Genomic DNA, 252227 nt, shown 5'->3' on the forward strand with positions numbered 1-252227 from the left:
AATAAGGAGCAAAAGAATATGGCTCAAAAAGGTGCCAGCTCATCACCGGAGCAATCCTGCATGGCCGCCAATGGCCCTCAATTAAAGTCTCCTTCAAAACAAAATATCAGCGATCTCCCCTCTCAGATCACAAAGGCTGACCTGGATTCCAGTTTAACCAAGATCTACGAAAAACTTGTAGACAAAATACAGTGTGAACTCCAAAAAACAACAAACACACTCACTCAAGAAATTGCTACTCTGGGGGGCGCATGCGCGCAGCTCGACGGGATGGACGCCTTTCGTTAGAGCTCCGCATTCCCCGCAGCAGTTCCGGGCTTTCACTATCCCATCGACGGCAACAGTAACACCTAACCTGCCGGTACGGTCCGGAGAGATCACCGCGCGCCCCCCGGGATGGTCTTAACGGGACACAGAGGCAAAGCTAAGCCGAAGCCGATCAAAGAGGCGCTCGCGCGGGCCTCTTCCAAGATGGCGGCGAAAGCACAAGCACAGGCCGCATCGCAACGCTCCAGCTCTCCAGCGGAAACGGCTGACCTACACAGCGATGACATGAATGAGGAATGCGGACCCAGCCCAGAGGACTTCCCTGCACTACCAACCCCAGGTATGCCACAAGCAGATCTCCTCTCCCATATAGAAAAAATGCTCCACAAAGCCCTCAAAGCGACTTCGGAACAAATTACTACCAAACTGACACGCGAAATACGCGAGTTAGGACAGCGCACTGCTGATCTTGAAACTAGGGCTGATGATGTGGAAATGACCCTTAAAGAACATGCCCAAGAGCAGCTAATGCTTCGTGAGGAAAATCTCGAAGACGCCGAAAATCGCTCCAGAAGGGCCAACTTACACCTGCGTGGCATCCCAGAATCAGTATTGGATCTACAGTCTTTTACCACGGCCCTATTCCAAGAGCTCTCTCCAGAGATCCCAATCGAACGTTTGGAGTTCGACAGGATACATAGAGCCCTAGCACGCCGCCAGCCCGAGGGCCCTCCGAGAGACATTATTGTTAAACTCCACTTCTTTAGATCGAAAGAACAGCTTCTTGCTGCTGCCCGTAATAAAGAGGACGCTCTCACCTTTCAAGGCCACACGTACCAACTGTTCAGTGACCTGGCTCCTCTTACAATTGCGAAGCGACGAGCCATGAAACCGCAGTTACAGGTACTTATTCAACACCAAATTAAATATGTGTGGCGATTTCCTTTTGCTCTTCACTTTACCTACAATGGTCAGCAGTACACTTGTACCTCCCCAGAAGCTCTACAACGCCTTTTGGAATCTCTGCAGCTGACTATTCCAGAACAACAATCTGAGACTGCACTTCCACGCACCCCTGCACGCCTGACCCCTTATCCTCATGCAGCTACCCCCAAGCGTGACCCCAGAGATCTGCGATCACCACGATCCATCCGTAAGGGTACGCCGGCGAAGGCTCTCACCGCAAACCTCTATAGTCCCAAAGTCTTTGTGCCCCGCTGAATGGTACTTATCGCCACACCAATGGCTCATCTATCTTACCCTAGTTTATGAGGGTTTTAATCCCGGACCTACCGGCTTGATTAGCCTGCTATGTTTAATGATCCTCTGTGTAGAGAATCTTTGTTTTTGTTCTTGTTCCTAATTTTGTTTCTGTTCTTATTTTGTTCCTATTTTTTGACCTTTGATCCCCCCCCCTTTTTTTTTTTTTTTTCTCGTTGTTGCTTGTGTGCCCCCCCTTTACTACTGTGGCACATTATAATTTTTATGGGCACCTTCTATACAGTGGTGTGAAAAAGTGTTTGCCCCCTTCCTCATTTCCTGTTCCTTTGCATGTTTGTCACACTTAAGTGTTTCAGAACATCAAACCAATTTAAACAATAGTCAAGGACAACACAAGTAAACATAAAATGCAATTTGTAAATGAAGGTGTTTATTATTAAAGGTGAAAAAAAATCCAAACCATCATGGCCCTGTGTGAAAAAGTGATTGCCCCCTAAACCTAATAACTGGTTGGACCACCCTTTGCAGCAACAACTGCAACCAAGCGTTTGCGATAACGTGCAATGAGGCTTTTACAGCGTCCTGGAGGAATTTTGGCCCACTCATCTTTGCAGAATTGTCCTAATTCAGTTACATTAGAGGGTTTTCGAGCATGAACGGCCTTTTTAAGGTCATACCACAACATCTCAATAGGATTCAGGTCAGGACTTTGGCTAGGCCACTCCAAAGTCTTCATTTTGTTTTTCTTCAGCCATTCGGTGGTGGACTTGCTGGTGTGTTTAGGATCATTGTCCTGCTGCAGAACCCAAGTTCGTTTCAGCTTGAGTACACGAACAGATGGTCGGACATTCTCCTTCAGGATCTCTTGGTAGACAGCAGAATTCATAGTTCCTTTTATCACGGCAAGTCTTCCAGGTCCTGAAGCAGCAAAACAGCCCCAGACCATCACACTACCACCACCATATTTTACTGTTGGTATAATGTTCTTTTTATGAAATGCAGTGTTCCTTCTACGCCAGATATACTTGGACACACACCTTCCAAAGAGTTCCACTTTTGTCTCATTGGTCCACAGAATGTTGTCCCAAAAGTCTTGGGGATCATCAAGATGTGTTGTGGAGAAATTGAGACGAGCTTTGATGTTCTTTTTGCTCAGCAGTGGTTTTCTCCTTGGAACTCTGCCATGCAGGCCATTTTTGCCCAGTCTTTTCCTGATGGTGGAGGCATGAACGCTGACCTTAACTGAGGCAAGTGAGGCCTGCAGTTCCTTGGACGTTGTTGTGGGGTCTTTTGTGACCTCTTGGATGAGTCGTCGCTGCGCTCTTGGGGTAATTTTGGGCGGCCGGCCACTCCTGGGAAGGTTCACCACTGTTCCATGTATTTGCCATTTGTGGATAATGGCTCTCACTGTGGTTCGCTGGATTACCAAAGCTTTGGAAATGGCTTTATAACCCTTTCCAGACTGATAGATCTCAATTACTTTCTTTCTCAATTGTTCCTGAACTTCTTTGGGTCTCGGCATGATGTGTAGCTTTTAAGGATCTTCTGGTGGACCTTACTGTGTCAAGCAGCTCCTATTTAAGTGATGCCTTGATTGTGAACAGGTGTGGCAATAATCAGGCCTGGGTGTGGCTAGAGAAATTGAACTCAGGTGTGGACAACCACAGTTATAGTATGTTTTAACAAGGGGGGCAATCACTTTTTCACACAGGGCCATGATGGTTTGGATTTTTTTTCACCTTTAATAATAAACACCTTCATTTACAAATTGCATTTTGTGTTTACTTGTGTTGTCCTTGACTATTGTTTAAATTGGTTTGATGTTCCGAAACACTTAAGTGTGACAAACATGCAAAGGAACAGGAAATGAGGAAGGGGGCAAACACTTTTTCACACCACTGTATATCTCTCATTGGAGACCCCGGTTTACAAGTAATAACTAACTGCAAAATACTGAATACTCATATCCAACAACTCTTCTCTAGATCACCCTTGATGATGACCCACCTTCCCCCCCCCCCTTTTTTTTTTCTTTTCTCCTCCTTTTCCCTCCCCTCCCCCCCCTCCCTCCTCCACATAAGGTCAAATGGCTTAGTTATTAAGCTAACTATGTTTTACCATTTTTTATGTTCATTAGAGTTTATTGTATGTTTATTCTCTATACATTTATCAGAATTGTCTTAGGCTACTATACTTTATGCGTATGCTGAACACGATATACTCTTCCCGGTATGCTGCGGGGAATAGTCACTGCTCCCCCTAACCCAGTGCGTTCTCTTTATGGCGAGACTTCTGGCCGTGGAGACCATGCACATTACAGTCGGGCGACTCAGATTTCTTCGTCCCATACCTACTCACTTATGGTTCGCCTTACGTAGTTGCTTAGCTATTTCTTTGTCTTTCTCTTACTACTTTTCTTTTTCTCTCTGTTTACCCTCTCTTCCTGCTTTTCCTGTTCATTGTGGTCGGTTGGCCCGGGGGGATCCCGGACCCCTATCTATCTTCTACCCATACCTTGATTTATGGCCCCCCTGAACATACTATCATTGAATGTAAAGGGTCTAAATTCCCCCAACAAACGGGTCAAAGCTTTTCGCACCTTTACATCTCTGCAGGCAGGTATAGTAGCACTACAAGAGACGCATTTTTCTGCGCATAATACTCCTAAATTCTTTCATAATAATTATCCCCTTGTATATACAGCCTCCGCAGCTACGAAACACCGGGGGGTCCTCCTGGCTCTCCATCGTTCCCTCCCATTCACTTTTACTTCTGCTATCAAAGATCCTGAGGGACGTTATATTATCTTGACAGGTTCCCTCCAAGAATCTGATGTAACCTTAGTCTCATGTTATGCCCCCAACTCTAACCCTATCCCTTTCTTTTCCCATCTCTTTCAAGTGATCAAAACCCACCTTAAAGGTACCCTGATTATGTGTGGGGACTCTAATTTAGTTATTCATCCATCTATTGATAGATCCCCGTACACGCCAGACCACCAATCATTATCGACCCAATTTTGGTCCTTACTGCAGCAGTACTCCATTCTAGATACCTGGCGAGAATGTAATCCTACTAAGAAAAATTACTCATTTTATTCTAACCCCCATAATTCATTCTCTAGAATAGATCATATATTTATCCCTATAGCGTCCTCCCCAATCTTACTTCAATCCATTATTCACCCAATTACTTGGTCTGATCATTGTGCAGTGATCACCTCCATCTCCTCACTTATACCAAGACCTAGAGAAAGATTTTGGCGTATGAATGATAAGCACTTAACGAATCAATCCTTTCTACTTGATATAGAGGTAGCACTACGTGACTATCTCATCCACAACGCCACCCCAGATATCTCTCCTATTCTTTTATGGGAGGCTCATAAACCAGTAATTAGGGGCAAGTGTATTTCTACCGCTTCTTTTCTTAAAAAAGACAGGCTCAAACGCTTACAACACCTAGAATCTGAATACCAACGCCAATTTTTACCATTCCAGACCACCCCTTCAGAGGCAAATAAGTCTGACCTAGCTAAAACTCGGTTAGAGTTGGATTTACTTTTCTCAGAAGCAGCTGATAAAACTCTGCGTAGGGCCTACCACACCGTTTACACTAAATCCAACAAGCCCGACACTTTTTTAGCTCTCCGTCTTAGGCAACCTGACCGAGCTCATAAACCAATTCGGCTTAAAGTAAATAAAGGAACCCATACCAGTAATCCGATTAGAATAGTTGATGAATTCTCCAAACGCCTTGCGAAACTATATGAATCTCCCTCCTCCTTCCCTCTAGATAAAGCTGAAACATTGTTCCGGGACCTATCGATCCCTTCCCTCCCCGTTCTGATTCGAACTGCCATCGATACAGAAATCTCGCCCTCTGAAATACTCCAGGCTATCAAATTGATTAAATCTAATAAACAACCTGGCCCAGATGGGTTCACAGGATTATATTATAAGAAATTTGCAGATACCCTGGCACCCCTCCTAGCGAATACTTTTAACACCCTCTTAAAAGGAGGCACTTTTGGTGGGGATACACTTACAGCTTCTGTCTCAATGATACCTAAGCCCGATACTGATCATTCTGTATGGTCCAACTATAGACCTATATCACTCTTAAATCTTGATATCAAGCTTCTAGCGAAAGTTTTATCCTTAAGATTGTCTCCACACATTGGAGGGCTAATCCATAAAGACCAGGTAGGGTTCATACCTAAACGCCAAGCAAGCGATAACATTCGCCGGGTTATTTTATTACAACATTTGGCTAGATCCCGAGATATCCCTATGCATTTGTTGTCCCTTGACATTCGTAAGGCATTCGATACTGTTTCTTGGCCCTACCTCAAACATATTTTGCTTAAATGGGGCTTTTGGCCTCATTTTCTCTGTTGGATTGATGCCCTATATGCCCACCCTCAGGCGTTTGTCCGCTACTCCAGCTTCAGTTCCCGTAGATTTCTGATCCAGCGAGGCACTAGGCAGGGGTGCCCTTTGTCGCCCCTGCTTTTTGCTCTCGCCATAGAGCCGCTAGCGGCTCTGATCAGATCCAACCCCGACATCCGGGGTTTGGAGGTAGCTTCCACAACCCATAAGTTATGTCTCTTTGCGGACGATGCTCTCCTGTTTATCACTTCCCCTCATACCACCCTGCCCAACCTTTTTAAACTCCTCGATATGTTCGCACAAGTATCAGGTCTTGAAGTAAACCAAACTAAGTCTAGAGCCCTTGCAGTATCCCTTTCTACAGAAGCCCTTCAAAGTTTACGAGCTAATTACTCATTTCAATGGTCCACGTCCCATATTCCTTATTTAGGTATTAAATTAACCAGTAACCCGGCCCACCTCTATCACACTAACTATCTCCCCATGCTGCGTAGTTTATCGTTACTCCTTACCTCTTGGCAACCTCTATGTGTCTCTTGGCTCGGACGCATTGCAGCAGTGAAAATGTCCCTACTGCCCAAATTACTATATTTATATAGAGTGCTCCCGGTCACGGTTCCTCCATATTTTCATAATGCTATTCAAAGCCGGACTCTCAAATACATTTGGGGTAACACAAGACCTAGAATTTCTAAGTCTGTTCTCTTTCAGCATAAGCTTCAGGGGGGACTAGGGATACCATATTTTAAAAACGATTATTATGCTGCTCAATTATCGCAAATGGCCCTCTATCACGCTATGTCTGAAATCCCATTATGGGTCAGCCTAGAAGCAGTGGAAGCCCACCCTGTTTCTGTCTCCAACTTGCTTTGGCTTCCCCCCCAAACGAGTAGATCACTTACTAACCCCATTACAAGCCACTCTCTCAAAATTTGGCATAAAATATTCACCCCTTTTAAATTAATATCTCCTCACCTCCCCTTACTCTCATTCCTAGGTCACCCAGACTTTTTGCCGGCCTACACGGAACCGGGCGCCTTTTCGGCTTGGTCCCGTGCACGCCTCACTCGAGTATGTGATTTGTCCTCGGGAACCTCTCTCACTCCATTTCCTGACCTCCAGACGCAAGCCCAGTTGCCCCATAGGGAATGCTTTCGCTACTTACAGATAGTCCACTTCTTTCAAACTCATATTAAAACTGGCCCCAATCTCAGATCCATGTCCCAATTTGAAACTATATGCTCCTCTGATCCACATGCCCCAGGCATTATCTCGTACCTCTACTCTTGCCTTTCCACCGCATCTGAAGACCTTCCGAGTTATGCTACCGCATGGGCCACGGACTTATCACTGAGTCTTGATACAGAATCATGGAATATTATATGGACCAACACCAAAAATTCCTCACAAAATGTAGTGGCTTCTGAGGCAAACTACAAGGTCTTGATGCGGTGGTATTTGGCCCTCCAGAATCTCCAAATATGTGCCTAGCTATTCACCCGATTGTTTTAGAGGTTGCAAAGACCGGGGTACCCACCTCCACATTTGGTGGACTTGTCCCATCGTGGTAAATTTCTGGTCCTCAATCTTCCACATATTAACTACATTGTTACGACGCCCCTTGACTCCTAACTCAGCAATGGCCTTGTTGAATTGGTTGCCACAAGATTTTACTAAAGCCCAAAATCGACTTTCCCTCCAAGTACTAACTGCAGCTAAACAAACGATCGCGAGAGCCTGGAGGACACCTACCTTGCATATAGCTGAAACCAAACACAGAATCACACAGGCAATGATCCATGCTAAGATAGAAGCAATAACCTTAGACAGGATCCCATTGTTTACTAAACTCTGGCAACCTTGGGTGGACCATTTCCTACCGAAAGACTTCGATACTCGCCTTATGGCCCCTTAATTCAGAACGGACAGCGGTTCGTGGCCCGTGGTTCCTGTGGGCCTTCCGACCATGCTTTTTCCCTCTTTCTTCCTCTTCTTTACCCTCTCACATCCCCTCCCTTTCTCTTTGTGCCCCTATTTCCTTCTTTCTTTTTCTTTCCTTTTTTCTTCTCTACATCCTTTCTTTCTTACTCTCTTTTCTATATATGGTAAAATGCCTCAAGCGGAACTACTTTTCTTCGCTATTACCCTAAGCAATGGTTGCTGGTGTAAAAATGTTTGTTTACTGATTCTTTTTTGGCAATCGTTGGCCTACTCTCGTCGAGCCCTTTCTTTAATTGTTCTAACCTTATCCTACCTCATACATGTAGGAACCATGGGCCTATCTCGAGACTGTTCAGATATATTTACTCTTACGAAGCTTAGGGAACAGCGTTCCTGATTATTATTTTTTGTCACTATACTCATTGTAAATTGTTCTGCTTATTTTACTGTACCCTGCTTGACATTTCAATAAAATATTTGAAACGAAGAAATTGCTACTCTAGGAAATCACACAGATGTTCTTGAAACCAAACACGATGAACTTTCACTTGTGCACAACGATCTTAGAAGGGACTTTGAGCTCTTGGCGGAAAACCACTCTTACAATCACAAGTGGAGGATTTGGACATGGGAGATAAACCCTCATGGGACATTATACTATGCATGAAAGACTTCATCACAAAAGAAAGTATACTTAGAGCATCTAGGAACATGCAAAATATTGAATTGGATGGCTCAAGAATGCAAATATTCCCAGATATCTCACAAGCCACCCTGGAGAGGAGACGCAAAATGAAAGAGATAACTTCAGTATTACAATCAGCTCATATCAGATACCGGTGGGGTTTCCCATTTAAATTAGCAGTCCCTCACAATGGTACTACTTACACAGTCTTCAACATCTCAGAAGGTAAAGATCTTCTAGAAAAGTTGGGACTCCTGGACCCGGGCACAGTTGCAAGACCGCCTTCTACTCCTCATACCTCACCTATCTGGGCCACCCCGGCCACACGATGAGGACAAGGAAGATGGTGCCCTTCAATCAGAAATTTAGATGCCTGAAGCTATATTTGTGTTCTGCCGACTGCTTTGACTCCATTCTTTTACAGGAGCAGAGGAAAAGATCCCCCCCCCCCTCCTCCTTTTTTTTTGTTTTTTTTCCTTACGCTTGATCCTAAGACCAATTTTTATAATTTTTTATTCAGCAAGTACTAAAGTTTGACTTATTACTATTGGTACTTAGCAGTTCTATTCCTTCAGAAATTATCAGTTCGGTATTTACATAATATTTTATATGGGATTTCAGGTTCTGTGGATATTTATGCCGGAAGTAGGTGCAAATACCTGTACTAATTGCGCCAATTGTGGCGCCGGAGGGGGGGAGGGTTCCGATGAGCGGAAGTTCCACTTTAGGGTGGAGCCCCGCTTTAAGAAATACATCTGGAAACACAATGTCTCATCCTAAAGAAGTCATGAAACTGTTTTTAGACTACTATAAAAATCTCCTCTCTGCACCACAACCCTCTCTTAAACAAACCTCTTTAGATTGGCTTAACGACATTACACTACCAACTCTCTCCACGGAACAAATTGAATCTCTCAATGCCCCTTGCACTGACATTGAAATCAATAAAATCATTGGTACATTAAAGATATACACAGCCCCTGGCCCTGACGGCTTTTCCACGTCCTATTACAAAAAATGTTCCTCTATTATTACTCCACACCTTACTAAACTATATAACAATATTTTACAAGGTGCCCAATTCCCATCTGAAATGCTTTTAGCCAACATGTCCCTTCTTCCCAAACCAAATAAAGACCATAGTGCCCCCCAAAACTACCGTCCAATATCAGCGATAGATAATGACTTGAAAATATTTGGTCGTATCTTGGCAGACAGACTATCCAGAGTTATCTCTCCATTAGTCGATCCTGATCAAACAGGCTTCATTCCAAACAGAAAAATAACAGATAACATAAGACTGACCTCAAATATTATTCAAGATTCCAACTTACATTCCAAACCTACGCTACTACTTAGCCTGGATATGCACAAAGCTTTTGATAGCGTATCCCGGTCATATCTTGACATTCTACTCCCCAAATATGGCATTAACAATAACTTCGTACATGGCTTCAAGGCTCTGTATCATAACCCACAAACACGTATTAAACTCCCAGGCAACAATTCTCAATTTTTCCCCCGTCCCAAAGGCACTAGACAGGGATGTCCCCTCTCCCCTCTACTTTTCGCACTTACGATAGAACCCCTAGCCTGCGCTATCAGAAACAACATAGACATTAAAGGATACTCCAAGGGATCCAGAGAATATAAATTAAGTCTTCATGCAGATGATGTGCTTCTATTTATAACCGACCCTCTCATCTCTCTTCCCAATCTTACTAAAACCCTGGACATCTTTTATGACTTGACAGGTTTTTGTGTAAATTTGTCCAAGTGCTCGGCTTTACTGATTAATATTCCCCCAACCTTAATTTCTTTGCTTAAAGACAATTTCTCATTTAACTGGAGCGCGGACTCATTCAGATATCTAGGTATCCAGATTACGCCATTATATAAATCACTATACCAAGCAAACTACCCTCATTAATCAACAAGATTAAAAATCTACTCAAACTTTGGTCGTCATACCATATCTCATTCTCGGGCAGAATAGTTGCCATGAAAATGATGATTTTACCAAAACTTTTGTTTTTTTTTTAGAGCCCTTCCCATTGCATTAGCTAAAAAAAAATAAACTCCCTACAAAGAGACATCAATAAATTTATTTGGCTAAACAAAAAACCCAGATTTAGCAATTCTCTTATGTTTAGACCCCAAATAAAGGGAGGTCTAGGCATCCACAACCTCTGGCAGTATTATCTTTCGGCCAGATTCACCCAATAAGCACAATGGTATGCACATTCACCTCATATCCCTTGGCTCCGCTTTGAGGAAGAATCTTTCCTACCCTATAATCTACAAGGACTCCTCTGGTCCAAATCTATACCTCCACAAAAACTAAGGCATTTAAACTCTATCGTTACTCACACTCTTCAACTATGGAATAAACAGGTCACTAAATTCAAATTATCCTCTGATACTCCCCCCCTTGCTTCCTTTCTGGCGACCCTCGCTTTTCCTCCCCAGAAAGAGCTTATGATCATAATTTTCTATCGCATTGGAAGCTACATAATCTAACGCACCTAAAATCACTCTCTCACAATAACTCATTTCTCACCTTCACTAGTCTACAAATAAGATATGATCTCCCACCCTCGGAATTAGAAAACTATACTAATATAAAACATTTCTATCACAAATTTCATTCACTCACACTCCACCCCCCTTACACACAATTCGAACAAAATTGCATCTCCTTCCCTCGAGATAGGGGTTTAATCTCCAAAATTTATAAGTGCTTAAACGAGTCCAACATGCCTGAGAAAACATTCCCCATGCTACAGTGGGAATCTGATCTAAATACCACATATACTTCTGAGCAGTGGGACTCTATTCTTACAAACCTACATAAATGCACAAAAACAACCTCAATTAGAGAATCATCCATCAAATTGATACATAGATGGTATCTTACCCCTGCCAATCCCTCAATTTCCCCTCTCTGCTTTAGGGGTTGCCTCTCCCAGGGAACCCTATTACATATCTATTGGGATTGTCCTCACATAAAAAACATTTGGCATAAGGCCAGCAAAATTATAGAAAAAATAGCCGGTAAAAGGTTCTCTCTTAAGCCCCAAATATGTCTCCTATTCTTCCCTATACAAGATATCCCAAAGAACAACATTACCCTAATCCATATATTCCTAAGCACTATACATTGGGCCATAGCTTTTAATTGGCGCTCCACTACGGTACCTTGGCCGCAAATTCTTAACCGCATGATGAACATCAAACTTTCAGAAAGAATTCACCACATGCTATACGACTCAATGCCCCTTTACCAAAAGAAGTGGATGCTATGGGATACTGCTCCTTTAAATTAAGAGAGAATAGGAGATGTTGGGCGAGGGAGGGGGAACCTAGGTTCCGTTTTTTGCTATCTTCCACCTCCCTGTTGCAACATTTACGTATTAATCACTATATAACTCTTCCCACTTCTACCACTTTTATATAGTCAATATTACAATAATGTGCAAATTTACAGATATTCTTTTCTATTATTCATCTAACCATAATCCTTGGTATATTCCTGCACTACATTTATTGTTATTGTTATATATTTTTATACCTGTACCATCACTTTAATTGTTTTATGCTCTGACCTTGCAAATAATAAAAATTGTTTGTAAACAAAAAAAATAAATAAAGGGACAACAAAAATGGACGTTATAGGCACCAATTATAAAAAAATAGATATACAAAGTTTTTATTTAACAAATATTACAAAACACACATTTTTAAAAACAATCTTGTAAATAAAATGTAAATAGCTAACTGAATCTCTCTAATAGGGTAGATGCATAACATTACTACAGATCAAATCCTGTAATCATGTTGTAATGCACAAGAATAGCTCTACATGTTTCACAATTTGGATGCTTCTTCGGAAGCTTATGAAATATTCTATAGAGAGGAGAGAGATACAAGTAATCCATAATAATAAACAGTAACAAATTAAGATAGAAAGACTCAGATTTTTTGCAGGGGTTACCAGAAGGTGATCAAAGAGAGGACTCCCAATAGTGGAGTGCAAGTGGGGACGTGCCTGGTAAGAAATGTCTCAGAAGGTAGTAAAATAAAACAATAGTGACATTAATAGGTTAGATAACCATTATTTAATGTACATGGGTAGTAATCCTATAAAGAGTTAATCAGAAAAAAAAAAATCAGAAAACTCATTGCATGCAAAGAAAAAGGGGCAGAAGGTCCCAGAGAATCAAGCTAAAAATCAATAGGCCTCCCTTCGGTGGAACAACACAAAAAGGCAGGTCTCAATATATGCTAGGTAAAAGTGGGCTGTAGGTATAAGTGATAAAGCTGTAAAAAGCAGTCAGCAGCATATCCTATAATATGCGTAAATATATATAATCTCAGTAATTCAAACTACATTGAGCCAAAAATAACTGTGAATAAAGCGAATAGATTGTGTATTCTCACCTTGCAATATTGATAATTGGCGCAAGGTAAAATACTAAAAGGAAACAAATGACGGTATCACCACATATCTGACAGCCAAATAACAGGACTTGAAAATAGAGTGATCACTGTATTTTCAGCACTACAAGTTTTTTCTCTTGTTTCTAGGGAGCAGCTATTAGTGTTTTCACTTGGTATATTTGATTCACTGATTATTAGTTTATTCCTTTTTTTCACATTTTTATAAGTGGCGCGGAGTTTACTAGCTGTTGTTTTTCAGCCATATTTTCACAAATAACAGGACTTACATGGATGTTAGTGAACAGGCAGCACAATCAGTAAGCTGGTAAGACTTACCAGGCTGCCTAGGAAGAGTCCCACCAGCCGACTGTCCCACCTCCATCGCTGCTGGACATCTTTGCGGCACTTCGTCATCCAACAGCGACAGCTCACCCTCAGCTCAATCGTCCACCATTTCTTCGGCTCCTGCTGACAGCCCTCTGGGAGATTCAGCCCCGGATGCCGAGGATCCGGGCTGATTTCTGCCATGCCTCCACATGCCGGATCTGCCCACCAACTTCTTGGATGCTTTTCCTGGGCCTCTGCCTCCTGCACCGCTCCATCAGCCTGTTTCTCTCCTCTGGCTCTGTCCTCTGCCCCACCACTGCCTAGGAGCCGCCGGCTGCAGATGAAAAAAGGCCCGATGAACACTGCAGATCACATCCCACGCTGGATCCCTGCCCCCGCTGCACTAATGCCAGCCCACATGTTCCATCTCCCTTTGTGTGTCTGGCCTAGTGGGGGCTGCAGATCTGCCAACAGCCCCACTAGCTGCACTCTGGCCATGCTGGGGATTCCTCCCAGGACCCCCACTGTGTGCACTACTGATCATTTTGCCAGGGGCCTTCAGCCCTGGGGGGAGGTGATGTGGATTCTCTCCCCACTGTATTCAATTCTGGGGACCCCTCTCCTAATGCCTCTGTAAGCCGTCCCTGCAGCCATCCATTCCCCCTTGTCACCGTTTCCGCCCTAAGCCTGTTCAGCAAAGCCTTTACCTCAGCCATGGTCCTGCAGCTCCTCACAGCTTATTTCCAATGCTACCACTGAGCTGGGGAGGGGCACACATGCTGCTTCATGCTGATTGCTCCTCCCCTCTTCCTAACCCACCAGTCTCTTAATCTTTTACATAAACTCCATTCTCCCTGTGCCCTACTTAACCCTGTAATGCTCGCCCTTCACTTATGTCATTTAATTTCCTTTTGCTCAGGACTTCTCTTAGAGGGTGGAGCAGAAGAGACACTGAAGAGGGCAAAAATCAGGGTATGCCAAGGGCTGGAAGAAAGATTACTTGCCTGGGACCAAGCGGGTTACATGTTGGATGAAGTTTATGCAGTTCAGGGCATAAACAATGGCAGTGCATAGTCACCATCATACCAGACAAAATTATGGCCAGAATATGGTGGTTAGAGGGGCATATAATACATTACTTGGCTGAAATCAACTGATGTAATTCATTTTGTTATTGCTTACATTATGCAAACTGTAAGCAAGAAATGCATATTTTATGTCAAAAAATCTGATTTAAAATATATTTGTATCTTGCTTCAATCTTAATATATACGCTCATCAGCCACTTTATTAGGTACACCTCGCTAGTCCTGGGAACTGCCTTAACTATTTGTGGCATAGATTCAGCAAGGTGTTGGAAACATTCCTCAGAGATTTTGGTCCATATTGACATGATAGTATCACGCAGTTGCTGCAGATTTGTCGGCTCCCACTCCACCACATCCCAAAGGCGCTCTATTGGATTGAGATCTGGTGACTGTGGAGGCGATTGGAGTACAGTGACCTCATTGTCATGTTCAAGAAACCAGTGGTGAGATGATTTGAGCTTTGTGACATGGTAAATTATCCTGCTGGGAGTAGCCATCAGAAGATGGTACACTGTAGTCATAGTGGAATGGAAATGGTCAGCAACAATACTCAGGTAGGCCGTGACATTTAAACCATGCTCATTTGGTACTAAGGGGCCCAAATTGTGCCAAGAAAATATCCCCCACACCATTACACCACCACCAGTCTGAACCATTGATACAAGGCAGGATGGATCCATGCTTTCATATTGTTTACACCAAATGCTGACCCTACCAGCTAAATGTCGCAGCTGGAATTGAGACTCATTAGACCAGGCACGTTTTTCCAATCTTCTATTGTCCAATTTTGGTGAGCCTGTGCAAATTGTAGCCTCAGTTTTCTGTTCTTAACTGACAGGAGTGGTTTCTGTTGCTGTAGCCCATCTTCTTCAAGGTTTGATGTGCTGTACATTCAGAGATTGTATTTTGCATACCTTGGTTGTAACAAGTGGTTACAAGTGGTTATTTGAGTTACTGTTGCCTTTCATTTTTTCTTAATAACAACAATGCATTTTGGTCAACACAACTGGCGCTCACTTTATATTTTCTCTTTTTCGGACCATTCTCTGTAAACCCTAGAGACAGTTGTGTGTGAAAATCCCAGTAGATCAGCAGTTTTTGAAATTCGCAGACCGACCTGCCTGGCACCAACAACCATGTCACGTTCAAATTCGCTTAGATCCCCTTTCTTCCCCATTCTAATTCTCTGTCTGAAGTTCAGCAAGTTGTCTTCACCATGTCTAGATTTCTAAATGCATTGAGTTGCTGCCATGTGATTGGCTGATTTGTGTTACAAAGCAATTGGACATGTACCTAATAAAGTGGCCGGTGAGTGTATACTGCATATATATATATATGTAGCACTAACCCCCGAAGGAGCTGCTGGTTATTTTTGGGCTTACCGTTACCTTCCGTTCTCCATGTGATATATCTAGGGGATGTACCATGGTAGGTGACCCAGTAACTTGAGACAATAGATCCACTTGAATGGATTTTATTAGCAAAACTCAAACCATTGAACAGTCTTTCAACTTGTTATCAGAGGGTTGGAAAGGAAAGTTCAGGTACTCTCAATGTCAAAATCCAAAAACGTTAAAAGGACTTGCTTACTTTGACTGCATCCAGAGAATAGCCATTCACAGCTGGATGAACACTCAGGTTGGACATTCCCTCTCTCACAAGGCCTTGCAGCCAACAAGGTGCTTACTCAGGAACAAAGTCTTTGTCACAGACAAGTTTAAAAGGTTAAAAATAAAGCCGATGTGGCTCACGGCCAAAGTTAAAAAAGCTATAAACTATAAAAAAAGAGCTTTCAAAAAATATAAAAATGAAGGAACACTAGTGTCATTTAAATGTTACAAGGAATTTAACAGAATATGTAAAAAGGAAATCAAGGATGCAAAAATTCAAAATGAAAGACAAATTGCAAAAGACAGTAGGACAAACCCCAAAAAATTCTTCAAATATATTAATAGTAAAAAGGTTAAGTCTGAGCATGTAGGCCCTTTGCAAAATAATCTGGAGTGGGTGACTGGGGACAAAGAGAAGGCTAACTTATTAAATACTTTCTTCAGCTCTGTGTATACAAAGGAGCATGGGGGAGCTCATGTCCACAATGGGGGTGGTACTGACGCAGCCCCTAATCCACAATGGCTCATAAGTGATATGGTCCAGAAATATTTGGACAGAATAAAGGTGGAGAAAGCACCTGGACCTGATGGCATCCACCCACGGATCCTAAAAGAATTGAGCTCTGTAATTTCAAAGCCAGTGTATCTAATTTTTAGGGACTCATTAATGACAGGAATAGTACCACTGGATTGGCGCAGGGCCAATGTGGTGCCTATATTTAAAAAGGGAACAAAGTCTTTACCAAGTAATTATAGACCCGTTAGTTTAACTTCTATAGTTGGGAAGATACTGGAGGGATTAATAAAAGACCACATAGATGAGTTCTTGCAGGAAAAAAATATTTTGAGCAACAGACAGCATGGATTCATGAAAGACAGAAGTTGTCAGACAAACCTGATTTCTTTTTATGAGGTGGTAAGTAAAACCTTGGACAGAGGGGTGGCGGTGGACGTGATATATTTGGATTTTGCAAAAGCATTCGATACTGTTCCGCACACACGGCTCATGTGTAAGGTAAAGTCTACAGGTTTGGAAACATCAGTTTGTAGATGGATAGAAAACTGGCTAAAAGACAGAATTCAGAGAGTAGTGGTTAATGATTCTTACTCTGAATGGTCTAAGGTTATGAGTGGTGTACCCCAAGGTTCAGTGCTGGGACCCTTACTTTTTAATATCTTTATAAATGATATTGGGTCTGGGATCAAGAGTAACATTTCCGTCTTTGCAGATGACACCAAGCTATGTGTTGCAATAGCGTCCTTACAGGATGTCACCAATTTACAAGCAGACCTCAATGCTCTGTCTAATTGGGCGACTATGTGGCAGATGAGGTTTAATGTTGAGAAATGTAAGGTTATGCACTTGGGGGCTAAGAATATGCATGCATCATACACGCTAGGGGGAGTACAACTGGGGGAATCCATAGTGGAGAAGGATCTGGGGGTTTTGGTAGATCATAAGCTCAATAATAGCATGCAATGCCAAGCTGCGGTTTCCAAAGCGAGCAAAGTCCTTTCCTGTATTAAGAGAGGTATGTACTCCAGAGAGAGAGATATCATTTTGCCCCTGTTCAAATCATTAGTAAGACCTCATCTGGAATATGCTGTTCAGTTTTGGGCACCAGTTCTCAAAAAGGATATCGGGGAACTGGAGAAAGTGCAGAGAAGGGCAACCAAACTGATAAGAGGCATGGAGCAACTCAGCTATGAGGAAAGATTAGAGGAACTGAATTTATTCACTCTTGATAAGAGGAGATTAAGGGGGGATTTGATCAACATGTACAAATATATAAGGGGTCCATATAGGGAACTTGGTGTCGAGTTATTCACTTTAAAGTCAACAAAGAGGACAAGGGGGCACTCTTTACGTCTAGAGGAGAAGAGATTTCATCTCCAAATACGGAAAGGTTTCTTCACAGTAAGAGCTGTGAAAATGTGGAATAGACTCCCTGCAGAGGTGGTTATGGCCAGCTCAGTGGATTGCTTTAAGAAAGGCCTGGATTATTTCCTAAGTGTACGTAATATAACTGGGTACTAAAATTTATAGGTAAAGTTGATCCAGGGAAAATCCGATTGCCTCTCGGGGGATCAGGAAGGAATTTTTTCCCCTGCTTTAGCAAATTGGATCATGCTCTGCTGGGGTTTTTTGCCTTCCTCTGGATCAACTGTGGGTATAGAATTGGGTATATGGGCTGGTATATGTATGTATGTGTGTATGTATGTGTGTATATATATGTATGTATATATATGTATATGTGTATATGTATGTATAGTATATTTTATTTATTTATTTATTTATTTATTTATTTTTGGTTGAACTGGATGGACTTGTGTCTTTTTTCAACCTGACTAACTATGTAACTATGTAACATGTAGGGAAACTAAGCTTTAGAACACTTGTAGGATACCTGGAGCTTTTAGCCTGCTTGGCGATATCCACAAGACCGGATTCTTTCGGTAACTTCAGCCCTTCCAAGCTCTTGTTAAGAAAGCCAACCCATACGTGCTGTTCTTCTAAAGAGTCCTCCCCTGGAATGCTCGAAGTACAATGGGACTCTCCCGAACCAGAGACGGCACCCAACAACCTCAGAATCCTCCTTTAGTTTCCTTGCCCTAGCGGCTAGCCAGCCCCAAGGCATTACAGCCGGGTGGATCCGCACCTCAGGCCATAGCCTTCCTGGGGTCTGGTCAGGAGGACCAGGACCATGTAGTCAGCACATCATACTGGACTGGAACCCCGAACCGCGTGATGTCAGCATCTTAAATACCCTCTAACAGAGGGCACAGTGAGAGGGCCACTCCCACTCACCTGGCTCCAAGGGAGAGAGTGATTTAAACACCTGACCAGACCCTAATTCCACACCTGCCAGAAGAGACAGTGCCCCCTGTGGCCAGGCTGAACATTTCACAGTCCAGTCAGACTGATACAGAAGTCAAAGTTAGACAAATAATACCCAAACCTAACTGCAGCTTAGGTAGAGTTTAATTTTGAAAAACGCACAGCGCGTGCTCTTCAGGAGCCCACCGCTACACACTCCCCCTGCTTATTTAGACGATGTCCCCATCGTCTGGGAAAGACAGGAAAAAAGAAACCCAAAGCTAGCAGCTAGTCCTAAAAAAAGTATCTGAATGTTGAGGATGGGAAAGGGAAAAGAGGGAGGGAAAACAATTGTAAAATTTCCATATAGTATCAAACACAGACTCATCTTACATTACAGTTACCACCCAAGCCTGCCTATCTAACCCACCCATTCTCTGGAGGTTTGATAGATGCTCTCCAGTGAATCATGGAAAAGAAAAAAAAACATATATACAGTATTTTACACCTAAACTATTAGAAGGCAGGCTTCCACCTATCTCCGTGGATTCCCCTCCTCTAAATTCTAAAACTCCTAAAATAGTTTTTGTTTCTATAAAACAAGACAATACTAATTGTGCCGACTCATGCCACCTAGCGGTATGCATCGCTGAAGTGCAGTCTTTGACCTAAAACAGTTTAAATGTTCTTGACACGGTGGATGTTCCATTCTCTGCGTGACTGACTCTGTCTAACTACCCCATAGTTCAGTAGTTTCAAAGGAAAATGCAAAGAGATGAAGACCCGGAGAAGCTCTCCTTGCAAATTCAAAGTCTGGACTCAGGAACAGTTCACCAGTAGAAACAGGGATCAGGCAAAGTTAGATCTTTCCCCTGTGCATCCACAGCAGTAATAAAGTACACGGCACTGTCTTTGTCCGGTCTGCAGATCACCACTTTGTCCTCCTAGATGAGCCGACCGTAGCTCCAATGCCGTAGGCATCCGACAAACCGTTCATAAAGTTCCAGAGCGGCTTTGGTACTTTTAAATAGCTTCAAACATCGTCCTTGTACCAGGCCTCACGGTTCTTTTCAATGACAGTCATAATGTCTCTTGAAACATAGGGGAATTCCAATCCGTACTCATTAGCTACTCTCTTATGAAGGAGTCTCTGTGACCTTGCAAGTCTCTGTAGTGCACTGGCACTTCCTTCCCCAGGTGGTATGCAGGAGTTTGGGGACCGCTGTACCAACGTGGCAGAGTCCCCTTTAAGTGTGGGCAGATTCATGGGTTTAGGGAGAGTCACATTTACTGTGATGGGTTTCTCCGCACTCGGCGTTCCATCCCCTGAGGTTAAAGATAGCCAGTCCGAAACATCTGTTTCAGGATGGAGAGTGGGGGAAGGGGCTAGTAAATATATAATTTACTGGCACCTTCCTTTGCTAAATAAACACAGTGAATACACTCACTCAAAGTGTTCATTCATAACTGAAGCATAGTAAACTGTATTTACTATGCTTCAGTTTGTGAATGAACAGGAAGTCACTCAGCACACAGCACTTCCCATTCATTCACTGCCTCGTGCAGCTGAGGCTGCAGAGAAAGTCATGTGTGTTTAAGATTTGTGCATATATATATATATATATATATATATGAACAGGACTATGATATTCTAATTATTTAAATAATGAAATTGGGGGTGGTTAATGTTTGCTATAATTTCCAACCTACCTTGTCTAGTTTAAAATATTTTTAATGCAAAAGTTTCATAAGTACAAGTCATTTTAACTCAAAAACTGAATTTTTCTAAAAATCTACTTTATATGATGAAAACTTAGGCATGCTCAATTATTCAGCCTTACATTTATAATGGTAATTACTTGAATTCATTTTGGAGAGCCACTGTGACAGCTTCCACTTTTCTCCACAGGATGGCACTAAACAGACAGTTTTAACCATTTGGATGTAATGTGCAAATGATAAGATTAAGAATGCTCTTTTATTTAAATAAAATGTTGTCTGAAAGTCTGACACATGCATCAGCCAAGGTTTGCCAAAGTAGAATAGTGCAGGACTTATGGAATTTATGAATTTTGTATAATATACACATACAGTATACACATCAGACAGTCCTGTATATTCCAGTGAGCATTCTGTAATGTGTGTATTGGATCTTTAAGATAGTCAAACATCTGTCCCAATATCAGCATGAGGAAGGGGGTGTATTATTTTATTAGGCAGGATGCTCCAGTGTTCAGCTTCCAGGTCAATTAACAAGGAATGGAACTAAAAGTAAAGTGGAACTTCACCCTCCAGAGAATGTTGCCTCCCATCCACCCCACCTCTCTTGGGCATTTATTTTTCTTGTCCTTTATTTATATAAAGGAAAGAAGGAGGGGGCATGGTCAGGTGGCGCATCATCAATGAAGCCATCGGCTTAACCTGGAAGAGCCAGCAGGTTACAGATGATGTCACAAAAGAAGAAGCCGATAAAGGGATCAAGGGGGATGCACAGAAGAAAAAGGATCTCTCTCTGGATCCTCTGGGAGGGTGAATACTCTAAATGCGTAGGACCTACAACTAGGTAAGTGGGTGTTAAAAAAATGGGGGGTAGGGAGCATAACATTCTGCTTTCAATAAAAATGTCTTCATTTTATTTTGAAATAAAGGGAGGTTTAAAGGGCCACCAAACCTTTAGTGAATCTCCTCCCCACCATATAAGGGATCCAAAAGTAAATTCAATGTAGTGAAAAAACTGAGCATAAGTGGCGTAATCTGACCTGGAACTAGAGCTGTTACTGCTTGGTGAATTTACTCTTCTGTCCAAGTATTTTCAAAGGGATTTCCACCTCCATGTTTGACTCCAGTTAGTCGTTTTGTTCTTGGCATCACTTGGTTGCAGCAGCAGAATTCATGTTCGCTGTCTCTGGCGCGTTGTCTTGGTAACTTGGTAACTTGCTAGGCTTGAATTAGTTCATGATTTAGCAAAGTCAGCAGTAATCAGTGCATGTAAGCGTAGAATGTATTAAGGTAAAAAACGTTATCCTTTAGGACCACATTGTTACTGTTGTTCAGCTGTTTAGTCGTGTCTGACCAGGCTTTTCAGTCATCCACTGCCTCCTTGAGCTTGCTTAACTTCATGTTTGTTGTTTTTATGATGCTATCTCTCCATCTTGTTGTCCTCTTCTACTTTTTCCTTCCATGTTTCCCAGCATCAGAGTCTTTTCCAATGAGTCCTCTCTTCATATTAGGTGGCCAAGGTATTTGAGTTTCAGCTTCAGGATCTGTCACCACTTCAGGATCAGGACCACATTAAGCACTATTAAATTCACAGCCCCCTGCAAAACGGTATTCTTTTGCATTGGTACATGTCCCCAGGGCAACAGCTATGATTGATTTTCAAGATTCACCCTTATGCCGTGTACATACGGCCAGACTTTTCAACAGCAAAGGTCAGACGGACAATTTGACCGTGTGTGGGGTTCATCGGACCTTTGCTGTTGAAAAATCAGACGGACTTTAAATTTAGAACATGTTTCAAATCTTTCTAGCGGACTCGAGTCTGGTCTAAAAATCTGTTCATCTGTATGCTAGTCGACGGACGAAAATCGACGCTAGGGCAGCTATTGGCTACTGGCTATGAACTTCCTTATTCAAGTCCGGTCGTACATCATCAAGGTCGAATCCTTCGGACTTTGGTGTGATTGTGCGTAGACAAGTCTGATTTAACGGAAGTCCGTCGAAAGTCTGTTGAAAAGTCAGACGGAATTCAGTCTGTTGAAAAGTCTGGTCGTGTGTACATGACATTATTGACTCAATGTGGTTAACAATTTGGGGAATTTACAAAGACTGCAACACATGACCTGAAAACTGATTCCAAGCACATTTGTTCATCACTAATGGAGAGTTTGTGTGTGGGCTTCATCGGACCTTTGCTGTTGAAAAATCAGATGGACTTTAAATTTAGAACATGTTTCAAATCTTTCTGGCGGACTCAAGTTCGGTCGAAAAATCAGTTCGTCTGTATGCTAGTCCGACAGACGGAAATCGTCACTAGGGCAGCTATTGGCTACTGGCTATGAACTTCCTTATTCTAGTCCGGTCGTACATCATCACGGTCGAATCCTTCGGACTTTGGTGTGATTGTGCGTAGACAAGTCCGATTTAACGGAAGTCCGTCAAAAAGTCAGATGGAATTCAGTCCGTCGAAAAGTCCAGTCGTGTGTACACGACATTATTGACTCAATGTGGTTAACAATTTGGGGAATTTACAAAGACTGCGACACATGACCTGAAAACTGATTCCAAGCACATTAGTTCATCACTAATGGAGAGTTATTTACACTAGTGTAGTGTGAATGTATTTGAGTGTTCTCACAAATTCATAAATTTTTTTGATCCAGCTGATCTCTGTCTTGTCCTCAGTTACACTCTAATGAACCCTATATTTGTCCAACAACTTGTTATTCTGAAATATGGGGACTATTTATGTTTCTTAATTATTTTCTTATACATGATTATGAAGGTTTACTGTTAAACCATTTTCATTTGTAGCAGAATTGTGTTGATAATAAATCAAATAAAGAGAGCTGTGCTGCTGACCATGTATCTCTTTGATATGCAGCAAATGATTAACAGGACTAAAAGATCTTACATACGGAAATATTATTTGCTAACTAACTGAAATATCTGGTAACGATTTCCTGAACCAAAATTCTAGCTTTGCACTATATTATTTACGAGTCATACAGAGTAGGAGTGAACAGCAAGTGAAGGTGACATGATGACTCACTATTACATAAGAGTTTTGCATGTATTCTTACAAAGTAGGACAGATACTTTGAATGATATAGTCTCAGTGGTTCTTTTGATAATTTTCTTTTTTTCACAAAACCTAACAATATTTATTCTTTTATCTGTAATGTTACATATAAGAGGAAACGTTCTGTTTTAACCTTTGTAGTATCAGGCAAATACAAAAATTGGGGTCTAATTTTTACACTTATTAGCACCATATGCAAGGAAATATGGGGTATCATTGTTGCTTTAAATATTGTAGCCGTTCAAATGTTTTGCTTGTTTTAACTAGTTAAGAGTATAGTTTTACACTAAGTTGTCAAAAGTATTGGGACACCTGCCTTTACACACACATGAACTTTAACCACTTCAGCCCCGGAAGGATTTACCCCCTTCCTGACCGGGCCATTTTTTGCGATATGGCACTGCGTCGATTTAACTGACAATTGCGAGGTCGGGTGACACTGTACCCAAATAAAATTGATGTCCTTATTTCCCCACAAATAGAGCTTTCTTTTGGTGGTATTTGATCACCTCTGCGGTTTTTATTTTTTGCGCTATAAACAAAAAAAGCCACAATTTTGAAAAAAACACAATAATTTTTACTTTTTGCTATAATAAATATCTGTTTTTCCTGATGCATCATGACAGCACACACACTGGGTTGTGACTCCGCCTCCACAACCTGATAGGACTGGTTAGCTATAAGATTTGAAGAGGAGTCCACCGTTGCATTCTCCTTTTTTTCCTCACCTGAATGGGACATCACGTTTGCGAACGGTTAGCAATGGAGCCCCTTACCGCACTACCCCAGCTAGGTTCGGCCTCTCCTACCTGGAAGCCCCTGTCCGTATGGTCTCTAAATGAGCTATAACGCAGGGGGCCCCACTCTGGTGGTCTCAGGGGCAAGACAACAAAATCAACAAACAAGATCTACAAAAGACAAAACCTTAAAGAGGTTTTAATGTTTTGCAGTGGTCTCCCCCCTATCTGTTTTTGTTCCTACTTACTTCCCAGGCATGCCTCTCTTTCTGCTTTGCTTTCGTTTTTATCTTTTCTTCACTTTTCTTTCTTTCCTTTCGCTCTGGGCACGCTGAGCCCTGTAGTTCCACAGCGCTGTGCCCTTTCCATCATGGCGGCCGCGTTCGGACGCTCGGCGCTCAGGAAGTGACGTTTTCCCCTTGCCCTCTGCATTTGCCAGCATCCAAGATGGCACGGGGCGGCGCGGCCGGCCAGGGCGCATGCGCGGCGGTGACGTCACTCCTCCGGCGACGGCGGGCTATTTAAAAACTGCCTTTTTCGTTTTAAAGTGCTGCTTGTGCTTTCTACACCATCTATCATCCTGGTCTCTGCACACAGCCTGCTGCCTTGCAAGACAAGTCATCCTTGATCTCTGGTAAGCCTTTTTTCTATCATTTTTATGTTACTTTACCGTTTATTTCGGTGTCAGCACCTTTTGCCCATACTCTGCATTGGCTCTTACACTGAAAACCTCTGGTCACAGGTGTACTCTATTCTTCCCTATGGAGACCGCTGCCTTAGTAGACCATCCCAGAACTACAAGGTAAGGGGACGTATGGATTGGTAAGTAGTGAAGAGGAGAAAAAGAGAGCACTGCCATTAATACCTTTCATTTTGGTAACTCTGGCAGGTCATCGGGGTCATCCCATTCTAAAAGAAAGGAACGTTCCCCCTCAAGACACTCTCACTCTCGGCGTAGTCGGTCAAGGTCTTCCCGTCATCGCAGAGAAGCGTCATCCTCACACCGAGAGGAGCATCATACCTGTCCTGCGGTTAATACCTGCTGGGTCTGTGGAGCGCAAGCATTACCTAGTAAGCTTGTTTGCCAAATCTGTCTGGAAGAAGCAACTCGAGACAAAGAAGCTGACGCTAGAGAAGCTTCCAATATAATAAGAGACTCGGTTAAAGAAACAATTTTGCAGGTGACAGCATATGATCCAATCAGGTCATCTAACTCAGCCTCAGCTTCTCACACCCCTCAGGATCCAGACGACTCCCCAGAGGATGAGGAACCCCTGGCTCCTACAGTTTTCGACTTTGCATTAATAAACCCATTTGCGAAATCAGTTAAGGAGGCGATCGGTTGGGAAGAAGAGAGAGACGGAAGTTACGGAAATATTTCCCTAACCTAAAAAAAGACCCTGAGGTCTTCCCCTTTATTGAAGAGCTAGAGGAGCTCATAAAAGATGAATGGCAAAAAACAGAAAAGAAGTCCGGCTTGAATAACAGATTAGCAAAGCTCTATCTCCTAAAAGAGCCAGCAGTGAACCCTCTTATCTCCGCTCCCGTGGTAGACTCCTCACTGATGCGTTTAGCGCGCCATGTAACCCTACCAATAGAAGATGCCGTAACTTTTAAGGATGTGATGGATCGCAAGATCGACCTCGACCTTAAAAAAGCCTATTCAGCAGCGGGGGGGGGGGGGGGGCTGTAGGCCAGCAATTGCTCTAGCAGCGGTCAGTAGAGCCATCACCTCCTGGACGTCTGGCGTAGAAAAATTAATTGTAGAAGCAGCAGACCAAGACAAGATTATTTCAGCACTGCAGGAACTCAGCCTTGCGGGTGATTTCATAGCAGAGGCGGCGGTGGACGTTATACGGTCCTCAGCAAGAGCGATGCTAGCCTCAGTAACTTCCAGAAGAGCTCTCTGGCTGAAACCTTGGGTTTCTGACGCAACTTCCAAATCTAGCTGGTGTAAGATCCCTTATGATGGCACTAACCTTTTTGGTTCAAAATTAGATTCCGCAATATCACAGGTCACGGGGGGAAAATCGGGTCTAATACCGTCGGACAGAAGATCCAAACAACAGAAAAATCCGCCCTTCAGACGACACTTGCCAGAAAGGTCCCGGGACGTAAGATCTTATAGACCCGGGAAAGAATTCAAACGGAATTGGCGAAGCACACAACCCTCTTTTGTGAGAGTCCAAAAATCAAAGACAACCATTCCGGGAGACCAACAAAAATCTTTTTGATGCCACGCATGCCCAGCCCGCAATAGTAGGTGCGAGGCTGAGGCTATTTGCCCAAGTATGGATAGACAAAATAAAGGACCCCTGGACGATATCCACCGTTCAGCAAGGTCACAGGTGGAAGTTCAAGCAAAAACCGCCCAAAAAACACTACAGGCCTACCAAACTACCTTTTTCGCGCCTGAAACGAAAGCTTTTGGTCAAATACATTATGGAGTTGCTCCAAAAGCAAGCAATCATAGAAGTTCCACAGGAGCAGAGAGGAGGTTTTTACTCTCCCCTTTTCTTGGTGTTAAAGAAAACAGGAGACCTGAGGCCTGTGTTGGACTTAAAAAAGTTGAACCAAATGATTCTAGTCGAATCGTTCAGGGTGGAGAGTCTCCAATCAATATTACTAACAATAGGAGAGAAAGATTGTATGCTCTCGGTCGATTTGTCCGACGCTTATCTACACATTCCAGTACATCAAACCTTTCAAAAGTACCTGCGCTTTGCGATAGGCAAGCAACACTTTCAATTCAAAAGCCTCCCATTTGGGATATCGACGGCACCCAGGACCTTCACAAGGTCCACCCAAGGGTGGTGTAAAGTTATTGCTTACAGTTTGATGCATGTCTTCCTCTTCTTCAAAGCCTATGAAAGTGCCAGAATCCTCCTCATCCTCCTCCCCTCTCTCCTCCTATGTTCTGTGACATAGGAATGATGGTGTCTGGATAAAGTGGGCCTTGAGAGGAAAGGAAGTCCTACTCTTCCTCCTGCTGCTCTGCCTCCGGTGCCTTATCCATAATGCTATGCAGGGTCTGCTCCAGCAGGAACACAACAGGGATTGTGTCAATGATACATGCACTGTCACATCTCACCATCGTTGTGGCCTCTTCAAATGGTGACAATACAGTGCATGCATCCTTATTTATCAGCCATTGGCATTGGGGGAAAAAAGCTGAGGCGGCCTGAGCCCGTCCTTGTGTCATACTCGCACAGGTACTTGTTGACAGCCCTCTGCTGCATGTATAGCAGTGCTGCATGTATGGCAGTGCAGCATTGCCATAGTCGAGTTCCACCTGGTGGGAATGTCATAAATCAGGCGGTTTATGGGCAGGTAGAATTCCCACTGAATTTCAGCCAACCGAGCACTGGCTATGTATGACTGCCTGAAATGGCTACAGGCTCTTCTGGCCAGCTTTAGCACATCTTGCAACCCTGGGTACGTATTTAGGAAACAATGCACCACCAAACTGAGTACATGTGCTAGGCATGGCTCATGTGTCATCTTGCCCTGTCTAAGGGTGGATAGGAAGTTTTAGCCATTATCACACACTACCATTCCTGGCTCCAGCTGGCATGGTGTGAACCACCTCTGGGCCTGTGCCTGCAGAGCTGCAAGGATATCTGCTCCTGGTCTGGTACCTGTCCCCTAAACACACCAGCTGAAGCACTGCATGGCCCCATTTAGCCTGACTCATGGAATAGCCCTTTAAACGCTTATGGGGTACCTGATATTCATAGGACAGTTCTGCATGGAAGTGCATGGAGGTGGCGGAGAAGGTGGGGGTAGAGCTCACTGGTCTGGCATCATCACCGCCAGATGTATGGAGATGTAGGGGCACAACAAGCTGTAGCACTGAGCCCTGTCCTGCATCCTTACAAGTTGCAAGCAGCGTTACCCAGTGTGCTGTGAATGAAATATATCATCCCTGCCCATGCTTGCTGGACCACGTGTCAGCAGTAAGGTGGATTTTATGATTGACTGCCTTGCCCAATGATGCCAGAACATTCCCTTCCAGGTGATGGTAGAGAGATGGAATGGCCTTACGTGAAAAGTAGTAGCGACTGGGAACCTGCCATTGAGGTACAGCACATTGCGTGAATTCACTTTTAGGTGCTCTTTCCAACAGGCTGGGTGGATGGACGTTAAATGCCTTGTTAAGCATGTGGTAACCAAATGGCTGGTGTTTTTGCCACGTTTGATGTGCCTGAGACACAGATTGCAGATAGCAACAGTGCGATCTGCTGCAGATGTGCTAAGAACAGACCAGACAGCTGAGCCTTGGGGAGTGAGTCGGGAGCTGCAGAATGTGATGGAATAGGATGGTTGCTCTCTACTCTTTCTTGATGTCGGCCTCCTAGGGGTTGTGCCACCTCACTTTCAGTTTTCTCCTCTGGTATATCTGGCACCCAATTTGCATCCGTGTCCTCATTATCATCATCATCATCATCGACTGACACTAAACGAATATTCTACACTGATAATTGAAGCAAAATAGCACAGTATAGCACACTAACTAACTAATAACACAGAACAGAGCCCTGTTCTATCTCTCTCCAAGCTAAAATCACACTGAAAATGGCTGCCATTGAAAGAATACTTTTATACTGTGGGGCAGGAATGAGCCATTAATGGATTAAGTCATGATGACAGTGTCCAATCATGACGGTTGGTTCGGGGGGCCAAACAAACGGTTGCACAAACCGTTTGTTCAGATGTTGTCCGAATAACGAAAGTTCAGGCCGAACCGTTCACCCATCCCTAATGGTGAGCTCTCTGTTTATTGCTCTGTCTCCTTGTGCATGTGTCACATCTAATTACTGTGTAGCTCCACCTGCAGACTGAAAGACCCAACGATTGTAGGAAATATAGTGTAATGTGGCCCTTTCACAAATAGGATATTGCACTAAATCTGTAGGTAAATAAGAGAACCTGATCCTGTACTAAGTGTGGGTCTGACAATAAAGTTGGCAGTGCCTCCATCCAAGCAGGGCCTCTGTGAATAGAGGGAATTCCCTTCCTGGTTAATTAACCAGAAAACAAATCAAAATAAATGGGAATAGAGGAAATCATGCAACCAGCATTTAACATTAACCATAAGTAAATAGATACAAACAGGTATGAAAAAAAAACAGGAGTTCTGGTGGAATTGTGCACATATATCTGGATATAGTTATTAATAAATATACCTCTAGATGAATGTCACAACTAACTTCAGTTGCAGGGGTCCCTGAGCATGATCTAGATGCAGTATCTGTCTTTGTGCCAGAGACCTGAAAACAAGATCTGTGATGATCGGGAGACCCTTTAGCTGCTGTCCAACCCACCTGTAACACCGCTTTGCACCAGCAAGAATCATTGACACTAGAATTCAGAGTCAAATTATCGACTCTGCAACATAGTCTCTACTAAGAGCGTCTAATCTGTCATGCAACTGGAGCTCTAACTACCTAACCTGACTCCAATCTATGCTGGTTACTGAGCCAAAAGCTAAGCTAAAACTAGCTATAGAATCCCAGACCAGAAGGGACAAGGTTAGCCAAAATAATAAGAGCTGCATGTAAATTCTATTACTATAAACAGACTTACTTAACAAAATACAGCAAGGGTAATCACTATACATGCATACATTATCAGACTTAGTTAAAAGTGCATGTGGGATAACAACAAGGGAACACATATACTTTCATCACCAGTCTGTAGATATATACAGTATGGACTCTATATACACCCAGAAGCTATGGGCAACAACAATAAACTATTAAACATTGCCTAATAATCCCTGTATCTGGTGTGGCTTCATCAACAATGCTTCTGAGGACAGGAGGTGTGTATTAGAATTTTTTTCTCTCTCTTCATTTTCTCCTTCTGGGGTTTACAACTCAACAACCCAGACAAGGAGTGCTATGCCCATGCATTTTGTGATAAGCAGCACAGCTATTTACAAATACAGACAATAGAGGGCAGCAGATCCTTACAGTAGTTTCTTCACAGGAAATGTCAGTTCTCAGACTGCAGACCAAGGTAATGCTTTAACCTGTGCAGTGCTATACAACATTTCTAAACACAAAAATAAACTTCTGCCACAATTTATTTGAAAATATACTCTACTACAGGCTATGCGTACAGGGCAACACCGGACACCATTAGACTACATATTCAATGTGCATCTTATGCAGGTGAAAAATAGAAGGTGCAGTTAAGAATGTTTATAATATCTTTATTATCAGCCCCATGCCTCTATCAAGTTGAGTTATGCTTCAGAAACACCCTTAATATGAACAGTGGAGACTTTGTTATTTTTCTTGAGGCTCGGAAGACTATTACCATATGTGCTGGAACACATAGAATGTAAAACGTGCTTTGTTCCTTTGTTTGTATACACTTTTTGATATGTCAGAAGACCAGGAAAGTTTAGGAAGGAGCCACCTTCAGCCTTCTTTAATTTGTGCTCATGCATTGCTGTTGATTCAGCACAGAGAAAGTGATATTACAATAAAATTGAAAAAGAGATTGCATTCCCTTCAGTTCTTCACAGTTGTAAAGTCTCCTCTCCTGTACTGAAATAACTTCATAATACATAAGCAGGCCAGGAAGGTTGAAGAAGGAGCTACATTCAGCCTTGCTTAAACATTTTTCTACTGGACACTTTTACCCCCGTCCTGCCCAGGCCAATTTCCAGCTTTCAGCGCTGTCACACTTTGAAAGACAATTGCGCAGTCATGCTACACTGATTGGCTGCACTGGTGGGCACTGATTGGCAGCGCTGGTGAGCACTGATTGGCAGCACTGGCGGGCACTGTTGGGATTGCATTAATCAGTGCCCTAATTATCAATGTAAATGTCACTTTCACACTTCAGCTCTCCTCTCCTTACAATGTTAGTGTGAGGAAAGGAATGCCAATAATCAGCTTCCATTTACATCATGATCATATGTGATTGGGCACAGCTGATCACATGGTATAGGGCGGCTGTGATTGGCCCTTTGCCTTAATCTGTGATCAGCTGTGTCCTAAGGACACAGCTGATCACAGAGCATGCTGCCCGGGATATACAACAAAATACAAAAAAAGAGATTGCACAGAACCTCACTTTGTTTAAAGCTGAACTCAGCCTTCCTTTCAGTTCTTCACAGCCTTTTCTCATGTACTAAATTAGCTTATTCCAATTTCACTTTATACTGTGAGTTTCTCACAGCGTGCATTAGAATCTGCAGCAAGTCAGATAGATACTGCCTATTCTCCTGGCTGTAGGATGTCCAGCATCATCTAAGGGGTCGGGAACCTATGGCTCTCAATTCGTGGATCGCTTGGTGTGCAGATCCGCAGATTGAGCCCATAGGAAAGGCAGCGGCTTCGGCCTAGCTCTGGAGCGGCGGCCATCTTGGTACACCTGGCGGCGGCCTAGTCCTAGATCTGCCTGCTTGAATAGTCATAAGCAAGCAGAGTCAGACATAGGGAGATGTGGATATTACAGTGGGGGGAGATGTGGATATTACAGTGAGGATATGCGGATATTACAGTGGGGGAGATGTGGATATTACAGTGAGGATATGTGGATATTACAGTGGGGAGATGTGGATATTACAGTGGGGGGAGATGTGGATATTACAGTGGGGGGAGATGTGGATATTACAGTGGGGGAGATGTGGATATTACAGTGGGGGAGATATAGATATTACAGTGGGGGAGATGTGTTGAGATGTGGCTATTACAGTGGGGGAGATGTGGATATTACAGTGGGGGAAGATGTGGTGGATATTACAGTGGGGAGATGTGGATATTACAGTGGGGGGAGATGTGGATATTACAGTGGGGGGAGATGTGGGTATTACAGTGGGGGAGATGTGGATATTACAGTTGGGAGATGTGGATATTACAGGGGGGAGATGTAGATATTACAGTGGGGAGATGTGGGGAGATGTGGATATTACAGTGGGGAGATGTGGATATTACAGTGGGGGAGATGTGGGGAGATGTGGATATTACAGTGGGGGGAGATGTGGTGGATATTACAGTGGGGGGAGATGTGAATATTACAGTGGTGGGAGATGTGGATATTACAGTGGGGGAGATGTGGATATTACATTGGGGAGATGTGGATATTACAGTGGGGGAGATGTGGATATTACAGTGGGGGAGATGTGGATATTGCAGTGGGGAGATGTGGTGGATATTACAGTGGGGGGAGATGTGGATATTACAGTGGGGGAGATGTGGTGGATATTACAGTGGGGAGATTTGGTGGATATTACAGTGGGGAGATTTGGTGGATATTACAGTGGGGGAGATGTGGATATTACAGTGGGGAGATGTGGTGGATATTACAGTGGGGAGATGTGGTGGATATTACAGTGGGGGAGATGTGGATATTGCAGTGGGGAGATGTGGGGAGATGTGGGGAGATGTGGATATTACAGTGGGGAGATGTAGATATTACAGTGGGGGGAGATGTGGATATTACAGTGGGGAGATGTGGATATTACAGTGGGGAGATGTGGGGAGATGTGGATATTACAGTGGGGGTAGATGTAGATATTACAGTGGGGGGAGATGTGGATATTACAGTGGGGAGAGATGTGGATATTACAGTGGGGGAGATGTGGATATTTCAGTGGGGGAGATGTGGTGGATATTACAGTGGGGGAGATGTGGATATTACAGTTGGGGGAGATGTGGATATTACAGTGGGGGGAGATGTGGATATTACAGTGGGGGAGATGTGGATATTACAGTGGGGGAGATGTGGATATTACAGTGGGGGAGATGTGGATATTTCAGTGGAGGAAATGTGGTGGATATTACAGCGGGGGAGATGTGGATATTACAGTGGGGGAGATGTGGATATTACAGTGGGGGAGATGTGGTGGATATTACAGTGGGGGAGATGTGGATATTACAGTGGGGAGATGTGGTGGATATTACAGTGGGGAAGATGACGGGGATATTACAGTGGGGGAGATGACATGGATATTACAGTGGGGGGGATGTGGATATTACAGTGGGGGAGATGTGGATATTACAGTGGGGGGATGTGGATATTTCAGTGGGGGAGATGTGGTGGATATTACAGTGGGGGAGATGTGGATATTACAGTGGGGAGATGTGGTGGATATTACAGTGGGGAAGATGACGGGGATATTACAGTGGGGGAGATGACATGGATATTACAGTGGGGGGAGATGTGGATATTACAGTGAAGGAGATGACGTGGATACAGTGGGGGGAGATGACTTGGATATTACAGTGGGGAGATGTGGTGGATATTACAGTGGGGAAGATGACGGGGATATTACAGTGGGGGAGATGACATGGATATTACAGTGGGGGGAGATGTGGATATTACAGTGAAGGAGATGACGTGGATACAGTGGGGGGAGATGACTTGGATATTACAGTGGGGAGATGTGGATGTGCATCTGCATGAAGCTTAACCTCGCCACGCATTAACCAAACTACAAAGCCATCAGCAAAACCATGCAGCACCAAAAGTTGCATTAATGGTAAGAAGTACTTTATTCATCATTGGTTAGCAACAGCATAACAACGTTATTAAAAATAATTCAGAGGTCATGTTATGTTCGGCAACTTTTCTTTGTTCTGTGATTTATCCCTTAATAAAGTAAAGAGACAACGTTTTTTCCCCTAAGTGGACTTTATAGGCAACATGTATTAAACAATATCGAGGAAAAGGTTAAAATAAAAAATATTTATTCAAATTTAACATAATAAAATTTATATAGACATGAAACAATGATTAGCTGAACACAGTCAGCAAATATCACCATGTAGACCACATATGATAGAACCTCCTTTAACTGACGCGTTTCAAAATACCTTCTTCAAGGGTGCAGAAAAAAGGAAGGATTCATCTAAAGCATAAAATATGCAATCAGTAAAAAATGTATATATAAAGCGGGTTAATTCACATGTATAAATGTCAATGCTGTTTATTTACATAATAGTGAAAATTGAGAAGATTTTTCAACGTTTCATTCATCAACATTTAAAATTGTGATCAAGGAACGCATAAGACAGGTATGCCACTGGGACTTCCATCTCAAGGTAGATGAAGCGGACAGGAAAGAAAAAGAGTGGAAACCAGAGGTTGTTGTCTTCAAACAGTGAACCAATTTTTTCTTGTGCCAAACCTCTGGACATACTGAAGACTGGCCAGGAAATCCCTATAAAGAATGGTGATACAATAATATAGGTTGTAAGGGCAGGATCAACATGAAAAACAAAATGTCATATATTTAAAAAAAAATAGTTTTTGTTTAATTCAGAGACTTATTGTAATTTAAAAGTGTTGGTCTTACATAAAATGCACACATTTACTTGTATTTAGTTTTAAACATATTGTATGGATCTCACGGAATTACATTTTAAAATATGGCTCTCTCAGACAAAAAAGTTCCCTACCCCTGATCTAACTGTTACCACCCCAGCTGTATTGACCCTATCCAACCCTTTGAATTTATTGGATTTCAGTTATTTAAATCATGGAAGCTCAGAATCACATATGGGTGTTACCTAGTGCAGTATGTGTGCTATTGTAAGGTTGAATGCATTAAGATGAAAAAAACTTTAGTCTTTACAAACCACTCTCACACCTCCTGAAATGGGTAAATCGAGGCGCAATTTGTCTTTTTTTTTTCCATAAATGATTTATTAAGGTCACATCACAAGCATGAACAAAGACCACAAATACATCATTTTCATACAAGATGATTATCATGATACAGGTAAAATAGCTAGGCTTAACACATCATGCTGGAAACAGAGCAATGAAACTAGGACCTTGGTTATACATAACGAAACTAGGAGAAACAGGCAACTTAACTGGGTGAAAAAAAGAAAAGTTCTACAATGTACTTGTAATATGTACAAAACAAGGAAGTCACTGTAATAGAATAAAAGAGTTGTAAAAACAGCCCTGCTGGCATATGGCAAATTTATTAAATACTTTCTTCAGCTCTCTGTGTATACAAAGGAGCACGGGGGAGATCATATACCAATACCATAATGGGGATGGTATTGACACAGCCCCAATTGATCCACATTGGTTTAAAAGTGATATGGCCCAGAAATATTTAGACATAATAAAGGTGGATAAAGCACCTGGACCAGATGGCATACACCAACGGACTCTAAAAGAATTGAGCTCTGTCATTTCAAAGCCATTGTTTACAATTTTAATGGACTCGTTAATGACTGGAATGGTACCACTGGATTGGCATAGGGCCAATATGCTGCCCATTTAAAAAAAAATCAAAGTCTTTACCAAGTAACTATAGACCTGTTAGTTTAGCTTCTACAGTCGGGAAGATATTTGAGAGTTTAATAAAAGACCACATAGATAAATTCTTGCTGGAAATTTTAATAATTTTTTTTCTTTCAAAAAGATTTTTATTATTGTAGTAATACTAAGACAGAAAGTATACAAGGTACTCAAAGGCAAATGCCACATCTTGTGCAGGTGATAACAAGGTAACAAAATGGAACTGTCAAGCAAACAACTACAGAGTTAGGTACACTTGCTGTCACCATCGAGAGATGGTAGAAGGCTAGAAAATAGAGGAGGCCTTCAGGAGGCACCCCTAATGGGAGAAAACTGTGCCCTGGGGGGAGCTACCTCCAGCCTAGAGACTGGAGGAGTGAGTCTGTAACATTTAATAAGTCAAACCTAAAGAAGAGGAGCCTGCATTACCTAGTATGCTAATTTAGGTAATAAATATATAGACAAGATGAACTCTAATTAAGAGTTGATGGGATAAAGGTAAGGGGAAAGAAGAGAAAAGAGGAGAGGAAAGAGACAGGGAAATAAATCACCTAGGAGCTGTTGAGGAGGACTGAGGAGCCTGGGTAATCAAAGGAAAGAGGATCCCGACATTTCGGGCCCAAGGTTCCCAAATAGCTTCAGATTTGGAGGTAGAGTCTGTTCGTATGCTAGATAATTTTTCTTGGGTCATAATCAATGAGATTTTACAGATGGCAGCTGCGAGGGAGACCCTAGGTTGCTTCCATGCTTTAGCAATGGTTATTTTGGCACCAGTAAGAATAAAGAGAATTCATTTACAGGTGTGTTTACGAGTCTTTGGCAAGTCGTGGTTCAAGAGGGCGATTGCTGGGGTTCTAGGTAGAAGACAATTAGTAATTTTTTAGATCAAGTTAAATATCTCTTTCCAAAATTTCCTGATTAGAGGGCATTCCTACCATATGTAGAACATGGTACCCCAAAGGTGACACTCTCGGAAGCATAGTGGATTTGCCATTGGGAAGATGAAGACAGAAGTTGTCAAACAAATCTGATTTATTTTTATGAGGAGGTAAGTAAAACCTTGGACAGAGGTGTGGCTGTGGATGTGATATACTTGGATTTTGCAAAAGCATTTGACACAGTTCCCCACACAAAGCTAATGTGTAAGGTAAAGTCTACAGGCTTGGAAAGATCAGTTTGTAAATGGATAGAAAACTGACTAAAAGACAGAATTCAGAGAGTAGTGGTTAATGATTCTTACTCTGAATGGTCTAAGATTATCAGTGGTGTATCCCAAGGTTCAGTGGGACTCTTACTTTTTAATATCTTTATAAATTATATAGGGTCTGGGATTAAAAGTACCATTTCAGTCTTTGCAGATGACACACAGCTATGCAGTGGAATAGCGTTTCATAGGATGTCTCCAACTTACAAGCCGCCCTCAATACACTGTTTAATTGGGGGGGGGGGAATAGGAGGGGGGAGGAAAGGATGATGGGGGATAAGGGAAAGGTAGGGATAAGTTTACATGGTCCACTTCCTGACTAGCCCCTCTGTCACAAAGACTCCCCAGTGCATCCAAGCACCACCCTCCTTCTGACTGCAGGTATATCTCTACTGCTGAGTGGAGGTGGATGCTCATCTGTTGCTATCTGATTGCTGGTAAGACTTAAACTGGGAAAGATGCAGTAAGGGACTAATTGTGCTGCCACATACTGTTATACCAGGTAATAGTAACAGATGACTTACCTCTACCTCCTCCTAAATACCAGTGAGTCATCCTCTGGTGCAACAGTACATCTCAAGCATTTGAGAGGATTTGCAACGGCTCAGGAAAAATGTGACTGTGCAGTTTTGCAGCTGGTATGCCTAGGGACCAGGAGCCATACTGCAGTAGATTCTGTCAGCATTAGAGGGACAGGTCCAAAGGCTGTCTATCTAATCCATCTTTTGCCAGGAAAGATCATGTGTGACAATGGTACCAACCAGGGCCGTCTTTAAGGCAGGGCAAAAGGGGCAGCTGCCCTGGGCCCTGTCATTGTTGTGGGGCCCAAAACAGCTGCCTCATACTTGCCAACTATCCTGGTTTAAATTCCCTTGTCCCTTGAAGTTTTATTCCTGTGCTGTGTCCCAATATCTCAGTGTGCAGTGCTGGTACTAATGCTGCCCTGCTGTGCCCTATTGTTGTGTGCAGATGACTCACCAGCAGATTCTATGTTTACATGTAAATAACCGGCATTCGTAAGTAAATAGCTTCGACAATACTAAGTAAATAGCTGCGGCCGGCGGCATTGGTATGCAAATAAAGGCGGCATTCCTATGTATATCATGCTCCCCTGCTGTGAGGAGGTGATGTGATGTAACCTCTAGCAACTAATCAGTGAGCTGTAATGTGTGCTGTAACTTCTAGCAACTAGTCAGTAAGCAGTAATGAAATGCTGTAACTGCTGGCAACCAATCTCAATTGCTGCCTGATCTGATACAGAAAACTGATTTTAAGTCTAGCTGCTATTTGTCGTATGTCTCAGAGTAGGTAGAGAGGGAAATTGCATGGGGGGGCCCCAAGAAAATTTTTGCCCAGGGCCCAATCTATACTAAAGACTGGTACCAACCTGCTCTTTGGCAGGGAAAGTTTACAAGTGTGGCTTGCCTGGCACACATCCTCAATCTGTTGCAGTGGTTCATGTCTGAATATGCTTGCTTACAGGATATTCTGAGGGAGAATAGAACAGTATGTAGCCATTTCAGGTTGTCATACCCATCCAGTGTTCGGTTTTGTGAAATTCAGCTTGAGCTCCATCAGTCCACTAATCTCTTTATGTGTGATATGCCCAGCTGGTGGAACGCTACCTTGGTATTCTGTAGTGTCAGTGAGCCATAAATGAGTACCCATGCAAGTATGACATGAAGACAGGCTCAGGGGAGCAGTTTTTTTTCCCAGTGACAGTGACTCCTCATTCAGGATGTATACACTGTATTGTTATAATTTGAGGAGGCAACCAGAATAGTGACACACAACAATGTGGACATCAGCATCACTATTCCTGTAGTGTTTCTGCTGGAATATACAATGCATGTGATAATAGATTGGACACTAGAGGCACAGCAGCAAGAGGAAGAAGAGAACTTCCTGGTGTCTCAGGGCCTACTTTATCCTTATTCACACTCCTGTGAAGCCACAGCAGGCACAGAAGGAGAACAAGGAGCAGGAGGAGTAGTATTGTAGCGGTGGCAGTATTGAGGAGGAGCAGAACATGGGATAGGCTTCCGGGGGGTGGATTTCATCTCTTACATACCCACGACTTGTAAATGGTTGGGGGAAGATACATTATCTCACAAAAGTGAGTACACCTCTCACATTTTTGTAAATATTTTATTATATCTTTTCATGCTACAACACTGAAGAAATTACACTTTGCTACAATGTAAAGTAGTCCTTGTACAGCTTGTATAACAGTGTAAATTAGTTGTCCCCTCAAAATAACTCAGTACACAGCCATTAATGTCTAAACCGCTGGCAACAAAAGAGAATACACCCCTAAGTGAAAATGTCCAAATTTGGTCCAATTAGCCATTTTAAGTGATTCCTCCAAAAATAAGTGATTCCTCCACCCCACACTCATTTAAAAACTGACAACGTTGTTGCTCTATAAAAACCTGTTGTCTGGATTCAGGCATGATGGCCAACTGGTCACTCTGACTTTGGTCATTTGTGATGGATGGGCTCCTTCACATTCTAGTGCTTACAAAAGGGCAACATAATTTATGGCATCATAGAGAGGGAACATCTTTGGTTGGCCACTCTCTTGGATCCCCATTGTAAAGGGAAAGTTGCAGAGTTCCTCCTGCTCTCACAGAGGGAGAACAAATAAAACACCAGAGACACACTGTAAAAGGACTTGTTAACCCCCTTTCTGAAAACAGCTTTATACCATTTCATAGGCATGGCTTGAAACCTCCTGTTTGGTGAAAGGAGGAGCAGCAGTAACAGCAGCAGCCTAAATAATGCTTTCATAGGATTCTACAATACTCAGCGCCAAGGGCTATCTACTCGCAGTTGCTATAGGTATTGGCTGAATAATTTGGTGGCTGATGTTGACCCTTCTAATGGATGACCCTATTGTTTATTGGGTAAAAAGGATGGACTACTGGCAAAAGCTTGCCCTGCTGCCAGTTTGCTTTCTTAACATACATTTAGTACTGTGAGTGGCTTTGACACAGAAAAAAAAGAGTCCATCTATCCCCAGACACAGATGCCTGGCTGGCCTTTGTGAAAATTATCCAGTCCTGGATTAACTACCAAGCCCCTTCTGCAGACACTAAAGATTAATTGTGTTGGATTCTGGTGTCCCAAAATAATTTGTTAGTATACAGCTTGAACCTCTCCTTTTACTGTTGTAGGCCTTAAATGCCACCTCCTGCCAACATTGCCATCTCCTGCTCCCAGGAAAACATCCTGCCACCATAAACGCCTTCTTATACCACTTTTGGACAGACACTGTATCAGCCTATGTGGAGAGTGTGAATCACTCTAGTAGTCTGAGCTACTATATTAATAACTGTGAGCTTCTGACATGCCAAATGGCTTTCCTTCTGTGTAGGAACTACTGGGGATTGCTCACATGGATGCCATTCATAAAATGCCTACATTTTTCTCAGTGAAATGCAGAGAAGAACAAGAAGATGGACTTTTAAGATACTGTAATATGGGGGCCCAATATCACCAGCAGCCGCTTGTAATAAATAAACATTTATTTATTCTCTCAAATAGGTCAACATAAAAAGCTTCCTAAATAGCAGAAAAAAGGCAAATAAACAAGTCACATATTTAGCACAAAAGAAACAGAGAGTACAGGAAATCAGTCCTCTCTCTAGCCAATCCTCCCGGGAACAGCTCCCTCTGCATGGGGAAGAACCCCTTTGTACAGAATTGTCTCCAAAACTGCCCCCCTTAAAGGGACCACAACTAAAATATCAGGGAACTGTACTTTCTGTCCTGAATACGTTCCTGGTGTCCTGCAATCTGCAATGCAATCTGGAAAATAAGATCAATTTATTTTATTATTAGAAAAAAACTGCTTTAGATTGTACTTCAATTTTTTTTTAACATAATAATCCAATGTATTTGTGGAGTCAGCTGCTGAGTATTGTAGTTCGGCAGGTCAAGCAAAGAGGTAGAGACTTGACTCATTTTCCAGAGCTAAATTCAACATCTTCAGGAATATGAATGAGGCCAATTCTACAACAAACAGAAAGTACAAAGAGTAACATGGTCTGGTATACATTTTGCTACAATATTCCACCTTTACACTTTTTTGACATACATTAGGCATGCAATTTTTACTGGAGCATCATTCCTGGAAACATTCCCTGGGCAAGTGCAGGGGTATCACCTATGAAGGAAAGGGAACCCAGAGTTTAACATCAACTGCAATTCCAGGTTCTTCAATATATAGTATTTTGTGATAGTAAAACTACATATGTCAAATATATTTCCATACAAGCCCACCTAGTGTAGCTCATCATTTCAACGGAAAATCTTAGTATGAGCTCTCTGAGATTGACTAGTGCCGATTACACTTTCCAACAAATACTGCACAGATAAATATGTTCACAACTGAAGAGGAAGAAATAATTTGAGTTCTTTAATTCATATTTTTATATTACTATATCAGCCAGAGACAAGCTTATTCAGCTGAGTCTTTTTCATAGAATACATTATGCCCCCTTGCTACTCTTTCAAATGCATAAATGCCAAAAAGAAACTGTATGTTCCTGTACATGGTTTGGAGTTGTGAAAAGGTCAGACCATTTTGGTCCCAAATAAATAGCTATAACATTTTGGATCCATTTTGGATCCAAATTTAGCGTTGCTTCCTAGTAACACTTCCTCAGGCTCTCCTGATGAAGTCCTACTGGGATGCAACGCATCTAGCAGGGTTGATCTGTGACATCAATATGCTACTGGGAGTTTTACTAAAGCTGGTGAACAAAATGGCTGCAGTGATTGCAGTAAAACCATGTCATTACATGCGGCATTACAAGCTCTGATTTTGTGAGTGGAATTGTTGAGATCAATAAACCTTATTTTATATGGAGAGCATTAGATGGTCCTCTTATATGTTTTTGAGGAATGGCTTCATGTAGCGAAGGCTGCATGGGGTAGCATAAAGTACCAATAATAACATTATAAATAGATATACTAATGCATCACTACCCCCGTAGGAGCCTCTGGTGAATATGGGTATCTCTCACCCTGCACAGCCAGGCACACATTTGTTTTTATTCACTCTGGAAATAGGAATCAGTCCTTGCAGCTTTGTGTTGTTTGTTTTTTATTTAGGGGGATTGAACTTTGATGGGGTAAGGGTTATTACAGAATGCCCAGTTGATCAGCAGAGAAATCTTCAGGGACACAAACTATATATATCCAGTATATACACACTTCTTCTTTTCTACCTCCAGCACAAACTTGCTTGTAGAACTACATCTCCAAGGACCAGCTAGCACTGACAATCTGGCTGCAGTTGCCCCTTTCATTAGCTCTCCTGGCTATATCTCCACAGTCCTCCCAGACTGACTCTGCATCCCATCCCTTCAGGCAGTCTTCTGACTGTAACACTCACAAGCCCTCTTATCTGTCTTCCTCCCTGGAGATTTGCCTAGTAGTGTTCTCCCACTGTCCTCTTCGTACTTCCGTGCCTCCTGGTCAGGATCCCTTCATGTGTCATGAGAAGGGGTCCCTTCGGCACCCAGGCCTGTGTTCCCCCCAGACTATGGTGCTACTCTCAAAGGCCTCTGACAGCCTAACAATCCATCTCCATCTTCCACTTGAACTTACACTGCCCCAGCTGGGCTGACTCTCCCAACTGCTTCTGGAATCTTCTCCAAGTTTCCAGCAAGCAGGGGAAGTTACCAGAGATGCTGCTGATGAATCACCCAGCCTACCCGAGTCGCTCAACCCTGACCCAGAAAAACACACAGACTTGGCTGACAATTTACCTACACAAACACAAAACATCCCCATTCTAGTCATGGTGTTGTCATATGTTTCAAATTAGCAAATACATCAAATCAAATCCCACTGTCCATCCAGACTAGACTGGATTACAAACCCCACCAGCCAAAGCCAAGAGTGGAGCGACTGGCTAAGCTCCCCAAAAAACACTGTGGCTTGTTCAACAAGGTTTTGCGAACCCATGTTAAATATATCCAAACCTATACTGGATAAATGCACTAAATCCGGTCTATATAAACCTGGAATAAATCCTTCTAAAAAGTGACAATATGATAAACCATTTGAATTAATAAAAAAATTATGAATTGTTCTATTCAAACATCTGTGAAGTTTGTCTAAATTGATCAATTTGCCCAAGAGGGACCAAAGTAGTCTAGGCACCATTTCAGAAAAAGCAAGAATGGTACAGTATGTGGAAACAAAATTTTAGGTCCTAGGTTTTAACTTTTCCCAGGTCATTTACCCCAGCATGAATTATAATCAATCTGGATTGGGTCATATTTCAGATAAGCAAATTAGTTCATCCTCTAAATTTCTCCACCTCAAACCTCTGATACCTTACAAAAAATCTGAAATGCATTTTCATTTAGACCTAGAGTCTTAGAATACGTCCTGGATGCTGCCCTCTTTTGCCCAATAAACAAAAGAATGCAATAATTAAATCAGGACGAATGTAAATGTTATGCCTTATAGAATGTAATGTTACCAGTTATAGGGAGACTACTACATCTACAACTTGAACTTGCGAAATATATGTATATTGGGAAAAACCCAGAGAAATAGGACTTTAAAGATGTAGTGCTGACAATGAGGTGAGCACACAGTAGTGGGTAAAAATAATTTATTGATTAGAAAAAGAAAAAATATAGAGATAATCATATCTCATAATAAAATCAATGGCATACCATAATGTACAGATATTGATATGTGTTCCACATGCTTGATGACAGTTCATATAAGTAGTATCACCTACGTGTTTCACAAAGATATAATTCTGCTTCTTCAGGGAATTTTACAGTATATCTAATTATGATTGACTTGAAAGAGACACCGTTATTATCACATTATGCTAATTACACACTACATCTATGAAAACATTAATTTATTTATATACTATATAAGCCATATTACAAATGTGTTCACCAAATACATCGGTATGGAGAGAAATGTGCTCCCACAGGGTCAACATATAGACTGCCCTCCAATCAATGGCCCTTCATAATCAAACCAGGGCCCTGTCAGGTGAATACAGGATCATGTAGTAATAGACATGGCAGAAAGGATATCCAGTACAAAGTACTGTGAAGGAGAGAGAGTGTGTATGTTCTATGACTATTACAATTAGCATACAACATAGCAAGTTTCAGGCACAAAATGCCACACACATACTTACTTGCTATTACCCCTACTCAGAATATTAAATGGGGGCAAGAGGTGATTATATGTCACATAATGAACCCAGAAATTGGATCACTCAGACCATACTTGGCAAGTCCCTAAGGAGATGAGGGGAAGATCATTTAATTATTTACCAGCTGACAGGGTTAACTATATATACCCCCAGCCACCATACCAAGTGTAATCCCCAATGCAAGTCTCCAATGGATTTAAATTCTATAAAGGCATAATTATCCGGGACTCACGTCATGGTGTAGTCATGGACAGATGGCGCCCACCACCATCTCCCCAATATCAGATCCACAAATCACCATACCCTTACACCTACTCCAAACAGCTCACCATCCTTACCTTGCAGTAAAATGTTATTAATAAGCCTTTAACGCACCATGGGATCAATATGTATGCCGCTGGGAGGACACCTGGCTACTTACTCCCCCACTATGCTTTTAAACTTGATCCCACCTGACACGTGGCGCCAGGTTTAGCCCATAACCTCTGCACCTGGTGTGGGCACCCGAGAAGGGCGCATGCACGTGCACCCTGCAGGCCCGGAATGAAGGTAAACATCCGGATTCGCATGCAGCACACACAGTGCCCATTAATTATCAGTCAGCATAGGATATAGATTTCAAAATGCCACCTCTTGGGAGTGGGAGCATATGACCCTCCCTTTACCTGGGACAATGGTCACATCCCCCACACCAGCATGTGCCCACACCTCCCACAGCTCCTTCATGAGAGTCAACAGATGCATTATAGGCTATGAACCAAACTGTCCCTGACTGAACAAGCTCATCTAAATACCACCTCTGGTCTGTTATTGACATATTTAGAGATAACACTATCTTCAGATAAGACGTGCCAATTACGGGCCAAGATTGCCAAAAATTGGTCCTGTTGTGTATTACATTTATTGATCACTTTTGTGGTATTTTGGACAGGTTTGACTTTATTTTTGAAAATGATTTCCTCGCTTTGGTTTGACTTAGCTGTCTGATATGCTCGCTTTAGGACCTTTTTACTGTATCCTCTATGCAATAGATGATGAAAAAGGGCCTTAGCCTCAGTCTCAAAATCCTCCTCCCTGGCACAGTTCTTCCACAGCCTAAGGTATTGTCTAAAGGGGATGCTATGTACCAGAGAATGAGGATGAGCGCTATTGTAGTGCAGGATGGTGTTACCTGCCATATCTTTGCGATACAGATTGGTATATAAGGACCCATCCATATTAAGGAATACCCTGAAATCCAAAAATGGAAAGCTCCGTGTGTCAAACTGCATTGTAAATTTCAGATTGTAATCGTTCTTTGAGATAAAGAGTATAAATTCCTGTAGTTCCACTGGGGAGCCCTTCCATACCAGGAGCATGTCGTCGATATAGAGACGCCACAGTAAAATGTGGCAAAGATATATCGATGCAGCCTCATTAGAAAATAGTGATCTGTCCCACCCCCCAGGTACATGTTGGCACACAATGGGGCACAGGAGGTCCCCATTGCAACCCCCTGCACCTGGGGGTAGGTAACGGCTGGTAGGTACATAGACAGTCAGTTGCGACCTCACATAATTAGAAAAAAAATTGAGATTAAGAATCTAATCCTAACTAACTTGGTGGGGGAAGCCAAAATTCCATGGTAGCAGAGTCAGAGATGATGCTCAGGAGTTCCATGTTAGGGGAGGGAAAAATCTATTTTTCCTGCACTAGAGGAATACTGAAAGATTTGAAAATATCAAAGAAACAGGACAGTGATTCTAAACAAATTGGTGAATTGGCTGGACCAACAAATAAAAAGTCATCCAAATAATGAATTTAACCACTGTAAGAATATGATACAGACAAAACCCACTGAAGAAAAGAGGAAATGGCTTCAAAATAAAAACAAGATAATGAAAAGCTCATTGGCATCCACATATCATGATACATCTAATAAAATGAAATCCCAGTAAACTAAAATCGTAAGGGTAAACTGGTAGTAGGCAAAATGCTGATTTATCAGCTTTGGCTAGTAATGCATATCTACCAAACTGTCTGAATAGAATTAGGGCCTCAGCATAAGGCCGCGTACACACGGGCGGACTGTTCGCCCAACCTTGTCCGCTGAACAGTGTTTGGGCGGACAGTCCGCTCGTGTGTGGGCTTTCAGCGGACAGTTTCAGCGGACAGTTGGACGGACAAAGTCTTTCGGAAATTCCGAAAAACTGTCCGCTGAAACTGTGTTTGAGCGAACAGTCCGCCCGTGTGTGGGCTTGTCCGCTGTACTTTCGAAATGAGCGGACTGTTCCCGCTCGGAAAGTCCGCCCATTTCGAGCGCGTGTACAGGTAGGCGGGGCCCGCGAAGGAGACGTCGCGGGCTCCGCCGCCTGGAATTGGCTTAAAGGGGAACCCCAACGCCGAAAAAAATCGGCGTGGGGGTTCCCCCCAAGTCCACACCAGACCCTTGTCCGAGCACGCTACCCGGCCGGCCAGGAAAGGGGGGCGAGCGAGCGCGCCCCCCCTCCTGAGCCGTACCAGGCCGCGTGCCCTCAACATGGGGGGTGCCTTGGGGAAGGGGGGGCCGCGCGGCCCCGCCACCCCAAAGCACCTTGTCCCCATGTTGATGAGGACAAGGGCCTCTTCCCGACAACCCTGGCCGTTGGTTGTCGGGGTCTGCGGGCGGGGGGCTTATCGGAATCCGGGAGCCCCCTTTAAGAAGGGGGCCCCCGGATACCGGCCCCCCACCCTATGTGAATGAGTATGGGGTACAATGTACCCCTACCCATTCACCTGTGAACTAAAGTACAATAAAAAACACAACACAGAGAAAAAATATTTTATTGCACAGCTCCGGGGGTCTTCCGTCTTCGGGGGTCTTCTCGCCGGACTCCTCCGCTATGTGTGTGTAGCTCTTTTGCTAGCGGAGGAGTCCGGCTTTCTTCCTCCCCGCCGCCGGCCTCTTCTCCCGACTTCGGGGGTCTTGTCCCCCTCTTCGGTTCTTCTGCCGGGCCACCGCGCCTGGTCCGGTGGCCCGGTCTTCTGTCGCCGTCTTCCGTTCTTCTGTCGCCGCCTTCGGTTCTTCTGCCGGGCCACCGCGCCTTCTTGTAGCTCTTTTACAGGCGGTGGCCCGGTCTTCTGTCGCCGCTGTCGTCGCCGCCGCCGCCTTCCGTTCTTGTTCTTCTTCTTGTTCTTCTTCTTCTTCTCCTGGAGATGTTGACTCGACGAGCTCTCCGGCCGGAATGCCAGGGACGCGCTCTGCTGCCACTTATATAGTGACAATGGGGCGGGGTCACATGGTATATGTCACATGGGTTGGTCACATGGGTTGATGTCACATGGGGACTATGACATCGTAAGGGGGCGGGGTCACCATGTGACCAACCCATGTGACATATACCATGTGACCCCGCCCCATTGTCACTATATAAGTGACCGCACAGCGCGTCCCCGGCATTCCGGCCGGAGAGCTCGTCGAGTCAACATCTCCAGGAGAAGAAGAAGAAGAACAAGAAGAAGAACAAGAACGGAAGGCGGCGGCGACGACATCGGCGACAGAAGACCGGGCCACCGCCTGTAAAAGAGCTACAAGAAGGCGCGGTGGCCCGGCAGAAGAACCGAAGGCGGCGACAGAAGAACGGAAGACGGCGACAGAAGACCGGGCCACCGGACCAGGCGCGGTGGCCTGGCAGAAGAACCGAAGAGGGGGACAAGACCCCCGAAGTCGGGAGAAGAGGCCGGCGGCGGGGAGGAAGAAAGCCGGACTCCTCCGCTAGCAAAAGAGCTACACACACATAGCGGAGGAGTCCGGCGAGAAGACCCCCGAAGACGGAAGACCCCCGGAGCTGTGCAATAAAATATTTTTTCTCTGTGTTGTGTTTTTTATTGTACTTTAGTTCACAGGTGAATGGGTAGGGGTACATTGTACCCCATACTCATTCACATAGGGTGGGGGGCCGGTATCCGGGGGCCCCCTTCTTAAAGGGGGCTCCCGGATTCCGATAAGCCCCCCGCCCGCAGACCCCGACAACCAACGGCCAGGGTTGTCGGGAAGAGGCCCTTGTCCTCATCAACATGGGGACAAGGTGCTTTGGGGTGGGGGGGCCGCGCGGCCCCCCCTTCCCCAAGGCACCCCCCCATGTTGAGGGCACGCGGCCTGGTACGGCTCAGGAGGGGGGGGCGCGCTCGCTCGCCCCCCTTTCCTGGCCGGCCAGGTAGCGTGCTCGGACAAGGGTCTGGTGTGGACTTGGGGGGGAACCCCCACGCCGATTTTTTTCGGCGTTGGGGTTCCCCTTTAAGCCCATTCCAGGCGGCGGAGCCCGCGACGTATCCTTCGCGGGCCCCGCCTACCTGTACACGCGCTCGAAATGGGCGGATTTGCCTCCTCCTTACGTGGGCGAGTCCGTTCATTTCAAAAGTTGAGCGAACTGTTTGCCCAACCTTGTTCGTCAAACAGTCCGCTCGTGTGTGGGCAAGTCCGCTCATGCAAATTTTGAGCGGACTGTTTGACAAACTGTTTGCCGAACAAGGTTGGGCGAACAGTCCGCGCGTGTGTACGCGGCCTAAGAAACTGACGCCTCGAAATCAAACACCTCCTCACTCAGTTATTTACCTGGGGGATAGGAAAGGTAATGAATCATTTAGGGACCACCCCTAATGGTGAGACCCTAAAATCAGAAAAAGGAGGAGATAAAAATGGGTCCACAATCCTAACCTCCTTCATCTCCTTTCCAATTCATTCTTTTACAAGATTAGGATGGTAAAAACCTGATTGGAAGTCTGTAACTACAACACAACCTTTACCTGAAAACAAAAAGGAAACCGAGAAAGTAGATTGAAAAAACCTAGTAAATCAAATTTTACCACAATATAAACTAGTCTACATGTATGAAGCGTGGAGCAGCCTGATAAAATTTGATAGGATATGGGGACTGACTGAATCTTTTTGACACTTATAGTGTGCCCACTACATAACTCACTAAAACTAAAATGCGCAGAAATTTGCCCACTTTGTTTTTGCTTTATAAGCTTTACAGCACCACATGAAACATTCAGTTTTTTCATGTTAATAGATTTTTATTAAACTTTTGACTGTAATTACAAAGGATATAGCATATGCAGATGCTCAGAAGCTCATGCTCCAAGTAATATATAGTAAATACATAAAAGAAAACAATGCAACCTTGGATATGGAGCCACAATATGTATCAGAACAACAACAGTATATTAGTAAGACCTAAATGTGACCTGAATCTAGGCTTGGCAGAGGTCGGATATAGGTTAGAACCCATATGTGTAGGAACAATCAGTTCTAACCAGGGAGAAGGTCTCTGATGGGTTAGATGCCAACTGGGATTAAAAGTAACTAAAAATTGTAGTTATATCACATATATATATTATATATATATATATATATATATATATATATATATATATATATATATATATATATATATATATATATATATATATATATATATTTTTATATATATATATATATATATATATATATATATATATATATATATATATATATTACAATGCCTAGAGGCGATTCAGTTCGCATTGTGCGCTATACAAGTATTTCATTCATTCATTCATATCCAAAAATAAAATATTGGGAGTTATTTACTAAAGGAAAATCCACTTTGCACTACAATTGCAAAGTGCTCTTGCAATTGCACTAAAAGTGCACTTGGAAGTACAGTCACTGTAGATCCGAGGGGGACATGCAAGGAAAATAAAAAAACATAATTTTAGCTTGCACATGATTGCGTAATAAAATCAGCAGAGCTTCCCCTCATTTCAGATCTACTCCAGATTTACAGCAATTGCACTTCCAAGTGCACTTTCAGTGCAATTGCACTTGTAGTGCAAAGTGGATTTGCCTTTCGTAAATAACCCCCCATTGCCTTTTCTTGAGATAGTATAAATAGCATATTGTTAACAACAAAAGGTATACCATATCTATGGAATTGAACAAGTAAAAGAATAATAAAATAAAATAAAAAAACAAAAAAAACAAACATGGAAAGATAAAAAAAAAAGATGTGTGTATGATAAGGGTAGTTAATGTTTTTTCTTCAATTTAAAATACTCATAGATGAATATTGTACCCAAGGTTGCCATATTTTGTCAAAAACAGCTAGGCGGTTGTGTAAGATACAGGCTAATTTATCATTGATCATGACCCAGTTTAATTTTTGTATGACATAATCAAATGTTATTCCAGGTTGATTCCAACAACATGCAATGGTTATTCTAGCAGCTAGGATTATATAGGAAATTACAGTAAGCGTTTGGTTTGTTTAGGTAAGCTCATATACATTTTTTGAAAGAGAGCAATCTGCGGGGATTTAGTATTATATATATTGGTAATTTCATGTATACAGTCGAATATTTTGATCCAAAATTTCCATATTTTGGGACATCGCCACCAAATGTATACCATAGAACCTTCTTGAAAATATTTGTTGGACTCATGAGCTGTGGCATGTTATTGCCATCATCCCAGAAATAGTAAATACAATTGATTGACACCTCAAATTTATTTGGGATTTTTAAGGCAATATAGAAAAAATTATACTAGATGTATATAAAAAAATATAAATTTTATTACAGATATCAAAAAACATTACAATAACAAAGAAATCCATAAAATAACAATGTTGTGCTGACATATGTATATAGCATAAAATAATACCACATGCATAAACTTTATGCAACAGAGCAAGCGGCTATTTTCCTACGCGTTTCGAAAAGTATGTATTAATAGTTTCTTCTTCAGGGAAGCCACTATCTGTGAACACACAACAAGCAATAAATATTTTCGAAAAATACACTTATAATCATAACATAATACATTTAAATCCCAATACTTGAATACTCAGATGCTTATTTTTTGTGCCATAAAAGGCATTTTCTCTTATTTTGGCAACTGTCCCAAAGACGGGAAAAATGGACCAAAGGGGAGAAGGTTGAACCAATAAGTGAAGATGGTGAGGGTTTGCTACTATGTCACCGCACTCAAAGCCCTGGAGTCAAACAGACTCAACAAAGGATGGGAATGAAAAACTCCTTTACATATGTGTCCAATGGCCCAGCAGATGGGGAAACATCACATTGTATAAGCTCCAGTCTTGTCTGAGGAACCTAAGGCAAAGAGAACCAAGGAATATTTTAGTCTAACCCCTATCATTGCATTTATCATAAAAAGAGGTTCTTAAATCATAGCTTACCGCCGTATCAGGGTTCCAAATTCCTAGGTCTATGTTTCCCAGTTTTCCTACCGATGTCATCAGATCTGGAGAATCCAAAGGACATGAGGAGAGTTCCCACCTGAATAGGACTTCTGGCGTCTGCCTTAAATAGCCCCTATTGAGTAGATTGGCGGCAAAAAATCTCCCAATGGGAATAATGACTCCTCCCATCTATCCACCAGCTCTTTCTGATAGGAGGTTCTTTAAAGAGCTCCTCCTCGTTATTAAAAATACTTTTTTTTGATCGGAGGTCTCACTTGGAGATTACTCCAAGTACAAGGTCTATTATTGGTCTAACAGCGGCGTTATTGCCGCTATTTGTCGCACTTCCGGCGCGTCATCTTCCACCGGAACCGGAAATAATATAATTTTCACCCGGAACCGGAAGTGAACTTCCGGAAGTAGCAGCCTCTCCACACTAGTAAATTACTGTATGCAACAACCGCAGATAGTTTCAACATACATTCTGAAGGGAACAAATTAACAGATGTCGGTGTCGTTCCCAACAAAGACGGCACCATCCATCTTTCCGGATTATATCCAACAGGGGAGGAATCAAATAATGAATCATAGATCACTGAATATATTGCAATCCACTTCAGGGGGCCTATCCCAATCAGCTCTTTTTGATGGGCATATGAAAATTAATCCACAAAAATGACTATAAATTCACAGATGAACACCAATTAAATTTGTCCCCTGTGATGTGTCACTAAAGGCAAGAACTAAAACCACCGACACAGAAATAAATTGGATGAACCCCTGACCACCACACAAGGTGGCCGCCAGGAGTAAAGCCAGTGCCCACGTGAGTGGCCAGAAAACAGGAAGGGGAAAGAGGGTAAAATATAACCCCAACAACCCCCCTCTTAGTAAGGTCACACAGGTGGGCTTACCTGTGCCGGGAGTGCGGTGACTGCAGATCCTATCAAAAAATAAGTCCACTTATAAACATGTTTTAAAGGCATCAAGTATTGTTCACATAAAAAAGAAAAAAATCTATACAAAAATACAAGTATATATTATTATTATTTTAAAATTTGGAAAAGAAGGAAAGAGAGAGGAAAATCCCAGGAGACCACGCCTAAGAGAGGAGCCCAATTGTCCACCAACCAACTTATTATTCAGTTTTTCCTGAAACATAGCCCTCTAAAAATGGCCTAAAACTTTGTTTCATTAAGCCCTGGATAGATTGTAGCTTCCAAGAGTTTAATCCAGCGCATTTCGCGTTGCAAGAGTATTTTGTTCCAACCCCCCCTCTAATTGGTATATGTACCCGATCTACCACAGTAAAATTTACAACAGGCATCCTGTGCGCATGAACCTCTGCAACATGTCTCCCTAAGGGGAGGTAGAGGTTGCAGATCCTCATGGCGGACAGATGTTTACTTATACGTTGACCAAATTCTTGTTTGGTCTTCCCAATATAGAAAGCCCCGCACTCACATTGGAACAGGTAAACAACGCCTTTGGTTTTACAATTAGCAAAATGCTTTAATCGGAAACTCTCACCATTGGGTAACTTGAAAGTTGTCCGTTGCTTTATGTATTCACAAAAGGAGCAAAGACCCACATGGGTATGTTCCCCAAGTTTTGCATGGATCTAGGCGTTGGTTACCCTTATACTCACTTTGTACCAATGAGTCTCCAAGAGAGCCGGCTTTACGAAAAGTAATTTGAGGTCTTGGGGTGACAACAGTCGATAGTACTGGATCCTCTGTCAATACTGACCAATATTTTGTGAGAATTATTTTTATTTTTTCATGTTCATTTGAAAACCGTAGTATTAATCTAGTTAATCAGGTTTTTGTGTACCCTCGTAGTAATAGTCTCCTACTGAGTTCATCCGCCTCTTTTTGAAAGGCTTCATTGGTTGTGCAGTTTTATTCGCAACATTTGACTATATGGAATAGATTTTTTTAAAGACTCAGGATGGAAACTGCCGGCATGCAAAAGCGTATTGCCGGAAGTTTCCTTCCTGAATAATCTTGTAGTGAGTGTCCCTGCTGCATTTTTCATGATGGTAATGTCCAGGAAATCAATTTGAGTCCGATTATAGGACATTGTGAAGAAAAGGTTTAAATTATTTTGATTCATCATCTCCAAGCATGTTTTCAACATTTCTTCCGGGCCATTCCAAACCAAAAATACATTGTCTATATAACGTTGCCATAGTACGATGTTTTCGGTATACATGGCCCATGCGTCATTGGACAAAAAGGTTTTTTCCCACTCCCCCAGGTACAAGTTGGCGTATGAGGGCGCACAACATGTGCCCATAGCCACCCCTTGTACCTGGAGGTAGTGGGATCCTTTAAACAAAAAAACATTATGCCTCAGTATGAAGTCAAGCATTAATAAAATAAAATTGTTGAATTTCCATTCAACAATCGACCTTTGTTGCAAGACAGGTTGTATTGCCTTTATTCATAAATCATGGGGAATGCTATTGTAGAGTGATTCGATGTCTATAGTTACCAATATTGCTGTATCTGGAATTATCAAATCCTCCAAAATTTGCAATAAGTGAATGGTGTCTTTAGTATATGATGCTAATTCTAAGACATGTGGTCTAAGATGATCGTCTATGACCTGGCTGATAGCCTCTGAGATGCATCCATTCCCCGAGATGATGGGTCTTCCCGGGGGATTCTGAATGTTTTTATGTACTTTGGGTAATGCGTACATTGTAGGTATTCTTGGATATTTAGTGAGTATAAAATCCCACATCTCCACGGTAATGGCACCATCTCTATAGGCTTCATCAACCAGGTCATAGAATTTTTGATTATATTTGTCTAAACAATGCGCCGAAATTCTACAATAGCATTTCCGATCATCAAGAATTTTTAGGCACATGGCTTTATACATGGAATTATCCATTAAAACGATGTCACCCTCCCCCCCCCCCCTTGTCTGATTGTTTTATTGTAATTTCTACGTTGTCTTGGAGTGATTTTAAAGAATGTTTCTGTTCTGAATTAAGATTTTTTGGTTTGCCCTTATCTTTTTTCATTTTTATAATTTCTTTGGTTGTCAATTTGACAAATAATGCTAGTGCTGGATTGGAGCTCAAAGGAGGAAACTTATTAGATTTTTTCTTATACACTTTTTTTTACCACAGATGAGGAGTTATGACCAAGCTCTTCTTCTGGACTATCTTCACTATCAGTCTCCTCTTTCCAATCCTCTAAAGCTGATTCATTTTCTTGCAGCAGCTGATTAAGGTCACGCAGAGCCCTAAAATCAGCTGCTATAAGATTAGGTGGAATGACTTCCTGTTTACATTGTTTACTGTATAAGCATTTAAAAAGTATCTTACGTGCAAATAAATTGATGTCTTTGATAACTTCAAAGTCATCCAATGATTTGTCCGGGCAGAACGACAACCCAAGTGAGAGCACCTGGCTTTCAATTGGCGTGAGTATGTGTGATGACAAATTTATAATATTCAGACTACCTTTGCCTACGTTAATACCTGTTTCTGTTCCTAAGGTTGTGTTGGAACTGGGGTTTGGGTTGGAACTATTTTGTCTAAAAAATCATCTAGTTTTTGTGTTTTTGGAATAGCTCCTAATTCCTTTGGGCTTTTTGAGTTTTTATTCTTATCAGGTGGAACAATTTTCAAATTATCTTTCTTGTCTCTCGGATTTCTTGATGACCCCCCATTTTTGTATGTACGTGGGCCTTGTTGGACTTCAGTTGTGCGTTTTTTTGTAGCCTGTTGTACTTCATGATCTATTTCTTGTATTTTTGCAAAGGTGTCTTTTCTTTTTCTCATTGGCCCTTCCATAAGAGAGGAGGCCGAGGACGAAGAAGCATTGGAAGGTGTATCTGAATTATAATCATTCTTATATTCTTGTGTCTTGAATAAATTTATATTACCAATCTTGTTTTTATTGGTCTGCTGCCATTTATATGCCCGATTTTCACTGAATGCATTTTTATCCCTCCAATATTTCTTCTCCTTTTTTTGAAGAATTGATTTCCCATAATCTTTGAGGTGATCTCTTAGTTTTACTTCTAGGCTCGTATAGTCCTCATGTATTTTTAGAGGAACTAGCCGAGCATAGAGAATGTAAATTTCTATATTTAATTCATCTAGTTGTTGTCTGTATTCTCTTTAAAATAGTGTGTAATAGTGACACCGACATCTGTTCATTTGTTCCCTTCAGAATGTATGTTGAAACTATCTGCAGTTGTTGCATACAGTCATTTCCTAGTGTGGAGAGGCTGCTACTTCCGGAAGTTCACTTCCGGTTCCGGGTGAAAATTACGTTATTTCCGGTTCCGGTGGAAGATGACGCACCGGAAGTGCGACAAATAGCGGCAATAACGCCGCTGTTAGACCAATAATAGACCTTGTACTTGGAGTAATCTCCAAGTGAGACCTCCGATCAAAAAAAAGTATTTTTAATAACGAGGAGGAGCTCTTTAAAGAACTTCCTATCAGAAAGAGCTGGTGGATAGATGGGAGGAGTCATTATTCCCATTGGGAGATTTTTTGGCGCCAATCTACTCAATAGGGGCTATTTAAGGCAGACGCCAGAAGTCTTATTCAGGTGGGAACTCTCCTCATGTCCTTTGGATTCTCCAGATCTGATGACATCGGTAGGAAAACTGGGAAACATAGACCTAGGAATTTGGAACCCTGATACGGCGGTAAGCTATGATTTAGGAACCTCTTTTTATGATAAATGCAATGATAAGGGTTAGACTAAAATATTCCTTGGTTCTCTTTGCCTTAGGTTCCTCAGACAAGACTGGGGCTTATACAATGTGATGTTTCCCCATCTGCTGGGCCATTGGACACATACGTAAAGGAGTTTTTCATTCCCATCCTTTGTTGAGTCTGTTTGACTCCAGGGCTTTGAGTGCGGTGACATAGTAGCAGACCCTCACCATCTTCACTTATTGGTTCAACCTTCTCCCCTTTGGCCCGTTTTTCCCGTCTTTGGGACGGTCGCCAAAATAAGAGAAAATGCCTTTTATGGCACAAAAAATAAGCATGTGAGTATTCAAGTATTGGGATTTAAATGTATTATGTTATGTTTATAAGTGTATTTTTCGAAATATTTATTGCTTGTTGTGTGTTCACAGATAGTGGCTTCCCTGAAGAAGAAACTATTAATACATACTTTTCGAAACGCATAGGAAAATAGCCGCTTGCTCTGTTGCATAAAGTTTACGCATGTGGTATTATTTTATGCTATATACATATGTCAGCACAACATTGTTATTTTATGGATTTCTTGGTTATTGTAATGTTTTTTTGATATCTGTAATAAAATTTATATTTTTTTTATATACATCTAGTATAATTTTTTCTATATTGCCTTAAAAATCCCAAATAAATTTGAGGTGTCAATCAATTGTATTTACCATAGAACCTTCTAGACCACAATTCCTAAAGCATTTAGAAGAGATGTGTTGATTTTTTTTAGCTAATCTCAATGGAACCATGAACTATTGCAATGGAGTTTTATTGTTGGATTTGACTAAAGACGTATTTATTGATATTTGGGAGAGATCTTGGATAGTTTTATTCCTATCTGAGAGTTCCCCCCCAAAAAATTTTAGATCTTTGTCCTATTGTTCCATATATGGGAGTTTATGGTTAGGTTCATTCAAAGTACTGTATATAATAGAAATACGGCCTGTTAATGGAGTTCTAGTAGTATAAGATTTTTCAAAAGGCGATAATAGAAGTGGATGATTCATTTTACTAAATTTATTTTGCAAAAATAAAGTAATTAGGTTGTATCGGGATAGTTTCAGGAGAGGTAATTGTAATACGGATTCATAATAATCCAGTAAATACAATTCATTTCCAGATAAAAAGTGTAGACTATGTGACAAACCCCGTTCCACCCAACATTGAAAAAGTTCAGAAGATAATCCAGGTATAAATTCAAGATTATCAAACAAAGGAGATAAAGGTGTATGAGGTGAACAATGATTTTTTTTCCCATATGATGTCTATCCCAAATTGATAAAGAGAATGAAAAACTAGGACATAAGATTGGGGGTCTTAATTTACTAGGAACCCACATCATAGCTATAATTGAGCTTTTGAGATTACATGTCAACCCAATGAGTCGGACCAGGGATTGCAGTGACTGCCAATTGGGCTGAGTAGCATGATAATAAGCAATCAAATTTGGAATTCCTAGGCCACCACATTTAAAAAAAAATGTAAATTGTTAATTTATTAATTCTAGGGTATCTATGTCCCCAAATAAAGTTTAAGATTTATCTTTGAAAAATGAGAAGGCCTCTTTTAGGAATTGAGATAGGGAGATTTCGAGAGAGGTATAAAATTCTTGGTAATATAGTCATCTTGACTGAAGCAATTTTTCCAAACCAAGAAAGATTTGGCACTGACCATTTATTCATATCTTCTGAAAGCCTTGTAAACATAGGAGGATAATTTGCTGAGTAGAATGTATGTATGGAAGAAGTCAACTGAATTCCTAGATAAGAAAGAGAATAAGTGGTCCATTGGAATTCTAAATTATGTACAAGTAGATTCAAATCACAGCGCCGGAGCCCGCAAACCCAGAAGTAACTTCTGGGAAAGATGCCGATGCCGATTCAGGGCATCGTTCTAAGGTAAGTATTTCATAATGAGCTATGTAATGCTATGTGATGCATACTACCTCATTATGCCTTTTTTAATGATTTATTTTTTAGATTTACAACCTCTTTAACCACTTACCACCCGGCGACGGCACATATACGGAAGGGTGGGAGCTTCCTCCTTCTGAGCGGACGTTCAGGAACATCCCCCAGAAGGAGGGGGATCACAATGCGATTGTGTCACCCAGATACGCGCATCCCTGATCGTCAGGAGGGCTCTTTGATATGCCATCCTGATCACATGATGGCTGTGTCCAATCACAGCCATCTTGTGATGTAAACAGAGAGCTGGTTGCTAGGTGATTGGCTCTGCTCCTCACACGGAAATTGTCAGTGAAGAGAGGGGATCTCTGCAGCCAGCCCGTGATCAGTGAGTATGAGTTGTTTTTTACAGCTTTTTACACACTGATCACTGTCCCAGTGTGCCCGCACAGTGTAAACACACAATGTCCCCTATATAGTGTCCCCAAAACACTGTCCCCACACATGTCCCTACACAGTAAAAACACCTGTCCCACATATGAGTAAAAAAGCATAGAAAAAGAAAAGCATAAAAGTAAAATCATATGTCCCAATGATCATCTGCACACATATGTACATGATCATCTGCGTACATACAGTGGTGTGAAAAAGTGTTTGCCCCCTTCCTCATTTCCTGTTCCTTTGCATGTTTGTCACACTTAAGTGTTTCGGAACATCAAACCAATTTAAACAATAGTCAAGGACAACACAAGTAAACACAAAATGCAATTTGTAAATGAAGGTGTTTATTATTAAAGGTGAAAAAAAATCCAAACCATCATGGCCCTGTGTGAAAAAGTGATTGCCCCCCTTGTTAAAACATACTATAACTGTGGTTGTCCACACCTGAGTTCAATTTCTCTAGCCACACCCAGGCCTGATTATTGCCACACCTGTTCACAATCAAGGCATCACTTAAATAGGAGCTGCTTGACACAGTAAGGTCCACCAGAAGATCCTTAAAAGCTACACATCATGCCGAGACCCAAAGAAATTCAGGAACAATTGAGAAAGAAAGTAATTGAGATCTATCAGTCTGGAAAGGGTTATAAAGCCATTTCCAAAGCTTTGGGAATCCAGCGAACCACAGTGAGAGCCATTATCCACAAATGGCGAAGACATGGAACAGTGGTGAACCTTCCCAGGAGTGGCCGGCTGCCCAAAATTACCCCAAGAGCGCAGCGACGACTCATCCAAGAGGTCACAAAAGACCCCACAACAACGTCCAAGGAACTGCAGGCCTCACTTGCCTCAGTTAAGGTCAGCGTTCATGCCTCCACCATCAGGAAAAGACTGGGCAAAAATGGCCTGCATGGCAGAGTTCCAAGGAGAAAACCACTGCTGAGCAAAAAGAACATCAAAGCTCGTCTCAATTTCTCCACAACACATCTTGATGATCCCCAAGACTTTTGGGACAACATTCTGTGGACCGATGAGACAAAAGTGGAACTCTTTGGAAGGTGTGTGTCCAAGTATATCTGGCGTAGAAGGAACACTGCATTTCATAAAAAGAACATTATACCAACAGTAAAATATGGTGGTGGTAGTGTGATGGTCTGGGGCTGTTTTGCTGCTTCAGGACCTGGAAGACTTGCCGTGATAAAAGGAACTATGAATTCTGCTGTCTACCAAGAGATCCTGAAGGAGAATGTCCGACCATCTGTTCGTGTACTCAAGCTGAAACGAACTTGGGTTCTGCAGCAGGACAATGATCCTAAACACACCAGCAAGTCCACCACCGAATGGCTGAAGAAAAACAAAATGAAGACTTTGGAGTGGCCTAGCCAAAGTCCTGACCTGAATCCTATTGAGATGTTGTGGTATGACCTTAAAAAGGCCGTTCATGCTCGAAAACCCTCTAATGTAACTGAATTAGGACAATTCTGCAAAGATGAGTGGGCCAAAATTCCTCCAGGACGCTGTAAAAGCCTCATTGCACGTTATCGCAAACGCTTGGTTGCAGTTGTTGCTGCTAAGGGTGGCCCAACCAGTTATTAGGTTTAGGGGGCAATCACTTTTTCACACAGGGCCATGATGGTTTGGATTTTTTTTCACCTTTAATGATAAACACCTTCATTTACAAATTGCATTTTGTGTTTACTTGTGTTGTCATTGACTATTGTTTAAATTGGTTTGATGTTCCGAAACACTTAAGTGTGACAAACATGCAAAAGAACAGGAAATGAGGAAGGGGGCAAACACTTTTTCACACCACTGTATGTCTGTGATCACACAAACCATTTATTTTACACTTAACTGGATTGTTTTTTACCAAAGACATGTAACAGAATACATTTTGGCTTAAATTTATGACAAAATTAGATTTTATTGGATTTATTTTAAAACAGAAAGTAGAAAATATTGTTTTGTTTTTTTAATTTCCGCTCTTTTTTCCCTTATATCGCAAAAAATAAAAAACTGATTTGCGAATACGGTAAATAGCACCAAAAGAAAGCTCTATTTGTGTGAACAAAAATACATTTTTTCATTTGGGTACAGTGTAGCATGACCGCACAATTCTTATTGAAAGAGCAAGAGCGCTGAAAGCTGAAAATTGGCCTGGGAAGGAAGGGGGTGAAAGCGCCCAGTATTGGAGTGGTTAAGGTCGCAGGTAATTAGGAAGATTGGTCTATAATTTGATATATCCATGGGGTCTTCATGGTGTTTGGGAATTATGCTAATATATGCTATATTTTCATCTTTCAGAACAAAGTTTCCATCTCTTAGATGATTAGAATATAAGATCAGATGAGATATTAAAAGATCAGCATATTTTTTATAATAACCGTTGGGTAAACCATCAGGTCTCTGAGATTTTCTTAATTTAATTTTAGCGTCTTAAGAACTTGAGCAAGTTCATAATATGTAAAAGGTTTATCCATCATTTCAGCATGCTTTGCAGTGAGTGTAGAAAGTTGTGTCCGTTCTAGAAATCTGTTGAGTGAATTCACAAAATCATTTGGGGATTTTTGATAAAGTTTGTTATAGTATGAATTAAATTTTGTAAGAATGTGAGTAGTATTTTGAGAGAGTGTGCCATTGTTAATTTAAATTTTGGGTAAAGCAGAAATATAAGATCTAGGATTAAGTTTATTTGCTAGGAGAGAGCCTGGTTTATCTTTCCATGTAAAAAATGTATGTTGCGTCGGATTTAAACAATTTTCAGCTCTAGTGGTTAGACACAAGTTTAAATCTCTAAGTTCATGTTCTATTTGAGATAAAATAATAGAATCGTGTGTTTGTTTATGTTGGGCTATTAAGTCATTATATAGTTTCGTTTTAATAGCAATCAGTTTGTTATGGGCTTTTTTCTGTTTTGAAGATAACTGGATAAAAAATCCTCTTACAGAGTTTATAAAAGGAGAAGTATCTTCTGATTTGTTAAATTCAAAATGTGTTTTCAGGTGTAATGTAGTGTCTAAAGAACATGATTCCAATTTCCAATTTATTCCCTCTGCAAGTGTGGTTAAATTAGAAAATGAAAATAATAATGGTTTGTGATCAGACCATGGAGTTGGTATATATTTAGCTGACAATAAGGTAGAAATGAGTCGAGAGTGAATAAAGATATGGTCAATTCTAGAATATTTAAAAACTGATGGTCACCAAGCACAATCCGCCACACTTGAAGTTCCACCACTGCGCTTACAGATCAAGTGAATTATATAAAAAATGAGCTGCCACTTTAAAAGTGAAAGACTGTAAATAGTATTTTTTTAAACTCTATCAAAATCAGAAAAAATAAGTGGTGCCTAAATCACAATGCTCAAGTGATATAATGAATGTCTATCTAAACACACATACAAAAGTGATAAGTGCAATCAAATCACCTTGTGACAGATGTGAAACTTAAAATTTAATGGGAAGAAAAGTCCTTAAACTTGATCCAGTAAAGTTGGTTCAGTGTAGTAATTTTCTATTCATCCAACACACCAGTGTGCCAGTGATTCCTCTCCCATCAGATAACACACTCACCAACTTGATATGCCTTACACTCTCGTGCTTGGCAAAAAGACATGTAAACCTCACAGAAAGGGTTTAAAAGACTCTTCAAAATCCAGCCGTGTATGTACCAGATCTCTCCACGTGTAAATAATAAAAAGTGCACTCATAGTGTAATAACGTAAAACCAGTTTCATAAACACTGTGCAAATTTCAACCATTACACTCATATTAATTTCCTTTAAAAGCAAACCAAAAATGACACAGCAAGACTCTCCAATAAGTGCCCAAAAAATGGTGCAGTGCGGTCACGGCGGACCTGAGGTGTGCGGATGTTATCTCACCCCCACTCGCTCCTCAGACTTGGATCTTCACTTCCTGGTTTGGCTTGACACATCACATGTCACGCGCTAGCTCTGATGCTTGCCGTACAGCCACGCCCGACATATTTCGTCACACAGACTTAATCATGGGATTGCATGATTAAGTCGGTGTGACGAAACATGTCGGGGCATGGCAGTGCGGCAATCATCAGAGATAGCGCGTGACGTGGGACGCGTGACGCATCAAGATTTTGATAGAGTTTAAAAAAATACTACTTACAGTCTTTCACTTTTAAAGTGTCAGCTCTATTTTTCTATAATTCACTTGATCTGTAAGTGCAGTGGTGGAACTTGAAGTGTGGCGGGTTGTGCTTGGTGATCATCAGTGATTTTGATAGAGTTTAAATAAATTGTAGAAAATTGTTGATATATATTGTTGATAGTGTTTTTTCAATGTTCATTTATTGTATAAATTGTACAACAGCATGCAATGCATGCTCTCTGGTTTAAGTTCTAATCTACATGAAGGGCACCGGACGCATTGATTAAAATGCTTTTTTTTTTTAAGCACATGATTAGAGCCTGAGGCTCTAATTAGCTTACAAAAAGTGGGCTTGGGGTGCAGAGCACTCCGCCCTAAGTCCATTCAATTGTGTGACAATAGCAAATCAATATTTACTATTGTCTCCCTGAGTCCCCACCCGGCCAATCAGCAAGCGGATCTTAAGACTCAATTGGCAGAGAGGAGAAACTATCATAATGGTTGCCGAGGAGAGGAGATGGGAAGCCACCGAGGAGGAAGCCGCTGTGGAGCCAGAGACTCTGGGGAAGCTGCCTCCATGGAGGAGGAGACGCAGGAAAGAGCCGAAGCTGCACGCACCAGCCCTGCACCTACCCCTAATTGGGGTAAGTGCAGAGCTGGCGGGGGGGGTGGACGAGTGAGCGACAGGTGCAATGACTGCCCGGGGGGTAGCGACAGGTGTCTTGTTTTCCACCCCCCCAAAATATACAGCATGAGCTGCCACTGGTTATTTCCATATGTATCATTGATCCATGGTCCAGTGTCCATTCTGTATATCCATTGTCAGGTATTGGCAGCAAGGAAACCAGACACATAGCTACACAAGGAAACTGAAACCAAACAAAGCATATATATCCTTAAAGTTAGGTTTATTAACAGGGAACAGACACAAATAAACACACAGCAAACAATGAGCAAACCCCAAGACAAAATAACTGATGATCCTAACAAATGACCACAGTCTGGTCCATAAATATTGGAACATCGACACAATTCTAATCTTTTTTGCTCTATACACCACCACAATGAATTTGAAATGAACACTCACCTAATGTTTTTGCTATCTCTCTTATGGGTTTGTTTTGTTTTTTCAGCCTAATGATGGCTTGCTTCACTGATAGTGACAGCTCTTTGGATCTCATATTGAGAGTTGACAGCAACAGATTCCAAATGCAAATAGCACACTTGAAATTAACTATGGACCTTGTATCTGCTCCTTGTAAATGAGATAATGATAGAATAACGCACACTTGGCCATGGAACAGCTGAGCAGCCAATTGTCCCATTACTTTTGGTCCTACAAAGTGGGAGGCACATATACAAGCTGTTGTATTTCCTACACCGTTCACCTGATTTGGATGTAAATACCCTAAAATTAAAGCTGAAAGTCTGCAGTTAAAGCACATCTTGTTGGTTTCATTTCAAATCCATCGTGGTGGTGTATAGAGACAAAAAGATTAGAATTGTGTTCATGTTCCAATATTTATGGACCTGACTCATATACAAAATACAATATAAGGGACAAGGGTACAAGGAATGCAATGCAGCAAGGAAGGGGGATTACGACTGGGTACTCAAGCAAGAGCAAGGCAGAGGGAGGTAGGAGCAAGGCAGAGGGGTACAGGAAGCTTCTGGACAGGTATCGGGCACAACTGGCAGGCTGGCAGCAGGGAGGTAATCAGAATAGTGATGCACTAGGGTCAGAGAGGAGCAGCTGTACATAGCCACCTAATAGCTGAGCCCAAGTGTGGCTGATTCTAACAGCCTGCTGGCTCTTGGGAGACACCTGCTGATGGACAATGGAGCCGCAGAAAACAGCCCAGGGCAGCACAGTGCCACCAACAGGTGAACTCCTAACATCCATGTTATAGTTCTATTTTTTTTATTTTCTTTATTTCATCTATCTTATTATTTACAGAATGTGCCTTGCATGGATACTGTACTGTAGCACATAACATCTGGACTGCCTTTTCATTTCCAATAAAACTTAGTATAAAAAGAATATGCCAGCAATATAAACAACCTGCATTTTCCTCAATTGATGCAAATAATTTTCTAATTGCACAAGGTGTTGCAAACATCTCTCCATTCCAATGCAGTGCAAGCAAACCCAGGCCACGTGAATGTGACAGCAGAATTTAAAAGTAGTTTAGCAGCATTAGCATCCCATTACAGAAAGCTTAAAGGGATACTTCACCTTGTGTGAGCGCTCTGTACTGTAGATTCTGGCCCCAGTGTCATTTCTGTTTACAGCTTAACCCTTTCTGCTCCTTGTCTGCCTCCTGTGGCCACCTGCAGCTCTGTAGTGGATATGGCATTTTTCAATCACTAAATTAACCAGTGACTACACTCCTAAGGGATATATCAGAAACCCGGGAAGGCTGAGACCCTAAGCGGATAGCATCTCCTGAGGAAACCAAATATCAGGGTGAAACATGTCAGGATCCACACCTGTACAGCTATATAAAAAAATATGGACCATAATACATGGGTTATAAGCATATGGTTTTATGAATATAATGTTTTAGACCATTGTTAATAAATATTGAATATTTTTAACCTTAGTTTTTGATTTGGTTTTCATATTGCACCAATATAGTCCCGTCCAATCTGCTCTTTTTCCTACAAACCTAGGGATGAGGTGCTTAAGTTCTATGATGATCTATCTCAATTAGATTGTATTCTTAAGTTGAATAAAGCTCTTGCTATAAGTGTAGGTCATTTACATACCTTATGAAGCCTGACTGGAATACTCCCAGGACGTTGCTAAGTGAGGCCTAGTCATTACTGCTCACCTCCACCATCACAAGAGTGAGTTCTCAAATGCTGAGCTCAGAGCTACTGCATCACTGGATTGAAAAAGTATGTGAGGGGGTAAAAATCAGAGATGCCTAGGTCCTTACTTAGCAATGTCCTTGAAGTACCTAGCAAAGTCCTGTGATTATTCCAGTCAGGCATCATAAGGTATGTAAATGGCCTACACCTATAGCAAGGGTATTATTCATCTTTCGTCAGATCTGCACAGTTCGTTTTAATCTGCAAACTTCCCTTACCTGCATAGGCAGGTTGTTGATAAAGGTGAACCATCCTTTTAAGGAGGTACACATCACTGGAAAATCAGATGCACATATGTGCAATTAAGTGTCCCAACATTTTTTTTTAAAATAGGAGGCCATAGCACTACTTATGCCGCGTACACACGACTGGACTTTTTGACAGACTAGGTCCGATGGTTTTCCAGACAAACTTTCCAAACGAACGGACTTGCCCACACATGACCAAACTTTCCAGCAGACTAGGTCCGACGCTCTTCCCGAAGGACTTTCAACTGAGTTACGATGGACTTCCAAATGAACGGACTTGCCCACACACAGACTAAAGTCCGTTCATTTTGAACGTGATAAGTTACAAAGGGACTAGCAAAGGAAGTCAATCTTGCCACTTTTATCGGCGAGATTCACACCCTGCAAGCCCCGTCGCCTGGTATGGATTTTAAGGGGAACCCCCTACGCCAAAAACATGGTGTGGGGGTCCCTCCGAGGTCCATACCAGACCCTTATTTGAGCATGCAGCCTGGCCGGTCAGGAAAGGGGGTGGGGATAAGCAAGCGCCCCCCCTCCTGAACCGTAGCAGGCCGCATGCCCTCAACATGGGGGGTGGGTGCTTTGGGGTTGTCGGGAAGAGGCCCTTGTCCTCATCAACATGGGGACAAGGTGCTTTGGGGTGGGGGGACCGCAGGGCGCCCCCTTCCCCAAAGCACCCACCCCCCATGTTGAGGACATGTGGCCTGGTACAGTTTGCTTGTCCCCACCCCCTTTCCTGACTGGCTGGGCTGCGTGCTCGGATCAGGGTCTGGTATGGACCTTGGGGGGACACACAAGCCATGTTTTCAGCATATGGGGTTCCCCTTAAAATCCATACCAGACAAAAGGGACACTGTCGCCTCTCTCTCGTGCTCACTGTAATAGGAAAATGTACCCTTTAGCCGAGAGGAAACATTCTCACGGGCAGGTGCTGTAGCTGCCCTTGCGTCGTATTTGGTCCGTTGGACCAGCATACAGACGACTGGGTTTCCCGATAGGAACTGGGTCCGGAGGAGTTCTGGCGGAAAAATTTGAAACATGTTCTATTTCTAAAGTCCGTCAGATTTTTGGACAGCAAAGGTCCGATGAAGCCCACACACGATCGAATTGTCCGACGGACCTTTGCTTTCAAAAAGTCCGGTCATGTGTACGTGGCATTAGATTTAACAGACTGACTTTAATTTGTCAAGGCTGTCCTAAGGGGTTAAGTGCCCACAGATCAATCTATAAAGATTACCAGAGACTAACGATATCTGCAGTATACTAAATCACCCTGTTTAAATATAGTTACAGTATTTAGGGCTGTACAGTTTTGTGTGATTATTATTTTAAATTATAAATTAATTGAAGAAAAAAACCTTGAGATTCTTTTATTCACAATATTCATTATGTTCTCCCTGTAGGAGCCAAATATGACCCTAGAGTCTTGTTGCTTATGTCAGCTTTACCTCTTCTGAAAAATATAACTGGCTATTTAACACAAAATTAATCACGTTGGTTTTGTAAAGGCCGGAAATAAGTTTGTTATCTATTGCTATTTTCTTTCATTATCTTTATTGAAAAAAGTAATAAAATGAACTGAAGCAAATCAAATGTACATTTGATTTGCATTGCATTCTTTTACATCTCTAGACTGTATATTTCTCCACAGTGTGTATTCAGATAAACGCTTTCCCTTCATTTGATGAAAATGTATTCACTCAAACAGAATACAGTTAAATTAGACTTTTTTCATTTCCTGTTCTAATTAGCTCACTTATTGACATTTCCAAAAATGAATCTAATGGTTTTGCGTTGAGTATATTCATTATATAAATGATGGTGTTCATTAAATAGAATTCATAGTTACGGACTGTTGCTTTTGAAGGCATGCTGCTTTCCTGGTAGATAGAAAGAAACATTTTTATTCACCTCAGTTAAACAACACAGTACTATGTTTGTCTTAAAGAATACTGTGTACTAATGTTTATGCAGACTATTTCCATTAAACCAGAGATCTGTCTGGGGTTGCCAGAGAGCTAATCATTGTAAATTGCATTAAAGTTATGCTACTGGAAGTGTTCTAAAAGTTTACCATACAGTGCTTTGAAAAAAGTATTTGTCCCCTTCATATTTATCTATTTTTTTGCATATTTGTCATGCATAAGAGATTCAAATCATCAAATAAATTTTAATATTACACAAAGATAACCCAAGTAAATACAAAATGCATTTTTAAATGATGATTTCATGTATTAAGGGAAAAAAGCTGTCAAAACTTGCCTGGCCCTATGTGAAAAAGTAATTGCCCCCCCCAAACCTAATAACTGGTTGTGCCACCCTTGGTGGCAACAAATGCAATCAAGTTTTTGCAATAACTGACATTGAGTCTTTCATATCGCTGTGGAGGAATTTTGGCCCAATCTTCTTTGCAGAATTGTTTTAACCACTTTAGCTCTGGAATATTTACCCCCTTCATGTTCAGGATATTTTTTTATTTCTTTTTTTGCAATATGGCACTGCATTACTTTAACTGAAAAATGCAATGTCGTGCGACACTGTACTCAAATACAATTTATGTCCTTTTTTCCCACAAATAGAGCTTTCTTTTGGTTGTATTTGATCACCCCTGCATGTTGTAGTTTTTGCGCAACAAAAAAAGACCAACAAGTTTGAAAAAACAACATCTTTTACTTTCTGCTATAAAATATATGCAATAAAAAAAAAAATCTAATTTCTTCATAAATGTAGGCCAATATGTATTCTGCTACATATTTTTGGTAAAAAAAAAAAAATCCTAATAAACTATGGGATAGATGTATGGAGTTTTTATTTATTTTTTACTAGTAATGGCAGTGATCAGCGATTTATTGTGGCGATATTGCAGTAGACAATCGGACCCTTGCTGATACTTTCGAACATTTTTTTGGGAACCAGTGACAGTAATACAGTGAACAGTGCTAAAAATATGCACTGTGACTGTAATGACACTGGCAGGGAAGGCGCTAACATCTAGGGTGATCAAGGGGTTACATGTATGCCCAACATGTGTTAAAACATGTGCTGTTTACGGTTTTTACAAAGCAATGTGCTGTTTTCTTTGTTTTACTTCCTGCTTTGCAGGGAGAAAAAACAGCACATTGTTGCTGTCAAAAGAGAGCCCTACATTTGTTTACATACACAGGGCTTCCTTCAGTAATTACCGCAGCCGATCGGCGGATGACGACACCTGCTGGTTGATTTGTGCTGCAGCGAATCACAGCACAGCTGGGGTTGTACACTCTGGCAGCAAACTTCGAGCTGTCAATATGTAGTGACGTCACATCCACTGGCCCAACCTACGCATTTGACATCTTTCAAGGGGTGGTCAAATGAGGAAATGCATAAGGCAGGGCCAGTGTACTATACTATGTACTGACAGCTCGAACTTTGCGACCAGAGTTTACAGCGGAACTTGACTTGATTCATATACAAACAGTGCGATATACTGGTGTCAGTGGAGATACCTTAAAATGGGACGTTTTTACATATGTTTTATTAAATATGATTTTATATTGATTTACACTATGGGAACTCTTCTCTCTTTTTCCCTGATGTATGGATGGATGGTCTGATGACTCCATGTTTATGAGCTAAAGAGGCAACTATCTATACTGCAGAGAATTACTCCCAGAGGAAAAAAGCTTTACTGGCTGGGTTTCCAGAAGATACCTCTGGTAGGTCCATTTAATTCAGCTGGTGGTGGATTCACTTGGTAATGTTTAATTGTTTGAGGATTTTCACATAGAGTTTTGCATACTATTTCAACCTTTCATAGTTATTGGAAACAATTGACAAGCATTTTTTTGAGATCAAGACTTTATTTCATAACAGACTTTCTTTTTTTTAACAATAGTTGGAGCACCATTTATATGTTTATGTGATTTTTAAATATATGTGATTTCTTATGTGATATAGTTTGATAGGATATTTTGGTTGGTATAACTTTATTGTTTCACTATTGATTTCATTTTTTTTCCCACTGATATGATTTTGCACAATTAAGAATGGCACGAGTGCTGTTTTAAACACTACACATTTTTTTTTTTGTAAATTCTATATTTTATTTTCAACAATTTTTATACATTAACACAAATACAATTTAATTGCATGCATATCACAAAACAGATCTTACATATATATAGTTTCATTTTTTATCCGGTTATACATACTCGTATAAAAAGAAAAGAAAAAAATATATTCTCTCTCCTCCCTCCCTAAACACTACACATTTGACAGTTGATTTTTATTAATCAAATAGCAGATGTGCTGTACACATTGAGTTGTTCACTATTGAATTCATTAATATTTTTCCTGGTGCAGTTCTGCAATCATCTTGGATAAGTTTGGACTTTGACTAGGCTGTGCCAAAACCTTAATTTTTTTTTTTTTTTTTTTTTTAGCTATTCAAAGTTGGACTTGTTGGTGTGTTTTGGATCATTGTCCTGTTGCAACCCAAGTGCGCTTGAGCGTGAGATCACAAACTGATGGCTGGATATTCTCCTTCAGGATTTTTTGGTAGAGTGCAGAATACATGGTTCCATCACTTATGGCAAGTCGCCCAGGTCCTGAAGCTGCAAAGCAACCCCAGACCATCACACTACTACCACCATGTTTAACTGTTGGTATGATGTTCTTTTTATAAAATGCTGTGTTTCATTTATACCAGATGTAACGGGACACACACCTTCCAAAAGTTCAACTTTTGTCTCATCAGTTCACAAAATATTTTCCAAAAAGTATTGGGGATAATCAAGATGTTTTTTGGCAAATGTGAGCCTTTGTGTTCTTTTTGGTCAGCAGCGGCTTTCGCTTGGGAAGTCTCTCATGGATGCCATTTTTGCCCAGTCTCTTTCATAGCCCTTGTACACACTGTCGAACATTCCGACAACAAAATCCGTCGGATTTTGTCCAACGGATTTTGTCCGAAACTGGTGTTGCACACACATGGTTCGGACAAAGTTGTTGGAAAATCCAATCGTTCGTAATGTGATGATGTTATTTAGTTACGACGGGACTACGTTCAGGCTAGTAGCCAATAGCTTTGGTCTAGGAATTTGATCTGAGCATGCGTGGCACTTTGTCAGATGGGAAATTCTCTACAAACGATCGGACAAGGTCCAATCGGATCACGTTGTCGGAAAATTTTTATATCCAGCTCTCAAACTTTGTTGGTCAGACATTCCAACTGAAAAAGTCCAATGAAGACCACACACGGTCGGATTATCCAACAACATGGTCCGATCGGACATTTTCCGTCGGAATGTCCGACCCTGTGTACAAGGGCTTATAGTTAAATCATGAACACAGACCTTAACTGAGGCAAATGGGGCCTACAGTTTTTTAGATGTTGTTCTGGGGTTTTTACGACCTCCAGGATTAGTAGTCGTTGTGCTTTTGGAATAATTTTGGTAGGCCAGCCACTCCTGGGAAGGTTCACTACTGTTTCAAGTTTTCTCCAGTTATGAATAATGGCTCTCCCTGTAGTTCACTGGATTCCCAAAGCCTTACAGATGCCTTTGTAACCCTTTTCCAGACTGATACATGTTTTAATCTGTTCTTGAATTTCTTTAGATCGCGGCATGATGTGTTGCTTTTTGAGATCATTTAGCATGCTTCGCTTTGTCAGACAGCTTCTATTTAAGTGATTTCTTGATTCAACAGGTCTGACAGTAATCAGGCCTGGGTGTGGCAAGTGAAATTTAACTCAGCTTTCTGAAAAATGTGGTTAATCACAGTTCATGTATGATTTAGTAGGTGGGGGAATTACTTTTTTTTACAAAGGGCTAGGCAGTTTTGGACAGCTTTATTCCCTCAATAATTAAATCATTATTTAAAAACTGAATTTTGTATTTACTCAGGTTATCTTTGTTTAATATTAAAATTAGTTTGATGATCTGACTACTTTAAGTCTGACAGATATGCAAGAAAAAAAAATCAGGAAGGGGGCCAATACTCTTTCATAGCATTATACATACTGAAAGGAAGTAAAGGAAAGTCTTACGTACCAGGTAGGAGCCTCAGTTGATGAGATTGGCCTCTCTTGTATCTCCAGCCCAAGCCCCATTGAAGGTGGAATAGATAGTTCTGAGGAACACAAGTGCCAGCATGTGTTAATTGCTGAACTTGAGGCTGGAGACTAGTGTTGGCGAATGGTTCGGGCCGAACATGAGTTGGGACCAAACATTGGCTGTGCGCCCCATTCAGGGGAACCCACTGCACCGTGCATTCTGTGCCCTGATTGGGCAAAACTTTGCCCAATCAGACTGCAGAAAAATCAGTTTTTTAAGGAGCAGGGCTGGGAAGCTGGCTGCGGCATCCTTAAAGGGTTTGTTAACCCATATATAAAAAATTTGGCCATCCCCGCTATTAGAGGCTGGCATAGCACACTGTTTTACAAATCGAGCTCTGTAAATACCTATATACCTAATACCTAAATACATGACTCACGGCCACTTTCCAGCTCTGATGAATGGCTTCTAAGGGAGGGGCTGTGATAGCCCTCTGACATCAGCCGGGGAGATCACATGACCGCTTGTCTCCTCCACAGAAGCCTTGTCTTGGAGCAATAACGCGAACGTGAGTCATGTGACCGGCCTGAAGACAGCTGATATTAGGTATTTACAGTGCTCGTTTTGTAAAATGAATGACCTAGTGTGCTATGCCAGCCTCTAATAGAGAAGCTGGCAGTGAAAATGTTAGGATTTTAATTTAATTTACAAGCAATAGCGGCGGGGGGGCGGGGCTGGGCCAGAGACAGACACAGAGGCAGATGGCAGGGAGGAAGGAGGGGGTGAGGGCGAGAAAGGAGAGCAGGGCGGGGCTACCCTGGTTATCGTGGTCTATTTAGAGAGGGCATACAGCAAGTGCAATATTCAGGTTTTTTTTTTTTTTTTACAGTTTAGAGGGAGACAGATTATACAGCACAAGCACTGTGCTGTGTAATCTGCTTTAACCACTTAACAATCGCCCCATAGCCGAATGACGGCTACAGGGCGGTTTCTTAACTCTGAGAGGCCATCATATGACATCCTCCCAGAGTTCCGCTCTCACGTGCCCCCTGGGGTGCACACTCGAGAGCATCCGTGACCGCCGGGTCCTGTGGCAGGAAGGTGTATAAGTGCCCCATATTGAAGTGGTTAAATAGCTAGTTGAGCAGGAAGGTGTATAAGGGGCCCATATTGAAGTGGTTAAATAGCCAGTTGGCGGCAATTTAAATGTGATTTGACTCTGACTTTTTTCTTTAGAAATTTCATTTTTGCTGCAGCATGTTCTATACATGCTACAGATGTGCTACTTTACAGACAGACTAAGGGGGCCCCCAGGCACTATATTTAAAGGAATTTTTAATTGTTATTGTTGCACATTAAGCATCATTAAAATCAATGCTCCTTTAAAAACGATTGTTTTAAAAAAAATGTGGGGGCGTGGCCAGTGCAGCATATGAGCAGACACTTCTACACAGAGCTCCCGCGTATTACCCTGAATCCATCCAGTTTCCAGCACAGTGAGACGCCCGGCTTTGCCCTATTATTCACGGGGGAGCACCCACTGTACCTCCCGCACATCTATACAGCCTCAAAACAGCAATGCTGACCTGGGGAAACAAAGGAGATGGCCCGTGGCCAGATTCTCAAAATGGTGCCACACCAGCCTCTGCACAGAAGGCACATGGCGTAGACAAATCCAAGGAGGGGGTGAGTAAACAAGTACCCCAAAGACTGGACTGGCGACCTACCTCAAGGATATGCGCTGAAAATGACAAAGAGATCTACCCGGGCGAGCCTGCCTGACCTGGATGCTGATTCATGCCCCAGTAACGCTGACATGGAGGACAGGTAGATAGAGCAGGGAGTGGCGGCCATATTAGCTCAGAGTGACAGCTACACTCCTGAGCTGGAAGAGATGGAGGAAGGTGAACAACCAACCCTAGCTTCTATCCTGAGGTCTGTTAACAAGTGCACAGCCTCAGTTAACAATTTGCAAGCCCACTTTGGAGGTTTAAAGGAGGAGGTCAGTCTGACTGGACAGGACCTTCAAAAAATTAGAGAGCAAACGCCAGCTACAGAGAGTAACACGGAGAACAAAGTTCCTAATATGCTCTGGGAGTCCCAAGCCACTACCCAGCTAGCTAAAGCCACATAAATGTGTGCTGAGGACTTTGAGAATCATTTGAGGTGCAATAATATGCGGATGTTAGGGTTACCAGAGAAGGTGGAAGGCCATGACCCCACTCCATTTTGTGGAGCAGTGGCTAACAGATATCTTTGGTAATCTTTACACATCTGTACATGGTGGAAAGGGCTTACAGAGTCCCCACTAGGCTGTCACCACCAGGGCACCTGACTGCTTTTAGCGAGACTGCTGAAAAATAGGGACAGAGAAATTATCCTGAGACTGGCCAGAGAACGAAGAAACATTCAGTTTAATGGCACAAGAATTTCCTTTTACCCTGACTTCTCAGCTGAAGTGCAAAGGAGCAGATCAAACTTTTCTGATGTTAAAAAACGCCTGCAGAGACTGCAGGCCTCATATACAATGCTGTATCCTGCAAAACTATGAATCACCTCCAGGGGACAAACCCATGTTTTTGAAAAAGCAGCCGAAGCATCAGCGTGGTTTGATGTCAATGAGAACTCTCTCAGACAAGCTCAAATGCCAATGGCTGAGGAAGATTGAATACTTTGCTGTTAACACCGAGAGTATATAAAAAATGTTCACTCATCTATCCCCCTTGGCTAAGAATACCGCTGGAAACATACAATAATTTACTTTTCAAAAATCGAGTTTGAAAATGTGTTTATTCATGGAATTACTCCTATTGTTGCTTATTTAACTACTTCTTGACTGCCTGCTGTCATTATACAGTGGTATTTTGAAGAGGAACATCGTTGTTATGGCAGCAGCTAGCTGTCATAAGCCCGGATATCCTCTTTCTACAGCAGGCAGTCCGCTTTCACATAAAAGTGGTCTCTGCAGCGGATTCGCTGCAAGATCACTTTTATCGGCAGCGGGAGAGGCCCCCCTCCTGCTGCGCTCCAGTGCCCTCCATTGCTTACCAGTGGCAGAGGCGATCGGGTCCTCTTCTGTGTTAGGTATGGAGCTGAGTGAGGGAAAGATGGCCCCCACCCAGCTCCATACCATTGCAGGGTGGAAGTGATGTCAAAACCTTACTTCCGCCCATAGCTCTTAAAGCAAATTTTTTTTTTCAAACAACATTTTTTTTTTCATTGCATTTTTGTGTAAATTTGAGATCTGGGGTCTTTTTGACCCCAGATCTCATATTTAAGAGGTCCGGTCATGCTTTTTTCTATTACAAGGGATGTTTAAATTCCTTGTAATTGGAATAAAAGTGACACAATTTTTTAAAAAAAAGAACAGTGTAAAAATAAAAAATGTAAAGGTAAAATAAATAAACAGAAAAATGTAAATGCGCCTCATCAAGCTTGCGTGCAGAAGAGAACACATACATGAGTAGCGCCCACATATGAAAATGGTGTTCAAACCACATATGTAAGGTATTCACATGATCATTAGAGCAAGAGCAATAAGTCCTAGACCTCTTCTGTAACTCAAAGCATGCAACCTGTAGAATTTTTGAAACATCGCATATGGAGATTTTTAAAGGTAAAGTTTGTCGCCATTCCAGGAGCGGGTGCAACTTTGACATGTTGGATATCAATTTACTCAGCGTAACATCATCTTTCACAGTATACAAAAATGATTTGGCTAACTTTACTGTTATATTCTTATTTTTTTAATTCAAAAAGGTGTATTTTTTCCAAAAAAAGTGCGCTTGTAAGACCGCTGCGCAAATACGGTAAGTATTGACAGAAAGTATTGCAATGACCGCCATTTTGTTCTCTAGGGTGTTAGAAAAAAAATATATATATATATATATATATATATATATATATAATGTTTGGGGGTTCTAAGTAATTTTCTTGCAAAAAAAAATATTTTAACTTGTAAACAACAAGTTTGAAAAATAGTCCCAGTCTTAACCGCTTCAATACCAGGCACTTTCTCCCCTTCCTGCCCAGGACAATTTTCAGCTTTCAATGCTTCCACAATTTTAATGACAATTGTGCGGTCATGCAACACTCTACCCAAACTACATTTTTATGATTTTCTTCCCACAAATAGAGCTTTCTTTTGGTGGTATTTGATCACCTCTGGGGTTTTTATTTTTTGCTAAACAAACTAAAAAAGAACAACATTTTTGAAAAAAAAGTTTGTTTTTGTCATAAAATTTTGTTTTCCCTGGCACTGATGGGCACTAATGACTTGGCACTAATAAGGTGGCACTTATGGGCACTGATGAGGAGGCACCAATAATGTAGAATTGATGGGCACTGATAGGCGGCACTGATATGCAGCACTGATGGGCACCAATAGGTGGCACTAATGGGCACTGACAGGTGGCACTGATAAGCAGTACTGATTGACACTGACAGGTGGCACTGATGGGCAGCACTAATGAGGTACTGACAGGTTTTACTGCTGGACACTGATTGTGCAGCATAAAGAGATTTGGGGAATATTACGGTCTGGTCATAAATTGGACTAAGTCTTCCATAATGTTGTTGGATGTGAAACCTGACCCCTCTTAACTGACCATACAGGAGATCCTGCTTTTCGTGTATTTTCTATACCTAGGCATACAGATTACTCCTTACCCATTAGACTATGTCAGACTTAATCTGACCTCTTTACTCAATCGCTGTCGCGATTGGGTTAAAATATGGAGCAAGCTGAAGATGTCTCAGGTGGGGCGGATAAATCTCATAAAAATGATTATGGTGCCACAGTTGCTCTATGTACCACACCATACCATGCCCCTATGGCCATTCCGTTGAAAAAGTTCCGTATTATAAACTCAATTTTTAGATCCCTAATCTGGCACTCTAAGCCTACTAGAATAAAATTAGAGGAGTTACAGTGTTTGAAAGAAGCTGGTGGAGTGGCGTTAACCAAACATATTGTGAGAGTGGTGCGCCCGCCCTGCATTTCAGCAAATCTAATAAACTCTACCCTACCTATGCCCTTATGCAGAAGGTTTGGAATAAGGAGAGAAGAAAAAATATATGAGAATTGAGAAGTGTATTGGTCTGCCAACATCCTACATTGCATTGTAAAATGAACATGCAGCAAAGTGTATTGGGGGGACTTTGAAATGGCAGAAAGAAGTAATAGAAGGTAAATAAGTAAAAAAAAAAAAAGGCAAAAAGGTGCCAACTTTATTAGTATACAAAAATAGAAAAATGTATAAGTATAAACACAATTTGCTTATAAAATATAAACAATACACCAATAAATCAACGTCAGTAGGACATACAATTATCTACCACCCAAAGCTAGTAATCCAAAATACTGCTCAAATTAAATTGAGCTCAGTTTAAGATTTGTTGCATACATCCCGTTATGTTTCCGAAAATCGCATTTGAACATATTTTTTCCTTCATCAGGGGCGGTTTTTAGTGGGTTTATTATTTTCTTGTCTGTAACACAAAAGTATACGTGTATAATAATATTTACATGGTAATTTGACAAAGACATCAGAATCTTATCTTAAACTTATTTAAGCCATATTGTGGAGTAACAAGGCCAAAAAGTACTTACATATATTTGATTCATTGATAAAAACAGCAGGGAAGGATGCATGCTGGATGCATGAGTCCACATACACACGACATAGGTGGTAGTTCGTGTTTCCACAGGCCGGTCGCTGGGACACATTTACAAGGGACGCCTGATTCTACAAACAGCGATCAGGGGTTAGCACAGTGGGGACAATTATGACAGGGAGACATTTGAGATAAGCCTCCCTTTGTCGGGGAATAGTAGAGGAAATAAAGAAGTTATTAGTAGACACATGGACAAAAGGCATGTCCAAACAATGCCTGTTATAGCGGGAGTAATTACCTCAGATTAGAGCTGAATGCACTGCTGACATCAAAGTTGGCGGCCAGTGAACTTACACAGACCAGCCGAGTGTCAGCATTTACATACCAAGTCTGATTGGCGTCAGCCAATCAGATTGTCCATTCCACGTGCTCAGCTGCATAACATGCAGCTGATTGCGGAAATCAGAGCGTCTCTCTGGAGGGCGTGGAGTAGCCACTCCCCATAGGGTGCGACGATGTCACGTGTCACCGGCGGGGGAACGCTTCCTGCTCATCATGGAAACGACAGCAGAGATGTAAACAAGCTCCTCCTAACGCAATAGGACTGGGGCAGAGACAAAAAACAATTCGTCATCTGCCCATCCAGTGCCAGTGCAGCTTACCCGCCGGGTGTCTGCGTACAAGCAGAGCTGCATGGGAACAGGGCTTAGAGCCACCTAGTGGACAAAGGAGATTATAGCAGCCAGCATGTTTACATAGGGAAAGGACAAAAAAGAAATGGTAAAAAATATATGCATAAAAAATTATTATATTAAATACATATGGTATATTATTAGGCATCTGATCTTAAGAACAGGGAGAACCCATGGAGGCAGAAACTGAGTTGCAAACAAGCATTCTTATGGTCCTGAGTTGCAAACAAGCATTGTCAAGGTCCTAGAGAGGGCATACAAATAAGAATGAAAAAAAAATGATATACATAAGAGACATAGTTTTAGCAGTATATTAATATAGACAAAGAAACAGATGTAAACAAGGACATCCCTGGCACTCAGATTTATCACTGTATATTAAATTATGTTAGCAAAACAGTACCCGTTCAGGAAGGACATGTCCATGTTGAAATATGTCAAAATTGATGGTGCATATGTTTCTCTCCCCTTCCCCCCCTCTTTTTCCATTTCTCTATGGCATCCTACCAAGGAGACCAATGGATGACTTTTATGACTAAACTGCATAAGGATTTTGAACAAAAAGAGTCTCTTGACTCCGAACTATCAGCAATTTTTCAAACTCTCAGCCAAACTCTAGAGAAAAAGTCCCTGTTACACTGGCATATAAAATCGTTTGAAGAGTATATCACTGAAAACCTGAACCCTTTTGGGCTCAGGGTACAAATTTTCCCTACCTTTGATAACCTCGACCCCAGCTTTAAAACTGCCTGGGAGGAGAATTTAAAATCATGCTCCAAAACCATGATGTTATTGTTAATCAATGAATATCAAAAACGTTTAATAGGCTTGGATAAGTAATTCGAAAAATTTCAAATTCAAATGTTATTCTCCAAATGCATTCCCTCTATGCTGAACCCGAGGGAAAAATTAAAATGCCATTTGGAACAATTCAACAAAAACATTTTAATTCAAAAGGATAAAAAAAATAACAATGGGATGGAACGGGATTGAAAGGCCTTTGAAGATGGAAAAGCCTATAAATGGCAATCAAATCAAACTAATGGTAGATTTCTGGGAAATTCAAATAGAAATGCCCGCACTAATAAGTATGAATTTTCTGTACACTTACCCTTTTCTTCTCCTTCACAGCCTTTTTCTCAACAAAAAGGTCGGAGACAACAAAAACTTTGCTGTCGAGGTGATGAATCACATGATGAATCCTCTCACACAGAGGGTTCTCCTCCAAGGATAGGTAAGGGTAGCCACTCCTGGTTTAATACCCATAGTGACACACCAGACATACCTAATCCAGTTAGTAGCTCTGGATCTTCCTTGCATGCATCTACCACTTCAATAACCACACGATCACAGTCCTTACCTCTAGGTACTTTTTTAGACCAAATGAGGGGCTACACAAAGACCCATCAAAAGAAACTTTAATCACATCCATCCAAAATTCACACAACCAACAAGCAAAAACCACATTAAACGTGGTTAATTTATCTCCACATTCACTTAGTTCACATGAGATGGATGTCCTTGCACGTGGCCTCACTTTCTGCCCAGACTCTAGTCTGGACAGATGTGGGGTAATCAAGGACATCAACCTCCTTATTCATAAGATTCTACTAAAAAGTTTATATGCAAAAAAACAAAGTCCAGAAACCAGACAAACCAGTTAGGATATGCAAGCACTGGACAATTTAATGCATCTACTAGAAGAGAATGAACCTGAAAACCTCATAGATTCAGTTAACATAGAGGCCCTTCTTGCAGCAGTAGACGACATTCCCACCATTCAAACAAAAGCACATGCTTCTGGCCCTTTATTAAAAAATAAATCCACTTTGTGTCCCTCTCCAAGCTCAAAGCAAATGCATCTGTCTTTTTAAAACTTGTGACAGCAGATATTAGGACAATGAGAAACTTTCCAAAACTACATAGCAATCTCGATCGTGATGAACGAGCTGAACTTGATGCGTTGGCCCGCAACCACGACATTGTGATCAAACCATCTGACAAGGGTGGCAATGTCGTGGTCATGGACAGCGCTCAGTACATCGAGATGTGCATGAATATACTATGTAACTCTGAGTGATATCGACCGATTCAGCGGTCTTCACTGGACAAATTTACCAGGGATTTCTACCTATTGGTGGACATGGCATTCCACCAAAATGTTACAACTAAACATGTGTGGAAATTTATTAGAACCAGTCACCCCAGTGAAGCCACGTTTTACGCGTTGCCCAAACTACACAAACAGAAAAGGAAACCACTTGGCAGACCTATCATTTCTGGCTGTGGCAATCTCACTGAAAATCTCAGCCAAGTGGTGGACATACCTCGGCTCTGCACTCCGTGCACCCCTCAGCCCTACACTCTGCGCACCCCTCAGCCCTACACTCTGCGCACTCCTCAGCCCTGCACCCCGCGCACCCCTCAGCCTACACTCTGCATACAGAGCACCCCTCAGCCCTGCACTCCATGCACCCCTCAGCCCTGCACTCCACGCAACCCTCATCCCTGCACTCTGCGCACCCCTCAGCCCTGTACTCCACGCACCCCTCAGCACTATACTCTGCATACAGCGCACCCCTTTGCCCTGCACTCCGCCCACCACTCAGCCCTGCATTCCGCGCACCTCTCCGCCCTGCACTCCATGCACAGTGCACCCCTCAGCCCTGCACTCCATGCACAGTGCATCCCTCAGCCCTGCACTCCACGCACAGTGCACCCCTCAGCCCTGTACTCCACGCACAGTGCACCCCTCAGCCCTGCACTCTGCGCACCCCTCAGCCCTGCACTCTGCGCACCCCTCAGCCCAAGCGAGACTGAGCACAAAAAAGTGAGTGGAAGGTTAATGAAGTGACTGGCCTCAAGTGATGCACAGATATGAAACAAATTCTCCTACATAAGTTGTGCCTGTTTATCTGCCGCCATCTCTTCTATACATCCATTTAAATGTTAACATTTACACAGCTTTTCTTAGCTTCCAGAGGCAAGGGGTGAGGATCTGATGTCACACATTGAACATCTCACAGAGGAGATCTCAGTGTAATCTGAAACATGAGTGCAGGGAAGGGACACACCCTCCTCTACACAATCTCATAGGGAAACGTTCACGGTTGAGGCTGTCAAACACAGACTGTGTGCTAGAGCTCCCTTACTCCTTACCCCTTGGTCCTTTGAAGTTGGCACAGTGTGTCAGAAATATCTCATGCAGATAAAGGAAATTTGTTTCTGTGTCACTTCATAGAAGGGGTTTATTTGATTGCAGCACACCAGTATAGTACATAATTAGAAAATTATTTTAGCGCCGGCATTTCTTTCTTTTTTTATTAGATAAAGGAAATTGACTGCAGACAGAAAACACATTTGGTGATTTGACTTGAGGCCAGTACACATTATTTAGCCTGGGTTCACACTATTGCGATGCGGAAACAGCGCAATTCCAGTGCCGTTTCCCGCATCACCCCCGCAGGCAATTCACAATGCCTTCTGCGAAATGCTGCTGGTGTCAACACAAAGTTAATGATACCCCCAGATCAGTTCATAGATTCCAGTGCATGAGAAAAAAGGTTCCTGCACCTTTTTTTTGTGTAAATCCAAAGTGAGTTCAGCCATACAACTGTATGGCCGAATTTGCATTGCACAGACATCGCATGTGATCTGCACCAGCAATGTGGAGCAAATCACATGTGATGTCTGTGTTCGCATATGTGTAAACCCCAGTTGAGGGATATGTTTTGTTAATTTTTTAGAGGTTTGCAACCCATTTAAGCAGGTATAGGAGGGAAGATATCATCCCAAAAATTATAGTGTTTATGTCATTTTATGTTTTTTAATCAAATCATTTTATTGCAAACATTTTATATATAAATAAATAACAGTTACATGTCATTCCTTTAAAAAAAATTTAAAGCAAGATGTATCTAATTCTAATACACTAATTATCTATCTAATCTGAAATATATATATATATATATATATATATATATATATATATATATATATATATATATATATATATATATATATATATAAATATATGTATATATACACATATATACAGATATATAGATATAGATATCTATAGATATATCTACAGTATCTCCCAAAAGTGGGTACACCCCTCATATTTTTGTAAATATTTTATTTTATCTTTTTTGCATGTGACAACACTGAAGAAATGACACTTTGCTACAATGTAAAGTAGTGAGTGTACAACTTGTATAACAGTGTAAATTTGCTGTCCCCTCAAAGTAACTCAACACACAGCCATTAATGTCTAAACCACTGGCAACAAAAGTGAGTACAACCCTAAGTAAAAATTTTCAAATTGGGCTCAATTAGCCATGCCCCCCCCCGCCCCCCCGGTGTCATGTGTTAGTGTTACAAGGTTTCAGGTGTAAATGGGGAGCAGGTGAGTTAAATTTGGTGTTATTGCTCTAACTCTCTTATGTTGGTCCATGGAAGTTCAACATGGCTCCTCATGGCACAGAACTCTCTGAGGATCTGAAAAAAAAAATGTTGCTCTAAAAGATGGCATAGGCTATAAAAAGATTGTCAAAAGCCTGAAACTGTGCTGCAGCATGGTGGCCAAGACCATTCAGAGGTTTAACAGGACAGGTTCCACTCAGAACAGGCCTCACCATGGTTCAACCAAAAAAGATGAGTGCACATGCTCAGCGTCATATCCAGAGGTTGTCTTAGGGAAATAGATGTATGAGATCTACCAGCATTGCTGCAGGAGGTTGAAGGGGTGGGGGGCCATTCTGTCAGTGCTCAGACCATAGGCCCCACACTGCATAGAATTGGTCAGCATGACTGTTGTCCCAGAAGGAAGCCTCTTCTAAAGATGATGCACAAGAAAGCCTGCAAACATTTTGCTGAAGACAAGCATACTAAGGATAGTGATTACTGGAACCATGTCCTGTGGTCATACTGAAGCAGAGCATGATCCCCTTCCTTCGAAGATTGGGCCGCAGGGCAGTATTCCGTGATAATGACCCCAAACACACCTCCAAGATGACCACTGCCTTGCTAAAGAAGCTGAGGGTAAAGGTAATGGACTGACCAAGCATGTCTCCAGACCTAAACCCTATTGAGCATCTGTGGGGCATCCTTGTAAGGTCTCTAACATCCACCAGCTCTGTGATGTTGTCATGTAGGAGTAGAAGAAGGCTCCAGTGGAAACCTGTGAAGCTCTGGTGAACTCCATACCCAAAAGGGGTTAAGGCAGTGCTGGAAAATAATGGTGGCCACACAAAATATTTACACTTTGGGCCCAATTTGGACATTTTCACTTAGGGGTGTACTCACTTTTGTTGCCAGCGGTTTAGACATTAATGGCTGTGTGTTCAGTTATTTTGAGGGGACAGCAAATTTACATTATTATACAAGCTGTACACACACTACTTTACATTGTAGCAGTGCCATTTATTCAGTGTTGTCACATGAAAAGATATAATACAATATTAAAATGTGAGGGGTGTACTCACTTTTTTGTAAAATATATACATACACAGTATATAGCTATATGTATATACAGTAGATATATCAGCCACTTTATTAGCTACACCTTGCTTGTACTGGGTTGGACCCCTTTCTGCCTTTAGAACTGTCTTAATTCTTCTTCATAGATTCAACAAGCTGTTGGAAACATTCCTCCGAGATTTTGGTCCATATTGACATGATAGCATCACGCAGTTGTTTCAGATTTTCGACTGCACATCCATGATGCAAATCTCCTATTTCATCACATCCCAAAGGTGCTCTTATGGATTGAGATCTGGGCACTGTGGAGGCCGTTGGAGTGCATTGACCTCATTGTTATGTTCAGGAAACCAGTTTAAAATGCTGTGAGCTTTGGTGCATTATCCTACTGGAAGTAGCCATCAGAAGATGGGTACACTGTAGCCATAAAGTGATGGAAAATAGTCAGCAACAATACTCAGGTAGGCCGTGGCATTTAAACAATGCTCAATTGGTACTAAGGGGCCTAAAGTGTGCCTAGAAAATATCCCCACGCCATTACACCACCACCACCAGCCTGAACCATTAATACAAGGCAGGATGGTTCCATGCATTCATGTTGTTTACGACAAATTCTGACCCTACCATCTGAATGTCGCAGCTGAAATTGAGACTCATCAGACCAGGCAATGTTTTTACAATCTTCAATCGTCCAATTTTGGTCAGCCTGTGTGAACTGTAGCCTCAGTTTCCTGTTCTTAGCTGACTGGAGTGGCACCCGGTGTGGTCTTCTGCTGTTGTAGCCCATCTGCTTCAAGATTGGATGTATTGTGCATTCAGAGATGGTATTCTGCATACCGGTTGTAGCGAGAGGTTATTTGAGTTCCTGTTGCCTTTCTATCATTTCAAACCAGTCTGTCCATTCTCCTCTGACCTCTGACATCAACAAGGCATTTCCATCCACACAACTGCCGCTCACTGAATATTTTCTCTTTTTGGGACCATTCTCTGTAAACCCTAGAGATGGTTGTGCATGAAAATCCCAGTAGATCAGCAGTTTTTGAAACACTCAGACCAGCCCGTCTGGCACCAACAACCAGGCCACGTTCACAGTCACTTAAATACCCTTTCTTCCCACTTCTGATGCTTGGTTTGAACTTCAGCAAGTTGTCTTCACCATGTCTAGATGCCTAAATGCATTGAGTTGCTGCCATGTGATTGGTTGATTAGCAATTTGTATTACCAAGCAATTGAACAAGTGTACCTAATAAAGTGGGGGGTCAGTATATATCTTTATTGTTGGTTTTGTCTGAGATTAGATCCAACTTGATTTTATGTATTTATAAATATATTATTTATAAGGAACATTAAGAATCTTGAGGTCATGTGTATTTTATTTTATTTTTACTTTATAAGTTCTGACATATTTTATTATTTATATAAATCTTTATTTTACAAAGAAATGTAAAACATTGTACACCCATGGCATTGTTTTTTTTAGAGCTTCATTGTAAAATAGAAACATTTTTTTAAGCAACTGTATCACTAAACTAAGTATTTACATAAAATGTCCCCAACAAAGGAAAATAGTAAATACTCACCACTGACTACACCACGAATCCCTGCTGTAATTAAGGGAGTCAATTCCTTGAGTGTCAGATAACCCCCCCCCCGTCATCCCTCCTCTCAGTGGTATGAGTAAAGAAACATGTATAGAACCATTACACTTTTCCTTAGACCCTTGGTAAACCCAGAATGCAACTCTGGGTTGATTTTGTGCTTTGATGTTGACTTAGTGGTTTCTTTGGTTAGGTTAGAATAAGAGTTATTTTAACTTCACATGAGCTAACACTTGACACCTTCAAAGAAAATAAAAAGGTTTCGTACTTGCTAGTGTAATTCACAAGGTGATACATTTGAAAATATAGCAGCAAGTCAGGTCTTTATTGGGCAATAAAGCAAAGAAAAGAAGGAAAACATTTCAAGAATAGGACACAAAACTGCTTAGGAAAGATACTATCAAAGAGCAGAAAGTATATAAGGTCAGAAAGCCAGTGCAGAGATGTGATACTTTACTAGGGAAGTTCATCGTCACATAAATGGGTCATGCTAAGGCTGCAGTGCAAGTCAAAAAAAGATATAGGTAAACTTTTGTTCTAAAACCCTATGTATTTGGTAATAATTGTGCCAACACATCATTCATCTGTGACATACTTATCTCTAGGGATAGTCCTTTAGTAGGGATGAGCTTGGTGTTCGACTTGAACACTGGCTGTTCACCCATTCGGCGAAGCCAAAATTCTATGGGCCATTCGCGCCAAATTCGTGTGGCGCTTACGGGCCACAATGCACTGTGCCATTGCAGTGCATTGCTGGCTCATGATTGGTCAAGCATGCACTGCGATTCCACATGCTTGGCCAAGAACAGCGCCAGCAGCGAGGAGAGCCATGATTGGCCACAGGCAGGATGCCTGTGGCCAATTATAGCTCAGGCTGTTTAGTACACAGCGTGGTGGCCTTGTGTAGTGTTTCTGCGTCTGCAGGAGTTAGTGGGTGTTGTGTGCCTTCAGCGCCATATACACCTGTATCTACCCTTTATTTCTGTTCTCTAATTGAGCCAACTGCAGGAGTTAGTGGGTGTTGTGTGCCTCCAGCGCAGTATACACCTGTATCTACCCTTGATTGCTGATCTCTAAAAGAGCCATCTGCAGGAGTTAGCGGGTGTTGTATGCTTCCACCGCAGTATACACCTGTATCTACCTTTATTGCTGTTCTCTAATAGATGCACCTGTAGTAGTTAGTGGGTGTTGTGTGCTTCCAGCTCTGTATACACCCTGTATCTACCATGATTGCTGTTCTCTAATTGAGCCATTTGCAGGAGTTAGTGGGTGTTGTGTGCCTCCAGCGCAGTATACACCTGTATCTACCTTTATTTCTGTTCTTTAATAGAGCCATCTGCAGGAGTTAGTGGGTGTTGTGTGCTTCCAGTGCAGTATACACCTGTATCTACCCTTTATTGCTGGTGTTCTCTAATTGAGCCATCTGCAGGAGTTAGTTGGTCTTGTGTGCCTCCAGCGCAGTATATACCTGTATCTACCCTTTATTGCTGTTCTCTAATAGAGCCATCTGCAGGAGTTAGTGGGTGTTGTGAGCCTCCAGCACAGCACAGTATACACCTGTATCTACCCGTTATTGCTGGTGTTCTCTCATACAGGCATCTGCAGTAGTTAGTGGGTGTTGTGTTCCTCCAGCCCATTATACACTTGTATCTACCCTTTATTGCTGGTGTTCTATCATTTTTCAGCCCCTGTTCAACAGGGGCATGTAATTACAATTTTGGATGCAATATTTTGCAGCAGGGCTCAATCCTGCACTCCAACTAGAGTATATGGTAGAGGTTGCAGTGTATAGGCCCAAATTTCCAGCCCCTGTTTAACAGGGGCATGTAATACAATTTTTGATGCAATGCTTTGCAGCAGGACTCATTCCTGCACTCCAACTAGAGTATCTGGAAGAGGTTGCAGTGTTGTGGTGTAGTATCATATTTTGCTCCCCATCATAGAATGTTCCGGAAGTGACGTTGCGGCCAGAAATTTAGCACTGCGCATGCGCGATGTGTTCAAAACACTTGCGCCATGCGTTCCAAATGATTTGCGACAATGCAGACCAGTGAAACTGTCAGAGAAGTGAGGGGAGGTAATCCCCTCCCTGAGCCACAGCTACCTGCTCTCTCTCCGCCGCTCTCTGCTCTGTCTAAAGTTAATGTCACGATTACCTCCCCTCACTCCCGTGACATTATCTGACGGTTTCACTGAACGACATTGTCGGAAATCCTCTGGAACGCATGGTGCAAGCATTTGGAAGGCATCGCGCATGCGCAGTGCAAAATTTCTGGCCGCAACGTCACTTCCGTAGCATTCTATGATGGGGAGCAAAATATGACACTACAGTGGCACCAGCAAGCAGTGCCCAAGGCCCAATTTTTCATCCCCTGTTTAACAGGGGCATGTAATTACAATTCTTGATATAATGTTTCACAGCGGGGCCCGTTCCTGTGCCCAAAGTAAAGTGATTAAATAAGAGGTAGAAAATTTAAGAATTAGAGAATATTAAATAAAATATGTATTGTATTTAATATTCTCTAATTCTTTAATTTTCTATCTCTTATTTAATCACTTTACTTTGATATATCTTATTATTATTAGGCACCGTAATAATCCCCTCCTCCCCAGTCCTGTATTCCTTTCTCTACAAATTCCGGGATGAGGTGCCCTGTGTATTAGACTTCCTCGCCAAATTTCCTCATCTCTCTATCTATAATCGGTGTCCAAATACACCATTCACTTGAGGCGAGGCATTCTTCTGCTATATTGTAATTGTTTACTATCTGCATATTTATTTAATTCTATATTATGTAATCTGGACACTACCGATACTATATATCAAGTTGATTTATATTTTTATATATATTTTTTTTCATTTTCCTAATCTGTGTTTCCCCTCCCCCTCCTCCTTTCCAGTTGATTTGAAACAATTAGATCTGTTTTTTGCGGTTTAAGTATGGCAGCATTTTGTGGGGATGCTTGGAAAGGTCTTATGACAAAAATTTGGTCTTCTAGAAAAGACGCCAATATCACTGATGCGGATTTGGATCATTCATTTATGAGACTACAACGTCTTTTGGAACGTAAAGCACGAATTTATTGGCACAAAACTTATTTTGAAAAATATTCTGAACATCAAGTTGTTCCTTGGGGCCTGAGAGTCCAAATTTTTCTGAATATAAGAAAGGTAAGTGATTCCTTGAAAAAATCATGGGAGGACAACCTGCAAGGCTGTTCCTTCCAAATGATTTCCATTATAATTAAACAATATGAATTAGAGCTGGAACAACTTGATCTCCAAATTACTAATTGGTATGAAGAAAACAACATTCTAGTTGATCCTGAATGGTTTCCTTTACGAGAAAACAAATTGCGAATACATCTTGAGCATTACACTCGGGACATCATTAATGTAAAAGAAGCTAAGTTTCTTTGTGACAAATCTGCCTATGACAATAATTACGCATATAAGTGGCATAACTTTTCTAATGCACCTCATATGGACAGTAACATGCCTAATGCTGCGTCTTCTTTCTCTTCTAGCACCTCCATCTCCTACAGAGATATATCCCAGGAAAGGATTCCCAAGAAAAGGAAGTGGGACCGTCTGGACACATCCACCACCCCATCACCTCACACGTCTGGTACGGCACCACGACCCTCTACGGTTAGTCCTAAACTTTCTAATTCACAGGCTTCCACTCCTTTGCCGTTAATGAGCTCCGCTCTGGCACTGTTTCACAGCTTTCTACACAACCCGCACCGGCCACACCAGCACCTCCTTCACTCCTTCCTAACACTCACTCTGCCTCTATGATTCATAGAGTAAGTGGGCCTACACTTTCTTTGATGTTTCCCTTAAGTTCCCAGTCTATTGACCCTCGTATTGCACCCATTTTTTTAGTCAAAACTCCGGAACCCAAACTGCACCGCCCCCCTCCCGCTCACCTCCCTCCCCCTCCCCCTCCCCCTCCACCGCCCCAATTGACAGAAAACTAGAATTAGAGGTGGTGAACCTGTCCTCGGTCTCAATTTCAATTTGTGAAAGATATACATCTGTTTGCTAGGAGATTATTGTTTAAAGTTTTGTATGACAAGCCCCAGAGCACAATTGATTTGGAATCTCCATCTCCAGAACTCTCATCTAATGAACTTCAAGCAATGGACAACTTGATGTCCCTATGGGAGGAGGGTCACACGGAAGCAGACCATTTACCTGAGCCTATTGTGCCACAGGTTCTGGTCCCCAGGGTGTTCTTTCCCCCGCCAGTTTCATTTAAACCTAAACCCAAATCATTTCCTTTATTACAAACGAATCCTAACATTTGGGCTTTCGTGCAACAAATCACATCGGAAATTAAGAATCTTGAATTAGACGAACATGAACCACACAATTTATCTTCTAAACATCGTCAAGCTCTTAGAGATCTCCAAACCAACCCTGACTTGGTAATCAAGCCTGTGGACAAGGGAGGGAACGTCTATGTCATGGATACCGGGGCATATAAAAATATGTGCCTTGACATCCTTGGCAACAGACATTGGTACCGCCCTGTCTCTAAATATATTGTTGACAATTCTAATGCACAATACTACCAAATGATTTTTAAGGCCTATCAATTAGGCACTATAGATCTGAATACTTGGAAATATCTCAATGTCAAATATCCTAAAATTCCCACCTTCTATTCTCTGCCCAAATTGCATAAGTCCATGGTTAATCCCCCAGGCCGACCAATTGTTTCTGGCTGTCAAGGATTAACGGAGAATACTAGCGCACTTGTTGATAAATATCTTTTTCCACATGTACTTTCCTTATCATATTATGTTAAGGATACTATTGATCTATTACGCATCTTAGAAGGCAAACAATTTCCCCAGAACACCTGGCTGGTGGCCTTGGACGTTGAATGCCTATATAATTCCATTCCACATGAAAAGGGACTTCAAGTTATTCAGGCCAAACTTAGTGAACAGGGTTTAGCCTTTGAAGCATATGGTGGATTTGTTCTTCAGCTCTTGAAGTTCATCCTCACACACATTTTTTTTATGTTTGACTCCTCCCATTTCCTCCAGGTACAGGGTGTGGCAATGGGCACTAAATGTGCCCCCTTCCTATGCCAACATCTACCTCGGGGGGGGGGGGGGTGTGGGAAAGGGACATTTTTGCCAATGATCCAATGATCAACTTTCCAATCTGACCAGACATATTTTGGGCTGGCATCGATAAATCTTCTTTTATTTTGGATAGGTACTAGAGACGAGCTGGTTATTTTTTGATGAACTAGCTAATAATAACTTCAATCTGGGGTTTACTATGAAATATAGTCAATCTCAGATTGACTTTTTGGACCTTCAAATTAAGATAGACAACAGTGGTAGACTTAGTTCATCCCTGTATCGCAAACTGTCATCAGGAAACACAATTCTTCATGCTTCTAGTGCCCACCCCCAACCGTTACTGAATAGCATTCCATATAGTCAGTATCTTCGTCTTCGACGAAACTGTAATTTGGATGCGGACTGTCATCTGGCTGCGAAAGATCTATTTATTAGACTCAATCAGCGAGGCTATAGTAAGTCACTCTTAAAACACACTTTCAATAAAGTGGTTAACTTAAATAGAACTGATCTCATTTTCTCAAAAAAAACTCCTACCAATGACCAACCAATCCGGATAATTACTCAATATTCAAGACAACATTCTCAAATGAAAAAAAATTCTCCTGAAGTACTGGCCTCTTCTTTTGGCAGATCAGACAATCCAGAAATACATTAAGCCCTATCCCCAACTTACCTATCGTAGATCCTCATCTATGAAGGATCGCTTGGTTACCAGTCATTTTGTGTCTAAACAACGTACCAGGGCCATCAGGAAGGGTACCTTTTCCTGTGGATCTTGTGACGTTTGTCAATTAATTTCTAATTCTCTGTATGTCTCCTTGCCCAATGGATCTCAACACACTATTAAATACAATGTTACCTGTAAAACCTTTGGGATAGTTTAAATGCTCTTGTGGATGTTTTTACATCGGCAAAACGAAACTTCCGTTCTTTAAACGTATTAGAGATCACATGTTGCCTCTCCTGAAACGTCAATGTACCACTGCCCTCATTAGACATATTGGTCATCACCATCATTTCGATTCTAGAGTGGTACAGTTTTCTGCCCTTGTGCATGTACCGATGCATGCCCGGGGCGGAGAAATAGACTCCACTCTACTACAACTTGAAACTAAATGGATATATAATTTAGATGCTACTAAGTACCCTGGTTTAAATGAATATATTACTTTTAAACATTTCTTATAATTTGTCGTAGACATATTCAAGCTTAGCCCTGCTCAATAACCAGCCATGCTTACCGCACTTCTACTGGAATTGTTTTTTTTTTTTTATATATTTAATTTATTTTACCCCCCACAAACATCTCTTCTGATATATTTTCTTGTTTTTGTGATTAATATTTATGAAATTTTACTGCTTTGTAATCCCATTATTAACTCTGTACTGTATTGTATGTTAACTATTTGCATAATAACCAATTTTTTGTTATTTACAATTTTTGGATTATTTGGAATTTGGTTCTTGTCCTTGTTTCTCCCCCTTTTTTCTTCTCTTTTATATAATTGCTTCATTACATTATCCTTACATAATTAGATCATACATTTTCCCATTGAATATTGCCTGGTCCTACATCTGGTAATCTGTTATCCTTATTTTATTTGGATTCGATTATACTTAACCAGCTGGCAGCACTCTTCTTCTACTTTTTCGATTCATTACTTGATTATACTGTTATTTTTGTTTCTGTTGCCCCCGATCTCTCCTTCCTATGTCCGACTTGCTGATTGAGCTCCCTTCTAGTGGACCGGCCTCTTTCACATCTTGGTGCCTGTATGGACACCCCGGGTACTGATCTGTGGAAACAGTACCCATCAAAGCATATACTGTGGCCATTGGCGTCCACCCCGTGCCAATGCTCTCACTCCCCCGTCCGGTATTTACATTCCGGCGTATTCCACCTTATTTTACTTTGCATTGTTGTGATGACGCGATGCCAGCTGCAAAGGATTCTGGGGACTGTAGGCCTGGGTGACAGGGTGGGCGCTTGCCCAGTTAATGTTTAGTCCGCTCTCTGTCTGCGTCCATGTTCGGCGCATGCACAGTGTGGCGTTAAGTTCGCCCGCTGTCAGCGTCCACGTTTGAATGCCGACAGAGTGGGAGGTATATAAGACCCTTCAACCACAGCCTGGTTGCTGGCTCTGCGGGGACGCCGATTCGTTAAGCGCATTGAACGAAGGTTAGTTATCAGGTCTAGGCTGGTTTTGAGCCACACTTCCTCAGCCTTCCCTGCTGTTGGATATGCAAAGTTTTCTGATTATATATTTTTCCTTTTCCTTTTTGTACTAATAGGGGCTTTACTATTAAACTATGCACTACACCCATTGCTTAGCCTTTGCTTAGGCTAGGCTTTACTGCCGGATACCAACTATCCTGGTTACTGAACCAACATAGAACCCCCCATTTGGGTTCAGGTGAGTTTATCTACAGATCATTTTATTTATTTATAGTTCAATTCAAACTTTAATTTAATAAGGTTATGCATTTTTGTACTTTTGTGTGCATTCAGGCTGGTTGAGAGCGCGTTTATTCCATCCCAAACCCTTCTAAATTGTTGGTGTTCCTCTCCATGTAGTATTCCTACATTAACTCTTTACCTGGTATGTACGAGGTACTATTTTCCCCGTATACACCATTATATGTAGTTTCAATCCATCTATAAAAATTGTGCTGACCAGTCTCTCCTCTACCCCCTGCAGTCACCATTGGTGATATATAGGGTTGGACGTTTTACCCCCCTTTGAGAGTGTTTCATCAGTTGTAGGCTTGGAGGTGAGCCGGGGGTATGTATTTAACCTATTACAATATCCCTTTACTGAAATTAAATATTATCTCTTATCTGTTCTTCTTCAAACTTATTGTCCATATTTAGACACTTACCTTGATTAAGGACCAGGTGGTATTCATCTAAACTATTTTTGTATAATAATTGTTTGTTTATTTGCTATCATTTATAGTTTTTGTTCGTCTCCCCTTGGGTCAAAAAAATGGTTCCCCTGAAGAAGCCATCGTAATGGCAAAACATGTTGGGACTCTTTTGACCAGCGAATAAATTTCGACCCTACTATATTGAGTAGATGATGATTTTATCCAATGTATTGTGTATTGTTGTGAATCAATTCTGATGATACATATTTTTATGATTATCCCATTAAATAAAGAACTAGTGTTCATTCCTTTTAAATCATGTATTGTATTTAATATTCTCAAATTCTTTAATTTTCTACCTCTTATTTAATCACTTTACTTTGATATATCTTATTATTATTAGGCACTGTAATAATCCCCTCCTCCCCAGTCCTATATTCCTTTATATACTCCGAGGCATTTCGGGAGGGGAGACTGCCACTGTCCATGTATTCTGTTACAGTGGTACTTATACCGAATTCCGATAAAGACCCCTTTGACGCTGCGTCATATCGCCCAATTTCACTTATAAACATAGATTATAAAATACTTTAAGAAATCTTAGCTAAAAGACTTAATTCCGCTATCCTGAGCATTATCCACCTGGACCAAACTAGCATTATGCCTGGTAAATCCACCTCTATTAATATCTGCAGAACACAATTAATTGTCCAACTTAGAGAATATCTGCCTGAATCTAGTGTACTAGCCTCTTTAGACACGGCCAAAGCCTTTGATTCAATCGAATGGCCCTTTTTTATTAAAGTGGAGGGCCACCCTGAAAAAAAAATACATTAAAAATTAGAAAAAAATCAGAAAAAAAAATGAAAAAAATTTTTTTTACTTACCAGAAATGCCTGTTGCTAGGCACATCATCCTAATCTGCCCTCTTCCTCCTCCACGGAGATCTTCTGGTCTTCTCTCCTCCCTCTTCTGGGTAATGGGTCGCGCTGTGTTCTGGGAACTGTGTGTCCCAGAACACAGCGCGCCCCATTCACAAAGCGCTGCGTGACTCGCGCATGCGCAGTAGGAAACGGGCAGTGAAGCCGCAAGGCTCCACTGCCTGTTTCCCTTAGCCAAAATGGCAGTGCCGGGACCTGAGACCGAGGGACAGGTCAGCCTCGGGCGGCCGACATCGCGGGCGCCCTGAACAGGTAAATGTGCTTATTAAAAGTCAGCATCTATAGTGTTTGCAGCTGCTGACTTTAAAAAAAAATTTAAACCAGCCCTCCTCTTTAACTGCTTTGCAATCATTTGACTTTGGTGAAAATTTTTAAAAATGGGTTTCCATAATAAATGCAAACCCCAACTCCTAGCTTTTGGTCAATGGCTTATTATGTCCATTTCACTTCATTGGGGTAAACATCAGGGTTGTCCTTTGTCACTGCTTCTTTTGCAGTGGCTATAGAGACCTTGTTTTTGAGGTTCTGGCAGTCTCCTCTCAAGGGTATTTCATTGGGTGATAGAATTGATGTAATAGGATTGTATGCAGATGATCTAATTTTGTATATGCAGGATGCCTCAGATTAATTGAGTGACACCTTTGGTATGTACTCAGGCCTAAAAGTAAACTGGCAAAAGTCTGCTTTGATGCCTCTCCAACATCAGGTATTTGAAGAGAGTGGTGCTATAACTCCTCTAAAAATTGTCACCTTTTTTAAATATTTGTGAATATTCATTACATTATGCTCGTCCGAGGATTAATACTGACCCCCTGGTGCGTGTAGTTAGGACTAAACTTAACACATGGGCTAAACTACCTTTATCAGTGGCAGGTAGGATTAACCTCATAAAAATGGTCCTCTTTCCAAAGTGTCTGTATGTATCTTCCCATATGCCAGTGCCGGTGCCCAGGTTCTATTTTAGAACCCTGGACACTTTGTTTAACTCTTTTATATGTTCCCAGAATAGAAGGAAGCTTAAATTCTCCACCCTACAAAGGCCTTAAGCCGAGGCTGGTATAGCACTTCAGAATATGTACCACTATTTTATAGCAGGACAACTACGCCATTTAAATGATTGGCTGCCACCTGTTTCACCTACGGTAGTGGAGTCACATTTAGCATATGTCCTTAAATTGAATAACTTGTTGATAGCTTTGGAGACACCAAAGACAGTCCTAGCAAAAGTGCGTTTGCCGATTCTGAATAAGGCCAGAGTGGTGTGAAGAGAGTCCAAATGCATAGGATTTAAGGACACTAAAGCTGCACTTTCTACTTGGCATTACCCTATGTTTTCTTAATTGCTACATTTTATGGAATACTCTTTCTGGGAACAAAAAGGTTAAACCAATCTAGAGGATATCTATAATAGCACTTTTATTTCGTCCTTTGTTGGCTTACAGCAGAAATTTTACCTCCCCATACAAACTTTTATAAATACTTTCAACTCAGGCACGCATTGCATGCTCAGTTTGGGGCTAACATCTAAAAATTTTCTAATTACCCTCTCATAGGCATATTAAAGTCGCAAGGTCCTGGAGGACTCATATTTGAAGTCTATACCTATCTTTTAAATGCTACTGTTAGCAAAAATCCACTGACAGTGCAATCCAAATGGCAACAAATCATACTAGATTTAACAGAGGAGGATTGGAAAGAGACTTGTTCCTCTCATTTACAGGTGTCTTCAGCCATTAATAACAGGTTGACACAACTATACATGATACACCAGTCTTCCCTTACTCCGGTGAGGTTGCATGCTATGCATCGCATACTCACATCTAACTGTACGAGATGTAATCACACAAAAGCTGATTTTTGCACATGTAATTTGGGTGTGCCCTGTCATAGCTCATTACTGGAAGCAGGCGATGGATCTTCTGTCCTCAGTATTGTCATTACCTTTTCCCTGTACTCCCAGAGTATGCCTCTTGGGTATTCTGGATGAGGAACAATGGCAGAGGTATCATAGAGCGCTACTGAAAGAGACATTTTTTCTGGCTAGGAAGGCCATTGCTCTTAAGTGGATTCAACGCAATCCTCCTTTCAACGCAATGCAATCCTCCTTCTGTCCATACCTGGATAAAAATGGTAAACCAAATACTGCCATTTAAAAAACTTGTATATGAACACAGAGAGTACCCAACAAAATGCAATGCGATTTGGGATGTGTGGAGTCTGACAGAGCCCACACACGATCGGATTTTCCGACAATATAATCCGATCGGACCTTTTCCATCGGAACTACCGACTGTGTGTACAGGGCATTAATGTTGATTTTGTATTCCCAGGGAAATAACAGTGACTCATTGAAAGCTTTATATGTCTTTTATTTTCTGATCCAAGCAAGCTGTGTATACATTTTCAAACAACCTGATACATGTCGGTTCAAATGTACTTCATCTGCTATAGTGTTCATGTTGAGCCTTTTGTCGAATTTGCTACTGTAATGCACATTCATTTATAAAAAGTGTTAAAAAAAAAAAAAAAAAAGTATATGTAAACCCTCACCTTGTAAAATAACCCATTCAGTTTAAAATAGAAATGAAAGGCAAAACGTCTGTATAGATATTTTTTTTAAAAAAGCTTCAACCTGTGAAAGGGTTTTGAGGAAGAGGCCACGTACTAATACCCAGTGGTGGAGTATAATAGAAGCAAAAATATCTCTTCCATTGGAGCTCATTCACTGCCTTCTTGGACAACCTTTCTTGGTAATATTCAAATAGGCCAAAACAAAAGCCATCCATATCCTGACTGCTGCCAGATGACTTATCCTGCTCCACTGGAGAACCATTGTGATCCCATCTCAAACCCAACTGCTAAATAGTATAACTGATATATGGCAATAGAATATCTTACAGCAAAAGTAAGAAATTAACTAGAAACTAGCCTACTTTAACCAAATATGGCACTATTGGGATAGTTTGCCTTATGGTCCACCTGAACCATATCCTATCTCTTCCAATGGTCTTCTCATGCTGCATTATTACAGTCTAAATAATTTCTATCATTCTGGTGTGTATCTACTGTTTTGTTTATTACTGCTTTAACTTTACTACCTTTCTATTTTGAGGTATCCAATGTTTTTGATTGTTTTTTAGATGCTCTGTAACGGACATTCTTTTGGTCAGTTTTGCTCTTTTGCCATACACAAATGTAATCATGTGCTGTGACTTGATAACGGCTACAGTACATGGGATGTATTGTGTACTTGTGATTTTGATAAACAGTCACTTTCTTTGATATGTCTTATGTCCTTCACTCTGTATTGAACATTCTCATACTATGTTTTACTTCTTCTGTAATTACTTGTTTAGTCCTTGTAATCTTGACAAATGTCTGGAAAAAAAATTCTTCATAAAAAAATTATTAAAACGAAAAAAAATTGGAGCAGAATGCATTGGTAACTGAGACCCCAGATTCCAAGGAGTGCTGTGGGGAGGCTGAAAAATCCTGCGCTTCAGTACTCATAGGTCAATTTCAGGCTTAAAAGAAGAATAGGATATGGTGCAATTCAACGACCTTTATTGTTGTAGAGCTATCTGTATATATAGTCCCCAGGTAACTACTAAATCCCAAGGCCACAGGGATGTCAGCATGTCAGGGCAAGCCTCTAGTAACGAGCAAAAGCAGTCTCCAGGAAGCATGCAAAAAAAGAGAGATACGTGGCAACTTTAGTCCCACTCTAGTAGCTTGACAAAAATGCAGGCCTGATTCACGATCCTCAGTGCACATGCTCTGAAACCCATCATGATACCTCTGTTGATGTCATTGCACTCAATGCTGCACTCAATGAGTGCTCCAGCCCTCCTTCTGGTTCCTCTTCAGAGACCAGCCGGCTTCCTGGACTCAGCTGAGTTGCAGTGGCTATACCAACAATGTTGATTCTTAGCCCACCAGACAAGGGCTAACCAATGCCTGTTTTTATCCTATGAAATGTGAGTGGATTTACACCCTGTCTTTAATTGAATAAATTGCTTACAATCCAAACTTAGAGGCACCTTTTGTGTCCTCTCTTTTTATTTTTATTTTTTTTGCAATTTCAGGTTTAGAAGTCTCTAACTTTTTTGTTCAGATGTTACTCATCAAAGGCAGCGTTTGTATTCCTCTCAATAATTGTTTCCGTTAAGATTATCAAATGATCATACACAATAAATGCGCAAACTCATTATCTACCACAATCTTTATTATTTTACAAAATTGATATAAAGCTAACAGTTTGCATAGCATTTACCAGAATGGAGGTAGACAGTACAGTTACAATACAATTCAATACAAGAAGGATCAGAGGGTCCTGCTTGTTAGGGCTTACAATCTAAAAACATCAATTACATACTTTGCAAACAGCATACCACTACAAAAGATTAAATGCAAAATTCAAACATTGCACACCAATTTCCACACAAGTGGTCCACAAACCCACAAAAATCTTTGTAAACTGACCCCTATGCACAATCCAAATAAACTGGGGTTAATGAACCTACAATGGCCAGTGATCCACAGAACAATTAATTCACCACCACATATACACCACCATGAAGGCACTACACAGAGGACCTCACAACTGCATCTCCACAGTCATATAATCTTTTTCAGTTTTCAAACGTACTGCAGTCCCGTAAGCGATAACATAAAAAAAATGTTTCACTTCTAAATTAGGTTTTTGTTAACCAATATATGAGAACTGTAACTTATCATGGTGTAAAATAAAGACTTTTTGAGGATCAGTGAAGCTTGAAGAGCTTGCAGGTGCTTCCTTGCCATGCTATAGTCCTTAGGGACTTTAAATCATTAAAAGAGGAAAAACAAAAAAATATGTTGACTGAATATATTCTGATAACTGTCCTATAGTTTACATAAACAACTTATATTCAAAATCATTGTAAACGTTATAAAGTACAACCCGTGATGTAAAATAATGTAAAATATGAGGAACTAATTCAAGAGATGCATTAGACTGACACATATTTTGTTTACTAGTTACTTGGTCAAGTTCAGGAACAGATGCTAATACAAAAATATTTTTTTCTGATGTTTCACTATCCTGCACCCGTTACTTGTTCTAAAAAAGTAAGTCGCTTCTTTTCATGTGTGTTTTGTTTGACACATTACTTGTGGTCATGTGATGATGTCATCAGTGAATCGGGTACATCGGCTTATAAAACCCTGATGAAGACATACTCACTCAATTGTCATCCTGCTTTCAAAGGCAAAAGATTTCCATACTTTGAACCTTCAAACTGCCAAACTGTCTACTTCAAAGAAGAAAAACTCTAGCCTGCTGTCACAGAACATGCACTGGCAAAAATGTAAGTCTGCTCTTTTTTTTTTGCTTGAGTATGATTTAAATATCACACATAACAAGATATTTGCAGATCGCACCGATATATTGATGGAGCTTTATGTTGCTATTATATATATAATATTTTTTACAGCTGAAGTGGAACTATGGACAAAAGTTTAAAAACTGCATATAAGATGCAGTATGTCAATAGCATTAACACAGCAGTCTTTGTTTTTCCGAGTACGCCTATAACATAGTTTGTTTGTTTTTACTTGTTGGTCCTGCCAGTAAGTCTGTTATTTTTTCAACTTCCTGTGACAGACTAATTTATCCAGCAAGCTTGGCAGTTAGATGGTTGAGATAACCCATTTAACCATGACAAGGGTACTTACAAATATCAGCTTTTATTCATTTAGTTAAGACCTTTATCCCAAAAGGAAAAAAGGCCTTTCCTATAACTGCTTAAAAAGTGTTAATTTGTGTTAGGGTTTAATTTGTTATTGACTTAATTGAAGTCCATCTAAATCTACTATTCCATCTAATACCACCCTCTCGAAAGGTGAAAAATGTTGCCATTTAATGGTGGCTTTTATAATATATTGTATTTTAATAGAAGAAATGTTTTTTTTTTTTTTTTTTTTTGTGTGCGTTTGTTTCCTTTGCTTTTTTGTTTATTTTTTCTTCTTTTTCTTGTTTCTTTGAACAGTATATTTTGAGATGTGCCATAGAATGTTTTGAAATTATGTAAACATGGACACATGTTTTTGTCCTAATTTGACTGTTAAGCTGAATCCTAATAAAATAAAATAAAAATTGAATTATAAGAAAAATAAAAAAATAATGATGGCTACATTGCTCTTCAACAGACACAGTGGAGAAGTGAGTGTAGGCACCTTAAAGCCGGCCATAGACAGTTCCAATCTGGGCCGGTACAGTAGGGACCGGCCAAGATTTGAACCATGTATTGGCAGGCTAATTGTACTCAAGTTGATAGATCAGTCAACTTGGGTACAACCAGTCTGTCAGATTTTTCATGTAATTATTGCCAGAGGCTATAGACACTAGCAATAATCGCTGTGTGTTCTCCCGTATGATACGGCTCCTCGCACCCCTTTCCCGCTGGGAGAACACAATAGCTCCACGGGAGGGATTCCCCTATCAACACTGACTGTGTTGATGGGGGAATCATGCAATTTTTCTTCCTGCAGACTAAAGAAAAACGCACCATCTATGGCCAGCTTAAGACAGGAAGTGTTACTGGCTGATCACCACTTCAAAATAAAGAGAGAAAAAAAAGCCTATAAAAAAAGCTACCACATCTAAGGACTGGTAAGCTGCTATGTATTAAATGTTTGTTTTTGGTTTAGATATTCTTTAACCACTTGCCAACCGACTCACACCAATATACGACGGCAGAATTGCACTGCCTATGTAAACAAGGCATTTCCCCATTCTGCCCATAAATATGACAGGGATATACTGCTCCCAGTGATCTCTGTCATGTCTCAGTAAGTCCACCCCCCCTACAGTTAGAACACGCTGACTAAATTCTTAATCCCTTGATCGCCCCCTAGTTTTAACCCCTTCCCTGCCAGGGTAATTTTTACATTGATCAGTGCATTTTTATAGCACTGATCAATATCCCCAAAATTTTGGGATAAGATTTTGCAGCAATTTTGCAGTCCTGCTAAAAATCACAGATCGCCGCAATTACCAGTAAAAATAATAAAAAATAAATAAAAGTCCCTAAATCAATCCTGTAGTTTTTAGACACGATAACTTTTGCACAAACCAATATATGGCTATTGTGATTTGTTTTACCAAAAATATATGTAGAATATTTATCGGCTTAAACTGATGAATAAATTTGTTTTTTATGTATATTTTTGGATATGTATTAAAGTAGAAAGCAAAAAAAAATGTTTTTTTTTTTCACAATTGTCGCTATGTTTTGTTTATAGCTCAAAAAATAAAAACCACAAAGGTGATCAAATACCCCCAAAAGAAAGCTATATTTGTGGGGAAAAAAAGGACATTTTGTTGGCATACAGTGTTGCAGTGTCGCATGACTGCGCAATTGTCAGTTAATGCGACGCAGTGCCATATCGCACAAAATGCTCTGGTCATTAAGGGGGTAAAACCTTCCGGGGCTGAAATGGTTAATGTGTGTTTTGCTCTAATTAACTGGTATTTGTGAAAACTAAAGTTTAGGTGATAAAGGTATAGGTGTAAAATAATACTGGCAATCTTGTAAAATATCATCTTGGTTCTAGACAATTTGAATCATTTTCATAATCAAAACAAAACAAAAAAATTGTAATCAAAACGGAATAATATTGACAATAAAATTAGTTATTTTATTTATAGAATCACCAGTTAAACTAAATGTTATATTGGGGTCTCCAAAACCAGGTAAAACTGATAAGTGAAATAGAAAAGGCACATTGATTTTGATATTGACCATAATATAATCTAGAATTCTAGTTTTCAATCTTCTTGAAACCCCATGAGCTGAGTCATCCATCTATACATTTTTTAATAAAATAAAGCTCCCAATAATGTACAGCAATATTTATTACTATAGCCAACAAACTGGGTAGAGGACTTGATTTGTTCACGGAATGACTCCAAATTTAACCCTATATTGCTATTTCATGTGCACAGTGCAGTCCTAGGTTGCCATGTACACTAAACAACTAGATAATACTAGTTTTGTGCCTTGGTGTTAAAGTAGAATACACTAAGGAATGGACACAAAAAACTCTTTACACTGTGTTGTTTAGGGATGAGCTTGATGTTCGAATCTAACCAAACTGGGTGGTGGGGGGTGTTCGGCTCATCCCTAGTGTTGTTAAAGCAAAAAGGAGCGTATGTATGGATATTTACCACTGGGAACTTCATTATTAGCATCAACAAAAGCAACCCACAATTTTTAGTTAATTCACCCCCAAAGGTTGTGCACATGTCTCTGTGCGCATTGTAGGTACATAGTAAGTATTGTGAGGATACAGTTTGCTTGCCTGTGCTAAATTTTGCCAATATACATGAATACACTTTAGAAAATCAGGCCCAAAGAGAGGAACGCACAACTGATAATTTAGTCTTGGGTCAATGTTCATGGTTTTAAACACTCTGTCATAAACTGATAAGATTGTGTGGACTGCACAGAGAGAACCAAAAACGTGTAAAATGTAAGTGAATATAAGTAAGTGAATAGAAATGTTTATTAACCACTTGCCACCCACCATATAGCAGAATGACGGTGGCATAGTGGTTTCAATATCCTGACTGGGCTTCATATGACGTCCTCTGGATATTAAGCCGCTGCACACCCCCGGGTGAAACGACGATCTTGAAAAAGAGTCTCGACGGAGACTCTTTACCACGTGATCAGCCATGTCCAATCATGGCTGATCACAGTGTAAATAGGAAGAGCTGGTGATCGGCTTTTCCTCACTCGCATCCGTCAGGCACAAGTAGAGGAGAGCCGATCGGCTGCTCCTCTGACAGAGGGGGGTCTATGCTGATCGATTATCAGTGCAGCTTCCCCCGAGGATACCCACATTGGGCCACCAGGGATGCCACCAGACCACCAGGGATGCCCAGCACCAGGTATGCCACCCTAGAAAACCAGGTATGCCAATTCAGTGCCCACAATGGATGCCAATCAGTGCCCACAATGGACATCACTGATTGGCATGCATTATTGATTGGCATCCACCAGTGCAATACTTTACACTACAATCCCACCTATCAGTGCCCATCGGCGCCGCCTATTAGTGCCCATCCATGCCATCTATCAGTGCCCATCCATGTCGCCTATCCATGCTCATCCGTACTGCCTATCCATACCCATTCGTGCCCCCTATCCATACCCATCTATGCTGCCTATCCATGCCCATCCATGCTGCCTATCCATGCCAATTTGTGCCACCTATCAGTGCCTATTTGTGCCACCTGTCAGTGCCCATCCATGTCTCATATCAGTGCCACCTATCAGTGCCCATCAGTGCCACATATCAGTGCCCATCAATGCCACCTCATCAGTGCCACTTCATTGATGCCACCTCATTGGTGCCCATTAGTGCTGCCTTATCAGTGCCCGTCAGTGCAGCCCCATCAGTGCCCATCAGTTAAGGAGAAAACATACTTAATTACAAAGTTTTGTAACTGAAACAAAATAAACATTTTTTTTTCAAATTTTTTTTTTTATTTGTTTAGCAGAAAATAAAAATCCCAGAGGCGATCAAATACCACCAGAAGAAAGCTCTATTTGTGGGAACAACATGATAAAAATTTAGTTTGGGTACAGTGTAGCATGACCGCGCAATTGTCATTCAAAGTGTGACAGTGCTGAAAACTGAAAATTTGTCTGGGCAGGAGGGTGTATAAGTGCCCAGTATTGAAGTAGTTAAGATTAGTGATATATAAATACACAAACACCTCCAATACCAAATAATGACAATAAACCAGTCAGTGACCCACAAATAACATATAACTATGCGCAGTAGATGGGGAATACCGTAATCAAGAACGTAAGCCAGGTCAAGGTCATAAACAGAGAATCAGCAGATAAACGAAGGCAGTTCCAGAATCACAAACGTAAACCAGGCCAGGGTCATACACAGGGAGTCAGCGAATGGGGGAAGGTGAAATGGGATCAGTCTACAGGGCAAGGATAAAAAGGGACCAGGAACACAGGAGGGACAGGATCAGGATGGGATCAGGTCCAGGTTGCAGGCTAACAGGTCAGGGCTCAAGGACGATACCAAGGTGATGAGAGTAATTCTCCACCGGTATTTATATGCATGCTTGTGATTAGCCTCAAGTGACACCTGAAAAGGGAACAGGAACACAGGAGGGACAGGATCAAGATGGGATCGGGTACAGGCTCAGGTTCAGGTCCAGGTTACAGGTTACAAGTTACAGGCTAACAGGTCAGAGCGCAAGGACGATACCAAGGCGATGAGAGTAATCCTCAGCCAGGTATTTATATGCATGCCTCAAGTGACATCTGAATGCAGGAGATACTGTTTGCTCCACACTGCCGGGATCCATCTGCGGGTGGACGCCAGTACTGCGGTCCAAAGATCACATAACACCAGCAGGAGAAAGCTCTCCTGACAGTTCCAAACTGCCAGGACCAATTTCAGGCATGCTTACCTAGGTGAGGGTGATACCAATGGATATGGGTAAAACCAAGCTTTCCTTGGATCCTGGGAAAGCTAAGGATCTTACATTTCATGGGAGAACACTCCTACCTAGTGTTGGAGCTCCTTCCTGTGAGACTTGCGATCTTCATTTTTCCCAGGACCATTGGAGAGGCCCTATGATGTCAAGAAGAAAAAGGAGATACAAAGAGTGCAAATAAAAAGACCAGCATTTTGATGCAAGGCCTATTTTGGCACTTAATTTCCTATGTGGGCCAATATAACCAGTTGATCATACCTCTCCTTCTAGATTTTTATATTGATTTAGCTCAGTTTGTATATTAGTATAGCTTAAAGTGATTGTAAAGGAGTTTTGCACAGGGGAGCCCCCCGATCCTCCTCTTTTTGGATCCCTCCTGTCTGCGCTCTGGGAACCTCCTCCTTGCCCGGTGCCCCTATAGCAAGCCACTTGCAGAGAGCACGGCTCATCCCTGATCCCCACTCCTACCTCACTGGCTTGGATTGACAGCAGCAGGAGCCAATTGGAATCTCAGCCAATCAGGAGGGAGAGACCCAAGAGAGCCTCAGGTTTCGTGCACATCGCTGGATCTACAGTACCTAGCACTGAACTACATAAATCAGAGGAGGCCGTGAAATGCTTCTTTTTCCATTCCACTTTTAATAATGATGTAATAATATAATATGATTCTAGCTTCAGAATCTGTAGATAGGTAGCTCAAATGAGTGGATTAACCTGTTTTTCCATCTCTGCAAAAATGAAATGTGTCACAAATGTTCAGTAAGTCAGATTTGAACTTCTCATAGATAAGATCAAAGTTGTATAAATGTGCCACTGTGGCAACTTTTGAAATAAAACAATATTTCCAAACATAAAGCAATATATTAACTATGAATGATAAAGAAAATGGTATTTCCACTTGTTTTGAATGATTTCAAAATGTTCTCATGCAATAATTGAATATACCTTAAGCAGCACTGGAGCTGTATGGACAGTATACTTGGCTGGGAACATTAGTGTCCTGGGTTTGGTCCCCTATAAAAATGTTAAAAAATGTCAAACCTGCTGTCACATACCCTGGTTGGAGGCCAAGCTGATGAGAGGGCTTCCTTTGCTGCTCTGGTCCGGGCACCCCTGAATGTGGTGACAGAGGTACAAGGCTCAAAGAAACATTTGTGTGCATGTTTCAGTGTACTTTATAACAGGACACTGAACAATATTCAATACAAAATAAATTAGTCAAATAAATCTGTCATAACAATTATATTATAGTTCAAGTGTACGTAATGACTCTTTAAATGCATGTCTTTTCAATGGTCCATGATGGAATTTGTGTGTAGTCATGGTATTGAAGGCAGTTATGAGTTATTGCCGGCTCAGTGCTTGTTAAAAATAAACTATTACACTACCCTCGGTGTTTCCGTGAGTGTGCGCAGGAAGGTTCTCACTTACATATCTGGTGGGACTGCCCCATTGTGCAGCGATTTTGGACTGAAATTTTCCAAATGTCCTCCACTCTGGTTAACTTCACACTTCATCCTGACCCATCACTGGCATTACTGAATCACAACCCTCTAGACTGAATTATAGCTCAGTTCCACCTCATATTGCAACTCATGACGGTGGCTAAACATACCATAGCACATGCCTGGAAGTCCCCCTCTCTTTGTACCATTGAAAATAAACATAGGGTAACCCAGGCTATGATCCATAGCAAAATCTAAGCCACTATTCAGGATAAAATTCCTAAACACCTCAAAATCTGGAAACCATGGGTGGAACATTTTATTCCCCTAGGCTTTGTTGAGTCCCTCCTGATATCCTGAGACAAGATCCTTCATGACTACCGTAACCAGTGCCTTGGGCAGGCCAAGAGCAGTTGACCCCCCCCACTTTTCTCTGCCCCTTTTCTCCACCTTCAGGGTACTGTCTAGTTACAATTAAAGTTTCTAGTACAATCCCTATGTTGCAGCAAATCTTCCCTTTGTGAATATAGATATGCTAAAAGTGATTCAAATTTCGAATGTAATATATGTATTTATATAGTATAAAGTTCATGTTTATGGGAAAAAAAATCACCCATGTGCCTTGCTAGCACATATCCTCAACCTGATGGCCCAGTGGCTCATAACAAAATACTTTACTTTCCTAAACTCCCTTCATCAGGCCACAAAGATTTGTGGTCACTTTAGGCATTCAGACTCAGTCAGTGTTTGCCTTTAAGAAATGCATCACTAACATTAACTGCCAGCCAACCACCTCATCTAAGATACCCCCACATGGTACAACTCAGTGCTGGCCAGGCACTGCACAAGTCCCAACAATGAGTTAATCTACAATTATGGTACAAGCACAGAATCTGGGGAGCTAGGATTCTTGTCGTCATATCAATGGCTCATCAATTAGGATGCTGGCAGCATTTTGGTACTTTTTGAAGAGGTGACCAAAATGCTGCAAGTCTCAACAAGGTGGGGAGTAGTGATACAATGTGTTTCATGTTCTTCCTGGAGCACACACTGCATGGCTTGATAGTTCAGGCATTGCAGGTACAGCAGCAGGAGGACTTGCTGCTGTCTCAGAGCCAGCACACTTTGTTTACTGCCTTACATCCCTATGAGAAAGAGGCAATAGGAAATTGAGTAGGAAAACAAGGAGGTAGATGAGTAGGAAGGACAGAGTACTAGCAGAAAGGAGGAAATGGGACAGGTATCCAGCGGAAAGTTTCAACCCTCCCAAACCCCAGGTGTTGTACATAAGTGAGGTGAGATTGAGGACAGAGTTGTCCTCAGCACCAATTAGGTCTCAGGGTCCTCTTCCTCTGATCCAGGCAGTTTGTGGTGAATAGGCTCCCTTATGCTCAGATGCCTGTGCAAGGATCCCAAGATTTGGGTCAACAATGAGACTGAGAAGGAGACTAAAATGTACCACTTTGAGGAAATGCTGTGTGGGAACCTCTTTACCACATTTCCTGATGGTGGCAAGATCCCCTCTGATGACCAATGCACCTCCTATCCTCTGATCCCTGACAGGTGGAGGAGCTATAATGACAGCTGCCTCAGCACCACTTTTTTTTAAAACACAGCAGCCAGGCCCGGCTGCAGTAAGCACTGAACCATGTGACGGCTGACTACATCAGGTCCAGTCCTGATGCAAACATTACTAGCCAAAAAAAAGGAGCATTGGCACCTGCCAAAATTGGCATTAAGGATGAGCCGAACAACCCCTGGTTTGGTTTGCAGCAGAACATGTGAATAGGCAAAAAATTCGAACACGTGAACACCATTAAAGTCTATGGGACACGAACATGAATAATCAAAAGTGCTAATTTTAAAGGCTTATATGCAACTAATTGTCATAAAAAGTTTTTGGGGACCTGGGTCCTGCCCCAGGGCACATGTGTCAATGCAAAAAAAGTTTAAAAAAAGTCATTTTTTTCGGAAGCAGTGACTTTAATAATGCTTAAAATGAAACAATAAAAATTAAATATTCCCTTAAATTTCGTACCTGGGGGGTGTCTATAGTATGTCTGTAAAATGGCACATGTTTCTCGTGTTTAGAACAGTCCCTGCACAAAATGACATTTCTAAAGGAAAAAAAGGAATTTAAAAGTACTCGTGGCTATAATGAATTGTTGGGTCCTGGCAATACAGATAATAGAAGTCATTGAAAAAAATGGCATGGGATTTCCCCAGTCCATTACCAATCCCTTTGGGTCTGGTATGACCATTAAGGGGAACCCCCGAACCAAAATTTTAAAAAAAATTGCGTGGGTATCCCCCCAAATTCCAGAAGGGCCTGGTATGGATTTTAAGGGGAACCATCAAAATTAAAAAAACAAATAGCTTGGGGGTCCCCCCGAAAATCCATACCAAACCCTTATCCAAGTATGCAACCTGGCAGGCCATAGGTAAAAAGGGGACACGAGATAGCCCCCACACCTCCTGAACCATACCAGGCCACATGCCCTGAACATGGGGAGCGTGCTTTGGGATAGGGGCCTCATCCCCACATCCCTTGCCCGGTGGTTGTGGGGGTCTGCGGGCAAGGGGCTTATCGGAATCTGGAAGCCCCCTTTAACAAGGAGACCCCCAGATCCCTGCCTCTCCCCCTGTGTGAAATGGTAACGGTTACAAATATATCCCCACTATTTCACACAAAAATTGTCAAATGGTAAAAATGACAAGACATGGCTTAGGACAAGTCCTTTATTAAAAAATAAAAAATTAAAATGTCCCATGAAGTCCATTCATCTTCTTATCTTCTTCTTCTCTCACTCCGACGGACCAAAAAAGAAAAAAGCCACGACCGACCCACCGCCATGGGAGGCTCCCGCCGTATGGAGTGTCTTCATAGGTGACATTAATTTTATAACTGAGGGTGGGGCCACGCAATGACGTCCCCTGGTGACCCCCGCTGCCCTCCAACGCACAGGTACTTTCTTATGGCTTATGTTCAATTTGAACATCCGGCTCATCCCCAATCACCATCTCCTGCTGTGACATTGTGACACAAAGTTTGCATCCTATTCCAGTGCTCCCGCACTGCAAAAGTGCCACACAGTGTTTCCACAGATGGGCTTCGGGTGCCAAATATTTAATGTTTGCTGCAGAACAAATACTGCTTTGTGTCTTAACATTTACAGTGTATTCCAGTGCCCAGGCACTCAAAAATATACATAGTGTCACGATCAGGGGTCAGGCTCGAAGACCAATTGCTATAGCAGTTGCAGGACTACCACTAACCAGCAGGATAGGTACACAGGCAGTCACCCTGGCATATGGCACAGGCTCACCTGAGGTGCGGAGTCTAAGTGCTAACTGGTTTTCACCAGAGCTCCTGATGGTGGAGATGGATTTAGCTGCGTGTTAGTACCAGCTCGCGGTCCTCAGGATCTCCCCACCAGGAGGTGAGCAAGCCGGTGTACAGTATCAGATGAGCAGGTAAGGAGTAAACAGAAGCGTGGTCAGTAAGCAAGCCAAATGGTCTGTAAGGAGTTGTTGCAGGTTAGGATCAGGCAGAAGCGTAGTCGTGGAACAAGCCAAGGGTCAATAACGAGCAGTAGCAAATATAAACGGCAGCAGGGAAGACAGGAGCGAGATACAGGCTGGAGATAGCACAATAGTCTGGCAAGGAGGAAGTGCAGAGACATGGTTTATATCAGGAAGTTCATGGGAGGAGCAAAGAGTTCAAGGTTCAGCTGAAATCAAGATACAAGGCAGGGTTGTGTAAAGGATCTGACAAGGGCTGTTCAGCATCTCAGATAGCTCAGTGAGAAGAATCATTGCCAGACAAAGCTGAGGACCCAGGTTCAAGTCCAGGTCCTGACACATAGTTACATAGTAGATGAAATTGAAAAAAGACACAAGTCCATCAAGTCCAACCCATGTGTCTAATTATATGTCAGTATTACATTGTATGTCCCTGTATGTTGTCATTCAGGTGCTTATCTAATAGTTTCTTGAAACTATCGATGCTCCCCGCTGAGACCACCCCCTGTGGAAGGAAATCCACATCCTTGCCACTCTTACAGTAAAGAACCCTTTACGTAGTTTAACTACTTTCCGACCACTGGCTGTCATTGGCTGTCAAATGACGGCCAGGCAGGGGGGGCGTCATATGACGTCCTCCCGTTTAAACAGGGAATGTGTGTGCGATCGTGTGCACGCATCCCTGTTTCTTCGGTGGCGGCGAGTCACAGAGACACCGCTCGCCACCGAAGGGGGTGAACAGCCATTGCGCATGACTGTTTACCATGTGATCGGCCATGATGAAGTCACGGCCAATCACAAATGGTCACACCCCTACTGTGCACGACGCATGCGCGTGATCGCGAGCGCGCTGCTCATGCATGTCGCTGGCGGCGTGTTCCCCGGGAACACTGCTCGTCACCGACGCTGGTAAACAGCCATTTTATTGATCACAGCAGATCAATAAAATGTGAACAAACCGCGGTAACGAGATGTTACCGGGTTCTCCTCCTCGTGTGTTAGGAGGAGATTGCGGTAACATCTCATTACTGCTTACAGTGTACACCAACACACACTGATTCCCCCCCCCAATAAAGAGGACCTGTCACCACCCCTCATAGTACATGTCACTCACAGTCCATCAGAGTACCTGTCACAGCCCATCAGAGTACCTGTCACAGTTCACCTGAGTACCCGTCACAGTTCATCTGAGTACCCGAGTACCTGAGTACCTATCACCGCCCTTCAGAGTACCAAAATACCAGTCACCATGCCATCAGAGAACCTGTCTCCAGGCCATCAGACTACCCGAGTACCTGTCACCAGGCCATCAGAGTACTCAAATATCTGTCATCAGCCCATCAGAGTACCCGAGTACCTGTCACCAGGCCATCAGACTACCCGAGTACCTGTCACCAGGCCATCAGAGTACTCAAATATCTGTCATCAGCCCATCAGAGTACCAGAGTACCTATCTGCAGCCCATCAGAGTACCCGAGTACTTATTTGCAGCCGATGCCTCATAGAATATACGTTGGGGTGTTTACTTTCCAAAATGGAGTCATTTTGTGGGCAATTCCACTGTCCTGGTGCTCCAGGACCTTCAAAAGTGTGATAGGTAGGAATGAAATGAGATGTGTCATTTATGCCCCTAGAACGCCTGAAGGTACTACTTCAATGTTTGGCCTCTCTATGTGAGCAGGCTGTGTAAAAGTCCTACACATGTGGTATTGCCATACTCGGGAGGAGTAGCAGAATGTGTTTTGGGGTGTAATTTTTGCTATATACATGCTATGTGTTAGAAATATCTTATAAATTGACAACTTTGTGTAAAAAAAAATGTGTTTTCATTTTTTTCCACATATGCCACAAACTTCTGGAAAAAAATGAACTGTTCAAAAGACTCACTATGCCTCACAGATTATACGTTGGAGTGTTTGCTTTCCAAAATGGGGTCATTTTATGGGAAATTCCATTGTCCTGGTACTCCAGGGCCTTCAAAAGTGTAATAGGTGGCTGTGAAATGAGATGAGTCATTTTTGCTCGTAGAAGTCTGAAGGTACTACATCAATGTTGGTGTTCTGTATGTGGCCAGGCTGTGTAAAAGTCTCACACTACATGTAGTATCGCCATACTTGGGAAGAGTAGCAGAATGTATTTTGGGGTGTAATTTGTTGTATGCATATGCTGTGTGTGAGAAATAACCTGATATGACAATTTTGTAAAAAAAAAAAAAATCTTCATTTTGCAAAGAATTGTGGGAAAAAATACAACTTAAAAAAACTCACCAGGCTACTTACTTAATACCTTGGAATGTCTACTTTCCAAAAAAGGGGTCATTTGGGGGGTATTTGTACTTTCCTGACTTCATAGTTTCATAGTTAGTAAGGTTGAATAAAGACACCAGTCCATCCAGTTCAACCTGAGTGAGTGTCTACCCCTATCCCTGTACATTGCACACTCACATTAGTCCCTACCCTCAAGGAGCCCACAATCTAATGTCCCCATTCATATACTAGGCCCAATTTTGCACAGAAGCCAATTAACCTACCTGCATGTCTTTGGAGTGTGGGAGGAAACCGGAGTACCCGGAGGAAACCCACGCAGGCACAGGGAGAACATGCAAACTCCAGGCAGGTAGTGTCATGGTTGGGATTTGAACCAGCGACCCCTGTTACTGCTAGGTGAGAGTGCTAACCACTACACCACTGTGCCGACTTGTTAGTGTCTCAAGAAATGAGATACACCTGATGTACTGAAGGCCTAATTTATGACAGAAACAAAGAAAAGGGCATTTTTTTTCACAAAATTTACATTTTATTTTATTTATAGCACAAAAAAAAAAACACTAGTAATTAAATACCACTAAAAGAAAGCTCTATTTGTGTGGAAAAAAGGACGCAAGTTTCATATGGGTATAGTGTTGCATGTCTGAGTAATTGTCATTCAAACTGTGAGAGCGCTGAAAGCTGAAAATTGGTCTGGTCAGGAAGGGGGTGTAAGTGCACTGTATTGAGGTGGTTAAGGTTAAACCTCTTTTCCTATCATTTTAATTTTAAACTCCCTTCTGTGAAATATTGAGATCATATCATGTCATATATCTTAAGTGTCTCTTCTCCAGAGAGAATAAGTTCAGTGCTCGCAACCTTTCCTCATAACTAATATGCTCCAGACCCTTTATTAGCTTTGTTGCCCTTCTTTGTACTCGCTCCATTTGCAATACATCCTTCCTGAGGACTGGTGCCCAGAACTGGACAGCATACTCTAGGTGCGGCCGGACCAGAGTCTTGTAGAGCAGGAAAATTATCACTTTATCTCCAGAGTTCTTCCCCTTTTTAATGCATGCCAATATTCTGTTTGCTTTGTTAGCAGCAGCTTAGCATTGCATGCCATTGCTGAGTCTACCATCTACTAGAATCCCCAGGTCCTTTTCCATCCTAGATTCCCCCAGAGGTTCTTCCCCCAGTGTATAGATTGCATTCATATTTTTGCCACCCAAATGCATTATTTTACATTTTTCTACATTGAACCTGATTTGCCATGTAGTTGCCCACCCCATTCATTTGTTCAGATCTTTTTGCAAGGTTTCCACATCCTGCGGAGAAGTTATTTCCCTGCTTAGCTTACTATTATCTGCAAATACAGAGATTGAACTGTTTACCCCATCCTCCAGGTCGTTTATGAACAAATGAAATAGGATTGGTCCCAGTACAGAACCCTGGGGGACCCCACTACCCACCCCTGACCATTCCAAGCACTCCCCATTTATCACCACCCTCTGAACTCGACCTTGTAGCCAGTTTTCAATCCATGTACTCATCCTATGGTCCATACCAATGGACTTTATTTTGTACAGTAAACGTTTATAGGGAGCTGTATCAAATGCTTTTGCAAAATCCAGATACACCATGTCCACGGGCCTTCCTTTATCTAGATGGCAACTCACCTCCTCATAGAAGGTTAACAGATTGATTTGGCAAGAACAATTCTTCATGAATCCATGCTGATTACTGCTAATGATACCGTTCTCATTACTAAAATCTTGTATATGGTCCCTTATCTTCCAAGAGTTTACATACTATTGATGTTCGGCTAACTGGTCTGTAATTCCCAGGGATGCATTTTGTGCCCTTTTTAAATATTGAGGCTACATTGGCTTTTCTTCAATCAGCTGGTACCATTCCAGTCAGTAGACTGACAGTAAAAATTAGGAACAATGATCTGGCAATTACTTGACTGAGTTCCCTAAGTACCCTTGGGTGCAAGCCATCTGGTCCCGGTGATTTATTAATGTTAAGTTTACCAAGTCTAATTTTAATTCTGTTAACCATATAGTTGCTTCCTGTGATGTGTCATGTGGATAAACACCACAGTTTTGGTTACTCAAGCCTTCTAATTCTCTTGTGAAGACTGAGGAGAAGAATAAATTCAATACCTTCGCCATCTCCCCATACTTTGTAACCAGATGTCCTTCCTCATTCTTTATGGGGCCAATATGGTCTGTCCTCCCTTTTTTACTGTTTACATACTTAAAGAATTTCTTGGGATTTTTTGCTCTCCTCCGCTATGTGTCTTTCATGTTCTATCTTAGCCGTCCTTATTGCTCCCTTACATTGCGACATTCTTTATAAAGTCTGAATGCTGATGATGATCCTACGTGCATCGCAGACCACTTGCAGACCTACGTGCACTTGCAGACCTGCGTGCACTCGCAGACCTACATGCACTTGCAATACACAGTACACAAGTACTAACACACACACTTCTCAGACAACACTCAGGTTCTCACACTACACAGGTACTATGACCCCTGTTATAACCTCCTGTCTTAAACTCTGGTTTTTACCTCACCACTTAGATCAGTTCCACTAACTCTGGTTTTTAACTCACCACTTAGACCAGTTCCACTTAGGTAGAGATCTAGCAGACTCAAAGATGAGCAGGCTCACAATGAGTTCTGAATAAGGTTATATAGGCCTCAAGAACCTGTTACCAATTAACCACTCCCCTTAATGAGTAGGCTGAAGGAAGCAAATAAAAAAAAATCTGTTTAAAAAGTGTCAGAAAAAGGTGTTAAAAATCTACAAGGAAAAGCCCCAAAAAGAACCTAAAAATGAAACCCAGCAATCACCAGCAGTCAAAAAGCAAGACTTGTTCACTCTCCACTCAAGGTCCCCACTGTTTAGCTTCCAACCAGCAGTCTGGGGCATATGTGTGTTTATATTCACTCAAATAATACACAATAATGTTTATTTAATTTTCAAACCTGCCTCCTCTTTCCACTTTGTATTGTGACCTCGCCAAGCTTCTTAAATAATTTCCAGCCACTGTGAGATATTTGTGACTATTGTATCTCAAGTAATACACTATAATGTTTATTTTTAGAAAAAAATACTTTCCTCATCACTCCCTCTTACTTTCTCAATATTATATTGTGATTTAACTAAGCTGCATACATACTCCCAGCCACTAAATAATTGTTACTATTGTTTCCCAAATAAAGCACTCTAATGTTCATTTGAAATAAAATCTGTCTTGCCTCTCCATCTTACTTTTCAGCCCTACCAAGCTGTTTAAATAATGTCCAGCTACAATATTTGCAGCTATTGTCCCTCAAGTAAAACACTGTTTATTTCAAGAAAAAAACCTGTCTAATTTCTCGCTCTTGCATTGCAACCTTACCAAGCTGCTTACATACTGTCCATCCACTATATAATATTTTTGACAATTGTCCCTATTTTCTACTGTAGGATAAAACCTGCCTTGTGTCTTTATTTTTCCATTCACCGATCAATTCAGACCTATTACCACTGGGTTAAAAAATAGGTGTTTCAGCCTAAAATACCTAAAAGCACTTTTAAAAAAAAATGTAAATTAATCAGATTAGGTTGCTATTGCTGTATTTAAGAGTAGCTAAATGTTAAAGCTATTAAATCAATTAAACTTCCAAAATATGTGATGCCAGAGCTGTCTGTGAAAATCACGCTGTTCTGTAATTTTACATAGAGCCTAATGGCATCTCCGAAGGATGTAATGTGTTTGACCACCTATACGATATGATTCCAGTGCGGCAAAAAAAAAGATCCCTGCACCTTTTTGTGCGGTGCGGTGCAAATTAAGCCCATATAAAATGAATGGGCTCAAACTGCATGCAAAGAATCGCATGTGATTTGAATAGGAATGCGGTACAATTCCTATCTGAACAACATGTGGTGCCCAGCACTGCACAAGTGTGACCCCAGGCTTAAAGCTCAAGTCTTTGAACATATGCCTTTGGGACAACAGGTAACAGAGGTGCTTTTGCATGCAGAGCTGTGGAACTATGGAATTGCAGGTAACAAGTCAATTTTGCATAATTCAGAAACTAGTCTGCAAATAGCATTCAATATTCTGTGAACAATTTACAAAATACATGACATTCTGTGAATGGCAAGAGGAGAGGGACAAAAAAACGACACTAGTGTTACTGTCTATGAGACCCAAGCTCTCATAACCAGAGCGTGCAAGAATTACAGCTGTGCTATCTGGCAGAAACAAAAGCATTGATATTATTTCAACTCAGAGGTAACATTTCTTTACACATCAAGATTTACAAAGGTCACTGTGCCAGGAGTTCCACACAATCTTCAGGTTTATCATACCTCCCAACTGTCTCTGATTTTGAAGGACTGTCTCCGATTTGGAGCAATGTCCCTCTGTCCCTTATTCCTCTTCATTTGTCCCTTATTTTGGTCTGATCTATATACATTTATATAAAATGCTCCTTTATCTATCAAAAAGTGTTATCCAGAGCTAAACCTTCCATCTGATTTCTAAATTGCTGCATTTGTAAATTCCAAAAGCCAATATAAAAGAATAGTAGTGATAAAAACGCACTTGTGGGTTTAGCCAATCTTATTTTTTTGTACAATTCTCATTTAAAGGGGGCGTAGCAAGGAGTGTGTACTATGCCTGCATACTTTTGCCGATATGTGTCCCTCATTCCCATCTCAGAAAGTTGGGAGGTATGGGTTTATTACACATTACTCTATAAAAAGCTAATACTGCTTTATTTACCATTCTACAAGTTATCAAAACAATTTTTTTTTATCTACATATCTTATGAGGATAAAATGTTTCCAAAACCTCAAATGGTCCAGTGATTCTGGTATTTTCACCATGAAGCTACATAGCCTTTTGTGTTGCTATAATCTTGGCCATGTTTCATTTTCAGTGATTCATAATGATAAAGGAACCAGCTCTCTGATTTCATACTTCTTATATGGGGAAATCAAAGTTCAGTCGATCATACACTGGCAAAAAGATTAGGAGAGGTATTCAAAGGGGGATATGTAATATGTGTGACACCTACAGTATTTCCTCTGCATGTATGAGTCACAGATGAAACAGGGTTCATGAGTCAACATTTTCTTTATTTTGTTTCTTTAACTTAGCATTAACTACCAAAAGACGTTTGCTGTGATCTAAAGCAGTGGTTTACAAACTTAGTCCTCAAGTACCCCCAACAGGCCATGTTTGTAGGTTTTCCTTTATCTTGCACAGGTACTTTAAATCAGAGTCAATGGCTTGGTATTTTGGGCAGCTATTTTATCTAAGAGAAATTCCCAAAACATGGCCTGTTGGGGGTACTTGCAGACTGAGGTTGCGAACCACTGATCTAAAGAACACTGTAGTCCAAAGCTGGATACAATATGAGAGTATAATCTACTTTAGATATACCATAGATTATGCAAGGGCCTACCTAAACAACGTATGTCTTATCAGAGTGGCTCGCTGTTACAATATACAGGTGCATCTCAAAAAAATTGAAAATCATCAAAAAGTTAATATATCTTAAGCCCCATACACACTATCAGTTTTTCTGCTGAGTTTTTCCTTCAGATTTACCAAAACCATATAATATGAGGTCAAACCTTAGGAGTTTCAATTTGTATGCAATCAGGCAGGCCCTTATACTACATGGTTTTGGTAAATCTGAAGGAAAAACTCAGCAGAAAAACTGATAGTGTGTATGGGGCTTTAGTAATTCAATTCAAAAAGTTAAACTCATATATTATATAGATTCATAACAAACACAGAGTGATATATTTAAATCATTCCTTTCTTTTGATTTTGATGATTATGGCTTACAGCTAGTAAGAACCCAAAATTCAGTATCTCCGAAAATTTGAATATTGTGAAAAAGTTTAATATTGTAGACTCATTGTGCCACACTCTAATCAGCTAATTAACTCAAAACACCTGTAAAGGTTTCCTTTAAATGATCTCTCTCTTGACAGTTGTCCAGAAGGCAGTCATTGACAGCCTCCACAAGGAAGTCACAAAAAGTAATTTCTAAAGAAGCTGGCTGTTAACAGAGTGCTGTATCCAAGCATATTAATGGGAAGTTAATTGCAAGGAAAGAGAGTGGTGGAAAAAGTGTGGTAGAAAAAGGTATACAAGCAACAGGGATGAGAGGATTGTAAATCAAAGGCCATTCAGGAATTTGGAGGAGATTCTCAAGGAGTGGACTATGGCTGTTGTCGGTGCTTCAAGAGCCACCACGCACATATCCAGGACATGAGCTACAGCTGTCACAGTCCTTGTGTCAAGCCACTACTGAACCAGAGACATCAGAAGCATCTTGCCTGGCCTCAGGAGAACAGGGACTGGACTGTTGTTCAGTGGTCCAAAGTCCTCTTTTAGATGAAAGTAAATTTTGCATTTCATTAGAAAATCAAGGTCCCAGAGTCTGCAGGAAGAGTGGAGAGGCACAGAATCCAAGTTATATAAGGGCCAGTGTGAGGTTTCCACCATCAGTGATGATTTAGGCAGCTATGTCAACTGCTGGTGTTGGTACACTGTGTTCCATCAAGTCTAAAGTCAGTGCAGCCCACTACCAGGAAAATCTAGAGCACCTCATGCTTCCCTCTGCTCACCAGCTTTATGGAGATGCTGATTTCATTTCCCAGCATGACTTGGCACCTGCCCACACTGTCAAAAATACCAATACCTGGTTTAATGTTCATGGTATCATTGTGCTTGGTTGGCCAGCAAACTCACCTGACCTAAACCCCATGGACAATCTGTGGGGTATTGTCAAGGGAAAGATGACAGACACCAGACACAACAAGGCAGATGAACTGAAGACCATTATCAAAGCAACCTGGGCTTTCATAGAGGACTGCACCTCAGCAGTGCCACAGGTTGATCACCTCCATGCCACGCCACATTTATGCAGTCATTTATGCAAAAGGAGCCCTGACCAAGTATTGAGTGCATACTACACTATACATGGCCATATTTTTCAGTAAGCCAACATTTCTGTATTTAAAATCCTTTTTTTATTTGTCTTATGTAATCTAATTTTCTGAGATACAGAATTTTAGGTTTTTACTAGCTATAAGCCCTAATCATCAAAATGAAAAGAAAGAAATGCTTTAAATACCTCACTCTGTGTGTAATGAATCTATATAATGGATGAGTTTCTATGTTTGAATAAAATTGCTGAAAAAAAATTAACCTTTTGATGATATTCAAACTGTTTGAGATGTACCTGTATAAAGGAGTTTGTACAATCAGACTGTAATGTGTGACCAACTCAAAGACCACTAAATTCAACAAAAATCTTCCCGTAAGATTATATTGGCATTTAACCTAGCTTAGACATTTTATATTTTCTGTAAAAACAAGTCAAATTTCTAGACATTCAGAATCCCCGAGGCTGCTGCTTGGCAGACAGAAACTATGCAGAGGATAAAACACTACTGTAAGTAGTTTCTACATAGGAAGAAAAGAGTGGTGCCCGAGCACACAAAATGGAAGATGCTATAAACTGAAGGCATATAGGACCTGTTTGGGTAGAATAACAGGCTGCACAAATAAATCAACATCAAGTAGGTACTTTGTTAATTATAATCGTTTCCTTCTGAATGGAGTTCAGCTTTAGGTCATACACACCTAGCTTAGCTAAGCTAAGTCTTTCACCCATATCTTTAAGCTCTAGCTTTTTTGCCTATCTCTGTGGTAATGAGGTTAGTTTGTGGGAAGGTTTAGTGTCACATATGACGATGGTCTTCGAAACTGAAAGTGTCTGTGCTGCCAGCAGAGTCTTGGGCTCTTGTCAAGGCCCAGGGCTAATGAGTGCCCAGCTTTCACCTTTGCCACCCACAAAGAGGGTTAGAAATGGGCTGCATGTCATTTCTCATATTGCAGCACTCAAGATTGCTTCACTGACTACATTGGCAGTTAGGATAGCAGAGGAAATGCCATATTGTTCATTTTTGAACCAGGTACAGGTTAAAGGCCAGGACAAGTGGCAGACATAGTGTAATCAAGAAACCAGACAGAAGACTGAGCAGACAACTGTAAGCAGAATTCAAGCTAAGTCATATGTTGGAGAGGCTAATCGGAAATAGATATTAAATGACAGGCTGAGTTTTAATCTTTTGGATCAAAGGAGATACCAGAGGTCAAATGTAGTCTTAAGGCAGTTTCACGATGCCTCACTGGGGTTTAGCCACAGTGTGGGTGTAGTATAGTGTACCCATGTTTTTTGCCCAGGTTACCTGCACTTTTCCATGGATTTCTTTTAGATTGCATGCTTTTAGTGAATGTTCTGACAGTCCTGCATGCTGCATCTTTGGTGCGCTTTCAGAAAACATACCAAAAATGTTAAATCTAACAGAAGTCTATGGGAAAGCATGGGTAACATGCAGGAAAACTACAGCTATACTGTCCTTCAAGATAGCTATGGCCAAACCACAGCAAGACAGTGTGAAACCACCCTTAATTTGAGAAGCAAATCAAGATAAAAGTTCACCCAAGCACACATAGAATGGTCTAATATAATAATATTGGCCAACGTGTAGACAAGGCATCTTGTAGTGTGTAGTGGGGGTACCTATTTGTGTGTACACACTAACAAATGCCTGGGACCAGCTGGGGGCCATGGTCATGTGAAGATCAACAATGAGGTGGAACCCAGCTTAGAGGCGTACACCTTGTGCAGCTGTGTAACCATGTACAGATTCCTTCTGTGAAACACTCTGTCCCGTATCGCTGCACACTTTATCTTACAGAAAATAGCATTTAGAGGGGAACACAACTGAGCTTTTGTCCTGCTCCATCAGTCTAGCTTTCCACTGTCGCCTCAGTCCCAGGTCCAGAATTATGTCTCTGCCATGCACTAAGTGACCTCATGCATGCACTTCATTTAACTTCTTCAGCTTGCCTGTACCATGCAGCTTGGCCCCTGGGGTCTCTATACTGCGGATTTGATCCCAATTGCTTTTGAGGGAACCCGACGGCTAGAAGGGGAGTCAGAGCATTGACCCCACTTGCTACCAGAGAACACATCGCTCATGTCTGGTACCACTATCCAATGTCTGGCTGCTATTACATTTCTACCAGTCCATTATTAAAAATAGCAAATATTTACTTCCCACCAACTTTTCCTCTTTTCCTTCCGTTCTTTCTTCACCTCCATATGTGCTTACAGGGCCCGTTCTTCTAGATACACCATGTACCTCAATGCACCCCTTTGAATAACTTCAGATCAGGCATGAAATAGTTGATAAGACCTTACTGGACAACTTGGCAATACAATCCAACCGTGCAAAGACAGTTTCTTTCTAACTAACTAGACCCAGACTCATAACTTCCCATAGGTGAAAGTCCAAATGTGTTAGCCATTGTACACATGGTCGGACATTCCGACAGCAAAATCCGTCGGATTTTGTCCAACGGACTTTGTCCGAAACTTGTGTTGCATACACTTGATCGGTCAAAGTTGTCGGAAAATCCAATTGTTCGTAACGTGATGACATTATTTCGTTACGACAGGACTACGTTCAGGCTAGTAGCCAATAGCTTTGGTCTAGGAATTTGATCTGAGCATGCGTGGCACTTTGTCGGAATTCCCTACAAACGATAGGACAAAGTCTGATCGGACCATGTTGTCAGAAAATTTTATAGCCCAGCTCTAAAACTTTGTCGGTCGGATATGCCGACGGAAACAGTCCGATGGAGCCCACACACGGTCGGATTATCTGCCCACATGGTCCGATCGGACATTTTCCGTCGGAATGTCCGACCGTGTGTACAAGGGCTTAGAGTCCTAGCTCAGGCAAACTTCCCTAGCGTGAACACCAGATGATGCTGACAGTTAGTTCTTTCGACTTAGCCTCTCAATTCCTTCCCATGCAGGCCACAGCCAAAAGAGGCCCACCTACCCCCAGCAGAGCTATTTATTGATAGCACAGGAAGGAGGGCAGAGCACATAAATGCCTGGGGAAAATGCTAAGCCTAGCCTAACCCCTTCCCCTCTGGGCAGCCTGCAGAAACTAACCTGCTTACACCTGCCCCTGCTTACAAGTGAGCTTGTTAGGACAGTGAAGGATGGCAGGGGATGTGTTCAACATGCCTTCTACAGCTTGTTTTACCAATTCACACTTCACATGAGTCATTTATGTATAGGTACAAATATGAGTGCTAGAAAGACTTCCACACAGTGACTAGAGCACACTAATGCCGCGTACACACGATCAAATTGTCCGGCTTTCTTAGTCCGGCAAACAATCCAGCGGATAGTTCGGCGGACTTTCTACCGAACGGACTTGGCCACACACAGACACACAGAAAGTCCGGCGTTTGCTAGCGCGATGACGTACAGCACGTACGATGGGACTAGAAAAAGGAAGTTCAATAGCCAATAGCTTCCTTTTCATACTTGCTTCTGAGCATGCGTCATTCTTAGTCCGCCGGACTAGCATACTGACGAATGTATTGTCCGTTGAAACCCAAGTCTGGCGGAAAGATTGGACTGCAAAAATACTTTCTACTATACTTTACACTGAGAAAGTCCGCTGAAGCCCACACACGATAGAATTGTCCGGTGAAATGCGTTTCGGCGGACTAAGTACGCCGGACAATTTGGTCGTGTGTACGCGGCATAAGATGCAAGACACCAGTGGCTATGTAGTCTTTTGGCTGTCATGGGGGGTGAGCCCCCTATCGCTTATATCTCATACACATTACAAAAAAATAAAAAATAAACTGACATCAGCTTTACTATTCGACCCAAAGACATGAATTTTTATATTAGTAGTAAAAATAAACCTGTGGCACAAAATGTGAAAAAATTAACTAAACCACTACAACTTGTCCTAATGTCTACTGGACACAAATCCAAAAAGGTAACACCAAGTGCCTGTGCTGGCTACCTTAGTGTAAAACCACGAAAATAGTTATGCATTATTTATTAAGCCCTGACTGCTTGAATGTATAAACAAATGGGAGACACTGAAACACAACTGCCACATTGTTTAAAGTGGATGTAAACCTCAGACATGAAAACTAAACAAAGCACATCCTTTTACTAACCTGAATAAAAAGCACGAGTATCCAACCTGATCTGCCCTCCCTTTGATATCTGTGTTTGTCATTACTAACAGGTTAGAACAATACAAATACCTCTTGGGAGATGGGAAAAAAAGGGGGGGGGGGGGAGTAAGGTGCGCTATGGAGACAAGAAATACTGCTGAGAGTTTAAATGAACTGACAGAACCTGTGTAAAAGTATATAAGGAAATATATGGAAAATATATAAAAAATGTATAGAAAATGTATAAAAATGTATAAGAATATGAAAAAAAGGGGAAAAGAAGGAGGCTGCCACTACCATATATAACCAGCCTGACAGGTTGGAAGAAAATGCAAAATACTGAAGTGGTAGCTACGGCGCTCTCCTACTATTAATTGCACATATGTGCCATATAGAGACCCTTATTAGAAATAAATAAGTGGCTAAATGGGTATTTAAAGTGTGAGTGCCACCCAAAATGCTAAGTTATTGCTTTGCAATTTGCATGTGAAATGATCAGCATAAGAAATACAATAATAAAATATAAAAATATATAGTCACTGAAAAGTGGCAATATTAGAAAAAACATATATGCATTCTGGAATCCACACCTTAGTGCTGTGTGCTTGTATTAGTGCAAAAAACGTGCTAATAAAGTTTCTAATGCATTAACATCCGCTAAAGAACCCTCCCAGGGTGTGAAACTGCAAAAACAAAAATCATTAAAAACCAAGAAAAAACACAGAAAAAGTCAAAAAATCCCCCAAAAAAGTCCAAAAAAAAAAAACATCAGAAGATTCCTCAATAGTCAGATCAAAGTGACAATGTGCTCAGTGTTTAGTGTATCCTGAATTGCAACCGGTGCGTTTTCCGTGCATAGGACAAACTTCCGAACTCACCAGCTCCCCTGCCCCTACAGTGGTTAAATCGCCTCCACAGTGTAAGCCCATGTGACGCTGTGTGGAGCTGGTCTGGGTACCATCCAGTTACTTCTCATTTCATTATCTGTATCTATGCTGTGGGACTTGAGGTGGACCAGGACTGGACAAGGATGGTTTCCAAAAAAGGAAATTAAAAAGTAATAATGGTCAACAATGACCATACGTGCTAATAAACACTTCAGTGTTGAGTGATCCACAAGGTGTGTAGATAAAAAGCTGGAACCACCATGTCTCTTGGGAGATGGTCTGCCCCCCTCCATCACACAGCAGGTAACTCAGCTGTGTATGTTTTCCTATGAGCCTGTTTGAGGGGAGTATGTCCCTTCCCCCCACTGAGCTATCACATTACAGGCAGCTCTGTGCTCTTGCTCTGCAGTGTGTATGATGCCTGGTCTCCACCCCCTGCCTGCTGGAGAAAAATCCTTTGATCTGTGTGTTTTAGATCACCCGAGGCTAGTTTACTGGCTATAGTCTTGTTAACACCATGTGCAGAGATGCGAGTTGTTCTGCACCTGTTTCTGCAAGAGCACAAAAAAATAGCTTTCTACTTGCCCTTTCTACACTACAACACTGGTATCATGTGAGTAATTTTTTTGCGCAGAAATCTGCAACACGTTTAACAGTTCTTGATATTTGTTGTAGAGGGGTGTGAGTTGAGTTACCTCATGAAATCCGGCACCTCGTCCCTTATATTGGTAAAATAGATGGGGATTTTGATTAGGGATTATGATGGTGCCCAAGTACATGGAAGATACAATTTTTACTTAAAAAGTGTGAATTTTATTACATAGATATACAACAAAAATGGAGGGTGCATAAAAAATAAGCAAAGTAGATATACAGACATTAATACTGGCCAAAGTTTCCGAATGCATGAAATAGTCACTGATGCATTTCAAGTCCCTACATGTTTCACCAAACAATGGCTTCTCCAGGGGATTATATGGTCACCAGTGATCAGCAATGGCTCTAGTAGTAAAAAATACATAGTAAAAATTTAAATAATCAAACAACAACAAAAAGTAACAAAATAAGTTGAATGTGACAAAAAAGAGTAAACAAGTCGTGTGTCATGGCCCATAACCTCTCCCACCTCGCAGGTCCCACTCAACTCACCAAAGAGACCCTCACAAAGGGTATACACCCAGGCAGTCCAACAGCCATGGCAATGGGGGTGTTCTGTGTAGCCACAAGGGACATACAGGTGCAAGGCTAAATCAGGATTAATAAAAAAGAAAGAAGGTAGTCTATATTATTGGACATGACACAGTCCAATGTTGTGGGCTAACATAGCCTCAATTGTACTTACATATACTCTGCTATGGAAAAATATGGGTACAGGGGCGCCACAGAGACCAAAACGCAAAGGTTAAGATTATGACTCCGCCATAAGCAAACCACTATGAAGAAGAGAAATGGGATAACAAAAAGAATAAGAGAAGGCAAAAGAAAAATAATAAATCAAATAAAAAGGCAAGAGAGATACATAAAAATAAAGATAAATATTGGTATAAAAAATATAGAAACAAAAAGAGATGTAGTAAAGGATGGTTTAAATATATAGATAAGAATAAAAATAAACATAAGAAAAAAACTAAAACTAAAAAATGGAAATAAAATAAAAAATAAAAAATAAAAATGTAAAAAAATATATAGAAAGGGGGGTCCAACAGTACAGGAACCCCAAAATACAGCCTGATATGTCTATATATATATATATATATATATATATATATATATATATACACACACATATACACTAACATATGTCCCATTATGGACATACAGCAAAAAGAGAGACTAAACTATAGAAAAGAAGGGAAAAAAGCACTAATCCAAATACAGCAAGTTAGATTGCATGGGAGTACAGTGACTCTCAGTGATAGCCCAACAAGTAAGAAACCCATGCAACATATTTGTAAACAGAGAAAGATTCAGTCAAGCAGCACAGTTCCACAAGTGGCAAGAACAGAAGGTGTGGTATGAAAAGTCGTCCAAATTTACCTCATATCAAGTGTTATGTTTAAATGGCCACTCCTGGCATCCAGCTGATGGAGAGCTGGACAAACCGGGCCTATATACCCCCCACGGGGTCAGCATCTGATGTCACCGACTGAGTGCAGATGAAAGGAGCCCACTGTGCATGCGCTAGCGGGCCCTCCATTTGCCTACACATACCAGGATGCTAAGCGGCGGACATAGGCTATCACGCGATGCACCATGTTGCATGAGGCAGTTGGACACATGAACCGGAGCAGGCTGGGCTGCCCTTCCCATGACAACCCACCTAGCAGGCCAGATTGGGCAGAACGGGTTGGAAGAATGGATCAAGGCCAGAATGCCACATCACTAGCACAGCTTCCAGCAACCATAATCGGGCATCTGTCCCTATAGGGACAGATGCCGAGACATCCATGCAGCCACACACACTACCCAACCAAGGCCACCATGATGCAACCCGGGAGAGAGGGGGTAACTAGGGCAAGAAGGGAAAGGGGGAGAAACAGGGGAGGACAAGGCAGAAGACGTGTGGTAAAAGTCCCACCAGCGCACCAAGCAGTGTGGGCTATTCTCGTCAACATGAGCCATGGCACACGATAGTAAAGACATAATACATAAAATGCAAAAACAATTGATGGCTTTATAATTATTTGAGGTATGCTGTAACATGTACCTGCAATTACTTATTGTCTAATCAAACAATTAATGGCTATATGTAAGAAAGAGTTTATATATATATATGCACAAATATATCATAAGATGTATACACTATGTGGTAACATGAATCACCTAATCTGAGATAGTAAGATGGCTTCAGTGGTATGCAATGTGGGAGGGGGAAGGCAGACAAGATGAATTAATATATTCATAACTATGTCTACTGGTTACAAGATATTCCGGATTGAACGTGCATAAACTGCACCAAACATAAAAACAGTCTTAAATTATAAAAAAAGATTTGAAGCTTATATAATCATTCAAACCTGGGTATCTTGTAGCATCCAAGTTATGGATCCACTGGGTTTCTAATTGTAGTAAAGTACAATCAATGTCATCACCCTTCATGTGGAGGTACATGTTCAAGGGCTGTGAATGTGATCATGTTGGGGTCAAAATCATGTTAAAGTCCCACATGTCTACTGATGGCAGTAGTCATGAGGCATTTAAGGATAGGAGTGGTATGATTCTTTATCCGTTTTAAAAAAAGGGCGCTTAGTTTTGACTACGTAGAAACATCCACATAGGCATGTGGCTAAATATAGAACGCAAACTGTGTGGCAAGTGACTCTATGCATGATAGCATGAGTTTGGCCATTCAGACGAGTTATCTCATGGCCACTAGATATAAAGCTGCATATATCACATCTCTCACAGTGCCCGTATGGGATGTGTCATCTGGGTCTACAGGGAAATGAGGCTCCTAACCAAGTGGTCCCTGAGAGATGGTGCTCGTCGATAAGTTGTTTCTGGATACGGTTTAATGAATTTCTTATTGGTTATAGCTGCCAGTAACAGAGGCCAACATTTAATTAAAATATCCTCAATTGTATGTGTTGTCAAGAATACTGGGTAATAACTCTAACTGATTGTTCGTTATTAAGAGGCTTGGCAGAAAAAAATTCTCTCGTTTGCTGGCTTTGATATATGCTTTTTTCAGGAGGGTATGACTATACCCCCCTGTCTCTTAATCTTGTATACAATTCCTTGGCAGCCCTATGGAAGTCAGTGTCTAAAGTACCATTTCTTCTAAGTCTTATGAATTGGCTGTAGGGGATACTTTAACAATGGCTTGGGATGTGCACTGGTGGCATGTAATTTGTCCAAAAGGTTGTATCAGATTTAGATTTGGGAAATATGGAAATTATGGCCATTAAGGATTCTGAACGAAAATAGTGTCCCCTCAACAACATATTGAAGGCCTCAGTTAGGATAGGAGATAATATATCAGAAAATTTCTTGTAGTAGAAAGCAGAAAATCCATCTGGGCCAGAAGTTTTATTATCTTTTAAAGCCTTAATAGCCGCAATGACTATTGCAGAGATGGGACACTCAAGTCGTTCACGGTGGGTTTGTGAGAGTGTTGGAAGGGTAATTTGTGAAAAAAGGGAATCAGCAGCAGCATGGTCAAAGTTATGGTTGGGCGAATATAATTTAGCAAGATTTGAGCGGAATGTGTGTGCAATTTTGACAGGGTTACTTGTGTATGAATCATGGTTTAGTTTGATCTGCACAGATGTCGTAGGTTTTTGTAGTGAGCATAAGGTTCGAGCTAATAGGGTATCTGGTTTGTTTGCTTTTAGATAATAAAGGTGTGGTGATTTATGTATTAATTTATCATTGTGAAAGAGATTGAATTCTAAGCGGGCTCTATCAAACTTAGCTTTAGTAGAAGGGGAGGGAGAATTTTGGAATGCATCGTGATACAAATTGAAGTAATTTTCTAATTTTTGGTGAAGAAGATTGCGCTCATGTTTAAGAAATTATGATTGCAGGATAAGCGTACCTGGAAATACAGGTTTCTGGGCTTCCCACAGAGTGAGAGGGGAAATATCTGCAGAAGTGTTATTTAAGAGAGAGCATGTTTAATATATAGACAATGGGACAGATGAGTTAGAATGGATTCATTAAAGCACCAAGACGAATCCTGGGATCTTGGGAAAGGCGAGGAGATGGTAGTACAGACTGCACTATGTTCAGACCAAGTAAAGGGCATAATATCTGATGATAGCATCTCTGGGGCCATGCCAACACTTAGGAAGATATGATCTATCCTAGAAAATGATTTGTATGGATGGGAATAAATCTGTTCAAACCAGAGTCTAGCAGACATCCCGGGTATGATAAAGTTTATAATATAATAAATAATAATAAAAATTATTCAATAATGTAATCAAATCCTAAAACACTGAAAAAGGGACACTTTCTGGTTGCTATGGACAATCTCCAAATTCCAGCCATAAAAAACAGTATGTTATAATATAAAAGTGCATGCAGGGCACTGCACAGGCCACTAGGGACAAAGGGGGTGTGTATTTTCTGTAAGATTGCAGTACTGTGTGTGTTTTGTGTACTTTTACTTTTTTGAATTTGGCGCCGATCTCCACTCCCGTGCGCCGTAATGTCGCAGGGAACGGAGCTCGGCGGTATTCGGGCACTGTGAATCAAGCGGAGGACAGCTCGATCACACAGCGCGGAGGACATCACTGGATCCAGGGGACAAGGTAAGTAACTTATCCATGTCCTCCCTGTATCCAGCGATGCCATCCAGACTCGGGATCACCGCTAGGGAGGTTAATGGCACCCCAAACGCAAAAGCAAACTTGCAGTTTGCCACATGAAAAAATGCATGACAAATGCAGCAATATGCACAGGAAAAAAAATGTGCAAACCGCAACATTCCAAAATGTCCCATGAGCTACTTTGATGCATTTGTTTTGCATAGGGCACCCCATTGAAATGGACTGCCCTATGCGTATCATGGGAAAATTGCGTAAAAAAATGTGCACCTTCACTATAACAAGTGTGAATGGGGCCTAAAGTGAAATTGGTGTGTTTACACAAGAATAGTGACAGCTGAACGTCTCCCTACCATGTACTTATATAAAGCTAACCAAACACCATGCAATCTAATTGTACAATCTCTGTACAAAATCCTTTAGCTTTACCAAAACTACTACCTGAACAATCCATTCAATTAGTATCAAATAAGTAATATCAAGTAAGGCAATGCATGATGGGGTATAAGGCTTCCTAAATGGTTACATTATGATACAGGAAATTATGGACTCAGAACAGATTATATTAAAAAAAATGTGAACAGAAAGGTGTAGATTCAAAGCTGCCATTAACTAGGTAAGTAAGAGATAAATTGGTGTGGCTTGGTAGAAAAAAAGTAGTAGAAAAAACTTCTACTTTCTGCCTGAAGAGCTGAACTTAGCTTTTAAGAAATATGTCCTGGGAAAAAATATGCAGCCTCATATGACTGTAGTGTATATCGAGAGAGGCTGCAAGGTAGCTGTAGGACACATAGCTGCAGTATTAAGATGTAAAAATTCCCTAAGATACAAACCATTCTGCTACATAAAAACATTCAGTAAGGTTTTACTATACTGTAGGAGTAGATACCTGAATATGTCCCAATGCATGTTATCTGCAGCAATTCTCATACTTTCCTTATTACAGTTCAGTACATATCTGTGTCAATATGTGAGCATCTAATGGGGGTGTCTAGAGGGGGGCCAAACATTTTATAGTGAGGGGGCTAGCTTATCCAAATGTCCCTTTATTAGTCCTTCAAAACAATCTGACCAGGGTTCAAAGGCCAGAAAAAAAAAACAATATTGGCAGTTGATTGTTATGGAAGTGAAATGATTCATTAGTTAGGTGGTTCTGTGAACTACAAATGGTCTGGCTTTACTTTGAACCCATGCTGAACCCCCAAAATCACCCTAATTCTGCAATGTTGTTGAAGACATTTCAATACTCGATTTCTTCACACGTCTTTATAAAAAAACGAAAGTCATGATGGACACAGAGGGAAAATCTTAACTCTATACATTACTTATTTGTTCTTACACAGTAGACAATAAGTGCAATTTCTGGTACACTACCTAGTGCTGATCAGTCATGCATCTCACTAGCTTCCCAGGAAGCTATACCGCCTATTCATGAAACTTTCCACACCTACACATTTCATTAAAAATAAACCCTTTTGAAGATATTGATCTTCTTCTGAACACTCATATTCTTTATACTAAAAATGAAAAAAAAATGAAAGCTCAGCTAATGAGCACAGCAGATTGATGACCCGAGCATAACATGCAAAATTAGAAGAAAATGCTTTATTTTGGCACCTGGGTTTAGTTTCTACTTATAATTTATAGGACATGTTATAAAGAAAGGTAGGATGTTGGAAACCAATGCTGGAAACCAGATTACCACTTTCTTCTCAGAAAGCACCTGATTTTATCTTCATTTACTTTAAGTGTTATTGTTGATAGTTGGCATGCTGAGTCATATAGTTACAGGTTTTTAAACATATAGAGAGAGTTTGAAGTGATTGTAAAAGGTTTTTTTTTTTTTTTTTTTTAAATAGCAAACATTTTATACTTAGCATGCCTTATCCTCCTCTCCTCTTTTCGGGTCCCTCACCAGTGTTCCTGCACCCCCCCCCCCAGTTCCCCCAAAGCAAGACTCTAGTTATGGGGGCACTCATGCAGGCTTGCTTCTGAGCCACTCTCACTGTTCCCATCAACACAGAGTGTGTCTCAGCCCTCCCCCCTCCCTCCTCATTGGCTGTGATTGACAGCAATGCCGATGGCTTCCATTGCTGCCTTTGAGCCAGTGAGGAGAGAGAAAGAGAGCAACAATGCCCAACTTTGGGCACCACCAATATTGTTATAGCTGTAAAGGGTTTACCTCTGAAATGCAGTAAATTAAAGAGTATGTAAACGCATTTCATATTCCCTATATGTCTATGTTGTACCATGCACTTGTAAGAAAACTTATCCTGTTCTCATTCTATTGCTTCCTTTGTGTAAAATAGCTGGTTATCCTGCCATTTGCTCTGCTTTAGTATTAACAACTGACCACATTAGGCATGAGAGCATAGCAAGGTCAGTTTTCTGGCTGTACTGGGAACTCAGCCTACGCTCCTCCAATGATCAGACTGGTGCTGACACGCCCCCTCCCCCATACAGCAATTCACTGGTAAGACTATCGTACTGCTGTTTCTCCTCCCCTGACACTTATGCAACTGAGAACAGAGGGAATGTGATCACTTCCGGTGAGAATCAAGAGAATGTAAAGCAAACTATTAATTGTAGATGTTTCCAGGATATGTAGCATGTTATGACCATCTTCACAAACCTGTACCCAGAAGTATTGGACGGTACACCATTTGGAATTAAGATGCCTTGAATCCAGACAAACAGTAGACATAAAGAGGTTGATTTACCAAAGGTAAATAGGCAAAAAAAGTTTACTTTGTCAGTGAATTTTCTCCAGAGCTCAGTGGATGTGGTGAAATTTAACTTTGCAAAAATTACCTAAGCATGTGCAAGGAAAAAAACAACTGCATTTTGCTTCCAGATGATTGGATGATGGAAGTCAGCAGAGATTAGTTCTGAAGATAATTCCCTTGAAAAGGGCACACTTGATTTGCCTTTTCTGTTTTGCTATTACTTTATGCAACACAATTTTGTTGGAAATTACACTGACAACTGAAGTGGAGCTACAATCACATTAGTGGCAGAATTGCTGAAGGGGACCTATTATTATACTGTATGTTTAAAGCAGAACTTCACCCTTATTGTGACTGTATGCCTGCTATGGCTCTTGGGATTTGAATGTCACATATCCCAGGAGGTATCGTGCTTCATAGAGAAAGGAGGAAGGGGAGGGCTTAGCGGCGTGTCATCCTGAGACCCGTTGGCAAAACCCAGGACAGCTGAGGGTATCGTAATGACTTCACATGGCAAGATGGTGGCACGGGACCAACTGGGGGCAGAATTCTGACACGATTTTTCAAGACACCACTGGATTTCTGGGTGGTTGAGTATCTGAAATATTCAGTACCCACCACAAGATATGCAGGGGTTTTTTAAAAATTGATGGTGGGGGGGGGGGGGGGGGGGGGTCCGGATAACCGCTTTAACTTTGTATTAAAACTTATCAAAACGCAAAAACAATAATTTAATGTAACTAGTAATGAAGCATACCATCTTTTAAAGTGGTAGTTGCATTAGTTGCATTTCCCTATTTTCATCTGGTAGTGGTGTCAGTAATACAATTCCTTTCTTAGGATGACAATGTTCAGTTACTCTTATGTCTCAGAACAGAAACAAGATAGAGCTATAGAACCCACCCCCTCTCCTTTTTTTCAATATCAAAGTGAAGTGTCACTCTATAGTACTCAGGCAGGAAGCTCACAGGATTCCTGGCAAGATCAGCAAGCAATTTATTTTAACTTATCAAACATATTTAACAAAATGTTTTTGATGGTATATTGATAGTACAAGTAAAAGATCAAATGGGACCAAATACGAGAAGTTCATTGTTATGGTTTACATACAGTACACTTTCAGCAGGGCACACAGTATATAAGCAATACCCAAAACATAATTATTATTATTTTTTAATTGCCAACTTTTTATAATTTTAAAACTTTAAGACATTTTAAGACTTTAAAACAAAGCTTCTCTGAGCTATATCATATCACTTCTAGCGAAGGCGAAGGTGAGGCGACTCACTACCAGATGCATTGGGACTGACAACACCAGGAACTAGAGACTACAGAATGTCTTTTGTTTTTAGATAGACAGACCTTAGTGAGATAAGAGGGTCTGCAGTGAGCAAACCTTAGTTATATAATGAGCAAACATGGCTGCCCCCATGTGTATATATGCAATCTCTACAAGTGTTTTAAAACAAACTTTGATAAGGATATTTACATTTACCTGATCGTTTTCACATGTTTAGCCAAAAAAATTACTCAGACATCTTCTTGATCCTTACAGCCAAGATCATAATTCCTAGATATTGGAAACAGTCCAAACCTACATTATTAACAGATTGTATTAAAGAAATTATAAAGCTATTTATGCTAGCCATGGAGAAAGATGGTCACCTTTAAATATGATGGATACTGTGCATTTTATATTATTTGGGATGCGTAAGGTATACATATACAGCGTCTCGCAAAAGTGAGTACACCCCTCAAATATATAAATATTTCCTTATACCTTTTCATGGGACAACACTGAAGAAATTACACTTTGCTACAATGTAAAGTAGTGAGTGTACAGCTTGTATAACAGTGTAAATTTGCTGCCCCCTCAAAATAATTCAACACACAGCCATTAATGTCTAAACTGCTGGCAATATAAGTGAGTACAACCCATAAGTGATAATGTCCAAATTTGGCCCAATTAGCCATTTTCCCTCCCCGGTGTCATGTGACTCATTAGTGTTACAAGATCTCAGGTGTGAATGGGGAGGAGGTGTGTTATATTTGGTGTTATCGCTCTCACGCTCTCATACTGGTACCTGGAAGTTCAACATGGCACCTCATGGCAAAGAATTCTCAGAGGATTTGAAAAAAAAAAATTGTTGCTCTAGATAAAGATGGCCGAGGCTATAAGAAGATTGCCAACACCCTGAAACTGAGCTGCAGCACGGTGGTCAAGACCATACAGGACAGGTTCCACTCAGAACAGGCCTTGTCATGGTCAACCAAAGAAGTTGAGTGCACGTGCTCAGCATCATATCCAGAAGTTGTCTTTGGAAAATAGACATATGAGTTCAGCCAGCATTTCTGCAGAGTTTGAAGAGATGGGGTGGTCAGTCTGCTCAGACCATACGCCACACACTGCATCAAATTGGTCTGCATGGCTGTCGTCCCAAAAGGAAGCCTCTTCGAAAGATGATGCACAAGAAAGCCTGCAAACAGTTTGCTGAAGACAAGCAGACTAAGGACATGGAACCATGTCTTGTAGTCTGATGAGACCAAGATAAACCTATTAAGTTCAAATGATGCCAAGGGTGTGTGGTGGCAACCAGGTGAGGGGTACAAAGACAAGTGTGTCTTGCCTACAGTCAAGCATGGAATATTGCTTTTTTTCATATTGATTTAATAGATGTACATGCCCCGTGATAGTCCCCTTGCTCACACCCTTTTGACATCTCTGATTGGAGACCAGAGATCTCGATCCTATTTTTTTCTGTTAGAAATGTATTGTTCGATCAACTTCTGTCAAACTGGAATGCTGGAAAACATTTGTTTGTCAGTGGCTGCAGTAAATTGGCTGCAGCCACTGATCAGTGTATTATGAGGAGTCCAACTGTCAGAATACTGTGGTTTTTATTTTTTGCACTATAAACAAAAAAAGAGCGACAATTTTGAAAAAAAAAACTATTTTTTACTGTTTGCTATAATAAATATTCCCCAAAAATGTATAAAAAAGCAATATTTTCCCTCAGTTTAGGCTGATATGTATTCTTCTACATATTTTTGGTAAAAACAAAAATCGCAATACGTGTATATTGATTGGTTTGCTCAAAAGTTATGGGGTCTACAATACGGGATAGATTTATGGCATTTTCATTATCATTTTTTTTTTAGTAGTAATGGCAGAGATCTGCGATTTTTATCATGACCGCGTCATTATGGGGACACATTGGACACTTTTGACACTATTTTGGGACCATAGTCATTTATACAGCCATCGGTGCTATAAAAATGCACTATTTACTGTGTAAATGACACTGGTGGGGAAGGGGTTAAACACTAGGGGGCGATCAGGGGGTTAAGTGTGTCCTATGGAGTGATTCTAACTGTGAGGGGGAGGGCCTACCACTACTCCTGATGACAGGGAGCAGTGATCTCTATCATGTCACTAGGCAGAACAGGAAATGGCTTGTTTACATAGGCATATCCCATTCTGCCTCTCTGTGACACGATCGCAGGCCACCGGGGGACATCGAGTCCGCGTAACCCGCGGGCACGGTCATGCTGTACGAGGTGGGCGGGCGCACGCCCACTAGCCCCGCTAATTAAAGGGGATGTACAGGTACACCCATTTGCCCACCGCTGCAATTGTACCAACGTATATCGGAGTGAAGCGGTCGACGAGTGGTTTCCAAAACAAATCATATTTCATTAATTTAACAACAACATGATTAACATAATTAATATTATACAACATAATTCATTTAATAATAGCATGTAATATTATTATTGACAAATCATATTAAATAATAATAATAAATAATAATAATAAGCCTTACCGGATTTATCTATTAGATGTACCTAACTGTAAATAATTCTCTATATAATAGTTTTATGTTATATATATATTATATAAATTATGCTATGTTATATAAATTATATATTATATATATAATTCCTGTTTCTCTGTTTTATTATTAAACTGCAAGCCAGATGGAGTGTTTTAAACCATGAAATGTGAAATGAAGAAACCCAGAAAGCTGAGAAATGAAAGTAGCATATGTGGCCTAGTCATAAATCCATCAAGACATTGGCAAGACTTTAGTGACAATCTGTTAATCTTAAAATGAATCTATCCTGAAACCGAACTGTAGTCAAGGAAAGATCGCAGTACTAGAAATGAAACTACTTGCTTTAGGTCTACAGAAATTACTTCATAAATAACAGACAAATCCGCATTATGATGCACCATGTCTACGGCCTTCTATTTGTCAACAGGGCCAGATCAAAAACAAACTGGACCATGGGCAGGTATCAACGTTGGTTCTTTTTCCCCTTTTACTGTATATATGCACATACTGATTTTCAGTCCAAGACATTTGTGCTGAATTAACTATTCTGATTGATCACGAACACGAACACATGTTCCTTGAGTTCAGCCAAAACAAACATGGCTACAAAATCATGCCGGAATGCATGCTGTTTACATGTACCCAGCTGTTAGCATTTACAATTTTATACTGGGCTCCAGACTATGTAAGGCACCAGTACTAATATTGCTGATATAACCTACATTATAATGGCCATGTTCACACCTAAAGCTGCACTGAAGTCCCACATCTTCTTATTAGACAACTGGAACATTGCCTACCTGTTCGCCGAACAGCGAACAATTTGGGGTGTTCGCGGCAAATTCAGCTAAGAGAACTGTCAGGCTGTTGGGATTCCCGCTGTGTCTCCGCTGGAGACAGGATGCGCTGCGCTGGACATCATCGTTGGACCCTGGACCTGGAGAGGAGAGATCATCCTTTGCTGAACCCCGGAGAGATGATCACCCATCGCGGGATACCGAGAGTGGATTACCACCGCTGGAATATTTATTTTATTTTTTTAATTTTTAATAAAGGACTTATCCCAACAGTGTCTGTGTGATTTTTTACATTTTTTTACACTTTCTTTATGAAATGATAGGGGTACAATGTGCCCGTTACCATTTCAAACAGGGGGGGTGGGATCTGGGGGTCCCCTTGTTAAAGGGGGCTTCCAGATTCTGATAAGCCCCCCGACCGCAGACCCTCCCAACCACTGGGCAAGGGTTGTGGGGATGAGGCCTTTGTCCCCATCAACATGGGGACAAGGTGCTTTGGAGGGCATGTGGCCTGATACGGTTCAGGAGGGGGGGCGCTCTCTCGTTCCCCCCTCTTTTCCTGCCACCTGCCAGGTTGCATGCTCGGATAAAGGGTCTGATGTGGATTTTTGGGGGGAACTCCACCCCATTTTTTTTTATTTGGCATGGAGTTCCCCTTAAAATTCATACCAGACATGATATTTAGGGGGAAACCCTATGTCATTTAAAAAAAAATTGACACAGGGTTCCCCTTAATATCTATACCAGACCTGAAGGGCCTGGTAATTGACTTTGGCTCCAAAACAAAATTGACGTCCTTTTTTTCCCATAAATAGAGCTTTCTTTTGGTGGTATTTGATCACCCCTGTGGTTTTTATTTTTTGCGCTATAAATAAAAATAGAGTGACAATTTTGAAAAAAACGCATTATTTTTTACTTTTTGTTATAATAAATATCCCCCAAAAATATATAAAACAACATTTTTTCCCTCAGTTTAGGCCGATACATATTCTTCTACATATTTTTGGTAAAAAAAAAAATCGCAATAAGCGATTATTGATTGGTTTGCGCAAAAGTTATAGTGTTTACAAAATAAGGATAGTTTTATGGCATTTTTATTATTAATTTTTTATTTTTATTTTTTGTACTAGTAATGGCGGCGATCAGAGATTTTTATTGTGACTGCGACATTGTGGGGGACCCATCGGACATTTTTGGACACATTTGTGGGACCATTGTCATTTATACAGTAATCACTGCTATATAAATGCAGTGATTCCTGTGTAAATGACACTGGCAGTGAAGGGGTTAACCAGTGGGTGGCAGTGTAGGGGTTAAGGGTTCCTAGGGGTGTGTTACTAACTGTGGGGGGCTGGGCTTTCATTTAGTGAACACTGATCTCTGCTCCAATCACATGGAGCAGAGATCAGCGTCACTAGTTGCTAGGCAGAAAGGGGAAACGCTGTTTACACAGCATTTCCTCCATTCAGCCGCCCCGAAAGACGATCGCGGGTATGCCCGCAGCGATCGAGTCCGCGGGACCCGCGACCGCACTCACGGGGGTCCCGACCGGCACGCAAGTGCGCCGCCAGTGGCGCGCTCACGATGGCAGGGCGGCATTGAAGATTGGACCTACCTGTACTCCAATATGCCTGCCCGTGCCATTCTGCAGACGTACATCGGTGTGCGCCGGTCGGAAACCGGTTAATGAATTCTATGCATTAAGGGGAAAAACATCTGATAGTACCTGCACCCCCAGCCCCCCCTGTTTTACTTACCTCACCCCTCGAAAATCCCGCACTTGCCCCCGCCGTCCTTTCCACCATTCAGCCTGGCCGCTGATTGGCTGGAGTAGATGGATGGAAAGCAGCGCAGCCATTGGCTTGCGCTGCAGTCAATCCCATCCACTGACACTGAGCGCTGGGGGGCGGGGCCGTGTCATACAGCGAGCGGCTACAGCCGCCGGCTGTATCACGGAAGTGTGCCCGCAGGTGCTTCTCACCATGCGAGGGAGCTCGCATGAACATGAGAAGCACCTGCGGGAGGAAGCCAAGACAGCCGCCAAGGGACCCCAGAAGAGCAGGTTCGGGGCCACTCTGTACAAAACGAGCTGCACAGTGGAGGTAAGTATAACATGTTTGTTATTTAAAAAAAAAAAAATCACTTTACAATCCCTTTAACGGTGTTTGGATGTTCGAAATAATTTATTGCCTGTTTGCTAAACAAACCAAAAAAGATGCAAAAAAAAAAAAAAATCATGTTTAATAGTTTGTTATAAAATTTTGCAAACTGGTAATTTTTCTCCTTCATTGAAATGCGCTGATGAGGCGGCACTGGTGGGCACTGATGGGCGGCACTGGTGGGCACTGATAGTCGGCATTGGTGGGAACTGATAGTCGGCATTGGTGGGCACTGATAGTCGGCATTGGTGGGCACTGATAGGCACAGTTAAGGCGACACTAATAGGCACAGATAAGGTGGCACCGATAAGCACAGATAAGGCAGTACTGATGGGCACAGATAAGGCGGCACTGATGGGCACTGATAGGTGGCACGGATGGGTGGCACGGATGGGTGGCACTAAGGGGCACTGATAGGTACCACTGATAGATGGGACTGATGGGCACTGATAGGTGGCACTGATAGGTGGCTCTGATAGGTGGCACTGCTGGGCACTGATGGGCGGCACTGATGGGCACTGATGGGCACTGGTAGATGACACTGATGGGCATGGATATGTGGCACTGAGGTGCAGCAATGTTGTTGAGGCAGATTGTGGGCACTGATAGGTGGCACTGTGGGCACTGATGTATGGCACTGTGGGCACTGATGTATGGCACTGCTGGGTGGCATTATGGGCACTGATGGGTGGCACTTTTTTAATTCTCTGGGGGTTACTGGCAGGGGGCAGGTGGGCACTGATACACTGGCCGTGATCGGGACTGATGTCCCGATCACGGCCGCCGGTGATAGGCTTTTTTTTCTCTCCTCGCGCTGTCAGCACGAGGAGGAAAAATAGCCGATTACTGGCTCTGTTTTGTCACATGATCAGCTGTCATTGGCTGACAGCTGATCACGTGGTAAGGGGTCGGGATCGACCCCTTGCTCGGATCGGTGATCAGGCGAGTCTCATTGACTCGCCGATCACAGAGCGCGCCGCGCGCGCCCCTCAGGGGGACGTGCAGGCCGCTCGTGCACGGGACGACGTCAATAGACGTCGTCCAGGCAAAGGAGGTCCGCGCTGTAGCCGTCATTCGGCTATAGCGCGGATCTCAAGAGGCTAGAAAAGAAAACCCCACTATTCACAGAAAGCCTAAATGTCCTCAGTCACCACATCCCAAATATATTGTACAAAAGAAGAAAACTCCCCCTGAGAAACGGGACTTTAAAAGTGACTGAAAACACAAATTTATCACAAAATTTTATAAGGTTTATTAAATATTATAAGAAATATGTCTCACATAATATACCAAACACGTATAATATATAAAAAAGAGAAAATGGCTTATAAATCGGACCCTGACAATGTCAAATTGCATGTCAAATCGGCCCAATGTAAACGCAAGGCTTATTGTCAAAGCTTTACTTAACCACTTGCTTACTGAGCACTTAATCCCCCCTCCTATCCAGACCATTTTTCAGCTTTCAGCACTGATGCACTTTGAATGACAATTGCGCGGTCATACAACACTGTATCCAAATTAAATTTTTACCATTTTGTTCCCATAAATAGAGCTTTCTTTTGGTGGTATTTGATCACCTGTGCGATTTTTATTTTATTTTTTTAAAAATTTAAAAAGACTGAATTTTTTTTAAAAAAATATATTTTGTTATAAAATTTTAAAGCGGGTAATTTTTGTCCTTCGTGTGGGCTGATGAGGCGGCACTGATGGGCAACGATAGGTGGCAGTGATGGGCACTGATGGGTTACACTGATAGGCAGCACTTCTAGGTGGCATTGATTGGCACCACTGGTGGGCATTGATAGGTGTCACTTGTGGGCACTGTTAGAGGCATAAATGAGGCATAATTGCCTCTTCCTTATCGGGACCGATGTCCCTTTAAGATGAGCCGGTGATCTGATTTTTTTTTTCTCCTACACTGTCAGCGTGAAAAAAAAAAGAAAATGATCATCAAGCTTTTGTTTTGGTCATATGATCAGCTGTCATTGACTGACAACTGATCGCATGGTAAGGGGCTGGAAGGGAGCGTGCACAGGGGAGGCCATCATATGACAGCCTCCCGGGAACTCAAGTCCACGCTGTGGCCGTCATTCGACCAGTTAGATTCCAATTTACTGAATGCAGTTCAGTGAAAGATGCATTTTGACAGCTGCCTAATGGTTAGTAATGGTTAGTAGCAGAACAGAATGTAATATATTGCAGCTTACCAACCACTAGATGAGGTGGCTGTATCAGTTTACTTTTTTAGGCTTTTTCCTTCTGTTTTCATCTGGTGATCTGGCCAGTAACACACCTCTTGTATTAGACTGTCCCCACCCTGGATGAAGGAGCACAGGAGCACCTTTGGACAGCAGCATTTTTAGTCTGGGGGGAGGGGAGTGTTAGATGGATTAGCAGATTTAGACACACTAAACGCAGCTAAACTTGAGCTCACACTTTATAAGCAGTTACAGCAACAGATTTTTTCTTTTTTTTTCTTTTGGGATAAAGGTTTTACATAAACAAATAAATAAACAAAAGCTGATCATTGTAACCATCCTTGTCAGCGGAAAATAATAGGTCTCGCCCCTCTAACTGCTACATGCACATGACAGCTTATTCCGTTGAAAAACAGCAGACTGAAAGACACACCCAACAAATTTAGTGTCAAATGGGCGTGCTGGAAACATTATCAATCTACCTCAGAATACGCATCTCTATCCTCACAGAACCGTTCTTGACTCATAATCGGTTTCACACCTTTAGATTTGCCTAACTCACATGATATAGAGTTACTATACAGATATGGATCCCATGGAGTGGCCCCCCTGAGGAAGAGAAGTGAGAGGAGACTCCTTTCCACACAACTATGCAACAGAATCCCTCAGAATCATGGGCACGCAGTATTAACCCTTACCCCCACCTTTACCACTCTCCGCCTACCCTCTGTAGTTATAGACATATTTTCCCACCACTACCCACACATTCCCGAGACATCCGAATCAGATGGTAATGCATACATTAGAACTCCCCCTATACCCCTTTCCATACACACCTTTCCTAGTGGAACACATCACCCACACTCTGGACAGGACACCTCTGCAACAATACCCCAGACACCCAATAATCAACACCACAATGCAGCTCCCCAATACATCCTCAAGGCCACTGACCCATATGCTACCCTTCTCATCTAAAATGTCCCCAGAGAATCCTTTCTTACACCAAACTGACCACATGCCTTACTAGAGCCAAATTTCTGACCAATCTTAACGGGGCCTGAGTACCCCTACAGGATCACGGCCCTTGCACATCTGAAAATGGTAATAATAGAAGATCCTAGGTACCAAATATAACCCGTTCTAGCATAAGGGGATCCAATGTTATCTGGAACTTAATGACACCTGTCCCTTAAGCTGCAAGAGGCGATCTTTCTATTTAACCTCCCTGGCGGTATGATTATTTCTGATTTTAGGTGCTGAAAGCGGTACAATTATTTTGCATGGAAATTTGGCGTTTTATATTGTAGGCCTGCAATTCTTAGGAATAACTCTCTTAAATCTGTTCAAACAAGAGTCTAGTAGACATCCCGGGTATGATAAAGTTTATAATATAATAAATAATGATAATAAATAATAATAAAAATTATTCAATAATGTAATCCAATCCAAAAACACTGAAATTTGCTCATTTGCAGAATTGTCGCTGTCATTAGATTTAGTGTTTGATGGCGAATTTCCCCACAAATCGCTATCGCTCAATTCTGCAAGTGATTCTAATTTATTAGCGCTGTTTTCTAGTTGGTCTAAAATCACTTTTGACATAAAGGGACAATTTTTGGTTGCTATGGACAATCTCCAAATTCCAGGCAGAAAAAAACAAAAGTGCCTGAAAAACGCCTCAGTGTGAAAGGGGTCTAAACCTTACAGCCAGCCTCTAATTGACTTTGAAAAAACATTATAAATGTGAATCATAGGTGTGCCCACAGGGGGTGTCAGGTATGCCTGGGCACACCCTAATCACCTAGTGCACTTTACCATTATCACTCTGTGTGGCAGCAGGGAGATGCTCCTCTTACCTGCTCTGCCATATGCACTTCTTTCACTATGCCAGCCAAGAGATGAATGTACCAGGGCCATATACAGTGGTGTGAAAAAGTGTTTGCCCCCTTCCTCATTTCCTGTTCCTTTGCATGTTTGTTACACTTAAGTGTTTCGGAACATCAAACCAATTTAAACAATAGTCAAGGACAACACAAGTAAACACAAAATGTAATTTGTAAATGAAGGTGTTTATTATTAAAGGTGAAAAAAAATCCAAACCATCATGGCCCTGTGTGAAAAAGTGATTGCCCCCTAAACCTAATAACTGGTTGGGCCACCCTTAGCAGCAACAACTGCAACCAAGCGTTTGCGATAACGTGCAATGAGGCTTTTACAGCGTCTTGGAGGAATTTTGGCCCACTCATCTTTGCAGAATTGTCCTAATTCAGTTACATTAGAGGGTTTTCGAGCATGAACAGCCTTTTTAAGGTCATACCACAACATCTCAATAGGATTCAGGTCAGGACTTTGGCTAGGCTACTACAAAGTCTTCATTTTGTTTTTCTTCAGCCATTCGGTGGTGGACTTGCTGGTGTGTTTAGGATCATTGTCCTGCTGCCGAACTCAAGTTCGTTTCAGCTTGAGTACACGAACAGATGGTCGGACATTCTCCTTCAGGATCTCTTGGTAGACAGCAGAATTCATAGTTCCTTTTATCACGGCAAGTCTTCCAGGTCCTGAAGCAGCAAAACAGCCCCAGACCATCACACTACCACCACCATATTTTACTGTTGGTATAATGTTCTTTTTATGAAATGCAGTGTTCCTTCTACGCCAGATATACTTGGACACACACCTTCCAAAGAGTTCCACTTTTGTCTCATCGGTCCACAGAATGTTGTCCCAAAAGTCTTGGGGATCATCAAGATGTGTTGTGGAGAAATTGAGACGAGCTTTGATGTTCTTTTTGCTCAGCAGTGGTTTTCTCCTTGGAACTCTGCCATGCAGGCCATTTTTGCCCAGTCTTTTCCTGATGGTGGAGGTATGAACGCTGACCTTAACTGAGGCAAGTGAGGCCTGCAGTTCCTTGGACGTTGTTGTGGGGTCTTTTGTGACCTCTTGGATGAGTCGTCGCTGCGCTCTTGGGGTAATTTTGGGCGGCCGGCCACTCCTGGGAAGGTTCACCACTGTTCCATGTCTTCGCCATTTGTGGATAATGGCTCTCACTCTGGTTCGCTGGATTCCCAAAGCTTTGGAAATGGCTTTATAACCCTTTCCAGACTGATAGATCTCAATTACTTTCTTTCTCAATTGTTCCTGGATTTCTTTGGGTCTCGGCATGATGTGTAGCTTTTAAGGATCTTCTGGTGGACCTTACTGTGTCAAGCAGCTCCTATTTAAGTGATGCCTTGATTGTGAACAGGTGTGGCAATAATCAGGCCTGGGTGTGGCTATAGAAATTGAACTCAGGTGTGGACAACCACAGTTATAGTATGTTTTAACAAGGGGGGCAATCACTTTTTCACACAGGGCCATGATGGTTTGGATTTTTTTTCACCTTTAATAATAAACACCTTCATTTACAAATTCCATTTTGTGTTTACTTGTGTTGTCCTTGACTATTGTTTAAATTGGTTTGATGTTCCGAAACACTTAAGTGTAACAAACATGCAAAGGAACAGGAAATGAGGAAGGGGGCAAACACTTTTTCACACCACTGTACATGTAGACACACACACACACACACACCCTAATGCAAGAGGCTGTGCACACCTATAAAGTAAAGTCTGTAAAGTCATGGTGGTAACAGGACTTTTGCCTGTACATGTTTGCAAAATACTACTGATGCTATTTCTATTATTAAACTGAGCAAAATTATAAACGCAACACTTTTGTGTTTGCCCCTATTTATCAAGAGCTGAACTCAAAGATCGACAAGATTTTCTAAGGCTTATTGCTCTCAAATATTGTTCACAAATTTGTCTCAATCTGTGTTAGTGAGCACTTCTCCTTTGCCGAGATAATCCTTCCACCTCACAGTTGTAGCATATCAAGATGCTGATTAGACAGCATGATTATTGCACAGGTGTGCCTTAGGCTGGCCACAATACAAGGCCACTCTAAAATGTGCAGTTTTATCAAACAGCACAATGCCACCGATGTTGCAAGTTTTGAGGGAGCGTGCAATTACCATGCTGACTGGAAGAATTTTAGGAGATGTGCTGCACATGGTGGTCACACCATGTGGTTTTCAGACCCCCCAACACAGTAAAACTGCACATTTTAGAGTGCTTTCACACTGAGGCGTTGGGGGCATCGGCAATAAAGCAACGCTATTTTTAATGGCGCTTTACCATCGTTTTAGTGGTGCTATTCGGCAGCGCCACTTTGCGGGCAGTTTTAACCCTTTTTCGGCTGCTAGCGGGGATTAAAAGTGCCCCGCTAGCGGCCAAAAAAAGGACGCTGCAGTGTCACTTTGCCGGCGATTTGGCGGCGTTGCCCATTGATTTCCATGGGCAGAGGAGCATTAGGATCAGCGTATACACTGCTCCTACATTGCTGCAAAGATGCTGCTTGCAGGACTTTTTTTTAGAATCCTGCAAGTGCACCACTCCAGTGTGAAAGCCCTTGGGCTTTCACACTGGAGTGAGAGGAGAGGCTCTTTATAGGCACTATGTTTAGCGCTATAGTGCCTGTAAAGTTCCTCAGTTTGAAAGCAGCCTTAGAGTGGCCTTTTATTGCACCCAGCCTAAGGCACACCTGTGCAATAATCATCCTGTCTTATCAGCATCTGGATATGCCACACCTGTGAGGTGGATGCCTTATCTTGGCAAAGGAGAAGTGCTCACTAACACAGATTTAGACAGATTTGTGAACAATATTTCAGAAAAATAGCTCTTCTGTGACAAAAGTCATAGACCTTTGAGCTCAGCTCATGATGAATAGGGGCACACACAAAAGTGTTGTATTTATAATTTTGCTCAGTGTTTATTACTACTACTGCTTGTAATAATAATAATATGTGGTACAAGTTTAGGTTAACTATCGTTGTACTTACTGTATTTATTGGCGTATAACACTCACTTTTTCACCTAGAAAATTTGGTGCAAATAGTGTGTGCGTGTTATACGCCAATACAAAATTTTTATTTTTTTTTCCTTAAAAGTCCCTCTTAAAATGAATGTGCGTGTTATACACCTGTGCGTGTTATGCGCCGATAAATACGGTATATTACTATTTTTATTTTATTTTTTTAAATAGTGGTGCCTTTAGTAGAAACTTCTGTTAATTACAACATACCAGAAAATCTCTGTATTTATATCCCCCTATGTATTGCTCTCTGATGGAGTATGAACTAACTAGGACAGATGCCTTTCTCTTCTGTTATGTCAGTGCTGTATGGGTAACCTATTGCTCATATTTAAATGAAACAGTATTGGTATTAAGCCTGTAAAATCCTTATAATCACATGCTGCCACCTGCCTGTCATCTGTGCTTTCGACAGCTAGATGGAGAATTTATTGAAGAGTGTCAATGTCTGCTTTATTTTGAATTTAAAAATAATAATTACACACACAGGAATTACTAAAATATACATGGAAACACTAAAATATATACTGTAATATAAATATATACATACAGTAAAACATTGGTTTGCGAACATAATTTGTTCCAGAAACATGCTTGTGATCCAAAGCACTTGTATATCAAAGCAAATTTCCTCATAAGAAATAGTCAAAACTTAAATGATTCGTTCCACAACCGTTTATTCATGAGGCCTTTAGTTTATTTGATAGGTTGTGTAACCATAAAATGTCCATCCTCAAATTGCAGCCTCCACAAGGGGATTAGATGCAAAATCCAGCAGGAGTTACAGGGTATAAAAGAGAAGAGAGGTGCTTCTAAGTGTAGCAGTATGGTTACATTTAATGAAGGTACAACAGTTATCAGCTCACATGCTTGATTCAAGAGATTATAAATATCACCTTAAATAAACATAATTTTATAAATGTAACTAGTACCATCATCCACAAATTTTAAGATGCAAAAAGGGTTTGGTGTGGGGGTATTGGGGCAGCTGTCCACGCTAATCTCCCATAACCAACCCAGACCAATAGATAAATTGGACTATACCGGTACTTTTTATAATAAAGGAAAAAAGACGTTTAAAATGTTTTTATCAATTTTTTATGAAATACAAAATGACAAAAAGACAAATAGAAGAAAAACAATATATAAAAACATCAATAGTAAAATAAAATACACCCCAGAATATATTGGACTATACCGGTACTTTTTATAATAAAGGAAAAAAGAAGTTTAAAATGTTTTTATCAATTTTTTATGAAATACAAAATGACAAAAAGACAAATAGAAGAAAAACAATATATAAAACATCAATAGTAAAATAAAATACACCCCAGAATATATAGCATGTACAAACACTCGAATTTGATTCTGGCGGTGCATGGGGGTCTCCTACTAGTCTCCTACTAGTTTCGCGGACCAACCGCTTCTTCAGGAGGATATCTAAATAGGATTGTAACAATTAAAGCGGGAGTTCCGCCGTTTTTTTTTTTTTTTCAAAAGCCAGCAGCTACAAATACTGCAGCTGCTGACTTTTAAAATAAGGACACAGCGCGCCCGTGATGTCGGCACCTGAAGCCGATCTCTCGATCGTCTCTCGGGTGCTGCCGTCCCCATCTTGGGTATGGGAATCAGGAAGTGGAGCCTTGCGGCTTCATTTCCCGGTTCCCTACTGCGCATGCGCGAGTCGTGCTGCGCAATAAGGATGGTCCCCACTGTCTCTGGGATCCGTGTGTTTCCCAGCAGGCAGCGGGGGACTTTCGGAAAGGGGCGTAGATTCTGCGGAAAGGGGCGTACCTTCTGCAGAATCTACACCGGAAGTGGGTGCAGATACCTGTACTGTACAGGTACCTTCACCCCCCTCCCCCCTGAAAGGTGCCAATTGTGGCGCCTGAGGGGGGGAGGGTTCCAATGAGCGGAAGCTACACTTTAGGGTGGACCTCCGCTTTAACATACAGGTCATTAACAAACAATTATAAAAATAATAAGGACATCATTTAGATAAAAGTATGTAGACACCTAGAAGGAATATGGAGATCAACTCACCCGACAATCAATGAGAGACAAAGCCAAAAAGGAAAAACATTAACAGGTAGGCAGGGACCCTATATTCCCCCTACGGCGGACATGGGGGATTGGTGGAACAGGTGCTGATAAAAAAAAAGCAGATAAAATGGAAAATTTATATCAAATACTTACCGTAATTTTCCTTTCCTGATGGGCTCCATGGCAGCATACGTGTGGGTTAGCCCCGCCTCCATAATTACCCAATAGGACCTCTACTCCCATAAATCTTTGCTCCAAGCTGCTATCCGTGTTCCGTAACTAGCCTACTCCAACATTTGGGAGGGAACTCCTGCTGCCATGGAGCCCATCAGGAAAGGAAAATTACGGTAAGTATTTGATATAAATTTTCCATTTTCCTGACAGGCTCCATGGCAGCATACGTGTGGGAAATAACTCGCCAAACACACCCGGGTGGGCTAAAAATGTTGAGCAAAGAAACTAGAATTTTATTTTTCATTGTCCACTGACAATACTTGTAAACCAAAATTAACAGAAGAAAGCGCAGCTGGCTCTACACAATAATGGGAAACAAAGGTATTAATTGAAGACCAGGAAGCTGCTCTACAGATAACTTCTGGTGCGACATGTCGAACTGCTGCCCAAGAGGTCGAGATGCCCCGAGTTGAATGAGCCGTCACTGCCTCAGGAGGAACCATGCCCTTTGCCTTGTATGCCCTTTGAATCGTTTGGACCACCCAAGATGAGATTGATCTTACTGATGCTCGCATCCCTTTATTTTTGCCATGAAGAAGGACAAAAAGAAAGTCTGTTCGTCTGAACGAGGCTGTAGCGTCCAGATATTGTTTCAAGGTGCGACCAACATCCAGGGGATGAATCTCTTGGTTGTCTGACATTCTAAACGTAGGTAGCACGATCTCCTGATTTTCGTGAAATACTGATGTGACTTTTGGATTTGATCCAAGCATAGGGATCAGGACCACTCTGTCCGGAAAGAAAGTTAGAAATGGTTCAACTGACCCAAGATTCCTAATTTCCGACACCCTTTTGGCTGAAGTTATTGCCACCAGAAACACCGTCTTGATAGTGAGATCTCCTAAAGACAGGGGAGCATCCAAACCTTTCCCAAGATCAGAAAGAAAGTCCAATACTAACGGAAGGTCCCATTTGGGAAACCTGGGTCTCTTTTGAGGCCTAAGCCTGATAGCTCCTTTAAAGAATTGTTGAATTAAGGTGTGATTCGCCCACGAAACTCCTGTAAAGGCTGAAATGGCTGAAACTTGTACTCTAAGAGAGCTAACTGCCAGAGACAAGTCTAACCCTGACTGAAGGAAAGACAAGATATCTTGAACTGCTGGAGAATTATATGAATTTGACCTAGAAGACATGTGGCCCATAAACCTGGCCCATATACGTTCGTACACTTTATTGGTACTCTTCCGTCTGGCACTAAGAAGGGTTGGAATCGCTTCTTCTGGGCAACCTAGAGCTTCTAGCCTTCCCCTCTCAAGAACCATGCCCTGAGGTGTAGACAGGATGGGCACGGGTGTAACAGCGTGCCTTGAGACAGTAGATCTGGCCTGAGAGGCAGGGGAACTGGGTCCTGATAGCTGAGGAGCAACAGCAGAGGAAACCAAGGCCTGTTGGGCCAGAATGGTATTATCGCAATGATTTCCACCTTCTCCCCTCTGAGCCTCCGAAGGAACTGTAGGATTACAGGAACTGGAGGGAAGGCATAGGCTCTCTGGAACTTCCAACAATCCGTGAGAGCATCTATCCCGAACGCCTGAGGATCCCTGAACCTCGAGTAGTATCTGTGCATCTTGCGATTGTACGGCGAAGCGAACAGATCGACCTCTGGAGATACTCCCAGAGTCAGAAGCCACTAGAAGACATCCCTGTGAAGGGACCACTCGTTGTTGTCTATTTTGACCCTTGACAGAAAAGTTGTATTTATAATTTTGCTCAGTGTTTATTACTACTACTGCCAAATACGTTTTTGGTTTTGAAGACGTCTGTCTTGAGGGAGGAACCCAGACCTCCCACCCGTGGCCCGGGATATGGCGCTATCTAGTTTATTACCAAACAAGGAGGTACCCTCAAATGGTATACGGCACCATGCCTGCTTAGATGTTGGATCCGCCAACCAGGGACGGAGCCACAAAGCACGGCGTGCCGAGACTGCTGCCAACATAGCCCGAGACAGAAGGCGGGTGATGTCAATAGATGCCTCCCCCAAAAAAGCTGATGCCATTCTGATCTCCTGAATAGGAGAGTCTTTAGAGAGTCTGAAGTTAGATAAATTCTTTTCAGATCTGAGTCAATTCTTCTCTCTAACGGATCTTTGAAAGATACCGTGTCTTCCAAAGGGAGAGTCACGTATTTAACTAAACGCATAAGTGCTGCGTCTACCAGAGGAGCTGATTCAAGGTGCTTCACATCATCCTCCTTAAAGGGGTACAATTTAGACACCTTTGATTGCATGGAGCTCTTCCTATCAATCTTGCTCCACTCTCCAGTAATGATTTCTCCCAATTCAGATAGGAAAGGAAAATGTTGCCGTTCCTTTTTGAGTTGTTTGAAAAACTTTCTTTGTTTGGGGAGGGGGGAAGAAGTGGGTTCTTCCCATTTTAAAGCTTCTTTCACTGCCTTGACAAGAGCAGGTACTAAAGCATAATCAAATCCTACTCCTGGATCCTCTGGATCCGATTCGCTGTCAGACAAGAGCACAGAGTGGTGGCTTGGTTGAGAAGATTCCCCAGTCTCTTGTAAGAGCCCTTCACCTCCTGAAGGACATAATGGGTCTGAGGGGGATTCCATAGCGTGATGAGCTTCCCTCTGCTGCAGGGATTCCTTTACCACTCTTCTCACCATAGATTCCAAGCGTTGATCCGCACCATCTCTTTCATCTGCGACTTTAGAGAAGCAATGATCACAGAGCGATTTGTCTGATGAAATGGGCATCTTACAGCCCCAACATGAATTATCTGGTCCTCTGCTTGAGTGCGAGTGACCACTGCGTTGTCCAGATCTGGAAGACCTGCGGTAACCAGACTTTGACGATGATTTGCGGTGGTGTGATTTTGACGATCCACTGCGACTATGCGCACTGTAATGCGGTTCAGACCTAGAAGGGCTATAAGGAAATATACAAGAAAGAGAGAGAGATACAGACCAGGCTGGTATCAAATGCTAAGGAATACTCCACAAATACACAGCAATCCAGCCATGCACATACCTGTTACAAGCGGGCAGGTCACTAGTAGGCAGTGAGGCATCCATGACTAAGAACGCTGACTGTAACAACAATAGACCCTCATAAGCAGCCATACAAAAACACAGGAGCAATAATACATCAGAGCAGATCGTAACCTACCTTACACCAACCAGAGAATGGCCCCGGGAAGTCGCTGAATTTTCTGCAATCATTCCCAAATTCTGACATCTCTCACTGTGTTTTAAATATGGCGCCCATGACGTCATCAGCGGCGCCAGACGCGAGATGCCCGCGCGCATGCGCGGGAACCAAGCCTCGCTTTGGATTTGGGTCCGCGCATGCGCAGAACGCAGCGCTGGACCCGGAAACAGGGGGAGAAAGGCTGCTGGAACGCGGAAGCGTCAGCGCCTATGCACAAGAACCAGCTGGCATATGAAAAGACACAGATAGAAAAAGAAAAACACATAAACACTGCTGCCATGAAAAACGGAATTTTTACAGCTCACCACTCCACCAACGATCGCCTGGCCGAACAGGTTCAAGCACACACCACCGATCCACCGGGCAGATAATGGCCACCTTACATAGCAGGTAATAAGCCGTGCGCACTTTATCTTCGGACAAACCAAGCCTTCAGCGCTACTCTGCCATACACTCCATACCCATGCTTAACAGACAGGGCCTATCGGAGGAACAAAAGCTTGATAGTCGGCCGACTTGATCGTAGTGAAGATCTCTTCAGATAGGAAACACCTGTCCTATGGAGGAGGACAAAAAAGGAACACGGATAGCAGCTTGGAGCAAAGATTTATGGGAGTAGAGGTCCTATTGGGTAATTATGGAGGCGGGGCTAACCCACACGTATGCTGCCATGGAGCCTGTCAGGAAAGAAATTTTTTACAATTTTTTGAATGGGAAGGGGAAACAACCCAACCTATACCCCCATTCATTGGTAATCACTTACCAGATTTTTTAAGTTTATATGTGTATTGTTTCATTGGATAATAATCTATGGTGCTTAAATGATTCCCGTCGCATACAATTTGGGTACAACAATCATTTTTACCATAGGGAGCAAGGCATCATTGCATCTAAGAACAAAAAAAAGACTTGTTTAACCCCCCTGACGGTATTCCCGAGTCTGATTTGGGGTGGATTTTTTATACCAAGAGCGGTATCCCCGAGTCAGACTCGGGACTGCATCGCTGGATCCAGGAGGAGGTTTACTTACCTTCTCCCTCGGATCCAGCGTTGTCTCCCCGCTGTACGAGCGAGCCGTGTCTCGCTCGATGCATTACATCGCCGGTCTCCGTGCCCTGCGAGCGTTTCGACGCACGGGCACGGAGATCGGCGCCAAATTCAAAAAGTGAAACAAACAGTAAACATACAGTATAATGTAATCTTACAGATTACATTGCTGTATGTAAATATTTCACATCCCCGTTGTCCCTAGCGGTCTGCCCAGTGTCCTGCATGCAGTTTTATATAATAAAAACTGTTCTTTATGCCTGGAAACTGGAGATTGCCCATAGCAACCAAAACTGTCACTGTACATCAAAAATGATTTTAGACCAGCTAGAAAACAGCGATAATAAATTAGAATCACTCGCAGAATTGAGCGATAGCGATTTGTGGGGAGATCCGTCATCAAATACTGAAAAGTAATGACAGTGACAATTCTGCAACTGAGCAAATTTCAGTGTTTTTGATTTGATTACATTATTGAATAATTTTTATTATTGTTATATTATTATTTGGTACAATTATTTATAATTATTTATTATATTATAATTTATGATTTAATTTTTCAAACTTTATCATACCCGGGATGTCTGCTAGACTCTGGTTTGGACAGATTTAAGAGAGTTATTCCTAAGAATTGCAGGACTACAATATAAAACGCCAAATTTTCATGCAAAATAATGGTACCGCTTTTAGCACCTAAAATCCGAAATAATCGTACCGCCAGGGAGGTTAAAGAAAAATTCCGCAAAGTAGTAACAATAAAAATAGTATCTCCAGGAGGGAATCTTAAGGGTAAAACGTTACCTAATGTAACACAGTGTTGTTCTCCAGTTACAGCAACCGTCCGTTCACCTGCCCAAACACAGCGGTCAAATGGCCGCTGTTTTATGGGCTCCCCGACATGCGCCACGCCAGACACATCCGCGGGCGGGAAGTCGGCGGCGTCTGACGTCACGCAGTCAGCGCCTCCACACTGCGCAGCTGTGGTGTGTCAAAGACCTCAGCGGAAGTGCGCAGGGCCAAAATGGGAAAGAAGACACCGGATTTCCGGTGTCCATCACACTAGCCCTGCAAGCTATAGAAGGGGACGAATCCCCTCCCAAAGCCAGAAGGAGCACATGTCTGCCGAAGGGGGAAATTAAAGGGCTCCAACCTAAAATAAAAAGACAAAAAGAAAAATAAGGAAAAAAAGGAAAAGGGAAAAAGAAAAAGGAAAAGGGAAAAAAAAGAAAAAAAAAAGAAGGAAAAAAAGAGAAAAGAAAAAGGAAAAGAAAAAGAAAAGAAAAGAAAAAAATATATTTTTGCTCCGTCTGTCACCGCGTCATCGCATGAGGAGAAGTCCTAAAAGGGGAAAAAAACCTTAAATTCAATGTTATTAATTGGGTATTTAAATATTATAATTATACAATAATAAAGTACATATAATATTTTAAGTAATAGTAACAAAAATATCTACACAAAAGATATTTTGAATATCCCAGAGTAGCAATAAAAAAAAAAAAAAAAAAAAAATAGTATGCAGGCATCCGGGGTTAGGCTGTCCACAGACCATCTCCCGCACCGCTGTCAGTCTGCAATCGTGACTACTCTGCAGTAGAGCGATCTGAAAGCGAGGCTTGAACCGCTCATGGAGCGCAGCATGGAATGAATGACGTTGATGGCAGTGCGGGGGATGGTCTATGTGGACAGCTTTACCCCGGATGCCTGCATACTTAGATGTGCCTGTTTTAATCATCAACCATGTGAGTTGCTAAATGTTGTACCTTCATTAAATGTAACCGTATTGCTACACTTAAGGCCCATACACACGATCAGACTTTTTGACAACAAACATGCAAATTAGCTGTTTTGGAGCAACGTCCGACCGTGTGTACGCTCCATCGGACAAACTTTTTTGGTTTTCATCGGACTTTTGTTGGCTGTGCGAACGGACAAACTTTCTGGCAACAAAAGTCCGATGGAGCAAAGTCTGATCGTGTGTACAGAAAACCATAGGACTTTTGTACAAAGTACAAACAGGCATGCTCAGAACCAATGCAAAAGATCAGACAACATTACAGAAGTTGACCAAAGGTGGCGGTAAAGAGCAGAAAAACCACGTGATTTTGTGAAAGTTGGCTGAAAAAGTCCTGCTGTGTGTATGCAATACAAGTTCAGGGCCGACGCCCTTTGTACAAAAATCCAAGGGAAAGTTTGTACAAAGTCCTATCGTGTGTATGAGGCTTTAGAGGTACCTCTCTTCTCTTTTATACTCAGTTGTGACATGACGCTACTTGTTTATCAAGACATCGCTTGTATATCAAGTCAAAATTTATTTAAAATTGTTGCTTGTCTTGCAAAACGCTCTCAGACCAAGGTTGTACTGTATATTATAAACGGGGTTACAACACAGTAAGTTTCCCCACTTAGCCCGTAATATAGCAACTTCAGACATCCCTGCCCTTTTTAGTTACCAACCTGCACAATTCAGTAGAAATTGAGATATGAATGCTCAGGTCCTAAATAGCATCATATATACAACACATGAGATTCTAAAGTAGGTGTTGCCACTTGTTAACCCTTACCTATAGTAAACTCTTGCTTATAGAATGAGGATTCTTTGTTCAAGATGGCCAACTGCGTCAAAGTGATCCCTCTCTGGCCAGTCCCTACTCTATCTTGCAGATGTGCCAACACATTTGATAATATTGCCACGCTTAAGAATGTAGGTTGGCAAAGTGCAGTTGCTCCAGAGCTTATTAAATAAGCAGAAGCTCTGTTGACTTCCATCATCCAATCATGTGCAAATAAAAATGTTTTTTTTCTTAATTTCCACATGACTGGGTATTCTTTGCAAAGTGAAGCTTTACCTAATTTACTAAGCTCTAGAGCAACTACACTTGCAGAGGGCAACTTTGCAAAGTGCACAGTCTATTTGCCTTTAGTAAATCAACCCCACTAATACCCCACCAATATGGGGTGGACCCAGCTGGAGATTATATATATATATATATATATATATATATATATATATATATATACACACATATATATACACACACACACACACACACACAATATCTCATCTGTGGGGCATCCTCAAACGGAAGGTGGAGGAGCGCAAGGTCTCTAACATCCACCAGCTCTGTGATGTCATCATGGAGGAGTGGAAGAGGACTCCAGTGGCAACCTGTGAAGCTCTGGTGAACTCCATGCCCAAGAGGGTTAAGGCAGTGCTGGAAAAATAATGGTGGCCACACAAAATATTGACACTTTGGGCTCATTTTGGACATTTTCACTTAGGCCGCGTACACACGCGCGGACTGTTCGCCCAACTTTGTCCGCTGAACAGTGTTTGGGCGGACAGTCCGCTCGTGTGTGGGCTTTCAGCGGACAGTTTCAGCGGACAGTTTGACGAACAAGGTTTTTCGGAAATTCCGTAAAACTGTCCGCTGAAACCTTGTTTGAGCGAACAGTCCGCCCGTGTGTAGGCTTGTTCGTCAAACTAAGTTCCGCGCATGCTCAGAAAGGATTTACACGCCGAAAGTTATAATGCAGTGTATAGGACGTCGTATTTTTCGTCCCGTCGTACGTGCCGTTCACGTCATCGCGCACGGTTTCAGCAAACTGTTCGTTCGTCGTGTGTGGCCATGTCCGTTCATGCTAATTTTGAGCGGACTGTTTGCCGAAACTGTTTGACGGACAAAGTTGGGTGAACAGTCCCCGCGTGTGTACGCGGCCTTAAGGGTGTACTCAGTTTTGTTGCCATCGGTTTAGACATTAATGGCTGTGTGTTGAGTAATTTTGAGGGGAAAGCAAATTTACACTGTTATACAAGCTGTATTATTACTAATAGATTACTATCTATCTGTATTAGAGTCTATATCAGCCTTTTTCAACACAGAGGAACCCTTGAAATAGTTCTCTGGTCTCGGGGTAACCCCTTCTAAAAAAGAGAAATCTACAACTCATGATACGTTAGTGTGATGGTCAGTGGGAAGAATGGTCCTTACACTTGTGGACATTGGGAAGAATTACCTCCTTACAGGTAGCTAAAAAGATCAATGGTGTGAGTGGGAACTTATCTGAGAGGCAGAAATTGCCCAATGCTGAAGGAACCCCTAGCAACCTCTGGAGTAAGGATGAGCCGAGCACCCCCCCCCCAGTGCGGTTCTCACCAGAATCTGCGAACAGATCTAAAATTCACGTGAACTTTAGAACCCTATTAAAGTCTATGGGACTCGAACGTTCAAAATCAAAAGTGCTAATTTTAAAGGCTAATATGCAAGTTATTGTCCTAAAAAGTGTTTGGGGACCTGGGTCCTGCCCCAGGCGATATGTATCAATGCAAAAAAAAGTTTTAAACATTGCAGTTTTTTCAGGAGCAGTGATTTTAATAATGATTAAAGTGAAACAACAAAAGTGTAATATTCCTTTAAAATTTCATATCTGGGGGGAGTGTATAGTATGCCTGTAAAGGGGCGCATGTTTCCCATGCTTAGAACTGTCCCTGCACAAAGTGTCATTTCTGCAGGAAAAAAAGTAATTTAAAATCACTCGCGGCTATAATGAATTGTCGGCTCCCGTAATACAGAGAACAGTCATTGAAAGTCATTGATGAAAAAAAAAAAAAAGCATGGGGTTCACCCAAATTCAATTACCAAATTACCAATTCAATTATGGATATTAGGGGAACCCCGCGTCAAATAAAAAAAAATGATGTGGGGTTCCCCCCCAAATATCCATACCAGACCCTTCAGGTCTGGTATGGATTTTAAGGGAAACTTCACGGCAAATGTAAAAAAAAATGGCGTGGAGTTCCCTTCAAAATCCATACCAGACCCTTTATCTAAACACGCAACCTGGCAGGCCGCCGGAAAATAGGGGGGATGAGAGAGCACCCCCCCCTCCTGAACCGTACCAGGCCACATGCCCTCAACATTGGGAGGATGCTTAAATGTGTCTTTTTTTGGGAGGACAACACAAGTAACCTGTTTCATCAATATGTATTATCTATTATAACCAGTGATGTAAGTAACTGAGTTAAAGTAAACGGCGTTACTTAAAGCGGGATTCCACCCTAAAGTGGAACCTCCGCTGATCGGAACCCCCCCCCTCCGGTGTCACAATTGACACCTTTCAGGGGGGAGGGGGGTGGAGATACCTGTCAAAGACAGGTATTTTCACCCACTTCTGGGCATAGACTCCCACGGGAGTCTACGCCATTTCCTGCCCTGCCGCGCTGTCTGCTGGGACACACACGGGTCCCAGTGACAGCGCGGAGATTTCCTATTGCGCGGCGCGGCTCGCGCATGCGCAGTAGGGAACCGGGAAGTGAAGCCGATTCGCTTTACTTCCTGATTTCCTCACCTCGAATGGCGGCGGCAGCAGCCGAGGCCCGAGCGGTCGATCGGCCTCGGCTGCCGGCATCGCTGGAACCCAGGACAGGTGAGTGTCCATTTATTAAAAGTCAGCAGCTGTAGTATTTATAGCTGCTGGCTTTTAATATTTTTTTTTTGGGCGGAATCCCTCTTTAAGTAAGTAACTTAAGTAATCTAACTGATTACTCTTCCCCTCATGGTAACGCCATTCTCATTACTCGGGCACCATTCCCATTACTTGGACGTCGTTACCGCAATTACATCTACCGCTACGGGGGGGGGCGGTAGATGTAATTCCCGTAACGCCGCAATTACATCTACCGCCACTAGGGGAGCAACAGTTCATCACGAGCCATGATCCGAAGCGCTCCTCGGCCTTAGAAAAGGCTGCGGCTTCGGCCTAGCTCCGGAGCGGTGGCCATCTTGGTGCACCCGTCGGCTGTTTACAATGTGATTTCTCCGTCAAATCATGATGACGCCGGTTCCTCTCTCCCCTCTGTGTACAGATCTGTACAGTGGAGGGGAGAAATTGGATGGCCTCCATACCCTGCCAATACTCTGCAGTACCCTGCCAACACTCTGCAGTACCCAGCCAACACTCTGCAGTACCCAGCCAACACTCTGCAGTACCCAGCCAACACTCTGCAGTACCCAGCCAACACTCTGCAGTACCCAGCCAACACTCTGCAGTACCCAGCCAACACTCTGCAGTACCCAGCCAACACTCTGCAGTACCCAGCCAACACTCTGACATACCCAGCCAACACTCTGACATACCCAGCCAACACTCTGACATACCCAGCCAACACTCTGACATACCCAGCCAACACTCTGCCATACGCTGCCATACTCTGCCATACTCGGTAATACCCAGCCATATACTCTGCCATACTCTGCAATACTCGGTAATACCCAGCCATACTCGGCGATAGTGATGGCCGAACGGTTCGCCCGGCGGTCGTTTCGCGGCGAATTTCCGACTTTCGCCGTCCGCGGGTTCGAACGCCTTTTTCCGTCGTTCGCCCCGGCGGACTTACGTGTTTAATGTATACAAGAACTTTAACCTTTCGTGACACGTTTATCATGTGTTACAGGACAACCAATTGAGACATGACAGCTCATGGACACTTGGACATTCCCCCTAACCTATAAATACACCCGATCCGGTGGCCATTTTACATTCTTTCTTCTGTCACTGTAGGGAAAGGATCCTGTGTGGAGTAGGGACAGAGAAAACGCTAGCTATTTGGTACACAAAAGTTCTTTTCAGGACTGGTATAGGTGTTAGGTCAGCAGCCTGAGTTTCTTTTGTCAGTTTAGATAAAGGGACAGAGCGCTGTATGCTGCTATTTTAGGGACAGCTCAGCCAGATTAGTCTTTCTTCATCATCATCATCATCATCATCATTAGCTGTTACTATCAGGTCCACAAAAGAGCTGTTCCAGCTAATCGTTCCAGCCTACTCTTTTTTGCCAATTTGTATAGGGACAGGCAGGAAGCAGTGTGTCAGGCAGTGAGGATAATTTTAAAGACTTGCTGTTACTATTAGTTCCACAAAGGTTCTTTTCAGGACTGGTATCAGTGGTACGGTAATAGGCTTGTACACGTATAATATTCTTTCTTCCAAATATAGAAAGAATATTATACTTGACTGCTGCCCTTCTGCTGCAGTCTGCTAATCATTCACAACTCACTTGTTCCACAAAGCTCTTTATCAGGACTGGTAACTTGGTCTGTCTAGGGTGCTACGGTACATAGGCTTGGGTGCGGTACAGTCTGCTGTTCTGTAAGGACCGCTATCGGTCCACAATACATAGGGTTGCCGTGCACTACTGCTGACCGCTGCCCTATACTGCAGCAGTCCTTCATTGGTATAGGGACTGACGTACAGTCTGCTAATCACTAACACACAACCTGCTTGGTCCACAAAAGTTCTTATAAGGACTGGTAACTTGGTATAGGGTGCTACGGTACATAGGCCTGAGTGCGTTACAGTCTGCTGTTCTGTAAGGACCGCTATCGGTCCACAATACATAGGGTTGCCGTGCACTACTGCTGACCGCTGCCCTATACTGCAGCAGTCCTTCAGCGGTATAGGGACTGACGCACAGTCTGCTAAACACTAACACACAACCTGCTTGGTCCACAAAAGTTTTTATAAGGACTGGTAACTTGGTATAGGGTGCTACGGTACATAGGCCTGAGTGCAGTACAGTCTGCTGTTCTGTAAGGACCGCTATCGGTCCACAATACATAGGGTTGCCGTGCACTACTGCTGACCGCTGCCCTATACTGCAGCAGTCCTTCATTGGTATAGGGACTGACGTACAGTCTGCTAATCACTAACACACAACCTGCTTGGTCCACAAAAGTTCTTATAAGGACTGGTAACTTGGTATAGGGTGCTACGGTACATAGGCCTGAGTGCGTTACAGTCTGCTGTTCTGTAAGGACCGCTATCGGTCCACAATACATAGGGTTGACGTGCACCACTGCTGACCGCTGCCCTATACTGCAGCAGTCCTTCAGCGGTATAGGGACTGACGTACAGTCTGCTAAACACTAATACACAACCTGCTTGGTCCACAAAAGTTCTTATAAGGACTGGTAACTTGGTATAGGGTGCTACGGTACATAGGCTTGAGTGCGGTACAGTCTGCTGTTCTGTAAGGACCGCTATCGGTCCACAATAGATAGGGTTGACGTGCACCACTGCTGACCGCTGCCCTATACTGCAGCAGTCCTTCAGCGGTATAGGGACTGACGCACAGTCTGCTAAACACTAACACACAACCTGCTTGGTCCACAAAAGTTTTTATAAGGACTGGTAACTTGGTATAGGGTGCTACGGTACATAGGCCTGAGTGCGTTACAGTCTGCTGTTCTGTAAGGACCGCTATCGGTCCACAATACATAGGGTTGCCGTGCACTACTGCTGACCGCTGCCCTATACTGCAGCAGTCCTTCATTGGTATAGGGACTGACGTACAGTCTGCTAATCACTAACACACAACCTGCTTGGTCCACAAAAGTTCTTATAAGGACTGGTAACTTGGTATAGGGTGCTACGGTACATAGGCCTGAGTGCGTTACAGTCTGCTGTTCTGTAAGGACCGCTATCGGTCCACAATACATAGGGTTGCCGTGCACTACTGCTGACCGCTGCCCTATACTGCAGCAGTCCTTCAGCGGTATAGGGACTGACGCACAGTCTGCTAAACACTAACACACAACCTGCTTGGTCCACAAAAGTTCTTATAAGGACTGGTAACTTGGTATAGGGTGCTACGGTACATAGGCCTGAGTGCAGTACAGTCTGCTGTTCTGTAAGGACCGCTATCGGTCCACAATACATAGGGTTGCCGTGCACTACTGCTGACCGCTGCCCTATACTGCAGCAGTCCTTCATTGGTATAGGGACTGACGTACAGTCTGCTAATCACTAACACACAACCTGCTTGTTCCACAAAAGTTCTTATAAGGACTGGTAACTTGGTATAGGGTGCTACGGTACATAGGCTTGAGTGCGGTACAGTCTGCTGTTCTGTAAGGACCGCTATCGGTCCACAATAGATAGGGTTGACGTGCACCACTGCTGACCGCTGCCCTATACTGCAGCAGTCCTTCAGCGGTATAGGGACTGACGTACAGTCTGCTAAACACTAATACACAACCTGCTTGGTCCACAAAAGTTCTTATAAGGACTGGTAACTTGGTATAGGGTGCTACGGTACATAGGCTTGAGTGCGGTACAGTCTGCTGTTCTGTAAGGACCGCTATCGGTCCACAATAGATAGGGTTGACGTGCACCACTGCTGACCGCTGCCCTATACTGCAGCAGTCCTTCAGCGGTATAGGGACTGACGTACAGTCTGCTAAACACTAATACACAACCTGCTTGGTCCACAAAAGTTCTTATAAGGACTGGTAACTTGGTATAGGGTGCTACGGTACATAGGCTTGAGTGCGGTACAGTCTGCTGTTCTGTAAGGACCGCTATAGGTCCACAATAGATAGGGTTGACGTGCACCACTGCTGACCGCTCACCTATACTGCAGCAGTCCTTCAGCGGTATAGGGACTAAGAGTTTTGTCACAGGGTCATTTAAAAAATGACATGCAGAGGAAGAGGCAGGCCCTTCCGCAGGGGTGGTAGGGGTAGGGCAGGAGCAACAGGCTTGAGCCAAAGTGGGAAGTTGCAGAAGGTGCGTTCAATTACTTTAAAGGATGCACCAGACTTGGTTGAGTGGCTCGCTCAGCCTTACTCTTCTGCACCCTCCTCATCCTCTCGATCTGCACCCTCTTCTTCACTCTCTGCTATGTGCACCCCCAAAGACACTACCACCAACAACACGACCACCACCACCACCACCACATACCTTCCGCTTGAGTCACTGGAATTATTTTCCGATCCATATCAAGAGGACATTTCTGATGCGCAGCCACTCTTGGTATTGGATCAGGAAGAGGAGGTAGCAACAAGCGCTACTCAGCAGTCTGACGCCAGTACCCAGATCAGCCCAAGGAGGAGGTTGGTCCCCGGTGTTGCTGCCTACTCTACTTATAGCGGTGGGGAAGGTGACGTTGATGATGACGTGTCTAGTGATGTCACGTGGGTGCCCACAAGAGAGGAAGAGGAGGGGAGTTCAGAGGGAGATATGGACCAGCAGATAGGGAGGAGAAGCAGCAATGACTTACATTGCACAGCAGGGACAAAGCAGACTGCAAATGTATCAGGAGCGAGTCATCGACCATGTACGGTCACATCTGGCGCTCCCAGGACACCGGCACATGGCTCCGCAGTGTGGGCTTTTTTTAACGTGTCCGCTGCTGACAATAGCGTTGCCATCTGCAATCTTTGCAGTCAACGCGTTAGTCGCGGTAAGCCCAATACTCACCTAGGGACGACCGCCTTAAGAAGGCACATGAGCAGCCATCACCGAGCCCAGTGGGAGCAACGGAACACACAAAGCCACACTGCAGGCTCTCACCGTCCAGCCTCGTCTTCTACTTCTCCTTCTCCTCTCTCCTCACAATTGTCCTCCACTCCACCTTCCATCACGCCAAGCTCACATTTTTCTGCAAAAAGGCAGGCTTCCGTGGGCCTAATGTTTGAGCGTAAAAAAATGATGACGCCGGATAACCCTCTTGCCCAACGGTTGGCGGCTGGCTTGTCAGAACTCATAGCCCGCCAACTACTGCCATATAAACTGGTGGACTCGGAGGCCTTTCGCAAATTTGTGGCCATTGGAACACCACAATGGAAGGTCCCAGGAAGGAAGTATTTCTCAGAGAAGGGCATCCCAGAGCTATATGGCCATGTTCAGCGGCAAGTGAATGTATCTCTGGCACACAGTGTCGGTGCCAAGATACATCTGACCACAGACACGTGGTCTAGCAAACACGGGCAGGGAAGGTATATCAGTTTTACTGCCCACTGGGTGAACCTTCTGACGGCCGTCAAGCATGTAACCCGTGGCACCCGTGTAGATTTGGTTTTACCGCCACGGATTGCATGCAGGCCTGACTCTTCTTCTCCTCCTCCTACTCCATCCTCCTCCCTCTCCTCCTCAGCTGCCTCCTCCTTTTCCGCTGCTAGCGTCTCTTCCACTGCACCGCCCAAGCTCCCCAGAACCTATTCCACATGCCAGGTGAGACGTTGCCATGCCGTGCTGCGTCTGTTGTGCCTGGAAGCAAAGAGCCACACTGGCCCGGCACTCCTTTCAGCTTTGCGTTCACAGGCAGATGAGTGGCTAACACCGCTCAATTTGACAGTTGGTAAAGTGGTGTGTGACAACGGTGCCAATCTGCTTAGCGCATTGAAACAGGGCAAAATCACGCACGTGCCGTGCATGGCACACGTCTTAAACTTGGTCGTGCAGCGATTCCTTGTCAAATACCCTGGGGTCCAGGACATCTTGCGGCAGGCAAGGAAAATCTCGGCCCATTTCAGAAGATCTTACACGGCCATGGCTCGCCTTGCTGACATTCAGCGGCGACACCATCTGCCGGTCAGACGTCTTATTTGCGATTGCCCGACGCGATGGAACTCAACCTTCTATATGCTTGATAGGCTGCTCCAGCAGAAACGTGCAGTTAACGTCTACCTGTATGAACTCTGCGAAAGAAACGGTTCTGGGGAGCTGGGTTTTTTTTCACCGCGCCAGTGGCTGCTCATGCGCGACACATGCAGACTTCTGCGGCCATTTGAGGAGATCACCAAACTGGTCAGTCGCAGCCATGGCGCCATCAGTGACATGGTACCTTATGCCTTCTTTCTGGAGCGTGCATTGCGTCGTGTCATTGATCAGGCTGTGGAGGAGCAGGAGCGGGAAGATGAGGAAGTCGCAATGCTGGATGAATTCCCAGGGGGGGCTACTCTATCTGAGACAAGTCAACAACAGGAGTCTGATGAGGAGTCAGAGGAGGATGGTGCCGGGGCGGATGAGCAGGAGCAAGAAGAGCATGCTTTAAACCTTTCTGGGATCCCTGTTGTGCGAGGATGGGGAGAGGAGAATGAAGAGGACGACATTATCCTGGATGATGAGCAGGAGCCAGGCCACCACACCGCTTCCACTTTAGTGCAAATGGGGGCCTTCATGCTCCAGTGTTTTAATAGGGACCCCCGTATAAAAAGCATGAGGGTCAAGGACCAGTACTGGGTGGCAACGTACTTAGACCCCCGGTACAAACACAAAATGGCGGAAATGTTACCGCCGTCGCAGAGGGCTGTCAGAATGCAGCACTTCCAGGCCTTGCTTCGAGAAATGCTGCATTCTGCTTTTGCGTGCGCTGGCAGAGGAGCAATTCCCACTCCCAGAGAAGGATTTGCGGGTACCAATCCAACAGCGCCTGCAAGAAGAGGCCGGTTTGAAGATGTGTTGGTGACTTCGGATATGAGGTCATTCTTTCAGCCGACCCATCGACAGGTGTCATCCGGATCCAGCATCAGGGAACGCCTAGACCGTCAGGTGTCCGACTACATTGGGTTAACGGCCGATGTGGACGCTCTGAGGAGTGATGAACCCCTAGACTACTGGGTGGGCAGGCTTGACCTCTGGCCAGAGCTTGCCCAATTTGCAATCGAACTGTTGGCTTGCCCCTCATCCAGTGTCCTGTCCGAAAGGACGTTCAGCGCAGCAGGGGGGATTGTGACCGATAAGCGTACTCGCCTAGCTCACCACAGTGTTAACTACCTCACATTTCTAAAAATGAATGAGGCATGGATCTCGGAGGAATTCAACACATGTGATCAGTAGACCATGTATATGTCTATAAACAATTTTTGGAATCAAGCACACAGACCTTCTTAATTCATTTGGCTCACTTCCCTGACCCAAAAAAGCACACCGTACTATATGCCCCTACCCTCCTCTTTGAAGAGGTTGAGCGGTGTCATATTTCTACTGGGGCTGCTTATTATGAGGGGTTCCCACCATCCCTGTGCTGTGCTGACTTCCTCCTGGGTGTTCTTATTATGAGGGGCTCCCACCATCCCTGTGCTGTGCTGACTTCCTCCTGGGGGTTCTTATTATGAGGGGATCACACCATCCCTGTGCTGTGCTGACTTCCTCCTGGGGCTGCTTACGGTGCTGCTGTCAGCGCTGTATGTCACGGAGCTGCTGTCAGCGCTGTATGTCACGGAGCTGCTGTCAGCGCTGTATGTCACGGAGCTGCTGTCAGCGCTGTATGTCACGGAGCTGCTGTCAGCGCTGTATGTCACGGAGCTGCTGTCAGCGCTGTATGTCACGGAGCTGCTGTCAGCGCTGTATGTCACGGAGCTGCTGTCAGCGCTGTATGTCACGGAGCTGCTGTCAGCGCTGTATGTCACGGAGCTGCTGTCAGCGCTGTATGTCACGGAGCTGCTGTCAGCGCTGTATGTCACGGTGCTGCTGTCAGCGCTGTATGTCACGGAGCTGCTGTCAGCGCTGTATGTCACGGAGCTGCTGTCAGTGCTGTATGTCACGGAGCTGCTGTCAGCGCTGTATGTCACGGAGCTGCTGTCAGCGCTGTATGTCACGGAGCTGCTGTCAGCGCTGTATGTCACGGTGCTGCTGTCAGCGCTGTATGTCACGGAGCTGCTGTCAGCGCTGTATGTCACGGAGCTGCTGTCAGCGCTGTATGTCACGGAGCTGCTGTCAGCGCTGTATGTCACGGAGCTGCTGTCAGCGCTGTATGTCACGGAGCTGCTGTCAGCGCTGTATGTCACGGTGCTGATGTCAGCGCTGTATGTCACGGAGCTGCTGTCAGCGCTGTATGTCACGGAGCTGCTGTCAGCGCTGTATGTCACGGAGCTGCTGTCAGCGCTGTATGTCACGGAGCTGCTGTCAGCGCTGTATGTCACGGAGCTGCTGTCAGCGCTGTATGTCACGGAGCTGCTGTCAGCGCTGTATGTCACGGTGCTGCTGTCAGCGCTGTATGTCACGGAGCTGCTGTCAGCGCTGTATGTCACGGAGCTGCTGTCAGTGCTGTATGTCACGGAGCTGCTGTCAGCGCTGTATGTCACGGAGCTGCTGTCAGCGCTGTATGTCACGGAGCTGCTGTCAGCGCTGTATGTCACGGAGCTGCTGTCAGCGCTGTATGTCACGGAGCTGCTGTCAGCGCTGTATGTCACGGAGCTGCTGTCAGCGCTGTATGTCACGGAGCTGCTGTCAGCGCTGTATGTCACGGAGCTGCTGTCAGCGCTGTATGTCACGGTGCTGCTGTCAGCGCTGTATGTCACGGAGCTGCTGTCAGCGCTGTATGTCACGGAGCTGCTGTCAGTGCTGTATGTCACGGAGCTGCTGTCAGCGCTGTATGTCACGGAGCTGCTGTCAGCGCTGTATGTCACGGAGCTGCTGTCAGCGCTGTATGTCACGGTGCTGCTGTCAGCGCTGTATGTCACGGAGCTGCTGTCAGCGCTGTATGTCACGGAGCTGCTGTCAGCGCTGTATGTCACGGAGCTGCTGTCAGCGCTGTATGTCACGGAGCTGCTGTCAGCGCTGTATGTCACGGAGCTGCTGTCAGCGCTGTATGTCACGGTGCTGCTGTCAGCGCTGTATGTCACGGAGCTGCTGTCAGCGCTGTATGTCACGGAGCTGCTGTCAGTGCTGTATGTCACGGAGCTGCTGTCAGCGCTGTATGTCACGGAGCTGCTGTCAGCGCTGTATGTCACGGAGCTGCTGTCAGCGCTGTATGTCACGGTGCTGCTGTCAGCGCTGTATGTCACGGAGCTGCTGTCAGCGCTGTATGTCACGGAGCTGCTGTCAGCGCTGTATGTCACGGAGCTGCTGTCAGCGCTGTATGTCACGGAGCTGCTGTCAGCGCTGTATGTCACGGAGCTGCTGTCAGCGCTGTATGTCACGGTGCTGATGTCAGTGCTCTGTATTACGGTGCTGCTGTCAGTGCTCTGTATCTCCTGCACCCTCTTGTTTGCCTACCCTGGTCCCTGACCTTCCCTCTCCTCCATTGCCTTCATTAGCTCCATAGTCCTGAATTGTCAGAACAATTTCCCAAATAAAAAAAAAATGCTTGTAGTTATCGATCCCAAATTCACCTCATACATGTATTATGCTATTGTCCAGGTGGTGGGACTACGTGCTACCCCCTAATAATTACCCCGTGGCCGCAAATTCGACCTAAAGGTTTGCGAAATTCGCCTCCCATTGAAGTCAATGGAGCCCGCGGCGAACGGTCGTTTTCGCGAACGTTTGTGTCCGTTCGCGTTTCGCGTTCGCGAAACGTCCCGTCGGAAGTTCGTCCATCACTACTCGGCGATACCCAGCCGTACCCAGCCATGCTCAGCCAATATTACAGTGGGGGAGATGATGTGGATATTACAGTGGGGAGATTGTGGATATTACAGTGGGGACTATATGGTGGTGGAATTTTCACAGGTTTTTGCAAATTCAATTATTATCTGCTGATCCGAAAAATGATCCAATCCATTACTCTGATCTGAGGAACGTTCTGATCCGTGAGTTTGGGGGGACAGATGTACAGAGGGGAAACAGATATATGTTTGTGGGGGGGATGACAGACGTGTAGTGGAGTACAGAGGGGGAACAGATATGTGGGGGGGGGGGGGAACAGACATGCAGGGGCGTACAGAGGAGAAATAGACGTGCAGGGGGGAACGCGCTCCTTGCTTACAGTAATACTAGACCCGCCTCTTAGAATATAAAAAAAAGTCACAGTTACTTTGCTGAGTAACTAATTACTTTTCCAATGTAGTAACTGAGTTACTAACGCAATTACTTTTTGGGAGAAGTAATTTGTAACTTAACTAATTACTTTTTTAAAGTAAGATGACCAACACTGATTATAACTGATGAAGTGTGACAGTTTTGGACTATACTTAGTTGCATATGCCTGCGCAGAGCAGTCAGGAGGGTATTGATGTAATATGGGTAACTTGTTGTTCTGCAAACCACAAACATGGTGTGTATGTTCTAGATCACTTCACATCTACAGCTGTGCTCAAAAGTTTGCATACCCTGGCAGAAAGCGTGCAATGTTGGCATTATTGAAAATATGACTGATCATGCCAGAAAACTCTTTTTTATTTAAAGTGATGATAAATTCTATTTTTTTCCCTATAAAATAACACAACATGTTATACTTACCTGCTCTGTTGCAGTGGATTTGCACAGGGCAGCCCCGATCCTCCTCTTCTTGGGTCCCCCTTCTGTGCTTCTGGCCCCTCCCTCCTGTTCAGTGCCCCCACAGCAAGCAGCATGCTATGGGAGCACCCGAGCTGAGTCGCAGCTCCCTGTGTCCATTCAGACATGGAGCCCTGACTCCGGCCCGCCCCCTCTTTTCCCTGATCAGCTAGCTGACTTTGATTGACAGCAGCAGCAGCCAATGGCGTCGCTGCTGTGTCTCAGCCAATCAGGAGGGAGAATCTCGGACGGCTGAGACACTCATGGACATCGCTGGACAGAGGGGCACAGATAAGTATTAGGGGGGCTGCTGCACACACAACACCACGCCAGTTTTCCACTGGTTGATGGAGCAGCAAAGCACAATGCCCATCACACTGCGTTAACCCCTTTCCTTGGTCAATTACAGAGATTTTAAAGACCTTTCTGAGCTTATAATATATCTAGTCTTGCTGTAACTTTGTCCATTATTTTTGGATTATTATTTTTGTTTTTTTATTTAAAGACTTCATGGACTTTAGCGCTAGTGTGGAACTTGTTTTAATGTTATTTCTGCTCCACACAAAAGGCTTTTTTTATGTTAATTCATAGAATGCATTAAGATAAACAAACCTTCTGCCTTTACAACCACTTTAAGGATAATGATCATATGAAGCCATTTATTATAACATAGTTGTTTGGCTCCTTTTTAAATCACAATAACAGAAATCACCCAAATAGCCCCGACCAAAAGTGTACATACCCTGGAATGTTTGGCCTTGATACAGACATACAAGGGGACACTCACAGGGTAAAATGGCAATTAAAAGTTAATTTCCCACATCTGTGGCTTTTTAAATTGCAATTAATGTCTGTGTATAAATTATCAATGAGTTTTCACGTGAATGCACTGAGCGGGCTGGATACTACGCCACGGAGAGCAGAAAAAAAACAAGACCTGTGTAACAAGGAAATGGCACGTTATAAAGATTGAAAAGGTTATAAAAAGATATCCAAAACCTTAAATTCCCCAGTAAGTATTGTTCAGAAGTGGAAAATTTGGGGATCTCTCGATACCAAACCAAGGTCAGGTAGACCAAGGAAGATTGCAGCTACAACGGCCAGAAGAATTGTTGGGAATACAAAGAAAACCCCACAGGTACCTCAGAGAAATACAGACTGCTCTGGAAAAAGACAGTAGTTGAACAAAAATTAGTTGCATGGTCGAGTTGCCAAAAAGAAGCCTTTATTGCGTCACAAAAAAGCCCAGTAAGGCATATTCTACCTGGCCTTTTTTTGTGGCATTGGCATAGTAAAAGCTTCTTTCTGGCAACTGGACCATGCAGATCATTTTTGTTCAAGAATCTTCATATTGTGCTCATTAAAGTGAATGTAAATTTTTGTTTTTTTTTTGTTTTGTTTTATAAATAAAAAACATTTTATATACCTCCTCTGTGCAGTTGGTTTTGCCCAGAGCAGCCTGAATTTCCCTCTTCTCGGGTCCCTCTACTGTGCTTCTGGCCCCTCCCTCCTTTAAGTGCCCCTCAGCCAGCAGCTTGCTACAGGGGGCACCAACGCCGAATCAGAGCTCCGTGTATTGATCCGACCTGGCCCTTCCCCATCTCTCCCCTGATTGGCTGACTGACTTTGATTGACACCCGCGCAAGCCAATGGTGCAGCTGTTCTGTCTCAGGCAATCAAGAAATGTGTCCTAGATGGCTGAGGGGGATCGTAAACATTGCTGGAGAGAGAAGGGGCTCAGGTAGGTAATTATAGGGGTGCTACACACAAAAGTTTTTTTTTTATCTGAAGGCATAGAATGCACCATTTTTTTCTGGAGCAGCCTGTGGGAAATTAACCCTTTATTGCCATTTTAACCTGTGTGTGTCACCTTGTATGTCTAAACCAAGGCCAAACATTACAGGGTATGTAAACTTTTGATTAGGGCCATTTGGGTGATTTCTGTTATCATTATGATTTAAAAAGGAGCCAAAACAACTATGTAATAATGAATGGCTTCATATATCACTATCCTTAAATAAAAGAGAGTTTTTTTGGCATGATCCATCATATTTTCATCATTAATGCCAACGTTTCACAATTTCTGTATGCAAACTTTTGAGCACAACCGTAACATTTAAGTTGAACTCTGAAAAATGAAAAAGTCCTCCTTATACTGCAAGGGTTAACTGCTCATTTATGCCCAGGGGACCAAGGACAATAGTTTTTTTTATCTAATTCTCCACTCCTTCTGTGCTGCTAGACAACTACCTGCAGCCTTATTTCCCTTGCACTCCAGCAATCTAAGGTCCTCTGATGACATCAAGACTGATGCAGGGCCCTGCATTTGACATGGGGACACCGATGGACAGGCATAAGGGGAGTGCCATCTGCTGGGGAAGCGGAGGATCAGCTAAGTAAAAGTGCTCTTACTGTCCCCTAGACTAAACAATCAGTTAACCACTTTCAGTGCTAGCGCAGGCCCACTGCAATGGAGGACTTTCTAGTTTTCAGTTTTTAGCAGGCAGGTATGGTCAAATTGAGTTAATATATGAAGGGGCTATGATTAAATAAAAAGAGTGCATATCACAGAGAGTCCAGGGGCCAGTAGTAGTTAATGATCAGAGTCCAATGGTCAGGAGTAAAAAAACAGTGCAGAGTTCAGGAATAAGTAAGGACAGAATGTAGGAGTCAGGATTAAGTGCTGCACAGAGGGAGGAGGTCAGGAGTAAGCAAAGGATGAAATTGAGAGGTAAAATGTAAGTAAAGCACCCCACCCCCCATGAATTACAGCCACCATACTTTGGCATTTTATTGCATCTGCTGTTTTGTACCCCAGTACCCATGTTCCTGATGCCATGACTGCCTGTGTTGTTTTTGTTCTATAAGTCACTTAAGCTGCAATTGTTAGAACACATGGGCAACAAATGGGTAACTGTACCAATAAATGAGCAACACACTGGCAATCATAACAATACATAGGCATATGGTGGGGATTAACGTATGAGGAGTTAGATGGTCAGGTCGGGTATAAGGAGGTAGGTGGATAGGTCACAGGAGAGGGACAGAGAGAGCAAGGTCACAAATAAGGGAGATATGGGTGATTGGGGTTTAATAGAGGAACAGATGGAAGATTGAAGTGAAGTAGAGGTACAAAGGGAGGATTGAGGTATAACAGAGGGACAAAGGGGGGATTGTGGTACAGTAAAAGGACATACATTGGACTGGGGTTTAACCACTTCAGCCCTGGAAGATTGTACCCCTTTCCTGACCAGAGCACATTTTACAATTTGGCACTGTGTCCCTTTAACTGACAATTGCCCGGTCATGCAATGCAGTACCCAAACAAAGATTGTGTCCTTTTTTTTCTCACAAATAGAGCTTTCTTTTGGTGGTATTTGATCACCTCTGCGGTTTTTATTTTTTGCGCTACAAACAAAAAAAGAGCAATCATTTTGAAAAAAACAAAATATTTTTATTTTTTGCTATAATAAAAATCCCTCAATTAAAAAAAAAGAAATTCTTGATCAGTTTAGGCCAATATGTATTCTTCTACATATTTTTGGTAACAAAAAATTACAATAAGCGTATATTCGTTGGTTTGTGCAAAAGTTAAAGCGTCTACAAAAGGGGAAAGGGGGTAGATTGCTTTAAGAAAGGCGTGGATTATTTCCTAAATGTACATAATATAACTGGGTACTAACATTTATAGGTAAAGTTGATCCGGGGAAAATCCGATTGCCTCTCGGGGGATCAGAAAGGAATTTTTTTCCGCTGCTGTAGCAAATTGAATCATGCTTTGCTGGGGTTTTTCGCCTTCCTCTGGATCAACTGTGGGCATACAATTGGGTATATGTGATTGTATGATTTTTTTTTTTTTTTTTTTTGTGGTTGGACTGGATGGACTTGTGTCTTTTTTCAACCTGACTTACTATGTAACTGTGTATGCATTCTACCCTGGTATAGATGTTGAGAATACAAATACAATTACCTATTTACATATTAATTCTAATTATCCAATCTTGTGAATAGCAAACTCCAGTTTACATATCTGTACATGATTAGATGATTGACGTAAATATTCACCAAATTTATTGTACAAAGATTTTCAAGTGTGTTTCACTGTATTTGCTAAACAGGAGTCCCTCTTGTCACATTCAGCCTCAAAATCATTTGCATTTTTCACAGTGTATTGATTGGTTTCAAACATTTTTTTTCATCAATGATATTGAGTTAAATAACTTGGTAATAAAATAACAGAAGGGATGCAATTTTATAAATGTATTAATTCCATGTGCTGCTTTTCTTGTATGGAAGTATAATAAACAATGGAGGAGTGTTGTGTATATGATGAAACAGGCAGGTGTTAATGCTGTGGTTTTCAGTTTCTCAAATTACTGTTCACACTGCTCCAGCTCATTTCCTATGCTTTGTACAAGTGTTGTCTTACATGCAGTACAATACTTCCTGTGGATTCTATCCATATTATACTATGAAATTCAACAATTTGGTAAATAGATGGCCGTAGATATTTTTTATTTTTTTTTGACTAGCCAGAGGGCTGATTGAAAAAAAAAATGAACAAAGTGCCTCATCCACGCAAGCAAGGTGAATGGCGGAATCCTCCCCATTGCACTATTGTATTCTTTTTTATTTTATTTTTTTCTCTTGTTTTTTTTCAAAAACAAGAGAAAAAATCTATTGTATTCTGACAGCGGGAACTCGTCTGCTTTCAGAATATACTGATCAGTGCTGCAGCTGTTGATCGAATATATATTTTCCAACATTCCCAGTCAACAGATGTGGCTGCTTAGATCGACCTCTGTTGAGCGAGAACAGACATAGGTTGGTCAAAATTCTGCTAGTCCCTGCTGAACTGGATAATGTCCAAAGCGCAGACTATATGGGTGGCAAACATAAGGAGAGGATTGCCTCTATCTTTGTTGCTCCATTATTCCATTTATTAGCTACTATATTCCTATACACCATCTGCCACAGGTACCCTGGTTGTCTGTTGATGCCTCTTAGTTGATGGGGTTAATTCCACATGGCCACAAGCCCTGTTTTCAGACATTCTTGAACCTGAAAGCATGGTGTGTAAAACATAGGCTATATGCAGTGGATTGGGATTTTCTATCAAGCACAAAATTACATTTCAGTTATAAACTATGCTCTAATAAATACAATTTTTTTTTCCCTTTTATTGGTTGAACTAGATGGATTTTTATTTATTTTTTGTTTCAACCAGACTAACTATATAATTCAATTGGCGATGAAGAGTGCTCATGGTTGTCAACCTCCCTGGTGGTATGATTCATTCTGGTTTTAGGTGCTGAAAGCGGTACAATTATTTTGCATGGAAATTTGGCGTTTTATATTGTAGTCCTGTAATTCTTAGGAATAACTGTCTTAAATCTGTTCAAACCAGAGTCTAGCAGACATCCCGGGTATGATAAAGTTTATAATATAATAAAGAATAATAAAAATTATTCACTAATGTAATCAAATCCAAAAACACTGAAAAAGGGACACGTTTTGGTTGCTATGGACAATCTCCAAATTTCAGGCAGAAAAAACTGTATTTATAATATAAAAGTGCATGCAGGGCACTGCACAGACCACTAGGGACAAAGGGGGTGTGTAATTTTTTTATACAGTACTGTAATCTGTAAGATTACAGTAATGTGTGTGTTTTGTGTGTTTTTACTTTTTTGAATTTGGCGCTGATCTTCGCTCCCGTGCGCCGTAACGTCGCAGGGAACGGAGCTCGGCGGCATTCGGCACTGTGAATCGAGCGGAGGACAGCTCGCTCACACAGCGCTGAGGACATCGCTGGATCCAGGGAACAAGGTAAGTAACTCTCCTGGTGTCCTCCCCTGTATCCAGTGATGCGATCCCGAGTCTGGCTCGGGGTTACCGCTCGTGGTGCTGAAATCCCAATCCGAGCCAGACTCGGGATTACCGCTAGGAAGGTTAAGGAAGCATTGGGTTTCAGCACCCATCCACGATTCTAAACAGGAGACAGACTGTGCAACAAATGTATTACAAGGTTACAGCTTGAGTTATAGATTCCTCCCTCAGCTGCTCTAAAGTATCACTGTGACAGAAGGAAACCCGCGTACACACGATCAGATTTTCCGACAGGAATTGTGTGATGACAGGCTATCATCCGACCGTTTGTATGCTCCATCGGACAATTGTTGACGGATTTTGTCAGTCCTTCCAAGGCTCTGGTCACTGTGCCTCCAGGAGCTGTATTGTTAGGGATAAAAAGGTACAACACATGCTACCAAACATTTTGCATACCCTCCTCTTTCAGCTAGGACCATATCTAAAGCCATTCGGTTCTGCCAGGCCATTAGAGATGTGGGGGCCAACTATTCTGCTAGGCCCTTCACAGCATCCCTAGTATAGTTTACAAATCATTGTTGGTTATAATATATATAATTAATCCAGTCAACATTTTTATTTATAGCCACCCACCATAGAAGAGACTCAAACCCGGCTGTCACTTGATTCCTGGCTTTAAACTCATCTGGCACCCCGCGAAGAACCCCAATCCCATCTATGTAGATCTGAGAGTCAAATGACCCCATGGGAGAGGTGTCCCTACGATATTGTCGGTGACTTAGTCCATGGATATTCTGACAGGATTCTTAGGGGCATAGCCAGCTGGACCATAGCGCAATCCCCTCGGGCATTGGCCGGTAGTCCAACTCGCAGTTTCTTATCCCCACACATCCACCAGACATCAGCTCTCTGAATGTCATGTTCAACCCAGTCACCGTTGTCCGTGTTAATCCTCTCCACACAGTAGTCATCAGGTAGTGACCCAAGATCCACCGCGCTACGGTTCCCTGGGAGTGCAAAACAAGTAAAGTTGCCCAGATAAGCGGTAACCACTGGAGGTATCTGGGGTCCCTGTACTGGGGGAAACAACAAACTCAATGTGTGACAAGTAGAATTTGTTTCAGGTTTATAGCTCTTATTATACAATTGCAACATACATTTTAAACCTTCTGGATCTGTATTGTGATCTAGAGGAAAAGGAACTGTTGCTAAATGTGGTCTGGCTCCGGCACAAACTAAATAGTTTTCCTTTTTTTTTTTTGTTTTAACCTCAACCATTCTAACCACTCATTTTTTTCTTGGTAGCCCGTCTCCAAAGCTATGACATCTTCTATTGTTAGGTTAGTGAATCTTATAGTTTTACTCAGAACTTCTATTTTAGTATGGCCTTCTTCTTTCCCTTCCGAGTCTACCTTTTCCTGTTGTCTAGTTTTATTAGGTGATAATACCTCAAGGAAAAATTTTCCTGAGGGGTCAGTTCCTGACACCCATGCTCCCATGGAATACAACCGCTGATCTTCATTCCTCGGCTCCTTTAATGTTATTAATAGTTGGTTACAGTTCTTACTATTTGTGCAGGGGGAGTTGGCCGCTTTTGTGGTTATGAGTCTCTCCTTTATTCCACTCTTATTAGCCCCTGGTTGATTATACCCCCAATCTTGATGCGCTGTAGTCCACAGGGCCTGATCCCATGCTTGACATCCTGCCCTATTCCAGAGCCAGCAGATATATTTATCTGCCCATAGAAGTCCTCTAGCCCCAGTAGTATCCCCACAATCTGCAATCTGACAGAAGTCTGCCAGTATAGTGCTAGTTGTTCCCTCTATAAAGTTTTAGATTCAATGCTTTTCCTGTTCTTTCCTAATCCAAAGGTTCCTCTGTTCTTCCATAACGTATAACCCCTCTTATGGATGCCTCTCCTAAAGTCACCAGTAACCCAAGGATAATTACTGTCCCTTTCATCCTAACCAGCTACAGAGTTCCAGCGGATAGGATAGGGGAATTGGAAGAGGAGGGAGACTTCACCGGTTTGAGACAAGTCCCACCTTGTGTGAGACCTCCCTTTGTAGCCGGATTTTCTGAACCTCTTGTAGCCATCTGGCCCTATTCTGCCTGTAATACCTTTTTGTAATGGGACTGGTGAATCCAGGTAGACCTCTCTGCAATCCTTATCGCAGTAGGGGTAGTTAAGAGGACTTTGAAAAGACCATCCCACCTTGGGGAGTACCACTGCTTTTTTCTTATTACTTTTTATAGAGACCCAATCTCCCACATGCACCTTTTCATCTTCTTAAATTGGACCTTCTAGACCAGAACCAAAATCATTAGTACATCTTTGTATTAACAACCTAGACATGTATTCTGCTGGTGTGTGCTCAGACTGCTCAGTAGGTGTTTCATTTGATTGTAAGGGTATCTTATGTGGCCTTATCATTCCAAATGGGCTTAAAGCTTCTTTTGGGGGTGTGATATACATACTGGTCACAGCTACTAGTAGGCAATACATTCTATTATTTTTACCTATTTCTTCCATAGCTTTTCTCAGTTTGCTTTTTAGAATGCCATTATGTCTTTCTACCAATCCAGCTGATTGGGGATGATAGGCACAATGGTATTTCCCTTTAATTCTCATCACTTCTGTCAAATGTTGTATATTTTTAATTACAAAATGAGGTCCATTATAATTGTCTGAGCATCTGCACTTTCTGTCGGGAATATCTCCACCCATTTGGTCAGGGTGCCTGGTTACCAAACAATATTTCTTCCTTTCACATTTGTCTAATTCAATAAAATCCATGCAAATGTGTTGGAATGGATATTGCGGTGTAGGGAACTTCCCTTTCTGTGGTCTTATACCTCCCTGAGCATTGTGTCTTGCACATATAAGACATTGACAACAAAAAAAGTTTTTTTTTAGTAGTTAGTGAAGCCATAGACTGTACATACTTTAAACATCTCAGTCATCCCCCTGTTTGACACATGAGTTACTCCCATGTGTCAATACTGCTGCATATCAGTAAGGACTGTATGATCTATCTCTATGGATTTCTCGTTCTGTCATTATTTTATGTGTTTCTTGTGCCGCTATTTTGGCAGCTTCATCTGCCCTTTTATTTCCCTTTGAGATGGGGTCTGTATATATTGTGTGTGCTTGACATTTGCAGATTGCAAGCTTTTTTTGGTAACTGTATTGCATCTAGGAACTCTAGAATGAAGGCAGTGTGTGAAATTGGTTTACCGCTGGAGGTGACCATCCCCCTGTTTTTCCATTGTTGTGCAAAAACATGTACTGTTGAAAAGGCATATTGACTGTCAGTGTATATGGTTACAAATTTTCCTTCTGACATTATGCATGCTCTTGTCAGTGCTACAAGTTCTCCAACTTGTGCTGAATAATGTTTTGGTAGTGGCCCAGCTTCCAAAATCTCATCCTGTGTCACTACTACATAGCCAGCTGCATTTGTGCCATCTGGATTTTTCTTACTAGAACCATCAACAAAAAGTGTCATGTCAGGGTTAGATAACGGTATATTTTTAAGATCACTTTGTGGCAGTACCTTTTCAGTGATGGCAACAGTGCAGTCATGTTTTATGACCATCAGTAGGAAGTGGTAGTAGTGTGGATGGGTTTTAATGTAGTACACCTCTGTATTGTTATGTGAGGTTGTGTCAAGAGTATTGTCATACAGGAAAGGTGTCGTGCTGGGCTCAAATGTGATACCCTTTGTTGTAACAGGATAACAGACACTGCATGTGGTACCTTTCATAGTTAATGTTATGGATTGTTTAATACTCCCCATTCATATACCAGGGCCAACCCAGGACAGAAGAAAATCAACTCACCTGCATGTCCCCGGAGTGTGAGAGGAAACCAGAGCACCCGGAGGAAACCCATGCAGGCACAGGGAGTACATGCAAACTCCAGGCAGGTAGTGTCATGATTGGGATTCGAAGCAGCGACCCTTTTTACTGCTAGGTGAGTGCTAACCACTACACCACTGCTGCTACCAGTGCTTGTACACAGGGTGGAAGTGCTCTAGTTGCACTGTCTAATTTTGTAGAGTAGTCCTTCCTCTAAAACCACCTGTGCCTCTCCCTCTATGAGACCCCTCTGGTTCTGCCTCAGCAGTGTACTCTTCTGCATCCTCCTCTCCTTCATCACCTTGCACAAAAACCTTTACTTTCACATTCTTTTTTGCCTTTGTTTTCAAATACTTCTCAGAATACTTAGCATATTGTAAAACATCTAAAACTGATGCAGTTCGGTAAGTAACCGTGTTTTTAACAATGTAATCCTTATGATCCTGTTTCAATCTATTTAAAAAAGCAATCTTTAACTGTTGTTGATATGCACTATTCACACCCTCAGCTTCGGGGAGCCCGGAGAACACTCTAAAAATCCCTCGTAATTTATTTAGGTAATCACTGACACTTTCCTTGTCTTCTTGTACTGTCATATTTTTTATTTTTTTTGCCAATCAGTCCATTGTACCCATCTAAGCTGGCATCTGTTCAGTAAGGCAGTCAACCTGTTCCCTAAGTCTGGGCCTTCTGGAGGCAATGGATCCCCCCATCCCTGTGCATTTGCTGGGGCGCAGGGGTCCCAGTCCCCCTTTACTGAGGCCCAATCTGATCCTAATACTCTCCTCAGGGCTCTCTCTACTTCCACCCCATTCAATTTATAACTGTTCCGTAATCCCTCTATGTTTTCAATTAATTCAGCTGGACCTAATTTTGGATGTTTTATGTGTTCTGTAGCCTTTTGTATATCACCGTCAGTCCATGGTCAAAAAACAGTCATAGTCAAGGGATATGGCTGGCCCAGTGCATCATTCTGTCATCCCCTTGGGTTTGGGACCTCTATCAAGGGGTATTCCTCACCGTCCTCCACACCATACCTAATAGGAGGTTTACTTAGTCTCTTGGCTCCTGCTGGGGCACCTAGTGCATGAGTTATGGCGTCAGTTAATGTTTCAAGGATCGATCTGTTCATCTCCAGGACTGAACTACTGTCTGGAGAGATTGAGGAAGTGGAGTTGGGGTTTTGTTCAGAGGCGGTTCCTTTGACAGGGGTGGATGTCACAGGGAAGGTGTTACTATGGGCAGTTGCTTGCACCTGAGGAGGAGGACCATTATAAGGAGTAGGGATGAGCCGAACACCCCCGGTTCGGTTCGCACCAGAACTTTTGAATGGACCCCAAATTGGTACGAACTTTAGAACCCCATTGAAGTCTATGGGACTCGAACGTTCGAAATTAAAAGTGCTAATTTTAACGGCTAATATGTAAGATACTGTCCTAAAAAGGGTTTAGGGACCTGGCTCCTGCCCCAGGGGACATGGGTCAATGCCTAAAATGTTTTTAAAAATGGCCGTTTTGGCGGGAGCACTGATTTTAATGACGATTAAAGTGAAAAAAAAAAGTGAAATATTCCTTTAAATATCATGCCTGGGGGGTGTCTGTAGTATGCCTGTGAAGTGCCACGTGTTTCCCGTGTTTAGAACAGTCCCTGCACAAAATGACATTAACCACCTCAGTACAGTGCAGTTACACCCCCTTCCTGACCAGACCAATTTTCAGCTTTCAGCGCTCTCACAGTTTGAATGACAATTACTCAGTCATCCTACACTGTATCCATATGAAACTTGCATCCTTTTTTCCACACAAATAGAGCTTTCTTTTAGTGGTATTTAATCACTAGTGGGTTTTTTATTTTTTGTGCTATAAATAAAATAAAACGTAAATTTTGTGAAAAAAAAAAACTTTTTCTTCGTTTCTGTCATAAATTTTTGCTAATTAGTAATTTTTCTTCATAAATTTTGGCCAAAATTTATACTGCTACATATCTTTGGTAAAAATAACCCACATTAGTATATATTATTTGGTCTTTGTGAAAGTTATAGAGTCTACAAACTATGGTGCCAATCGCTGAAAATTGATCACTTCTGATCAGGCCTTCAGTACATCAGGTGTACCTCATTTCTTGAGACACTAACAAGTCAGGAAAGTACAAATACCCCCCAAATAACCCCTTTTTACAAAGTAGACATCCCAAGGTATTAAGTAAGTAGCATGGTGAGTTTTTTTAAGTTGTCATTTTTTCCCACAATTCTTTGCAAAATGAAGATTTTTTTATTTTTTTTTATTTTTTTTTACTAAATTGTCATATTATCAGGTTATTTCTCACACACAGCATATGCATACAACAAATTACACCCCAAAATACATTCTGCTACTCTTCCCGAGTACGGTGATACCACATGTGTAGGACTTTTACACAGCCTGGCCACATACAGAGCACTAACATTGATGTAGTACCTTCAGACGTTCTACGAGCAAAAATTACGCATCTCATTTCTCAACCACCTATTACACTTTTGAAGGCCCTGGAGTACCAGGACAATGGAATTTCCCATAAAATTACCCCATTTTGGAAAGCAAACACCCCAACGTATAATCTGTGAGGCATAATGAGTCTTTTGAACGGTTCATTTTTTTCCAGAAGTTTTTGGAATATGTGGAAAAAAATTAAAACGCATTTTTTTTTTACACAAAATTGTCAATTTATAAGATATTTCTAACACATAGCATGTATATAGCAAAAATTACACCCCAAAATACATTCTGCTACTCCTCCCGAGTATGGCGATACCACATGTGTAGGACTTTTACACAGCCTGGCCACATAGAGAGGCCGAACATTGAAGTAGTGCGTTCAGGCGTTCTAGGAGCATAAATGGCACATCTCATTTCATTCCTACCCATCACACTTTTGAAGGTCCTGGACCACCAGGACAGTGAAATTACCCACAAAATGACCCCATTTTGGAAAGCAAACACCCCAACGTATATTCTATGAGACATGGGCTGGAGATAGGTACTCGGGTACTCTGATGGCCTGGTGACAGGTACTCGGGTACTCTGATGGCCTGGTGACAGGTACTCAGGTACTCTGATGGTCTGGTGACAGGTACTCGGGTACTCTGATGGTCTGGTGACAGGTACTCGGGTACTCTGATGGCCTGGTGGCAGGTACTCGGGTACTCTGATGGCCTGGTGGCAGGTACTCGGGTACTCTGATGGCCTGGTGACAGATACTCGGGTACTCTGATGGCCTGGTGACAGATACTCGGGTACTCTGATGGCCTGGTGACAGATACTCGGGTACTCTGATGGCCTGGTGACAGGTACTCTGATGGTTTGGTGACTGGTATTTGGGTACTCTGAAGGGCGGTGACAGGTACTCATATGGACTGTGACAGGTACTCGGGTACTCAGATGGACTGTGACAGGTACTCTGGTACACAGATGAACTGTGACAGGTACTCGGGTACACAGATGGGCTGTGACAGGTACTCGGGTACCCTGATGGACTGTGACAGGTACTCGGTACTCTAATGGACTGTGACAGGTACTCAGTACTCTAATGGACTGTGACAGGTACTCGGGTACCCTGATGGACTGTGACAGGTACTCAGTACTCTAATGGACTGTGACAGGTACTCGGGTACTCTGATGGGCCGTGACAGGTACTCGGGTACCCTGATGGGCCGTGACAGGTACTCGGGTACCCTGATGTGCCGTGACAGGTACTCGGGTACCCTGATGTGCCGCGACAGGTACTCGGGTACTCTGATGTGCCGCGACAGGTACTCGGGTACTCTGATGTGCCGTGACAGGTACTCGGGTACTCTGATGGGCTGTGACAGGTACTCGGGTACCCTGATGGGCCGTGACAGGTACTCGGGTACTCTGATGGGCCGTGACAGGTACTCGGGTACCCTGATGTGCCGTGACAGGTACTCGGGTACTCTGATGTGCCGTGACAGGTACTCGGGTACTCTGATGGGCTGTGACAGGTACTCGGGTACTCAGATGAACTGTGACAGGTACTCGGGTACTCAGATGAACTGTGACAGGTACTCGGGTACTCTGATGGGCTGACAGGTACTCTGATGGGCTGTGACAGGTACTCGGGTACTCTGATGTGCTGTGACAGGTACTCAAATACTCTGATGGACTGTGACAGGTACTCTGATGGACTGTGATTGACAGGTACTATGAGGGGTGGTGACAGGTCCTCTTTATTGGGGGGGGGCAATCAGTATGTTTGGTGTACACTGTATGCGGTAACGAGATGTTACCGCAATCTCCTCCTCACACACGATCGGTGTGTGAGGAGGAGAACCCGGTAACATCCCGTTACCGCAGTTTGTTTACATTTTTGTGATCGGCTGTGAAAGGATCACAGCCGATCACGTGGGTAAACAGCCGGCCAATGGCTGTTTACCAGCGTTGGTGACGAGCAGTGTTCCCGGGGAACACGCCGCCACCGACGTGATCGCGTGCATGTGCCGTGCACGTTGGGGGTGTGACCATCTGTGATCGGCCGTGACTTCATCACGGCCGATCACGTGGTAAACAGCCATAACGAATGGCTGTTCACCCCCTTCGGTGGCGAGCGGTGTCTCCGTGACGCGCCGCCACCGAAGAAACAGGGATGCGCGCGCACGATCGCGCGCATTCCCTGTTTAAACGGGAGGCCGTCATATGACGGCCTCCCGCCACAATAGGTGCGCCGCCTGGCCGTCATTTGACGGCCGGCGGTCAGCAACTAGTTAAACAGAAATAACATCATTTAAAGCTGCTTTCGGTTTTAATGTTATATCTGGTTTCTGCAATATGGTTGAAAATCATTGAGAAAAATGGCATGGGTAGCCCTCCCTGCCCATTACCAGCCCCTTTGGGTCTTGTACGCATATTAAGGGGAACCCCATACCCATATTAAAAAAAGGAAATGCGTGTGGCCCCCAGGCCCTATATACTCAGAACAGCAGTATACAGGCGGTGCAAACAAGACAGGGACTGTGTAGGTTTGTTGTGTTAAGTTGAATCTGTTTGTAATTTTCAACTGGTACATTTTTAAAGTGTAGCTCCAGTCAAAAAAACTATTTTTAAGCTTTTTGGAAAACATAGGGAAGGGTTATCACCCCTGTATAATTTGTTTTGTAGTACATCTTTTTTCATCTCACTTGCTGTTGTCTCCTTCTGTTTGCAAGTAGGAGATGTTTGTAAGCTGGATGTTTGAAAGTAGAGGCCTGCCCTATATGCTCTGTAGAAATGGCGGAACAAGGTGTTGGTTTTGCCACAACATTGTAAGCCCTCAAAGTGACTCTTGGTGGGCGCTGGAGCGCCCTGCTGTGAACGATTATATCAAGAATTGTAATTACATGCCATTGTTGAACAGTGGTAGAAAAATTGACCTTTGGTGGTTGTGATGCTGGTGCCACAACACTATAAGTCCTCACAGTTACTCTGGGTGGGCACAGGAACGGGCCCTCCTGTGAAATATTATATCAAAAATTGTAATTAAATGCCCCTGTTAAACAGGGGCAGAAAAATTGGGCCTTAGGCACTGGTGCTGGTGCTGGTGCCACGACACTGCAACCTCTCCCATATACTCTAGTTTTATTGCAGGAATTAGCCCTGCTGCAAAGCATTGCATCAAAAATTGTAATTAAACGCCCCTGTTGAACAGGGGCAGAAAAATTGGGCTAATGGCATCACCCAGAACCAGAAATGTTCTTCCAACGTATCAGCGGAGGAGGAAGAGGATAGACAATCAACATAACAGGACAGTCACTCAGCATCAGCATAGGCAGTCTTGAAGGGATGTGATATTTCAAAAAAAATTATTCGGTTACATCAGCTTCAGGTGCTTGGTAGCTGTGGGTTATCCAAGACTGATTCATCTTGATGAAGGTCAGTCGATCAATTGATTCGGTGGACAGGCACACCCTGTGATCGGTAACAAAGCCACGAGCAGCACTGAAGGTGCGTTCCGAAAGAACGCTGGATGCAGGACAGGCCAGTAGCTCAATTGCATACTGTGCAAGCTCTGGCCAGTGATCCATCCTCAAGACCCAGTAAGCCAGAGGATTTTCGGTGGGAAAGGTGTCCAAGTCTGACAGGTATTCCTGCACCATGTAAATCAGACGGTGGCGATGGTTGCTGGAACCGATCATACCTTGGGGCTGCGGACTAAAAAATTGTCTGAAAGCATCAGTCAGACGGCCACCTTCTCCACTGCTCCTTCTGACCGATGCCTCAGCAACACGTTGTCCAGGACCAGGAGTTTGTAACCTCCCAGTCTCTGGGAACGCGTTGCACAGACCTTTCTGCAAGGCCTCCCGGAGATGTCTCATCCTCTGCTCCCTCTGCGATGGCAAGATAAGGTCGGCAACCTTACCCTTGTACCGTGGATCAAGGAGAGTGGCCAGCCAGTAATGGTCCCTCTCCTTGATCCGAAGAATACGAGGATCCTTCCGCAGGCTTTGCAGGATCAGGGAGGCCATGCAGCATAGGTTAGCTGAGGCATTCGGTCCGGAGTCCTCTGGGTCACTAAGGACAACATGATCCGCAGCTACCTCCTCCCAGCCACCTACAAGTCCACGGGTTTCTTGGGACTGTAAATCATCCCTACAAGACTGCTGCTGCTGATGCTGAGTGCCAGCCTCCACATCCATGCTGACACAATCATCGTCCTCCTCCTCTTCCTCCTCCTCATCCTCTTCCTGTGTGATGGGTGGCACAGCAGGAACACTGTCTGCATAAAGGGGGCCTTGAGAGGCAAGGAAGTCCTCCTCTTCCTGCCTCTGTTCTGCTTCAAGTGCCCTGTCCATTATTCCATGCAGCGTATGCTCCAAGAGGTGGACAAGAGGTACAGTGTCACTGATGCATGCACTGTCACTGCTCACCATCCTTGTGGCCTCCTCAAACGGTGACAGGACAGTGGATGCATCCCTGATCATGCCCCACTGGCGTGGTGAGAAAAAAACCAAGCTCCCCTGACCCTGTCCTGGTGCCGTAGTCGCACAGGTACTCATTGATGGCCCTCTGCTGTGTGTGCAGCCACTGCAGCATGGCCAACGTTGAGTTCCACCTGGTGGGCATGTCACATACAGTGGTGTGAAAAAGTGTTTGCCCCCTTCCTCATTTCCTGTTCCTTTGCATGTTTGTCACACTTAAGTGTTTCGGAACATCAAACCAATTTAAACAATAGTCAAGGACAACACAAGTAAACACAAAATGCAATTTGTAAATGAAGGTGTTTATTATTAAAGGTGAAAAAAAATCCAAACCATCATGGCCCTGTGTGAAAAAGTGATTGCCCCCTAAACCTAATAACTGGTTGGGCCACCCCCTTAGCAGCAACAACTGCAACCAAGCGTTTGCGATAACGTGCAATGAGGCTTTTACAGCGTCCTGGAGGAATTTTGGCCCACTCATCTTTGCAGAATTGTCCTAATTCAGTTACATTAGAGGGTTTTCGAGCATGAACGGCCTTTTTAAGGTCATACCACAACATCTCAATAGGATTCAGGTCAGGACTTTGGCTAGGCCACTCCAAAGTCTTCATTTTGTTTTTCTTCAGCCATTCGGTGGTGGACTTGCTGGTGTGTTTAGGATCATTGTCCTGCTGCAGAACCCAAGTTCGTTTCAGCTTGAGTACACGAACAGATGGTCGGACATTCTCCTTCAGGATCTCTTGGTAGACAGCAGAATTCATAGTTCCTTTTATCACGGCAAGTCTTCCAGGTCCTGAAGCAGCAAAACAGCCCCAGACCATCACACTACCACCACCATATTTTACTGTTGGTATAATGTTTTTTTTATGAAATGCAGTGTTCCTTCTACGCCAGATATACTTGGACACACACCTTCCAAAGAGTTCCACTTTTGTCTCATCAGTCCACAGAATGTTGTCCCAAAAGTCTTGGGGATCATCAAGATGTGTTGTGGAGAAATTGAGTCGAGCTTTGATGTTCTTTTTGCTCAGCAGTGGTTTTCTCCTTGGAACTCTGCCATGCAGGCCATTTTTGCCCAGTCTTTTCCTGATGGTGGAGGCATGAACGCTGACCTTAACTGAGGCAAGTGAGGCCTGCAGTTCCTTGGACGTTGTTGTGGGGTCTTTTGTGACCTCTTGGATGAGTCGTCGCTGCGCTCTTGGGGTAATTTTGGGCGGCCGGCCACTCCTGGGAAGGTTCACCACTGTTCCATGTCTTCGCCATTTGTGGATAATGGCTCTCACTGTGGTTCGCTGGATTCCCAAAGCTTTGGAAATGGCTTTATAACCCTTTCCAGACTGATAGATCTCAATTACTTTCTTTCTCAATTGTTCCTGAATTTCTTTGGGTCTCGGCACGATGTGTAGCTTTTAAGGATATTCTGGTGGACCTTACTGTGTCAAGCAGCTCCTATTTAAGTGATGCCTTGATTGTGAACAGGTGTGGCAATAATCAGGCCTGGGTGTGGCTAGAGAAATTGAACTCAGGTGTGGACAACCACAGTTATAGTATGTTTTAACAAGGGGGGCAATCACTTTTTCACACAGGGCCATGATGGTTTGGATTTTTTTTCACCTTTAATAATAAACACCTTCATTTACAAATTGCATTTTGTGTTTACTTGTGTTGTCCTTGACTATTGTTTAAATTGGTTTGATGTTCCGAAACACTTAAGTGTGACAAACATGCAAAGGAACAGGAAATGAGGAAGGGGGCAAACACTTTTTCACACCACTGTATAAGGCGGTTCTTGGGCAGGTTCAACTCCTTTTGGAGCTCAGCCAGCCAAGCACAGACATTAAATGATCGGCGGAAATGCACACAGACTTTTCTGGCCTGCTTTAGGACATCCTGTAAGCTGGGGTACCTGCCCAAGAACCGCTGCACCACCAGGTTAAGGACGTGAGCTACACAGGGCACATGGGTCAGTTGTCCCTGTCGGAGGGTGGAGAGGAGGTTTGTGCCATTGTCGCAAACCACCATTCCTGGCTTAAGCTGGCGTGGCGTCAACCACCTCTCGGCCTGCCCCTGCAGAGCTGACAAAACATCCGCCCCAGTGTGGCTCCTGTCCCCCAAACAAACCAGCGCAAGCACGGCATGGCATCGTTTTGCCTGCGTACTTGCGTAGCCCCTGGAACGCCTATGGAGCACCGCTGGTTCTGAGGACAGAGCACTGGAAGAGGCCATGGAGGAAGAAGAAGTGGAGGGGGTGTAGGAGAGAGGTGTGTCACAACCAATAGTAGCATTTTGGAGGCGTGGTGGCGGAACAACCTCCAACACTACTGCACCTTGTCCTGCATCCTTCCCAGCTGCCAGAAGAGTGACCCAATGGGCCGTGAAAGACAGGTAACGTCCCTGTCCATGCCTGCTGGACCATGAGTCAGCGGTAATATGCACCTTACCGCTGACCGCCCTGTCCAGCGAGGCAAGGACATTGCCTTCCACATGCCGGTAGAGAGTCGGAATCGCCTTCTGTGAGAAAAAGTGGCGTTTGGGGACCTGCCACTGAGGAACCACACATTGTACAAACTTACGGAAGGGGGCCGAGTCTACCAACTGAAAAGGCAGCAGTTGAAGTGCTAGCAATTTAGCCAAGCTAGCATTCAACGGCTGGGCATGTGGATGGCTGGGAGTGAACTTCTTTCGCCAGTCCAGCAGCTGGGGCAGGGACATTTGCCTGCTATAATCGGACGTGGGTGTACTGCTAGCAGAGTGCCCGGAAGCACTTGGCTGTGACACACCTAATTCTACACCTTCATTCCTCTCAGAGCAGGTTTCAGAGAGGACTGAAGGTCTAGTGGGGTTGGAGATGCCAGCTGATGAGGAGCAAGGAGAGGTCTGCTTTGTTCTTTGGTGTGGGTCTTTGAGGTACGCTTGCCAAAGAGCTGCATGGCAGTTCAACATATGTCTGGTCAAGCATGTGGTGCCCAAGCGGCTGATGTTTTGGCCACGCGAGATACGCTTGAGACATACGGTATGTTGCAAATAGCAGCGGTGCGATCTGATGCCCTCGTCTCAAAAAAGGCCCACACCAAAGAACTTTTAGAATAACGCGCAGAGGCAGTGCCCTGCACAGGCGGAGCTCTGCGGTGTGATTCAGTCGGTGTGCTGCCCCTAAGCTGGCCCCCGGAGGGCATCCTGCCTTGTTGGACATGTGCCTCCTCCTCCTCCTCCTCTCCTACCAGGCACCCACGTGGAGTCAGTGCCCTCATCATCCCCTCCCTCTTCATCGCTGTAGCACACCTGGCAGTATGCTGCAGCTTGTGGAACATGACTGCCAGATTGCTGTCCTTCTTGAGCATCCCCTCTCTCTGTATTCACGCTACTGCCTTCCTCTAGCTGAGTGTCATCATCAGAGCCTACAAAACACTGGGCATCCTCCTGGAGCATGTACCCAACACTGTGCTCAAAGAGTTCAGGAGACTCCTCAGGAGGACGTGGTGGGTCTAGGAAAGGAGTCACTGATGACGACATTGAGACGAGGGAAGACGATGCGTTGGCAGCTGCTTTGCTAGTACCCTGAGACTGGGTGAGAGAGGATGAGGAGGATGAAGAGGGCTTGGTCATCCACTCTACCAAGTCGTTGGTATGTTGCGGCTCAACATGTCCAGCTGCCGAAAAGAAGGACAAGCATGTCCCATGGCCATGTGCTGATGACGATGCACCGCGTCCACGACCAGCACTGTTGTCTCTAGACACATAGCCTGCTTGCCCTCTTTTATCGGCTCATGCCTGTCTGCCTCTCCTTGCTGGCCTTCCAGACATGGTAATGGCCTGAAGGGAGTTGGGTAAAACAGCAATTGGGTAGTGTATATTGTGCTGGAGGCACACAACACCCACTAACTCCTGCAGATGCCTTTATTATAGAATACCAGCAATAAAGGGTAAATACAGATGTATACTATGCTGTGTTGGAGGCACACACAACTTCCAATAACTCCTGCAGATGGCAGATGGCTCAAATAGAGAAGAGCCATGTAGGTGGATATAGCGGTGTGTACTGGGTACAGAGCACGCAGACAGCACGCACAAGCTCCTAACACTGACTGCAAGCTCTATTATAAAAGATAGATATATTGCTAGCTATATAGGTGAGGTGAATATAGCGGTGTATACTGCGGTCAGGGCACGCAGACACCAACCACTACAGAAGAGCAAGATTGAAAAATCAGCCGATAACAATCGGTGTATACTGTGTTGAAGGTACACAGAACACCCACTAACTGCTTCAGACGCCAACACACTACACAAGGCCGCCGCGCTGGTGGCCTTATATAGTGTGGGGCATGTACTACATCCCCTGAGCTATGATTGGTCACAGGCATCCTGCCTGTGGCAAATCATGGCTCTCCTCACTGCCGGCGCTGTGATTGGCCAAGCATGCGGGGTCACAGTGCATGCTTGGCCAATCATGAGCCAGCAATGCACTGTGCCAGTGCATTGTGGGCTGTGAGCGCCACACGAATTTGGCGCGAACGGCCCATAACGTTCGGAATTCGCCAAACGGGCGAACAGCCGATGTTCGAGTCGAACGTATGTTCGACTCGAACACGAAGCTCATCCCTAATAAGGAGGTGGTCTCTGGGTATAGCAGATGAGATCATCCTCTTTGTCCACTAGGGACAATTGGGCTTGGCATTTTTCCTTTGTTCTCCTTCCTTCTACTCTAATTCTAGCATGCTGAAGCCAATACTCCGCCATTTCCAACCCATACCTTTTTTGAACTTTGGGTCCTAACAATTTAAGCTTATCCACAGGGTCCCAAAATAGAACTTTTTCTTTTTAATTAATATTAAGTATTCTGATACAGAACTTAGCCTTTTGACTTTATAAATGTACCCAAATATAAACAGCATTGTATCATTAACACTTCACAGTTGAAAGTCTGTGAATTCTAAAAATAACTCATCCAATATAAATATTTACTTTAAGATTATTATTCAGACTTTCTTTCCCACCAAAAGCCCTAATATTTTCACAGATGCACAAATTGACCTCTGTCAGGCAATCTGCATTTTCTTGTTTCCGAGAAACAGCTTCTTGATCATCATAGTAATGAAAACACCCTCAGCCTTTTTTTTATTTTTTTTTTCACATTCATCAAGCCACCTGATAATAATTCTACAACATTCTATTCACTCCACAGTGCAATCCATCTTCACGTGTCCCATCTACCCAAACCATAAACAATGCTACTTGCTTCCTGTAACACCATGGCATGCTAAAATAATAAAGCAACCCGGTGTTATCAGTGTACCTTTTTTTCTTTTATGCTAAGTTTCAATATTTACAATATAACCCTTCTGCATTGTCATAGCTAGTCAAGGGTTAACTTTTACAGATGCTTTAAGACAGGAATCAGCACTGCATACATGAGGGAAGGTGGAGGGGGGAAGAGTGAGTTCAGTGCGTTCCTTTTTTTTTTTTTTTTTACAGACACACAGATCATGAGAACGTGAAGAATGATTTCTTATCTCCTTCTAAAGGCACATTAGGAATACGCAGCACAAAACATGTAAACAAACAAAGACTGTTGTACCGTGGGGTAACAATGGAAATACAAAAGTAAAAATATCAGCACTCCCTACACTATAAAGAGAATCAAAAAAGGTTAAACATGAGCAAAGATAAAGTAAACACACACAGAAGAAAGTTAGCCTTGCGATCTTTTTAGATCACTTAACTAAACAGCGCTTAAATAGTCGGGCATTCAACCTCCAACAGCGTCAGGTAATCAACCTCTGACGTTCGGTATACCTCAAATCTCATTGTTATCTGTCCGGACAGCGGGCAACGTAATTTTTTACCTTAGACAACGTCCCCAAGTGTCTCTACGAGCACTGGATCACCTAGATATTATACGATCAATATCAATGTCGGCAATTACAACACATTAAACCAGAATCAAAGAGAAAGAGAAGAAAAGACTCTTAAAAAGAATTAAGAATAATTTAGAAGAATTTAGAATAAGTTCGGAAACAGACAGTGGAATTCAGACCCTAGGTCCCCGCTCCTTTTTCACCAAATAACATTGAATGGGGGGTCGTAATGGTTCAGTGAGCTTCAAAGTCCAATACTCACCGAAGTTTTGTCGGGGCCTTCTGATCTGAAAACCAACGTGTTGCTTCCGGCTGCGAAGGATTAAAAATGTTAGGAATTTTCTCTTGTGATCAGTCAAAACTCCAGATGTATTGAGAAGCAGACAATTTATTTCTGATGTGGCCCACAAAAGGGAGACAAGCTTACAGGACAAGCTGCAGAAAACAGTCTCACAAAAGAATAATGTCTCCCTCCTCCTCATACCCTACAAGAATACCACCTCTATGCTTCTATTGGCTGAGGAAACATAAATAACGTTGTCATGGTACGCATTGGTACTTTATTTTGATATTCATGTTTCCTGTACATTCTTAGGCTATCATATTTAGTTAAACCTAATCATTCTACAACTTACTATAGAGTTAGTTAAGACAAAACAATACAACAAGTTAATACAATAATGTGCTCAGAAGTAAGTTTTTTAAAAATCAGTCTCAGGAATATTGTTTTTCTAATAGTCACACAATAAACATTTAAAACTTTTCTAACACCGTCATCTGGAGATAATTCTGAAAATCATTGGAATTATTCTCCTGGAGCTCCCGCAGCAAAGGCATATGACAAAATTGGTTACGATTAATAAGGCCACCAATTTTTGGTCCAATAAATCCTCCTCTGTCCTGTTCCTGGACTGGACTTGGGTCAAAGCAATAACTTCAAGGCAAATAATAAATAACACGTCATCTTCCATTTCTGCAAAATGCCTGGTTGATGAATGGCCAAAACGAACTGAAAAGCAGGAAATGAAAAGCGCAAACTGAAAAGGGCTAAATGAAAAGCGTGAAATGAAAAGTGTGAATGAACACTCACCAAACTTCTGCTTACACAACATTAGCAGAACAAGCCCAAAGGGTGGCGCTAAAGAGCTTAAAAACCACGTAGTACGTCACTATGTTCATGTTTGTTGGCCAACAATTGCTTGCCATTTGTATGCAAGACAAAATTCAGGCACACGCCTTCGGACAAAAGTCAGAAGTATTGTCCGCGGAAAATCTGATCTTGTGTACGAGGCTTAAGTTTACACATATGGCTGTTACTATCACACCTCTGAAAAGTGATCCTTAGTAGGATTGCTTTTCATCAGTGTTTTATAGGCAGTGAGGAGGCAATATGTCACCCTCTCGTTGCCTCTTTAACCCCATAAATGGTCCATCATGGCAACTACATGCACTGTCTACTGTGAATGGTTTTTTTTAGGTGGGCGATCATGCCTGCCAAATGTGACAGGGGGTATAGTTCTTGTGGCAGCATGTGTACATCCCTGTCTTCTGCCTTTGCTGCTTAAGCTGGAGTGGGGGGGGGGGGGGGGGGGTTGTAAAAACACAGCTCAACTGCAAGTTTTCCAACCACAGCACTACCTGTCTGGAGTGTGTATGTTCTCAAGGACATGCTGGTGGGTTAATTGGCTCATGTCTAAATTGGCCCTAGTATGTGTATGTATAAATGCGAGCTAGGGACCTTAGATTGTAAACTCCTTGAGGGCAGGGACAGATGTGAATGTTTAATATATATGTAAAGCGCTGCATAAATAGATGGTGCTGAATACAGTAAGTAGCTGTTATAAATAAAAAAAATACACTTTTCTCAGAACTTTGCAAACTGTTGCACTTGGCTCCCAAGGAACACAAGTGCCCAGTTCAGAAATACAGTGCAAACCTATCATAGAGACTTTGCTATATACAGTATCTCACAAAAGTGAGTACACCTCTCACGCTCTGGAAGCACCAGGTACATAAGAGTACCCTGTTTAAGTTTTTTTTAATAAAAATCTAAATGATATAACAAGGAACAAACTGGAGTTTGTTCCTTGGTCTTTTAATGCTGGTATTTCTTTTTATTACATTCAGCTGTCAGGGGGGAACTCCCTGCTGACAGCTGATGACTCATTGGTTGTTATGGACATGGCTCCTGCTCCCTAGCAACTATGACAATTAATGGTTGATAAGGATGCCAGTGGCCTCACGCTCCTTAAGAACATGACATTTACTACTGTTAATAAATACACCGGCTACCGCCAGGCATTTTAGTACCGCATGTTTTCACTACTAAAATACTGCATGACTTCATAAAAAACTCAAGCAATATTTTAGTAGCATTTTTTAGTGAATGCAAAAAACTATTTGAAAAACGTTATGAGATATTTTACAGAAGATTTTAAAGAAGAAAATATCTCTTTTTGAATGGAGCCCGCTGTGTCTTCAATATTATTATTATTATTATACAGAATTTAAACAGCTCCAACAGTTTACACAGCGCTTTACAAAGTACAATTACAATACAGTATAATACAGAAGGATTAGGAGAGCCCTGCTCATGGAGCTTACAATCAAAAGGGAGGGGGAAGTGATACAAAAGGTAATAGCTGCAGGGAATGATTTGATGGAGGTGACTTTGGTACAGTTCTCAGGTGGAGCTGGGGTAGGCTTCTTTGAATTAGTGAGTTTTCAGGTGGACAGGGTAGGGACTGACCGGACATACTGGGACAGGAAGTTCCAGAGGATGGGAGAGGCTCCGGAGAAGTCCTGCAGGGGAGCATGGGACAAAGTAACAAGGGAGCTAAAGAGCAGGAGGTATTGGGAGGAGTGGAGAGGACAATTTTGGTGATATCTGCAGATGACATTGGTGATGTAAGCTGGGATGATGCTGTGGATGGCCTTATATGGTGTGGTTAGTATTTTGAATTTTATACAGTGGGGTAAAGGAAGCCAAAGAAGGGAATGGCAGAGAGCAGCAGCAGCGGCAAGATTGGTTACTTGCCCGTTTTCAAAATTGTAGCTAATTTCTTTTAAGTTTTAAAAATATCAAATTTACCTAGTAAATATGTGTAAATTATTTTGGAGTGTAAAATATCACCAAACACAATGGAATTGATCTACTAATGAAATAGATTGTTTACTTTGCAAGTGAAGCTGCACTTTCCAAAGGAATTTCCCCAGAACTTAACCAATAAAGTAAATATCTGCTAACTTTCTACTCCCAATCATGTGCAAACAAAAATGCTGTTTTTTTTTTCCGATTGCGTATTGTTTGCAAAGTGAAATTTCACCACATTCACTATGCTCCTGGGCAAATACCCTTGCCAAATGAATAGCTTTTTTGTATTTAGTAAATCAACCCCATCCAGTTCAATTAAAGAGATTAAAAGGTAATTCCACACAGCTTTCAAAATTCAATGCAGGTTGGAGAGTAATGAAAACCACAACAGGTTGGTACTATGTTCAGTATTTCATAGCTCCTGTGGACCAGGCGTAGGCAAACTTAAAGAGGTGGAAATCTACCTAAACAACATGGGAGAAGTCAAGGATCAGCGGGCACAGTGTTGCCCAGTTTTGCCTACTCACATCTGATTTAAACCTCCAATTTTTATACTACCGTGCCACAATCACGTGCATTGCACGTCATTCATGAGTTTAAAGTGGTGAGGAGGCTATATGTTGAATACACTCAGATTGTTTTTCAGGGGAGCAGCATGGCCTCCTGCACTTGAGCCCTTGGCAATAGCACCCTAAGTGCTCGTTCACGCGTAAATTAGGTTGAGTTGCAGTTGGGCAGCCCTCAATCCCTACCTCCTTTAGTTGCTGAGGCAGCAGCCAAAGGTGTACACATGCCACAGCAGATATTAAGCCCCCTGTTGCTTTTGCTGTACTGCATAAGGGCATTTGCAGAGTGGCCTCATTCACTTGGGTGTACACCCTTTGCCACTGTCTTAACCAAACTGCAAATGTAAATGAACCCTTACTGTTCTGAGCCCCCTTTAAGGCTGCATTCACACTGATGTGATGTGGCTAACCTGCACTGCTGTGCATCTACAGCTTTTCTAGGTTAGCCTTGCTTTACATGGACTTCTATTATATCCTGTAGGTGTGGTGTGCTTTCAGAAAGTGCACCAAACTGGCAGGATATAATAGAGGTCTATGGCTAAGTGCAGCAAACCCACAGGAAAGCTGCAGGTACACAGCGCTGCACCCATGGTGTGGGTAAACCACAGCCCATCAGTGTGAAAGCAGCCCTATTCTATTATGCCCAGTGTATTGCTTCACACTCACCTGAAGATCTCTTCTTTCCTGCTGCTGATGCCACTCTTGAGATGCCTAGCCGGGATAAGAGATGGAGTGCAGTTGACATCACTCCACATGGGACAGGAGCCAGCACTACAGTGGCATCTGCTTATGCAGGTCTTGCACCTTACTACAGCTCCAACTTTTTAAGTAGTCCCTCTGCATTGCACTCTGTTTGATGCTCTGGGATGGCGGGTCTTCAAGCCCAGACCGTGATCTACCAGTCACCTGACTACGATCTACTGGTTGCTCCATTTCATTAACAGATTTTTTCACTGGAATAGTTGAGCAAAGCCTGAGTTCTATAGTATTGTACGGTATTAGAACAAGCATAGGTTGGAAAATCTTTATTTTAGAAACAACAAGGTAAATGAGAATATGGAGTTGTTTAGCACAGTCATTTGTCATACCGCCCAATTTTTCAAGACGAGAACGAGGGACACCTATTAGCAAAAGTATGTAAGCATAGGACACACCCCCTGTCACGCTCACTTAAAGGAGAATTATACAAAAAATGTTAAACCCACAAGTTTTATTTTATTTTACTACTAATATTCCTTTATATTGGCCTTTGAAATTTACAGATACAGCAATTTAGAAACTTGATAAAAGGTTTAGTGTTAAGAAACACTTTTTGAAAGATAAAAAAAAGTGCATTTTCTATACAACTATATAGATCAGACCAAAATGAGGGACAAATGAGGGGGAAAGAGAGACAGAGGGACTTTGTTCCAAATCAGGGACAGTCCCTCGAAATCAGGGACAGTTGGGAGCTATGAGTTAGGTTGACGGTTTGTTTATCAGGCATTTGAAATAATCAGAAAACACTATAAAAAATACTGTAATGAATATTAATATAAATGGAAAAGACATTGTATAGATAGTATATACTATTTGTACATTAGAACAATAAAATATGTTTTTAGGGAAATGTCTATGGAATGCATAAATCTCTATCTCTTTTTTGTGCTTGTTTGCTTGGCTTCTTATGAATTGGCCATTTTTATTATATATTCACATTCTTTAAGACTGAGCAAGCATTGAAATATTTCAAGGACTGTTCAAGCGAACAGTACATATTTATCCACTACTCTTTCAATTGGCAGATTGCAATGTCCAGTGGGAATATAATTAATTTATACATTTTTTTTTTGTATTTTATATTATAAAATTAACTTTATAAAAATAATACCTTTCCTATCTAGTCCTAGTACCATAACTATTTAAGAGGAAATACAAATGTTTTAAACAAATTGTAAATCTGCTCAACCTGATAGAACGTCAGTGCTGGATTAATTTGCACATTTTTGTTGAAACTTTTTTCGTTGAATATTTTTCTAACTTGTGTTTACTTAAAGGACATTTTTAGAGGCTTTGTATATTTTTATTTATTTGTTAATGTCAGGGCTAAAAAAAAAAAGTAATACATATAATATTTTGCCTATTATTAATATTTAGTCTTCTATCCAGTCAGCAGGGGGAGCTCTAGTCTCTTTGTTGCACGTGAAGCATTGTATCACTCCCAGCTATGGTAATAGAAGTCAGTCACTTAGAGAACTCAATGAGTCATCACAGCAGTAAAACATTCCTTATCAGAAGGCCTAATCTGAGATTTTAGTGAAACAGAGCTATAGTGCATTACATGTTTATCAGAAAAAAAAAAAAAAAAAAAAATTATATATATATATAGCGGATCTTGTCCGAAACTGTTGCATACACACGGTCGGACTAAGTTGTCGAAAAATCCGATCATTCAGAACGTGATGACGTAATTTCATTACGATGGGACTATGTTCAGGCTAGTAGCCAATAGCTTTTATGTAGGAATTTGATCTGAGCATGCGTGGGTGGCCCTTGGTCCGATCAAAATTCTCTACACATGATCGGAGTATGTCCGATCGAACCAGTTGGTCGGGAAATATTTCCAACATGTTGGAAAATTGGGTCCGACGGATATTCTGACAGAATCAGTCTGATGCATACCACACACAGTCGGATTATCCGACGACACGGTCCGATAGGACACATTCCGACGGATTCTCCGACCGTGTGTACAAGGGCTTATACTTACCTGAGCCCAAACTCGATCCAGCGTTGTGCCCAACAGCAGCAGCTCTCTCTGCTTGCTCTCTCCTCACTGGAAATCGAAGCAGCAGCGGTAGTCATTGGCCTCTGCGACTGTCAATCACATCAGTGAGGAGAGAGGGGAGGCAGGGCCTCACTGGGTGTTAATGGAAGCAAGTCTACACGAATGCCCCAATAGCAAGCTGCATGTCATTCAGAAGGGGGGGGGGGGGAACCAGGAGTGCCCAAAAGAGCACCTCCAAAGGTGAGCTTGGGGCTGCTCTGTGCAAAACCATTGCACAGAGCAGGTAAGTATAATACATTTATTATTTAAAACATTAACATGTATTTTAGAATCACTGTACTCTGCCCCTCCAATGCTCACTAGAGTGCCAGGCTGTAGAGATGGCAGAAGCAGCTGGCACAGGATCTCAGCGGTGCACTGAGAGGCTGAGCCAGCTGCCGGAGTCCTCTCAGAGTCTGGCGTAGCTCTGTGACTTCAGCCCACAGCAGGCTTTAGCTCACTTTTGGCTGAGCCACAGGAGTCACAAGTAAATGCACTTCTGTGACCCACATGACAAGTATGATCAAACAAGCTTTGGTCATGCTCTTTTAACTTTGAACCAGTTTGATAAACAGCAAGTTACAGTTACTCCCTGTCTAATCAGTCAGCCGATTACTTATACTGTTAAATCTCTACAATGTGTACTGAATCATTTCTTGAATAGTAATGTAGACATTTGTCTGTTACCCCTTTGATCTCATTCACATGGACACCGATGCTTGTATACCATGAATGGGATATTTTTTTCTTCAGTGTTTCTAGACTCCAGGGAGTTGATTCACTAGAGGCAAATCCACTTTGCACTACAAGTGCACTTAGAAGTGCAGTCGCTGTAGATCTGAGGGGAAGATCGAAATAAGGGGAAGCTCTGCTCATTTCTAGAGTCCAATCATGTACAAGCAAAAATTCTTGTAGTGCAAAGTGGATTTGCCTTTAGTATTGACTGCAGCCCATTCAAGTCTATTTAGATACAATGGCTGCACAGACACAGCCACTCCTAATGTGATAGGCGTGCTGGTGAGTGTCCCGAACACAAACAGTGTGTATTTGGGGCCAATTGTCTGCACGTGCATGCTTGTCACATTAGAACAAATGGCTGTGTCCATGTAGCGGCTGTTTCCAATAGACTTGAATGGGCTGCCCGCACACAGCACCTGCATCCTAGAGACTCTCAAAAGACAGTCTATTCAGCACCTGTGTGAATGAGGTCTTAAAGTAATTGTAAACGATCACCTTGTACAACAGGCCATTCAGTTTAAAATAGAAACGATAGGCAAAACATTTTTGAATAGATATTTAAAAAAATCATAAATACCTTTTTTCCCTTTTTTATAAGTGATCACATTCCCTCTGTTCTCAGCTGCATAAGAGCTGGGGATGGGGAAGAAGAATCAGCAGCACATGGAGCTTCCCAGTGACAGGTTGTGCTGGGTGGTGGTGTCAAGACAAGTCTGCTCATTGGAAGAGAGCACACTGAGTTCCCAACATAGCTAGAGAACTGACCACAGTGTGCTCTCCTGCATAGTATGGTCAGCTTTCAATAGGAAAGCAGAGGGACGGGTAGCGAAACCGGGAATTTCACACAAAGGAAGCAATACAAAGAGAACAGGATACTTTTTCATATGAGGAATATGAAACGTCGGGGTAACAAACCCTTTAAACAGTGGCAACAAAGTCCAAGCCTGAATGTGCTATCTTTCAAGGCCATTTTCAAAGCAGGATAAATGTATGTATCGATAATTTGATTTTTAGTTCGATTTTTCCTTCCTTATTCCTGTTCAATTTTATTCCATAATTCCTTAAAAAGATTAAAATACTAAAGACTATTTTAAAGGTTGCTGCTTCTCTTTGAGTGTGTATAGAATGTATTTTTAAACTCGACCACAATAGCAACTTCACTGTACCATAACTGCAGCTGCTAAATGATGTTGTCTGTTGCAGCTCTTTCGGTGGTGGATCTAAATATGGTCATTGCGAGTTCTATGCATTCATCTTCTCAGTCCACCTTTATAAAATGGATCAGTTAGCATGATGTTATACTTCAAATAGGCCTAAATTGGAGGAGCTGCCATGTAGAGCAATGTCTGTAGATAGCAAGCATCACCAAAAAGACAGTTGACTTTCCTTTGGTACATTACCTTAACACTTTTCATTGATGTAATATATGTACTGTTTAGTGGTTAGGTTACTCAAGGTGTATTGGGGAAAGATAATGGTGGCTGTAGCCAGATCGCGATTAAAGGAGACGTACAGCCAAATCTTGTTTGTCTGTACTTCTTCTGTGAATCACAAGAGTGCTATTCGTTCTCCACTCTTATGAGCCGTTTTCAGAAGACAGACCATTTTTCACCTGAAGCCCACTGTCAACTGATGTCACAAAGCCAGTTCAAGTTTGGGCAAGATCGCAACAATGGAATCTGGATCCGCCCACATGCCTGGATCGGCACCTGGCTCAGCCTCTCACCGAGCGCCTGAGAGCCTGAGCTTGCAGTTCCTGCCCCCTCCACAGGCCCAGCACTCCAGTGAGCGAGGAGGGGCAAGAGCAGAGAGCTGCTGACTGACAGTAACCAGCTCTCTGCTCACAAAGCGCTGAGAACCGAGCAATTGGTGGTGTTTGTTCACTCGGTTCTCAGTAGAGATAGTTGCATCATCGGACCACAATGCTGCATCCACCTAGGTAAGTATGATTCAGAAAGACAAACTTAACCCCATACTTCTCTTTTAAAAGAGGAAGCACTTTAATGGACAGGGCCACCCATAGAGCAAATTTTAATGGACTCAGCAACAATTACCTGAAATTTGATTCATGTATGGCTAGCTTTAGTCCTTATACTCACAAAATGCTCCTTAAAGCATTTCTCCACCATATTTGAAAAAATGTCAGCATCTTCAAATTCTGTAGCTGCTGACTTTTAACAAAAGGACACTAAACTGTCCAGCAGTCGCACGCCTTCCTCACCCAGGCCGGTTCTTCACCTGTCATTGGGTCCCTGGCGCCAGCATGTTTACTGTGGGAAGCCTGTTGTGATTCCTTGTGGCACAAGATGCACTTCTCTTTTTAAATGATCCCCAGCCCTCTGGGACCTTTGATATGTCCCAGAAGGTTGTGGGCAGGTGTGGTAGGAGAACTTCTGGTGGATAACCGCAGTGATCTGACCAGAAGTTTGAGCGGATACCTGGCATTCCCCTTTAGGCTTTAATTACTATTCCACAATTACAATTCTACTCACACTTAAACCTCAGGATAAAATGAATCCATTGTATATGGTATGTTTTTGCACACAGAATATAGTCAAAGATCTAATACTTTGCCTGAGCCCACCAGTTGTTAGAGATATAAAAATGGCATAGCATCCAGCAGCTGCTGAAAAAAATGCTATGGTCAAGGATATGTAATATAAAGCATAGTGTATAAAGTGCAGGAGCCAGGAATATAATATACATGCATCCTTGGCTCTAAATGTGCTGAATACATAATTAGTAAGAGATGTGTCAACTTGCCCACTCTAATGTAAGCTTTCGTGATTTTTTAATAACAATTCAACGCACAACTCTTAAGCTGCAAACTTAACCTGGTTAACTATAGTGGTATAGTGGTTGTAAACGCTTTTGTGTGACTTCTACCTATTAGCCCTTGTACACACGGTCGGAGATTCCGTCGGAATGTGTCCTATCGGACTGTTTTGTCGGATAGTCCGACTGTGTGTGGTATGCATCGGACTGTTTCCGTCGGAATATTCGTCGGACCAAATTTTCTAACTTGCTGGAAATATTTTCCGACAACATGCTCCGATCAGATATACTCCGATCATGTGTAGCCTACTCCGACAGACAAAGTGTCACGCATGCTCAGATCAAATTCCTAGACCAAAGCTATTGGCTACTAGCCTGAACGTAGTCCCGTCGTAATGAAATAACGTCATCACGTTATGTACAATCGGATTTTCCGACAACTTTGTCCGACCGTGTGTATGCAACAGTTTCGGACAAAATCCGTCTGACAAAATCCAACGGATTTGGTTGTCAGAATGTCCGACCATGTGTACAAGGGCTAAGTAAGCCTAGAATAAGGCTTACCTATAGGTAGTGGCAATATCTCCTAAACATGCACAGTTTAGGTGATATTTCACTTGTAGTGCACCAATGTCATCACTGACCTCCATGCCGTTTCTTCCCCAGCGTGTGCTGTGACTGACGGCTCCCATGTGCATGCATGGGAGTGACATCATGCAGCTCCAGCCAATCACAGAGCCGCAGTCCGTGGCCCTGAAAGGAAGAGGGCGAAAATGGACAGGGCCTGCATGGAGAACAGCGCGGGCTTCATTTTCAGTTAAGTGTCACATCATGGGCTAGTATGCAATGCATACTAGCCCATTATGCTTTTAATTTGCAGGGTTTGCATGGAGCAAAAGAGGAAGTAAAACCCATAAGGGTTTACTTCCTCTTTAACTTCCCTGGCGGTGATCCCGAGTCTGGCTCGGGCTGGGATTTCAGTACCATAAGCGGTAACCCCGAGCCAGACTCGGGATCGCATCGCTGGATACAGGGAGGACACAGGGAGAAGTTACTTACCTTGTCCGCTGGATCCAGCGATGTCCTCCGCGCTGTGTGATCGAGCTGTCCTCCGCTCCATTCACACAGTGCCCGAGTGCTGCCGAGCTCCGTTCCCTGCGACGTTACGACGCACGGGAGCGGAGATCAGCGTCAAATTCAAAAAAGTAAAAACACACAAAACACACACAGTACTGTAATCTTACAGGTTACAGTACTGTATAAAAAAAATTACACACCCCCTTTGTCCCTAGTGGTCTGTCCAGTGCCCTGCATGCACTTTTATATTATAAATACTGTTTTTTTCTGCCTAGAATTTGGAGATTGTCCATAGCAACCAGAAAGTGTCCCTTTATGTCAAAAGTGATTTTAGACCAACTAGAAAACAGCGATAATAAATTATAATCACTTGCAGAATTGAGCGATAGCGATTTGTGGGGAAATTCGTCATCAAACACTAAATCTAATGACAGCGACAATTCTACAAATTAGCAAATTTCAGTGTTTTTGGATTTGATTACATTATTGAATAATTTTTATTATTATTTATTATCATTATTTATTATATTATAAACTGTATCATACCCGAGATGTCTACTAGACTCTGGTTTGAACAGATTTAAGAGAGTTATTCCTAAGAATTGCAGGCCTACAATATAAAACGCCAAACTTCCTTGCAAAATAATTGTACCGCTTTCAGCACCTAAAATCAGAACTAATCATACCGCCAGGGAGGTTAATGAATAGAACAGACATGTTGTGTGACAGTGGACAGAAATCTATAGAGAGTGTATAGAGAGCAGGGGTCAGGAATTTACCATATAGGACATAGTGTATATAGTATAGTGCAGCAATCAGGACATTGTAGACCCAGATGGTTCTGAATGGTTCTGGCTACATGCAGCCTTGGCTCAAAATATTGTTAACACATTTCTTACCAACTGTGTATTCAGCTTTATGGTCAATACACAATTAGTAGTAAATGTGTTACCTTGCCCATCAGTTATAATATAACACAAAAGGTAAGCTTTTGTGATTTTACAAAAAACTGTTCAATGCAGAACTAATAAGGTGCATACTACTTAATCATATCAATGAATAGAACAGACACGTTGCGTGACAAAACCTACAGTTTTAATCACTCATACATTTATTCAATAACTGAAAGTTCAACCAAAGTACAGTAGGAGAAAAAAAAAACATGAAAAAGAAGTAGTTATGATTGTCATTAACAGAATTTAAGGCTATCTTGTATTTGCCCACAAATATATTGTAATTGATATGTTTCACTAAACAGTTTTGATTATTGTATGACTCATTCACAAGTATAATGCTATCAAAATTACACATTGCAGACGCCAGAAAAATAGGTTTAAAGAACGTGGCGTCTAGAAGCAAAAAATCTATACAAAGACAACTGCACGTATTTTTTAGAAAACAACAGGCAAAAAAAATAATAAAAAAAAAAAAAATCGGGTCAATTCAATAACATTTATCGCAATGCGATAACACGGTCACGTGACTCATTTGCATCATTTATTGCACGGGGTAAAAAAGTCAAATTCACAAAAAAAAAAAAAGTAAAAAAAAAAAAAAAAAAAAACAACGAGTATGCGGTATTTACCATCAAATTAAAAATGTGCTGGTAAATAATCGCCAAAAAAACATGTGATTAGCTCTTAAGTCCAATTCACAAATGGAACAGAGGGTAAAAAAAACATGTAATATTTATCACCAGGGTTTTGCTGACATTATCACATGCAGCTTGTCACTAAGGAGTGGGCCGGGAAGCTGACCGCCATGTCCTTAACAATGGAAGACTCATCATATCATACTAAATGTAAAGAAAATATTTTTTTTTTGTCTTAAAAAAAAAAACTAGCATGTGGTCCCCCCCATTGCATACCAGGTCCCTTGGGTCTAGTATGAATTTTAAGGGAAACCCCATGCCAATAAAAAAAAAAATTAAAAATGGCACGGGGTCCCCCCAAATCCATACCAAACCCTTATCCGAGCATGCAGCCCGACAGGTCAGGAAAGGGAGGGGACGAGCGAGTGTCCCCCCCCATCTGAACCATACCAGGTGCCCTCAACATGGGGGTTGCTTTAGGGCGGGGGGGGGCTCAAAAGCACCTTGGGGTCGATTCACTAAGAGATAAATGCCGCATGAATTGATGAGTTAAAATAACGCATGTGGTATTTATCTCATAAGTAGTCAATTCACTAAAAAGACATGCGTTATTTACCAAATGTGTTAAATATTAAAATGTTGCGTTATTTTTGCAGATTTTCCAATTTTTTTCTTTTGCAGGCTAACGCTGCACCAGAGGGCACACAACAATATTGTGAAATTATGAAAACATTCTAGGGTGATTCATTCACAATACAGTCTTCCTGATGAAATGTAACAATGTATTTTCATTCCTGAGCTCAGAGGAGAACATTTTCACACAGATACATTGTATACTTTTCATTTCCTGGCCAGTGCAGAGTTCCTCTGTTATTTTGTATATTATAAAAAAAAAAAAAAAAATTGAGGTGATAAATAACGAGTGCGTGTGTTTTTTAGTGAATTGACTTTAATGATTTATCTCATTTTTTGCTGTATTTATCTCACCATTTTAATAAAGGTGGGGTATTTATCTCACATTGAATATTTTACTTTGATGAATTGACCCCATAGTCCCAAAATTTCTACATTTCTACAAGTGTACCACTATAAAATTAATGTTTTGCTGGCATTTTTTGTGTTACCTGTGGGATATCAAGTGGGATGTGCTCCCTGGGCCCAACACCTGGAAGATTTAAGACCAGAGGAACATACCCATAAGGCTTGGAGCGACACTGCTTGTTTTATTCTACAATAAATTATATATTTATTGTACTATTTATTTTTAAATAAAACATGCTCTGCTGATATTAGCCTTAATAAACCTGTAAAGATATTAGACAGCTAAAAAAACAAACAAAAAAGAAATCTAAAAAAACACAGTAGAGCGCAACAGACCTCCAGTTTAAAGTTATAAAAATGGAAAATTGTATCAAATACTTACCGTAATTTTCCTTTCCTGACACCAATACATGGCAGCATACTTTTGATATAGCTCTGCTCCTATATCCACCCACAGGACCTGTTCAGCTCTATAACTATAGCTACCTCCCCCATTCTCCATATAAAGCAAAAAGATCAGAGGGAAGGTTCATATGCTGCCATGTATTAGCATCAGGAAAGGAAAATTACGGTAAGTAGTTGATACAATTTTCCATTTTCCTGATGCCAACATGGCAGCATACATATAATACTGTACATAATGAGCTTTTGACAGGGAGGGTTTAATGCTGCAAACTTAGTCTTTGACAATAGACATAGGAGCTTGGATAGTTTTACTCCCAAACTCTACTGTAGTAAGAGCTGCTGGATCCATCCTGTAATGTTTTAAAAATGTATGATGTAATGATCAGCTAGCTGCTTTGCAGACTATCTCCAGAGACACTCCTGCCCTAGAAGAATACATTGCCCTGATTGAGTGAGCTCTAACCACCTCCGGAGGGTCCTTCCCGACTGCTCTATATGCCCGGTGAATAGTTTTTACTATCCAGGCTGAGATAGTTCCTGGCCTGAAGCCTCTTTCCCCTTAAATTTTCGGGTGGTATGATAAAAAGCCTGCCTGAACATCTGATTCCAGAAGTAGCCTGGAAATAGTCTTTGAGGACTTTTGAATGTCCAACTCACGCAAATTAGCATCTGATTCTGCTGGGAAGGCTTGAAGCACTCATTCACTGGAGAGGTGAAATATTGATGACAAAGTGATCCAATGGTCTCAGAACAACCCTGACTGGGAAGAACATGGTATAAGGTTTGGCTGCCCCCCAATGCTTGGAGCTCCGACACCCTTCCCTCTGAAGTTATGGCTATTAGGAATGCCGTTTTTAAGGCGATATCTCATAGTGAACAGTCTGCCGTTGGAGCACAAGGAGGGGTTACTAGAAAATTGAGGACTTCTACCAAGTCCCATTGAGGAAACCTATTTCTCTTAGGAGGGCATAGTCTAAGTATTGCTCTCATAAAGTGCTCCACCAGCAGGTTTGCTGCCCATTTCTTTTGGCTAAAAGCTGAGATGGCTGAAATTTGCACCTTAAGCAAACTTACGCTGAGCCCTAAATCCAATCTGGATTGCAGAAAAGACAGGATTTTAGATACATTTGGGTCACACTGACGTCCACTTGCAAAGCTTGTGCACCTATTCCATATTCTGGAGTATATGGCATTGGTTGACCCCTTTCTGGAACTCTGTAAAGTTCTAATAACCTCTGGAGAACATTCTAACTCTTGTAACCCCTGCCTTTCAATTTCCAGCCACTAAGGTCAGTCATGATGGTTGCAGATGTAGGTTATCTCAGGAGATGAGCAGTCATTGGAAGAGTGATCGGTGGGCACACGCTGAGATTCAATGCCAGAGAGAATCATAGTCAGTAAGGTAATACTGTGATGACTGTCAAATTCTCTGTCAACAATCTCCTCAGGAATTTCAGGATTAAAAAAATTGTAGAGAAGGTATAGGCCAGTTGCACAACCCAATGATGGGTCAAGGCATCCGTCCCCTCCGCTAATGCATGAGGGTAGCGTGAGAGGAACTGGCTCACCTTGCAGATGGTTTATGAGGCAAAAAGATCCAGTTGCGGAGTAGGACGTGGCGACCCTGTACGTGAGGCAGGAAGGTGACCAATGCCATGAATGCTACTCGAAGTTCCAGAATTTTGGAAACTAGGCACAAATTTCCCTCTGTCCTGGATCTTGAGTTGTTCACAGGTGGCGCCCCATCTTGCTGTGCTGACATCTGTGGTAACAATGATCCATGGCTGCAGCCCAAATGGACAATGCTGTTTAGCGTTTCTTGTTTTGTTTACCACCGGAGGCTCTGGTGCATCTGGCTGGTGATCCTGAGTGGCTGGGCTCTCTTCCACTGCATCAGAAAGCCTTGTTGGAAAACTGAGTTTCCAGTGAGCCCAGGGAATCCTTGGGATAAATTAAGCCATCACCCCAAGAAGTCTAATGCACTGGGATGCTGAGATCACTGGTGCAGCCAATGCCTGTTGGAACTTCTCCCTGATTTTGGGGAGTTTCTGGAGTGGCAAAGAAACTGTAGCCACCTGAATATTGAATTGGGCCCCTAGGTAGACCATATTCTGTGTAGGCTCCAGCTGGCTCTGGTAATGCCTGTCCGACACATATCTGAGGAACTGCTGGTATGACTGAAGGATCGGGACATGCTGGTAGGCATCCTGCAAGTCCACTGAAATCCTCCAGTCTCCCGATCCTGGTATCTGGATAAATTGATTCAGCCTCTTGAGGACATTCTGGAGGCTGTCGTTTGAACAGCCAATAATGGCCTTGCCCCACTGTGGACTGAATCTGCTGATTTTGGCAGTGGTCTTGCCAGGACTGGGCCACTTTGAACAGCCTAGCTCCAACTGACTCCTGGGCGGGCCTGGTGTTAAAAGGGGTTCTGGGTATCTGAGGGAGCTGCTGAGGCCTTAGCTCTCTGCAACCTTACAAAGGTTGACTGTGTGCCCCTCAAACCCCTTCTGGATGGGCGAAAGGCTCTGAAATCCTGGTGCCTGTTTGGTGCTCCTCTGGTTGGTTGCCCCCTCTAGCATCTGAGCCTTCAATCTTGGGGCAGAAGACCTGATTTTCCATGCCTTCCCATCAAAAGGTAGTTTACAGCAATTCTGCATTGAGGATGGGTTGGCAGCCCAGGGTTTTAGCCACAATGCTCTTTTGGCTGTGACTGAGCTGAGCATGGCTCTGGAGGATCATCAAATGAGGTTTATAGCTGCCTCACCTACAAAGTCCACTGAGAGTTTTATCTCTTCAAGAGCCTTGATGATTTTTTCTTTTTGGCGGCTGGTTTTGGATCGCATACTCCAAGTTCTGCGCCCACACTCTCATAGCACTTGCTACTGTTGGTAAAGCCACAGCAGACTTACAGGAACCACCTGCCATGAGGTAGGACTTTAAGTCCATGGCAATGTGTCTATCAAGGATAGTGATGGCCGAACGGTTCGCCCGGCGGTCGTTTCGCGGCGAATTTCCGACTTTCGCCGTCCGCGGGTTCGAACGCCTTTTTCCGTCGTTCGCCCCGGCGGACTTACGTGTTTAATGTATACAAGAACTTTAACCTTTCGTGACACGTTTATCATGTGTTACAGGACAACCAATTGAGACATGACAGCTCATGGACACTTGGACATTCCCCCTAACCTATAAATACACCCGATCCGGTGGCCATTTTACATTCTTTCTTCTGTCACTGTAGGGAAAGGATCCTGTGTGGAGTAGGGACAGAGAAAACGCTAGCTATTTGGTACACAAAAGTTCTTTTCAGGACTGGTATAGGTGTTAGGTCAGCAGCCTGAGTTTCTTTTGTCAGTTTAGATAAAGGGACAGAGCGCTGTATGCTGCTATTTTAGGGACAGCTCAGCCAGATTAGTCTTTCTTCATCATCATCATCATCATCATCATTAGCTGTTACTATCAGGTCCACAAAAGAGCTGTTCCAGCTAATCGTTCCAGCCTACTCTTTTTTGCCAATTTGTATAGGGACAGGCAGGAAGCAGTGTGTCAGGCAGTGAGGATAATTTTAAAGACTTGCTGTTACTATTAGTTCCACAAAGGTTCTTTTCAGGACTGGTATCAGTGGTACGGTAATAGGCTTGTACACGTATAATATTCTTTCTTCCAAATATAGAAAGAATATTATACTTGACTGCTGCCCTTCTGCTGCAGTCTGCTAATCATTCACAACTCACTTGTTCCACAAAAGTTCTTATAAGGACTGGTAACTTGGTCTGTCTAGGGTGCTACGGTACATAGGCTTGGGTGCGGTACAGTCTGCTGTTCTGTAAGGACCGCTATCGGTCCACAATAGATAGGGTTGCCGTGCACTACTGCTGACCGCTGCCCTATACTGCAGCAGTCCTTCAGCGGTATAGGGACTGACGCACAGTCTGCTAAACACTAATACACAACCTGCTTGGTCCACAAAAGTTCTTATAAGGACTGGTAACTTGGTATAGGGTGCTACGGTACATAGGCCTGAGTGCGTTACAGTCTGCTGTTCTGTAAGGACCGCTATCGGTCCACAATACATAGGGTTGACGTGCACTACTGCTGACCGCTGCCCTATACTGCAGCAGTCCTTCAGCGGTATAGGGACTGACGCACAGTCTGCTAAACACTAACACACAACCTGCTTGGTCCACAAAAGTTCTTATAAGGACTGGTAACTTGGTATAGGGTGCTACGGTACATAGGCCTGAGTGCGTTACAGTCTGCTGTTCTGTAAGGACCGCTATCGGTCCACAATACATAGGGTTGCCGTGCACTACTGCTGACCGCTGCCCTATACTGCAGCAGTCCTTCATTGGTATAGGGACTGACGTACAGTCTGCTAATCACTAACACACAACCTGCTTGGTCCACAAAAGTTCTTATAAGGACTGGTAACTTGGTATAGGGTGCTACGGTACATAGGCCTGAGTGCGTTACAGTCTGCTGTTCTGTAAGGACCGCTATCGGTCCACAATACATAGGGTTGCCGTGCACTACTGCTGACCGCTGCCCTATACTGCAGCAGTCCTTCATTGGTATAGGGACTGACGTACAGTCTGCTAATCACTAACACACAACCTGCTTGGTCCACAAAAGTTCTTATAAGGACTGGTAACTTGGTATAGGGTGCTACGGTACATAGGCCTGAGTGCGTTACAGTCTGCTGTTCTGTAAGGACCGCTATCGGTCCACAATACATAGGGTTGCCGTGCACTACTGCTGACCGCTGCCCTATACTGCAGCAGTCCTTCATTGGTATAGGGACTGACGTACAGTCTGCTAATCACTAACACACAACCTGCTTGGTCCACAAAAGTTTTTATAAGGACTGGTAACTTGGTATAGGGTGCTACGGTACATAGGCCTGAGTGCAGTACAGTCTGCTGTTCTGTAAGGACCGCTATCGGTCCACAATACATAGGGTTGACGTGCACTACTGCTGACCGCTGCCCTATACTGCAGCAGTCCTTCATTGGTATAGGGACTGACGTACAGTCTGCTAATCACTAACACACAACCTGCTTGGTCCACAAAAGTTTTTATAAGGACTGGTAACTTGGTATAGGGTGCTACGGTACATAGGCCTGAGTGCAGTACAGTCTGCTGTTCTGTAAGGACCGCTATCGGTCCACAATACATAGGGTTGACGTGCACTACTGCTGACCGCTGCCCTATACTGCAGCAGTCCTTCATTGGTATAGGGACTGACGTACAGTCTGCTAATCACTAACACACAACCTGCTTGGTCCACAAAAGTTTTTATAAGGACTGGTAACTTGGTATAGGGTGCTACGGTACATAGGCCTGAGTGCAGTACAGTCTGCTGTTCTGTAAGGACCGCTATCGGTCCACAATACATAGGGTTGACGTGCACTACTGCTGACCGCTGCCCTATACTGCAGCAGTCCTTCATTGGTATAGGGACTGACGTACAGTCTGCTAATCACTAACACACAACCTGCTTGGTCCACAAAAGTTCTTATAAGGACTGGTAACTTGGTATAGGGTGCTACGGTACATAGGCCTGAGTGCAGTACAGTCTGCTGTTCTGTAAGGACCGCTATCGGTCCACAATACATAGGGTTGACGTGCACTACTGCTGACCGCTGCCCTATACTGCAGCAGTCCTTCAGCGGTATAGGGACTAAGAGTTTTGTCACAGGGTGATTTAAAAAATGACAGGCAGAGGAAGAGGCAGGCCCTTCCGCAGGGGTGGTAGGGGTAGGGCAGGAGCAACAGCCTTGAGCCAAAGTGGGAAGTTGCAGAAGGTGCGTTCAATTACTTTAAAGGACGCACCAGACTTGGTTGAGTGGCTCACTCAGCCTTATTCTTCTGCACCCTCCTCATCCTCTCGATCTGCACCCTCTTCTTCACTCTCTGCTATGTGCACCCCCAAAGACACTACCACCAACAACACCACCACCACCACATACCTTCCGCTTGAGTGCAAATGGGGGCCTTCATGCTCCAGTGTTTTAATAGGGACCCCCGTATAAAAAGCATGAGGGTCAAGGACCAGTACTGGGTGGCAACGTACTTAGATCCCCGGTACAAACACAAAATGGCGGAAATGTTACCGCCGTCGCAGAGGGCTGTCAGAATGCAGCACTTCCAGGCCTTGCTTCGAGAAATGCTGCATTCTGCTTTTGCGTGCGCTGGCAGAGGAGCAATTCCCACTCCCAGAGAAGGATTTGCGGGTACCAATCCAACAGCGCCTGCAAGAAGAGGCCGGTTTGAAGATGTGTTGGTGACTTCGGATATGAGGTCATTCTTTCAGCCGACCCATCGACAGGTGTCATCCGGATCCAGCATCAGGGAACGCCTAGACCGTCAGGTGTCCGACTACATTGGGTTAACGGCCGATGTGGACGCTCTGAGGAGTGATGAACCCCTAGACTACTGGGTGGGCAGGCTTGACCTCTGGCCAGAGCTTGCCCAATTTGCAATCGAACTGTTGGCTTGCCCCTCATCCAGTGTCCTGTCCGAAAGGACGTTCAGCGCAGCAGGGGGGATTGTGACCGATAAGCGTACTCGCCTAGCTCACGACAGTGTTAACTACCTCACATTTCTAAAAATGAATGAGGCATGGATCTCGGAGGAATTCAACACATGTGATCAGTAGACCATGTATATGTCTATAAACAATTTTTGGAATCAAGCACACAGACCTTCTTAATTCATTTGGCTCACTTCCCTGACCCAAAAAAGCACACCGTACTATATGCCCCTACCCTCCTCTTTGAAGAGGTTGAGCGGTGTCATATTTCTACTGGGGCTGCTTATTATGAGGGGTTCCCACCATCCCTGTGCTGTGCTGACTTCCTCCTGGGTGTTCTTATTATGAGGGGCTCCCACCATCCCTGTGCTGTGCTGACTTCCTCCTGGGGGTTCTTATTATGAGGGGCTCCCACCATCCCTGTGCTGTGCTGACTTCCTCCTGGGGGTTCTTATTATGAGGGGATCACACCATCCCTGTGCTGTGCTGACTTCCTCCTGGGGCTGCTTACGGTGCTGCTGTCAGCGCTGTATGTCACGGAGCTGCTGTCAGCGCTGTATGTCACGGAGCTGCTGTCAGCGCTGTATGTCACGGAGCTGCTGTCAGCGCTGTATGTCACGGAGCTGCTGTCAGCGCTGTATGTCACGGAGCTGCTGTCAGCGCTGTATGTCACGGAGCTGCTGTCAGCGCTGTATGTCACGGAGCTGCTGTCAGCGCTGTATGTCACGGAGCTGCTGTCAGCGCTGTATGTCACGGTGCTGCTGTCAGCGCTGTATGTCACGGAGCTGCTGTCAGCGCTGTATGTCACGGAGCTGCTGTCAGTGCTGTATGTCACGGAGCTGCTGTCAGCGCTGTATGTCACGGAGCTGCTGTCAGCGCTGTATGTCACGGAGCTGCTGTCAGCGCTGTATGTCACGGTGCTGCTGTCAGCGCTGTATGTCACGGAGCTGCTGTCAGCGCTGTATGTCACGGAGCTGCTGTCAGTGCTGTATGTCACGGAGCTGCTGTCAGCGCTGTATGTCACGGAGCTGCTGTCAGCGCTGTATGTCACGGAGCTGCTGTCAGCGCTGTATGTCACGGTGCTGCTGTCAGCGCTGTATGTCACGGAGCTGCTGTCAGCGCTGTATGTCACGGAGCTGCTGTCAGCGCTGTATGTCACGGAGCTGCTGTCAGCGCTGTATGTCACGGAGCTGCTGTCAGCGCTGTATGTCACGGAGCTGCTGTCAGCGCTGTATGTCACGGTGCTGATGTCAGTGCTCTGTATTACGGTGCTGCTGTCAGTGCTCTGTATCTCCTGCACCCTCTTGTTTGCCTACCCTGGTCCCTGACCTTCCCTCTCCTCCATTGCCTTCATTAGCTCCATAGTCCTGAATTGTCAGAACAATTTCCCAAATAAAAAAAAAATGCTTGTAGTTATCGATCCCAAATTCACCTCATACATGTATTATGCTATTGTCCAGGTGGTGGGACTGCGTGCTACCCCCTAATAATTACCCCGTGGCCGCAAATTCGACCTAAAGGTTTGCGAAATTCGCCTCCCATTGAAGTCAATGGAGCCCGCGGCGAACGGTCGTTTTCGCGAACGTTTGTGCCCGTTCGCGTTTCGCGTTCGCGAAACGTCCCGTCGGAAGTTCGTCCATCACTAATCAAGGATACCACGAAAGGAGGAAGAGTCTTCCATTGGAAGTGCCACATTCTTGGCCAGTCTGGTGACTGCCACATCCACCGTTTGTGGGTTAGATAAAGGAACTAAATCCTGCTCCGTGAGTGGATACAACTTCTGCAACCTATTGGTTGAGGAGGATTTTCTCTCCTTCTGCCATTCCTCCTAAAACAGGCCTCTTATTTCTGTCATAAGAGGAAAGGTAGCTACCTGTTTCTTTAGGTTCCTCTTACGGAACCCAAAGGCTTGATAACACTTGCAGCAAGCTATTGCACTGAAAAGCGATCTGTGCTTACGTCACTTTTCAGAGGCATTTGATATTATCACGTAGAGGAAACAAGTATTCCCTCTATGTGATTTTCAAAGAGCGATTTGCACGCAGTGTTGTAACTCACATGGGGTGGCCCATTCACTTGGCTGCCCTAGACATGCAAAAAGAAGACCCTGCTCCTATTTAGGGGTGACAAGCTTTGCACAATGTTTTTAAAGGCGCGTTCTCCCACATGACAATCACATCATATTTGGGGTCCCCTGAAAGGATAAAGGCACCTAATGCATGTTATACAGCGATTGCCACACAAATTTAAAATCAGATTGTATGGTGTGTGATAATAGGTTTTCTCATTCTTTGGGGGAGGTTCTGGATCCTCCCATTCCAGTGCAGCTTTTAATGCCTTAATGAATGGTGGTATCACCGCAGAATTAAAGCCTGAACCTTCAGGATTCTCTGCCAAGGAGGAGGTGATATTTTTTTCCCCTCTGCCTGGAAGGTTGGCTATAATACTTGGTCTGGGGAAGCAGCCTGTCTAATCCACTGGGCTGGAGTCTCCCCTGAAGTGCCTGGTACCCCTCTAGTTAGAGAGGGTTGAATGGCTTGGTTTATACCTGGTACAGCGCCCACACTGTTCATCCGCTTCTGTCCTTGGTTGTCCGAGAGGACCAAAATGTTCTGCCAGGGAGTTGTGGACGTGGACAAGATTGACACTTGCTGACTCTCGTACTCCTGGTCTCTGGCAAGCTGCCTGAAGCAGTTGCTGCAAAGTAGCTTTCCTGCCATAGGGTCATCTCCACATTACCAACATTTGCCTTTTGGGTGCTGAGCCTTCGGAGGAGAAGTGGTGTGCTTTCTCTTAAGCGTATGTTTTCACCCTTTGTACCCGGGTCTGCCAGGACTGGAGGAGTCACTTTCTGCCCTGGAAAAATCCTGATGATCCAGAGGGCCTCTGGACCTCCTAGAGCAGGAGTGTGAGTGGCCAGGCCTGCAATAGACAGGAAGCCATGCTCATCAGGGCATAATACTTTTTTTTTTTTTCTCGCATCTTCTTACCCAAAGTTGGTCTTTACCTGGTATTGCAGGGGTCTTGGTTATGTGGGCTCATACTGGCGGAAGAACCAAAAGGACTGTGCAATTGTCAGTAAAACCGACGCAGTGCCATATCATAAAAATGGCCTGGTCATTGAGCAGCCATGGCTGAAGTGGTTAAATAAAATAAATCTGTGTAAACCCCTCCCCCATCCCCTAGTAATACATTCTTCCTTTGCTCCCCCTCCCTTCCATCCCCATTACTAGAATAGCAAGACTTACCCGTCATTGATTGTTCCTCAGAATGAGATGCTGCCTCTCTGGATGCCTGGATTGCAAAGGCATCCATTACCTGACCATTTGTGTCCTTTAAATAGAGCACCTGAGAGAGAGACTTAAGCCGCGTACAGACAATCAGAAATGTGTGATGACAGGCTGTTGGTGGAAAAAGTTTGTACGTTCCATCGAACAATTGTTGTCAGATTTTCCGCAGACAAATGTTGGATGGCTTTATAAAACTTTCTTTCTGTTGTCGGACAAAAGTCCAAAGTACAAACACACATGTTCAGAAGGAAGGAAGAGCCAGAAGCGGTCAGTCTTGTAAACTAGCGTTCGTAATGCAGAATTAACATTTGTGACGTGGCAAATTACCACAACATCATTATCCTGTATTTTTTAAGATCAAAGATACAACTATGTTGGTGTCCCTTGTCAATTTTACATTATATTTTTTAAAATGTAACTTCCTACTCCCAAACTGTCATTTGAAGTAAAACACATAAGTATTATTCTCCACATTTTTTTTTTATTGTGCATTAAAAAAAGAAAGCAAATAAAATTAGACATGACATCTGCTAATAGAGCTTAACCAAAAAGTGCATTCTATGCATTAAAAAAAAAACAAAAAAAAAAAAACAAATCAAATCATTATTCAACCAAAAAATAAAATAAAAGCCTCGTGCATGTCTCCTACTTAATATAGGCGGTCAACAATGCCAAGAGTTGGTGAAAGCAGGGGTCCGTAATGTGGAGATAATTCTGAAAATCATCTGGATTATTCTCCTGGAGCTCCCGCAGCAAAGGCATATGACATAATTGGTCACGATTAATAAAGCAACCAATTTTTGGTCCAAGAAGTCCTCCTCCTGTTCCTGGACTGGACTTGGGTCAAAGCAATAACTCCAAGGCCAATAATAAATAACACGTTATCTCCTCTGATTCTGCAACATGTCTGGGTGACGAAAAGCCATTCAGAAACAAACTGAAAAGTGCATAATTAACCCCCCTAGCGGTAATCCCGAGTCTGGCTCGGGTTGGGATTTTAATTACAGGAGCGGTAACCCCGAGCCAGACTCGGGATCGCTTCGCTCGATGCAGGGGAGGACACAGGGAGAGTTACTCACCTTGTCCCCTGGATCCAGCGATGTCCGCCGCGCTGTGTGATCGAGCCGTCCTGCGCTCGATTCACAGTGCCGAATGCCGCCGAGCTCCGTTCCCTGCGACGTTACGGCGCACGGGAGCGGAGAACGGCGGCAAATTCAAAAAAGTAAAAGTACACAAAACACACACAGTACTGTAATCTTACAGATTACAGTGCTGTATTAAAAAATACACACCCCCTTTGTCCCTAGTGGTCTGTGCAGTGCCCTGCATGCACTTTTATATTATAAATACTGTTTTTTTCTGTCTGAAATTTGGAGATTGTCCATAGCAACCAAAAAGTGTCCCTTTTTCAGTGTTTTAGGATTTGATTACATTATTGAATATTTTTTTATTATTCTTTATTATATTATAAACTTTATCATACCCGGGATGTCTGCTAGACTCTGGTTTGAACAAATTTAAGAGCATTATTCCTAAGAATTACAGGACTACAAAATAAAACGCCAGATTTCCATGCAAAATAATTCAGCACCTAATTCCAGACTGAATCATACCGCCAGGGAGGTTAAAAGTGCGAATCAACCCCCATTAAACTTCTAATAACACAAAATTAACAGAAGGAGCACAAAGGGTGACGCCTGACAATTGAACTTCCTCTTTTTTGGCTTGTAAGTCTGAGGTTTTGTCTGCGGAAAATCCAAAAGTCCTCCCCAGCCTCTGTTCTAATCCAAAGAGGGCTAGTACAATTGGAGGGACGCCAAAGCCTATCCACACAAAAGGACACTTCTGAACCTTAAGAGCCTCATTTTGTATGCAATCAGGCAATTGTATGCAATCAGTAAAAGAAAAGAAAAATGTTTTACAGAAATTGACAGATCTGAAAAGAGTTCCATAGGAGAGAAGACATCATGCAGTCCCAGCTACTGGATCCAGACCCCACAGCAGGCATGCCACAAGAGAGATATCGTCTCTAATTAGAGAACACCTCAGCCCCAAAAGACCACCAGAAGGGGCTCCCCACCTTGTTGGTGCATTTAGCAGCCTAAGATGTGGGACTGCATGCTGGGAGAGGCTGAACCCAGACAGACTACGACATAGTCAGCATGTAAAAGCTTATCCTGAGTGTAACAGGGTGTAGGTGTTGATCTTTGAGGACAAAAAGGAGAATGGGGAGGCAGCTCTCAGTCAGACGTTTATAGAACTAAACAGGTCCCGTAGGTGGATATTGGGGCAGAGCTATAGCATATGTATGCTGCCATGTTGGCATCAGGAAAGTCTATTATTTTGTTACAAATCACAAAATAAAAAAAATTCAAAAATAAATACAGATACAAAGGGATTTACTATAGGCAAATAGGCTGTTCTCCTTGCAAGGGAATTTTCCAAAGAGCTAGTGAATGTGGTGAAATTTCACTTTGCAAAGAATACTCATTACTCAATCATGTTTAGGTAAAATAAAAAGAAAGTATTTTTGCTTGAGCATGACTGAAGTCAGCGGAGCTTCATCTTAATCACTAGACTCTTGAGAAAATTCCCTTGCAAAGTGTTTTCAAACAGTTTATTTGCCTTTAGTAAACCAACCCTGTTGACAGCTTCCTGCAACTTAAATCTGTGAATTTCATAAGCGCTCTGATCAGTTCTCCAAGAAAATTATGCAAACTATAGAGTGCCTTTTGCATTTAAAATGTATTTAAAGCGGTTGTATAGTCTGTTTTATAGGTTTAACCTACAGGTAAGCTAATAAGGCTTACCTGTAGGTTAAAAAAATATCTCCTAAACCTGTACGGTTTAGGAGATATTACCCTCGCAATGCGCCACTGACTGCAGCGGTGCATGCACACAGGGGATTCTCGGCTGAAAGTCCGGCGGACGTCAGACCCCGTGGGAAAGAAATCTCCCGCGCGCATGCGCGGGAGTGACAATATCGCAGCTCCGGCCACTCACAGCGCCGGAGCCACGATATCCAGAAGACACGCCGAGGGAACATGTCAGCTCCCTCTGCATGGATTGGACCAGATGTCGGGGCCTCGTTCTAAGGTAAGTATTTCATAATGAGCTAGTATGCGGTGCATACTAACTCATTATGACTTTTCCCTTGCAGGTCAAAAAAACGTCAGCGGGTTTACTCCCGCTTTAAGAATGAATTCTGGTGCAGATAACCAAAATACTGTGATTTTTTTCTTTTATATTGACAGAAACACCTGATCCATTGATTGGAATGCTTGACTTCAATTGAATTCAATGACCCTCCTGATAGTCAATGACCTTGGTAGTTTAGCCCATTTGTTCAGAAAAGATATGGAAATATAAAATGTTTTATGTGTTTGTTCAACATGCTGGTCTTTATGTACAGTATTTTTATGACTTGAAAATCAGATCTCTCTACTTGGAATATGAGCATATAATAGTACAGGTGTGTCCAGGGTGTTTAATATATTTAAAAGTTTAATAAAAAAAAGCCTTTCAGAGTAAGCTCCTGTAAGTTTTAGTTGGAATGTTTTAACCATCTAAAAAACACTGCATTTATTTTCTATGTCATAAGCATGCTTTAAAGCGGTTGTATAGGGTTTTTTTTTTTTTTTTTTTTTTTTTACCTTTACCTACAGGTAAGCTTATAATAAGGCTTACCTATAGGTAAAAAAAATATCTCCTAAACCTGTACGGTTTAGGAGATATTCCCCTCGCAACAAGCCGCTGACTGCAGCGGCGCATGCGCACAGGGGATTCTCGGCTGTAAGCCCGGAAGACGCCGGACTTTGCCGGAAAGGAATCTCCTGCACGCATGCGCGGGAGTGACGATATCGCGACTCCGGCCACTCACAGCACCGGAGCCACGATACCCGTTAGACACCCCGAGGGAACATGTCAGCTCCCTCGGTGTGGATCGGGCGAGATGTTGGGGGCTCGTTCTAAGGTAAGTATTTCATAATGAGCTAGTATGCGGTATAGGGAAGTCCTTGTGCGTCAGAGGGGGGTGGGGTCACCCGGAAACACAGTGTGGCCCCGCCCTTGGTCATGATCATTGAAACTCCAGGAGGTGAGACCTTGCATGGAGCCCCAGACAGAAGGAGATTGACATTTATTTTGTGTCTCTCTCAACAAGCTGCTTGGTGATGGTCTTATAGCCCATTCCAGCCTTGTGTAGGTCTACAATCTTGGCCCTGCCATCCTTGGGAAGCTCTTTGGACTTGGCCATGGCCATGGTGGAGAGATTGGAACCTGATTGATTGATTGTGTGTGTGTGTGGACTTTTGTAAAGGGAACAATCTGGGATTAGGAGAACTCCCTTTAAGAGAGTGCTCCTAATTTTAGCTCATTCCTTGTATAGAAGACACCTCGGAGCCAGAAATCTTGCTGATTGATAAGGGATCAAATATGTATTTCACTCAATAAAATGGAAATCAATTTATAACTTTTTACTTGTTATTCTGTCTCCCACTGTTAAAATAAACCTATTATTAAAATTATAGACTGATCATGTCTTTGTCAGTGGGCAAATGTACAAAAGCAGCAGGGAATCAAATACTTTTTCCCTCACAGTAGACACATTGGGGGAGATTTACTAAAACTGGTAAACACAGAATCTGGTTCAGCTGTGCACAGTAACCATTCAGCTTCTGGGTTTTAGCCCTTATTTACACTGAACACGGCTTTGAATTTCATCTGAACTCGCACGATTTCAAAGCCACATTTCTGTCCGACTTTGGTGTAGACTTGAAAAACATCTGTGCGGGTATCATGCACAGATGTCTATTGAAATTGCCCCGAAAGTCGCCAAAAGTAGCGCAGGATCTACTTTTGGAAATCAGTGCGGCGCCGCAAAGTTGGCGTCAGGCCAGATGGAACGCTCCCATTACCGGCAATAGGCTCCGACTTGATCTGTCAAATCGTGACAATGTGAACGGCGGGATTTTTTTCAAAGTCTAGATGAACAAGCTGAAGTTAGAAGCGGATTGGTCACTATGCACAGCTGCACCAGATTGCATGGGCACCAGTTTTAGTAAGGGTCCTTTCACACGGGACAGATCCTTGATGATCTGCCCAGTGAACATCCGCTTGCTCAGCGGTGGATCGCTCCGTTGATCCCTGCTGAGTCGCCCTGTCAGAACTCCGCTCTCCCCTATGGGTGGGATCGGATGAACACAGACCGTCTGTTCGTGTTCATCTGATCCGCTCTGCAGATGGATAGAAAAATAGGATTTTCTTCCGTCTGCAGAATCGGACCATAGTGGGGGACGGATGATATGTTCATCTGCTGACACCCGCTATCCCATAGAGATGCATGTATGTCTGTATTTCACCCAAAAACGGATGGATGAAATACGAACATACTGTCCGCACGTGTGAAAGGGGTCCTGAGTCTCCCCATTCACTGAAAAGAAGCTGTGTTCAGAGTCGTAAAAAAAAAAATACACTTTTTCTACCCCTATGCAATAAGAGATTTGACTTCCACATATGGAAAGGCTTCTTCACAGTAGGAGCTGTGAAAATGTGGAGTAGACTCCCTCAAGAACCAGTTGGATGGATTCCTAAATGCACAAAATATAATTAGATACTAACATTTTTAGGTAATAACACCAGGGGTAGTTGATACAGGGAATATCTGATTACCTCCTGGGGGGATGAGCATTTATTCCCCTGCTGCAGAGAATTGGATCATGCTTTATTGTTTGTTTTTTTTGCCTTCCTCTGGATCAACTGCTGGTATCGGATTATGTATATGGAGGTTTTGTATTTGTTTTTTTGTTTTTTTATTGGTAGAACTAAATGGATTTGTGTCTTTGTTTTCAACCTGACTAGCTATGTGTCTATGAGATCTTGGAGAGATTTTCCCTCATTTCCTCTTCTGATGACAACAGACTCATCAGACAGGAGGTTGGGGAAAATCTGCAATTGGGGACTGAGACAACTATAAAAATCAACATAAAAAAAAAAAAATTTGATATACATGTATCTGGCCTTGTATCAACTAATGTGCAATCCAGATCAAAGTTTGTATACTGCATACCTTGAACAGAGTTTTTTTTTCCTAAAATTGCTATGCATAGGGTACAGATAGGCATGGTACTAAAAACGGCTTCATCAATGATTTACTGACACTTTTAAAGTAGGTGTGGATTTTATTACTAAACTATTTTTTCTTTAACCACACATTTTCATGTTACTTTTACTGTAGAACAAATTCTTTGTTCCTCTCCCACACCTAACTTCAAAGACATACCAATTTCTTTCCTGTTCTTTTACATATCTGCTGATATGTGTGTTTACATAAGTAACTGTGGTTACAGAAACATTCCAGACACACTCTTATATTCAAGAGGCAAACATACAAAAGTACAGAATATAAATTGGAGAAAACCAGGATTCCTGTAGATGAAATATGTAGCCTGACTACATTTATTGTGCCCGAGCAATGAACCACGTAGAAATGAAAACAATTATGACAAATCTCACTGAAATTACATAGCGACACATTGCGACCCTTTAGTTAAGAGTGCAACTTCACTCCTCCGCCCTTTGCCCCCCCATCCCTAAAGCCCCACCACAACTTTATACATACCTATTTCTCTGCAGTCTTCTGGCTAGTTTGTTAAAAAAAAAAAAAAAAAAGAAGGTTTAGTTATCCTTTAAGCAAATATGTCATACTCATCTCCTCTGAGCAGTTGGTTTAGCACAGAGTAGCCCTGATCCTCCTCTTCTGGGGTCCCTGAGCGGCGCTCCTGGCTCCTCCTCTTCTCGAGTGCCCCGTCGGAGAAGCGCTCTTCCTCGTGTCCCCATGTCCTGCTTCTGCATTTATTGTCACAGACAGCAGGACTCGGCCCCACCCCCCAGCTCCTGTGTCATTGGATTTGATTGACAGCAGTGAAAGCCAATGGCTGCACTGCTATCAATCTATGCAATCAGGACCCGAGACACTGGCTGGAGCTTCATCAGTTTAGGCCAATATATATTCTTCTACACATAAATATATATATATAAATGTATGTATGTATGTATGTATGTATGTATGTATGTATGTATGTATGTATGTATGTATACACACACACACACACACACACACACCTACATATTTTTGGTAAAAAAAAAAAAAATTGCAATAAGCATATATTGATTGGTTTGCGCAAAAGTTATAGCGTCTGCAAACTATGGGAAGGATTTATGGCATTTTTATGGCATTTTTATTATTTATTTATTACTAGTAATGGCAGTGATCTGTGATTTTTAGCAGTACTTTGACATTGCGGGGGACAGATTGGAGACTTTTGACACTTTTTGGGGTCCACTGGCATTTATACAGCGATCAGTGCGATAAAATGCACTGCTTACTATATAAATGTCACTGGCAGGGAAGGGGTTAACAATAGCATGCATTAAGGTGAAAAATACCAAAAGGTTCACCTTTAATGTCTCTGACCTTCTTCCTCCTCTTCTTGTTGATGGCTGGGCAGTGTGGTGCTCGCTTGGTAAAAACCCAAAATAAAACATATTATATTGCACCTTACCATTACTTAGATGTGATGGTTGTATTTATTTCCCTTTCTTGGCTGTTTTTCTTCTATATTCATCCAGTGATTTGGCCAGTAAGACTTTTTTTTTTTTTTTTAAAGAACAAGCTATCTTTTAAACTAGCTATGCAGATTTCGCTGTTAAAGGTTTGAGATAATTTAAACACGGACAGGAGTGCCTACAATGATCAGTATTTATTTATGGAAAACCTATATTTTTGGTAAAAAAAATCCCAATAAGCATATATTGATTGGTTTGTGTAAACTATGGGAAAGAGATTTATGACATTTTTATTATTATTTTTTTTTTACTAGTAATGGCGGTGATCTGGGATTTGTAATGGTACTGTGCTATTGTGACGGAGAGATCAGAGACTTTTGACACTTTTTGGGACCATTGGCATTTATACAGCGATCAGTGCTATAAAAATGCACTGATCACTGTGTAAATGTCACCGGCAGGGAAGGGGTTAACACTAGGATCAAGGGGTAAATTGTGTGTTCCCTCAGTGTGTTCTAATTGTATGGGGATTGGATTGACTAGGGAAGGAGCGATATAGTTTTTCATATAAACCATATGGCTCTTCTCCTCTGACATAATTTCACTGGGTGCTGTGGTTTTCCATTTTTCCGAAGCGGTGACGGGATACAGGATTTACACCTATTTCAGTTTCACTATTTTCTATGGACAATTTGTTCATTTGTTTTATATGTTCACTTTTTTGAGCTGAATACTTATATGTATCTAATGTATATTGCAGTATGTATTGAATAATAAGATACTGGCGGTATTAAGCACTTTGTTACCATTTTATTGTAGCGCCCCCTTTACCATTTCACAACCCACAACTCACAAAGTCAAGTTCCTTTGCACTTTTGAGGGGAGCAGCTTATATACTTATTCACATATTAGTAGTCCAAGCGTGGGGTATTCCAAATTATTTTGTTTTTTTCTACTCTTAATACGGGGTTAGGTTGTGAGTTTAACCACTTGCTTACTGGGCACTTAAATCCCCCTCAGTCCCAGACCAATTTTCAGCTTTCAGCGCTGATGCACTTTGAATGACAATTGCACGGGCATACAACACTGTACCCAAATGAAATTTTTATCATTTTTTTCCCCACAAATAGAGCTTTCTTTTGATGGGCACAGATAAGATGGCACGGATGGGTGGCACAGATGGGTGGCACGGATGGGTGGCACTAAGGGCACTGATAGGTACCACTGATAGATGGGACTGATGGGCACTGATAGGTGGCACTGCTGGGCACTGCTGGGTGGCACTGCTGGGTGGCACTGACAGGGGGGGGGACACATTTTTTATTAATGTGGCAAAGCAGGGGGCAGGTGGGCACTGGCAGGGCTGGCCGTGATTGGGACTGATGTCCTGATCACGGCCGCCGGTGATCGGCTTTTTTTTTTCCTCCTCGCGCTGTCAGCGCGAGGAGGAATAATAGCCGATTACCGGCTCCGTTATATCACATGATCAGCTGTCATTGGCTGACAGTTGATCACGTGATAAGGGGTCGGGATCGACCCCTTGCACGGATCGGTTATCAGGCGAGTCTCGTAGACTCGCCGATCACAGAGCGTGCCGCGCGCGCCCCTCAGGGGGCGCGCAGGCCGCTCGTGCACGGGACTACGTCAATAGACGTAGTCCCAGCAAAGGAGATCCGCGCTGTAGCCGTCATTCGGCTATAGCGCGGGTCTCAAGTGGTTAAAGGGGTGCATTAAGGTGAAGTGACTTCTGGGAGTGACCGGCCCCCCCAAGTCCTCCCGTTTTACTCACCTATTTTGGTGTGACTTTTGATGAGACTTGGATCCATTGAGTGTAAAGTCAGATCAAAGTCGCACCGAAAAATCGCATCAAAGTCACACTCCAAAGCCACACTGGAGATTGTGTGACTTTAGAAACGCGCTAATGTAAATGAAACCTTAACCTGTTTGTCATTTTTATTTTAAAGAGCATTTACAATCACTTTACATGACAGTGTTTGGCCAATTAGTACTGTTACACTGGGAATCTGTAGATCTGTGTAAACTCCAACTCCAGCAACCTATAGCTTATGCAAGTTTTCCATTCACTCCCAGAGGCTAAATGTAGGGGTGGTGGAGGGAACATCAACATTGTAATAGCAATATAAACAGATATATTTGACAATCCAATATAAGCTTACTCAAAGAATCTACTTCCATTTGAGTTCTGCCAGTCTGCTGGCCATCACTTTTCACAACTTCCTGAATTCCCTGCATGCTTTGCAGCTTCTCCTCTGCTGTTTACTTTCAATTTCTAAAGGACTACATATCCCATAGTACCTTGCTGCCTGAGTCCTGTGATTCCTGTACTGATTTCTCCTCCTGAAATGCAGCACTTCTGTAGTTTAGAAGGCAGAACCTGTCAAATGTGTGACAGCAGTGCCTAGTCACAGGGCATAGTGAATACATCTCACAGAATTTGAGGAAGTAAGTGTGTAGAGACATTCACAAACTAAATTTTTTCTAACTTTAATATCATTTAGCGTAATAGGAGTAGGCTTATAGGGGTTGTAAAGGTAAATGTTTTTTCACCTTAATGCATTCTATGCATTAAGGTGAAAAAACATCTGACAGTGTCTGCGCCCCCAGCCCCCCCGTTTTACTTACCTAACCCCTAGAAAGTCCCGCGCTTGTCCCCCGACGTCCTTTCCACCGTTCAGCCTGGCCGCTGATTGGCTGGAGTGGATGGATGGAAAGCAGCACAGCCATTGGCTCACGCTGCTGTCAATCACATCTACTGACGTGGAGTGCCGGGGGGCGGGGCCGTGTGATACAGCGAGCGGCTATAGCCGCCGGCTGTATCACAGGAGCGCGCCCGCAGATGCTTCTCACCATGCGAGGGAGCTCGCATGAATGTGAGAAGCACCTGCGGGAGGAACCAAAGACAGCTGCCGAGGGATCCCAGAAGAGCAGGTTCGGGGCCACTCTGTGCAAAACGAGCTGCACAGTGGAGGTAAGTATAACATCTTTGTTATTTTTATTTTTTTTAAATTCACATTACAATCCCTTTAAAATAATTAAAATACAATGTGTAAATAAGGATATGTTTTACCATTTTGACCACAGACATGCTTTCAGCTTTGTGTCACCTAATTGTATAAACTTTGTTTCTTCTGTAAAAAAAACTATAATTCATTTTCTAGCTGTGACTTCAGAACAACATCAGAATAGTCAGACCAGGCCGTATCTTGGTGTGCGTGTAAAGGAACCAGTCAAAGAACTTCTGAAGAGAAAAAGAGGGAGTGCCAGTGGAACTAACACTACAACCCAACAGGTATTATGATTTATGGCATAATATGAGCTTTAGGCCTCATGCACACGAGACGCAGTTAAACGCGCGTTCAGATGCAGTTGGACAGTTTTTTCAACTGCCCCTGAACTCATTCAATGTTATCCTATGTGTCCATGCACACAGTCTCGTTTTTTTCCGTTTTTATGCAGTTGCGTTTAATCTAGTTTTTCCAGAAGCAAAAAAATGCGTTCAGAAGCAAAAATTTCCACGTTTCAGACGCAAAACGCGGCAAAACGCGGCAAACCGCCGCTACCGCGTTTAGCTGCGTTTGCGTTTATATGCGTTTTTAAAGGTGACCTTTTTTTTTACATTAGAAATCTCAAAAAATGATTGCAAATGATGAAAAACCATTAGAAAAATATTTTAAACAATTGCAATTGCAAGTGGACAATCCACAACTTGTGGCAAGTGACATGGCAGGTGGCAAGTGACGTGGCAAGTGGACAATCCACAACTTGTGGCAAGTGACATGGCAGGTGGCAAGTGATGTGGCAAGCGGACAATCCACAACTTGTGGCAAGTGACGTGGCAGGTGAAGTGGCAAGTGACGTGGAAAGTGGACAATCCACAACTTGTGGCAGGTGACGTGGCAAGTGACCTGGCAGGTGACGCGGCAAGTGACCTGGCAGGTGACGTGGCAAGTGGAAAATCAACAACTTGTGGCAGGTGACTGGCATGTGACGTGGCAAGTGGACAATCCATAACTTGTGGCAGGTGACGTGGCAAGTGACGTGGCAAGTGGACAATCCACTTGTGGCAGGGGACGTGGCAAGTGACGTGGCAAGTGGACAATCCACAACTTGTGTCAGGTGACGTGGCAAGTGGACAATCCACAACTTGTGGCAGGTGATGTGGCAAGTGATGTGGCAAGTGGACAATCCACTTGTGGCAGGTGACGTGGCAGGGGATGTGGCAAGGGACGTGGCAAGTGGACAATCCACAACTTGTGGCAGGTGACGTGGAAAGTGATGTGGCAAGTGGACAATCCCCAACTTGTGGCAGGTGATGTGGCTGGTGACGTGGCAAGTGGACAATCCACAACTTGTGGCAGGTGGCATGGCAGGTGACGTGGAAAGTGGACAATCCACATCTTGTGGCAAGTGACGTGGCAGGTGATGTGGAAAGTGACGTGGCAAGTAGACAATCCACAACTTGTGGCAGGTGATGTGGCAAGTGACGTGGCAGGTGATGTGGCAAGTCATGTGGCAAGTGGACAATCCACAACTTGTGGCAGGTGATGTGGCTGGTGACGTGGCAAGTGGACAATCCACAGCTTGTGGCAGGTGATGTGGCAAGTGATGTGGCAAGTGGACAATCCACTTGTGGCAGGTGACGTGGCAGGGGATGTGGCAAGGGACGTGGCAAGTGGACAATCCACAACTTGTGGCAGGTGATGTGGCAAGTGATGTGGCAGGTGATGTGGCAGGTGATGTGGCAGGTGATGTGACAAGTGGACAATCCACATCTTGTGGCAAGTGACGTGGCAAGTGACGTGGCAAGTGGACAATACAAAACTTGTGGCAGGTGACGTGGCAAGTGATGTGGCAGGTGACGTGGCAAGTGACGTGGCAAGTGGACAACCCACAGCTTGTGGCAAGTGACATGGCAGGTGGCAAGTGATGTGGCAAGTGGACAATCCACAACTTGTGACAGGTGACGTGGCAAGTGATGTGGCAGGTGATGTGGCAAGTCACGTGGCAAGTGGACAATCCACAACTTGTGGCAGGTGATGTGGCAAGTGACGTGGCAGGTGATGTGGACAATCCCCAACTTGTGGCAGGTGACGTGGCAAGTGACGTGGCAAGTGGACAATCCACAACTTGTGGCAGGTGACGTGGCAGGTGACGTGGCAAGTGGACAATCCACAACTTGTGGCAGGTGACGTGGCAGGTGATGTGGCAAGTGACGTGGCAAGTAGACAATCCACAACTTGTGGCAGGTGATGTGGCAAGTGACGTGGCAGGTGATGTGGCAAGTGACGTGGCAGGTGGACAATCCACAACTTGTGGCAGGTGATGTGGCTGGTGACGTGGCAAGTGGACAATCCACAGCTTGTGGCAGGTGGCATGGCAGATGACGTGGAAAGTGGACAATCCACATCTCGTGGCAAGTGACGTGGCAGGTGATGTGGCAAGTGACGTGGCAAGTGGACAATCCACAACTTGTGGCAGGTGACGTGGCAGGTGATGTGGCAAGTGGACAATCCCCAACTTGTGGCAAGTGACGTGGCAAGTGGACAATCCAAAACTTGTGGCAGGTGACGTGGCAAGTGACGTGGTAGGTGATGTGGCAAGTCATGTGGCAGTTGGACAATCCACAACTTGTGGCAGATGACGTGGCAAGTGACGTGGCAAGTGGACAATCCACAACTTGTGGCAGGTGCCGTGGCAAGTGACACGCTAAATACAAGTACACTGCAGCTCTCACAGCTGCTGCTACTCACTCTGGTCTCACAAAATTGCTGAAATAGTTAATAATACTGTTTTTTTGAGCTGGGGAGGGTCTATGATGTTAGCTTAACTAAACCCTTCTAGACACAAACGCGGTAAAACGTGGTAAAACGCCGCTAAATCGCGGTAAAAATCGCGGCAAAATGCGCGTTTCTAAACGCCGGTTTCAACATGTGTCCAGCAGCGTTTGCATATGCGTCATGTGTGCATGAAGCCTTAAAGTGTCACATCATAGACAACTATCAATACATTCTGTGTTATATGCTGTTTATATTCACTCACTGTTAATATGGGATTTGTTTTCTGTAAAAAACCTGGTTGATCCTGCTGCTCTCTATCGCCACCTTCTGTCCCCAATTCAGCTAGGGATTTTGGAGAGGAGTGTTGACAGCTCTGCACATGCTCAGTTTTCAGTGAGTTCTCCCTATTACATCTGAGCAGCCCATGTGACTGTAGAGTTACATATATGGGTGTATACACAATGGTAAATAAGAGTTCACTCCCTCCCTCCTCCTCCTCCATGTCCACTAACCAGCTGAACACGTTGGGGGCAGGATATTACATGTAAATTGATGGGGGCTTCCCCTCCCTTTTATTCTAAGGCTGCGTACACACGGGCGGATTGTCTGCCCAACTTAGTCCGCTGAACCGTGTTTCAGCGGACAATCCGCTCGTGTGTGGGCTTCAGCGGACTTTTTCAGCGGACAGTCTGACGGACTTTGTCTTTCGGAATTTCCGTAATTTTGTCCGTCCAAACTTGGTTTCAGCGGACAGTCCGCTCTTGAGTAGGCTAGTTGGATGGACTAAGTATGGCGCATGCTCAGAAAGGATTTACACGGCCGAAGGTTGCATTGCAGTGTATTGGACGTCGTTTTTCTAGTCCCGTCGTACGTGCTGTACACGTCATCGCGCAAGTTTTCAGCGGACTGTCTGTTCATCGTGTGTGGTCAAGTCTGTTCATTCAAAATTTGAACGGACTGTCTGTCGGATTGTCTGACGAACTTAGTTGGCCAGACAATCCGCCCATGTGTACGCGGCCTAAGATACAGCCTGTGACTGGCAGATCTGGCCACGCCATGATATTGCCAAAACATAATAAAGACCTGAATTCAAATATATATTGTATGCCAATTCAAAACAGTTTATTGATATTTGGATATTATTTATTTTTACTCTGTATTCCAAAAACATTTTTTTCTCATTTTGAACATGTGACCAGCTGCAGAGGACTAGAAGCTCCTCCTGCTTATGTTTCCCTGCAGGCAGGCTGGGAAAGATCTGGGTCATGTGACAGCTGTATATCAATTGGGAAAAAGGTACTTAGATTTTTTTTTATTATTATTAAAATAATTACAGTGTCATCATCCACATACAGAAATAGAAGGGATAATGTAAATTAAACAATGTGTGATTAGTATCACTTTAAAGTTATAATGTTTCATATAATAAACTAGCAAAATGTGTTCATTCATTGAGCAGATAATTTAGAATGGTATATTTATGAAAGTGTCCTTAGTTATGCAGTTTAGGTAATGAGTTATGGGTAGTGTTTTAGGTAAGATTTCAGAGTATTAATAATACATTTTTTGACCATGGTAAAACTGGTGCCACATCCAAAATATGTATAAAGTCAAAAAAAGGGGAAAATGGGATTAGAATGAATAGATATGGCAGACTTTTAGGCACCCAAATTACTAAATTAAAATAATACAAATTTCATTGATACAAACATCTTAAAACAATATTAAATAAATATAAACCCACGCATTCATGTACAACATATATTATAGGAAACTCATCCAAGGAATATGTCACCCTATAGCTACAAATATTGAATAGGTGTATATAGAACCTCCAATGATAATAGTTTAGCTAATGGTGAAGCCATTTCCACACTCATACGCATATATATCTGTATCTATCTATCTATCTATCTATCTATCTATCTATCTATCTATCTATCTATCTATCTATCTATCTATCTATCTATCTATCTATCTATCTATCTATCTATCTATCTATCTATCTATACAAAACAAAACAAACTAAGCCATACCGTATAACATGCATCTTGTGAAGACATATAACTATTTAGGGGCCAAAAAGCATTGTTACATACAATGGGGTTGATTTACTCAAACTGTTAAGTGCAAAATCTGGTGCAGCTGTGCATGGTAGCTAATCAGCTTCTAATGTCAGCTTATTCAATTAAGCTTTGACAAGAAAATAATAATCTGTAAGCCGATTGGTTTCTATGCAGAGCTGCACCAGATTTTGCCACTCTGTTTCCCCCGAGATTGACATCACTTCCTCCCCTGTGTTGGTGGTGCGCCCCAAACTGGTTTGCAATACTCTTAAGCTTCCTGGCTCTGGTTTGTCATCTGTGGCTGCTACAGTAGTAGCGGCCCATCCATAGGGTGTGCACGGGCACCGCTCCCCCTCCAGGCAGTCAAGTCACAAAAATAATAAAATATATATATATATTTTTTTTTAAGTGGCCCTTTAAAAAAAATAGAAAAAAAAGCTCCTTAAGTGCACTGTGTTCAGGCGCCGGACACAGTGCACTATGGGAAGCGCCATGTCTATGCAATCATGAGATTGCAGACAAGGCACTTAATTTGTGGGCTTTTAACCCACCTTGTGGCCTAATCCATTGTGCCAAGCAGCATCTGCCCATAGTATTACTATGGGCGGATGCTTTGCTGTTCAAGTTACTTCTGGCTTTCCTGTTCCAGAGACTAGATTGAAACCGGAAGTGACGTCTGCAACTATGTGGGACACGCGGCCCGAGCGGAGCTGCCTGTGTAAGGTAAGTATTATGGCTGCCAATGCCAGGCTGTTATATTATTCACTCTGCCCCCCCCTCCCCCTTACAAATATAATACAATTCATGTGCATATCTCAATCTTATGCTTCACTTACATTGCACAGTGGGAACATTTGATATGGCACACTGACTGCATTTAATGGGCATAGTGGCCGCAATTGAAGGTCACAGTGGCTACGTTTGATGGCACAGTGGCGGCAATTGATGGCACAATTTCTGCATCTGATGGGCACAGTCGCCACAATTGATGGCACAGTGAGGCTGCAATTGATGGGCACAGTGAGGCTGCAATTGATGGGCACAGTGAGGCTGCAATTGATGGGCACAGTGAGGCTGCAATTGATGGGTTTATATTCAGAATCTTTCAGTCTGTTTGCGCCCCCCCCCCAAACATTTTGAGCACCAGCCGCCACTGTGCTACAGCATCCACACAGACACAGTGGCTGCTGTCTGGTACACAGCGGAACCTGGGACTGAGGTTTTTAACATGTGAGTTGCCTATTTAAGAGCTTAATAAAAATTTTGGTCTGCTGCGCTTAGATGGTACTTCCCTCTTTCTGCTTGCATTCTCTTTCTAGAGTTCACTTCTAGCTCGTGGATACCAGCCAAAAGCATAAAGCAGACCTTAAAGCAGGGGTACTGCTGATTTTTTTTGTAAAGTCAGCAGCTACAAATACTGCAGCTGCTGACTTTTAAAATAAGGACAATTACCTGTCCAGGTCGCTTGCGATGTCAGCACCTGAAGCCGATCTATCCCTTGGCTGTCGGGTGCTGCCGTCACCATCTCCAGTGAGGCTTCCCTTGCTGGTTCCATACTGCGCATGCGCTATCGCACTGCGCTATCGCACTGGTCCCTGCTGTCTTCTGGGACCTGTTTGTCTCCCAGAAGACATCGGGGGGGATGGAGAAGATGTTGGAAGGGTGTGGATACCCGCGGGTGGCTCGGGTATCTATGCCCAGAAGTGGGAGCATGTATTAGACAGGTATATGCTCCCCCTTCCCCCTGAAAGGTGCCAAAAATGGGAAATCGGATGGGGGGATGAACCGGAAAAATGGAAGTTCCATTTTTGAGTGGAACTCTGCTTTAAGAGTGTTTCCCTTGGACTCCACATTGTACTTTAATTGCATTTAAATTGGACTTTTAGCTGTTTCATACAAAAACATAGCCCTATGTTCTTAACCCTTTATGGGCCATAAATACCTTTTCACTTTCAATATATATCAACTGGATATGAAAACATTAGTTTACTTATAGAATTAATTTTTGTTGTATGTTTTCAGGTGACATCAACTTTCCAGACTTATCCATCCTACACACCAGTAGGTAATTTATAAACAGAAAAAACGTGTATAGCTTTTTATGTGCTTTTCTATTTTAAATGAAAAAGACAGAATGTTATTTAGTATGTTTGTATGTAGCAGCACAAAAGAATTCACCATGCCCAACCCCCCTTCTTTCCAGATACAGGAGCTCACACTTAACATTTTCACAGGCTAACGTTCTTACTGCTGCACACAAATGAATATAATGATGCTCTGTAAGAACTATTATATCATCAGGGTTGCACTAAGATCATATTGCAATGCATTAATTAGTAAGGCAAAGTTTTGGCTGTTGCTTAATAGGGAGGTACTTGGTACTATCTATGAGCTTTGCCCAATCAGGATGCAGTAAATGGCATCCTTAACCACCTAAAGACTGAGCCTCTTTTTTAGATGTGTTGTTTACAAGTTAAAAACAGTTTTTTTTATAGAAAATTACCCCCAAACATTCTAAAAAAATTTTAACACCCTAAAGAATAAAATGGCGGTCATTGCAATACTTTCTGTCATACCTTATTTGCGCAGAGGTCTTACAAGCAAACTTTTTGGGGGAAAAAAGACACTTTTTTGAATTAAAAAATAAGACAGCCCATTTTTTTTAATATTATGAAAGATAATGATACGCAGAGTAAATTGATACCCAACATGTCACGTTTCAAAATTGCGCCCACTCATGGAATAGCGACACACTTTTACCCTTAAAAATGTCCATAGGCGACGTTTAAAAAAAAAAATCTACAAGTTGCATGGTTTAAGGTACAGAGGAGGTCTAATGCTAGAACTATTGCTCTTGCTCCAACAATCGTGGCGATACTTCACATGCGTGGTTTGAACGCCGTTTTCAAATGCGGGTGCTACTCACATACGCGTTTGTTTCTGCACGCCAGCTCGTCAGGACTTTTTTTTTTTACATGTTTACACTTTTTTTTTTTATTGTGTCACTTTTATTCCTATTACAAGGAATGTAAACATCCCTAATAGAAAAAAAGCATGACAGGACCACTTAAATATGAGATGTGGGGTCAAAAAGACCTCAGATCTCATATTTACATTAAAATGCAATAAAAAAAAAAAATGTAATTTAAAAAAAAAAAAAATGTAAAAAGAAAAATTGCCCCTTAAGAGCTATGGGAGGAAGCTAGCTGCTGCCATAACAATGATATCCTCCTTCAAAGTCATCATGTAAAACTGCGGTTGGCAGTCCGGAAGTGGTTAACATGATGAGTCATCAGCCCGCTGACAGTTGAATAAAAATAAAACATTGCTGGCAATAAAAAAAAAATAAAAAAAAAGGAAGGTGTCCGGTCCCCCCCAGTCCATATCAGGCCCTTTGGCTCTCCAGATCCCGCCCCCCTCCCCATGTGAATGAGTATGGGGTACATAGTACTTCTACCCATTCACCAAAAAAATTGTCAAAAGTAATAAAAAAATCAGTATCCCCGATGTAGATCCATTGTCAATCACGCACCTGCCATACCATCAGACCCAAAAAAAGAACAAAATTGCTCCGCTGTCAACTAAGGCAAACCACTATATACCTGGCTGGCCGTTCAACAGTTCTTACATAGGTAAGGGGCGGAGCTACCTGGCGATGCCACCAGGTGGCACTGCCTCCTTTGTGATGTTGCAAACCGGTGAAGGCTTCCAGTCCTTCGGGTCTGGTATGGATTTTAAAGAGAACCCCATGCCAAAGTCAAATAAAAAAAAACAATTGCGGGGGGCCCCACGCCATTTAAAAAAAAAAATAATTCTATTACCATCAATGGTATTATATTGCTGCCAATTTAAATGACATTTCATTTGTTATTTATTTATTAAAAATGTTTTACTGCAGCATGTTCTATACATGCTACAAATATGCCACTTTACAGGGATCCCCCAGGCACTATTATTATTTTTTTTTTTTTGCGTTGGTACATGTCCCCCAGGGCAGTACCCATACCCCATACCCTTTTTATGGCCAATTACTTGCATATAAACCTTTAAAATGAAGACTTTTGATTTTGAAAGTTTGGGTCCCATAGACTTTAAGGCTTAATGTACATGGGACGTTTTTACAACCTCTCCTGAACGATTTACCTTGACAAAAGCCCACGTTTAAAATATCCGTTTTGCCACATTTACATGCTGCGTTTTTGTCGCTTGCGTATATAAGCGTTTGAAAAAGAAAAATCGTTTTTTTTTTTTAAATAGGCAAAAATGAAAAATGCCTGTAAACGAAACGTGGCTAGACGCCGATACCATTTTTTAGTAGTGGTTAGCGGCATTTGGCATCTGAAACGCCGGAAATGTTTTTCATTTTTTTTGCCTTAAAAGAAAAGCCTCTAAAGTCAACTGCCTAAAAATGACATTAAACAGACCTGTGTACATGTACACATAAGATAGGATTGGATGAGTTCTGGGGCAGCTGAAAAAAGCATCCAACTGCCTCTGAGTGTCCGCTTACCAACAGCAGTGTACACAAGGCCTAATAGGGTTTGCTATTCGGGTCAGAACTTTTAGGCTGCTTTCACACTGGGGCGGTATTCAGGCGTTACAGCGCTAAAAATAGCGCCTGTGTAACGCCTGAAAAAAAACGGCCCCTTTAACTCCAGTGTGAAAGCCGGAGGGCTTTCACACTGGAGCGATGCGCTGGCAGGACGGTTTGCAGCGGTGAAGGAGCGGTGTATTCACCGCTCCTACCCATTGAAATCAATGGGACACCGCGGCAATACCGCCGGCAAAGCGCCGCTGCAGCGGCGCTTTGCGGGCGGGTTTAACCCCTTTTCGGCCGCTAGCGGGGGTTAAAACCACCTCGCTAGCGCCCGCACACCGCCGCTAAAACGACGGTAAAGCGCCGCTAAAAATAGCGGCGCTTTACCGCCAACGCTGCTCCCGCCCCAGTGTGAAAGCAGCCTTACTCTGTTCGGCGGTTCTGGTGCAAACCAAACAGGGGGGGTGTTCGGCTCATCTCTACTCCTCCACTATGCCTTTGGAGAAATAGCATAGCCAACCTTGGATAGCAGCATTGTCAACCTGTGAAACGGGTAGTGTTAGAAGGGTCAATAGGTTTGATGGACTTGTCACAAGTAAAAAACACATTGAAGCTAAACTGCAGCTCAGCTAATACTTATTAAGAAGTTATTGTAACATTTTGTTTTCTACTATTGGGATAAAGGTTTTAAACACCGATTAAAATGTGACCCCTGTCAGTGTAAAATGGTTTGTCTAAGCCCTCTAAGGAAAAGGAAAAAAACAGATCTACTGGCAGGATCATTAGGTAATACAACTAAAACTATGTTATGGGGCATTCAGAAAAAATGAAAAGGTGCTGTGTTAATGTTAGTGACAGACTGCATCATATATGTTATTTTTTTATTTTGGCCGTAGCCAACTTGCAGGATGTTTTCAGAATCCAGCATGCAGTGAATGCCTACAAGTACCTGAAAATGTCTTTCAATCTTATCAGACTTTAGATTTAGTGTAGATATTTTATAGGGCCAATACCTATGTGCTTAAAGTGGTTGTAAACTTCAGGCATGAAATATGAACAAAGCATATCTTTCTATAGTGTGTACTTGTCTCAATCCAGAGCACTAATGCCGCGTATACACGATCAGACTATTCGGCGGACTTAGTCCGGCGGACAACTCGCCGGACTTTGCAGCAGAGGTCCGCTGGACTTTCCGAACGAGCAGATCTGCACACACACACATGCCCACACACGACCGGATTTTTCCAGCGGACTTGGTCCAGCAGACAATCCTTTTGACTTTTGAAATGATCGGACTTGCCCACATACAGACACGGAGAAAAGTTTGTTCATTTTGAACGTGGCTCCAGGTAGTCGGAACTAGCGAAGGAAGTGAATGCCACCGCCTCCATCGGCGAGATTGACACCTCGCTAGCCCTGTCACCTGGTATGGATTTAAAAGGGAACCCCTAGGCCAGTGATGGCGAACCTTGGCACTCCAGATGTTTTGGAACTACATTTCCCATGATGCTCAACTCCACTGCAGAGTGCCTGAGCATCATGGGAAATGTAGTTCCAAAACATCTGGAGTGCCAAGGTTCGCCATCACTGCCCTAGGCCAAAAAAAGGTGTGGGCGTCCCCCCAAAGTCCATAGCAGACCCTTATCCGAGCATGCAGCTTGGTCGGTCAGGAAAGGGGGTAGGGACGAGCGAGCGCCCCCCCTGAGCCATACCAGGCCGCGTGCCCTCAACATGGGGGGGTGCAGGCTGCAGGGCCCCCCACCCCAAAACTCCTTGTCCCCATGTTGATGAGGACAAGGGCCTCTTCCCGACAACCCTGGCCGTTGGTTGCATCTTCGGGCCGGGGGCTTATCAGATTTTGGGAGCCCCCTTTAATAAGGGGGCCCCCAGATTCCAGCCCTCTACCCTATGTGAATGAGTATGGGGTACAATGTACCCCTACCCATTCACCTGGGGAAAAAATGTTTACATAAAAAAAAACACCCAACACAGGTTTTTAAAACACTTTATTAGACAGCTCCGGGGGTCTTTTTCTGTCTTCGGGGGTCTTCTCGCCAGACTCCTCCGCTATCTTCTGCTCTTTAGCTAGCTCTTTTACTAGCGGAGGAGCCCGGCTTTCTCCTTCATCGCCGCCACCTTCCGAGGGTCTTCTTCCGACTTCGGGGGTGTTGTCCCGCTCTTCGGGAGCCTTGTACCACTTTCGGTTCTTCTTGCCGGGTCTCTGCTTTCTTCTTCCAGCTCTTTAACTAGCACTGGCCCGGTCTTGTTGCCGCCTTCTTCTTCTTCTCTTCTTCCTTCCGATGTTAACACAACTCTCTACAGCCTTAATGGCAGAGACGCATTGTGTGGCGACTTATATAGGGATAAGGGACGGAGTCACTGGGTGATGTCACAGGGTGACCCCGTCCCTTATGATGTCACAGTCCCAGCATCCTCCGGGAATGTGACATCATAAGGGGTGGGGTCACCGTGTGACATCACCCGGCGACCCTGTCCCTATATAAGTACAACATGTCCCTGCCATTACGGCCAGAGAGAGCGGCGTGTCAACATCGGAAGAAGGAAGAAGAAGCAGAAGAAACAGAAGGCAGCAGCTACAGCGACAAGACCATGCCAACGCTAGTAAAAGAGCTGGAAGAAGAAAGCGGAGGCCCGGCAAGAAGAACCGAAGAGCGAGACAAGACCCCCGAAAAGCAGGACAAGACCCGCAAAGTCGGAAGAAGACCCTCGGATGGCGGCGGCAATGAAGGAGAAAGCCGGGCTCCTCCTCTAGTAAAAGATCTAGCAAAAGAGCAGAAGATAGTGGAGGAGTCCGGCGAGAAGACCCCCAAAGACGGAATAAGACCCCTGGAGCTGTCTGATAAATTATTTTAAAAACCTGTGTTGCGTTTTCTCTATGTACGTTTTTTTTCCCCAGGTGAATGGGTAGGTGTACATCATACCCCATACTCATTCACTCATTCACATAGGGTAGGGGGCCGGAATTTGGGGTACCCCCCCATGTTGGCACATGGCCTGGTACGGCTCAGGAGGGGGGTGCACTCGTTCATCCCCACCCCCTTTCCTGACCGGCCGGGATGTGTGCTCGGATAAGGGTCTGCTATGGACTTTGGGGGGACCCCTATGCCATTTTTTCAGCATAGGGCCTCCCCTTTAAATCCATACCAGGTGACGGGGCTCGCAAGGTGTCAATCTCGCCAATGAAGGCGGCGACATTGACTTCCTTTGCCAGTTCCGTCTACCTGGAGCCACGTTCAAAATTACTGGACTTTACTCTGTGTGGGCAAGTCCGTTTTCAAAAGTCTGCCGCAAAAGTCCAGTCGTGTGTGGGCATGTGTGTGTAGGTCCGCTCGTTCAGAAAATCTGGTGGACCTCCGCTGCAAAGTCCGGCGGGTTGTCCGCCGGATAGTCTGACTGTGTGTACGTGGCATAACAGTATGAGTCACTTCTGACAAGTTTTCCTGACACATAAAGAGAAAAATGGTGACACTCTGAAGGGAGCTCTAGGTGATTGACAGCCTCAACTCTGTTTCTGTGTGCTGTGTGGAGGGGGGTGTGTCCCTTCCCTCCAATTAGCTCTTACAGATGTAACTTCAGCTCCCCTCCCCCTGTTTCTCAGAGCTGAGAGATCCTGTGTAAATTCTGCATTTTGAATGGATTTAGGGATAGGACAGCTGTAGATAAACAGGTACAATTTACATAGGATTTGTTTCATCTCGGTTTATCACCTGAGGCCAGTCACTTCACTGGGTATATGTAAGGGTTTATAACCACTTTAACCACTTAAAGACCGGACGATTTTCCCCTTTAATGACCAGGTCATTTTTTGAGATACGGCACTGTGTCGTTTTAACTGATAATTGCATGGTCGTGCACAGCTGTACCGAAACAAAATTGACGCCTTTTTTTCCCACAAGTAGAGCTTTCTTTTGGTGATATTTGTACACCTCTGTATTTTTTATTTTTTGCTCTAGACACAAAAAAAAGGCAGACAATTTTGAAGAAAAAAAATACAATATTTTTTGCTTTTTATTATAATAAATACTCCCCCCCCCCCCCCCCCCAAAAAAAAAAAAAAATTTCTTTATCAGTTTAGGACAATATGTGTTCTTCTACATATTTTTGATTCAAAAATCCCAATAAGCGTATTGATTGGTTTGTGCAAAAGTCAAAACCTATGCAAAATAGGGGATAGATTTAGGGCATTTTTATTAAGTTTTACTAGTATATCGTATTGTGGTGATCAGCGATTTTTAGCAGGACTGCGACATTGTGGTGGACAGATCAGACACTTTTGACACTTTTGGGACCAATGACATTTATTCAGGAAACAGTGCTAAAAAAAAATGCACTGATTACTGTATAAATGAAACGGGCAAGGAAGGGGTTAACACTAGGGGTGATCAATGTGTTCCCTGGGAGTTGTTTCTAACTGTGGGGGGAGTGGACTGAGTGGAGGAGGAGAGAGATCGCTGTTCCTTATCACTAGCAACAGCGGATTTCTCTCTCCTCCCCTGACAGAATGGGGATCTGTTTGTTTACAAAGACAGATCCCCATTCTGGCTCTCTGTGGAGCGATTGTGGGTGGTCGGTGGACATCGCAGCCTGCCGACCATTCGCATTAGCTCTCCCGCGTGCCTGCTATAGCTGTAAAATGGACCAACGTACAGCTACGGTCATTAGTGGGACCGAGCCGACCTGCCACAGTATAATGACAGCGGCTCATCGGCAAGTTGTCAATCAATATTTGCTGGGATAAATTTTTAATATGTTGTAGAAACATCCATAACTATGACATTTTATTGTTTTCATGTTTTTTAGCAGTCTCGAGCGCCACGGACGTGTCTTATGTTGATCTGGATGCTACAACAACAGCATTGCCAATCCACGATGAAAGCATTTTGTACACTGGATTGATTTCACAACCACCCTCTTTTCAACCTTTAACTCAATGGACAGCATGCCCAGAGTACATTTCACATGAAAGTGTTAGCTGTCCTTATACAACAGATATGTATGTTCAACCAATGTGTCAAGGTTATACTGTGGTTGGTCCCCCTTCTGTACTAACATATACTTCACAGCCTCTTTTAACAAATTTTACAGTAAGTACGCTATAACTTTTTATCATTTCCTAGGAAATAGGTTTATAATGATGTATAAATTATAACTGATGTTTGTCGTTATTTATTTTGGTTTTATAAGGCTTGATTCACACCTATGCATTTTTTGTGCTTTTTGAATTTTGCAGATTTGCACTATAGCCCATTTAACATGGTTTCCTATACGTTCTGTAGTGCAAATCTGCAAAATGGAAAAAAGCACCAAAAATACATAGGTGTGAATCAAGCCTTAAAGATGAACAGTTATCTACATGGCGGGTAAAAAATATTTGATTTACTCGTCACTTCAGTTTAAAACTAGATTGCTTTTCACAGATCAAGTTACTCTGTAACTGTAATTGTCAGCGACTACATTTGATTGTTGGTCATTTGTAGCACGTTCACAATGATAGTTATGCAGAAGTGTAGTGACAAGTGTCTACGTAAAGGAAAGTTGACATTTGGGAAATAAGGAGGTTGCTTTTTGCTGACCTCTGCTTCTCCAGATGAGAGTTGATTGGATTTCAAGGTGATGTTTTGGCTTTATTAATTCATGGGATTAAATTACTAAAGCAATAAAAGGTGATCACTTAGACTGGCCATATATGGTGCGATTTTGTTTCCTGCAACCACGGGCACCTCAAACTGTCTTTATTGCAAGCCTATATCCTCACTAAAAAGTAGATCTAAACCTTAATGCCTCGTACAAGCAATCAGACTTTCCGACAACAAAACCGTGGAATTTCGTTTGAAGGTTGTTGGCTCCAACTTGTCTTGCATACACACAGTCACACAAATGTTGCCAAACAATTACGAACGTAGTGACATACAAGAAATATGGCAAGCCAATAAAAAGGAAGTTCGATAGCCATGTGATATCTCCATTACGAACGCTAGTTTTACAAGATCGAGCGCTTCCGGCTCGTACTTGATTCTGAGTATGCGTGGACTTTTGTGAGATGGACTTGTGCACACACGATTGGAAAGCCCGCCAGCAAAAATTTGTTGGCCGAAAATTTGATAACCTGCTAGCCAACATTTGTTGGCGGAAAGTCCGACAGCAAATGTTTGATGGCGCATACACGCGGTCTGACTTTCCGCCAACAAGCTTACATCCAAAATTTGTTGTCGGAAAATTCGACCGTGTGTAAGGGCATTACTCTAACATTTTGTTTTTAGACTTTTTTTCCCATCCTTTGTCGCATATCAGTACTGTTGATGCTCTTTAGCCCAATTAAGCCACACTTGTCTGCATGCACTTGTTCTAGCATCAGCTCATGGCTTGTGCATTATTTCTTAGAACTGGTTTGTTGATAGAGATAATAATGACCTTGCCTGTGCAATGTGTACTGGTATGGCTACTTTTAGTCTTCTTCAGGGGTGGATTACCATTGGTAACAATGCAGGAGCACAACTGGGAGAGAGTTGTCACTACATAACAGGAAGTGCCTGAATAAGGACTTTAAATGCCATGATCAGCAACAATATTTTAATTACGGTAAATCTGCAGATTTAAATACTGTAGATTGAATCCACCTTTCGGAATGACATCAACATGCTAAAGCTTTTATTAAATTTTAGTGATTAGGTTTAGATCCAATTTAACTTCCTTCAGGTGTATATCGAGGAAACTGCAACAAAAAACATCTAGTTATGGCCAGAGTCATTATGTTGTGAAGGGTAAATGTGACAAATTCAATCCTGTTACATAGTTTGTGTATTTTTTAATGCTTATTTGTGGCATCATTATAAAATATGTTTTCTTTGCAGGCACGAAACAGCACTCAGTGTGTTGCTACTCAGTTAGAATATGCCGATCAGCAAACTTCGCTGACTTACTTCCCATGGGCTCAGCCAATTCCAACACTGCCAACAGCAACTCACTCTATACCCTACCAAGCAACAGCAACCACAATCCAAAGCCCACAGTTTGTCCCAATACCAATTTCTTTACCAGATCCTGTGCCAGAAGAACTGAATGACTCGAGGCAAGCCATCAACAATGTGCCCATTGAAAAATTATTACATGGAGAAGGAGGGAGTGACTCATATGTTCTTAATCATACTCTGTCTATTGAAGGGCTTTAATTGATGTATTCTCTGAAATTATTTTTTCTGTATTAAATAGCTTTTGGTTTGAAATTTTCTGATCTAACTCTTATTAAGGTAACAAATAATTTTTACTATCCATTACCTAAAGGGTCAGTCTGTCCAAAAGTGATATTTGAGATTTTGGTTGGTTTTGGACAGTTAAACCACCTGTCCATTTACAATATTGCTTAGAAATTATATGTGCTTTTTTGGTGAGATACTTACACTTGAGTTCCTTAGTTGGCACACCTACTGTTACCATTGGGCTGTTACCATTCTCCCTCTAGGGATTTTATTAAAGACATATTTTTGGGGAAAGCAAAAACTGCTAGTATGAAGGTGGAATGGAAGAGAATTAGGAATCGCAGTAGTGAAATATAACTGTTGGAATATTCAAAGATATAAAAGTACAACTACAAATATCACTTTTTAATGGACTGACCACATAAAGCTTAAAATATATATAAATATATATATATATATATATATATATATATATATATATATATATATATATATATATATATATATATATATATATATATATATATATATATATATATATATGAAAGGTCAGTTCTCCACCACGGAAAAGCTCTGTTGCAACAAAGCATCCTCTATTTAGACTCTTCAACACATCCAGGAGTGTCAGTTATATCCTGCACATGGCTGGGAAGGGTGGGTGCCCTGCACAGAGTTTGGGAGGGGGCAGGTTTCTAGCAGGCAGAAGAGCATAATTATCCTATGCCCTGTGCTGCCACTACAGCCTGCATGAAAAGAGACTGACAGAAGCACCCTTCCTGATTGCTTAACTTCTCTCTTGCTCCTTTTTAGAAAGAGAGAACACCCTCTCCCTCGGCTCTCTCCCTGGGTTCCTGTTAGTGGGTCTGGCTGAGTTGGATCATTCACAGTAAGACCCCTTTCACACTGGGGCACTTTGCAGGCGCTAAAGCACTAAAAATAGTGCCTGCAAAGCATCCTGAAAGAGCCGCTGCTGTCTCTCCAATGTGAAAGCCCCTAGGTCTTTCACACTGAAGCGGTGCTCTAGCAGGACAGTAAAAAAAGTCCTGCTAGCAGCATCTTTGGAGTGGTGAAGGAGCCATGTATACACCGCTCCTGCCCATTGAAAGCAATAGGTCAGCGTGGCTATACCGCCGGCAAAGTGCTGCTGTAGCAGAGCTTTGCGGTGGTTTTAACCCTTTTCTCCTACCTGAATACCTCCGCTAAAACGACGGTAAAGAGGCGCTAAAAATAGCGCCATTTTACCGTTGATGTCGCTCCCACCCCTTTGTGAAAGGGGCCTAAGAGCTCCAGTACTGGTGGGCGGAGCTAGAAGACTGCAGCCTCAATCACTGCTTCCTGCCCAGAACACCGCAGAGCACCCCCCCCCCCCCCCGCCCAAGTGAAGATCTGAGACAGATGGCAGACTGCACCTTCTCCCCATGAGCCCTGAACTTCTCTGCCTTCCTTCCTGTACCATGCTGTCTGTAAACCTGCCCTGCACCTTGCATTGCAGGTTTACTAAGCAAGAGAGTACATTTCTTGAATAGGCTAGGAATATACTGGGACTTCTAAATTGATAGATAGATGTATTCCACGTACACATAATTTTAAATAAGATATAATGTGTATGTGGAATACATCTATGTATCACCACAGAAGTCCCCGTATATTCCTGACCTATTAAAAAATCTTAGTATAAACACCAATCAATGTGATTGCATAATAAAGCCAACTCCAGGAAAGTAAAAAAAAAAAAAAAAAAATTGCATCCTTTCAGTGTACTTTATGTGTTTTGGGGGAGGGGAGAAACAGCCTCTTTCACTTACCTTATTCCATGTTCCAGTGCTCTCCACCTCCACACAAAGCTGTGACATCATCCACATACCATAGAGGGACATTAACCCTGTATAATATGACGAGGAGCCTGGAATGGGACCACAGCCAGTAACATACATAGAAGCTGAAGGGGACAAGTCACAGCAGTGGAGGGAGCCTGCTGGAGCAAGGAATAAGATAAAGCTGGCTACACACAGATTGAGATTTGTCTAGTTCAGCAAGGAACATCTGAGTGTAGCTCCCCCTGTTAGAAACCAATCATTAGATCAGCTTCTATTGAACAGGACAGCTGGAAAACCTTGTTCAATCAGCAGCTTGCAGCCAATCGGCTGCTGCACTAATCAGTGTATTCTGACAGTGTGTGTGTGTGGGGTTCGCCATTGTAAGAATGCAATGTCCCTACATATTCCTGTATCTACATCACTCATGTAGACACAAGAACCTATTAGCCAGCAATTTGAGCAAAAAAACTGTGCAGTGTACCAGCTTAAATGATAAATTTGCATTTTTGAACATGTTACATGTTACACCAGTATTCAGCGTGTAACATCTAACATGTTCTAGTTGTCCTCCTCTCCTCTTCAGCGCCCCCAGGGATTTAAACCTTTATTACATATGATAATGTCAGAGAAGACACTTGGGTCAGGCAGGAATGTAAATGGGTGGCTTTATATATGTGTGTAGCACTAACCCCCGAAAAAGTTGCTGGTTATTTTTTGGCTTACCGTTACCTTTCGTTCTCCTTGTGACACGTCTAGGGGATGTCCCGTGGTAGATGGCCCAGTAACTTGAGACTGACAATAGATCCAGTTGAATGGATTTTTCTTTGCAAACGTCAACCTTTGACGTCTTATAACTTGGTATCAGAGGGTTGGAAAGGAAAGTTCAGGTACTCTTAATGTCAAAGTCAATAAACATTAAGGAACTTGCTTACTTTGACTGCATCCAGAGAATAGCCATTCGCAGCTGGATGAGCATTCAGGTTGGACAGTCCCTCTCCCACAAATCCTAGCAGCCAACAAGGTGCTTACTCAGGAACAAAGTCTTTATCACCGACGTTTGTAGCAGAACATGGGAAACTAAGCTGTAGAACACTTGTAGGATACTTGGATCTTTCAGCCCACTTGGCAATATCCCCAAGACCAGATTCTCTCCATTACTTCAGCCCTTTCAGGCTCTTGTTAAGAAACCAACCTCACGCGTGGTATTCTTCGAAAGAGTCCTCCCCTGGAATGCTCGAAGTATACTGGGTCTCTCCTGGACCGGAGACAGCACCCATCCACCTCAGAGTCCTTCCTCAGTTCCCTTGCCTTGGGCTAGCCAGCCCCGAGGCATCAAAGCCAGGTGGAACCGCACCCCAGGCCATAGCCTTCCTGGGGGCTGGTCAGGACGACCAGGACCATATACTCAGCACAGCATACTGGACCGGAACCCTGAACCATGTGACGTCCATGTCTTAAATACCCTCTCCCAGAGGGCACTGCGAGAGGGCCACTCCCACTGACCTGACTCAGAGAGGGAACAATTCAAGCGCCAAACCAGACCATAGTTCCACGCCTGCCACCAGAGACAGTGCCCCCTGTGGCCTGGCTGAACATCCCACAGTCCAGTCAGACTGACACAGAGCCAAATTTAGTCAAATAGTCCCAAACCAAACTGTAGTTTGGGTAAAGCTTTTAATTTTGAAAACATAGTGCGTGCTCTTCAGGAGCCCGCCAGAACGTGTGTGTGTGTGTGTGTGTGTGTGTGTGTGTGTGTGTGTGTGTGTGTGTGTGTGTGTGTGTGTGTGTGTGTGTGTGTGTGTGTGTGTGTGTGTGTGTGTTGCCTCATATGAGATACTGTGGTGCACTAGAGTGTATATACTCCTTATCTCTGTAGTTTTCCCACTCTTGACTCATTATTGTATATTACATAAACCATACCTCTACACCCTGTACTTTATCCGCTCCTTACTGCTTCTCTCTGTACATTATTTTTGCTCCTGACCTTTGCACTTTGTAATTTATCTAATCTTGACCTCTGCAACACTACCTGCCTGGAGTATACATAGGCGTAATGATCAGGTATGGGTAAGATCATTGGGCATGCATAAAACAGGAAGGGGGGGTGCACCATGGCATGTTCGCCCTGGACGCTGGATGACCTTGTCCTAGCACTGATCCTGCACCATGTGTTTTGGCTCATTCCTCCAAGTTCCTGCTCTGTTGATTAAAGACATCAGAAGTGCAGAATGCTGAAGAGGCTACAGCTTTTGGCATAGAGAGATGATAGGCAACTGCAGAGGTAAGTATAACAGCCCTAGTAATTGTAGGGAACTGGCATTTCAATGCAAATGATAGGGTCACTTTAGGGGCTCTTTCACACTGATCGGTTTTTGGTCAGTTTTTCAGTTAAAAGCTGAACATTATGCATTTTTGCAACAGAGCAGCGTGAAAGCAGACAAAAACGCAACTGAAAAATAACTGAGCTGTGTGAAGAGTTCTATAGGATTTAGAGGGATATTTATCATGCATTTTCTCCTGCCTATTTTTAACAGAAAAACTGATCAGTCTGAAAGAACCCTTAACAGACATAGTGGCATTTACTTTAAAGCTCTGAATGTACTATTGGGATAGAAAAAATGTCTAAATAATTCATATAAAAGCATATGATGTAAACAGCACTGAACTGGTGTATGTAAACACAATACAATATTCTAAAACAATCAATACAATACAATTCTTATGGATTTGAATCACAAACGTGATTGCTTCCGATGATATGCCATCAAGTGAAAAAAAAAAAAAAAAAAAAAAAAAATGTCTAGTGTTCTCACTGTGCTCTCTGTCCACCTTTAGAAATACACAATCATATGACATGAGGGACCTTAGATTATAAAGGTCTTAAAGATCTCCAAACATTATTCACAATCTTAATGACAAGACTTCCACTTGTTTGTTGTTTCAATAACCATGTAGATCATCAGTAGTTAAACTGCAGAATAACATGAGAAAACAAACTCATAGTGCATAAAAAAAAATCAACATTTTAATCAAATGTACCAAAAACTTCTCACATTTAAAAAAAAAGTGCATTAGGCACTATGAAAATCAGTATGAGTCAAAAGCAGTAGCTTGTCTGCTGTGATGACTGCTGATGCAGTCACTCTATCACTGCTAAGCCAGGGAATCCTCTCTAGCATGTTTAGTAGCAGTTATATGGCTCAATGATGTGTCCTGCTCAACCTTGCCTTACTAGTTTCATCCTTGTAACATCATCAGGAGAAACCAAATCACATTAACCACTTTCAGACCGGACCATTTTGCTGGTAAATGACCAGAGGTCTTTTTACACTTTGGCACTGCGCTGCTTTAACTGGTAATTGCGCGGTCATGCAATGTTGTACCCAAACTAAATTTGCGTCCTTTTCTTCCCACAAATAGAGCTTTCTTTTGATGGTATTTGATTGCCTCTGCGATTTTTATTTTTTGCGATATAAACGTAAAAAGACCGCAAATTTTGAAAAAAAATTATATTTTCTAATTTTTGTTATTAGAAAAATCCAATAAACTCAATTTTAGTCATATATTTAGGCCAAAATGTATTCAGCCACATGTCTTTGGTAAAAAAAAAGTCAATAATTGTATATTTATTGGTTTGCGCAAAAGTTGTCACATCTACAAACTAAGGTACATTTTCTGGAATTCACGCAGCTTTTAGTTTATGACTGCCTATCTCATTTCTTGAGGTGGTAAAATGGCAGGGCAGTACAAAACCCCCCCAAATGACCCCATTTTGGAAAGTAGACACCCTAAGGAAATTGATAAGAGGCATGTTGAGCCCATTGAATATTTTATTTTTTTGCCGCAAGCGATTGAATAATGACAAAAAAAATTTTTTTTTTTTTTTACACAAAGTTGTCACTAAATGATATATTGCTCACACATGCCATGGTTATATGTGGAATTGTACCCCAAAATACATTCTGCTGCTTCTCCTGAGTACGGGAATACCACATGTGGTCGACTTTTTGGAAGCCTAGCCGCGTACGGGGCCCCGAAAGCCAAGCACCGCCTTCAGGATTTCTAAGGGCATACATATGTCATTTTACTCCTCACTACCTATCACAGTTTTGAAGGCCATAAAATGCCAAGATGGCACAAACCCCCCTCAAATGACCCCATTTTAGAAAGTAGACACCCCAAGCTATTTGCTGAGAGGCATGTTTAGTCCATGGAATATTTTATATTTTGCCACAAGTTGCGGGAAAATTACAAACTTTTTTTTTTTTTTTTTCACAAAGTTGTCACTAAATGATATATTGCTCACACATGCCATGGGCATATGTGAAATGACACCCCAAAATAAATTCTGCTGCTTCTCCTGAGTACGGGGATACCACATGTGTGGGACTTTTTGGGAGCCTAGTCGCGTACGGGGCCCCGAAAACCAAGAACCGCCTTCAGGATTTCTAAGGGTGTAAATATTTGATTTCACACCTCACTACCTATCACAGTTTTGAAGGCCATAAAATGCCAAAATAGCACAAAACCCCCCAAAATGACCCCATTTTGGAAAGTAGACACCCCAAGCTATTTGCCGAGAGGCATGGTGAGTATTTTGCAGCTCTCATTTGTTTTTGAAAATGAAGAAAAAAAAAATAATGTATATTTTTTTTTCTTTTTTTCAATTTTCAAAACTGTGTGACAAAAATGAAGGTCTGCAAAATACTAACCATACCTCTCGGCAAATAGCTTGGGGTGTCTCCTTTCCAAAATGGGGTCACTTGGGGGGATTTTGTGCTATCTGGGCATTCCATGGCCTCCGAAACTGTGATAGGCAGTGAGGAATGAAATCAAAAATTTACACCCTTAGAAATCCTGAAGGTGGTGCTTGGATTTTGGGGTACCGTACGCGGTTAGGCTCCCAAAAGGTCTCACACTTGTGGTATCCCCGTACTCAGGAGAAGCAACAGAATGTATTTTGGGGTGTAATTTTACATATAACCATGGCATGTTTGAGCAATATATCATTTAATGACAACTTTGTGCAAAAAAAATAAAATAATAAAATATTGATCGGTGGGTATGCCCACCATTAGATACCTCCCTTCATCCACCCACTTCTAATGGTGGGCATACATGCACCATTTATATATGCCGAAGCATGGGGGCATCCTCCCGCAAAAGGTAGGAGCAGATCGCTCCTCCACCCCTTATGCCCCCATGCTTCGGCATATATGCTCTTTTTTAACTGTGGTGGTGAAATCACCCCCGACAGTGCTGGAGTCGCGGCTTTATGTATCATGGGAGCAAACGCTGTTGCTGTCAAGATAAATAAATCCGCGCTGCAACTGAATGGCGTACCTGCTAAGCAAATGATGGTTAACAATAAAACAAAGTAACATTACAGTATAACAGTAAGACGTACCATACCTGCAAAGCAAATACAAAAAACATAGCAAAAAATAACACATTTAACACAATCTGTGCCTAAAATATATATATGCCGAAGCATGGGGGCATCCTCCCGCAAAAAAGTTATGCCACGTACATACATTCAAACTTTTCCACGGGCAAGCCCTCCGTCGGAATTTTGACTGTATGTACGTGGCATTAGGAGCAAAATCGCTCCTCCACCCCTTATGCCCCCATGCTTCGGCATATATGCTCTTTTTTAACTGTGGTGGTGAAATCACCTCCGACAGCGCTGGAGTCGTGGCTTTACGTATCGTGGGAGCAAACGCTGTTGCTGTCAAGATAAATAAATCCACGCTACAGCTGAATGGCGTACCTGAAAACAAAAAATGGTTAACAATAAAACATTGCAGAATAGAATACAGTACAAAGGAGCAGAACAATAGAGAGAGAATAGAGAGAGAGAGAGAGAACAATAAAACGACAACTATTTTTGGTTTTTTTATTTTATATTTTTTTTGGTTTTTTGGTTTTTTTACTTTTTTTTTTTTTTTTTAACACTTTTTTATGTAACTTTAACACTTCTGTTGTAACGGTTCCAGCGGTTTGGGTCTCTCAAAATGTGATGGCATCTTGGGAGACCCTGTGAACGTGTGCCTAGCCTGTGCAATGCTGTACCCTACGCTAATACTCAACCAGTTCATGGTAGCGTTCAAAACACTCACCCTGACAAAGACCAGGATTGCCAGGACAGCGTGGACAATAAGAACGGGTGTCACGCCTAAATCCGCGCTTTCTGCAGACACGACATTTTCTTTGGGGGGCTCGTTGGGTAGGGGTACTCGGGAGGACATAAGAATAATGCCTCTCATGCAGCCGGCTTACTGCATCTGGTAGGGGAAGGTGAGGTGGAGCACCGCCTGGATACAGAAGGGCTCTGACGATATCCTCCTGGAATTTGAGGAAGGATCCAGTCCGTCCTGAAGCTTTGTGTAGTACATAAGCATTCAGTATAGCCAATTGGAATAAATAAACAGACACTTTTTTGTACCAGCGTCTGGACTTACGGGCAACTAGATACGGCGCCAACAACTGGTCATTGAGGTCCACCCCTCCCATGTTAAGGTTATATTTGTGGACACAGAGGGGTTTCTCCACAATACCAGTCGCCGTAGGAATTTGGACCGTCGTGTCTGCATGAAGGGAGGTAAGAACGAAAACATTCTTATTATCCCTCCACTTCATAGCGAGCAAATTATTACTGCGCAAGCAGGCTCTCTCCCCCAGCCTAAGACGGGACTCTACAAGCCGCTGGGGAAAGCCCCGGCGATTAGGTCGCACGGTGCCACATGCTCCAATCTGCTGATCAAACAAGTGACTAAACAGTGGCACGCTTGTGTAATAATTGTCCACGTACAAGTGGTACCCCTTTCCGAATAAGGGTGACACCATGTCCCACACTATCTTGCCAGCGCTTCCTATGTAGTCAGGGCAGTTCTCCGGCTCTACGTGACTATCTTTACCCTCATAAACCATGAAACTACGTGTATAGCCTGTGGCCCTGTCACAGAGCTTATACATCTTGACCCCGTATCTGGAACGCTTGTTGGGGACGTATTGTTTGAATGACAAGCGACCAGAAAACTTAATCAGGGACTCATCAACGCAGACAACTTGATCGGGAGTAAACAAGTCTGCAAAAGGTTGGTTGAAGTGGTTTATGAGGGGCCGAATTTTGTAGAGCCGATCGTATTCAGGGTCTCCACGAGGACGACAGAGTTCATTGTCGCTGAAGTGCATGAACCGCAAAATCTGCTCGTATCGTGCCCTGGACATGGAAGCAGAGAACACGCGCATATGGCGAATTGGGTCAGTGGACCAATATGACCGCAACTCACTCTTTTTGGTTATGCCCATGTTGAGGGAGAGGCCCAGAAAGATTTTAAATTCGGAAACCGTAACTGGTTTCCATTGTCTGGCAAGGGCGGACTGGGGAATAGTGGCGATGGGTTGAGCAGCGTACAAATTGGTTTGGTCCACAATAGATCTATAGAGATCTTCGGTGAAAAACAGTGAGTAAAAGTCAAGTGTCGTAAAATCAACTGTTTCCACGTTAATGCCAGGTTGGCCAGTGAATGGGGGAAGTACGGGTTCTGCAGAAGTGGTGGGCACCCAAATAGGATTGGCGAATTCTGCAGGAAGGGCACTATGGGTACGACGGGCCTGTCTTTGTCTTCTTCTTGGTGGCAGCGGGACACTACTTGTGCTTGCCACCTCGCCAGCTTGAACTGCACTTATGGGACTCGCCACGTCACCACGTGTTACTGCAGTGCTGGATGTAGGTCCAGGGTGTACTAGGCCGCTGGTGCTTGCCAGTTCACCAGAAGGATGAGCGGCTTTAGTACGTCTCTGCTCCATACGAGTGGCCTGCGGTTTATGCACCTCAACAACAGAATACATTCGGGATCGGGCACACCTGTCCCTAACAGAGGCCTCATCTCCGTCGTCAGAGCTATCTGTCATGGAGCCGCTGTCCTCTACAGGATCGTATTCTGAGCCTGAATCTGACAGATAAGTGACGTCCTCTTCACTATCTGTCATGCTCAGAAACGTGTAGGCCTCTTCACTAGTGTACCTTCGCTTTGCCATTTTGGGCTCTAAATTTAGGGGTACACTAGTGAGACTCACAGGTAAAAAAGCACCTAGCCTGTCAGCGACTGTTTCAAAACGCTACAAAAAAAACTGTTAGCGATCGCAGGGATCAAGCCTGACTCTGACGCTGCAGTTATGTGTGTTGTGTTTTGTAAGTGACAGTGATCGACCGATACTGCACTTGGGTGGGCTGGGCTGGGCTTGGCGGAGGGGCTAAACGCAGGTGCTAGCAGGTATCTGGGCTGATCCCGCTAACAATGCGTTTTGGGAAACCTAAAATGCTGGCAACGCGAATATAGATCTGATCAGATACTATATTACTAAGGGAGGTGTATGCTTTGCGCGTGGGTGTTAGCGGTACTGGCACTAACCTGACGCTGGGGCGACGCAGGCCTTATCTGACCCTCAAACTTATATCACCCGCCGGGTGATCAGGGGGTTAAACCTTTATTAGGTAATAAATGGCGGGTGTCCTGAAACAAAAAAAAAATAACTAACCAACCAGCGTCACCTGTAACAGTTATATGGTGATCACTGGTGAAAGGGTTAACTGGGGGGCAATCAGGGGTCTATGCGGTAGTATATGGGGGTCCCTGACGCTATAAAAAGCTGCAGCGAACCTAAATACCTACCTGCCTAACTAGCGTCACCTGTGACACTAATACAGCGATCAGAAAAACGATCGCTTATTAGTGACACTGGCGACGGGGGGTGATCACGGGGTTAAACCTTTATTGGGGGGGTTAGGGGGGCACCCTAGAGCTAAAGGGGGCTAGCCCTAACTGCCCTAACAGTTATTAAGC

General features: G+C 42.8%; 1 protein-coding gene and 1 long non-coding RNA gene across 2 annotated transcripts; one reads left to right on the forward strand and one right to left on the reverse strand.

Annotated features, from left to right (window-relative positions):
• Positions 1-33814: 33814 nt before the first annotated feature.
• Positions 33815-204644, reverse strand: LOC143933858 (uncharacterized). The gene is made up of 3 exons (XR_013263154.1): positions 204533-204644; positions 105443-105500; positions 33815-34506 (listed from the first exon to the last, which is right to left on the reverse strand). It is a non-coding gene; the product is annotated as an uncharacterized LOC143933858 (long non-coding RNA).
• POU2AF1 (POU class 2 homeobox associating factor 1) lies at positions 98951-241588 on the forward strand. The gene is made up of 5 exons (XM_077456942.1): positions 98951-99222; positions 225123-225253; positions 231830-231872; positions 239166-239449; positions 241217-241588. Exons 1-5 carry the CDS (start codon positions 99207-99209, stop codon positions 241532-241534), a joined length of 792 nt encoding a protein of 263 aa, XP_077313068.1. The 5' UTR covers positions 98951-99206; the 3' UTR covers positions 241535-241588.
• Positions 241589-252227: the final 10639 nt, after the last annotated feature.

Source organism: Lithobates pipiens, unplaced genomic scaffold (assembly GCF_037356315.1).
Source record: "Lithobates pipiens isolate NorthernLeopardFrog02 unplaced genomic scaffold, aLitPip1_a1.2 Scaffold_27, whole genome shotgun sequence".
Taxonomy (NCBI): domain Eukaryota; kingdom Metazoa; phylum Chordata; class Amphibia; order Anura; family Ranidae; genus Lithobates; species Lithobates pipiens.

Coding starts and splice junctions, on each gene's coding strand:
- POU2AF1 (XM_077456942.1), top strand. Junction 231,873..239,165: donor TCCATCCTACACACCAGTAG/GTAATTTATAAA, acceptor CATGTTTTTTAG/CAGTCTCGAGCGCCACGGAC. Junction 239,450..241,216: donor CTCTTTTAACAAATTTTACA/GTAAGTACGCTA, acceptor TTTTCTTTGCAG/GCACGAAACAGCACTCAGTG.